The sequence below is a fragment of the Castor canadensis genome, chromosome 2 (genome assembly GCF_047511655.1).
Source record: "Castor canadensis chromosome 2, mCasCan1.hap1v2, whole genome shotgun sequence".
NCBI classification, from domain to species: Eukaryota; Metazoa; Chordata; class Mammalia; order Rodentia; family Castoridae; genus Castor; species Castor canadensis.
Genome location: NC_133387.1, coordinates 107,305,250 through 107,593,607, shown reverse-complemented (window position 1 = coordinate 107,593,607; position 288,358 = coordinate 107,305,250). Strand labels below are relative to the sequence as shown.

The 288,358-nt window shown below is 36.3% G+C and overlaps 1 protein-coding gene and 1 non-coding gene across 2 annotated transcripts; one reads left to right on the top strand and one right to left on the bottom strand.

The window, feature by feature from the left end:
• Nucleotides 1-114,356: 114,356 nt before the first annotated feature.
• Nucleotides 114,357-114,458, bottom strand: LOC141421193 (small nucleolar RNA U13). The gene has a single exon (XR_012445850.1). It is a non-coding gene; the product is annotated as a small nucleolar RNA U13 (small nucleolar RNA).
• A 108,941-nt stretch (nucleotides 114,459-223,399) lies between these two features.
• Nucleotides 223,400-226,251, top strand: LOC109677777 (endoplasmic reticulum membrane sensor NFE2L1-like). Its single transcript, XM_074065486.1, is given in 4 exon segments — nucleotides 223,400-223,890; nucleotides 223,892-224,420; nucleotides 224,423-224,502; nucleotides 224,593-226,251. Coding segments are annotated over 4 exon segments (2,286 nt in total). The 5' UTR covers nucleotides 223,400-223,713; the 3' UTR covers nucleotides 226,093-226,251.
• Nucleotides 226,252-288,358: the final 62,107 nt, after the last annotated feature.

The window sequence follows — 288,358 nt, the reverse complement described above, 5'->3', positions numbered from 1 at the left end:
AAGTAAACATGGATTAGTAGCAGTCTGGGGAGAAAAAAAGAAGGGTGATGAGAACTTCACTTTGAAAATTAAAAGATTAAATTAAATTCCCAGTATTTCCAGTAGTGGCATCCATACCATCAACTGTGAGGAGTCTTCAAACTCAGGATCAATCTATTTCCTTTCCCCAGATCAACAAACTACTAGTCTTCTTTTATCATAGGGGATGAGTTTCTTGGCTGGGGTGATGAAGAGACGTGTGTTAGAATTTTCCTTATTCAAATTTTTATTTTAACAATCTGCCTATTTTTGGTTCTACCCGTCTTACGGTCAGATGCTTGTACCTCTAATTCATGAGACTTATGGGGGTTCTACAAAGAAACTCAATTTTCCTCTTTTTGATTTTCTGCTCTCTGGCTTAACTTCAACTTTTACTTTTCTACTATGTCTGCTGTCTGTTGTCCATTTGATTTCCTTCTTCTAGGTGGTGTTGTCTCTCATGTGCTAGTCATTTCTTTTCTATTCATTTTTATCTATGGGTTTAGGTACTTTTCTGTTTTCTATTGTCATTTTAGTGGTGTTTCAGGAATTAGTGGGTAGAAAGGCATGTGTTTGATTTTCCAAGTGGACGTCCTCAGGGAATACATCTGACAGTTAAAGAATCTAGAATTGGCAGGGCTGCTTCCCCAGGTGTTATCATTGGGATAGTCAAGAGGAGACTGGATGTCTGTTGACCTAGGTTGTTTTAAAGGAAGTCATCCTTTAAAGCACCAGGATCAATTTTAAGTGGAGATCCCATGGCTTGATGGCTAAGACAGTCCCCATTACTGGGGAAAATGGATACTTGTAGAGATGGGTGCCAACGAAGAGCTCTGGTGCATGGAGCAGGCAACAATCTGAGTGGGTTGAATCAAGACTTGAAGAATGAGTAGAACTACAAGTGGAAAATGAGAGATAACCATTCAAATATTTGCTCAGGATAGTTCTTCAGTTACATCAGATTCACAAATCTTTCTGTATTGAACTTCTAAATATTAGGACTTTGAGTAATGAGCACATTGTTAAGCAGTTTTGACTGTCACATAGACAGTTGGTAGTTAACACTAGGCCAGATGAATAATAACTGAGGTATTCAGTAGACTAAACACCAGGGCTATCTTTGCTGGTGTTATGTGTGCTGCATAAGGATGATTTGCTTATTTCTTTGCTACTCCTAGATCAGCAGCATCTAAGACCTTGTGAGACACTCAGCCGAATCAATCATGGCCCACCTCAGACCTATGTAATTAGAATCAGAATATGCATTTTAAGAAGCTGCCCAAATGATTTGTAAGCAAATGAACATTTGAGAAAAACGGTGTAACAATAGTGGAGCATCCTATTACGCATTCACTGCTAGCGGAAAAAGAGTGCAGTGGGTAAAACAGGCCAAATCATGTTCAAAATCATTAAAGAACAAATGCCCTATTTTCATTTCAAAACATTGAGATTCTGCTGTGAATCTCTGAACTAAATTTGAAAATAGAATAGTGAAAATAGAACAATGAAAATGTAAATATAACATGAACTTTATGTGCAAAGAAATTTACAGGTCAATCAATTAATGAGTGGTTCAATAATTTAAAATATTAAAATCTTACTCATTGATCTTTTTTATATAAAAGGGGTGGGAGTGAATCTGTAAAGATTCTAAAGATATAACATAGAGGAAATAAAACATTATGTCTGTTGAATATTATTAGGCAAGTTAATTAGGCACAATATGTAAATTTAAATATTAGGAAACTAAGCTCTGTATTTTGATAGGAGGAGTTACGAAATATTGTCAATCACAAAACTTTCATATTCATTAAAATATTCTTATCAACAGGTCAGATTCTTCAAATGTATTATCCAATTTCAGAAGTAGACTTAAAGTTCATACTTTCTTTGTGTGCATTAGGTCTGGGTGTGAGTTAAGCTGTTGATATGTAGTTTTTACTTAATCAAAAGAGATTTGTGACTTGAAAAGAAAAATTATCATGTTCCTGCACAACCGACAAACACTCAGAAGACTATGTGGGACAGCAGTAGGTAATGCCAATCAAACAATAGAAAAACAAAATATATCTAGGAATAACTAGATCATAGTAATTTGTAAATCCATCAGACACAAATTCACACCCTCCTTGCTCATTCTGGGGACTCCAGTCCAGTTCTGTAATCTGAGTGTTATTTTCTTATTCTTCCTTCTCTGTTTTTGAGATACATTCTGGTTTTTCAGATCAAGCTCTGAGGTTTTTATCTTTTAAAAACTTAATGTGTTTTTTTCAGCAATGTAGTACTTTCACATTGTTGTCCTTCTTCTACAAAATGTCTCAGTCCAGAAGCCTGTTTTGTGTTGTGATGATTTTGGCCCATTTTAGCCCAGGTATGTGTTACCTTTGTTAGTACTACTCCCTTAAAATTTGCATGAGTTTCCTCTGCATGTTCTTTGAGTCTTCCAGCATTCCTTAAAAATCAAATTGACATTTCTTTTCCAAAGAGATCCATGTTTCTGTCTACACTGGAAGATTCTTAGAAGTTACAGTTAATTATAATATGCCATATTCAGGGTTTTTGCTAAATGAATAGATTATAGCTACTCTTATGGCTGGGAAGAAAGGTTAGTAATAATATGAGATATGTTAATTTGTTCCATCATAGTAACCATTATATAATATATATCGTGCATAACCATTTTGTATATAATATGATGGATGAGATACACACAGTGCTTTTTAAATTGCAGAATTTGATATATAATCCCTTATGCTATATCTTTCTTATAAAATAATTACTTGGGAATACAATTCATTATTTCCAACTATGAGCATAGTTTTGTGGTATTAACATCCATGTGAAGAAAGATATACTGTATGATCTCAGTATTGATTTTAGTTGAGAATTGTTTTATGTTCAAACTTATTGCCTACATTTGTAAATTTCAATTTGGGTTTAAAGACAATAAGTGTTTCACCATTTTTGGATGTAGAATGCTATATATGTCAATTACATGATGTTAATTAATCATGTGATCAAGATTGTCTGTAATCTTTGTATATGCAATTCTGGTTATATATTCTGCTGTGATTTGTGGGCAGACCAGCTTGTTTTCTTCACTAGTAATGTAAGTTAATTTTATGGATTTACAGTTGGTTTTCTATTTGTTGAAGTCACTTTAACTTAATTATTTTTAACACATATGAAAATTCTCTACTAATATTTTTAATGTTTATTTACTGTGCTAAAAGCACGTTGATTCCAGAATGACAAATTCTCTTAAATATTTTAGTATTCAAATAAATCTTGGGTCTGTGTCTCCTATAAACAAGAAATGAGATGCATGCATTGTATCTTCTAAGGAAAAAAATCATGTTAATTAATAAACCTTGTTCCTACACCAAAGGTAAATAGGATTCTTGGAATGAAGTTTTGCAAACTACTTTTCAAAATATTTTATTTTGTGGGCCATACAGTCTCAAATGGAACTACTTTATTCTCATATGAAAGCAGCAATAAGCAGTCAATTAAAAAGCCAATTTTTCTGGCTGCTCCATTTGACTAAATGTAAATATTTAGTCAATGGCCAGTTTTGACCCTAAATCTGTGGATTGGTGACTTCTGCCTTAGAATTTGAGCCAAGGGTCATGGGAAATATTTCTAAAGTGGGTTTTTCTCAAACAACAGGACTTAGTTATCACTTAGCTCAAGAATATTCCAGAATAAATTTGTTTCTGTAACCATGCATGTCTTTCATAATTCTCTTTTTTGAATGGCACAATTTATTTCACCTTTATTCCATTTTATTTTACACATGAGTGAGAGTACAGGAGTGCAAATAACATGCTTTATGGATTCCTTTCTTTTTGTATTAATTTTTACAAATCATGGCAGCACAACCGACTCTATATTGAGTAACATATTAAACAGACATTTACATCCTTTCACACTTTTGATAATCATTTAATGTAATTTTACTTCAATGATTGTTACTGACCATGTTTTTGTAAGTATATGTCTTGACCTTAAAATGTAATTACTTCTTTCATGCTACTATTGAAATATGTAACACATTTGGTATTAATCATGATGTGCTTGTGTGATGACATTCATTTTATGATTGATATTTGTTACTTTAATTGAATTTTTGATTGCTTTCTATTGTCACTCAGCAGAATACTGACAATTTTCTTTTCCTGTGGAAAATTCGCTCTCCTCTTTGACAACAATCATAAAGAAACTGAGGATGTTATGCTATTGAAAGTGTCTCTTACCCTACCTTTCATATCTTCTAAGATATCCCTGTCTAAGCTCTTCTCTGGAAAATTGCTTCTAATAGTTTTTATGTGTTAATTCTACCTGTTGAATTGTAATTTTAATTTTTATGAATTCATTACTATATTGGAACATCAATTATTATTTCTGACTATTTAAAAGTATTCGAAGTCATTGTTTTTTACAATTTTATTTTATTGTTGTGGTGAGTAGGGGTACATTGTGGCATTCACAAAGGTTCTTATATCTAATATATCATACTTGAGTTCATACCCTCCACCATTATCTCTCCCTTCCCCCTTTTAAGACATCTGAAGTGAAGTTAGACAGGTTTGGAAAGCTAAAAGTCTCATTCCTCTCATATGTGGAATATAGAGGTCATTCAAACGCTGCAATAGTATGAAAGATAGGACACACCAAGCAAAGGTCACATACAAGAGGGAGAAGGTAAAAGAAGGAGTTAAGTTGAATATGGTTGATGTACTCCCTATATAAGAATGAATATAGAATTTAGGCCTACTGGAATGGCAAGAACCTACAACAATGATAACACCATATCCTGAGGAGGATGCTGTTGGGATTGAAAAGTGGTACAGCCAATTTGAAAGACGTTTTAGCAGTTTCTTGTAACACTAAACATGTTATCTAGCGATAGATCCTTGGTATATATTCAAAGGAGAAAAAGCTCATGGTCACAAAAACCTTCACATAGTAGTTTGTTGCAGTTTTACTGCACATTTTTTCTAAAATGTGGACAGAAACAAGATACACTTCAATAGGTAAATGGGCAAATAGGTTGGTAAATCCCTACAGGAGATTATTATTCAGCACCAAAATTTTGAATTATTAACCCACAAAAAGACATAGAGGTACCTTAATTGAGTATTGGTAAGTGAAAGAAGCCAGTCTGAAAATGCACCATCCAATATGAGTTCAAGTGTACGACATTCTATAAAAGGCAAAACTTTGACACTAGTAAGTAGATCAGTGGTTGGCTGGCAACAAGGCTGATGGAAGTATGAATAATTGGAATGGAAAGTTTTTGAAGGTCATATCCTAGTTTTTCTCATGCTATATGGATCTAAGAAGAGTTGTGGATTTTTTAATTTATGAAGCTTTCTATTTTCTACTAAAACAGAGTGGTGACTTCCAAGATTCTTAAATGCCAGATTTGATGGTGGTCTCTTAGTCTTTTTATGTTTTTATGTTGACTGTAAATAAATTCAAGATTTCATTTTTTTTTTACATTTTTCTCTAAAAATTATATTTGGTAGTTCTAATATTTATAACAATTTTTGGCCTATCTACTCTTTTTGTCTATTGTTTCTCATTTACCAGTGACCTAATTACTTGTTTGGTTTTTGCCTGTTAGTTGCCTAGTATTAATGGAAATCAATCTTTGCTCATTATTTAGTGTTGCTTAATTTGAGTTTCTACGGCCTGGATTTATTTGCTTCACTCTCTTGCTTTGAGCCCCTAGTATTTGCTATAAATGGTTAAGATTTTTAATGAGTTTGCTATTATTTAACATATTTTAAATATAATTCTTACATTGATGTTTTTATGTGTTTCAGAGTAAACATTTAGTATATCAGGTAAAAACATTCAGTGTTGAAGCCACTTAAGAATTTTAATTTTCAAAAGAGGTTTTTATTTATTTTGCCAAAATTAAGGTAGTCAAACTTACTTTCTACATCCACCACAATGCAGATTATTTCTTGTTGAATCTTATTTTGAGGGTGTAAGAGTCTAAGTTTGAAATAACAATTGGCCTAAGAGGATTCTTTAGGCTTTACACCTCATCTCACTCTCCAGGTGAAAGCCTCATTCAACAATCACTATTTTTAAACAGGATTCTTGTACTGAAATCATTTGTGCCTTTCTTTCAGTGAACTTCATCATGTATTTACAAAGGTGTCTTTTAATGATATCTATTAGTGTTAGTCATACTTTCCTGTCAATGTAAAAAAATCCAAGTAAAACAAATTCAGTGAATAAAAACTTAGCGTGGCTAATAGTTTCAAACATTTGAGTTCACCATGGAGTGGAGGACATGGAGGAGCAGAGAAGCTGACATCCTCATGGATAAAAATGCAGAGAGAAAGTTTGTTTTACTAACAGTCTTCATTCTTCTTTCTTTTTTATTCCATCATGGACTATAGGCTATTTGGTCATGATTTCTATATTCGGGGTGGATCTACCTTCCATAGTTATTACCCTCTAGATTGTCTCTTGATTCTGGTAATTGTTTCTTTTGATGTTCAGAAAACTTTTTAATGTGATACAGTCCTGTTTGACAATTCTCTCATTTATTTCATGGGAAATGGAGGTCATATTCTGAAAATAGTTACCTATACCTATATCTTCCAGGGGTTTTAAAATATTTTCTTATAGAAAGTTTCAGTATTTCAGTTATTACCTTAAGATCTTTGATCCATTTAAAGTTGACTTTTTTACAAGATGAGAGATAGGGGTCTATTTTCAATCTACTGTATTTAGACAGCCTGCTTTTTTTCCAGCACTAAGTGTTGAAGAGGCTGCATTTTCTCCAGTGTATGTTTTTGGCTCCTTTTTCAAAGATTAGATGGGTATAGTTGTATGGTTTTATTCTGAGTCTTCATCTGCTAAATTGATCTCTGTGATTTTTTTCTGCTTGAGTGTGTGTGTGTGTGTGTGTGTGTGTGTGTGTGTGTGTGTGTGTTTATGGACCAGTGCTATGCTGTCTTTGTTACTATGGCTGTGTAGTTTTATTTCAAGGTTGTTGTTGTGATGCCTCAAACATTGTTCTTTTTGCTCAGAATTGCTTTGGATACTCAGTCTGACTGTTCCATACAAATTTTAGGATTGACTTTTCATCATTTGCAAAGAATGACATAGGGATTTTGATGGATATTATATTGAATCTGCAGATTGCATTTGGTAGTATAGCCATTGTCATATTAATTCTGCCAATCCATGAATATCTTCTGGTGTGTTCTTTGATTTCTTTCTTCAAAGTTTTTTGTTTTCATTGATGGTCTTTTATTCCCTTGGTTAGATTTCACAAGGTATTTTATATTTTCAGGCTATTTTGAATGGAATAGTTTTCTGATTTCTTTTTCAGTCTATTCAGTGACAAGCTACTAATTTTTACAAATCACTTTCATATCCTCTACTGTTGTCAGAAATTTTTTTTATCATATCCAAAATTTTTTGCTGGACTCTTTGGGGTCATTTAAGTATGTAATCATATAATTTGCAAATAAGGATGGTTTGACTTCTTCCTTCACTATTTGCATCCCTTTTATTTCTTTTTCTGTCTTATTACCCGGGCAGGGAATTCCAGTATTACACTTAATAAGAATGGGGAATGTGGACAACCTTGTCACATTCCTGAGTTTAGAAGAAGTAGTTTTAGCTTTTCCAATTTAGTATTGTTGACTATAGGTTTGTTATATATAGCTTTTATTATGTTGAGGTACATTCCTTCTATTCCTAGTTTCTTCAGAGCTTTACTCATGAGATGATAATATTTTATCAAAGGCATTTTATGCATATATTGAAAAGATAATGGAGCTTGTGTATTTGTTTCTGTTTATTTGTTGTATTACATTTATTAATTTACATATACTGAACCATCCTTGCAACCCTGAAATGAAAACATAATTCTATTTGGCCTATAATTCTATTTTTTTGTTGTTGTTGTATCCTTGTCTGTTTTGGGAATGAGTGCAATACTGACTTCATACAATGAGTTTTATTGGTGTCCTTTCCCTTTCTATTTTCTGGGAGTTTTAGGTGTATTGGTATTAGTCTATTAAAAGTCTGTTAGAATATTTCATTTAGCTCATTTGGTACTGGGATTTTCTTTGTTGGGAGACTCTTTACTACTGCTTCAATTTTGGTGATGGTTGAAATTTTATTTAAGAATTTTATATTACTTTTTTTCAGTTTGGATAGGTTATATGCATCTAGAATTTACCAATTGTTTCTATGTGTTCCAGTTTGTCTTAATATAAGTTTCCATGTATTCCCTCAGGATCATCTGGATTTCATTGATGTTTGTTGCAATATCCACTTTTTCATCTTTAATTTTATTCATTTGTATCATTTCCTTCCTCCTGCTAGTCAGATTTGCTAAGGGTTTATCAACCCTATTTATCTTTTCAGAAAACAATTTTAATTACTTTTTAGTATAGGTTTTTAAATCTCTGTTTCTGTAATTTCTGCTATAATCATTATTTCTTTCTGCTAATTTTGGGTTGACTTGTTCTTGTTTTTCTAGGAGCTTTCACTGCATCAGTAGGTTATTTATTTGAGCTCTCACTGTCTTTTTAATGTATACACTTATGGCTAAAACATTTCACCTTAGCACTGCCTGATGTAAACCAAATTTTCTGGTAGGTTGTGTTTTAATTTTTTTCAGATTTTAGGAATTCAGATTATTTCTTTTATTTATCCAATGATCTTTCTGTCATCCAACAATGTGCTGTTCAGTCTCCATGTACTTGCATATTTTCTGTAGTTTCTTTTTTTGGTTATATTCTATTTTTATGCCATTGAGTACTCATTCTCTCGAGCACTTCAGGCAACTGTTTGACTACTAAGCCAACCCCACCCTAGACTAATGATGAGAAAAATCTTCACAACCCAGCTGTTGTTCAATTTTGTCTAAACATTATGAATACTTCAACTGAAGGAACACAGGAGATTAAAGCCCTGAAACAAAAACTGCCTCAGATGTCTAAATACTAACATAGAAACACAAATATGAAAAAATAATTCAAAATTTCTTTTCCTAAAGGTAACAGTTCCACAACAAAGGTCATGAAACCTAGTGAATTGGATGAAACTACGAAACATATGAACTCAAAACAACAATGATAAGAATGATCAATGAAACTAAAGAGGACATATCATCTAATTGAAATCAAAGAATATACAAAGATAAATAGATGAATAATTGGAAAGAGAATTTAAAAATCTTAAAAATATGGAAGATAATCCATGACATGAAGAAGGAACACAATAAAGATGTAGAAGAACCCCGTGGGGGAAAAACTAAACAAAATTGTAGAAATTAAAAGCCCAATAACCTATATAAGAAACCCAGTTTAATTTGAAAATACAATGTCAGGAAAGAAGGTAAAGTACAGGAAAAAAATCCATCATAGAAAGAAAACAAAATAAGAGTGGAACATACAAGACCTTTGGCACACCATTAAAAGAATGTACCTATGAATTGTGTGTAGAGAATGGAGAAGAGGTACAAGATAAAGACACAGGTAAAATATTCAGTGAAATAATGCCAGAAAACTTCCCAATTTTTCCAAAAGTGTGGGTTATCCATGTATGGGGCCTTTCAGAAATACCCTAGGCATATTACAATTAAAACACTCAATTTCCAGGAAAAAGACAGAATATTGCAAATTGCAAAAGAGAACTGACAAGTCTGAGAGGCAAACCTGTCAGAATAAAAGCCAATTTTTTAACATAAACTCAAAAACCAAGGGAGGCATGGAATATATTTCAAGCCCTGAAAGAAAATCACCATCTTCTTTAATTACTGAATCCATAAAAATCTATCCTCATGATTAAAGTAGAAATGAAAAACTCCCATGATAAAAACTAACAGAATACATGATCACCAATTAACATTGCATAAACTACTTTAAGGACCATTACACACTGAGGAGGATAAAAGCAATCTTGAAATTATAGGAAAGAATCAATTAAAAAAGACAAGAAAATGAAGATTAGGAAAGATGCAAATATCACAAAACAGAAGGACAGAAAATCATACATAAATTTCAGTAATAACACTGAATATTAATGGTCTCAATTCTTCAATGAAAATACATAGAATGATATGTTGGATTACAAAAGAAGACCTAATCCCTTGTGGTCTTCACAAATTGCATCTCTCTAACAAAGACAAACACAGGCTTAAAGTGAAATCATAGAAAAACTTTTCAAACAAATGACCCCTGAAAGCAGTCATGTGTAGCTATACTCATATCTGATAAAACACACATCAAATGAAAATTAGTCAGAAGATAAAGAAGGTCACTACATATTAATCAAGAGATCAATTCATCAAGAGGAAATAATAATTTTAATGTCTATATACCAAATGTTTGCATAGCCAACTTTATATAGCAAACACTAATGGAATTTCAAGCACAGGTAGATCCCCAACACAGGGAGACTTTAATATAAATAGATAGGTCATGTGGACAAAAAGTCAAGAGAAACTTTATATTATGGTATAGATGAATGGACTTAACCAATATCTACAACATATTTCATCCAGCTGATAGAGAACACACAGTGTTCTTAGGAGCTCATGGAACTTCCCCCCAAAAGATCGTATTTTGGGACATAAAGAAAGTTGTAACAAATGCAAGAACATTGAAATTATCTCCTGTATTCTATCAGATCACAAAGTAATAAACCTATAAATCAACAGCAAAAATGCCACAGAAATTATTCACACTTACAGAGACTAAACAGCACACTGTTGACTAACCAGTGGATCGCTGAAGAAATAAGAGGGGAAATAAAAACATCAAAGTATCTAATGAAAAGTATAACATAATTTACCAGCCATTTAGAGTTCCACAAAGGCAGCTGTAGGAGGAAAGTTTATAGCTATGAGTGCCTATGTATTTTTTTTAAAAGAAAGAGAGCTAAATAAATAATCTAATCTTGAAATAATTCCCCTAGAAAAACAAAAGCATAACAAACCCAAAATTAGTTAATGGAAAGAAACACTAAAGATTAGTAAAGAAATTGATAAAATGAAGAAGATAAATTACAAAGTCAATGAAACAAAAAGTTGATACTTTGAAAAACTGAGTAAGATGTATAAACCCTTAAAGAAGAACTAATATGAATACTCCTTGAACCTGTCCATGAAATAGAAGAGAACGAACATTGCCTAACTCATTTCACGAATCCAGGATTACATAGATCCCAAAGCAAGACAAGGATACAACAAAAAATGATAACTTCAGGCAACTATCATTAATGAATATAGATGCAAAAATTCTCAATAAAATAATGACAAACTGAATCTAACAACATATCGGAAAGATCATACACCATGACCAAGTTGGCTACATCCCACGGATGCAGGGATAGTTCAACATACACAAATCATTAAATGTAATACAGCATATTACCAGAAGCAAAGATAAAAATGATTTGATCATCTCAATAGATGCAGGAAAAGCCTTCGATAAAATTTAACACCATTTCATGATAACATTTCTGATGAAACTAGGTATAGAAGGAATGTACCTCAATATTTTAAAGGCTATACCTCATACTGAATGGGGAAAAATTGAAACCATTTCCTATAAGTCAGGAAGGAGACAAGGGTGCCTAATTTCTCCACTCCTATTCAACATACTCTTGGAATTCCTAGCCAGAGCAGAAAGGTAGAAAAAAGAAATAAAAGTAATATAGATAGGTAAAGAAGAAGTCAAACTATCCATATTTGCAGATGACATGAACTTACACATAAAAGATCTGAAAAGCTCCACCAAAAAATTCCTAAAGCATAGGTAAGACACCTAAAAAATTAGCTAGCATTTGTTGCCCTTAACGCAGAGAAACTAAAGCAGATACCTTAAAAGCAACTGAGGCCAATAGGAAAAGGGGACCAGGAACTAGAGAAAAGATTAGATCAAAAAGAATTAACCTAGAAGGTAACACCCATGCACAGGAAATCAATTTGAGTCAATGCCCTGTATAGCTATCCTTATCTCAACCAGCAAAAACCCTTGTTCCTTCCTATTATTGCTTATACTCTCTCTACAACAAAATTAGAAATAAGGGCAAAATAGTTTCTGCTGGGTATTGAGGGGGTGGGGGGAGAGGGAGGGGGCGGAGTGGGTGGTAAGGGAGGGGGTGGAGGCAGGGGGGAGAAATGAACCAAGCCTTGTATGCACATATGAATAATAAAAGAAAAAAAATTCCTAAAGCATAAACAGCTTCATCAACATAGCAGGATACCAAATCAACTTACAATAGTCAGTAACCTTTCTTTATGCCAACAGTGAACCAATTGAGAAAGGATATAGGAAAATAATTCCATTTACAATAGTCTCAAAAAATCAAATACCTAGGAATAAACTTAACATAAGATGTGAATGACCTCTACAAGGAAAACTACAAATCACTGAAGAAAGAAATTGAAAATTCCAGAAGATGGAAAGATCTCCCATGTTCATGGATTGACAGAATCAAAATAGTAAAAAATGGCTATACTACAAAAGCAATCTACATATTCAATGCAATTCCCATCAGAATCCTAATGACATTTATCACAGAGATTGAAAAATCAACCTTAAAACTCATGTGGAAACATAAAAGACTGTGAATAGCCAAGGCAGTGCTGAACAAAAAGAAAATGCTGGAAATATCACAATACCCAACTTTAAACTGTATTACAGAGTCATACCAATAAAAATGGCATATTATGGTCACAAAAACAAATGTGAAGACCAGTGCAACAGAATAAAGGACCGAGATAGGAATCCATGCAGCTATGCCCACCTAATTTTTGACAAAGATGCCAAAAACACACAATGGAGAAAAGACAGTTTTCCCAATAAATGTTGCTGAGAAAACTGGACATCTGCCTGCAGAAAACTGAAACTAGATCCATAGTAGTCATCCTGTACAAGTATCAACTCAAAGTGGATTAAGGACCTTAGAACTTGAAATCATGAAGCTAGTACAGGAAAGAGGAGAGAACACAGTGGGACCAACATGCACAGGCAAGAGCTTCCACAGTAGAACTCAAGCAGCTCAGCAACTAAGAAAAACTATCAACAAATGGGACTACATGAAATTAGAAAAGATTCTGCAAAAGAAATGGTCTGTAAATTGAAGAGGCTACCCACAGAATGGAAGAAAATCTTTACTATCTACACATAAGACAAGATACTGATAACGAGAATAAACGGGGAACTCAAGAAACTAAACTCTCCCAAAATCAATGATCCAGTAAAGTACAGGGAACTGAACTGAACAGAACTTTTCCAAAGAAAAGACACATAAAAAATGCTCACCATCACTGGCCATAAGGAAATTGCAAATCAAAACCATACTAAAATTCCACCTCACTTCTGTTAGAATAGCTAGCATCAAGAACACCACCAACTGTTGGCAAGAATGTGGGGAAAAGGGAACGCTCTTACACTGCTGGTGGGATTATAAGCCATTATGGAAAACAGTATGTAGGTTCCTTAGAAAACTAAAAATAGATCTGCCATATGATCCAGCAATACCACTCCTAGGGATATACCTGAAGGAATGTAATTCAGGTTACTACAAAAGCACCTGCACAACCATATTTATTGTGGCACTATTTACAATAAATAAGCTGTGGAAACAAACAAGATGCCCCACTACTGACAAATGGATTTAGAAAATGTGGTATTTGTCCATGATGGAATTTTAATAAATCACAAAGAAGAATGAAATTTTTCATTTGCAGGTAAATGGATGGAATTGGAGAACATTGTCTTAAGTGAAGGTAGCTAGGCTCAGAAGGCCAAAAAGCTACACGTTCTCCCTCATTTTCAGATTGTAGACCTGAAACAAATGCAGCAATATTATGGGACATGGGTCACACTGAGGGGAGGCCACAGAAGGGAAGGATAGGGTAAGGGAATGAAACCAAAACCTAGAATGTGGTCGATGTGCTCACTGTACAGGAATGAATATAGAAACCTTAAACAGGCCAAGGCCACCATGGGAAGTGGTCTAGGGAGGAGTGAAGAGGAATGGAAGAGATGAACCAATTAGGGTTTTTACATGTACATGCTTGCTAACAACACAAGGAAACTCTCTGTATCTCAAACTAGCAAAATCATCATGCTTTCCTTTTTACCTTTTAAAGGAACAAGTTCTAATGCAGGAGGTATCACAATACCTGACTTCAAACTATATTACAAAGCAATAACAATAAAAACAGCATGGTACTGGCACAAAAACAGACATGAAGACCAGTGGAACAGAATAGAGGATCCAGATATGAAGCCACACAACTATGAGCAACTTATCTTTGACAAAGGAGCTAAAAATATACGATGGAGAAATAGCAGCCTCTTCAACAAAAACTGCTGGGAAAACTGGTTAGCAGTCTGCAAAAAACTGAAACTAGATCCATGTATATCACCCTATACCAAGATTAACTCAAAATGGATCAAGGATCTTAATATCAGACCCCAAACTCTTAAGTTGATACAAGAAAGAGTAGGAAATACTCTGGAGTTAGTAGGTATAGGTAAGAACTTTCTCAATGAAACCCCAGCAGCACAGCAACTAAGAGATAGCATAGATAAATGGGACCTCATAAAACTAAAAAGCTTCTGTTCATCAAAAGAAATGGTCTCTAAACTGAAGAGAACACCCACAGAGTGGGAGAAAATATTTGCCAACTATACATCAGACAAAGTACTGATAACCAGAATATACAGGGAACTTAAAAAACTAAATTCTCCCAAAACTAATGAACCAATAAAGAAATGGGCATGTGAACTAAATAGAACTTTCTCAAAAGAAGAAATTCAAATGGCCAGAAAACACATGAAAAAATGCTCACCATCTCTAGCAATAAAGGAAATGCAAATTAAAACCACGCTAAGATTCCACCTCACCCCTGTTAGAGTAGCCATCATCAGCAACACCACCAACAACAGGTGTTGGCGAGGATGCAGGGAAAAAGGAACCCTCTTACACTGTTGGTGGGAATGTAGACTAGTACAACCACTCTGGAAAAAAATTTGGAGGCTACTTAAAAAGCTGGACATCGATCTACTATTTGATCCAGCAATACCACTCTTGGGGATATACCCAAAAGACTGTTACTCCAGAGGCACCTGCACATCCATGTTTATTGCGGCACTATTCACAATAGCCAAGTTATGGAAACAGCCAAGATGCCCCAGCACTGACGAATGGATTAAGAAAATGTGGTATCTATACACAATGGAATTTTATGCAGCCATGAAGAAGAACGAAATGTTATCATTCGCTGGTAAATGGATGGAATTGGAGAACATCATTCTGAGTGAGGTTAGCCTGGCTCAAAAAACCAAAAATCGTATGTTCTCCCTCATATGTAGACATTAGATCAAGGGCAAACACAACAAGGGGATTGGACTATGAGCACATGATAAAAGCGAGAGCACACAAGGGAGGGGGTGAGGATAGGTAAGACACCTAAAAAACTAGCTAGCATTTGTTGCCCTTAATGCAGAGAAACTAAAGCAGATACCTTAAAGCAACTGAGGCCGATAGGAAAAGGGGAAAAGGTACTAGAGAAAAGGTTAGATCAAAAAGAATTAACCTAGAAGGTAACACCCACGCACAGGAAATCAATGTGAGTCAATGCCCTGTATAGCTATCCTTATCTCAACCAGCAAAAACCCTTGTTCCTTCCTATTATTGCTTATACTCTGTCTACAACAAAATTAGAAATAAGGGCAAAATAGTTTCTGCTGGGTATTGAGGGGGGGAGCGGGAGGGGGTGGAGTGGGTGGTAAGGGAGGGGGTGGGGCAGGGGGGAGAAATGAACCAAGCCTTGTATGCACATATGAATAATAAAAGAAAAATAAAAAATAAAATAAAAGAACAAGTTCTGCTGGCAGGGGATGGGGAATGTGGGACGGGAAGGTGGCAGGGAAAGGGGTAGGAAGATGAAAACGGTGCAAATAATGTATACACATTTATGTAAATGAAAAAATGATACCTGTTGAACCTGTTCCAGGATTTGGGAAGGGGGATGAAGGGGCGCAGTAGAGTGGGTGACCTCAAACATTGTAAGAAGCTCTGTAAATGCTACAATGTATCCCCAACAAGCACAACAATAAAAAAAAAATTAAAGTTCACAGGTTAGCCTCATTTTACTGGGAAAAGAAGGAGGGAGAAGACTTAAATTCATAAAAGTAGAGGTGAGAGAGGGACTAGCTCAACAAATAGCAATAAAATTCAGAGGCTTATAAATGAATACTTCAGAAACTTATATTTGAATAAAGAAAAAATGTGTAAGAAATGAAGAAATTTCTAGATGCACTTGACCTACCAAAACTGAACAAAGACTAGAAATACAACAAATAATGAGATTGAAGCAATAATAAAGAGCCTGCAAGGGAAGAAATGAACAGCACCAGTTGGATACATTCCCACATTCTACAAGACGTTGAAAGAAGTCTAACACCAATGCTCCTTAACTTTTGTTGTCTTAAAAACAAAAGGAATTCTACCAAACTCATTCTGTGAAGCCAGTTTCATCTTAATATCAAAACATGATAAGGACACAACAAAAAATTTAGACCAATTAACTTGATGAACACAAACACAAACATTCTCAAATATGTTCTTACAAATATTATTCAGCAACACATTAAAAATATTATATACCATGATCAAGTTGGTTTCATTTCAAGCATGCAACAGTATTTCAATGAACACAAATCAATAAATGTGATACAACACATAAATAGAATCAAGGACAACAAACCAACAATCATCTCAGTAAATACAGAAAAAGCTTTTGACAAAATTCAGCACCCTTTCATGAGTAAAGCACTGAAAAAACTACAAAGAGAAAGAAGGTACCTCAACATAATGATAAAGGCAAAACTATAGGCAAATATGACAAAACTATTGGCAACATCATCCTAAATAGGAAAACTTGAATTAATTCTTTTAGAATCAGGAATGAGAGAAAGGTGTGCACTTACCCCAATTTATTCAGTGTAGTAGTGTAATTCTTTACCAGAAAATGAGGTAAGAGAAAGAAATAAAAGTGATTTAATAGGAAGTAGGAAATCAAGTTATCCTTATTTACAGATGACATGATCCTATACTTAGAAAACCTTAAAGATGCCACCAAGAAACTCTTGGGTCTGATAAACACTTTCAGCAATGTGACAGAATTCAAAATCAACAGTTTTCTACATACCAACAATGAACAGGTTGAGAAATAAATCAGGGTAACAATTCCATTCACAATAGCCTGTAAGAAAAATTAAATACCCAGGAATAAAGTTAACCAAGGAGGTGAAAGACTTCTACAACAAATGCTATAAAACCTTGAAGAAAGTTATTGAAGAAGAAACTAGAAGAGGGAAGATTTCCTCTGTTTTTGGTTAAGCATGTTAATATTGTAAGAATGAATAAACTACTGAAAGTAATCTATGGACTCAATGCAGTTCCCATTAGAATCACAAATGTTAGTCTTCATAGATATGAATAAATCAATCCTAAAATTCATATGGAAACATAAAGCACACCAAAGAACCAAGGCAATCTTTAGCAGAAATAACAATGCTGGAGATTTCACAATACATGACATCAAATTATACTACAGAACTACTATAACAAAAACAGCATGGTGCTGGCACAAAAGAATACATGAAGACAAACAGAATACATATAAGATCCAGAAATAAACCCATGCAGATAAAGCTATTTGTTTTTTTGACAAAATAATCAAAAACCTATACTGGAGGCAAGACAGCCTCTTCAACAAATAATGTTGTTAGAACTGGATAACCACACATAGATGACTGAAACTAGACCCCTATTTCATACCCAGTACAAAAATCAACTCTAAATTTACAAATAACTTAACATGACACCTAAAACCTGGAAACTACCAGAGAAAAGTAACTTTAAAGATAAATGCATAGGCAGTTATTTTTAATGGACTCCAATGCCTCAGGAAATAAGAGCAGGAATTGGCAAATGGAATTTCATCAAATTAAAAGCTTTTATACATCAAGTGAAACAAATTTCAGTGTTGCAAGACAATTCACAGAACAAGAGAAAATTTTTGGCATCTGTTTATTTGTAAAGTATTCATATCTAGAATAAACATAAAAGTCAAAAACTTGAACAGAAAAAAGAACAAATAATCCAAATAACCAATGGGTAAAAAAATTGAACAAACAGTTCTCAGAAAAAGAAATGAAAATGGCTAATAAATACATGAAGAAATCAATATATTTAACCAGTATATTTTAAGAAAATAATCAACCACAAAATGAGATGAGGGAGAAAGAAACCCTTATACACTGTTGGTATGAATGCAACCTAGTGCAAACACTATGGAAATAAGAATAAAGGTTCATCAAAAAAACTAAAAATAAGTCTATGTTACAATCCTGTTTTACCACACTTGGGAATATATTTGAAGGACTATATACCAACATAGAAGAGATTGCTACACATCTTTACTTAGTACAGCACTTTTCACAATAGACAAGTTTTAGGGGTAGTCTCATTGTCAAAAAACTGATGAATGGATATATAAAATGTTTATCATAATAAAGAAGAATTAAATTATGCCATTGGAAGGAAAATGGATGGAACTAAAGATCACCATGTTGAGTGAGGTAAGCCCATCTCAAGAGGCCAAATATCACAAGTTTTTGTTCATATGTGAAATCACTTAAAATGATAATAATAATGACAGTAATAATAACAATTATTACTATTATAATGGAACATGAGTGGAAAGGAAGCATTGTCTGTGAAGGATTTCATTGGGGGGTGTGGAATGGGGAAAGGGGAGTTTTTTGGGGTGCAAGCAGGATCAAAGTATATTTATATGCATATATATATTTTATATACTTATATAAACATAGGAAGATGGCATAATGAAATCTACTAAATACTGAGGAGAAGGAGGTTAAGGGAGTTTATCGGAGGGGGCAAGCTTGTTAAAATGTCATTGTATGTATCCATAATAATATCAAATGAAATTCCCTTGTAAAATTATTATAAATTATAAAGGAGCATGTAGATCACTGCTGTTATGATTGTTAATTTTAGAATATCTGCAGAGAATATGAACAAAAATAAATTCTCAAGAACTGTTGGTTGAAATGTAAATTATTATAGATATTATACAATACAATGTGGAACTCTATCAAAACTGAAAAGAAATCTCCAAATGACGCAGCTATTTCCATGTATCCATGTTAAAAAATTGAAATCACCACACAAGGTTTACCTGCATACCTGTGTTTATTACACCATTAATAACAATAGCTAAGATAAGGATTCAGGGTAGATGCTGATCAACAGATGAATGGATAAAGAAAATATGGCACAGAAAAAGGGAGTATTATTTGCACATAAAGAATAATGAGACCTATTATTTACAGCAAAATGCATGGAACTGAAGGACCTTATGTTAGATATACTAAGCCAGACAGAGAAAGTTGCACATTTTCTTTCTTATATGAGAAATCTAAAAAAATTCACCAGAAATTGCAGTGTGGAGAGTGGAGCAGGGTTAGCTTTGATTAGTGTGCACTCCATTTATGTATGGAAATTTTATTTTTTAATATGGACAACTAATTCTCATTAAGAAAATGAAATCTTTTCATTGGAATCATGAATCTTCAACAAATGTTGATGGGAAAAGTGGTTATCTGCCTTCAGAAAACTGAAACTAGATCTATGCCTATCACCCTGTACTACTACCAACTCAAAGTGAATTAAGGACCTTAATATCAGACCCAAAACCTTGAAGTTTGTACAGAAAAGAACAGGGAATACTCTTGAAACAATAGGTATAGGCAAGGAGTTCTTCAGTAGAACTCCAGCAGCTCAGCAACTAAGAGAAAGGATAGACAAATGGGACTACATGAAATTTAAAAGCTTCTACATAACAAAAGAAATGGTCTCAAATTGAAAAGACAACCCACAAAGTGAGAGAAAAGATTTTCTGTCTACACATGAGACAAAGAACTGATGACTAGAATATAAAGGGAGCTCCAAAAACTAAACTCCCCCCAAATCAATGAACCAATAAAGTAGTGGGCAACAGAACTAAACAGAATGTTTTCAAAGGAAGATGTCAAAATGGCCAAAAAACACATGAAAAATGCTCACCATCCTTAGCCATAAAGGAAATGCAAATCAAAACCACAGTAAGAGTCCTCCGCACTCCTGTTAGAATAGCTATCATCAAAAACACCAACAACAAATATTGGTAAGGATTTGGGGAAAAGGGTCCCTCAGACACTGCTGGTGAGAATGTAAGCTAGTAAAACCACTTTGGAAAACAATCTGGAGGCTTCTTAAAGAACTAAATATATGTCTGTCATACGATCCAGCAACACCACTCCTAGGGATATACCCAAAGGATTGTGACCCAACTTATTACAAAAGCACCTGCACATCCATGTTTATCTCAGCACTATTCACAATAGCCAAGCTATGGAAACAGCCAAGATGCCCCACTACCAAGGAATGAATTAAGGAAATGTGGTATTTATACACAATGGAATTTTATTCAGCCAGAAGGATGAATGAAATTTTGTCTTTCACAAGTAAATAGATGAGACTGTAGAACGACACCTTCAGTGAAGTTATCCAGGCTCAGAAGGACAAAAATTGTATGTCCTCCCTCATATGTGGATTATAGACCTAAAACAAATGCAGTAATATTTTGGACATGGATCACACACTAAGGGTAGAATGAGCACGGGAGGAATAGGAATAGGGGAGAAAACCTAAAACTTGAATGTGGTTTATATGCTCACTGTAAGTGAGCAAATATAGTTATCTAAAAATGGCAGAGGCCACTATGGGAAAGTGACCAGGAAGTAGTGAATAGGTCAGGTAGAGGTAAACCAATGTAGGTTGTAATACACATATTCTTGGAAGCAATGCTAGGACTCTTTCTGTATAGTTATCTTTATCTCAAACTATCAAAAATGCTGTGTCTTTCTTATTATGTCTTATGTTTTCTCTTCAACAAAACTGGAGAACAAGAGGGCAGAACAGGTTCTGCCTGGGAGTAAGGGGAAATGGAGGGTAGAGGGAGGTGGGAGGGGACAGGGGTAGATTTGGCCCAAGCAATGTATACACATATGAATAAATTTAAAAACAATAAAATAAAAATTAGGAGCATGATTCCATTCTGCGTGTCTTTAGTTATGAACTCAGTCTTCCATTCAATTTTAGGAGAGTGATTTGTATAAAAAACTGAAAATAATGACACCGCCATTTATCCCTCTTTTATAAGATTCTCTATTAAGCCCAGCAAATCTCTTCAAGAATGGCTGCTTTTCCTTTTGAAGTTACAGAAAGAATGGGATACACCTCTTAATAACTTCGGAAAAAAAGAATTATTAGATAAATACATGTACCCAGATTATAGAAGGTACTATCTACATACAGAGATATGTAAAATTATCAGTAGGAAAATGTTTAATTAGTAATTTATTTTCTTGACATTGTTTCTCCTAGAAAAGATATTCCAAACACTTTGCTCTGTGAATCTTGAAGAAAATTATTTGCCTGTAAGTAAAATCTCCCAGAGTAGAAAGATAGTGTTGCTGTACAGAGCAGAGCCTAACATTCTGAGTCAGTTTTATGGGTAGTATCTCTGTGGTGTAAAAGGTTACCAATGGTTTGTTTGCATGAGAAATCATTTTCCTGTACTTAGAGATTAGTGATTAATATCTTTCTGGGAACTGGCAAAGCAGGAAATTGGAAAACAGATGTAGATTAAGTATACTTAGATTATATCATAGGAACCTGTATTTTAGCTCCATTCTCTTGTATTTTTATGTTCACCAGAGGCTGAAAACCATTGATAAAGAAAAGTAGATTGTATAAACTATTACTACAGTAAAGAGAAGAAATATTTAATAACATTCAATACTTTCTGAGTTTATACAATGTCAGATATTTACAAATATTAAATATCCTTTAAGGATTAGTTCATTTAACACACAAAATAATTTTAATATCTGAACTGATATTATTTTATATTTACCCATTTACATATGTAAATACCATACATGAAATGTTTAAAGTGACTTGCTTAAAGTCACAATGATGTTGTGACAGAGCAAATATTAAACCTCAGATAAGTAATTCTAAACTTGTATATTCTGGTTATCAGTCCTTTGTCTGATGTATAATTGGCAAATATTTTCTCCCACTCTGTGGGTGTTCTCTTCAGTTTAGAGACCATTTCTTTTGATGAACAGAAGCTTTTTAGTTTTATGAGGTCCCATTTATCTATGCTATCTCTTAGTTGCTGTGCAATATACAGGGAACTTAAAAAACTAAATTCTCCCAAAACTAATGAACCAATAAAGAAATGGGCATGTGAACTAAACAGAACTTTCTCAAAAGAAGAAATTCAAATGGCCAGAAAACACATGAAAAAATGCTCACCATCTCTAGCAATAAAGGAAATGCAAATTAAAACCACGCTAAGATTCCACCTCACCCCTGTTAGAGTAGCCATCATCAGCAACACCACCAACAACAGGTGTTGGCGAGGATGCAGGGAAAAAGGAACCCTCTTACACTGTTGGTGGGAATGTAGACTAGTACAACCACTCTGGAAAAAAATTTGGAGGCTACTTAAAAAGCTGGACATCGATCTACCATTTGATCCAGCAATACCACTCTTGGGGATATACCCAAAAGACTGTTACTCCAGAGGCACCTAAACATCCATGTTTATTGCGGCACTATTCACAATAGCCAAGTTATGGAAACAGCCAAGATGTCCCACCACTGACGAATGGATTAAGAAAATGTGGTATCTATACACAATGGAATTTTATGCAGCCATGAAGAAGAACGAAATGTTATCATTCGCTGGTAAATGGATGGAATTGGAGAACATCATTCTGAGTGAGGTTAGCCTGGCTCAAAAAACCAAAAATCGTATGTTCTCCCTCATATGTGGACATTAGATCAAGGGCAAACACAACAAGGGGATTGGACTATGAGCACAGGATAAAAGCGAGAGCACACAAGGGAGGGGTGAGGATAGGTAAGACACCTAAAAAACTAGCTAGCATTTGTTGCCCTTAATGCAGAGAAACTAAAGCAGATACCTTAAAGCAACTGAGGCCAATAGGAAAAGGGGACCAGGAACTAGAGAAAAGGTTAGATCAAAAAGAATTAACCTAGAAGGTAACACCCACGCACAGGAAATCAATGTGAGTCAATGCCCTGTATAGCTATCCTTATCTCAACCAGCAAAACCCCTTGTTCCTTCCTATTATTGCTTATACTCTGTCTACAACAAAATTAGAGATAAGGGCAAAATAGTTTCTGCTGGGTATTGAGGGGGGGAGCGGGAGGGGGTGGAGTGGGTGGTAAGGGAGGGGGTGGGGGCAGGGGGGAGAAATGAACCAAGCCTTGTATGCACATATGAATAATAAAAGAAAAATGAAAAAAAAAAGTAATTCTAAACTTGATGTACCATTGTTTTGAGAAGCTAAATACAAAAGCATTGAGACAGAAATGTTCAAAGAGCAGCTAGAAATACACCAAAACAGTAGAATAGGAATGTGCTCACAAGTCCTAGCTTAAAATGACAAGAAATCTTCACATTTGACTCATTTCTAGTCAGAGTCTACTTGATATGTGTTGAAAATGGACAAGGAACAATTTAAGACAGATGATTGACATAAATTAATTTGGAAATAGCATTTTAAGAAAAGCAAGAAACTAGAAAACCAAATTTAAATGGACACTTGGAATTATAGTATTACATAATATACAAATAAGTCATAAATTTTCATGTTTTTGATGTAATATGATGCTTCTAGCATAAAGGGAAAATATTGCTAATGTTTTAAATTAGTGAGTTTATTTCTCTGTTTAGAAACTGTTGTGATTAGGATCCTAGCACAGTGGGTTAGTGCAGCATTAAATACATTGATCTCTCAAAGGGCTTAAACTGTTGAGGAGGTTTTCTATTGTGTAGAAGTGTGAGCTTGTGCAGAGTGTAGGTAGAAGACTGTCATGGGGTCACTGGGGACACAGACCCCTTCAACCGGGGGCTCCACCATTCCAGAGAATGGTCCCCAGCCAGCAACTAGTGGGAAAAGGGCCTGGAGAGACACTAACCAGGGACTTTGCATTCTGTTGTTCTCCTATTGTCTGGCCTTGGAATATCTAGCCATCTCAGTCTACCACTGAGCTGGAGAGTTCTCACTAGTACAGTGTCAGTGTCTTTGAATGCTGGGTCATAGAAGATGATGGGTACTTCACTATTTTCTCCTTCTCCTTCTCATCTTGAGTTTTTGTGGGAGATATGGACTGGCCTTGACAGTTGGCTTGTGAGCATTCTGAGCCTTCAGTAAGGTTTGGCAAAGAAGACCCTGCAGCATTTCCTATTCCCTACAAAACAATTGCAAGCCAGGGCCATTCTCAAGTGAAAGATGTTTGGAATAGCTGCCCTGTTCTTAAGAGACAACCTACTTTCCTGCTTTGCCAAGAAGATAGAGACCACACAGGGGGATATAAACCTTCTCATATTCTTCCTTTTGTATTTGCAAAGATACATTTACCACATAGATAAATAGACAGAAAGAGCCTTTTATTTTAATATGTCATACATATTTTTATGACACTTGCTTTTTCTACTTTTTAAATTGTTGTATTTAATCTTCCATTGTAACATCACAGGTGGACATTTGATTGTTTCAGGCTTTTTTTTTTCCTATTCAAAACAGATGCTGCACAAAACATCCTAGGACATATATTATTATGCCCAGAAGTTAACATTTTAGAGGGTAGATAATTAGATCTGAAATTGAAATGGCAGGCATGCTCATTTGAATATTACCAAATAATCATCAAAATCCTGGCACCAAACAATATGAGCTATCCTCCTTGTCATCAACATTGCATAGGTTTTCATTCTTTTTTATGCCAATCTGATAGATATAAAATTGTATCTCATTGTAATTTGAACCTTTCTGATTACTTAGTATAGATATTTTGGCTCCTTGAATTTTTCTCTTGAATCCATCTTTTATCTCTTTCTCCTACCACTACCCTTGGCCAAACACCATCATCTGTTACCTGGTCCCCTGGACATTCAAGCACTTGGTTCCCTCCCTCCACCCCTGCTCTTCTCCAGCCAAGTCTCCACACAGCAGCCCCCAGGGTGAGTACATCTTCCAAAAATTCAAGTATGATAATAACATCCGCCTGCAACATACACCCAACTGCCTGCCAGATGAAAGTCTTTGCAAAGGCTTTGCTTGCTCCCAGGCAGAAGAGGTACCAAAACCCTTAGCGTGCTCTATATAGTGCCACAGGCACAGGACCTACTTCCCTTCACAGCCTCCTCTGTGTTTGTTCCAGCCACACTGCCCTCCTTTTAGTCCATTGGAGTCTCCAAACAAAGAAACAAAAACAAGAGAAATAAAATAATAGATAGAAAAAGAAAAAGCATGATCTATCAAGAGGTTCAAAATCTGATTAGCGTGTTAGAGCAAAGATGTGGAACTGGAATGAAAGGGTGTATTTTTGTTAAATAATAGAGAAAAAGTGCCTAGTGTTGGGGGTAAATTTCCTTTCATTTCTCCTCTCTTTCCTCCAGGGTTGACAGTTTTACTTTTTTTGTTTTGGTGCTACTGGGGCTTGAACTCAGGGCCTCATGCTCTATCACTGGAGCTGCTCCACCACCCCTGTCTGCTGTATTTTTAAAGTCTGCTGTTTTTCTTTCAAGTTGTAATTTTCCTTGAATGTCTGGTGACTGATGGGTAAAGGACTAAGCTGGTTAGGACAGAGAGTGAAGTCCGATGGCCTCCTTTTCCCCACAGGCCTCTGCCAACTCAGTGGGTGCACTGACTATAGGTTTGATGACCTTATGTGTGGGGTTAAACATCCCTTATAAGTGTACAGAGGGAGCAATGGACAGGCAGGAGAGACACCCTGTGGCCACAGAAGGTATTAGCAGGTGTGAGCAGGTGTTTTATATGGAGTCATTTACGGGTTTTGGTAAAGGACCATTGGTAGCTGCTGGTGTCTTCTGATGGCCTTGGGAAAGGGTGGGAGGTGTGAACTGCACTGAGAAGAGTGGTGGAGGGACTGGGAATTGTCAGGACAGAGCTAGTCAGGACTTGTGACAACATGGGGACCTAAGGAAATGCTAGAAACAGAGAAGGTTTGTTCTTTCTCTGTCATGCTTCCCAACCTCAGCCAAGAGACAGGTTATGTGAAAGTTCTGCCAAGCAGAGGTTCTGTGTCTCACCTCAGAGACTATGAATCAGAACCTTCAAGGTTGTCAGGCAGTCATCATCTTTTTAAATTTGCCTCTTAATGACAGACAGCCAGGCTCAGGAACTGCCACCCTCATGACAACCAGGTGGAATAGGTTATTGGAAGCTGGTGTGAACAGAAGTGGGATCCAGGGTTACTTTGTGATTCCTGCTGCCATTTTGACATTCACATTTTATGTAGAAAATAAACCTCGGTTGTGTTCATAGTGCTGGTTCCCTGGCTGTGGCCACCTGGCCCAGTGTACTCTGTCCCCAGTTTTTTGGCTCCCTGGTCAGGAGGAAGTGATACTGTCTGCTGAACTAACCTTGATTTTTTTACTGTGTCCCAATGATCAGTGTCTAAGCATCCGTGGCTTTGGGGTTGGCCTATCATTTCCTGTGGCCCATCCTTTATGTTTAGGATGTCTTGCTGTCTGTGAAAGCAGAGGAAATGGCTGGAAACAACATAAGTCAGCCTACAATGACTGATGCAAAGAAGTGTGGGATTTAATAAGACAAGCCCACCTCACACTTGCAGATAACAATATGTATCCTCTTAACCATGTTTAACCTTAGCTTTGAAGTAGAAGATGAAAAAAGTGCTCAGTCTCTACTTTGTCATTCAAAGTGACTCAACTTTGGGTCCCTAAGGTTCATAACCACTAGAGAAAACAAGAGCAGTGCACAGGATAGCCCTCCCCTCTCTTTCTCCCCTAAATCTTATCAACAGCTTGGTGGAACGGTATCATTTCTTAAGTAAACCCTTTGATGGAGTAGCCTCCTACTGGCTGGCCAAAGTATTGTTCATCACTGCATGTAGTACTCTATCCTAAAGAAGTCTGGTATTCTCCATTGTATTACATTTCCAGTGGAGTTTGAACACTCCTTGTAGATTCATGTGCCCTGATAAGGAGCCTTTAATAGAGGCACAAAAATACCTCAAAGACTCCAACAGGAGAATGCAATCAGACCAATGAAGGATTATGACCAAGAATAGGGAAGTCATTTTGTGTTTTGTGTTTTTCTCCTTCTGTCTCTGCTACTCTGTGGGTTTCTGCTTAATTTTTTGCGCTTTCTGCAAACTTTTTTCCTACCTCTCTGGCCCATGTGGCAGAATATAGCTACCACTACTCCAAGTGTCAAGTTCACATGTCTTATTCCAGGGACCTCCAAATTCCTAAGAGAAAGAGAGTTACTGAACCAGTTCCAGTTAGGATATCTTCTAGACATCTTTGTGGGTGGAGAGACATTCTCATGCAGTATAAATGTATCTTCCAGGAGCCCTGGCCTGGGAAGCAAGGACAGGCACCCTGAAGTGGGTCCAGTAAGTTGGCACTACCTTCCAGGGTAGATATCTTCTTAAAACCCATACAGTATTGAGTTTTTCTTCTTCTTTAAAGGCCAGAAGAATCAGAGATAGATAAAGAAATGCTCAGAGATAGTTGCTGTTTCCAAGACTGGGACTGATGTAATGTGAACATAAACATGCCTGTCTTAGTAGACTAGCTGGCTTACATAGACATTCCTATTCAAACCAGAATGTGTTTCAAGGGTTTATATAAAGGCAACTTCAGGCTTGTCAGCCAACTTGAACTGGCTTATTGTGGTGGCTATAGTACATTTTTCCCTTGCCTAATTTGATTTGCTCCTGCTTATCAGGGCATTTTTTTGGTAGTGGTGGTACAGGGGTTTGAACTCAGTGCCTCACACTTGCTAGGTAGGCAATCTACCACTTGAGAACCAGCCTAAGGACAGTTTTTGATGTGTGTGCCTTGACTTTGCATTGGAAGTGAGAGGGAAGTAATGATTGACTTACATAGAACAGCTAAGAGGGGTTCTCAACCCCAGGGTATGGGCAACATTGTCATATAATCCCAGATCTCATAGGGATGTCTCAGTTTTAGATGGTGGAGTCTAAGACCCAGCAACCTCACACTTGCCTTCAGTGGGGGAGGAAGACCTTGCCCAGTGGTGAGGATGCTATGCCAGAATTCCCCATTCTTCTGTGTAAACAAATGGATCATGGGCTGCCGGGGACATTGGTTACTGCTCTCTGACAAGTACATGCAGCCCTTCCAAACTCCCTTTTGCCTGGCAGTTTCCTTCACCAAGACATGGCTGCGTGGATGGACAAATGTCCCAAAATTGCATGGCAAATTCCATCACATGTTATTTATCTAGGAATTAGAACTGTCACTCTTGAATTTTCCAAGGGGTCCATGACCTTAAAAAGTTGGACTCTGCCCTGAGCTCTGAGAGGAATGGCAGAGGGTAGAGGGGCAGTGAGGTCCCCAGCCTGTGGCAGGAGTCTCACAAAGTTCATTTACCAGTATCCTAACCTCAATGATCATGGTATTAGGAAGTGGGACTTTTGCTTCACTTGCACAGGTCCTAAGGGTTTTAAGAGACTCCAGAATCCCCCCACTTTCTGCCATCTGAGGTTGCACCAAAAAGACAGCTATCCAGGTTGCTTGTTCTTATTTGTTCCTTCACTACTGGCATCTCAGCTTGATCTTTGACTTCCTAACCTCCACAGCTGTCCAAAATAAGTTTATATCATTTACAATCCCACTCAGTCTATATTGGTTTGTTATGGCAGCCCAGCAAGCTAACACAAATGTAAAAATCTTTAAATATATAGCATAAAAATTTAAAAAATCCTGCTTTATCTCTACACATATTTTCACTTTAAACAGATTTTGGGTGATGTTAAAATAATTGCAAGGCAGGGTGTGGTGGTATATGCATAGAATCTCAGCTCTTTAGGAGGAAGAAATCCAGAGGATCATGGTTCAAGGTTAGCCCAGCTAAGAAGTTATCAGATCCCATCTTAACAAACAAGGTAGGCATGGTGGAACATTCCTATAATCACAGCTAGAGGCATAGTTACAGTAGCTTGGTCTATGGCTGGCCCTCAGCAAACTGTATGAGACCTTATCTGAAAAGTAACTAAAAGCAAAAAAGGAGTGGGGAATGGCACCAGTGATAGAGCACATGCCTACCTCAGTACAAAAAAACAAACCAACCAATACTGCAGTATCTTTATTTAATTAGAATTCACATGCTCCCCTTTCTATCCTATCTCTTTTCTACCCTTTTGATATCTTTATATTTTGGTGTGTTTTATAAAAATGTTTGTTGTGTTTTGTTACAATTTTATCTTATCTGGAAAGATGTGTTACTGAATATTAAACTCATTTTATTTACTGTTATGTATTATGTGTTTGGATTTATTCCATTATCCTAATATTGCTTTCAATTAGTCCTTCCTTTGAAGATTCTGTAAATCTCTGTTCTTTTCATAAATGTTCTTGCCTTTGGGTTTTTTATTGATTTGATATACTTTGCACATTATTTGCAATGTCTTTATTTGTTGGTAGGCTTATACTTCTTTATAATATTTTTCATAGTTTGCCTAAAGTATACAACATGCATCTCTGACTTACTGTTGTATATACCTGTAAATTCACAGATAGACATACATACACTGTAGCATTAATGGAAATACCGTACACTGTATTAATTGTATTTAACATCTCTCAGATAATGTGCTGCTTTGGAAATCATTTAAAAAATCTGTTGTAAAGGAAAAAACCCATGAAATGTGTTTTTTTCTTTTTAAATATATATGTATTATCTCATTTTATTTTTTATTATTTTTTCTTCTATTTTGGATATACTCAGGTTTGAGCTCAGGGTTGCTCACTTGCTATCCAGGTGTCCTACCACTGAGACACACTCAAGGCCTTTTTACTTAGGTTAGTTTTCAGACAGTGTCTCACATTTTAATTTCAGGAATAGCCTATGACTCCAACCTGTGCCTCCCACATAGGCAGTATTATAGGCTAAACCATTACCATGAGTTTGTTGGGATGGGGTCTCACTAACACGTTTTAGGCTGTCTTTGAACCTTGAACCACACTATATCTGCTTGTCAAGTACATGGGGTTATAGGTATGAACCACCTAGCCTGACACTTTTTAATGTTTTCCATTCTCAGATGGTTGAGTCCATGCATGCAGTACCATGGATAAGGAGAGCTGACCACACACACCTATAGGAGAGGTTGTTGAAAGTCAAAGGAGCAGTTAGCAGGAGTTTGGGAATCAAAGTTTGACTAAATATGCACACATGCAGTTTCTGAGTTACAGTCAGGTACATTCCTAGACCCTCCTAACTGGCCTAATTGTGCTACAACAATTCAGTTGCCCATTATTCAGATTCTTAAGAGGGTTTGATCCACATACCTGTGGATAAGGCTCCACCCTGGATTGAAGACAAGTGGTTCTGTCACTGTGCCCATGGCTTGTGAGCATCCCATGGCTCCTGGCCTCCTGCTGACTTCCCAAGTCCCTGAGCTCTTTAGCAGCCCTCCAGGTTCAGTCACTGTGGGAAGGGTTACACAGGCTGTCCTTTGAATTAGATGAGTGACAGCAGGTCCAATGTCCAGCCCATTATTGTTCTTCAGACACCAAGGATTTTGAGTGTTTCATACTCCTAGTGCCATCTCAAAACTAAAACTCCCATGTCAGCACAGCCAATTTCAGTGTGAAATACTGTTTCAAGAGGTTGAATGGGTTTATGTCTGTGGGCACTGAGGCATGAGCCTGTGCACAGACTCTGTGCTAGGCAGAAGTCATGTGAAATGTGTGGGAGCCTTGGAGTGGATGTGCGTGTGGTCTGTGTTCATTCTCTGTACTCCTAAGATTTATTCCAATTGAGAGGAATCTTGTGTTCTGAGGCCACAAGACTTTCTAGGTACTAAGAGCAAGTCTTCCACCTGATTTAAAGAACAGAAAAAAACAAAACAATACATACAAAAAACTTAGGATAAGAAAATTCTATTCTAATCCTGATTTGTGGTGTATTTACATTGGGTGAAACATTTTTTTACATCTATTGTGATGAACATATTGTTTATTCTGAAGTCATTTGATATGGAAACACAGACATGGTCATTAACTTTTGAATTTTGAAGCAGTCTTCCATTTGCAGATGAACCCTGTATTTGATCAGCAATATATTTTGCTTAGGATCCTGTCTCCTACACTGTGAGACTACGGGTCTCTACTTTAATATTCTTCTAATGATTTGTCTGTTTTGGGCATCTTTTATTTTTGTCCAAATTTACTCTGGTAAACATTGGTAAAATGAGTTAGAAAATATTCTTGTCATTTCTGTGGTCTGGAATATTTTATGCAGAACTGATATTCTCTTCTTTGATAACTGCAATATTTCATTAATGAAGGTATCTCTGCTTTCAGGGATTTTGTCAATAGGCTCTTTTTCCACATTTTCAGTATATATTACTTTTACCTGATACTTTAATTGTGAAATTCCCACATATGTTTGTAATGTATTTTCATTAGATTCACCACTCCATCATTCTCCCTCATTCCCTACCCCAGTCCACTTTCTTAAGACAATTTCAACAGGGTTCATTGTCACATTATCACACAAAATATGGAACACTTCATCAATTTGCATATTATCCTTGCACAGGGCCTGTGCTAATCTTCACACACCATTTGCCAAAATGAGAAATAGAAGACTCTTAACAATAAATTTACTGAGTATAGATTCCTCACATAAGCCAGTTATTCATTAGTGAGCTAGGCCAAGTTGTGTCTTGCAAGAATTTTTTTATTTCTTGCTGTTGACTTTCTGAACATACAAATTGTAATATTCCCCTTTAGCATGTTAAATTTTGTACTTTTTACAATGATGCTCTTTTTAAATATATGATATTGGTAACTCACATGTTTTTTCTCTTTTATCCCTTGGTCAATCTGGCTAGGAATTTTTGAATTTACTTTGTTTTCAAGAAATGCAGTTTTGGATTTACTAAATTTATTGAGTGTTGAACTTCAGCATTGTGTCCTTTAATCAAGCCCCACTCTAGTTATTGTATCTGATCACTTTCCAGAGACCTTGAATTTTTTATTCTGATAGCCAAAGTCACCAGCACCACCCTGCTTAGTGGTTGTTTCTCTGTGTAGCTTGAACATGAAGCTGCCCACTCTCCAACGATCTGTTGAAATGTTATTGATAAAACATACAGTTTCTGTTGTTAGTCAGGGTCTTGATACTGCCTCAGACCTCTAATCTAGGAGTTCTGAGGGGCTATCTCAGTACCAAGCCCATCTGAATGATACTAAAAAGGACATTTGCTCTGTGCAAGGTGCAACAAAGTCTCCTTCAGCACACCTGACAAAGAACTAGCCATTTCGTCCTACTTCTGCATAAACTAAACTGAGATTTCTGCCAAGATTTCTTATTTCAAAATGAGATGTAAGTGTTCTTGTCATTATTTACCCAGGAGATGAAAGAACAAACTCATAACTACACAACAGAATAATAAACATTTTAATATATATAAATATTCCAGAGTAAAAATTAAAATTGGTAACAAATACTATCCCATCCTAACCTATTAAATTTTTTTTGTTTTTTCAATCTTCATCCCCCACCCCCCATGTTATTTCCAATCTAAAACCCCATCTCATCCTCGCTGAGGTGTTCCAAGGCTTGAAACCAGGTCTGAAAATTCATATGAGGTTGGATACTGTATTTGTTGCAGGCCGACTGCAGAAGGCTTATCTGTGATATTGTTTTTAATTCCTGGTGCAGAAACAGGAGCGGAAAATCATAGACCTAGACTCTTGCACAGTGGGTTAGGGAGCACCTTTTGGTATTTTCTCTGAGCTCACCTCTTTATAACCCTCCTAACCCAGTTCCTCCCTATTCTCACAGCTGGCTTTGACACCCCTAGCTTCTGGTGGACAGTCTTATACAACAATAGGCAAGGACAGGCTAAATGTACCTGAGCTTCCCCACCCTCCATCCCAATCAGTGTGGGCATTATCTACTCACCTTCTTCCTCTTGTGTAAGACAATAACTTCACCCTAGAAGGCACACAGCCAATGTGTTTAAAAATGAGGCTTCAGGTGAGAAGGCCTGCCACATTCCACATGCTCAACCTAAGCTTGTAGAACCTGTCTTCAGTCTCCCACCCATTATCACCACTTGAGGGACTGAAGTCAAGCTTTAGAGCTTTAGCTGTTCTAAAGTCAAACATCTCTGGTGCCTCACCAGGTGGCATGATTTTGCTGGTTTGCACAATGGGCATCTGTGAGACTGTAATGGGTGCTAGACTCAGGGATCAGCAAGGGGCCTTCTCCCACCAGCCTCTCTTCCCCAGCCCTGGTTGCATGCTCACTCACATGCAAATGGCCTTTCTTCGCAGTATGCACTCTCATGAGATCAGAGAAGAATGTCCCCAGGTAGGGGATGGTGGCCTCAGTGTCATCCTGTGGCATTGGATGGGAGACAATAGGAAAGGGCTAGCACTTCTATGCTGAGTATTTGTCAGCATGACCATAGACCCATGAGGGCCTCCCACTGAGAACAGTCTATAGTCCACAGGCCACCTCTCCCTGGTGCTCCCCCTCCTGGCACCTGGGACTTCAAACTGATTCTGGCAATCTCCCAGGCTGGCATTTGGCAGATATGCAATGTGTGTGTCCATGCCAGCCACATTTCCCATAGGCCCTGCCTGGCCCTTAGTCAAGTGGCTACAGCTTATCATTCTAACATTCCAGCTATTCAGAACATTGAAATGCCAGGGTAATCAATCAGTGGGTAAAGAAGAGTGAAGAGTTAGGGGAGCCCTCTCCAGTCCTGTTTGTGGGGAATGTAGCATAAGGCATGGTTACTCACCATTTTCTTCTGACATTTGTGGCCCCTTTTGAGGCTGCTCCACAGGGAGGCAAATTTGGAAATCCCACCCTGTTGGGATTGGGAATAGATTTAGAAGTCCTCTACATTTCATCACTTACCCCACCAATACCCCAAATTTAACCCTGAGGGTGTTCTGCTTCATTATGCCAATTCTCCTGTAACCAGCAGTGTTCCAGCACTTACTCCTGGGAGACACCAAGCTGATGCCTGGGAGTCCCTCTAACTCTCTCTCATCTGCAATGTGCAGATGGCCATACGCCCCTCATAGAGGATGTGAAAACTCAATGTCTCCTTCTTTCCATTAGTGCAGCCCTGATTGGCCTCATTTGACCAAATCTACCTCAACATCCCACTTATTCCTTTTCTTCTCATCATCTCACTGGAGGTCAGCACTTCAAATTCATCATCTCTCTATGTATGGATGAGAAAGCTGAGGATTAGAGAGAGGCGTTGCACCCCTCAAAAGGTCTCCAGGAGGCCCTAAGGAGCAGGTTTTCAGCTCCCTTTGGCCAATAACCAGGGTCTTGCCCTCTGGCCCCATGGTTTATGTCAGACATCCTAGAAGAGATTATCAACAATAAGAGAAAGCCAAGGTGTCTCAGACACCAATCTGCCCAATTTTCCTGGTGTCTCTGCCCTGAGGTGGAAACTGAGATTGTGTCAAATATTTCCATGAAGCCCATTGTGATGTTTTGCTGCAGAAAAATCTGCTTGTGTCCACATGGGACTAAGATTTTTACAGGGGCCATCTCTGGCTGACCATTATACTAGGGCAATGAGACAGTGACAGTCCCATTCCTCTTTTACCTGGAAGCTTCCGGAGTGTATCAGAGGACAACCAGGATGACTTGATAGATATCTGATATTCTAGGCAACTCAGGCACTCTAGGACTCCAAGGGTATGGTGGTTTCCAGGTGGTCCTCTGTGACTCCCAGAAGCTTTTGTTCCATGGCAGGGCATGAAGATGCACAGTAAACTCATATTTCCATCCTGGGTCTGGATGTTTTGTCCTAAGTGAAGTTTCCACTATTCTGGCTTATCCTGTGTACCCCTGTGACACCATGTCCCAGTGCATTCATCTGAAAGAAGAGGCCTAACTTTGTGGCTAGAGGATGTCCTCGTTCACAGAAAGGAGTCATGTCCCCTTATGTTCAGACAAAAGCCTGGGGATGCTAAATATCGGAAGGAGGCTAGAGAGCTCCAAATTCCACTGGCTCAAGCACTCTCATTAAATACTCCAAATGCCTCTACTACAGTCAATTACCTGGGCATTCCTTTCCCCTAAACTGCCCTCCATATGTCCCCACAATGAATTAATACTTGTTTCCTTCATGTTGGTGAGACACAAATACAGTTTTCAAAATTACTTTCAGTGAGGAACTAATATTGCCCCCACTTCCCACCCCCCTTTATCTGCACACAGACTCATACCCACCTTCATGAATAGCACTCTGTGAATGCACTTCTTGTTCTCTTTAGGAAAATTCTTTCTCATCTTCTGTAGTATATCTAAACTTTCCCTGCAGGAAGTCATAGAAGTAACAGGTCAGAGGACTGGGGAGAGGAATGAGTGTGAATGAATTTTCACTTAGAGACAAAACTCCAAAATGATGGGATGTCAGGTTTGCAAATGATTTTTCTGATCTCTGAGGGAGCATGGTCTGTAGCAGGGCTTTCTTGCTAGTACAGCAATGGCCCCAAACCCATTTTCAATGATCAATCAGTTGATTTCGCATGAACAGAATCTTGTGACTACAATGAAAGAAAACGTAGGCAGCATCTACTAGACAAGGAGGTGGAGTCTCATCAGAGAGTTACTGACCAGATCTCATGCACACAAGGTGGGCCCACCCTGACCCCTTTTCCTCTGAGATATGCAAGTGGCTTCATTTAGGGGTGACAATTACCACTGTGTAGTCACACCTACTGATTGAAGATGTGCACCCACCTGGAGACCTCTTTTAGTGTGTTCTTCAGTTGGAGGATGCTCTTGCTCTGAAGAGCATACAGGATGGCATAGAGTGAAGAGAAGTTCTTGAGCATGTGACACTCCTGTGGATGAAGACATTGTGAGTTCTGAATAGAGCTCCCACCTGCTAATGCCATGGATGCTTGGGTCTGAGACTAGCCCAATGATATGGATATTGGGAAACTCCAGGGACATGCTGAAGTCCCATGGGTAAGCAGAGCAAGATTCATCTGACTCCAAGAGCAGAGCATCAGGAGGAAGACAATACTGTGCCTGGGGACTGGAAGTGTACATAAAACATGGCTGTCGGAACCAGCGGCTTATGTTACATACCAGGGCTCTGACCATAGTGCCCATCTTGACAGGAAAGTAAGGAGAAGGGAGTGACCCCAGGTCCATCCAGCAGCATACCGTGGCCACCTGGATCCAGTGCTCCACCACCTTGGCCCTGTCTGTTTCCTTCGTGCTCTTATCCCCAAGGCAGGTGGTAATGACACATGTGATAACGTTGTTTATCTGAGTGAAAATGTCATCAATGGTGGATGCCAGATGCTTCTTTCCCTTCTTGTCCTGCTGAGAGCAGGTGTAGCCCAGGCAGTGGTAGGGCAATACTTTCTTCAGTAGCTCATGGGGAGGAGGTCAATATTATGAGGCCCCCTCACATACCAGAGCTCCCAGGCCCAGGTTGGAGCACTGTGGTTGGGGGAAGATCTCCAGAAGGTAAGGATGCAGATCAAGCCCTCTGGGATTCTATGTTTTGTTCCCTGAGCATTGAGGACACACACTTGTCCAAAATAAAAAACAGCAGGATAGGGATAGGGGCATTTTCCTTTCATATCTCAGTCCACTCAACAGAAACTAGCTCACAAGGCATGAACTGGTTTGCACATTCTGCCATTCACACAAAGTACCTCCTGTCTGTCACTAGTCTCCATGCATAAAAGTCACAACCAGTGTGTCCTATGACAGTCATTGGTTTTAGTGCACAACAAGCCACTAATGAGTGTTGTTGCATGCTGCAACTCTGTTGCAAACCCTAAATATTCATAGTCACTCTGAGGATGAGTTCCATTTTGACTCTATCAAGGGGATTGAAACTTTGGTTTCAAAAAATTAGCCCAGGTAATGGGCTGTGCAAGGCTGAAGCTGAGATTTGGACTGGAAATTGGCTCTGGACCAGGGAATAGCAGGACTGGCCACTGGAGTAAAAAAGGAAATCCACCCATGACCTGCCCTTCCCTGCCAAAACACTCACGGCATCCATCAGGGTCAACTGCTCTGCCATGAGTTCAGGACGGAATGCCAAGATGTAAGGCTTCTCCTCACTTGATCTGACCTCTATGGACCAAAGTGAAGGCCAAGAAGACACCTCTGCCACAGCTGGCCCAAGAAGTGGAAACTGAGATTTAGTGGATTCCAATTCTGTAGCAGGGACTGGAGCATTTTCTGGCTGTAGATCTGGCACCTGATCTGACTCTTCCTCTAGAAAAGATTTAATAGTAAACTGAGGCTCCTTATTTTGTGTTGTCACTTGCTCTATGACTGATGCTGGTGATGCTGTTTGTCTATATGCCAAAACCAGTGCCTGACATGACTCTAGCTCTGTGTAGGTTTCAGTCAAAGTCCCGCATGTGGTGAGGGCTACAGGAGATGACATCCCCAAGAAGGTTGCCTCCTGAAGGCTACATTACAAATGCAGATGAGACCTCTGCCAGCCTTGCAAACCCCAGGCCATTACCCTAAAGAGGTTTCCTCTCCAGACTTCATTCTACCATTGCAAGAGTTCCAGGTTCTTCCATACTCCTCCTGAACTGATGCAATCATTTGATCTTTTTTGTAGTAGGTCCCACCCCAAACCTGCCTCATGTGCTATATGTATACTTCAGCCCCAGGTTCCTCACCCACAGGCTCTATTTTGTTGGGTTGCAGGTGCTTCTGCTGACTAAGAAGAAGTTGGGCTCCACACTCCTCATCTGAGCCAGGCATGTTAAGATGTAAGTAAGAAAGTAGCTGCTTGAGGCATAGGAAGTCTGGAGGTTGAATAAAATCCTCTGCATACTGCTTCAGCAAGGTGCCCAGAATGAAAGACAGGGCTCTGGAGGCAGACAAGAAGGCACCAGAATTAGAGTCCTGGCATTCCCTCCTCCTAACTTTCCAACAGCTGTGTGGGATCTGGGGACCTGTGCCTGCCCTAGTCCATTCAGAGACTAGTGAATCCCAGCCCAAGCCCCTTGGTCTGCACAAGCAGTGGCAGGCCAGATAACCCAGAAGAGATTCAGAGAACCTTCATGTAGGGAGCCCAATCCTAATGTGTTTGCAGCTCTCCACTCTTCATGGATGCTCCATGCTTTCCCCTGTGTTACTCTGGTAACATTGCCAGTGGACTGTCAACTCTCAGAGGTCTTAGTCTCCTGCCTGGCTTCCATAGGAACTTGTTGGCACCTACTCATGGACTCATGGCAAAAGCTGCCTCACTGTCCCTGGCCCAGGTGTGGGTTATCTTCTCGTGACGATATTCTCCTGAGGGGCACAGCTTACCCTGTGAATACTCACTGATTCCCTCAGTAGGCAGCAGAGAACCTGCTACCAAGGAGTGAGAGTCTGAGTTCCTCACACCTTCTGTGTGGCCCTGATGTGCACAAGGTGAGCAGACCTGGCTAGGATGGGCTGTGGTGGGGATTATAGGTTCTCACAAGGGCCAATTGTGTGGCTTCCTCCTCCCTCTGCTTCCCAGGTATTGATGATACCACCCACAGCTGTTTCTCAGATATCTTTGATTTCTACCTACAGATAAAACCACAATCCTCATTCCAATAGAATGAATCACAGGAGCTGCAGGATGCACATTTTTTCCAGGCCTCACAAAGTTGAGATGCACAAATATCCCCACAATGAGCATAATCACCTTCCCTTTTATAACAAAACCCCACTCACTTTTTGAGTTGTTCCTGTGGTCCATCATTCTCACTGGAATAGACCAGAATGCAGGGATATCTAGAGGAGGGCAAGAAAGCATCATGTCTCATGTACTAACATATGATATCCAGTGTTTCTGACTTATTTTCCTTTGGGGATGGAGCCCAGCATGCCAGGAATTTCCTATTCTTTTTACAGAGTTATGCAAGTTGTCTAGAAATGTGCCCATATACAATAAGTGTTTCCTACAATTTGTTCAATGAATGAGCCCAACCAGTTCCTACCTATGTCTGGGAGACCTAGCAATATCTAAGTCAAGAACAATCCAAAAGAAATATGGAACCTTCTTTACAAGTAGAGAAAATGTATTTCCCAAAGCCTCAGAGTGGTGGGTGCTCAGGTAGAGAACTTATTCATGGAATAAGGTGAATCACTCCATAAATTTTATAATTCTGGCCAGCCCACTCTCCAGGGCTAAGCTATGGCAATCACCTCTGAGGCTCAATCTTATGTGCTGGCAATATTTGATGAGGGAGGTCCACTGAGAAGCCACATTTCCATTATCAGTCAGGGGGATAAAGCCACTGGGTATGTCTGAGACCTAGCCAGGAGGTGAGGAGTCCACTAGGCTTGGATGGGAGGCTTACCTATTGAACAGCAAGTCAAGGACCTGCTGGGTGGTGGCAAAACTTCGATAGATACACAGGAAAAAGTTGACATATGATGAATCCCCAAACAGGAAGGCAGGCACCAGGTGGTCCACCAGAACATCCTGCCTTTATGGTTCCTGCCTTGCATGGGTTAGCCAGGGTTGGGGCCAACTCCATTGCACTCTGGTGTGGAAAAAATGAGATCGAGTTCAACATGGAAACAGTAGCAAATGTAGACATACAGTGAACTGAAAACCACAAAGAAAGAATGAAAACACACACACACACACACACACACACAGAGGAAGGGTCTGATGTTTACTGGGGTATCAGAGTCATGGGCTATTCCACCTTCAACTAACCTGTGTTGCCTTTGTGATTCTATGGGGAAATCTCCATAAGCAACAGAGGTGAGGATTGACTCTTTGTGTCAAGGCAGGGTCAAAGGTCCCATCCTCAGCTGATTTGTGGCCAGAGCCTTCACAAGTCTGGACACAGCAAGAGAACATACTGACCTCTCCAATGTCTTAACTGAAGTGACTCGGCTGGGGCTGTTGTGGAGATTAGGTGCCTGGTTACCAGGGTTCCAAATTCCATTTGTCCATTCTCAAGGAAGTGAGGTCATCTCTGGATGTCCCCTCCCTGAGCTCTTCCTCAGATAAGACCCCTGGGCTATTGACTGTCTTCTACCTAGGACTTGAGGAAAAATGGTCACAGTTACACCCACATGCTCTACCCCAATAGCCTAGGGCAAACCTGGATGGAGTCACCACCCTAGCTTTCAGCAGACTATCTGGGTTCAGAGGTATCCCTTCCTTCCATTTGGATGTACGGCCCATTACAAGTCATTGTCCCTCTCAGGGCCTCGCCATTCTTCTCACTTGCACCATGCACATTAAATTTCCATCTTTTTCCTAGCATGTCACCGATTTATATGACCATTAGAACCTGTGTTCCTTGAGAAACCTTACGGTTGGTTTCACACATTTCTCATACAGTAACATAGAAATGGGGCAATTATTGGAGGTCTGGAGTCAGAGAAAGAAACATGGACCAAATGTGGTGGTCATTTCTATAGTCCCAGATCTCAAGAGACTGAGGCAGAAAGATAACAATTCATGGCCAGCTGGACTATATAAAGATATCTCTTTCTCCAAAAGGAAAAAAAATATGTGAACACATATTCACATATACAGAAACACATTGGAAACAAGAACCCCATATCCTCCAATCTTCTCTCAGAGAAATAACAAGCTATTGGAAATCCTTTCAGCCCCTTGGTCCTAGAGAACCAGTGCCACTCTCTGAAATTTCCACATAAACCCCTGGTCTGCTCTTACCTGTTCACTCACAAAGGGACTGGGGTCAAGCAACTCAGGCCTCATCCATAGTCCTGAGGTTGTGGGCAAAATGTGCCAAATGAAGGTAAGGGCCTCTGGAGCCAAGGACTATGTTCATTTCTGTGCAGAATTCATTCATGTTCCTTCAGATTTCAGTCACAAAGGAGCCCAGACTGAAAAAAGGCAGGTCCTGGACTCTGACATTTGGATATGTGTTTGGAGCAACATTGGGAGTTCCAGGGCTGAAACTTAGAGCCTGTTGCTGGCTCACACTTTTAGATGAGAGGCATATCAGGAACGTTAGAAGCTCCAGGCCAGCATGACCAAAAACAAGATATAGATGGTGGTGTTTGTCTATAATTCCAGGTACCTGGGAGACAAAGGAAGATGGATTGCTGTCTGCTGGTGGCTTTGGGAAAGTTAGACCCTCTTCACGAAATGAAACACAGAAAAGGACTTATATCAACTGGTATAGAACCTGAGTAACAAGTGTGAGGTCCTAAGGTCAAAACTTAAAACCATGAACAACAGCATCAAAAAAACCTGTAAAACAATATATTATAATACTGATCACTGCACCATACTTCTTTTTCTAACTTCTCTTGCTTGCATCAAGAGAACACATTGAATGAGTGACCTAAAACCAAGGTTTGTTTAAACACACTATATGGTGTTCACAAAAGGATAAAATTGTCTCACAATTTTGACATATCTAAAATGTTCGAAGAAGGCTAAGGTCTCAAACACTTTCTCTTGATTGTGCTAAATCATTTCAAACAGTTAAAAAGCCAGAGTACTAAATGATTGTTTCATTGCCAGTATGCCTATTTGCTTAATTGATATTTTAAAATATTAGTTGTGCTATTTTTCAGTTCAACATTTCTAGGCAAATAAATTTCTTTAAAAAATGAATGGCTAAAATCCACATTTTATCACTAATATCTGATTATTGTTATCATAAGTAGTATTGGAAAACAATTTGCACAAGTAATTACATAAGCTCCCTGCACTTTTCTACTTTATTTCAATTACACTTCTTAAAAGTTGTAAAATAAGTTACTTTTTATTTCTACCACCTGTTTTTATGTGATAGTGACTTGTGAGTTGTAGATTGGTATATGTATATAATGTATTATCTCCACTTATCAACCTACTGGATCTTATAAAATCACTCTTGAAAAAACTTTTCTGGATTATATGAAATGTAACAAGGCATATAATTGCATTAAATGATAATAATATGCTTAACTTGTGACATTTGTCTTTCAAATTTTTCTCTAAATGCATCAATAAATGTATGGTTTCTTTACTTTCAAATTGTGCTCAAATGTAGACGAAATATTATGCATAGATGTTGGAGAAGATTGTATTAGTTTCCAGAGACAGACAAGACCAATGACTGCATCAGTGGAAAATTACTGAGTAATAGTAAGATGAGCAGTGTATCAATTGTTTACTGAATTCACCATCAAGGCCAATTTCAAATAGCTTAACACCGAAAATCTCCTAATTGCAAAAAGCATGTTCTCTGCCCAATAAGCATATCTATACCTTTTAACATGAACACTGTGGAACTCTTTGCATTCCTAACAATTTAATTGGATTGTGAATCCACTGAGAACAAATCAGTTTGTTCTTACAGAAGGACCTAAGCAAATTTCAAGAAAAACTTAAATAAACACAAAAGGAAATTCTTTGGTGAAGATGACTCAGGATTATATGAAGGGAGGATGTTATAGAAATGAATTGTTAACTTTGTCAAATTTTGCAAAGACTCTGAATGTAATGAAAAAACAGATACATTTGGCAATATGGAGATCACAGATCAGAAAACAAGAAAATAATTCCAACAGGGATAGTTGTCACAATAAATAATTAGTTGAGCAGAATTCATAAAGAATGGGGGCAGTAATCCCTGATTTCTTTTTGAAGAATTATAGGTGAGGAGAGAAAAAAATTAGAAAGATAGAGGAGGAAATATAGCAGGGGTAAGAAGAGCTGGGGAGCACAGAGACAGCACATGGAGGACTCCAAAGGGAACTTGGGAACATGCTCTGTTCCTATATTGACCCTGCATATGGTGCTGCTACTGCCCAATTGGTGATATTTTGTTGTTCTGGTCACTTCTTGCACTTACATTTTTTCATGTGGTCTCACATTTCCACAAATCCCCTCAGACCCAGTTGTAGCTTCCTTTTCACCTCTAAGTGCCCACAGGTCATGCATTGTTACACATTTCCTATCTCAACTGATTCCCTCCTAGCATGGGAGACATGTTTTATAATGTGAAATGTTTTTCAGCATATATGAGTGCAGTGAAGGTAAGGGCCATATAAATGAATTAGATTTTGTCAGTAAACATGCACACGTATTTGCAGATATGCACTCTGACCATTGCTAATTGGTCTATGTACTCTTTTATGTACTCACTGAAGCAGCTTAAACAAAGTTAGCAGAATACAAACCAACCAAGCACACAAAGGTAAACTTGGCCATTTCAGAGATAGCATTTTTGGTTACGTTAAGGTCATATAATTACGATGCTACCTTACAAAGTAAAACTCCATTTTTAGTCTTAAAATTTCACATTATGCAATGTATACATGTATTGAAACAGTGCGTGGTACAAAATTTTATGTTTTTTGTTTATCAGTTACAAAATAAATTTTAAAATGGAATTGAAATATGCTGTATGAGTTAATGTTAGAGCAGATTTCTCTTAGGATGTAAAGATAATGTAAGACATTTCAAAAGTAAATTTACAAGTTTATTACTCATTGAAGTGACAATGTTCAGAATACATCATGTTAAATTAAAAACATCATTAATTTTTGAAAAGACTATTATGGTAGAAAGCTATCTGCAAAGCATATCCTTTTATTCACAAGGAGACAACAGTCATTCATTCATTATATTGTAACAAGTGTATTATATTCAATTGCAACATTCTGAGTATAACAAGTACTCTTTGCTTTTATTCATACGTGACCTAGTTATTTGTATACATAATAATACAGAATTCATACATGTTATATTTTTATCAGGAAAATTTGACAGTAACCACTATTTATTGATAAACACACACAATCAGCAAGAACAGAGACATATACACAGGCACACACAATACTGTACATATGCACAATTAAGCAGCTAAGCATAAATAATCCATTATTTTAGAAGGACTAACATTTTCAACAATTCTTTCTCTACTAAGTGGCTAAATTGTAATACATTTATTATACCTTGAGAGTAAGACTGAACAAGGTAGACAGTAACTTTTCAATTGCTTTTTTCTGCCAATGAGAAAAAAAGCCTTAGAAAGATTGTACATTCAAAATTTTGCAGAAGTTTTGACACTCTTTTTTTCACTTCAAAGATACCCCCACAATAACCATCCACACTTGAAAACTGTTCATGATTCACTAGGTTGTAGTGCATGAAAGCTAGGTAAACGTACAATTTGAGTCCTTGATTCAAATAAGGGCTGTGTGTGTATGTGTGTATGTGTGTGTGTGTGAATTTATAAACACATACACGTAAAATGAAATCAATGAAATAAAATAATGTATGATGATTTCGGTTATAAGATTTGTTCCACAAACATAATGTGTGCTAAATTGATTTACAACAAATGTCTACCTTCTTTTTGTTTGCATTTGTTTAAATTCATTGGTTTGTTTCGACATAAGGTTAAATATGTGGGTGTGTTACTATTATTAGCAGGGAAAAATTTAGCTTTTTTCCTCACAAACCTTCTCTAAAACCTTAAACAGTTCTTTTAATTCACTATCACTCTTCTTCTAATAATTATACTCTTAGAATTTTTTGTGGAACCTAAGGCAAAGCAGTAAAAGTTGTACTGTTTTTCAGATTTGTCAGGAAGATCAGTACCTTTGCCATCAATTTATTTAGTAGAATATAGGCTAATGTTACACTAACTTTTGCTAGCACCAAATACAGTTTGAGAAAAAATCTATTTTCCAAAAACATAAGAAGGAAAAAGAGACAAAGCAAGAACAAAAAATCAAGTTTTGTACATTTCATATTTGGATAGTTTTTATTCTGACTAAAAAGCTGCCCTATATTTTAGTCCTAATGTTTTAGAAAAGTAATTCTCTGATATTTTTGTCTCTGATTTCCCCTTTTTTATGATACATCATACTTGCATTTCAAAAGGAAAGAAAATTATGTGAGCCAAAAGAAGAGCCAAGTTCCTTAGTTATCATTAGCTCAGAAAATATCAAACATTAATGAGGATTGATGACTGTGAGTAAAAAACAGCATTCAGGTACATTATCCTCTTTTTCAATGTTAAATTGGACAGATAGATTAAATCAGGAAATTAAAAGTATACTTGTTTTTGTATTCCTCCATGAAATGAGTTAATAATTATTGGAAAAGGTGAAAATAATTTTCAGTTAAAAGACAGTGAATTTCCATAAATATTAAGCTAAATTTATTAACTCTGTCTACTACCTTAGGTCAAATACTGTTCTGTGTACTGGAACCACAACAGAGTAAATGTCATGGGCACTCAGTGAGTTTCTAATCAATAACTTCTTATGAAAGCTGAGGGAGGTGAGGAACAGTAGAATAAGACAAACTTCAGCAAGGTGTTTTGGTGAGATATAACTCACCGGCTAATTCTCTAAAACAAAAGTAAAAAATATTACCTTAGGTGAAACACAATAAATACACTTCAGTTGAAATGGAGAGAGGATATGCACTTTGTTACTGTATTATCTTTGCTTCATCCATTTCATCAAATGTTTAAATGCCTATTTACTATTTTCTTTTTACTGGTGTGTCCAAATTTGTTAAAGGATTTTTAAGTGGGGACAAAGGAGAGGATAGAAGAGAAATAATTTTGGAGAAAAAAATTTCCCATTCTTAATTTGTTTATTTGAAATGACTACAATTCTTCATCTTGTCTAGTATATAATATCACTTAAATATACAAAATACGTATTTAACACAAATGCTTTTCCAAAACCTAAGCAGCTAATACAAATGTACTCCTAAAACTAATTTTTCTCAGTTTCCTCATTTATTGATTTATGCTAACAGGCTTACTATTCTTGGAATATTTGTCACAGTAACCTTCTTAATTCAATAGTTTGATCCTCTATTAAGCCGTTGTCCACTATTTTTTTCTTTGGCCCAGATATTTGAACTTCATATATTCCACCTACAAACTCCCTGAACACACTAACATAAGATTTTATCAGAAAGATACTTTAACTGACATTCCTTACCAATAGAATGGAGGGAGATATATAATGTCAGACAGAAATCTTACACAGGTCATTAAAGAAAAAATCAACCTTTACATCTGGGAGTTTGGTCTCAGCTAGACTTTGGTGTTTTGATAAACATCAGCAAATTAATAGAATATCAACATAAATAAGGTTGCTCTCTGACTATAAGTGTTCAAGAACAAAGCAAGAGTGTTCTCTGTTCATGTCACAAAATACACAATGAACATCGTTCATTCCATAAAAAGCATCAAATATCCCATTACCCTGGCTAAAGTGAGGGACCACTTCTTTTTACAAATGATGCTTTTAATGTCACTATGTTTGGCATCCTGTCCATAAGAAGATATGCAATCACTACCCTTGTGTCTTGACTATAAAAATCTGCATTGAAGAGCAAAGACCTACCTTCTAAATTCTTTCCCAAATCACAGAACACGAGTCTAAATCTTTCAATAATTCCTAATACCACTCTTAGTTAGATGTCTGACAGAATCCTGATTGGCATGCTTCCCTAACACAACTGGCACTGTGTTCCTGACAGTCTTTAGTTAGGGATCCTCAGCAGTAGTGGATGAAGTAGCTAGGAAAACATACATATATTTGATTACAAAAGAAGATTTAATTCTTGATGAATATTGTGTTTGAAATTTCACAGAACAAAATAAATATTGTATAAAACATGTAGATATTATAGGACAGTCTCTACATAATATTTTAGTCTCTCTTTACTTCTCTTTATTGTTCTAGAAGACTGTATCTTCAATTACTTTTAAAATCATCATATTTCAGAAATGACAGCTTACTGAAAGAAATACGATTGTAGTAATGCTAATCACCATTAATAAATAAATTTTTAATTTTTAAGTAGTTTTTAATTATCTTGTTCATCAGCTTTTTAGTACATCTTCTGAAAAAATGAATTTGCTTTTTAATATATCCAGTCTTGTGTGTTTTAAGAACTCTTATATTGCAATAGCAGTAGTAAATACATAGCATAAAAACATTTTTGTTTACTTTTAACACCAGTGATTTTTATGCCTTGAATACTGAATCTTCATATCAAATTATGATTTAGATTATGACTGCTATAAAATGTAAAAATTAAAACTTTTCACATGCATTAGGTGCAAATGTAATTTCATCCTTGGTAGATAATGGTAGTATAATTTTTAGGCCAGCCTACATAAGCAATCATCTGTTATTTCTTGAAATATAATGACAGATAAAAGTATAATGTCTTTAGTTGAAAAGGAAGACATGAAAAATTTTAAAATTCTTCTTCATGAAGATATACTATAGCAAAGAATGTGCAAATATGAATTTAATTAATGATAACATATTTGTAAAATTAATATTAGTTGTGGGAAAAGGTCATAATATATTAACTTCTATGCATTGCTTTCCATGTAGTTGTAAACTTAATGCATGCAGCTCATGTCCCATGGCAGAAGTGACAAAACTAAAGCCCTTCCTCTCGAAACCCTTCTTCTTTTCCTTTATTCCTTCCTGTCCTAACTACCACCCTTCCTTTCATTTATTCTGTCCTCTTTTTTCTTCCTTCCTTCTTATCTGCTTTCAAAAGTATTTTGTATTCATTTTCATGTAGGGAGAAAATATATAGAAAAGTATCTTTGAAAATAATGTCCACAATTTCAAATGGGAATTCTTTTTCTTCACTACATCTATACACATGTGGGAAAAATTCTTACTATTCACTTTGCCCAAGACTTTTACCTGTGCATTTTCAATTGTTTTATAGTACAGTATGTTTTGAGAAATACATTTTATTTTTTCTTGAATGCACATAATCTTAAAAGTGAAAAAATTGTTTAAATATTAAAGCAACTTTTTATGCAATGGTCATTTACTAGTAATAGTTCTGATTACTAAGACACATAAAATTGAGAGGACGGCATACATATAGAGAAAGTTCCTGTTTTGCAGGTTCTCTCTCAGGCAGCATCTCCCCTATTATTCTTGACACTGGTAAATCCAACAGAAAATAGCACAGCATAAGATTGAAATAAGAGGCAATGATATTTTCATAACTCATTACATTCAATAAGAAGTGTGCTTACGTGGAGCAAACAGCAAAAAATTTAGCCAATTAAGTCTCTTAGTCATTTTTAAGGTTTTTTAAACTACATAGATATTATTTTACATTTCAGCAACTTTGATATTTGATAGATTGAGGCAAAGATGAAAAGTTTTGCATATTTGTTAATATCAAAAAGACGCATGCATATATAAAGAACAAAAATCAAGGACTGAGTTTTAAAAGCTTTTGCTCATTTTCTTAGAAGCTTTGGTGCTATGAACATATCTTCCCAGAGAAATCTCAAGTCTTCAAATATTCCAGAGGATTCCATGAATATGCATGATTTCTGATAGTTTTAAAATCTAGATTTGCTTTGTGTGTGTGTGTGTGTGTGTGTGTGTGTTATATTCACACATTTAAGGGAGTACATATGTGTGTATGTGGTTTTTTATATTTATTTTAAAAAGTGATAGAAAGAGTAGAAATTTATATTCAGGAGTTCCAAAGTTTTGATTAACAAGTAGTGAAGATTAATGTACTTTTGTTTTTTACCTCCACAAATTTGCAATGTTTAGATAGAACTAGAATACTGAGTCACCTTGAGACCAGTAAAAAAACTTGAAGATTAGTTTAATCCCCTAAAGATAGTTTGCTATGTATGGGCTCTGCATTTGAGCCACTCCAACATCCCTCAGATATTTTGAAACTGTGTTTTGATACATATTTATTTTTTTCTTCAATTTTAGATAGAACTGATATTTAGACAAAGTCCCTTAGTTTGCTGTCTAGCCTACCTAGGCATATTTTTAATTTGGTGAGGGTTTTTACATGTTTCATATGTCACCTTTATTTTTCAGCTTGAATGGTTCTAGCTATATTTTTAAAGAGAAGTCAATTTTCACTAATATTTTCACTAAAATATTGTCACTAATTCATCTAAAGTTTTCTGGAGAATTTCTAATTTTTCTTGAGCCAGCAAATTGGAAACGTTTATATAATTTTCACAAAATATTGAAGGTTCAGCAGTAACAGATCATTTTAAGTGTATAATATAACATTATTTTGACACTGAACAATGATTCCTATTTCTATAATAATTTATTATTATAGACCTTGATAATTATCTAAAAGTCTAGGATTTGAATGACAAAATCTTTTCAATAGTGAATAATGCTATTTCCTCTTTGGTTTCCTTCATTTTTTCCTTCCTTCTTTCTCTCCTTTCTTCCTTCGGTGGAGAATAAAATTGCATTAACTTGTCACTTTAAATAAACATGTAAAGGTGGTCACCATTTTACATTATTTATTCAGATATAAAGTTCATCTGATAAATGATTTAAAATATGTTACAGGTACAAGACAAGACAATGTATAGTAAATGGTTTGTGATTAATCCTTAATGAGTTTCCAAAAATCTCATGAATACAAAATATCTACAATGAAGGAATCAAATGAATCATTTGATCCATTGGCTGAGATGCATAATTTTACTTTAATAAAACACAAAATTGTGATAAACATCTCAAAAAAATTGAATACAAGGGATTTAAAATATAAAAAATGTTTAAGGTAGTCTAAGAAATAAGGTGAAAGCAATGAAGAAATGCATGTTATTCTTATTTGAACCTTTTTTCTATTAGGAGATATACATTACACATTTTTGCATTGAGCTCAATTTCTTTTGAAGATATGTTGACCCATGAGAATACTATAAAGGATGTGACATTCATGTCATCAGTGTATCAGGAAAGGAGAAAGAACACAGGCTAAAAAAATACTCAAATAGCAAAAATAGTGGCTGACAATAACTCAAAATTTACCAGACACATAAAACTCCAGACCACAGATGCTGAGTGAACATCAAGAAAGGTAAACTCAAAGAAATCTACATGTCAATACATATCATAATTAAAATTCTGAAGACCCAGAGAACTTAAGAATGTGAAAATATGACTTATTTTTGATAACATTTCAATATTTATATTAAGTATCATAATATTTCAATATTTGCATTAAGAGTATATTCCACATATGAGAGAAAATATGCAGCTTTTGGCCTTCTGGATCTGGCCATCTTCACTTAAGATGATACTCTCCAGTTCCATCCTTTTACCTGCAAGCGAAAGAATTTCAATCTTCTCTGTAGCTGAATAAAATTCCTTTATATATAAATACCACATTTTGTTAATCCACTCATCAGTAGCAGGACACCTTGGCTGTCTCCATAGCTTAGTTGTTGTGAATAATGCTACAGTAAACGTGGGTGTGCAGGTTCCTTTATTATAACTTGACTTACATTCTTTTGAGTATATCCCTAGTAGTGGAATTGCTAAATCATAAACAGGTCATGCGAAGGGGATGTCACAAATGACAAAGGGAGGGTAAAAGAAGGAAGTTAAGAAAGTGAATATGGTTGATGTACTCTCTATTAAGTAATGAATATAGAATTTTCATACTGGTTGAAACCACCATAAGAAAGGGAGTAAGGTAGAAGAGAAATAGAGAAGGTGAAACTATTCAGGTTAAAATGCACATATACATGGAAATATCACAAGGAAACTCCTTGTGTACTATCTTAAACCAACAAAAATGTCATTTTTATTTCTTTTACAAAATCAAAGAACAGAAGGGCAGAACAGGTCTAATTAGGGGTGTTGGTACAAGTGGGAAGGGGGAGGAGGTGGGGAAAGGGTGTTGGAGGGTGAATATAATGCAAATACTGTATACACATGTATGTAAATTGAAAAATGATACATATTGGAACCAATTCAGGCATGGGGCAAATGAGGGATAAAAGAGAATGGTGGAGGGGTTGAATTTAAGTATCACACATTGGATATATTGTAAGAATATTTGAACCATTGGATCCAGGGTGATAACTGTGTTTATAAGAAGAGATGTGAGAGAACTTACTCTGGTATTCCTCACAAGGTTACAATCCAGGAATTGAGTCTTGACAAGAAATTAAACTATGATCCATCTTAGTGCTGGACTTTTCTAGCATTCAGAAGTGTATGAAAATTTTGGATGTGTATGCTATGTAGTCCGTGGCATTTTGGTATGGCAGCTCCAACATATTACCCCTACTCTTGGTCTTGATTCCAAAATCTCCTGAAGTAATTAGATTTCATTATTGACTGCTGCCTTTCCTGACTAACTTTTGTTGCTATGAAGGCAAACTGTCTGTATCATATGGTATATTGTGCTGTTTGTACTTTCTTAACTGTCTAGATTTCTTTTCGTCCCTCTACTTACTCTCAACCTTTAACTGTTATAACCAGGAAGAGAAACGAAAAGTTTAGACCTAATCTTAGTGATATAGAAAGGAATTCTTGTCCTATAGGATGGCTTAGGGGAGCAATGAAATAGGATCAGAAAGAGTACAGTTCTTTTGCACTATGGGGACCATATACACAATGAAAGACTAATATTTACATTATATGTCTATATGAATTTAAGTATATTCATTTGTTTTTTTTCATTTTGTGACTATTTCTAAACTTTTGTGAATCTGAGAGCATTTAAAACCAGGATTCAATTATATCTTTTGTTCTTTGTGGGAATGAGATCCTAAAGAAAGCAAACGTGTATTAACTTTGAATATATGGTGCAATTTAAACATCAGTGCACTTTAATAGTTTTTATTTTAAGGTGTTTTGAATTTTGACCTAAGTCTATCTCTAGTGTGTTGTTTGTTTCATATGCTAGCTGTATATTTGCAACTTTATGTATTTTGACATGTTTCGAAGAAGTTTACTTTGGTTCTTTTAACTTTCTTGTTATATTTCAAATATAAACTTTTGTCATTTAGATTAGTGTTTTCACAATGCCTTTTAACTGATGGTGGAAAAACATAAAAAAAATAATGATCTTGATCATTTCAGACTTGTTTGTTTCTTTTGACATTTAATGAATGGGTGAATGACAGCAACAGAGAAAATATAATGCTTAGAATTTGTGAACTGGAAAAAATATAATAGAAAAAGATTTTTAATTTTTTCTGCTTATTAATATATTTTGAATTTTTTATTAATTATTTATACATTTACCCATATGTGTTTACATTGTTTTGGCCATCTCTCCCTCCTTCCCCTTGTCCCCCCAACTCTTCCTCTCTAGCTCCTCACTTCCAGGCAGAATATAATAGAAAATTTAACTTCAGTTTTATTTTGATTCTGACTTTTGCAGAAAAACTCCTCTACTTGTCTATATATTGTTGTGCATGTGACATTTTCCTGAACATTATAATCCTTAAAAGTATTTTTAAAAATTACATTTCAAATCAATTTGTATGGCTGCTTTTAAAATTAAAACCACTTTTCAGTTTTACAAAATAAAAAGTGCAGCAAGTTATACAACTGACAAATCTAAAACTGTCTCAGGAGGAAGGTAAATCTGGCAGGTTGAGGAAACTACAAACCCTTCCTTATGACTAAAAGAGTGTGACAAAATTAGGAGTTAGGAAGTAGTACTGTTGTAACTTTATAAGAAGAAATCTGCAAGTGAGGCAGCCTTCTGTATCCTCTCTGAATCCTGCTTGACATCTTCATGTTCTTCTGAAATTCTGTGTGAAATGAGATGCCAAAGTTGTTTCACATTTAATTTACTTTATTGCTAATTTTATTTTGATATCAGAAATTAGGGACATTTTATGGATGAATTGATAAATCAGTGCATTTTGGTTGAAGTTTGCTGTCTATAATTCCTTCAATTTACTATTCAAATTCTTTTTATTAAAGAAAATAATGGAAAGGATAAAACAAAACGTTAGGAATCCATATCGTACATTCTTAAGAAATTTACTCTTCACCAAAGGTATTAATTTGAAGAGATTGGGAAATTTCTCTACTTATATTAAATCATGCTGTTTACTATCGTGCTAAAAGTGAGGAAGGTAGTTGTTGAATAAGATTTATTAACCCCATTCCCTGTGACCTTTTACAGTATTCAATCCTGGTCAATATTGCATTTTAGAAGACAGTACATATAGGTTCATCTTATTTAATGTCTACAATACCTGCAATTACAAAGAAACTAAAATGATCGTCTATCTGGCATCCGTAAAAGTGAATGGCATGTACCCTCAAATGCATTCACTGAAGATCATGTGTGGGGCTGTTTGCTCTTTTCTAGTGCTGAAGCATCTGCACACATCTTTGTAGCATCATACACCCTTACTGGGAGTTGCAAGCTTCCCCAACTCACATGATCTGTATAGGGCAAGACAACTAAACATTTTTTGACCTCCTTAAATTCATATGGATGCATACATTATTATTATTTTCTGCTGTTTATGCTCCTTCTTTATCCTTTCAAGACATTTTTCATCACATTTTCTGCAAGCAGGCAAAGTAAAAGAAAAGTATCCCATGCAATTATTACATGGATTTAGGGAGTCTACTCTAGGTTGTCCAATCTGCATAATTTTAGTTCCCAATAACATTTCAAATTTCTTGCTTTAAGGATTCCCACTACACCCTTAATTGGAGGAAGCCATGAATATATGTCACTTTTGACAATGAAGTGAAATTGGTCTTGTCAACATCACAAATAACATACTCTGTACTTCTAATACAGCACAGATATGTCACAGAAATTAAAGAAGATTTCAGCTTTAATATGTGATAATTTTCAATTCAAAACAAAAGTAAAACACTTTGAAGTTTACAGGCCTATGTGTTTGTAGGGCCATCTGATAAATACTTTATTTAAAAAAACAGCAGTTCTATTTATTTTAAAATACTAAGTCTTGAGTTTCATAACATTTTAGCATAAGAGTAATACCATGAAATTATTAACTTAAATGCTCTTCTTGGTAATATACATACTTTTAAAGCATTGTTGATTAGAATAGATTTCCTTCAATGGATGGTTAAGAATGAATGGAGAATATTTTTAGGGGTGGGTGGAGTATCTGAAATTTTAAATACTTCTCTGGTACTTGGTCTTGGACATTTTTCTGAAATAAAACTTAGCCGAAAATTCTTGAAGAGTTTTTAGAGAGATGCAAGAATTGGGTTCTTCTCTTCCAGACCTTTTCACTACTTCCCGGTCCCCTTCCCTAGTGACTTCTGTCAGTTTAAGATTATTTTATTCGCTCCTCTACAGCAGGCACATCAACACTTTCAAGTTTTAGGTTTCATCCCCTTTCCCTATTCCTCCTGAACATGACACATGCGCATGGAAGAAATGCTAGGAATCTCTGTATAGCTGTCCTTATCTCAAGCAAACAAATGTGCTATGTCTTTCTTATTATCACTTATGTTTTCTCTTCAACAAAATTGTAGAAGACGGCAGAACAAGTTCTTCCTGGAAGCTAGGGGGTTGCGGGGAGGGCAGGGGACAGTGGGGAGAGACGGCCCAAACAATGTATACACATATGAATAAATGTATAAACAACAAAAAAGGGAAAAAAACTGGACTGCAACTTAAAATTGATGAAATACAAGAAAACTTAAATATAATCAAATCTGATGCAGTTCATCTTATATGACTAAAATATCAGCTAGAAATAGAGTCATCAGATTAATGCTGCTTACCCGATTATTTTCCAGATCTCAAGCTACAAAAACTACTGAGGGAAAAAAATTAACTGTTTTAAGATGAAGCATACAGATGGTTTGAACATTTTCTCTCTCTTGCTTTTTATGATTTTGAAAGATAACTGTTAGACATCTTATTTAAAAAACAAAGGCATTTAGCATGACCAATTGACATTTACTATCTAATTATAAGTGAATAAAACCTATCAGAAATACAGAATTTCCAATGGCTTTGACTCAACTACAACTAGGTCCTGATTATGACTAATGCTTAGTAGACAGTATTTTATGCTGTCTTTAAAGTAGAATAATAATGAACCAACTTTTAGGTTCCAATCTCCCTTTAGTCACTAGTTAAACACAAGCTTGTGGGTGTCATCCCAACATTTAAAACATGCATACAAACATACATGCGTCTACACATACAAAAAAGAATGAAGGTGGCACTGAATAAAGCTAATACAATCACAACTTTGATTTTCTATTTAAAGCTTCATGGAATCTAACCTTTTAAACTTGCATTTTGTGAGCACACAAATGACCTTTATTTTATTTTTATTTAAAAGTTTTTTTTCTTTTGCCCAAACAGTCTACTCCTTTTTTTCACATATTTTTATTCATTTATTCATATGTACATACATTGTTTGGGCCACTTCTCCTCCCTGTCCCATACCTCATCCCTCTCCCCGTCACCTGCTCACTTTTGTTCTGCCCTTTTCTCCAATTTTGTTGAAGAGTAGATATAAGCAATAATAAGAAATACATAGCGTTTTGCTAGTTGAGAAAAGGAGAACTATACAGAGATATTCCTAGCATTGCTTCCATGCACAAGTGTATTACAATCTGAATTGATTCATCTCCACCTGACATATTCACTACTTCCTGGTCACTTCCCTATATTGACCTCTGTCATTTTAAGGTTACTCTCTTAAGCTCCTCTGCAGTGGGGACATCAAACACTTTCAAGTTTTGGGTTTCCTACCTGTCCTCATTCCTCCCATATGTGCTCTCCCCTTAGCACGTGACCCAAGTCCAACAACATTGCTGCCTTTGCCCTCGATCTAAGGTCTGCATATGAGGGAGAACATATGATTTTTGGTCTTCTAAACTTGGCTAACCTCGCTCAGGATGATGTTCTCCACTTCCATCCATTTACCGGCAAATGATAAGATATCACTCTTCTTCATGGCTGAGTAAAATTCCATTGTGTACAAATACCACATTTTCTTAATCCATTCGTCAGCAGTAAGGCATCTTGGCTGTTTCCATAACTTGGCTATTGTAAATAGCACTGCAATAAACATGGGTGTGCAGGTGTCTCTGTAGTAACCTGAGTCGCATTCCTTCAGGTATATCCCTAGGAGTGGGATTGCTGAATCATATGGCAGATCTACTTTTAGTTTTTAAAGAAGCCTCCATATATTTAAAAGCAGTGGTTCCACTGTTGCCATTGAGGCTGTAGCATGGATAATTTTAATGAGTCAACTTGTCTGGGATAAGGAGTGTCCAAATTAAACATTATATCAGGATATGTCTGAAAGGTATTTTCAGAAGAGATAGCATTTGAATTGGTGCATTCAGTAAAGTGGATGATCCTTCTCAATGTATGTGTGCATCATCCAATGTGTTGAGGACTGACTACAAGAAAAGGAGGAAGAAAAGAAGTATCTTCTATTCCCTCTCTACTTGAGCTGGGACATCAGTCCTTTCCTGCCCTTAGAAAGGTATTTACACAACCAGCATCCATAGCCCTCAAGTTTTCAGACTCAGTAGAATAACATCACCACCTTTCCCAGATCTCCAGCTTGCAGAACAGATAATGGAAATTTACAGTCTCCATAAACACCTAAGCCAATTCCTCATAATAAATTTGTCATCCCAAAAATACTGTTCTTGTTCTGAAAGGCAGAAGAGGTCATTGATTCTGATCAAATTATGAGTGACCATGGCCCAGGGTCATGGATTCATGTTTCACTGTGGAAAAGGTTACATAGTTTTCATAATCACATGACAAAGAAACTCATAAAATCAATATATCTACCAAATGCACTGGTGACTATATCAGTAGGAGGGCCATGGGATAGTGGGAAAATCTCTATTAAATTTTTCAGACGTTTCTTGTAACAGTCTTAACTTTGGGGTTTTTAGAAACTAATAGTGTGCTCAGTATAACAATACATCCCAAAGTTTTACTTAATAGTCTGAAGGATGTGAATAAAGATTCAGGTGTTAGTGGTAAAGAGCTATTAACTACTAAAGATAGTCCAAGAAAATTTTGACCTCAATCTGCAACATCCCGTCTCTCCACAATCATGTTGTTCTGCTTAGTCAAGCAGTCTGCAGGGTCTTCAACACAGATGTGGCCTCCTTAGAGAATTTGAGTTCAAAATTCTCTTTATACAGAAATAAATTTCCTTATATGTGATCTATCTGTCTATCATCTGTGCATCTAGATATGTGCTATTTGTTCTATTTCTGTGAAAAAGATCCGACTAATACATGATATTCATTATAGAAATTAAGTAGACATGTGGTTTGAGAAAAAGTAGCCTTTTATATTCCCTTTTGTAATCTTATAGATGAGTCTAGGACTAGCACTTTCCATAAGAGATTTTGTTGAGGATTGAATAAGCATTTATAAATCAATTGTTTTGGTGCAGGATCAGAAGTCAATATAGTTGAGAAATTATTACAGACATCCAGGAAAACATTTATATCCATTTGTACTTTTGTATTTTATAATTTCTGATATTTTCATAATTGTTGATTTATTGTTATATTCATATATGTTACTTTTAATCATATTAGGAGGATTATAACTCCATAAGTACAGTTTTTGTATTAAATTTGAAACTATAGTTAGGTCATAATATAGAAGTGTTTACTAAAAACCTAGGTTTATGATCTCCACTGGGAGTGGGAAATTTTGAAAACAAAGATAGTAATTGTGACTGAAGAGAAACAAACATGTTAAGGTTGTTCTCATTTAGGATAAAGATAGATCTTTTTTATGTGCTGCAGGTGTTTCTCCTGGGTAGAAATTGACAGGGAGACACTTAACTTTTCTAGTGTATTTACACTTTTCCTGCATGATCATGACAAAAAGTAAGCCCAAGATAAGGCTGTTTAAAAGGCTGTGATAAGCAAATTATAACTTCATGAAAAACATATAGCAATACAGAAATTTTTTGTAAAGATACTCTATTTTCCACATACACAGCTATTGAAAAGGCAAAACAGCTTAAGGCTATTTCATCACCAAAGCTATTTGTTTCCTGAACTTTAAAAAATGTGTAACTCCTAAGTTCCTTACAGTGTTTGTACTAAAAGGAAAGGAGAAAAGTTTCACTGTTTTTAGACAATAACCATGGTGACTAAAGTTTTCAGAATTATTATTTTATTGTGAAATAGTTTAAGAAAAATACTTTTCACATATAAAGAACTAAAACTTTCTTTTTTTGACCAACCACAATGTGTGGACTTCATTTGAATTGTGATTTACAGCCTGTAAAGGAAAAAAGTAGTATTTTCTCCTGTTTTTAATCTTTATCCCAGTGTAATAACTCTAGATTAGTTTTTGTAAAGTATTCATCTAGTCAGTTTACCTCTTTACTTACATTCATTCAATAACTTCCCATATCTACAGATAAACCCAAGAGCAATTTCTCTATGCCCTACTTTAAGGAGGAAATTAGAAATGTGAGCTCCGGGGAAGGCTTCTTGGAAGAGGTAGAAACTGATAACTAAAGAAGCACAAGAAAGAAACAGAAGAAGAAGAAGACTTTCTGGGAGGGGCATCAGCATTTTGTGTGGGACTGAGTGGGAATCTGGGGCCTTTCAAGGTAGAGAGTTTTTGTGCAGCTGGACGCATGAACAGTTGTGAAAATCAAGTCTGGGAGGTGGAATTTTGTGCAGTAGGATTCATCATTGCATTAAAGAACTAAAATTTTCTTAAATGTTGATTTGATGATTATAATAAAATATTAATAAAATGATTGATTGACAGAAGGACAGCATCTTGAACAAATGAAGGTTTTTTAAGACTCACAAGCCCAACAGATCCTCTCAGCAGTGCTAGGAAACTGGAAAGAAATGTGATCTCTCTCAGCCTTGGTGAATGAGAAACTGTGAAGCTTGTTCCCAGTAATCTGCTTTGTAACCAGACCTCTGGTAACTTAAACTACACCTTTGTAATCATTAACCAACTATTATATTCACATTGGAGATACCAAAGACAAAAAATACATAGCAATAAGGTACATCACTTTAATTTGAGTTTCAGGGCAACAGCAAATGTTTACAAAAGCATGCCCTAAATAGTGCATGGCACATGCTCATAGTAAAGCTCATTAATTTATCTAAAATTGAAATTTAATTAAATGTTTTATATGTTATGGGGCAGCTTTAACTTGACAGAAAGAATGAGCAATAGTTAGGTAAGTTCACTTGCTCATTTGAATTGTAAGAATACTCAAGTTTAAGATATTACCTCAAATGTCTGTGAGCTAGATTTGGTTTATTTACAATAGTTAAGTGTCAATATGTTGTTTTACTTCACTCGGTGCTCTTTTAACTAATTATTCTTGGCTTATCCTAAAATCAATGACTGCTTGTGCATTACTGAAGTTTCATAAACAGTACTATAGACTGGGTGACTTAAACAAAAGGAATTTATTTTTCTAGAAGTTTAATCATAGGGAGACAGCCTGATGAATTCTCATGAGGGCCCTCCTCTGCCTATCTTGCAGATGTCTGCCACCCTGCTAAATCCTAACACTGTAAAGGGTGAACAAGATGCCTGCTTTCTTTTCTCGTAAGGACAATAATGCCATCAAGATTGTCCTACCCATATGAGTTAATCTAAACCTAATTATTTTCTAAGTAATATCACCTTGGGGGCTTAAGGTTTCATCCTTAAATGGGGGATGAACCTTATTCTGTTCATAGCAAGTGCTATATTTTTAAATGATAAATGAAAATGAACCACAATTTTACCTTGAAATATTTTTTATATATTTAATGTAAAGAAAATAAATGCCTAAGAAAATATAATATTTAGGAAAATTCGAGTGCTTTTCTTCTGAATTATTCACATTCCTATAGTTCTATGTTGTGCAATGGTCACTGAAGCCACACAACTTAGCAAATACACTGAATTTGATTATGTTATGTACACCAAAATGTATCATGTCTAACTACCAAAATTCACTTTATAAAATTAATATTTCATTTTTTGAGCAGTTTCAGATTTGAAGAAAGTGCAGAGCTCACATATATCTCCTTACCCTCTCCTTTCAGTGCCTCTAGTTTATCATCTTTTATTAGCGTGGTAAATTTGCTATAACTGATGAATCCTTATCAATATATTAAGATTAATTTTAGTTCATAGTTTACATTAATCTGGTCTTACTATTTGACTGCACGCTTTATGTTTTGATAAATATATTCCACCATGTATCTAACATTATACTATCACACATCATAATTTCAATGTCCTAAATTCTATGCTGAAAGATTCATTTTTCAATTGAATGTTTTCATGGAAAAGATTTCAGATATCAAAAATGAATTATGTGAAAAATGAAAGAGCAATACTTTAATTCTTATTCCTGTGCAAGCATTTTTACAGGTGAAAATATGCCATGTTCTTATTTTTTTCTAGAAAGTTCAAGGGTCTAGGTTATATGGACTTTTTGACACTAAACTTTTCATTTTTCAAAATTCACCAAAATGCCACCAACTTAAATTAAATGAAACACGGGAAATGAAAATAATTAGAAAAGAATCACAGAAAATCAGACTCTTCTGTGAGTCTTTTGGAAACACTAAGTGACATAAAGGAGAAATTTATGTTTTGTTTCTGACAGCAATCTTTTAAAAAAAATTCTCTGTATTTAAGCATAAGTGTCTGGTTGGGAACATTTCAGCAAAATTTCATGTTGTTAATAGTCTGTATATTCTGTTTCAAAATGTATCTTTCTGTAGCCATGTCCAATATTGATATTTGTTCTTAGCCCTTTCTCGGGTACATTAATATGTTCATTTTACACTAATCAAAACTGTTTGCCAAATAGTTACTCTGCAATTTGGAATGGAGCATCTAATTTTGTCTTGCATGAAATTTTGCCTGCATACAAAAAATGAGGTATGCATTTCCTTCTTAACAATCCTCAATGTTAAAAACTTTAAAAATTAGGATTGATTTAAAAGTTAAGAATGTTTGATATTAAAAGAATATTTTAACGTCAATTTTAGGAAAAACTCCTAAATTGCATAAGATGTACTTTATTCTAAATATTATATCAATTTTTATTGGTTGTGCTTGTCATGTATCACTGTGACAAAATATTTGACATAACTTAAAAGGGGGAAAGATTTATTTTGTCTTACAGTCCTAGATTTCAGTCCATGGTAGATTGACTCCCTTCATATTAGGCATATGGCAAAGCAGAAACTTATGGTAGGGAAGGTATGGCAGAACAGAAATGCTCATTTCATGGTGGTTAAGAAGCATAGAAAGACAGGAAGAGGCCAAGCATAAGACGTACCCTCCCAAGGGCACACCCCTTATAACCTGGTTCATCCTTCTAACTGTTATCCTCCTCCTAGTTTCATCCAGTTCCCAATAATGTTATCAAGTTATGAATCCATGAGCATATCGATGCACTGATTAGGTAAGAGTAATTGAAGCCTTCAACATCTGAGCTTTTTGGGGAGACACTTTGTAGCCAAACCACATACTTGTAAATGCAGATAAAATTTTTTGAAATATTAATAAAGAAGGAAATTTGTCTGAATCAATCACTTGTGATCTTTCTTTAGCTTTTATATCTAAACTTATATTAAATATCACTGTAGCCACTGATGGTCTCCTTCCTTGTCATTTTTATCAAGGTAGATTGTATGTAACGCATAGGTATTTACTCAAATAACCTCTCGATTTAGTTTGCTGTGGTTGAGACAGCCTTCTTCCAGAAGCAAAGGACACTTCTGTACCATTGCATGTTAGAGTCTGACCCAGAAAGTAGACCAATGTGGCAAAACTCTTCAATTTTCACTCTCACATTTTTTCAATATGTATTGTTTAAAATATAATTTTGAATTTTAAAATCAATTTGGTTTCTTTTTCTTTTGAAGATGTGCTATAACTCCTTGATTTTAGGAAAAAAATGGGACAACTCAAGAATGTTCTTTATTCTAAACCAGTATTCTTTAAGTGCCATTTTTTGACATTTAAATGTGTATTTAAAACTCAAAGCATTATGTTTTGAATTGTCTAGGAAAGTTTCATCCTTGCTTATGGAATTATTTCAGCCATGATCTATTGTATTTTATTTTGATTTGAAAGTAAGAACACTTATTTTCTATTCCATAAACTATTATTATGTAAAGTTATATATTTAATAAAACATGTTGGAAAAGTACTGCACTTTTACAGTAATTTAATAATGAATCATACCTAAAACTCTATGTAGAACATGCCAATTTTACAGCTGCTCCTGGTGTTTTTGCTTTTTGTCTTATTTTGTTTCATTGTTAGGTATTCTCAGTGAATTTTAGGCACAGGTCTCAGAAACAATGGCATGTTCTTCTCTATCACCAGTGTTTTCATTTCTATCTAATTCTGGATATTGTATCCTCAAGATTTCTCTTCCTTATAATTTGAGATAATGGTGATGCTTTCAGGAGAATAGTCAAACGTGAATTTAACCTTTCGAAATATTCTTCCAAAGAATGTGTTTCTTTAGGTGTTACCATTTTTCATTATTCTATATAAGCTTCCACATAATAGTAAGCTTTGAAATTTCATTACATTAAAATCTATAAAAATAAACACCTATAAAAACATAGATGAAGAGGCCTGCAATAAAAATAGCCAAAACTATCCTATCAGCAATAGAAAAGCACAGTGGGCTTTTTATGGTGATACTTGGGTTTGAACTCAAGGGCCTTGCATGTATAGGCAGGTGCACTGCCACTTGAGCCAGGCCTCAGGCCTCCAAAGCACCTTTAAAATGAACTGAAAAAATTTTTTTAATTGGAAAGGAAATAAAATGGAATATTATTGAAATGTATAATATGTGTTAATAATCCAAAACCCATTAGACATTTTTACATTTTGCTTTAAAGGATTATTATAAATATTTAAGAAATAATAACAATTGCTTCTACATGAACAGAAGTTTGAGTATTCCAGCTAAAACTATGGTAGTGCAAATATACATTTAATGAGGTAGTATTTCTAATTTCTACATATGGTTCACAAAAAATAGTGTTGAAATTCTACATAAGGGGCTATACACATAATAGTAACTAAAAATTAGTATTTTGTCCTGAGGCAGATAGTTTGTTCTGTGATGAACAGGAATATACATTAAAATTCAACTCCTAGTGCAATGAAATATCCAAGATGTAAGACAAGTGTAATATTTCATTAACTGAATTTTGATTTGAAAAAGCAAACTTCAATAAAATATTGTAACTAATGAGAAGTTAGTTCACATACTTCTGGGTGTATTTCCAAAGGAATAATATCTTTTTTCAAAGAGATATGTACACCACTATATTTATTACAGAATCACTGAAAATATTCAAGATGTGGAAACAACTTGTGTGTCCATGAGGAAATGAATGAAGAAATAAATTAAGGTGTTCATATGTGTATGCATGCATATTTTATGTATATAACTATCTAGGCAAATTACATGTATATATAGTTTTACATACATATACATGTATGTGCAATGCATGTGAGATGGGATATTACTAAACTGTAATAAATGAGGAAATCACAACATACGTGACAAGATAAATGAACCTGCACGATGTCAGGTTAAGAAAAAATTGTCAGACACAGAAATCAAAATATTGTAAGATCTCAATTATATGTGTATCTAAGAAAGAAAGAGAGAGAGAGGGAGAGAAGGAGGAAGGGAAGGAGATAGAGAGAAGGGGAGAGGGAGAGAAAGGAAAGAAGGGAGAGAGAAAGAGAGATCATACTTATGGAAATAGAATGGTAAACATCATGTACTAGACAAGGTGAGAGATACTGATCAAGCATTCAGTTACAAAAACCTTTGAGTTTTTGAGATCTAATGTACAGCATGGATTTTATAATCAGTAATGTGTATTTGAAATTTGAAAATGTATCTAAATTGTGCTTGAAAATATATCTAAATTGTGCTTACCACACATACAAAATCATAACTGGGACTAAATACATTTTGTGATCCCACGAACATACCATTATCTTTTTTGTGCAAATCATTTCACAATGCATACCTAAAACAAAAACAGCATGCTGTATACAATAAATATATGTAATTGTAGTTTGCCAGTTATGTTGTAACAAAGTTGGAAAATATCTGTTTAAGGACTATTAATATACTACCAGAACAAAATAATCTGGAGAAAAAAAGAAATATAATTTCAAAGAAATACTATGAAAAATATGAACATAGCAATGCATAAGATTGAATTTGGGGAGTATTAGAGCAAAAAAAAAGTCAGAAAGAAGAGAGGCAGGTATTGCTTGCTGGCCTCTAAAACCTACATGTAATTTGTGTAGTTTTATCCTTAATTATCAATACCTCCAGCTTAACTGCTTCTTTTTAATCATTTTACTAGTATATCATTTGAGAGAATTATTTTAAACCCAGCTCAAGTTAGAGGCATGAAGGCAGAAAAGTTCCTGTGATAACATCCTCATTCCTGGGACCACAAAGGAGAAGCTTGGAGGAGTTAAGAGGGAGCACAGGAGAGGAGGAAGACTTTGCATGATCTTCCCAGGTTGCTTCACATTTAAGAGTGATAATATCATGAGAGAACAGGTTCTTCTGTGTTGGAATGAGGTAAGGGAAGATTCTGAATACTCTATATACCTGAAGCTCCTTTGGTATATTTTTACTCAAGATTAAGAGGTTTGTTCAAGTCAGTAGCAATGTAATGTGGTATTGGAGAGTTGGTCATATAAGGAAAAGGGGGAAATCACCATAACTCAAACTAATACTGTGGATGATCAAATTAGTGGTATAGAAATTATGTAAAGCATGTATACTTTCTTACAGGTAATTAATTTTTCTATATTTGAAGATCAAACCAAAGGCAAAGCTTTAAAATTTGTCTTTGAGAAGGGCTCATTTTACAAATTTCATGTTAAAATGACTATTACAGAGGCAAAACTGGTAAGTTTCAAAAGTCATAAGTCACATTTGTATTTTCCATATGTGTATCTTCAACAAAGCTATGTGAAACACACTCTGTGAGACCCTTAGGTGAATTAACTCAGTAAGAATTAAAAACCTATTGAACAAAGAAAGAAGTCCACAAATTGAAGTACTTTTTATAGCTAGTGTAAAATGTGATAAATACAAACACTGCCAAACCAAATTAGCTCTCTCAGTTTTACTCAAAATGTGAGATGGCCAGTTTCTAAAGAAGTGCGTTTTGGTCTCATCCCACTAAGATTAGGTTAAGGTGAAATAAAAATGAATGACACTACCTTTAGTTACATATAATTTTAATGTACTCTTTCTTTTATCTCATTCTCTTTCCTTCTTTTTCTCTTTGCCTGCTTTCTTGTCTTACAGGAAGTCTTTGGTCAAAGAAAGAATTTTTACCATTAACACTTTCACTTAAGTGTGAAGTATTTGTTTTGTTCCCTCTGCTCTCTGAGTGCTCACCTTGCATTAGGAATCTGTCCTATTCACTTGGAGTCACTAGTGCAACTCCATGTATTATGAGCAGGAGAATATTACCTACATACGCTAATTAATTGAATGTGGTAATGAGGGTATAACTACAAAGTCAAAGTAAGAGAAAATGAGCATTGAAGAATGTATTTACCAATGAAGAAACAGCGAAAGCGTACCTAACTCTCCTTAATACAATTTTTAAAAGTTGTATACTGTACTTAAGTTATAAACTAAAATTTGAATAGATGTACCAAGTTCATTTTTTCTTAGTTGTCTTTTTATTGAAAATAGTGATTTTTTTAAGCTTAATACATCAAGCTAAGCTATGAGGGCATTGTATTAACTCTGCTTCCAAATTACTTTCAAAATGCTTTTCTTTTTATATAATCATTAAAATTGCTTTCCTGAGCAATAGTACAGCATACTTCATCTAAATTTTTGTATAATGAACTATATATAGAAATATATAGAAGAGAAAGATTCTTGGTCATCTGCATCATGACATAAGAACAAAATTAAAGCTCTCTTTGGCAACTAATAAGGTTTTGTAATAATTACAAAATAATTTCAGCAAATTCAATTTTTAAAAGAAAACTAGTAAGATTCAATATTTAATCACAAAGGAATGTTTTTTAATTCATGAAATGTTAACTTTCTGCTTAATTTTAAAAGTCTGTATTCATCCAACCCAACCCACAAAAATAAAATCAGTGACAATTTAACTAGAAATAAGAAAATAAGATGCAGCTTTTTCTTAGCTTGTAGCTCCACAATTTCCCTCATATATCAGGATGCTTTCCATGCAAGTGTGAAGTTAGCCTACAATATACATAAACTGGATCAAGGACATGTGCTTATTTTATAGTTCCACACACTGTTTGGAGCAAGCAAAGGAGATTAAAGTTGAATGGAGTTGGACATCATAGACAAGTAAACTATGATGGTTTTCCAGAAAATGACACTTTTGTTACTGCTGGAGAGAGACTTTACATCAGTTTCACACTTGCTCATGAAGTTGAGCTTAGTTTCTTGTCTTAGTAAATTTAATAAAAACAGAGTATTGTTAATTGATTGACATCTGCACGACAATCCACAGAATTTTGTGTATTTTAAAAATCATGTGAGAAAATATTTTTCCACCAGGGTTGACTGCTCCCGACCTAAGAAAGAGAGAGGAGTGAAGAAATTTATATGTAAATGTAGATTTAATAACCTCATAGTACTTGATTAGAGCAGAATCAGTGATCTTGAAATCTAGAAATATTCCCATGAAAAGTAGAAGTGATCACATTTGATATTCTCTCCAGAAATATCAGAAGTAACTGTTATATATTGATGTCTTTCTCTCATTTTCTTTCTCTGGTGTGTTTGTGTTTGTACAGATGTATGCATGTAAGAATAAATGTAAGCATGTGTTTATATATGTATATTTGTATATATTTGCATGTTTGTGTATGTATAAAAATCACTATACCTCCCTGTTAAAATTTTATTTCATTCTTTATTGCCCAAATTACATATATAATTGAAAATAATTCTTTTTTAATGTATCTTTATGTACCTCAACTGAAGGATCATTTTCTCAATTTCCTTGTTCATGTTTTTCCATAATGACAACCCACCTTCATAGTTATTTTCCCTTTCTAGATCAATCCCTTCCTTTTTTCAGCCTCTCCTTTATGAGTTAAAATACATGTGAAAATCACTGTTTTTAAAGTTAATACATGGATAAAAACCAAAGTAAATCTTCTCACTCAAACATGATTCCTGATTTTTAAAAGAAAGACTTTAGAATGCTTTCTTTCTGTATCTTTCCACTTAGTCAAATATAGCTAAAGTGACTTTTCAGAAAATATTCCTAGAACATCACCATGTCAGAGCAAGCATAGACCGATGCAGAAATTTGAGGTGGCTACATCTAAAGCAGTGCTTCATTAAACATAATGGATGTCTGAATCATCTGGGGTTGCTTGCTAAGCAGGCAGATAATTGGATCCGCCTCCACAGTCATTCAGGCACAATTTCTGTGGAGAATATTTTACACAGATAAATATGCATTATGATTTGGCAAAAACTTAGCTAGCTGAGTGAAACTAGCTAGGCTCATATAACTGCAGATTTAAATTCCTTCTGTGTTAATGAAACTCAACTTAAAATTCACAGAATGCAATAAAATTGTCAATTTTCTTTCTTATAAAAGGGAAGCTAACATTTCTGAAAAAGTTAGAAGGTGGAAAACCATGGTTCACGATGAGATCTGTCTGGCTTGCAAATCTGTGTGCTTGCTGCAACAATATGAACATCAGCTATAGTTAGAGTTTCTTGTATGAATTTATGATTTCTTTGGTGTCTTCTGTTATACAATCATATGGACAAAAAAGAAGAAAATCTCGGGTTAGATTTTGTCTGCCTTTAAGTTGCAGCTCTAACATTACCATTAGTTTATAATAAGGAAAGTAATGGGCATGAATGCTTTACTTCCACTAACCCCTACAACTGATTTCATATTACAATGTTCTTTTTTTCCTATCCTACAATTAATTCCTCCTTAATTTTTAATCATTTAGAATTTAATAACTTTTTTTGTATTTTGAGTCCTGTATTAATTTTATATGACTTGGTTCTTGACCATTATCTAAATTACTGCCTCAAAAAGAATGGAAATTCATAAATATAAGTAGATAACACTCTAATGCACTTTGATTTTTTAAATTTTGAATAAATTCCATATATGAAGAAGAATTGCAGAAAGAATATGAAAATTTTCCTTATATACTTTTTCTATAAATCAAAAATGTTAACATTTTATTACTTCATTTCAACCCTCTCTTCATATATGGAATATGACTTACATACTCACAATGTAGTTATCAAAACAATAAAATTAGTGTTAGTACAATATTATTCTTTAATCAACTGATGTTATGGTTTCTTCAGTTTCCTTGCTAATGTGCTATTATACACAATTTCACCAAGACTCAATTATAGATCAATGATGAATTAGCAATATCTTTTTAGTTTCTCCATTTTGGAAATTTTCCTCACCATATTTATCAAGACAGTGAATTTTTTCAGAGGATTGGATAATTACTGTGTATACACTCACATAATATGACTTGGTAATCAATCTTGATTATATATTCAAATTCTGCATTTATGTCAGAAATACACAGAATAGCTTTTCAATTTTTAATGGGTATAGTAGCAAAAAGTATATGATGAAGACATATTCTAAAACTGTTGGTGTTAACTGTCACAAGTTTTTAAGGGTGGGTGCTACACAGTTCTCCAGATGTCTTTCAAAAGGCAGTATGCTTTCCCATTTTTCATTAACAGTTCTTAAGAAATACTCTAAAACGTGCTTGGACTGCAACACCTTGAGATAGGAAGGTGTGGTCTGGGACTATGGGACAGGTCTCCCCACCATCATGTTGTCCTTTAACACTTTAACCTAGTGAGCCATTTTAACTTGGTATAAACCACAAAATGGGCCACATTCTTGGTTCTCAGCTGCGGTTCAAGCTCCATCACCTTCACCAGACTTCCTAAGCCTTTCAGGAACACTTCTAGGTGAACCCCTGTTTTCTGTTGTCCCTTACTCTCTATCTGTAAGTAATAAACCCACCTCCTGCGACTTGTGTGAATGGATGCTCTGTCTCATCCAGCTCAGATAAACTGGGCATCAGTGAACACTGGAGTCTTCTTCACAGTGGGTCTCTGTCAGTTTTCTCATGAAAAGTTGTGATTTTTTTTCTTTAACTCCCTTGTGAGGAGATACTTGTGACAATATGGTCTCATGTTTATCATTATTTGCCCAAACTACGTGGATGATTAATACCTTGAATTATCATTGCAATTTACTAATGATTTTGCCCCGTAAATTTTGATTAGTAACTGTCATTCTCTTACATTCATAACTTGTAAATAAATGTGCCTATAATTTAAAGCTTGCTTTTTTCTTTTGTCTATCTACCTATCTATCTATATGTATCTATCCACCTATGTATCTAGCATAATTTATTATTAATCATCTACCTTTCTATTGTCCTATAAATCTATCACAGTTATCCATAATCTATAAATATATTATTTAATATTAATATGTATAAGACTTCATGAATTCTTTCTTTTTTCAGTGAGTTTTAAAGTATTGTGAGTTATAGTTTGAAGACAGAAATTAAACCACAGAATATTTTCTTTATTGATTGCATTCAGAATTTCATTTATTTATATTTAGGTACCTGATAAAATTGAGAATGTAGTCTTCTGCATGGTGTTACATATGTTTTTAATAATTTTTTCTGTATGTCCAAAATGTTCTGTTGAGTTTTCCACCAATATTAATTTTAAATGTTCATTCTCTTACCTATCAGATATTCATAATTCAGATACCTTGTGTTATATGATATTTCAAAATTTGTAAGTATCTATGATAGGACTTTTTATTTATGTTGTTTATGTCTTTTCTGTCTCATTTTTATTTTGTCTACTCAGTCTTTTAATAAGTTTTTGAATTTCCTTTTGATTTATAGAGGTGGCTTCTATTTTTTAAAATATTCATGTAAATTGTGAGTTGTCACTATTTACCTTTTAAAAATATAAAATTTAAGCTTGCATTTTAATTTCAGGAGAAATAATTTAAAGTGGTCCATTGTGTAATGTAATGATTATAGTTAGTAAAAACTATTTTATATTTGAAAATCACTAAAAGAATAGATTTCAATCTTCTCACCGTAAAATGATAAATATAAAATCATATATGTTGATCAGCTCAAGTTGGCCATACCCTAAAAATACATACTTCAATTATCATGCTGTCGATCATAAATAAAGTCTTGCACCACATTACTGTAACTTTACTAATGATAGACCACATATAAGAAGGTGTTATTTCAAGGTTCTGTCTCCTAGTGTCTTAAACTATCTTAGTTTGAATAAAAGGACTCTTTGAAGTTCACACTACACTTTGCCTAATGATAAATTTCTCAGCATGTATCTCCATCCTTAAATAACAAATGACTATATACACAATATTTTGACAGTTTAAAAAACTCCCGATGAAACGGGAAAATTGTCATTGTTTCCATTAAATGTGTTTTCATATGAATTTCATTTGTCTAATGCAAATCCAGCAGCTCAATTGTTCAAATTTCCCTGATGCATCTTCAAAGAGCCCTCATTTTGAGCCTTCTTCTGATCACTTTTTGAGTCTCCTGAATAAATAGTTGAATCTTTTTAATGTATATAAACAAAGTTAGGAATAACTGTGTTTCCCACTTATTGATATGTCTGATGCATTTTGGCTCATTGATCTTTAACTTTGTTTTGCTTGAGGAATATTTGCATTTTATTCCACTGCTTACTTTTGTACTCATACCATGGAATTGAGAACATCAATTCAGGTTCAGGAGGCCAAAAGCCACAGGTTTTCTCTCATATGTAGAATGTAGACCCAATACAAATACAGCAATACTATAAAAAATAGGTCACGCTAAGGAGAGGTCACATATAAGAGGGAAAGGGCAGAAGAAGAAAGTGAAGAATGTGAAAATAGCTGATGGACTTTCTATACAAATATGAATATAGAATTTTAAACCTGTTGAAACCAGCATTTTCTAAGGTAAAATGAAGAAAAATAGAGGAGATAACCAAATCAGGTTATAATACAATTGTACATGAAAATGTCACAAGAAAACTTCCTGTGTAGCTATCTTAAATGAACAAAAATGTCATGTTTTTTCTTTTACAAAATCAGAGAGAACAGGAGGTCAGAAAAGGTCCTGCCTGGGGGGGGGAGATATAAGTGGGAGGGAGATGGAGGTAAGGAAAGGACATGGAAGGATGAATATGGTGCAAATACTGTGTTCTCATGTATATAAATAAAAAAATGATACCTGTTGAAACTATTCCAGGAGTGGGAGGAGGGGGAGATAAAGGTGAATGATGGAGGCAGTGAATTCAAGTATGATGTATTTAATATATGGTAAGAACACTTGTAAATGCCACAATATACCCCCATCCAGCACAAGAATTTTAACAAATGAAAAAAGGAAAAATGAAAAAAATACATTTATGTATATTTTTGGTTTGTATTCATAGTTCAGTGGTGTTTACTTAGCATGTGTAAGGTGCTGAGCTCAATCGTCAGTGCCAAATAATAACAAGTATGTTAATAATTATTATAAATTATCAAGCATTTCATGTCTTTTTAAAAGGCTTACTCACTTCCCTACTTTCTTACTTAGGCTCTTATTACCTGGTTTGCTAGTGTCCTGTGGTATTATATGATTGCCATAGTGAAAATACTAAATATACTAAGACTATTTTCCCATTTCTTTTATTTCCTTCTCTTTCAAGTTTGTTATTTGTACCTTGTCAAAATATACAAAATTTGCAGACTATTGTATTTTTTCCTTGTCTTCTTTTAGGTCAAAATTTTTCAAGATTGAATACTGTCCATCCTGCATTGGGTTGTGTTGTCCCTGCCATTTCTTGCTGACTCAGAATTTCCCTCTGGTATATTTCTCATGTTGAAGAGCTCAAGAAAACTGAACTCTCAAAGACAATCTACATTTAACTTAATCTTCTATGGCCTTGATAGCAAATGGACAGTTTGAGTGGAAAGAAATTCTTTGCTTCATATTTACTTTTATTTGAAATTTTTGAAAATTCTATTCATTTTTTCTTTGCTTTTCATGTTCTTTCTGATAATTCTACTATAATTCTTTATTTCTTATGACATACTGTTTTTGGACTGGAAATTTTAAAGCATTTAATTTTTATTCTTGAAGAAAAATAATTTTATTCTAATTTGTCTAAAATTTGACCATCCTTTTTCAATGTCAGTACATTGTTAGTATTCTTGATGTGAAGACTTTGCCCTTTTTTATTTATTGAAAACTTTTATTTTATATTTTAATAGGAGTAAGGAATCTCAGGTATATTATTGCATATAAAAATTATGAAGCATAACGAATCAAAATCTTACAGGAAGAAAAAGTTCACCATAAAAAACCCCAAGTGTTTGAGGAGATAGAATCATTTAACCTTCTTAAAGCATCTCAAAATGTATATATCTATCAAAACACCACATGGTACCCCAAGAATATGCACAAATTGAAGTATGATGTAGAAAATAAATTTAATTGAAGTAAATTAAATATAGAAAAATATCATTTTTGAAAATGAATTGCATAAGATTTAGTTAAATGAAAAAAATTTATTTTAAAACAATGATTTTGTTTCATACTTTTAAAAATGATTTTGGAAAACTCAAATTTACTCACTTTGTATCCTATTTACCTCTCATTGCTCAACAACTTCTTCTGGCATGTTTTCAATGTTATTGATCTTATTATCATTGTCTTCATTATTACTTTTCTTTAGTTTAATATACCTTACTAAATCTTTTTTTAACAGGAATATAGGATTTAATATAGGAATTAACATAGCTGTGGAAGTAGTTACGGGAATGATACAAGGTAAGACTGTACATGGAAGTTCAGAGAAGCAGTTACTAGCTACTTTAGCAAAGCCACTGAGTCAGATCTCCCATGATTTCCTTTGAAAAGTGTCATCTACTTCACTTACCTCACTAAACCTTTTTGTGGTTTATGAATCCATAGCACTTTGTCAGTTAATTTTCATTTCTGGGAAAAATCCTGATCATCTTCCATATTTATTCTCACTTTAGTCAAATCTCTTTACAGTTCATATTTTTACCAATTTTTGTCCTCAATTTTAGGACTTTTGCTACATTGTTTATATACAAATATGTGAATGATTATGTATTTTATTTTGGAATATTGAATTACAGTTTCAATTTGCTTTCCAGTTTTATTCAGGGGAAAGAAATGTCATCAGCTAATCAAAACACAATAGCTACTGTGCTTTGCTGTAGTAACATTGTGAACAGACATACGTACATGCTTGGGTATATGCTTGTGTGCGTGTCTTTATACCATCTTACCACATGCTTACTTGAAATGGAACTGTTCACCAAGGAGTAGAATACAGTCTTTTCAATGTGTGAATGTTATCTGTGTATTTTTCTCATTTTCAAGGAGCATGGATGTGGTGTCCTCAGAGTTTCTAACAACTCTGCTTCTCTCAAGGGAATTGCCTTATTTTTTTTGTCATCTAATTTGTAAAGGAATCACCATCCTTCGTTGTTGAAGTCTATTCTTTTACAAATGAAAACTTTGGAAGATGCCACATTACCTTATGTTCACCCTCAAGGCATTTTATGGTAGTGAGTGACATTTTGTTTTTAATTTCTGGTTTCTCAATGTTTGGAACATTCTAATAATGATTGTAACTTCCTTATTCTATCTTCTGATCATTCTCCCCTGGTCCCTTCAAATACATTTATTTGGCATTTAATGCAAAGGTTTTTCTGGAAATATAAGAGAGTACTCACTAATACTCAGTTGCTTTCATTTATTTAACTTAAATTTAAATTTTATGACAGCCACTACATTTTAAAATGTCTTCTGTTTGGGGCATGATTTCTTTTAATATTTTTTAATGGAGAAGAATAGATTTCTCTGGCATATACTACAGCCTAAAATTGTGTACCTTTTAATTTCTAGTTTTGTTTAATTTTTTTTCTTTTTGATTTATTTGAGACATGGTCTCACTATGTAGCTCAGCCTGGCCTTAAACTCACAGTCCTCCTCCTTCTGCCTCCCTAGTGCAGAGATTATACACATGCCCCACCTGGCTTCAGTCATGGTTTCTTTACAGTGGAGATAGTTGTTCATAGTTTTTGACACTTATAAATCAAGTTTAATGGATTATATATTTTAATTATAATATTTATCCAAGCATACTCCCAGTTTTTCATGTACACTGAATATGATAGAAATTATCCATCCTCTGAACTTTATAGGTCATTTGTAGGAACTCAATTATGTTTGTATAAGGTCACTACTCTTTTTTTCTAATGTTCATATTAACGAGTCACATAAGATAAATGTATGGTAAGTAATTACTGTAACACTATACATAATCACAACCATTTGTGGAATGGATCTAGCTGACTCTTGGTATGTAACAGCTGTTAGGTATGAGTAGAAGTGTGGGTTATATGAGAAAATGCTATAATATTCATGAATGTTCAACTTTGTACTCTAGTTAGTATTTTAAAGAACTATTAATCATTAAGAGGGAAATGTTTATGTGTAAAGCAATTAAGAAATGTGTATTTTGTTTGATATAATCATAAATTCCTGAAATATGATGTTAAAATAAATAAAGACATAAAGTTAAGAAAGAAGGGAAAATTCACTAATGTAAATGATAATTACATGCTGAGAAGGATCTTACATTGATGTCAATTGAAATTTCTAAATGAAAATTTAAATTTTTTTCATACCTTTTAAATTAGTATTTAAATTAAAATGAAGGCAGATATTTTAATATAGCTAAATAGCAATTAAGATAATAGTATTTTGTAAATTTCTCAGAGCATCACATATTTTCAAATTTATGAAAACATGAAATTTATGAAAAGGTTTTTGAATTATTATATACATTATAAATTACATATAATATTATATGCATTCTAAATTTGGCCTTACTTGTGAGCTAAACAATATTGGTGCTATTGTATTAGCACTTTACTAATGAGCTTTAAAAGTTAAATAGGATGTTAAAGAAATGTGCAGTTAACCAATGATAGAAAATACATTTTACTCCTGAAAGGGAAATAGTAAAAAACATGTTAAAATTATAATATAATTGAAAAGAGCCAAATAACCTTCAAATTGAAAAGAAAAAAAACCAAGGAAAATGAAATTAAAACTCATTCCAAAGAAAATAATCTAAAACATAGAAATGTTTTATCATGTGGAAAAGTTAGGTTGAGCTAGAGATTTAAACTCAAAGCTAGTCAGTGTTTACAATTACTCTGCTTGATAGATTCTCACTACTGTAGTGTCTGTCTGTCTCTCTCTCTCTCTCTCTCACACACACACACACACACACACACACACACACACACACAATTTACTGTAAAATATTTCCTTTTAAGACACTGGCATTCCAGAACTGTTCAGTGAACCTCATTAGCTGGTTTACAACATTTTCTTAAATTTAGGGAAACTGACTTTCTAATCTCTTTTCACTAATCCTGGTATCCTTCATCCTTAAATACATGACTAGAAGATTCTTTATAAACAAAATTTTCATTTTAATTACAGCTACAATTTAAAGATTATATAAAATGTGAGATTTAATACTATTATTAAAAGAGAACATAAAACTCAGTAATACATCTAAACAGACTAGAAATAGAGCAGTTAATTGACATGATATAGAAAGACATCTCAGAGATATAAAGTGAAATTGAAAGAATAAAATTAAAGGCAAAATTCCAGACAGCATTAAACTCATCATTCATCTCCTGCATTATTGAAGAGCTTACTTTCAGAAGACATAGAACTTTTATTAATGGCTAGTTATATAACATTTGACAGGTTGAGGGAAATGTGAAGGGAACATCTTGTCTTTGGTCCAGTAACCGGAAGAGGGAACTTTATAAACTAAAGCATATTTTGCATTTCTAATGATACCAATGACTTTATTAGGATTTTCATATAAAATGTAACCTAATGTATGAATTCAGGGATGCTGTGACAGAGTGTCTTAAAATATCTGAACAACAGTGCATAAAGAAGTGAGATGAGTGACTTTGTGATAGAAGAATTCCACATTATTCTTCTCTTAAAGAAAATTAAGAATAAAAAATGTTTACTGCTTCTTGGTTAGTCAACTTCTATACTTATATACTACTATAAATTTATATTATTTTATGTACTTTAAAATAATGATAGGCTCAAAGATGACAACAGTGCAAAGTTCCTGTAATAAAAATTCAGAGTGAATAAAAAGCTAACTTGAAAGGAATGATAAGAATTTTTTTCATAGAAAATCATAGTGAATATATTAAAGATCCTATTGAGTTTAGGTGAAATATGAATTGTAACTCCATAAGAAGTAAAGTGGAACAATACCTTAATTGAAATTGGAATAGAAAAACAAATTCTAACAGTTATGCTCTATATAAAAATAAATATTGAGCAAGATTACCCTTTGAAGATGTCATCTAGAGTTATATATTTGCCATTTCCAAATGCCTTACAAAAGACCTTAACAAATGAAGTGGAAGAAAAAATTTCTTCAAGACCACTAAAAGTTACTCCATTAATTTACCTTTGCTAAATATTTATAATGAGTTTTTATCAATAAAATCAAACTGAAGTGAGTTGACCGATACAGTTGATATAGCCAAGCCCTGATCAAGGTGATGCTGTCTAACCACTGCCTCCTTTTTCTTGTCTAATACCAAGATTCTGAATCTGATCATTTTTTTTCCACAGGAGATAATAAATTTATTTGAGCAAATGAATGAATGTGATTACAAAGTGAGAAGGGGCAATGGAGCAGAGTACTGGAGGCCCTCGGTGACAGGCAGGCGGCCTCATCTAAAAATACTAAGCCTCAGAAATGGCTTCCTTGAGGAGCTAGGACAGCCATTCAGAGCTGGCTCAAACTGAGGCAAGACACCAGGCCTCTGAACCTCCCCCCCTGACTGGTCACGCTCTCCCCAAGGCAGGGCATGACCTTGTCCCTGACAAAGGTACACTAAGCTTACTCTGAAGGATGGGAAAGAGCTGACAGCTGTGGAAAAAGCCCTGCAGGTGGAGGGACCAGAACGTAAGAAAGCAGAGGAGGGGACAGAATGATGGCAGGAGCCAGTGAGTTGGACCACTGGAGTGGGGAGGCCCAGTTTATGCTAAAAACAACAGAATGGTCCTATGGAGATATGGAGGAGGGGTTGGCAGAGGCAAGAGAGGGAAGGGGACCACTCAGGAAGCTTTGGCAATTCAGGCACAAGGTGGCATGAAGCCTCAAAATGGCAGCTATGGAAATGGAGAGGAGGAAGCCAGTGAGACACTGAGGATCTGTGGGCACCAAACTAAGGCCTCTTCACAGCCAGGGGGCTGGCTCAGCGCCTGGGCCCTGCTCCCCGGCAGATGACTGGAGATTCTCCTTCAGGAGCCACACAGGCTATGCCCAGGTGCCCAAGGGGAGTGAGAAGCTGAAGTAGTTCCTGCAGAGGCCTCAGCCTCCTTCAGAGGTTACCCAAACTGAGGCAGGAGGCCAGACCTGTGAATCTTCTGGATAATTTAGACTTACTGCAAAGCTCTCTGCCATCCCCCATATCTGTGGGAACATCGGGGTGTTTATATACATGCAGGAACCCACCCTGATCAGCCTCAACTGCCAGCTGTCTTTGTGGTTTGGGTTCCTCGCTAAGATAGAGGGCAAGTTAGGGGGAAAAGCTATGCTGAGCTTGGGACGTGCCATGACGGTGGGGCCACCAAGACACCCAGGCTGAGGGTCTAGTGCCAACACCCTGGAGGAGGAAGGAAAAGGGATAAAGACCCAGGGGTCACGGGAGGGGGTAGGGAGCCCAAAGAGTGGCATTTTAGAATGTGAGAAGCTGGGAATGAGGGCAAGACCCAGGAGAGCACAGGAGACCTGAGGATAAGGAGAGAGGTACAGATAGCATGGTGGTGGGAAGTTAGGGAAGGCTTGGCAAAGGCCTGACAGCCCAGGGAGGGTTTGAGACATCCCTGGTGCAGGGGAGGAGGATAAAGAAATGGCCCCAGCAGAGCAGCAAAACGGGTGCCTGTCCCAGAGCTCTGCCAGTGTCCAGAACCCCCCATTCCACTCTGAGGGGCCAGGCTCAAGCCCCCCATCTTCCAGGGCCCCTCAGCTGAGAAGCTTCCCTCTGGAAACTGCTGCCTCAGTCCACATTCAAGTCAGACAATAGGAAGGACTTTCTGACTGGGAGGGATGGAAGGCCTGACAAGGAGAATGGGCACTTCTGTCCCAAGACAAGGAACTGGGTGCAATGACTCTTGGACAGAGGACAGAGAGGGAGGTTTTCCACTTGGACGGGGGTTCAGAGGGGAGGAGGAGCATGGGGGAAGTACTTGCTGACAAAGAGCACTGAGATTAAGCACTCAGACTCAAGAGCTACCCTCCCTGGATTAAAATCACAGCTCCATCACTAGCAGCTATGTAACCTTGGGTAAATGGCTTACCTTCTCTATGCCTCCATTTCTTCATCTGCAAAATGGGGACAATAATAGTACCTGTCTCTTATAAGGATTAAATGAATGAGTTGAAGTTTGTGAAGTGCTCAGATCAGTGCCTGGCACAAAGTGAGCAGGGTATAAGTGTTTGACAAGAGAAAGAAGAGATACCAGTAGCTTCCATTTGAGAACCTCCTGGACAGTGGACAGGATGCCAAATTATTTACATTCCCTCAAATTCCTCTCTAAGGCAGTTCTTGGAGTTCCTGTCTTACAGATGAGGTAACTGAGGCCGGGAGAGGTGAGGTCATTTGCTGACTCTACCAGCCCTCTCAACCATCACGTAATATGCTTTTCTCCCTGTCAAAAGCAAAGCTGGTAAGGCAGGGGGATGGCCGAAATGGCATCGAGGGGGCCCTCTGGCACACACTCCCAGCCACAGAGCCCTCTAGTGAACCCTCCTGGCCTACAGGAAAGATTTCCTACCAGTGCTGGGTAACTAGCAACCCAGGCCCATGACCAGCTCATTAAGCAATTCCCCTACAGAGACCAGGAAGTGACTTTGCTGTCACTGGACACCACCCACTGTTGGGATGGGCCATAATGGAGGTAATCATGACAGCAGTGACACTGATGGTGACGCTGTCAAGTGATGGAAAAGGTGACACCTCTGTTACATCTTGATGTTGGCAGAGGAGGTGACAGAACTGGTAATGACCTGATGGTGGTTCCCGCCATGGTTAATGGTGGTAGCACATCATACACTTGATGAACAGGCGACAGTGGTAGTGAGGTTGTAGGGCAGGTGCTGTGGCTTGGTTCTTTTAAGCTCCACGGTGCCCTCCTAGCTGGGGAGGTGGACAGTGGGCACCTCCATCTCCCTTTCTTACAGCATTTGAATCCAAGCAAGGTGGGGACAACAGAGTGAGGGGCCATCTGCTGTTCAATTATAATTCTCTAATTCTTTCTTGCTCTCTTTGGGCTGTTTCTGCCAGCCGGGGAGGGGTTTTTCTGCAGCAGCCATCAGGTCAGTGCTCCAGCATATAGGTCTCTGGCTTCCTGACTGGCCAGCAGCAGTGGCAGTGGGGACAGCAATGGGGCAGCTTGGCAAACCCAGTTTATGGTCCCTACAGTGAAGTGTTTGGGGTGTACTTGAATTCATAGCTCCAGTGTTAGGTATGTCTCTCTTGGTTTCTTGGGTGAGTTCTATGTGGTTCTAAGGGTCATTCTCTCTTGGTTTCTTGGGTGAGTTCTGTGTGGTTCTAAGGGTCATTCCTGGAGGCCTCGCTCATTCAGCTTCTCCAGCCAGTATGTAGTTCCTACTGCCCTGCATTAAATGCCAAAACATCAGTAGAGTTTGCCGTTTCTGATCCTGGCCTGACAGAGCTTGAGAGCTCGAACATGGCGAAAACTGTTGATGTTTGAGGTGACAAAGATGGTGACATGGATGCTGATGGTATCTGGCAAAGACTGTGGGGTTAGTTTGATCTTGAGTTTGATGGAGATGGTGACAATGACGATGGCTGGTGCCGGAGGTAGGTGGCGATCAGAGTTCTCAGGCATAAACACCAGAATCTGAGCCTGGCTGGCCTGTGCAATGGTGGCTCACACCTGTAATCCTAACTTCTGGGAAGGCTGAGATCAGGAGGATTGAGGTTCAAAGTCAGCCCAGGCAAATAGTTCGCAAGACTGTATCTCGAAAATACCCATCACAAAAAGGGCTGGTGAAGTGGCTCAAGGTTAAGCCCCTGTAATCCCAGCACTTGGAAAGTGGAGGCAGGAGGATCATAAATTCAAGGCCAGCCCAGGCCACATGGCAAGACACTGAAGTGTTCCCAGCATTGTTCATAACAGCCAGGGAGTGGAAACAATCCAAATGTCCATTAACTGATGAATGGAGAAATAAAATAGGGAATATGCTAAGTAAAAGGAATCAGTCAAAAACAAATAAAAGACACTGGCAGAGTGGCTCAAGCAGTAGAGCACCTGCCTAGCAAGTGTGAGGTCCTGAGTTCAAACCCCGGTACTAAAAAAAAAAGAAAAAGAAAACACACACACACACACACACACACACATATAAAGGAACCAGTCCTGAATCTTATCATTTTGTGACTCAATCAATCCAACCTTCTGTATATACCACATTTTTCTTCAACATTCAGTTTGTTTTGTTTTGGTTTACTTTTATTTTTCTTATCTGGCTTAACTTATACTAGCCACCATTATAATCACTCACTCACCGGCTTCTTAGTCCCAAATTCCAAATTTTCTTCTTAAATAGCAAAATGGCAACAATAAAACCCAAACATGATTCTATTACCTAAATCATGAAAAAAATATAAAGCCATATTGGATTATTTCATTATAAGTCCATACCCAATGGACCAGACAAAGCTAGCAGGAGATTGTATCTGAGAAGTCCAAGCATAGATAATTTCAAAATGGTGAAGAGCTAAAGCTTATATATATTTCCCTGTAACTAGGTTGTTTTGGGCTTCTATACGATTAACTCATTCTTTATTCTTCTCATATCTCTTCCTCCATGCTTGCTGTCAAGAATATATCTTTATTCATCTTTCTATACATAGTATAAATAATTATAACATTTTAGAATGTACTTTCATTATTAGTTACAATATACCTCTACTCATTATCCTGTATTTCTTTTCCTTCTGTTAATGTAACAAATCTCTCCTAGTATAACTAAAGCTGACTGATAATTGTTTCTTTCTCTTCTGCCTCATCTCTATCAGTTAATTTAAAATGGTATCAGTCATTGTTATGACTTGGATTTGAAGTGTCCCCCAAAAAGGTTCATGTACCAGCTGGTGGTACTACTGAGAGATAATTGAATCATGAGGACACTAACTTCATCAACGGATTGTCAGGAGTTAGGTCCTAGTTAGAAGAAGTAGGTAACTGGGTGCCTGACATTGAGGGTTATATGCTACCCTGGACATCTCTCATCTCTCTCTCTCTCTCTCTCTCTCTCTCTCTGCTTTCCTCAGGAGATGAGTAACTCAGTGCCACTGCATCATCTCTGCCCTAATTCTCAGTGCAGGACCTCAGTGATGGGGCCAAGTAACTATGAACTGAAACCTCAAAACCATGAACCCTAACAACATATTCCTTCTTTAAGTTGGTTTTCTCAGGTGTTTGGTCATAGCTGGAAGACATCAGTATTGTCACATGTGAACAAAATACATACCTTAACAATATTTATTTATTCAAGATCTTTCCTGTTCCTTTCTTCACCTTATGACTAAATTTCTTCCAAAGGAAGGTATTGGTAAATATGTCCCTTTTGCATTTCTTCAGTTTAATTATTTTATAAATTGATGCCCATCTGGCTATCAGAGTTTTTGCTAATGTCATAATGACCCTTACAAGCTATGTTTGTCATTAATTTTTATTCAATTTCTCAACAGAACTTGATCCTATTAACCTGTACTCCTTTTTGAAATCTCTTCTTTGGACGAAGAGATGGCACTCAGTCTTATACATCCTTTAACCTTCACGTCTCCTTTCCTAAGGTCATTTTACTTATTACTATTCAAGTCTACAATTTTTAATTTTTTATGTGTCCCATGATTCAATCATTACTGCTCTTCCATATCTATACACATTATCCACATACACTGTCTAAATGATACTATTCAGCTGTATGGAATTAAATCAACCATATATTCTGACACCTCTTACATTTTTACATCCAACTCAGGGTCCCCTTTTGAACTCTAGAAGTTATTCGATCTTTACTCATTGTTTTGTCAAGATATTCGATTACCTTCAGTAAAAACCAATCTGTTTTAATAAGTACATCAAAAGGAAATTTTATAAGTGTATTGAATATTAGTACTTACACTGGAAACTAGGGATAGCAATCAAATTATGCTACATGAACTGAAATAAGGTCATGGTTTTCTTTTACATTGTTTCTTCACAGTCATCTGAGATGCTCTCCTCATCTGCATGGACAAAGCTACGATATTACACAGTGTCACATTCAGCATCCAGTAGATGAGAAACCAAGATGAGAACATTTACATTTCAATACAGTGTTTGGAAGTTACTTGTATCACTTTTTCATACCTCTTAGATATGTGGTTTCTCCCAGATTGAGAATGGATGAGGAAATTAGCTAAAATAGAGTGCTTTAGGAAGTCTGCTATTTGGAAACAGTATATTAGTTAATTTGAGGCAAAAATCCTATTGACAACAACTGAAAAAGTTTACCCAGAAAAATTGCCAAAAAACTCAAAAGACCAAGAAAACAAAGCAAATACAAAATTGGATTACTAAAACTTTTAAAACTATTTTAGGGAATATTTTGATAGGGCTTCAATTATATGCCATATTCTGGGGTATTGCTTATTTATTCAACTTGGTTTTTTCTCCCATTTGTGAACTATGTTGGTTATTTCCATTTTACTGAATTACAAATGGCTGTAATAAATTCAGGTGAAGTTGGCTTGAGGCCTTTGTCCTTTGAGTTCCTATCTAGCAACCTTCAACTTATTTTGTATGTCAACAATGGCAACCTAACTAACACTATATTGTTGTATCAAGTAGGTAAGACTCGGCCAGACTAGAGACCAGTTTTAGCTAATCACAGAAAATCTTCAGACCCTGTGCATATAAGGCAAATTTCTCCTCACACCCTACCCAAGTAATGCACTTCTGCCGTGACTTTCTTGTCTGTATATTAAGAATATGTGCCAGTTTTGTTGGCAGGAGCTATATGAACGTCTCCTGGTTCTGATTATCACCCAAATCTGCATCATTCCTTTCTCCAATAAACTGTTACATTGCTCTCATCACCTTCTTTGTTCTTTTCCTTTTATCGTTCTCTTAGCTAATAGTATTTAAATCTATATTCTTTAACTATCATTATTTGTTTAAAATATGGCATGCATTTAGAGAAATTTACATAGGAAAATAAAACCAAAATGTGGTCCCTATAATTGGTAAATTTTCAGACTATACAACATTGAAGTGCACAGGATTTCATTCACCTAGAGAAGAAATACTTAGTTCACTAGGTATAAAAAAGAGTGAAATGTCAAAAAATAAACAGACGGTTGATATTTATTGTGTTTTGACAAATTGATTTAATTAGAGACCCTTGAAAGTATAATTAGCAGCACAAATAAGTACTGTTGCATTTCTTGTTCCCTTTATGCTTCCAATGACATCACATGGTTTCCTTTTCTTTCACCTCAGCCACACAGCACGTGCATTTTGTGATTATCATTTTATCTTTCTTTTATATTCCTAGTTATGGAAAGAAACCAAATGCTTCACTCTTTACCTTTTAATTGTTGGAAATCTGTACCCATTTGAAAACCTTTTTTTTTTTTTACTAATTTCTTTGCTCAGAACTTATCCCTACACTGAGACATGTAAAAGAATGTGGAGTGTACCAATAATTTTATTTGCCAACATCTCAATCCAAACAAATTCATAATCAAAGGTTAAGTGAATAAATGGATTTTAGTATATTCATTGGAATTTAATACAGTATAACAAAATAAATAGTGTACAACTCCATATACATATATAGAGAACATATATATGCATGTGTGATGAAGATGACTGATAAAAAGCCAGAAATAAGATAACAAATAATACATTCTACTTACATAAGGCTTAAGAAGATTATTTCAACTAACATTTTTGTCATGTTCTGTAGGGAAATTGATGATTGAGGGCTTTCCCAGAGAATTTCTGAATGTTTCTCTGAGTGGATTAAAGAGTATTGACCTTGGTATGATTCATAGAAATTTACACTTATTAACCATGCAGTATATATGTAATTTTTTTCTTCACCTTTCAATAAAAATACGTTTAAAATAAACTAGTACTGATTCAGTCATTGAAAGGAAAGTCCATGTAGTTCATTATTTTTAAGAAAAATATTCTAATAGTTTATCAAGTCTACTTTCATGTGCAATTTATTTCCTGAAGAATTTGTTTGAAGAACTGTAACTCCAGAAAAATGTTTTATAGCATATGGAGGTATTCTAAGTCAGAGTAGAGTTGTTTATACTGCATAAAAATTTAGAAAGCAAGTAATATTCAGTTTGACCTAAATCCATAATGTGTTTATTCATGGATTTTTTTTTCTAGAGAATGTCTGGAAGTATATACCATGACGATAGTCTAAAGTATCTTCTATCAGCTTGTTTTAAGAACTTATATAAGTATTGACATTATATTTCACTTGGAGTTTATTATATGACATTATTATTCAAATACAATCATGTATTTGTTCTTTGTTAATATTAGCACTGATAAGACAGGATCTACTCTATCTTATTATGCATCTTATTTAAGAAAGTACTTATAAAATGGGGAAGGTTTAATTTCAAAATCTTTAGAGTATGAAAAGTGTGTTTACTTTGTGTGGAAAGGCTGCTCATATACATCTATTTCAGCATACACTAATGCCAATAACTCTGAACAGTTTTTTTTAGCATAATTCAAGATGAATGCAAGCAAGGCATAGCAAATACAAGTCATCAAAAGAAATTTTAGCAAGAATGATGAATATTAAACTAACTAAATTACTCATAAGTTTACGTGGCAAGATATTCCACATAAACATAGACATTAGCACAACAACCACTAATATTGTTCTCTTTTCTGAAATGAAGGATGCTGGATATTTCTATTTAAATGGTGTAAAAATTAATCATGAAACAATGACATTTTTAGAGTGATTCTCCAGATTTCAGCCTCCCAAGTAGTTAGTATTGCAAGCATAAATCATTGGTGCCTGGCATAAAAAATTGCCTTTCAAGAGAATTAAATGTCCTCATATAGACAAACAACATTGAACTTTTAAAACGAATAGTAGAAAATACTTTTATTTTTAAAATAGCATAAAAAATAACACATGAATAAATTCAATAAATGAAATGCACAGCATGAATAACAGAAACTGTAAAAATCATGAAGTTAAAGGAAATCAAACTAAGTGGAAAATTATCTTTTTTTCACAAAGTGGGAAACTTAGGAGGTGGTATTTCTTTTTCTTAGTTAAAATAAAATGTATGCTTATTTTCAAATCTGAAATACGAACGTCCAAAATGTGCAAGATGTACAAGGTAGGCTGGCAGTCTAGAGATCCAGTGAAGAGATTTTGTTACAACACACATCCAAATGCTGTCTTTAACAGAATACCTTTTTGTTTGTATTAATCTTTGTTCTTATTACCTATTTGAACTGAAGAAATGAAACTCACCCACATTATAGAGGTCAATCTGTTCTGTTCTACATCATGGATTTAAATTTGTTTTTATTGTTGTGCTGGGAGGGGGTACACTGTGACAATTAAAAAATTCTTACAATATATCAAACATATCATACCTGAATTCACCCCTCCACCATTCTTCCTGCTTTCTCCCTCCTCCATTCCTGGAGTAGTTTCAGCAGGTCTCATTTTCCAATTTACATGAAGAGTAAATGTATTATATTCATCCTCCCACACCTTTTTCCCTCTTCTCCCCCACACTGGTGCCAACCCCCCCAGGCATGACCTGTTTCTCCCTGCTGTTCTCTGATTTTGGAAAAGAAAAAAAATTAACAATTTTGTTTGTTTAAGATAGCTACACAGGGAGTTTTCTTGAGACAACTCCATGTATATATGTATTATAACCCAAATTGGTTCAACTCCTCTGTTTTTTTCCCTTCTACCTTAGTCCTCTTGTTATGGTGGTTTAAACAGGTTTTACAATTCTGTATTCATTCTGGTATACAGCTTTTAAATCTCATCCAAAACTATTCCTACAGAGGATCATGAATAATGTTTCACAAAATAAATATTCAGATACTATGTTCAACAAGTGAACAGATAAAACTAGTCATGACATTCAGAAAGTAAAGATAATATTGGAGTCAACAAACAAAAAATTTAAAAAGAGAATAATCAGAGGATATTTACTTGGACCTCCCTAGAGCAAGACAGTCAGTCACAGACATTTAACAACAGGAAGGAGAAGGGGAAAACATTTTAGTGGAATAATTGGGAAGTCTCATATATTCTCTGATCAGAGACCATTGGTATGGGGAAATACAGGCCTGCAAAAAAAGAACTTGGCGTCCAACTTGATTGGTCAGGGGAGCACATTTGGTTTTCTTTGGTTGGTCCTGAGTTGGAAGTATGAACAAAAACTAGGGAGGCTGCCAGTTTTTAATCAAGTCATGACTATTGTGGTTCAATTATTTTTCCTATACATGCTTGGCGAGCACTCCACAGCATGATCAATCACTCCAGGCCTTTTATTTGTATTTTGTTTTTGAGATAGCGTCTATCTAACTTGTCTGAACTGCTATCAAATTCAAACTCCTTCCTTCTTCACTTCTAGAGTAGCTGGGATTACAGACTAGTAGTGCCACACTTGGCTTATTTTTGGTCTATTCTTATGAAAGAATTTATTGATGGATTTCATGAATTTTTAATAGCAGTAACAGGCTGACTTCCTATGATTTGATTCACAGCAGGTCCACACTCTTGTCTCCTTATTATAAATAAGTGGGGGCTTCCTGGATGGATGACTGCAGATTGTTGATAATTGTTCTATTTTTAAATTTTACCTAAATTTTCTCAGTGTATTCCATCTCTTAACACATTTCTTAAATGAGTATAATGTTGAAATAAACTGTATGGTGTAATGTGGTGTTAAATATCTCAGGAAAAAGCTAGAAGCAAATATGAAAGTCTGGGAGTACAAAATGTGGACACCCAGAATATTGACTCTTGAGTACTGAACTTATATTGCAAAAACGCAGTGGTAAATTGAGCATTAACAAGATTCATTTATGTGGTAAGATTTGAACAAAACGATGAAGGTGTGATTTCCTAGCAAATATCTGAGGGAAGATATTCCTAAGCAAGTTGAATAGATAATTCTAAACCTCTAACAGTCGATCCCCAATGTTTGCAATGCACTTAAAATAATCAGAATATATTTCTTTCAATTTCTTGAACTCCTCCACATTGATGGATCATTTCTTTCAAACACTCATACTTTGAAACATTCATTATCTTAGGAAAGCAATGTTAACAAAAGCAAACAAATAAAAATGCAGCAAAAAAGATTGACGGTAGAAACTACAAGAGAAATAAAGTCAGCAAAATGAGATCACTCTATTGTGTTAAAATAAAACTCATCTTTGAAAACCTGAACACTCTTGCAAAAACTGAAAGAAGAGATTATTTGGATGTTGGGTATTTTCTATATCAAGAGGATAAGACAGCTGATGTCTACCATCCAGATCAATGTTAGGATCAAGTCTTTTCTACAAATGTTTATATTTAAGCTCCAAAATTAAATGATGATTAAGCTTAAATGTACAGCTTAATAACTCTTGTTCCATGTGCACTACAAAAGACTAAGAAGGGAGAAGATATTTTGAGGAGACTTTGGAGAGTAACTTCAGATTGCTATGAATCTAAATAAATTACTTTTTCCAAGGTATTGGGGAAGTTTTCCATTTCATATTTCAAGTCCAGTAAAGCATACTTCAAGAAATCTACACAGAGAACTTCTAAGTGGTTTATGTCCCATTCAGGATGTCTGAGGGACAGAATAAGAGAGGTGAATTGCTTTTCCATTAGGAAAAGAATGGTATTCTATTACACAATGATGGGCTAAAGAATTGTAAGCTTGTCCCATGGATCAGATGTAGAACACATGAGATAGGGAGCTGGACTAAGCAACATTAAATTCTAAACAATTGGTTTATAATGGAGAGTTGATGTTCTTTGAAGAGATCGTGCACATTGCAATAACAGAGAGATTCTGCCTTTCAACATCATGCAGCAATGTTGATTTAGGAAAACACACCCTTGTCTTTGTGCCATTCATCTTTACTGTATTTCAAGTGCAGATGTACATGTGGATGAGTAACTGAAGCCAATAATCAGAGAAAGTTAAGAGAGAAAGAAAGGCCTCTATCTACATGCACCTGACTGTGCTGCCCATTTCACATGCCGCAAGCAGTTACACTGTACTACCAAGGAGTTGAGAATAGAAAAGACCATAATTGCAATTAAGGATAAAGAATGTCTTTATTAATTGTAATTTATCAAAAACAGCATAGCTACAGGAAGATTAATGGACCTCCTATAGCATCAAATAGCTGCCTCCAGATTAGGTTTTACACCTTCTAGGACAGTGAATGTGTTGAGATTCTGTTCTACCAGACCCAAAGATAGACTCTACTGTCTATTTCCTTTTTGTATTCACCTCATACACTCGGGTAATTCTCTTCCCATGCTGAGTGAGGCAGAGTTAGTATAACATCCAAAATGCTATTGTAGGGATGACTACATGTGACTTCAAATGATTAGTCACTAAACCTGTGACTTTAACATTGGCATGTATTGGATCACTAGTACTGGAGGAAGATAGCCACTAGGTCAAAAAGCCTGTGGAGATCACTACATAGTGAGGGATGGAGGCTTCCATTACCAATAACCAGTAACAAGCATGTATTACCAAGCATGCATGTCAGCTACATTAAAAGTATGTTTTTCTAACACCTATTAAGACTTCAGATGACTCTTCTCTGACTTGTAACTTTTTAAGAAACTAAGACCAGCACCAAGCTTAAATCACGTGTGGGTTCCTGATCCACAGATACTGTGAGATGCTAATTATTGCTTGAAATCATTAACTTTTGAGATAATTCACTACACTACTATAGGAAATAAATTCAGGTTCTAATATTTTTTAAATTTTATTGTTGTGGTGGATGAGGGTACATTTTGGCATTCACAAAAGTCTTAGGTTCAGATCTAAATGATATTTCTTAAGGTGGTCCAAGGGTGTGCTACCATTTATAGATGATGGAGCAGTGAGTATCTCTGCCTTATTTACATTAGTAAATAATCTTCTCTAGCTCACTGTTTCACATTAAACTTATGTTCTGAAGATCTTCCTCTGAAAGAGTAAAACAAATACAGTTCCTATGTTCATTATTCCTAGTAGTTTATTTGTTTCATCAGTAGTCCTTTCATTTTTGTATTTGGAATATAAAAAATTTCCTTTTTTGTGGAAGACACAAAAAATAGTAGGAATAGATCTATGTTTTATCATAACACAATAGAAAATGTAAAAAAAAATTAATTCTTCACCAAGCCAAAGTTATGTGGAAGATTAAAACTATCTATGCATTTAGCCTCTGTTAAGGCAAGTTTTCCTATAACTTTGAATGTCCACATTCCATTTTTCAATATTGGAAATTATTCTCAGGGCCTCATGTTTGCTACACAATTGTTCTCCCACTTGAGCCAACCCACTAATCATTTTGCTTTAAATAGGGTCTTGTGCTAACTTTGCCTGAGAAAAGTTCAGATCTTGAACAAAGATCCTCCTATCTCTGCCTCGTCACCAGCTGGAATTGCTTGCATGTGTCACCAGGCCTTGTTTGCTTTTCACAAATGGTCTTTCTAAATTTTACCAAGGCTGACTTGTACTGTAATCCTCCTATTTCTTCCTGCTGAATAGCTGGGAGTACAGGCATGTACCACCATGCCTTGCCCTGAATGTCCATCATTTAATGACAAGGTAACTGTAGGCAAATGTCACATATAATATTCCATACTTACCAGCCTATGAAAGGCATTTTGCTAAATTAAGTTTTAATTTTGAAATTTTGGGGGAATTATCTTAATAAAGAGTTTTAAAACCTTTCAGCTTGGGAGAGCATAAGGATAGAATCTTGCAGTTTATACTTCCAAACCTTAAATGCCTCCTTCCTCCATTAGAAATGCAAACAAAACACTGAGAATCAGTGCACACCCAGGATAATGGTTGCAACATGGCCTTGGATTCATAAACAAAGAGCTACTGGGGCAGGAAGTACGAGTTTGGAGCTGACATCCACTACACTATGGATAGGAACCATAGGAAAAAATTTCCCATTTTTGTTAAAAGGGGAAACCAAGTGCAAAGATATGAGGGCAGCTGCAGACAGAAATCCAAAGAGTAGAGATAGAAAGGAAATACTCACTCTTTTAAGCAGACTTAGCCTGAAAACAACCTTTTCTGATCTAACAGATAAGAGACAAAAATACAGCTGCTCTGTAAACAAAATAAAGCAGTGTTTTGTTTTTTTGTAGTATGCTGCCTTTTGTCAGCAGGACCTGGGTGATCAGAGCCAAAAAAGATGGGGTACTATCCAGTTGTGCTCAATAGCCACTTTATTGAAGATCACTTCTACTTTTTATAAACACTTTTTTCACAGAAAGCATTTGGTCAGAAAAAGCATGGCAAGTATTACGTTTCAAGGTTACATTAGTACAAGGAAGCACAGTTAAAATTAACTCTGTCTTTGTTATGTCTCTTTTAAAATGGGAACAGAGAAGCACACGGTCAGCATAATGTTCTTATTTACATCTAAAGGATACGAAGTCATCTGGGGAAACTTGAGTACTGTTGTTTTTCTGGATATCTGGTTCTGAGACCTTTGCCTCTATTCCTTGGAGCTTTCTCACAAGGCCAGATGCCAAATCACACAGTCATGGTCCCACTACTGGCTCCAACAGTTCCCTCTTTTTTATTTTTTAAATGTAGCAATGCCAGGGTGGTGACAGGGGGGAGAAATGACCCAAGCCTTGTATGCACATATGAATAAAAAAAAAAGTAGCAATGCCAGTGTGACCATGGCTTCAGGAGTTTTGTAAGATTTTAATTGTCATTGGAGACAGGAGTATCCTGTACAAAAAAATGATAAGACAAACAGTAAAACTAGGGATTCCAAGATGGCAGCTAGAGGGAGGAAGCAGAAAGTGAGCCTCCTATAGTGAAATCTTGGAGAGACGCTGGAGACACACTTTGCAGGCATAATCACTGAGAAGAGGCATAACTTTGACCCCTCCACACCTCCAGCCGGCACAGAAAATCTCCACTTCATGTTAAACGGAGAAACCAGGAGGGCCTCCGGGCTGCCAGTCACCAGCACCCAGATGGCTTGGGAAGACACGGACCAGGTGAGCTTCACAGTACCATGGTACTCCCACAGACAAGCCTGGGCCAGAGCAGCATAGCCCCCTGGACAGACTGACCTCCACCTGGGGGAAAAAAGAGAAACTGAGTAATAAGCAATAAGAACAATAAAGACACGTGGGAAAGAGGGTGGGGCACACTGAGCACAGAAGATTGGGGGAAGGGAATACTTCCCGGGACTGAAAATAAACAAGTCAGCCTGGTGGGAGAGCCTCTGGCAGGAGCGGGGGCGTGCCCAGCAACCAGGAGCTGGAAAGCTTGTGAGAGTGGCAGAGGGAGGAAAACTCCACAGGAGAGGAGGGAAGACCCACTTCCCACATGAACTGTAAACAAACATGATGGCTGGCAGGAGCAGCACTGCCCAGTAATCAGGAGCAGGAAAGCTTGCGAAAGTGGCGGTGGGAGGAAAACTGCACAGGAGAGGGGGGAAGACCCACCTCCCACATGAACTGTAAATAAACATGCAGGCCTGACAACGCGGGTGCAGTGTCACTTTTCCCAGTGTGCTTGGAAAGGGGAAAGCTTGTAGCAGAGGATCAAGCACAGGAGAAATCTGAGTAAACAAAGCCTGCAGGGCCAGGTGAGTGCTAAGCTCACCCCTGAGATCCGCATAAATAATGCCTCCAGCAACAGCAGGCTGACAGCAGCGGGCAGGCAAGCCACAGCTGCAGATACCATTCTCAGAACTGTCTCCAGACTCTTTTTTTTTCTTTGTCTCCCTACCTTTCATGAGAGAACAACTGAATTACACCTGCAAGCTGAAAAACTTACTGAAACTGTATTGCATTTGAATTTGGGACACTTGGTGGGTTTTTTTTTTGTGCGTGGGTGTGTAATTTTGTTCTACTTTATGCATCCCCTTTGATGAGACAACTACAGAACAACATCTGAGGCACCATCTCCAGGATTGGAGACTGAGGCGGACACTCAAATTATTAAGACTGAAACTTCATTGTATTTGAACTTGGAGGTTTTTTGGTTTTTTGGGTTTTTTTAATTTTCTATTTTTTCATTTTATTTTAATACATTTTTATATATAGATTTTTCTTTCATTTACTTATTTTTTATTTTTATTCTTATCTTTATTTTTTTAATTTTTGATTTTCAATCTTCTCTCTGTCTCTCTAATGTCTGTTCAGCTTACTGTCGATTAGTACACTAAAGCTCCCTATTTATACCTTTGAAACCTTCTTGTCTGACCTTGTTCTGTTTTCTCCTTCCAGTCTGTGTATTTGTTTTTCCCATTTCTTTAACTTCTTGCTTTCCATCTCAGCTCACCCTTCCATTCTAAATATTACCATTGTTATTATTACAAGCTAGAAAATACTTAATTGCACACAGTACAGGGACAGTAACAACATCAAAGACAATGACGGGAAGACAGAAAAAACAGGGAAACCAGTTTCCCCACAGCAAAAAATTAGTACAGGAACCAGAGGGGAATGAAGAAAACAGGTACTCAGATTCAGACTCCAACAAAATGAAGATAAACTATGCCAAAGGACCCAATGAAGCCCACAAGAATAATTTAAAAGAAGACATACTACAGGTACTCAATGAGAATTTTATGGAGATGATACTGGATAGGGTCAACCAAAATGTACAAGAGACACTCAAGAAATTCCAAAACAACAAAAATAGATAATTTGAAAAAGCAAAAGAAGAAATAAAGGAAACCATAGAAGCACTGTATAAACACCAAAGTGAAAGAGAGAACACAATGAATAAACAGATAAATGAACTCAGGACAAAAATAGACAACATTAAAGAGGAAACCAGACAGGATATGGAAAACCTCAGAAAAAAGAATGAAACAGAGCTGCAAAACAAAACGGAAGGCCAATCCAGCAGAACAGAACAAACAGAAGACAGGATCTCAGAACTTGAAGATGAAATGGTAATTAAAGGAAAACCAAAGAACTATTAATTAAACAACTCAAGACCTGTGAAAAGAAAATGCAAGAACTCACCGACTCCATCAAAAGACCAAACTTGAGAATCATGGGCATCAAAGAAGGAGAAGAGGTGCAAGCGAAGGGAATGTGTAATATATTTAACAAAATAATAATGGAAAATTTCCCAAATCTAGAGAAAGATATTCCCATACAGATGCAAGAGGCCTCCAGGACACCAAACAGACCAGATCAAAATAGAACTACCCCACGACATATCATCATTAAAACAACAAGTTCAGAAACTAAGGAAAGAATATTGAAGGCTGTAAGAGAGAAAACACAAGTAACATACAAAGGTAAACCCATCAAAATCACAGCAGACTTCTCAACAGAAACATTAAAGGAAGAAGAGCATGGGGTGAGATCTTCTGGGCACTGAATGAAAATAACTTCAACCCCAGCATACTCTACCCAGCAAAACTATCATTCAAAATAGATGGAGCAATAAAAGTCTTCCATGATAAGCAGAAACTAAAACAATATGTGATCACAAAGCCACCACTATAAAGGATTCTTCAAGGGATTCTGCACACAGAAAGTGAAACCCAACTTAACCATGAAAAGACATGCAGCACCAAACCACAGGAAAAGAAAAAGCAAGACAGTAGAGAGTAACTTCAACTTAGGTACACACAATCAAACCTTCAAACAACTAAGACAACTAAATGACAGGAATCACCACATACCTATCAGTACTAACACTTAATGTTAATGGACTTAATTCACCCATCAAAAGGCATGGGTTGATGAAATGGATTAAAAGGGAAGATCCAACAATTTGTTGCTTACAGGAGACCCATCTCACCAACAGAAATAAGCATAGGCTAAGGATAAAAGTCTGGAAGAAGATTTACCAAGCCAATGGCCCCCAAAAACAGGCAGGAGTAGCAATACTTATCTCTGACAAAGTAGACTTCAAACCTACATTGGTCAAATGAGATAAAGAAGGACATTCCATACTAATAAAAGGGGAAATAGACCAAAAGGAAATAATAATTATCAACCTGTATGCATCCAATGTCAACGCACCCAATTTCATCAAACATACCCTGAAAGACCTAAAAGCATATATAAATGCCAACACAGTGGTTGTGGGAGACTTTAACACCCCATTATCATCAATAGATAGGTCATCCAAACAAAAACTCAATAAAGAAATCCAAGATCTAAAATATGCAATAAATCAAATGGACCTAGTTGATGTCTACAGAACATTTCATCCAACTTCTACACAATATACATTCTTCTCAGCAGCCCATGGAACCTTCTCCAAAATAGCTCATATCCTAGGGCACAAAGAAGCCTCAGCAAATATAAGAAAATAGAAATTATACCATGCATACTATCTGATCACAATGCAGTAAAAGTAGAACTCAACAACAAAAGTAAAGACAAAAAAACATGCAAACAGCTGGAAACTAAATAACTCATTACTTAATGAAGAATGGATCATAGATGAAATAAAAGAGGAAATTAAAAAGTTCCTGGAAGTCAATGAAAATGAAAACACAACCTATCGGAACCTATGGGACACAGCTAAGGCAGTCCTGAGAGGAAAGTTTATAGCCTTGAGTGCATATATTAAAAAGACTGAAAGATCCCAAATCAATGACCTAATGATACATCTAAAAATCCTAGAAAAAAAAAGAACAAACAAATCCCAAAATAAATAGAAGGAAAGAAATAATAAAAATAAGAGCTGAAATCAATGAAATAGAAACAAAAAAAAAATTCAAAGAATTAATGAAACAAAAAGTTGGTTCTTTGAAAAAATAAACAAGATCAATAGACCCCTGGCAAACCTGACTAAAATGAGAGAAAAAACCCAAATTAGTAGAGTCTGGAATGCAAAAGGGGAGATAACAACAAACACCATGGAAGTCCAGGAAATCATCAGAGACTACTTTGAGAGTCTATATTCAAATAAATTTGAAAATCTTAAAGAAATGGACAGATTTTTACATACATATGACCATCCAAAACTGAACCAAGAGGAAATTAATCACCTGAATAGATCTATAACACAAAATGAAATTGAAGCAGCAATCAAGAGTCTCCCCAAAAAGAAAAGTCCAGGACCTGATGGATTCTCTGCTGAATTCTATCAGACCTTTAAAGAAGAACTGATACCAACCCTCCTCAAACTGTTCCATGAAATAGAAAGGGAAGGAAAACTGCCAAACACATTTTATGAAGCCAGTATTACACTTATCCCCAAACCAGGCAAAGACACCTCCAAAAAGGAGAACTATAGGCCAATCTCCTTAATGAACATTGACGCAAAAATCCTCAACAAAATAATGGCAAACCGAATTCAACAACACATCAAAAAGATTATTCACCACGACCAAGTAGGCTTCATCCCAGGGATGCAGGGGTGGTTCAACATATGAAAATCAATAAACGTAATAAACCACATTAACAGAAGCAAAGACAAAAATCACTTGGTTATCTCAATAGATGAAGAAAAAGCCTTTGATAAGATCCAACACCATTTCATGATAAAAGCTCTAAGAAAACTAGGAATAGAAGGAAAGTACCTCAATATTATAAAAGCTGTATATGACAAGCCTACAGCCAGCATTATACTTAATGGAGAAAAACTGAAACCACTCCCTCTAAAATCAGGAACCAGACAAAGATGCCCACTATCTCCACTCCTATTCAACATAGTACTGGAATTCCTAGCCAGAGCAATTAGGCAAGAAGAAGGAATAAAAGGAATACAAATAGGTAAAGAAACTGTCAAAATATCCCTATTTGCAGACAACATGATCCTATACGTTAAAGACCCAAAAAACTCTACTCAGAAGCTTCTAGACATCATCAATAGCTATAGCAAGGTAGCAGGATATAAAATCAACATAGAAAAATCATTAGCATTTCTATACACTAATAATGAGCAAACTGAAAAAGAATGTATGAAAACAATTCCATTTACAGTAGCCTCAAAAAAAATCAAATACCTAAGTGTAAACCTAACAAAAGATGTGAAAGACCTCTACAAGGAAAACTATACACTTCTGAAGAAAGAGACTGAGGAAGATTATAGAAAGTGGAGAGATCTCCCATGCTCATGGATTGGTAGAATCAACATAGTAAAAATGTTGATACTCCCAAAAGTAATCTACATGTTTAATGCAATTCCCATCAAAATTCCAATGACATTCATTAAAGAGATCAAAAAATCTACCGTGAAATTTATATGGAAACACAAGAGGCCACGAATAGCCAAGGCAATACTCAGTCAAAAGAACAATGCAGGAGGTATCACAATACCTGACTTCAAACTATATTACAAAGCAATAACAATAAAAACAGCATGGTACTGGCACAAAAACAGACATGAAGACCAGTGGAACAGAATAGAGGACCCAGATATGAAGCCACAAAACTATAACCAACTTGTCTTTGACAAAGGAGCTAAAAATATACAATGGAAAAATAGCAGCCTCTTCAACAAAAACTGCTGGGAAAACTGGTTAGCAGTCTGCAAAAAACTGAAACTAGATCCATGTATATCACCCTATAACAAGATTAACTCAAAATAGATAAAGGATCTTAATATCAGACCACAAATTCTAAAGTTGATACAGGAAAGAGTAGGAAACACTCTGGAGTTAGTAGGTATAGGTAAGAACTTTCTCAATGAAACCCCAGCAGCACAGCATCTAAGAGATAGCATAGGTAAATGGGACCTCATAAAATTAAAAAGCTTCTGTTCATCAAAAGAAATGGTCTTTAAACTGAAGAGAACACCCACAGAGTGGGAGAAAATATTTGCCAGCTATACATCAGACAAAGGACTGATAACCAGAATATATAGGGAACTTAAAAAACTAAATTCTCCCAAAACTAATGAACCAATAAAGAAATGGGCAAGTCCTGTATAGCTATCCTTATCTTGACCAGCAAAAACCCCTGTTCCTTCCTATTATTGCTTATACTCTCTCTTCAACAAAATTAGAGATAAGGGCAAAATAGTTTCTGCTGGGTATTGAGGGGGGAGAGGGAGGGGGCGGAGTGGGTGGTAAGGGAGGGGGTGGGGGCAGGGGGGAGAAATGACCCAAGCCTTGTATGCACATAAGAATAATAAAAGAAAAAAAATGAATAAAGTTACTATGAATACTCAAAAAAAAAAAAAAAGAAATGGGCACGTGAACTAAACAGAACTTTCTCAAAAGAAGAAATTCAAATGGCCATGAGCCTGAGAAATCTTTCCACCTTCTGTTCTCTTCTGCAGTCTCTTTCTTCAGAGTTTTGTAGTTCTCAATGTAGAGCTCATTCATGTCCTTTGTTAAGATTACTCCTAGGCATTTGATTTTTTTAGGCTATTGTAAATGGAATTGTTTTCATATATTCTTTCTCAATTTGTTGATTTTTAGTGTATGGAAAAGCTAATGATTTTTGTAAGTTGAGTTTGTATCCTACCACCTTGCTATAGCTGTTTATGGCGTCTAGAAGTTTTTGCATAGAGTTTTTTGGATCTTTGAGGTATAGGATCATGTCATCTGCAAATAGGGATAGTTTGACAGTTTCTTTACCTATTTGTATTCCTTTTATTTCTTCTTCTTGTGTTATTGCTGTGGCTAAGAATTCCAGAGCTATGTTGAATAGGAGTGGAGATAGTGGGCACCCTTGTCTCATTCCTGATTTTAGAGGGAATGGTTTCAGTTTTTCTCCATTAAGTATAATGTTGGCTATAGCTTTGTCATATATAGCTTTTATAATGTTGAGGTACATTCCTTCTATTCCTAGTTTTTTTAGAGCTTTTATCATGAAGTGGTATTGAATCTTATCAAAGGCTTTTTCAGCATCTGTTGAGATGATCAAGTGGTTTTTGTCTTTGCTTCTATTAATGTGCTGCATTACATTTATAGATTTATATATGTTGAACCACCCCTGCATTCCTGTGATGAAGTAGACTTGGTCAGGGTGAGTGATCTTTCTGATATATTGTTGGATTCGGTTTGCCATTATTTTATTAAGGATATTTGCATTGATGTTCATTAAGGAGATTGGCCTATAGTTCTTCTTTTTGGAGGTGTCTTTGTCTGTTTTTGGGATGAGTGTAATACTGTCTTCATAGAATGAGTTCCCTTTCTATTTCATGGAAAAGCTTAAGGAGCATTGGCATTAGTTCTTCTTTAAAGGTCTGTAGAATTCAGAAGAGAATCTGTCATGTCCTGGACTTTTCTTTTTGGGGAGACTCTTTATTGCCACTTCTATTTCATTTCATGTTATAGATCTGTTTAGGTGTCAGTTTCCTCTTCTCTAGTTTTGGATGGTCATAAGTATCTGGAAATTTTTCCATTTCTACAAATTTTCAAATTTATTTGAATATAGGTTCTCAAAGTAGTCTCTGATGATTTCCTGGATTTCTTTGGTGTTTGTTGTTTTCTCTCCTTTTGCATATCTCATTTTACTTATTTGGGTTTTTTTCCTTCTTTAGTTAGGCTTGCCAAGGGGTAGGTCAATCTAGTTTGTTTTTTCAAAGAAACTGCTTTTTTGTTTCATTAATTCTTTGTATTTTTGGGGGGGGTCTCTATTTCAGTAATTTTGGCCCTTATTTTTATTATTTCTCTTCTTCTGCTTGTTTTGGAATTTTCTTGTTCTTATTTTTCTAGAAGTTTGAGATGTCACATTAGGTTGTTTATTTGAGATCTTTCTGTCCTTTTAATATATGCACTCATGGCTATAAACTTTCCTCTTAGGATTGCCTTTGCTGTGTTTCATAGGTTCTGGTAGGTCATGTTTTCATTTTCATTAACTTCCAGGAACCTTTTAATTTCCTCTTTTATTTCATCAATGACCCACTGATCATTGAGAAATGTGTTGTTCAGCTTCCAATCATTTGCATATATTCTGCTATTGTTTTTGTTGTTTAGTTCTAGTTTTAATGCATTATGATCAGATAGAATGCGGGGGATAATTTTTATTTTCTTATATTTGCTGAGGCTTACTTTTTGCCCTTACATATGATCAATTTTGGAGAAGTTTCCATGGGCTTCTCAGAAGAATGTATATTGTGTGGATGCTGGATGAAATATTCTGTAGACATCAGCTAGGTCCATTTGATCTATGGTGTGATTTAGTTCTAAGATTTCTTTATTGATTTTTTGTTTGGATAATCTATCTATTGGTGATAGGAGGGTATTAAAATGTCCCACCACCACTGTGTTGGAGGTTAGATGTGCTTTTAAGTGCTTTAAAATATGTTTAATAAAAGTGGGTGCACTGATATGAAGTGCATATAGGTTGGTAATTGTTATTTCCTTTTGGTATATTTCCCCTTTTATTAGTATGAAGTGCCATCCTTTATCTTGTACCTTTACATGTTCATGGTTTTTGATACTTACTAAATTTAATGGATAATACTTTTTAATTATAATATTTACCTAACCACACTCTCAGTCTTCTCAAGTACACTGAATATGTCAGAAATTATCCATCCTCTGAACTTTATAGGACATTTCTAAGAATTCAATTCAGTTTGTATGAAATCAGTATTCTTCTCTTTCTAACGTTCATATTAATGGATTTAAATAATATAAATTAGTGGTAAATAATTACTATTACTATAACACTATGCCAGATCAAAGTCAATTTTGGAAGAGATCCAGCTGACTCTTGTTATGTAACAGCTATTAGACATGAGTAGAAGTGTGGTTACATTAGAAAATAGTCTAATATTCATAAATGTTCAACTTTGTATTCAAGTTACTATTTTATAGAGGGACTATTAATCATTAATTAAGACTGAAATATTTATGTAGAAATCAACTAAGAGATGTATATTTCATTAAATATAGAATACTAAATTGCAGAAATGTAATGTGAAAATTCATAAAGACATAAAGTTAAGAAAAAACTGGGGAAAATTCACTTACTCTAAAGCATAATTATATGCTGACAAGATTGCAAAATTTAGGTAATAAGAAATTCAGAGTGAACAAAAAGGTAAACTGAAAGGACTAATATGAATTTTTTCATGGAAAATCGTAGTGAATACACTAAAGATCTTACCATCTTTAGGTGAAATAGGAATTCTAAACCTCATGAAGAGAAAAGCAGGAACAAAATCTTAATTGAAATTGGAGTAAAAAACAAAGTCAAGCAGCTATACTTTATAAACAAATAAATATTGAACAAGATTACCCTTTGAAAATGTCATCTAGAAGTTATATAGTTGTCATTTTTAAATGCCTTACAAAATACCTTAATAAGGCAGGTGCTGGTGGCTCATGCCTCTAATCCTACCAACTCAGAAGTCAGAGATCAGAAGGATCTCAGTTCGAAGCCAACCTGGGAAAATAGTTCACAAGACCTTATCTCAAAAGTACCTAACACACACAAAAAAGGACTGGTGGAGTGGCTCAAGGTATAGGCCCTGTGTTCAAACCCCAGTACCAGAAAACAAAACACCTTAACAAGTGAAGTGGAAGAAAAGATTTCTTCAAGACCACCAAAAGTTACCCTATTAATTAACTTTTGAGAAATATTTAAAATAAGTTTTGATCAATTAAAAATCTGAAAGTTGAATTGAATGATGTACTTGACACAGCCAAGCCCTGATGAAAGCTAACCTCTGCCTCCTTTTCCTTGTTTTTTACCAAGACCCTGAATATCATCATTTTGTGACTCAGTCAATCCAATGTGGCTTAGGTTTTACTGGCCACCATTATGATCACTCACTCAACAGCTTCTTAGTTCCAAATTCCAAACTTTCTTCTTAAATAGCAAAATGACAACAAAACCCAAGCATGATTCTATTACTTAAACCATGAAAAAAATATAAATCAATGTTGGATTGTTTCATTATAAGCAGGCCAGACAAAACTAGCAGAGATCATATCTGAGAAGTTCATGCCCAGATAATTTCAAAAGTCTGAAGAGCTAAAGTCTATGTGTATTTCCCTGTAACTGGGTTATTTTGGCCTTCTATCTGAATAACTCAGTCCTTATTCTTCTGCAGTCACCCATATTTACTCCTCCATGTTTGCTGTCAGGAATATGTCTTTATTTCTATTTCCATGGGCAATAAATATTACTGTGATATTTTAGAATGTACTTTCATTATTAGGTACCATATACCTCCACCCATCATCCTTGTATTTCTTTTCCTTCTGTTAAGGTAACATATCTCTCTTACTGTAATTAAAGCTGACTGCTCATCATTTTCTTCTCTTCTGCCTCATCTTTATCAGTTCATATAACATGGTATCAGTCATTGTTATGGCTTGGATTTGAAGTGTGCTCCCAAAAGGTTCATGGGTTGATGGCTTGACCACAAGCTGGTGGTACTAGTGAAAAATAGTTGAATCATGAAAGCACTAACTTCATCAATGGTTTGTAAGGAATTACATCCTAGTTAGAGGCAGTAGGTCACTGGGGACATATCTTTGAAGGGTATATGCTGCTCAGGTCCCTTTCTGTCTATCTGTCACTCTCTGCTTTCCTCAGGAGATGAGTAGCTCTGTGCCACTACATCATTTCTACCACAACACTGTGCTCAGCACAAGTCCTCAGTGCTGGGGCCAAGGAACCATGAAATAAAACCTCCAAAACCATGAACCCTAAAAAATTGTTCCTTCTTTAAGTTGTTCACACCTGAAAAAAGCCAATACAGTCAGATATGAACAAAAAACATCCCTTAACAATATTTCCTTATTCAAGATCTTTCCTGGGGGGAATCCAAGATGGCAACTAGAGGGAGGAAACAGACAGTGTGAGCTCCATAAATCAAAAATTGCTGAGACACTGGAGCTACACTTGGCAGAAGAAAACACCAAGAAGAAGCAAAACTCTGACACCCTGAAACCCCAGCCTGTACAAAGCTTCTTCACACCATGTTGCACTGAGAAAACAGGAAGGCTCTTGTACTGCCAGATGCAGCTCCATACCTGCATGAGAGACACAGACCAACAGTATTTGTTTGTCTTGTTCACTGTTTGTTTATCTACCATCTCTCCTTTGATTTCTTTGGTTCTATATTTTTTTTCTTTTTCTTTTTTCTCATTCTCTATTGGTTTCATTAGTTTTACTACTGTAAGTTAGCTAATACTAAATTACACGAAGACCAAGGACAGAAAATTGACAATATTAAAGAGGAAGTGACCCATGATATGGGAAACCTCAGAAAAAGAATGAAACAGAGAAACAAAACACAATGGAAGACCACTCCAGCAGAGTAGATCAAGCAGAAGACAGAAATAGAATATGAAATGGAAATTAAAGGATAAACTGAAACACTATTACTCAAACAACTCAAGACCTGTGAAAAGAATATGCAAGATCTCACTGACTCCATCAAAAGACTAAACCTGAGAATCATTGGCATTGTAAAAGGAGAAGAGGTGCAAACAAAAGGAATTTGTAATATATTCAAAAAATAATAAGAGAAAATTTCCCAAATCTAGAGAAAACTCTGCCCATTCAGGTATGGGAAGCCCCCAGGACACCAAACACACATGTCCAAAACAGAGCTACCACACAACATATTATCATTAAAATAACAAGCACAGAGAAGTGAGAAAGAATACTGAAGGCTGTAACAGAGAAAAAAGAAATAACATACAAAGGTAGACCTATCAAAATCACAGCAAGTTTTTCAATGGACACCTTAAAAGCACGCAAAGCATGGGATGAGGACTTCCAGGCACTGAATGAAAATAACTTCAATCCTAGGATACTCTATCCATCAAAATGATCATTCAAAGTAGATGGAGAAATAAAAGTCCTCCATGATAAGCAGAAACTAAAACAATATATGAGAATCAAGCCACTACTACAAAAGATTCTTCAAGAAATTCTGTACACAGAAAGTGAAAGCAAAAAAATAAAGCATGAAAGGTCATGCAGTACCAAACCACAGGAGAAGAAAAGGCAAGAAAGTAGAGAGTAACATTGATCCAGCTGCACACAATCAAACCCTGAAACAACAAAACATCTAAATGACAGGAATCACCACATACCTATCAATACTAACACTGAAAGTTAATGGACTTAACTCCCCCATCAAAGGACACCTTTTGGCAAACTGGATTAAAAAAGAAGATCCAACAATCTGTTGCTTACAGGAGACCCATCTCATTGACAGAAACAAGCACTGCCTTAGGGTGAAAGGCTGGAAGAAAATTTACCAAGCCAATGGCCCCTGAAAACAGGCAGAAGTAGCAATACTTATCTTAGACAACCTACATTGATCAAATGAGATGAAGAAGGACATTCCATACAAATAAAAGGGGTAATACACCAAAAGGAGATAAGAATTATCAATCTATATGCACCCAGTGGCAATATACCCAATTTCATCAAACATACTCTGAAGGACCTAAAAACATATAAACTCCAACACAGTGGTAGTGGGAGACTTTAATAACCCCCTCTCACCAATAGATAGGTCATCCAAACAAAAAAATCAATAAAGAAATCCTAGAACTAAATCACACCATAGATCAAATGGACCTACCTGATGTCTACAGAATATTTCACCCAACTTCTGCACAATATATATTCTTCTCAGCAGCCCATGGAACCTTCTCCAAAACTGACCATATTTTAGGGCAGAAAGCAAGCCTCAGCAAATATAAGAAAACAGAAATTATACCATGCATTCTACCTGATCATGATGCATTAAAACTAGAACTAAACAACAAAAACAACAGTAAAAATTACGCATACAATTGGAAGCTGGACAACACATTGCTCAATGATCAATGGGTCATTGATGGAATAAAAGAGTAAATTAAAAGGTTCCTGCAAGCTAGTGAAAATGAAAACATGACCTACTGGAAACTATGGGACACAGCAAACGCAGTCCTAAGAGGAAAGTTTATAGCCATGAGTGCATATATTAAAAGGACAGAAAGATCTCAAATAAACAACCTAATGCAACATCTCAAATTCCTAGAAAAACAAGAACAAGCAAATATAAAAACAAGCAGAAGGAGAAAAATAATAAAAATAAGACCTGAAATCAATGAAATAGAAACAAAAAAAACATACAAAGAATCAATGAAACAAAAAGTTGGTTCTTTGAAAAAATAAATAAGATTGACAGACCCCTGGCAAACCTGACTAAAATGAAGAGAGAAAAAAAACGCTCACCATCTCTAGCTCACCATCTCTAGCAATAAAGGAAATGCAAATTAAAATCACACCAAGATTCCACCTCACCCCTGTTAGAATAGCCATCATTAGCAACACCACCAACAACAGGTGTTGGCGAGGATGCAGGGAAAAAGGAACCCTCTTACACTGTTGGTGGGAATGTAAACTAGTACAACCACTCTGGAAAAAAATTTGGAGGCTACTTAAAAAGCTAAACATTGATCTACCATTTGATCCAGCAATACCAATCTTGGGGATATACCCAAAAGACTGTGACACAGGTTACTCCAGAGGCACCTGCACACCCATGTTTATTGTGGCACTATTCACCATAGCCAAGTTATGGAAACAGCCAAGATGCCCCACCACTGATGAATGGATTAAGAAAATGTGGTATCTATACACAATGGAATTTTATGCAGCCATGAAGAAGAACGAAATGTTATCATTTGCTGGTAAATGGATGGAATTGGAGAACATCATTCTGAGTGAGGTTAGCCTGGCCCAAAAGACCAAAAATCGTATGTTCTCCCTCATATGTGGACATTAGATCAAGGGCAAACACAACAATGGGATTGGACTTTGAGCACATGATAAAAGCGAGAGCACACAAGGGAGGGGTGAGGATAGGTAAGACACCTAAAAATTTGGCTAGCATTTGTTGCCCTTAACGCAGAGAAACTAAAGCAGATACCTTAAAAGCAACTGAGGCCAATAGGAAAAGGGGACCAGGAACTAGAGAAAAGGTGAGATCAAAAAGAATTAACCTAGAAGTTAACACACACACACAGGAAATTAATGTGAGTCAACTCCCTGTATAGCTATCCTTATCTCAACCAGCAAAAACCCTTGTTCCTTCCTATTATGGCTTATACTCTCTCTACAACAAAATTAGAAATAAGGGCAAAATAGTTTCTGCTGGGTATTGAGGGGGTAAGGGGGAGAGGGAGGGGGTGGAGTAGGTGGTAAGGGAGGGGGTAGGGGCAGGGGGGAGAAATGACCCAAGCCTTGTATGCACATATGAATAATAAAATTTAAAAAAGAAATTTAAAAAATTAAGCAAGGGAAATCAATGGTATGAAAACAAAGAAACAGTAGATTATATGCATGAAATATGAATTTTGATGTGACTGCTACATAAAGGTTAATGCACCATTGATTGAAAATGTGGAGATGGAAAAATAAATGCTTGAAGAATAAGCATGGTACTTACCTACTGTGATGATTTATCTTACATGTTACTGTGACTAGGTCAAAGAACTCATGTGTACCTGGGTCATATTTGTGTATGACTAGGAAAATAAATTTTTCAGATGACATTAACATTTGAATCAGTGATTTTGTATAAAGCCCCTCCAAAATATGCCTGGCCTTCACCCAACACCTGAAACTTTTAAGGAAAAGCATGAATGCTCTGAAGAATAGGGAATTTTGCCAGCAGAAGGCTTTCAGACCCAAGGTTAAATTATCTAATCAATCTCTCTCTCTTTATCTCATTCACAAACACACATGCAAACAGACAGACAACCAGACATATTTGCACATACATTCTCACGTGTCTCTATTTTATTCTGCTCTAGGAGAAAGACTACGTGTGAGAATTGGGAATCTGCAAAGCTGATAATGATCTTGGTGATGAAATGCAATGAGGAGGTTGCTTCAACAAATTTACATACATGTGGTGTAAATTTGCTGTCAGTTGTGACAGCAACTGTGTAACTGTCACCTATGTTAAAATAATCAAAGCTTGTAGACATGCTTCAAAGCAGTATATTTAATGTGTATCCATTATCTTTATAGTTCTTCACATGTTCACTCCTTTTATCCATTTTAACCATATGTAACACGGAAAATGTAGAAATCTTAAGGTAAAGCCATTACTCTGTCCTCACACAAGACCATTTAACCTAAATATAAGGAGCTTCCTTAAGTGAAAACAGGAACAATGTCTGTTCTCCAGTTTCCATAAATTCTTCCATTAGTGCCCAAAGACAATCCCACCACTTATGCCTAAAAACTGAGCCATGTGTCCTTGAAAATTTTTTGTGAATAGTGGCATTATAAATTAATGCCTTCTCCTTGAAATATGACTTCCTATAAATTCTTCTGGCCGATTTTCCCACTCCTTGTTCTTAGACACTTTATTTCCATGATGTAACCATAGTTACAATAAGAGTTAATACTCCCTCTTCCATACTTCCTACCCTTTTTTCTTTGAGTGCAAGCTTTGTAAAGGCAGAGGTCCTCTTCTCTCTTCTTTGTTCGTGTGCTCCATGCAAATGTGAAAGCATTTGGTACTCACTATGCACACAGTGAGTATCTGTTACAGCTCTGGCTGAGCACCGCAGCACAGATTCTTTGTGGATTTTTAGTTCTTGTAACCCTTTTCAAGTGGACAGTGCTTAGTGTATCACATAATAAAGTGTAACCAGATTCTGATCAGGAAACACTCAGGTAGCCAAGTTTCCAGCACAACATGATCTTAGCTTCATTCTCACATTCAAACTTATGTATCTTCTACTCAATTGCTGAACATCTTAACATTTAAATATATATGTTGCTGTCTTGTCACATCAATTTCTAATTGATGATAAATGCCTGATTATTAACAACTTTCTGCACTTTATAAAATTTTCAGTATTATTCATGTTTCATGTCAGTTCCCTGTGTAGACATTGTCATTGGAATTACAGATTGAATGGTCATCACATCACTGGGAAAGACAGGAGTTTCTGGAGTCACAAACATTCATCTAAGTTGCCCAATGTCCCCTTACATATTTGCCAACTGTGACAGCCACTCTCATGGAAGAAAATGAGATTAGGTAATGCCACTCTTCTCCATATAGTCTGATTTCTACAAGAATGTTTCTAATTAACAACTAATAAGTCACATCTCCATAAGATAATAGTGCTTGCTGTGACAAATGAAAAAGGAAACAGCATAGGCAGCTTGTGGGATATCATGAAGGCTAGGCTGTGAGGAAAATATATACTTAAAATGGCTATGATAAAAAGGAAAGATCTCAAATTAATCATCTATCATCTCATCTTAAAAAAATTAAGAAGAAAAAGAAGATCAAGCTGAACAGAAAGGTAACACAAAGAAGGAAACAATAAATGTGAATGCAACATGGGAGAAAAATCAACAGAATGCAACCAATGAGACCAAAAGTTGATTGTGTGAAAAGATCAAGAGAATTGACAAGACTTTAGTAGACTGAAAAAAGTGGAGACCCAAGTCACTAAAACCAGAAATAGGATTGGGGAGATTATTGCTGACATACACAAATAGGAAAAGATTTAAACAATCATATGCAATCAAATTAGATAACTCAGATGAAATATTCAAGTTTCTAGAACAATGTGAATATCTATAATATGAACAGCAATTGTGCCTCTAGTCAAAAGCCTCCCAACAAAGATAACCAACGATCAGATGCTTGCACTAGTGAATTCAATCAAATAGTTAGAGAAAGACAGATACAAATTCATCTCAAAATTATCTGAAAATCTCAAAAACTGAAGATGAGGTATCACCTTCTAAATATTTTATGCAACGAGTATTAACTGAATACTCTAATGGATGGACCCAGCTTGATAAGATTATGACTATCCTTTTTAAAATATTTTTATTCATATATAAAAGTTGTACAGGAGAATTTGTTGTGATATTTCCATATTATGTACAATGTAACAAGATTTGGTTCATCCCCTTCATTACTCTCCCTCTTCTCCCATCCCCTTCTTAAAATGACTTTGGAAGGTTTCAATGTGTCATATCCATTGACAAGAACATCTATGTTACCAAACGGATGATGCTAGCAAATATCTAAATCCTGTAGCAAAACAAGGATTTAAGATCAACAGGTAAGCATGTTGTGCCAACCACTGACAACCAGAAGGTTACCTGATGTCGGGCAGTATAATAATTTTGGGGAGAGGCCAGGTACATTTCCAACTGGCCATAGCCCAAGTTTGTCTAACTTAGCCTAGAAATCCCTCCCTCCAGCCTTGTAGCACAGGAATTGTTCTGCCTTGCTGCTCCCTATGACTGATTTCTGTCCTTAAGTCCTTGTTAAATTTCATATTCTACAATTCCAGATACGTCTACTTCTTTCCTCTGGAAAAGTATGAAAACTACATGGACTGTTTTTCCTTTGGCAGCTGGTTATCTTATGCTGATTCAGGATTTTTTTATTCCAATACATAAAGTCTTACCATGACATTACGAGTGAGGAAATTATATGCCAATTTCTTTATGAATGGAGGTACAAAAATCCTCATTCAAATACTGTCAAACCAAATACTTACTAAAAACAGTGTGCACCACAACCAAGCAAGAATAATTCCAGACTTTTTTGGGCAGGGCAGTGTAAAAATTAAACATCATATACTCCATCATGGAATTCCAAGTGAAGTGCACCCCATATGATTCTCCCTCACACATTTGGTTGGCCTGTGAGAATTACGTTAAACTCCCTGCTGAATTAGATCCCATTTGCTATGGCTTTGTCACCTGTGTCTGCTGTATTTCCAATAAAGCGCTATCCAGGTAAGGAATGAATTAGAAATAGACCTCAAGACTATACCTTGAAACTATTGCTCATTCCTTTTTTCTGGCTAATCATAAAGTTCAAAAATCACTTTTGAAATGAAAGGTACACATCAAATTCTTGGTTATTACTGTTGGACAAATTAAGGCAATGAAACGAAAAATTCACAGAACAGAACATAAATGTGCACAAGTATGTTCACAAGTTGTATGAAGTTTGATCTACTGTTTTACAAGTTTGTCTGCATTCACTGGGAATGATTAGAAGCGCAAATTTGTGCAAGCCTACTCTCACTTACTTCAGAAATTTTGGATGTGCGGCCCTCAAGCAGGTTGAGACAGACCTTCCATGGAACTATGATGCATGCTAGATTTTGAAATCCCCAGGGACATATAAACCAAGAAAAATATGAGCATTCTGATTTAAGTACATTATATTATATTAAACAATAATTTTCTTGCACTGATTAAATGTTCATTCCTGGGAGAAAATATTATGGAACATGTTTATAAATAATCAACAAACAAAACACTTCAATAGGATACATGTTAAATCATAAAAAGGAGATCAGTGCATTAAAATCTTATAGAAGAGAAATATTCAGTAAAAGGTTATAATATCAAGTCCTTGATGAGAACAAGTGGGTTATTATGTTAATAATAGACTAATTATAATTTGTACAATAAAATTTATTTGTATTGAAACAGACAATGGTTAAGAAAAATACATTACAAATATATGGGTGATGAGCTATATTTGAGTAATGAAAATTATTTGTCTTTTAGGATCTATTTGCACCATTTAAATAAAATTATAATAATAAATATAATAATAAAATTAGCACTTATGAAAAATTTCATTAAATACATAATGTAGTTTAATTGCCCAATGACTAAATAATTTTAAGTAGATTTTCTAGCATTGTGCACCTTGTTAGACATCATACAGGACTTGCCATGTACTTAAGACAAAGGTATAATTCAAAACTGGTCCCACATTATATTTTAGAGCAAGGCATTACATATGATTACTGCTTGACCTGCCTCATATGTCTCTTTCTCTACCTCAAACATGGTGGATTTCGTCAGATGCCTGAAAGTAGTGTGGGTTCATGTGTAAAGATCTTCAGTAATTAATAAAGATTACTTTACTTGTCAATGTTTGATCCTTGTATGTTTAAAAATTCATATGTTTTTCAGATAACCAACTAAACACAAGTAAACATTGACAGCTATTTATCACCAAATTTGATTTTCTATTTTTTTATTCATATGTGCATACAATGTTTGGGTCATTTCTCTCCCCTTTTCCCACCCCTTCCCTAACCCCCCCCCCCCACCATCCCCTTGCTACCGGTAGAAACTATTTTGCCCTTATCTCCAATTTTGTTGAAGAGAGAGGATAAGCAATAATAGGAAGAACCAAGGGTTTTTGCTAGTTGAGATAAGGATAGCTATACAGGGAGTTGACTCACATTCATTTCCTATGCATGTACGTTACCTTCTAGGTTAATTCTTCTTGATCTAACCTTTTCTCTAATTCCTGGTCCCCTTCTCATATTGGCCTCAGTTGCTTTAAAGTATCTGCTTTAGTTTCTCTGCATTGAGGGCAACAAATGCTATCTCGTTTTTTAGGTGTCTTACCTATCTTCAGACCTTCCCTTGTGTGCTCTCGCTTTATCACCTGATCAAAGTCCAATCTACTTGTTGTGTTTGCCCTTGATCTAATGTCCACATATGAGGGAGAACATATGATTTTTGGTCCTTTGGGCAAGGCTAACCTCACTCAGAATGATGTTCTCCAATTCCATCCATTTACCAGCAAATGATAACATTTCGTTCTTCTTCATGGCTGCATAAAATTCCATTGTGTATAGATACCACATTTTCTTAATCCATTCGTCAGTAGTGGGGCATCTTGGCTGTTTTCATAACTTGGCTATTGTGAATAGTGCTTCAATAAACATGGGTGTGCAGGTGCCTCTGGAGTAACCTGTGTCACAGTCTTTTGGGTATATCCCCAAGAGTGGTATTGCTGGATCATATGGTAGATCAATTTTCTATTCATTACAGTTACTCAATACGTGACTAATAATACTCATTAGACAATGAACCATAGTTTATGTAAATCCTATATAATTGTGTGAAAATATTCATTTTCTTGTTTCTCTCTTAGCTCTAAAGAGACAGGAATTATATTTGTTCTTATTCATCATTCTTTTGGATAACAAACTTAAAGGATATTTCATTGAGCCTCACTAGACACATTAAAATTACATGCAACATCATATATTTCATTGAAGTTTTGGGAATAAAACCCGGGGCTTCCAATAAGCAAAGTGAAAATGCAGACACCGAACAACTCCCTTTACCTTATTATTCACTACCCTGACCCAAATTCATAACAGAATGCCTAGCTTCAAATGATCACTTAGCTATGTTTGCAAAATAAAAATTTATATCAATGGTTGATTTAACATAGAAATTAGAAGAGATGCAGCTATTTAATCATATTAGAAAAAACATTTACGTCTAGCACAGAAATCAAAGATCTAAATGACATGGATGTCACTGCTCATGAGCACAAAGGGTCTGAGTATTGCAAAACATGCAGCTAGGAACACACAAGTGATGTGGCATTCTGCATTTTAGTTATGTGGACTATATCTTACGTATTTGAAAATCCCAATAAAATAGAACTCTTTCTATTCAGAGTCATCACAAATTAGTACAGGCAAAAAACCTGGAAATTTTCCTGGGGAAAACTTAAATGGAGAGGCACCCAACTCACTCTGGCCTGAGGTGAGCCTGAGTTCCATTTGTGCTGCGCGCCCTTTGCTGGTCCTCAGCACCACTGCAGGGAGTTTTATGTTGGTGCTCAAACTGAACTCCCTTCACCGTGTCTCCTGCACAGTAATAAAGGGCTGTGTACACATCTCTCAGGCTATTCATTTGCAGATGGAGCTGGTTTTTGGGATTGTCTCTGGAGATGGTGAATCTGTCCTTCACAGACTCTGCATAGTATGTGTTACCACCAACAGTGCCTATTAGTCCAACCCACTTGAGCCCATTCCCAGGAGCCTGGAGGACCCAGTAAATTCTGTAATTACTGAAGGTGAATCCAGAGGCTGCATAGGAGAGTTTCAGGATGCCCTCAGACTGCACCAAGCATTCCCAGACTTCACCATCTATGCCTGACACTGGACATCTGCAAACACAGAATCCTGGTCATAAACTGCCACACATACCTGCTGTTGCTCTCATTCATGTCCACTCATACACTCAGTATCTCTTGTTCGCCATAAATCACCTTTTAAAATAGCAACAAAGAAAATGCAGCTGAGATGCATACACTTCATGGGGAGAGGTGTATGTTCAGTGCTGAGCACTAAATAGGGTCACCTGGGAATCCTGGGCTGCACCCTCAACCAGAGCTTCAGGGTGAGGGCTGAGGTGGTTTTCATGAGCAGAGGGATGAGCTATTTATGTCTTCATGCTATATAAAAGGTTCTGTGTGGAAGTCTCATAGACAGAAGGCCCCAGGTCTGTTGTGAGAGTCCAGAAGGACATTGGTGACACTGACAAGATTGAAGAAAATGTTTTCTCATACCATAACTGTGTCATGCTAATGATTTTGAAAATCCTATCTTGTTTTATTTTGCATCAAAAGAGAGAATTAGAGAAAAGATCCCTCTTGTATGTGAGTTGGGCTTCTGCAGCTCTTGCAGGATAGTCTTCAGTGCTATGAGCTCTATAGCTCCTCCATTGTCAGCACTGCAGTGCCTCATTTCTCAGAGGGTCTGTCCATGATGCTCTCTGGTCATCCTTTGAAAATAGATTGGTCTTTCCTTGTCCACACAGCTCTGGCTCTCCTACCCTGCAGAGATAGCACCACTGGATTCCATGCAGGCTTGTGCCCTTCACACTGCATCTGGACAGCAGAGGCCAGCACCAGAATTCATGGGGCAAAAACCTGAGGTAGGCCCTGTGAAAGAGCTCTGAGGGGATGTTCAGATGGTCCCAAGTGAATTTCATGTAAGAAGTGCTATTACTGGTTGTAAATAAATTCTAAGCTTTTATACAAATTTACAACAATCTGTATCACTTAGTAATATATATTTAATAAAAAACAAAATAGAAAAACTTAACAAAGTTGCAAAATACAGCATAATACTTGACAAATTGTTAGAGCTTAAATAATTTTTATGCATCTCTGTTGCACTCTGCAATCAGTTTAATAAAATTTAAACCACTTATGTTGAATGAACTCATCAAATGCAAGGAATTCATTGCAGATTATCTTTTTACAATTTTAAAGAATTCAAAGATATTTATACACAAAGCAACATTTAGTAGCATATATTTTCTAATAAAAAAAGTTTGGAAAGCAAAGAATATGAGAAAGGAATAATGAAAAATAAAACCAAAAAGGGCTATTTTATTATACAATTGTTAATGTGTTTTAAATGTTATTTTCACACATGCATATAATTTACTTTGATCCTACTCACAAATCCCCATGGCCCTCTCTTGACTCCCCTGTCCCTGCCCACTTGTCCCCTTCCACTTAAGAAGGGTAATTCATGAACTGAAATAATGAGAATGCAAGAAGAGACTTCTTGCACTGCTGGTTCTTTTTTTTTATTAGCTCTGGGGCATCTGCCCATACAAAGCAGGTGCAAGTGTTTCTGGATATTGGATCTAAAATATCCCTGGAACACTGGATCGGCAGATAATTCTCCTGATCAGTACAATTTTTCTCATCTCCCCACTGCACTTTTATGGGTGAATCATGATTACTTTGGAAGGCAGTGTACATTCTATTTTCCTCATGTTGAATTCTGCATTTAGCAAGGTTTGCTGTTGGAGGAATTTCCACTGATCTAAGTTTATTTCTTTAGTTGCTGAATCTTCCAAATGCTCCCATAACTAAAACCTTCATGTTGGGCTGTCTATTGACCTTTATTTGTTGTGGTCCCATGTCGTTGTCTGCTGTGTCCAAGTGTCTTTGTTCCCCACCTTCTGACAAACCTCTTCTGTGTCCTTTGAGATCATGCTTCTGTACACAAAAGAGATCATAAACTTGCTTACTCGGTATAGAAGTAATGTCACAAGGAGTTAACTTGTCATCATCCATTTTTTTTCACGTCAGAAGGGTAATGTGCCCACGCCGTAACAAGATTTGAGGACAGCACATGTCACGCAGAGGTGGGAACATCCAATCATCATGCTCATGAACCAAACTTTTGCATTCCTGGTTTTATTGATTTGAGTTTTTTCTCTCCTCATTTTAGTCAGGTTTGCCAGGGGTGTATCAATCTTGTTTATTTTTTCATTGAACCAACCTTTCACATGTTGAAATAAAAAAAACTTGCAGATTTCTCTGTTTATTTTATGCAGAAGTAGGAAAATCCAGTCATCTGGGTCAGGTTGCTGAAGAAACATATGTCCTTCTTGCACAGAGCAACTCTTCATTTCACTATTAAACAGTGTGATATGCTGAAATGACCCTCAGAACACCTGGGACTAGATTTGGGATGTTCTGTAACAGAACATAGAACAGCCTCTGAAATTTGAATCTCTTTTCCATAGCACTATGCCATTTTAAGTTCACATCAACAGAACAGAAGGACTCCGATGTTTTTCATATCCTCACCAACACTGCTTTCCTTTTCTTTTCCATTTCTTTTTTTTAAATATAGCCACTCTAGTGGAGAGGAGGAGATATCTGCCGATTTAATGTACATGTCCCTAATGAGTAATGATGTGGAACCTCTAGTGTGCTTATTGTCCCTCTGAATATCTTTACTGGAGAAATGTAAGTGTACATTTGTGACATTTACAGAAGTTCTTATAATGTATCATAGTTTAATTTACCCCCTGTATCATTCTCCTTTATTCCCTCTTCTCCATTCCTGCAATAGTTTCAGCAGGTCTCATTTTCCCATTTACATGCATGTGTACATGTTTCCACCATATGTACCTGAAGAACAACTTTTCCTTGTATCCTCCTCCCTCCCATTGGTACCAGACCCCCAGGTAAGATTTGCTTTGCCTTCTTGTTTTCTGTTTTTGAAAAATAAATGACATTTTTGTTTAGGATAGCTATGCAGGGAGTTTCATCTTAGTATTTCCATGTATATATGTATTATAACCCAATTTGTTTCATTCTCTCTCTCTTTCTCCTATCTTCCTCAGTCACCTTGTAGTGATTTCAACAGGATTAAAAATTCTATATTATTTTTGTGTAGGAATTACATCAATCATATTTACCTAAACTCCTTCTTCCGCTCTTGTATGTGACCTCCCCTTAGCATGACCTGTTTTTCATAATACTTCTTGTATTTGTATTGTATCAATTTTCCACATATGAGACAAAACATGCAGCCTTTGACTTTCTGAACCTCACTAACTTCACTTAAGATGATGTTCTTTGGTTCCATCCATTTACTTGCCAATGACAAAATTTCATTTTTCATTATGGCTAAATAACTTTCCATTGTATATAAATACCACAGTTTTCTTAATCTATTCATCAGTAGTGGAGCATCTTAGCTATTTGCATAGCTTAGCTACTGTGAATAATGCTGCAATAAACATGGGTATGCAGGTGTCTTTATTTTAACTTGACTTAATTCATTTGGATATATCCCTAGGAGTGATATTTCTGGATCATATGGCAGTTCTAGTTTTAGGGTTTTGAGGAGCCTCCATACTGTTTTCCATGGTGGTTATACTAATTTACATTCCCACCAACCGTGTATGAGGGTTCATTTTTTCCCACATCTTCAACAACATTTGTTGTATCTTTTCTTGATGATAGTGAGGTAGAATCTAAATGTGGTTTTGATTTGCATTTCCTTTATGGCCCAGGATGTTGAGCATTTTTCTCATGTGTTTCTTTAAACCATTTTGACTTCTTCCTTTGAAAAGGCTCTGTTTAGTTCATTTGTCCATTTCTTCACTGGGTCCTTGGTTTTTTGGAGAGTTAAGTTTTTGAGCTCCCTGTATATTCTGGTTAGTAATCCAGATATAAAGCTGTCAAGATTTTTTCTATTCTGTGTGCAGCCTCTTAATTCTGGTGACCATTTTTTTTGTTGTTGTATAGAAGATTTTTAATTTCATGTAGTCCCATTTGTCAGTCCTTTCTCTTAGATACAGAGCCATTTGAGTCCTATTGAGAAATTCATTGCCTTTGCCTGTTAATTCGTGCTCTTTCCTAAACTAGCTTCAAAGTTTCAGGTCTCATACTAAGGTTCTTTATCCACATTAAGTTGATACTTGTACAGGGTGATAAAACATGGTCTAGTTTCAGTTTTCTGAATGTAGATATCCAGTTTTCCCAGCAACATTTGTTGAAGAGGCTCCATTTTCTCCATCATATGTTTTGGGCACCTTTGTCAAAAATCATACGGGCATAGCAGTGATTGGTCTTCATGTATTTTTTTGCCAGTACCATGCTGTTTTTATTGTTATAGTGCCTTCCCTTTTGTGTATACCTTCAGAATTCATGAATAGTGTAATTTTCACAGGTTGCCCATCACCTCTTACCACACACTTGTCTGTAGGGAGGAGAGAAGCAGATAAAGGCAGAGAAGTCAACCTGGAATCCAGACCCAAAGCCTCAGCCAACCTCAGAAGAAGTTCTGGAATAACATGACTAGTCATACCCTTTCCAAATCAGACAACAGTGCCTCAACCAGTTATTGCATAAGGATCATTCCCAAAAGGGCACAACTTTGGGTGACTTGGCTTTCTGTATGTGATGCAACCAACAGGCTTTCCTTGTAGGGTATTTTGTTCTGTTTTTAAAAGGATTATTTGTTTATTTATTTATCTACTTGGAAAATGGAAATTGAATTCAAGGCTTAGTGCTCTACCATTTGAGCCATCATCCAAGCCAGCAGGTACTAATGAACCAGTAGACTGATGTTTAAAACCTTGTTGACACCAACAGGGATATTCTGCTTGGCTGGAGACAGATTATTAATAGAGATGCAGATATAAAAATCATTGATGCTATTTTAACTTTCATTAGTTTAATACTAGTTTGAGATGTGCTTATCTCATGAAGAGCTCAGGTTTAGCGTCTCAGTTCTTACTATTTTCTCTGTGATATTCGTTTCTGAAAAATAGGGAAAATAATGCATTTCTCACTGAGTTATTGGGAAGATTAAAAGACAGGGGATGATAATGATGGTATTAATAAAAGCTCACATGAATTAAGTGACAGACAATGCACTCTGATCTCTCCATACTTTTCCATTGCACCATATAATGTTGTTAAGGCACACTGCTATTATCCCTTGCTTGCAAATGAGAAAACAGATTTACAGAGGTGAAGTGAGGCTGCTCTCCAGGATACACTTCAGTGCAGGTAGCCATGGGCTGTAGGAATTTCTGCACCTGTGCTGTCTTCCAGGGTGTGAATTGTTCCCATTCTTACTCCATTGCTCCTGTATTTTGAACACTATATCTTAAAGTATGCAATTCATTATAATTGAGGTATTAAACTACTCTTTCTTGTTTTGATATGAATGCGTTGATATGAAGTGATTTTACATTTTATGTTTGTTCTGCAATTTGGAGATATACAAAAGACCTATTTTTACCTTTATGGGACATTTTGATATATATTTTTAATTTCTTATATTCTACTTTAAGATATGACCATTCTTTCACATTCTTACAAGAGTTCACCTTGCCAAATCAAAATGCAGCACATTTTTTCAAGTACAATACAGTGAACATGTCCTATTACTTTAATTATAATGTCTACTTTTTAAAGTAATAAGCACTGGGAGAAAGGAAATACTGTCATATCTGCTATTGGTGTCTGTCTCATTGATCTACACATTCCATAGTTCTTGTTCCCTTATGTATTGATTAAATTATTATTCTCTTATAAAGTTGTAAAATCTGGTTGGGCTAATACTGTTTCCTGATTCATAAGATTTTATGTACAAATATATGAATATATGAGATATAGTAATAGTCATATTCATACACATTATATTTAGATGTGTATAATTAGATATGTATATACACACATGTACTTAATAACCTTATTCTTTCTTTTTCTCCTAATGGATGTATGGTTGATTCCAACCTAGAGCGTCATTGGGTTCCTACACTTATATGTGTGTGTGTGTGTGTGCATATACACATCTATATGTTTATGTATTTAATTTGTAATTTTCATTTAAGACTTGAAGTATTTAAACTTGAAGTCCTTTTTAAAATAACCAGTGGACCCTTGCTTATTTTCTTCTGCAAGTATTGTGCATCTCTCACATTTTTATTTCTAAATTACACTTGTTTGTATTTATTTTATTAGTGTTGTCTTTTTTTCCATGTGTCTTCTAATTAACTATAATCAGAAGCATTCTAGCATTTCATAATGTATTTGTATTTCAGCCATCATAATATTATTTTTAATGTCCAGACATTCCTTCCATCTCTTGGGCTGTTTTTTTTTCCTCTTTATACTCAGTTATTTTTTTATGGAGCAAATAAAGTAGGACATATTTACTGGGGTCTGGTTCTTAGAGGAAAAAATCATTTCTCACAAATAATATCACATTGGACATTGAGGTTTCAAAATATGAGTTTTGAAAGAACACAGTTCAGTCTGGTGTGATGTAGAAATATAAAATATAAATTAATCCTATTTCTCAATATATTTCTGATTCTTCTATAATTCATGACATTTTTCACTGTCATTATATAAGAGCCTGACAACTAGTATTTAATCTGTATGTTTTATAATAAAACAGATTATGTGAATAAATTTCATGCTTGTTTATAACATTTCATCAAGGACATTAAACTATCTGTGACAGTATTATTTTGGAGACTATTTTGTTCATCATACATCTATCTAGTGTTACTTGTGCATTACCTCAGCATATATTTAATGAGTGGGCACTTGCTGTGTGACAGGCATTGACTCAATTTATAGAGCATTGTCTAGCATCGTTTTCTCTGATGTTCTTAAAACATCAAAAGATTAAAATAGTTTGTATGTGATGTTTAGAATGACTTAGGAAAAAGGAATAAAAACGGTGTAGTATGAGAAAAGTTTTTACACTGTATTTTACAGAACAGTTGTCTTGAGGAATACTAATTCATATTACACAGATGTGTGACCAAATGCATTAGACAGGAATCAGGAGATGTATGCTGTATTCTCAGCAGGTGTTGTGCATCCTTGGGAAAGTCTGTTTTGTGGCTTCTGTTTTCTCTTTCAAAATATAAAGGTTTAATTATTTAGCTTCTATATTTTCACCTCTGCTAAAAGAGTGTGACTTACCCAATACATTGATTATTATTTTGACCAGCAATTTATTTTGATCCCATAGTGAAGGGCTTCAAAAGGCACTATGGTGTCTTAGATTCCCTGTTTATTGAGGGTTGTTTTGTCTTTTAGAAAAAAATGTATTTTAAGTGAGGAATCTCTTTAAATATTATACATACAAACCAAAAGTACTGTGAACAACTTACATTTTAGGACAATATAACATAAAAATCATAGCATAAAATGAGACTGACCTTGGAGTTGATGGAGTATAATAGCCAATCATCTAAAACATGTTATTACATGTTAAATTAAAAATAATTTACCATAACAGAACATTATGAGTGTGAGAAGTGTTAAAGCTGCAGCAATCCCTCTATCCTTATTCTCACATTTCTCAGTAGAATGCAGGCTCCATGAGACAGGCGATCTTTGTTACAACTGCTTTCTCAAAGCTCTAGAATGGTTTGGTACATAGGAGGCATTAAATACGTATTTTGAGTGAAGTGAATTGTCCTTTACATTTTATGTCAAACATTTTTAAGGTAGTATCTGTAGTATCTTCACTCACATAGTATGCTTTTCAATGTTGTCTTAGGGATAAACTTACAGGAAAAACAATTTCTTTTGTTATATGTGTTTCCTGAGTTTCTTTTTATTATATTATATTTAGGTTATGATTAATTCAAGGTTTGTTTTTTCATTAAGGTCATAAAACTTTACTGTTATCTTGCTATTTCTTCTGCCTTCTATAAACTTAATACCATTTTTTTCATATTTATTGTAGTTAAGTGCAAAGGTGAGCATATTATGTTTAAATTCATTGTAACCTATTTTTGCTATAATCAATACTGCCTAAAAGCAAAGGCTCTCAGGTCCTTACTTTAAAATACTTTGGATATCACATTAAGAACCAAGGTTTGTTTCTCAGTTTTCTGAATAAAAAGAGACTAAAAGATTTTGAACTTTCAATTGTTTATTGATGGTACTGTGAAAGTCATCTTCCATTTTCCTCATTCAGAGTTGCTTTGCCAGCACTCAGCCTCTTGCATATCTTGTGATCATTTAGAATTGTTCTCTAAACTCAACATACACACAAAATCTGCTTGCCTTTTTATTGGAATTTTAATGACTTCATTTATGTTTTAAAAATGCAAACCTAATTCCTGTCTTCCATGGTGATTTGTTATAATTTTATCAACTATAGCTTTTCAGTTAACTCTTGTTTTAAAAATTACTGTATTTCTTGTTTATACTTTATTGTAGTAGAGTTAAGGAAGGAGAGTTTATTTTAATAGCACATTGATCAAGAAAGAATAAAATTCACCTTTTTAAAAAAATCAAACCCCTTACAATAACCACTTTTGGCTAAGAGTAATGTATCATATCACAAATGCCCTTAATTTAGTTTTTTTGCTTATATTTCTTTTTAATTTTGGAAGAGTCATCCATCTTTATCTTCCATGAAGTTCCATTTGTGGAATTTGCCTGATTGATACTTGACGCATCACTGAGAGCTTGAATCCTAAGTGAAGGAACCCTATAATTACTTATGTCTGCACTTCTTATTATGCAAGAGGATTGGTCCTCATAATTATCTTAACTACCCCTCAGTTAAAAGTGATACAAGGTAACAGATCCTAAAATGTTGATGGAGCTACTGGAAGGGAGAGGGCAATGAGAATTCCTCCATTCAAAGCTGGATGAATGAACATAACCATAAAGAGCAATTATTGGAAACCTTGAAAACTTTAATCTGTATTGTCTTCCTTCTGAGAATTGCAGCAAAATCATAGGAGGAGGTAAGGATGGATACAAGTGAAAGTCTGCTAGGGATTGATTTTAAAACAGAAAAAACAATGTTTGGTCATGATAAATAAGCGGTCTCTGATTATGGCTTTCAACAAAAAAAAAGATATGCGTTCTGGCTACTTGGATAAATGCACGCTCATGTCAATTAAAGAACAGTGAAGGGAAGTTAGGAAGATATTAGGAGATGTGGGTAGGACGCTGATGGCATCAACTGTCACCTTTATCATCATCAGTGTGTGTTGTGCATGTGTGTACCCATGCACAGTCCTTAAATACCTCCTTGCACTGATACACAGATGGCTTAAGAAGGATGCCAGGTCATTTCAACACAGATTGGTTGTATAAATCAAATACTGAAAAGATGCACACACTGTTGGCCTTCACAGGTGCTCAGTAATTAAATGTTAGGAAAACTAATGAATCAATAAGAATAGATAAGTACTTCTTTTATAAACCCTTCAGTGTTAAATACACTGCAGTACGATCTCACACCTTCAGTGTAGACCTGTGGCAATGCATCCTCTTTTTTATTATAATGCTTTTCATGTCTTAGGATTTCAGAAATAAACCTCCTTCACTGGAACTCTAGTCATGAACTTATAAATCCTACTAGGTATTTCTTTCTTGATTGTGGGTCAGAAAACCTGTAAAAAGATAAGACACTGAAGAGAAAGGGAGAGAGGATCATTTATTACTAGGAACAAGACTGTGCAGGTGACTGGTGTCTTCTTTTCATAGTCAAATGAAGGATGTGCTGCTGCAGCAGGTAGGAAGGAGGTGATTGAAACTTTGATTGCTGTGTTTTGCTGCAGTGAACCTCATATATGCATCAATCCATTCTATAGGCAGTGAATCACAGGAAAGGTAAAGGTGAGCAGGTACCTTTCCACACAGGTTTGATTTATACAGAAAATGCATCTTTGTTGCTTTAGAGGCAGCAGCTAGCTCTAAATGATCAATGGATATGATGAAATAATGCTATTTTCTAAAATTATAATGATTTGAAGAATTAAAAATCAGTCCAATAAGGAAATGAAAATGATAAAAGCACAAGTAATCAGAATGAGAAAAACACCATATTTCTCAGTGGACATTCACATAAACATATCCAGTAAAATATGAATCTCAACTAGTAAGTGACATGGAATGATAAAATAACTTTATATAATAAAGCAAGAAATAATTTTAGTACTATTGTGATCTATTAAATATAATAGGACTACAAATTTCTATTTTAAGTAAAAATGTATGATAATCATTTATTAGAATGATCTAAAGACCATGAATCAAAGCCTGAATTTACTTGAAAATCAAAATGGAAAACATGATTGTCATTGATTTGACTAGACAGAATATTGGAATAAGATATCTGGTCACAATAAAATATAGTTACAATATTATGGCCAGAATGAATGATGTCTTTAGGAGCACGTTGCATTTACACTTTGCTGTACTGACTATGGCTTCATCTTCTGAATCTGGCTACAGACTTGTGTTGATGATTGACTCATATGTACTTTCTGGTTTTGCCTTGTTCAAGTTTTGACCATGATCAGCTTTTTTAGCTTCTCTATCCATTGCTGGCTGTCTCTAACATGCACCCTAACCACTATAGCCTGTTTTGGAACTTCACTGTGAAGTGGCAGGACTTAAAATATAATGCAGCTATTCCTGAGTGTTTCTTCATAGTCTGGAAAGACACTTGGAGCCCAAACTCATTATTGATTATTTCTCTGTACCATCTTTTAGGGGATAACCTCTGCTCTTACCCTACTAGTAAGCAGAACAAATATTTTGCTGTGAAGAGCTCTCAAGAAATACAGATAAAAAATGGTTAACCATCTCTGCAGAAGCCAAGAAAAGTTGGTTTTTAGAAATGACTTTATAACTAAGCCTCACATCAAATTTCTTCAGTTGGAGTTGTTCTAAGGAGGTTTAAAATGTTAAATTGATGATGCTTTCTTTATGTAATTCTAAATTATACCAATACTAAACTAGAAAATAATTATTAAAGAACTCAATAAAATTCTGATTACTTCTGAGAACTTTATTAATAAATATTAGTAATACATATTTTTCATAAGTGCATGCATATGTATTACTACTCATGTTTTCCTTGTTTTTGAGCATCATTTTTGCTGGTGCTGTATGCATGTGCTTTTTCTTCCTCTTGTGCAATGGAGTATGATTTCCACATTTTTCTAAAGCAGGGGTTAGGTTCTGTAATACCTCTGAGGTGAAGGATAGGCTCTTAGAGTCTATACAGTTAATATTTTTGGTTTCTACTGTAAAGCTATCTAACCTCAAATATACAGGAGATTAAGTGCATCCTCAGTTGTCATAGTAAAAGTACAACCTTCATAATCTTGAGTCAAATATGTAATTCATATTCTATGGTGACTGAAGAAATGATATTGACTTATAATCTACAAAATACTTATACAATTTATAATAAAACAGGTCTATCACATTGTTTTGTAATCCCAAGGAATTGTACTTTAATTGTAGCATGTTACACAATGCTATGTACATCTAAGAAAATTTGATTCTCATTTCCTCCTATCCCAGCTTGCTCAGTTTCTTAATGTGCTAGTCACATATAATGCTCTTCTGCTTCCCAAGTATACTTTGGATATTCACGGCACTATGCCATTATTTTTCCACTTCTATAATAGTTCTCTAACTCTTGCATTCTCCCAAAACTGCTGATAATCTTGAAAAAAGAAAGGTGTTGCCTTTTCTCAAAATGAACCTAATTTCCAGCAAATGTGCTTCTTCCCCTACATTACTTTGTAGTTACTTAGATGTTAGTACACATTACACTACCTTTAGCTAGGTATTTATTTCTTTTGATAGATATTGAGGTCTAAAAAGGCAGAAATTTTGTTTGATTACTCAGCATGGCTTTAAAATGAGACACATGGTTCAATGCATTAAGCAATACACTTTTTAAAGTGGGTGTGCAAATTTGTGAAGAAATATTCTTGAGATTATCATTCAGGAGCTGAGATTATTATATTTTTTTACAGATTCTCACATCACTTATGCACAGAGGTTAACATTAAAAGGCTCTAAAGCCAGACTGATTCTATTTGAAACCCACCACTAAGTTTACTGGTTATGGTGTTTCCAAAATGTTCTTGCTATGTCTCTGCATCATTTCTTACCTTTTAAATGGAAATAATACTATTAAGTAGATAGAATATTAGTGCACACTTGATAATCTAATCAACATAAATATTTCATAGTATTTGACAAAAGGTAGGCTTGAATTAATATTGATTACTATTATTTTTTTCATAGTAGTATTTTGATGTTTAACCTGAAAAATTCTATATATGATAAAAAAATTGCCCACTAAATACAACATTCTTTTCCAGCCACAAAAATTACAGCAGAAACTATGCTCATCAGGTAGAGTCATAGCCACAAGACTTAAAATACAGTGCTAAACCCACTTAAATTTCATGTCAATGTAAACTCTGGTTTCAGCAGAAAAACCAATATGCAATTAAAGTGTGAAATGCAATTTTAATAATGACTACAACTTATTTTTTGATAGAAAATATCATTCTATCCTATTTCATTCATCCCACATTTTCCATTGCTTTGTAATGGAAAATATATCTTACTGAAATGGTTGAATATGCTAGGTGATCTTTGATAGCTTCCTGTGCAGTGCAATGAATTTCCAAATTTATTTAACTAAGGATCATAGCCTGTAGGTCCCATCTTAACTCATTTCCCTTGGCATTCCGTACTTGGTATAATTTTGTGATGACTATTAATACATACAATTTTATAGTGTTAATTGAAATGAAAATGTCCCTCAAGAGAAAAAACCAGTGATTGAAAGTTTAAAAGTGATTTTTGCTGCAATGGGGGAACCTAGAATAAAAATTAGTTTCATGATCATTTTAATGAATAACAAGTGAATTCATATGGATAATACATCTCTAAATAGTATAATATTATAAAAAGTTCAGATTTGCATGAAATTTTGTATGTACACATTAATCACAAAGCAGATATTTTTAGAAAAGCATAAATTAAAATATATATCTCAAAACATACCAGAAGTTTATGACAAAGGATAATTTGTTTGATACAGAAGTAAATAGTACCAGATGAGATCACATTAAAATAGGAATGAATTTCAAATAAGAGCAACAAAGCCAAGTAAATTAAGAAAAGATTTTGCACTTTCCTTTTTATGTTGATCTATTTTTGCTAGATAAAACATATGTAAATATATATGACAATGCTACCTGGAGAACAAATGTTTCATATGAGGTTTAAATTTCAGTAAGGTCATTATCTTAACTTTGAAATAAGAAAGTACTAATTCATTGTAGACTTTCAGGTGTCAAGTATGCTTGTTATATATAATATCTATTATAGGACTGACAAAACATACAATTGATGAAATAAAAATGTGAAAATTATAATAATTTAAAAGTAAAATAATTTGAATGAAGCAAGAAAAATTGGAAAAAGTGTACAGCCTAGAAACAAATTTAAATTAGAAAAATAAAATACTACTTTCTAGATAAAGCAATTATTTTATTAAATAGACCAAATAATCTGATTACCACTTGTGATAAAGTAGATTTTAAAAGAAAATGATCATTATAGAAAAACACAACTTTTTGGTCTTCTGCCCTTTATGACTTTGTGTAATTCTGCATTTTCTCTGTTGTATTTCTGAGTGTAGTCAGGAGCTATGCATTACTATTAGGTTATTCCAGAGTTGATGGATGGATGTTACTCCCTCATAACATTGCAATTCATTAAGCAAATCCTCATTATTCATCAGACCATCTAGAGACCTTCTTTGGATTTTTGATTGTTTGGTAGTATTGGAGTTTGAACTCAGGGCCTCAGTGCTTGCTAGGCAGGTGTTCTAGCACTTGAGACACTCCACCACTGCTAGAGACCCTACTGATGGCTTGAAGTCTTAAGCAAACCTGTTGGAAAAGCCAAAATAGTGATCAACTTGGTGAGCCTTGAGGAATTTTGTAAGTGACCTCAAGGACATGAGCCTGCAGATGATAACCATGAATAATTTTGGACCCTCAAACACAAAGAACTCAAAATCTTGACAGCAGGTCGTGGAAACACACAGAGAAAACCAACTAGCTAACTCCAGCCTTGTGAACCACACAATGCATGAGATAATATGTGTACATTGTTTAAACTGCTAAATTTGTTGTTACTGTTAGGCAGCAAAATAAAATTAACACACAGTACATATAAAAGAAAATCATTAAATATAAAGATCTTTTTTTAAGGTTGCAGACAAAATATAGACAAATACACTTCAAATAAATGTCAGCTCAAAAATTCTCTGTGCAAGGTGGACTTCAACCCAAGGAATACAAAGTTAGAAACAGATATTCATAATGACAGAGGGTTATTCCAGAAAATGAGTTAGTCTTTTTTGTACTTAAAACAAAGACTCAAAATATTTAACACAGAAACAATGCAATCTTCTCATTTAAAAAATGAGAAAACAGAAGAGAAGTAGCTTTGCTAGTCAGAAAGTTGGGATTCATACCCAGACTCTTCTGACACCAAAGATTGCTGTTAGTGTCCGTATGCCATGCCACAGCCTGCCACCACACTTACCAAAGTTAGCTACAGCCATAAGGCATAAGGACAGGAGGAGATGGTGATGACCTTACTTTAGGCATGTTGGACCCATTGTTACTTCTCTTTTAAACTGAATAGATTAAGTTGTTGGGTGTAGGGCTGAGGTGGGAGCAAGCTACGTTTTTGCATTGATAAACTTCTTGTATGGGTATTGGGAGTTGAAAGTGGAAGACTGGCAATGGGGAAATCCCAACTGCTATAAATTATCACAGGAATTACATTGGCATTCTTCAGAGTTTATGAAAACCAAACACACAGAGAGTTCTCACTATCTTAGAATCTTGGGCTGTTATGAGTGGCTTTTCAGTTGAAGACATTTGTACATGTGTACGCTCATATAATGTTTCCTTCTTTATGTTCATGAACACATACACCTAGGGGCATCCCATGAACACATACACCTAGGGGCATAAGTATGAAAACCACTTATAATTTCTGTAATCTTATATTAGAGAAAAATAATTACATAAGCAAAATGGAAAAGATTGTTTATAATACTGAACTTTTTAGGAAATCTGTTAGTTTATAGCTAGTGAGTCTGATACAATGGAGAGAACAAATATCTATTACAAATCTTTGCAGTCAGTACTGAAAGTATTAGCCAGAGCATCACTTTGCCCCATGAACAGTGTACTGAAAATTGAGTTTAAACACCTAAAACTCATAGCATTGGACAAGTTATTTTACCCTTCTGTGCTTATTTCCTAATTATTATTTTAAAAACTCTCTGTCTTCACCCTTCTATTTCTAAAACTTTTACCAATGCCAAAGGGTTGGGTTGTTGTGAAGATTCATTAAGCTAACCATAGTAAAATGTGCTTAGGAATGTGCCTGCCTGTAGGAAGGACAAAAGGTGAGGCTCTTTATGTTCACAGATCAAGCATGGCATCTGTCAGAGAGAAGACCTGCAATACACATTTCCTAAATAAGTGATTACAGGATCTATGAATAATAATAGGGTCTATTGCTGCCTTTTTTTTTGATAGTTCCCTTTTTGGATCAGAATTGAGAACAGAGGGAAAAAGTTTATCACTAGAATCCTTTTCCTAGTATTAGTTAAAAAAAAGTACTCAAAATATGTAAATATAAGTTGGTGAAGAAAAGTGTGAGGGCTTTAGAAATACAAACATTTTTGCAGTTTTCAAAAAGAAGTGTTCAATTAGGAAGCTCTCAGTTTTGGATAGTTCAGAAAATTTCTTTTCTGTCGATAACCTGTGTCTGTGAATATGTGTTCAGTCACAACCAGTGTCCTGGTCTCAAACTGATTCTCAGTGTGGTCTCTCATTTAGCAAGTGGAGAGGGGGAGGGTGTTGGCATTTGGAGATATAAAAATGCAGCAGCTACTGCTCTTCCCAGCTGAAAGATTTCACTATAAGACTTCTCTTAAATTGATCCCCATCATAGCACCAGAGAACACTCTAGTAAGTGATGTAGCCCAATTCTCAAGCATCTGCTGGATGCAGGGCTCTCAGATCTTTGGTTGTAAACTATATTCTTTTGCAGAGTGCTACTCCTTTGCTTAAATCCCCATTCAAGGGGATTCCCCCATTCCCTACTGTTTTGCATAGTGCTCAGTGTCCAGTGGTCCTTTTAAAAACCTGAAATTCAGTATTCCTGGATTTCAACTTGTGTCTGTCTATTATTTACTGTTGCAATCCTGTGCATTTACATGCCATCCACCCTCTCTGAAGCCTTGCACCTAGTATTTCATTTTTGACACGTGGAAATGCATACATGTGCTGGTTGCTGTAATCCACCATTCCATCTCCCTCTTCTTGGGAGTCTCTAAATATCTTTTGGTCTTAATAGAATTTTTATTCAGAAAAAAGTGTCAGATATCAAGAAATTGGAAGCAGGTCTTGTGGTGCATCCCTCTAAAACAGGATTCAAAGGAGTTTTCTTGTAGAAGAAGCCTTCAGCATTCTGAATTTTCACTTTAGGTTTAGCACAGTTCTGAGGCTCTTTAGAAAAAAAAACTATACTGACCTATAGATTTTCAACTTTCAACATGCTTCATTTATTTGTATAGATTCATATTTCTGCATTGCACCATATTCTTTCTACCTAAAATTTTTCCATAATATTTGCTATAGTACCTTTCATTTTCTCTGTTAATTGTTGTCACATATAGAATCCACCCACATAATTCAGGATAATTTTATCTCAGGCTCTTTAAATCACTTACGCAAATCTTTACCACTTATGATAACATCCAGTGGTCCTAAGAATTAGGAAGTGAGCATTTTTGAGTAGAAGTGGGGGTTAGTGAGCCTAACACACAGTACATTGCTATTTGCAGGTCATTGTCAAACACAACCTCTGCCTTCTATATATTTTGAAGATACTTTCCTGTGACTAAAATTGAATCCAATTTTACTACATTTTTCTTTTCTTTCTATTATTGCTTTATTATCTCTGGCCTATATAATTTCTCAGAAGTCTGAAAATATTCTTGTGTGTATGTGTGTGTGTGTGTGCATATGTGTGTCTATGTGTATATGGTGGTAGTAGAGTTTGAACTCAGAGCATCGTGATTGCCTAGCAGTCACTCTACCTCTTGAGCCACCCCTCCATCCCCTTTATGATTTAGTTATTTCCAGGTAGAGTCTTATATTTTAACCCAGGGTCAACTTCAGACAGTGATCTTTCTGTCTATGACCTTTTGAGTAGATAGGATACTGGCATGTGACACTATACCCAGTTTATTGATTGAGATTGGGTGTCACTAACTTTTTGTCTGATCTGGTCTTGAACTGTGACCTTCCCAATCTCTATCTCCTCCTAGTAACTTGAATTACAGATGTGAGGCACTGTACCAAGCCAAAGTGTGTTTTTCATTCTCTGAATCTGCAGATCTGTAGTTTGTGTCTGTCATTAACTTTTAATGTTCACAGTCATTGTTTCTTCAAATAGTTTCTCTATCACATTCTCTCTCTTTCAACCTTTGTTTTTTTAATTGCATTTATCTTAGGTCATTTGATAACTCAAAATTCAATTATTTTTTTCTGTTTTTGGTACTAATTTTCCCGTTTTAGTTTTATTCGGGTGATTTATTTTGATTTCTTTGCAAGAGTTTACTGACTCTTGGCTGTTTTAAATACATACATAAGCCCCTCAAAGCTATTGCTTATTGCTTTTTCTTACTTACTTGTTTCATTTCTCTACCAAATTAACTGCCACTATCTTGACCACTAAAAATTTAATGTATTAATCAATTTATCCAGGAAGTGAACTAGGTTTCAGATATGTTGTTTATGTGTTTATTCTCAGTGCACCTGAGGTTTCATATTCCTGTATGACTATGTGTTGGCTGTGGGCTACTTTGCCAGAGGTTTTGTCTCAATACAAGTTTCACCTTCAGTTTTCCATTTTGTGTTACATTTTAGAGTTCTTTCTATACTCTTTCTCATATTCCAATCATATACTGTTATTAATTTCATTTTATGTTTGTTAGCCTAGTAGAGGAGAACAAAAGAATATTCTTTGGTTTCTTGTTCAGACTCAGCATTAGATAGTTTCAATATGTACAAATGCCGAATCTTTTCTAAAAACACGTATTAATTGTACACATTTAGTGGGATTCAGTATGAAATTTCCATTCATTCACACAGCAGGCATGCAGTGATCTTGAGATTAGTGCAAGTGTCCATTATCTTTTTTCTCAAACCTGTTCTGTTTGGTGCCTGGCACGTATGCCTGAGTGATGGGGAATGCATTGTGTGCACTTTTGACAATCTCCTTCAGAAGCATGTAGTGACACCAGGGAGAAGCAAATAATGGTGGGTACCAATTATTATACTCTTTCACTGGCCCAGTAGCAACTGGCCATTAGAAATTCATTAAAAATATTAGTGAATTCCGACTGATGTCCAGCAGTGTATGCCCCCAATTTTTTTCTTAGAGATGATGGTTTTTTTTTTATCACTTCAGTACAGCTGACTATCAAATGATCACATGATTCACTTGGATTTTAGAGAAGTTTTGAACCTGCAGATTTTTTTATTAATGGTATGACAGGAGGATTCTTCCCAATCATCTAACTTCTAAAGTGATATTTTCTCATTAAAATAAATACTTTGGCCTCAATATTTAGGTAAACGATGCATTTTGAATCATTTTTATAAAATACGAGTTAAACATTATTTTAATTATATATATTTTTATTATATATATAATTTTGTATATTTTATGTACTTATGTATTTTAAATATATAAATATTTAAATATATATTTGTGTTTCTGGGGCATGAACTCAGAGCATACAACTTAAGCCACTCCACCAGCTCTTTTTGTGAATGGTTTTCTCAAGATGAGGTCTCACAAAATATTTGCTTGGTCTGGCTTTGAATTATGAACCTCCTGATCTCTGCCTCCTGAGTAGCTAGGATTACAGGCATGAACCACTGATGCCCAGCTTAATTATAAGTTTGATCATAACATACACCTAAATTTTCAGTGGTTTTAGCATCTATTATTAAAATGGCTCCTCCACCACTATTGTACTAATTAACATTTTGTCAGTACTTTTGAACATATAGGTGAAAGTCTTTATTTATCTTTTATTTAATAATATTTCTTTTGATTTACCATGGAAACACTATAAGGATAAAAATTACTTGTGACTAATAATTATGTCAGTGATACAGTCTGTTTAATTATTCTGTCTTAAAAAGGCTATTTTTGCCATATAAATTTTCAGGTAATGCTAACATTAGCTTGGAAATGCATGCAAAAATTTCCTCTGAGATGTTTGTTTGGGTTTACATTCAGTCTATAGATCATTTAGGGGAGAGCAAATATCTTAAAAAGACAGCAAGTCAGCTGGATACAGTGGCTCACACTTGTAATTGTAGCTACTTGTTAGGCTGAACTCAGGAAGATTATGGTTCTAGGACAGCAGGGCAAAAAAGTTAATGCCACCTCATATCAACCAATAGCTGGCTTACGGTGGTGCACAGCAAAAAGCACTGGAGGCATGGCTCAAGTAGAGCACCTGCCTAGCAAGCACGAAGCCCTGTGTTCAAACCCCAGTATATCCTCCCACAGTACAGAGAACCAGTAAATCTTCAGTCAACTACCTTAATATATCTCCCCTAATTAAGTTTTGTCAGTGAGCCAATAAATAAAATGTTCATCACTTAAAACATTTCCATTTCCAAGTCAGGAATATCCTGTGCTCTAAATTTACGTTCTGGAATCTTGCACTCTTAATAATATCTTTTGTTGATTTTCTGGTAAAGGACAATTTTCTATGCATCAAATTCTTGGATCACAGAAAAATTTCCACCATTGTATTTATTTTTGACCTTTTTATACATTCTGAATATTAATGCCTTTAAAGATTAGTAATTGGCAAATATATTCTCCACTCTGTAGGCTTTCTATTTGTGATTAAAATACACCATTTTTATTTATGCTATTTTTAGTTTCTCTCATTTAACGAGTACAAGCTCTTTCCTCTGTTTTCTTGTCATTTCCTCCCAGGTTTGATTTGATCTCTGTCCAGACCACAACTTATTTAATTCAGTAGAAGGAGTCAAACCTTTAAATTTACTGCTCCTCCTTATCCGCTTGTCTCAGCAGTAACTGAGTTGGAGTTAACTTTCATTTCTCTGCTCTTCAGCACATTCACCACTCATGTTTTCATAGCAAACATTTGAGAGTGAGGGTTGAAGAATACTGGAAACCTTTTCTGGCAGTATTTGAGTTGAACTCAGAACCTTGCACTTTGGGCGCAAAGCTCCCAGCCCTTTTTGCTTTTGTTACTTTTTAAGTACAGTCTCCGTTTCCTGCCTAGGGCCAGCCTGGACTAGGTAGTTGGGAAGACAAGTGTGCACCACTATTCTCAGCTTCTTATATTGGGTCTCACAGACTTTTTGCCTAGGCTAGCTTGAGCCATGGTCCTCCCAATTTCTGTCTCACAAAATGCTATGATTACAGGCATGAGTCACTGTGCTTGATGAGACAACTATTTTAATATTTTTTGTATGGTGATTTTTTAGAATTGTTTGAGTTACTTTTCCTCAAGCTTTGTAAGTAATTCTCTGTGAGCCCCTCCTCCATCCTCTCCTATCTCCATCCCATGAAATAAACACTATCATGTTTTTCAGCCAAATGTGAAGTGCTTCTTTTTCCTTGTAGTTTGTGCAGGTTTTTTAAGATATTTCAGATTTTCATTGACACAGAGAAGACTATGTTATTTTAAATTTTCATGTAAATGTTTTTATTTTGGATAACATGAATATCATAAGTAATGAGAGCATCTTTATCTTCTTCACCTCACAATAGACTACCTATAAATAGTACAGGTTTACAACTAGCATTAGTAAATGGGGAGTACATTTATCTATAATATGCAACAGGTCGATTTTCCCCTGAGATTAGTACACTGCACACTGTGCTTAACCATAGCAATTAGCCACTGAGAAGAATATGAGATTTCAATATTTATATAATAGCTTTAAAATAGCCTACAGTTGCACTTTATTTTATAAAATGTGTCCTTAGCAGTCAGACACTCTAAAAAAGAATGGAAAAGGATACTTTAAAAAATGAAAATGTTACGGGCTATTTATAAAATGAAGAGGATATTTATAAGATATTTTATACATATGACAGAGCTTTAAAATAATAGTAAATGGAGCAATGGCAAAGTATATATTCAGCAAATTAGCTTGAGAAGAAATAGAGACAAAAGTATATATGAATGTCACAGCTATGAGGCAGGGATACATCTCATTGTGAAGCATATATAGACCTTTTGAAATTTTGAAGTATGGATGACATGTAATTTGTGCAGGACATGAATTTTATGTTCAGATCATTATACTTTTTTAGAGTTAATGCACTGCTATTAACAATATATTGGAAATTAGGAGTATGTTCTGGATTGTCTGGAAAAAGTGTAAAATATTTTGAGCTATTGAAACTTTGTATGTGATGAATGAGACTCTTATAGGGACACTCTACCCTGTGTTTCCTATGACTATGTCATGAGTTGGGCAGCTCCCAGATCTTTCTAGAGGGCTTTCATAGCCTAGAATGGCTTCCAGTTGTTCCACCACTTTTGATTCAATATGATGCCATTGCATACTTGCTAATTCTTAGCAAGCATTGAGAAATGCTGGACTTCATTTTCTTTGTATGAAAATGTGCAATTAACCAGAGAATTAAGATTGAAACTTTAAGTTGTATTATATGTGAGGCATGACTGTTATTAGAATTACTAAATCTTTATGGCTTTGACATTATGAACTTATTTTTAGGTTTGTGTAGCCTCTACTTTCAAAAATAAGGAGAAATAAAAATTCAAGCTCTTATTAAATGAATACTTTCAGTAATCAGTATTAAAATATTTAGCCATTATTATCTTTCCTGTTGATATTACTTTTTATGAATATAGGCATTTTTTAACCATTACCACATGGAGTTAATAAAATATGACGTATCTTCACTTGTGATCTTCAAAATTTATAGCCATAATGCCCATTGTGTTTATTGTGATATGGAATGAATATTTATATGGTTCATTAAATATTAATTTGTTTATGGAAGATATAGCAATTTAAGAAAAATGTTAGAATATGTCTTTTAGTGAATTCTCATTTATTATAGATGCTTATATTTAAAGTTGATGTGATTATTAAACATTAAATATACAAATATTCAGGGTTATATCAATTAAAATACTGGGAACTTTTAGATAAATAAATAGACATGCTTTCAGTATATTAGCTCACTAAAATATTTACTTTCTATAATAATATTCTCATTGCAATGCTACGAGGTCAGTATCATAATGTTGCTTTTATACATGAGGAAAGTGAGATGAAATAAATTATCAAATCCGTATTACAAGAAATTTCACCACTGTAACAAATTACATAATAAACAGTATGATTTCTTATCTACTTTCTACAGCTCCTCCAGGATTCACAAGAATATAAGAAAGTTAACATTATTCACTTCGTCATTTTAGAGGTAAGAAATATGCCAGTGATAGCCTAGAGAGGCTAGAAGATTCAGAGAAGATCAAATTGTTAATAATTACAATATTTAGAAAAGAAAGATGATTGCTAATTTTAATGCAGTATTTCATCTGCATAATGCATCTTTAATTGTATTTATACAAAGTAATTATATCACTGATCTGATTGACAAAGGAAAGTAATAACTACACCTCAAGCCAAAGTCCCACAGATGCATGTGAAATCATAACTTCTGTATGGCTATTGAAACACTTCTTATTCACTTTATCTCTGAAAATGCGAAGGAAAAAATCATGTTAAAGGAATTAGTGTAGCCAGATTATGTCATGCAGTTATTACTAGGTGATTTCAGGAATTTAATCTTGTAGAAAGAGGAAGTTCAAAACATGAAGTTACCAAGCACAGACATTATTATTTGGTTAGTCTGTGCCAAAAATTGTAGCATAACTAGTGAGGTTTCAATAATTTAGCTTTCAGTTTAGGATAAATCCACAATGAACTGTAGTCACTGTTCTCTTCCTACACCTTTTCTTGTCTTTCCTTATTTTAACATTTTCTCAGGCACTTGTTATAGAGATGGAAAGTTAACTAACTCACCAGGAATATGGGAGAAACATACAACATATTCCTTGGATGGGTTTGTAGACTATTTTCAAAGTCTAATCAGTAAATGAGCAATTTCTCCATCTGCAAGTAGGTTTTCCATTAATTAAGCAATTGTAGAATCCGGGATTTTACCCAACCCAATATAGACTTGATGTACTAGAAGGGAGGCAGTTCAAATTTCCTAGAGAAAACCTATATGGAGAAAAATTAAATAATAGAAAATTTGAAACTAAGATTAAGAAAAACTGAAACGTGAAGCAAGCCAGAGCTGCATAAGTGATGGACAAAGGTGCTGATATGGGAAATAAAATAAGGGAAAATTTTGGAAAGAGCGAGTGTGGTTCATTCATAATACATAGCAGCTTGCATGTGTGCAGACATGAAATTAAAAATGTAGGCAAAAATTATGAATTAAATGTACTTATTGTTTTTGTATTCACTCTGGAGGTTTAAGTAGAAAGGCTTTTAAAATCAAATTTATGTAGAGTAATAACTTGATCATATTTGTAGAAGTGAGTTTAAAGTGCCTATGATAGTCATGAGTTTAAAATGCCTATAATATGAAAGGAAACAGGCCCATGGATAATCATATGTACCACTCTGGTCCTGAGGTCTGTGCTAATATATATGCTTAGTATTCATTATTATATTTGCCATATTGAAGCCATAGGTATCCCTAATTTGAACTGGTAGTTACTTAGATTAAAAACTAGGAAAAAACTTTCAGGAAAGTCAGCATCATGGTCTATTGTGAACATAAAAGGAAAAATTATGTCCAAGAATTTACTCAACCTTTTATGTAATTGCTAAGTTTCTTGTATGAGTCCACAAAGAGATGATATACGTTCACTGGAAATAATTTCTTTAAATTCCTTCTCTAAAGGCAACTTTTTGGAAAGAAAATATAAAGTGATATTTTTATCATGAAATCTTACTTTCTCTCCTGGTAAAAATTTCCTTCCTTATTTGAAATTTTTGGCTCCAGATTATTATGCTGTTTGTAAATTCATCACACCTACAGTTCTGTTATCAGAAAGGTTTATATTCCACTCCCATTGTTGTTTGAGCTCTGCTTATTGTTTAATCTAGCAGCAAACAGTGGTTAAGTAGCCAAAATGATGAAAGAGGAACTGGGGTGACACACAAGACAGGACTGATTCAACTAAAAGATCTGGTCAATAAAGCTCGTGCATTAGAAAGTGAACTGAGGGGGAAAGGAGATAGAAAAGTGTCCATGGTTCAGGCTACGAAGAGTTCACTAAAGCATTCTTTTTTTTTTTTTTTTTGAAATGTCCCTATTGAGCCTTCATTTTTTTTTTCATTTTTCTTTTATTATTCATATGTGCATACAAGGCTTGGTTCATTTCTCCCCCCTGCCCCCACCCCCTCCCTTACCACCCACTCCACCCCCTCCCACTCCCCCCCCTCAATACCCAGCAGAAACTATTTTGCCCTTATCTCTAATTTTGTTGTAGAGAGAGTATAAGCAATAATAGGAAGGAACAAGGGGTTTTGCTGGTTGAGATAAGGATAGCTATACAGGGCATTGACTCACATTGATTTCCTGTGCATGGGTGTTACCTTCTAGGTTAATTCTTTTTGATCTAACCTTTTCTCTAGTTCCTGGTCCCCTTTTCCTATTGGCCTCAGTTGCTTTAAGGTATCTGCTTTTCACTAAAGCAATCTTAATGAACAGCGGAATCTTAATGGACAGAGGCAATTTTGGTAGACTGTGGAATACATTAGACAAGGCAAAAATAGTACTTAGCATAGACCAATTTTCTGATAAGCTTACTGGTGTGTGAAAAGTTGAAGAAAAATGGACATGCTGGAAGATATTAAGGAATAATGTCACCGTTTTGCTTGCTTTTGTTTGAATTTTGTGGATTTTTTTTATTTCTATAACATGTTTTAAAATGGGAAGATAGTTGAATATTTTAGAAATATCCACTTGCTGTAAATTAACATTGGATTTTTTATTTTTGTTTTCTGTCAATTATATAACTTTTTCAGGCTGAAATATTTCTCTTACTCTGTCCATGATCTGGGAGTTTTCAAATGTACCTCAATAATGTTAACTGCAGTTCCTCTGAAGTAGTTATACTTCTATGAAATAGAATTGCTGAAATTCCACTGAGAAGGGGTTTCTTAGGTATGCTTTAAAATTGCATACACCATGTGAAATGCATTCAATACATGCAAATATGAGCAAAGTCTGAATGTTAATATGCATCTGCATGTAGTACTTGTGAATCAGTATACAAAGTACACAATTTAGTAGCTTTGCAAAATATTTACAACCTGAGGAAAAATGATGAGTAGTAAATTTGCATTTTTTAACATTATTAGATTATGGTGGTTTTAGAAATATGACTCTGACAAAGAATCGTAGCAATTGAACAGAATGCATAATAATTTAGTTCATTATTAGACATTGTCCAGTTTTTATAGAACATGTTGAAATGTAGCAAATTAAAATGATCTTGATTCTTTAAAAAAGATCTACTGATTGCTACTCATTTTCAAATTCCAAGTGCTTATCACTATTGCATTACTTGATGAACACAGATTTGAGACAACCACCTGTGTTCATATTTACTAATACGGCTTTGCGTGTGATGCAGTAAGCTGCATAACACACTTTGCTATTTTGGATTTTGTCGGGAGCATTTGAAGGTTTTTTATGTGGCTACTTGTAATATTCTAGGAAAATGGTACAATTAATCATGAGAATTTTCATAAATCTGCCTATCTTTATAATGAGATCAGTTACAATTAAGTTTGAAAATTGCCATGCCCTTTCTACTTACAGGTGGCAAACAATTTAATATTTATGCATAGTCAATAAACATTGAGAGAGATCTGGGAATAATCAGAAGAAATAGCATATGTTCTCTGCTTAAGAAATATTTGGACAATTAGAAGAGACTGTTCTTTGAGCAAGTAATTTTTTATCTACACTGTTATAAACAGTGATAACCCAAACAAGAGGAAAATTCTACTTGCATTAGAATGTAGGAGGAACTTGTGAGAAAAAAAGTTACAAGAAAATAATATTTGAATTGGAATCACACAGGTAAATCATGAGAAATTTCCAAGAATTGGAGAAAGAATAGTATATGTGTAGAGGTAAATACTGACACTGACCAAAAATCAAAATCAAAATAAAATAAGCTGATGAGCATTATTTTAACCTTTCCTCAAAAGTTATATAAAAATATCAACATTGTACTTTCCAAAGGAAGATAGGAAGTAAGGAAATTGTACTCTTGGTTCTTTCAATGAAATGAGACACTTACAGGGGCTTTATAAATATTTTCTTCCTTTTATCTTCACAGGGCAGTTGATGCAAGGGAATAAAACCAAGTTCTCTCTGAATTTGAAGCTACTGTCCTCAACCACTCTGTGTGTGGATGTGTGTGTGTTTGTGTGTCAGTGTATACACTAAAATTTCAATACATAGTTATTATTAAAACATGTGTATTTTACTACCTATCCTATTAATTAGTCACTAAATGGTAATTAATATAGATGGCCTTCCCCACGGTGCATTGATGGGATATGAAATTACCTAGGTGGTGTGAGTGCCAGGTTGGGTTTATCCAAGATGCTACTCCATTAGGCAAGAGATTATAAAGGATGAAGATGATTACTTTGCTCCACAGGAATTCATTGACTAGTAAGATTTAACTTGTTAAATCTTGTTGGAAGGATCTAACAGTGTAACAAAAAACAAGTATTACTAAATGCAGAGCATAATATAATGTTTTCAACAACTATTGGTATGAAAAATAAGCATAAAGATCAAAGGAACATAAGTTCAAGTTATTTTTTGTAATTGAAGTAATACAACAAAGAGTAATAAAAATATGACTTCACATTAGCAAAATCAGTCTATATTTTTAAAGTGAATCAGTGGTCTGCAAATCAGTATCACATGTATTTAGAATCTATAATTATTTTGTATTCATTTACCAACTGTCTTGTTTTCAAACAACCTTAAAAGGATCAAGTTGGGTTCTTTTTACAAATTAAAACCTCCATAAACATCTGGAAACATTTTATTATGCAACATGTACTGAAAAATATAAGAAATACCATGGACAATTGGAATAATTATTCAACTCATATGGTATTCTCAATTCAAGTTATGTGATGTCCATAGCCTGTCCTTTTGATGTTAATCTCAACTATTTATAATATTTTATCCAGTATATTATTTCTTAAAAACATGCTATGGCCTTATCTCTCATTATTGTACATAAATACATATATCTGCTGTTACAGAATTACATATAGAAATAAGTAAAATGAATATAAGTGAAAAATATGTAGTTTATGCAACATTGCCTAAAATTACATATCAATGGTAATAACACACTTGATAATGAAGAGTTTCTCCTTTCAGAAATTAATTTTTTTTATTATTCATTTATTCACATGTGCATACATTGTTTGGGTCATTTCTCCCCCATGCCCACCTCCCCCACCATCTCTCCCTCTTTCCCCTCAGTTCCAGGCAGGTCCAGTTCTGCGTTTATCACTAATTTTGTTGAAGAAAAGAGACAAGCATAATAAGGAAGAAAAAGTGTTTTTACTAGTTGAGTTAAGGACAGCTATACAGAAATATTCCTAGCATTGCTTTCATGTACATGTGTTATGACCCATATTGATTCAGCTCTAACTTATCTTTACCTTGGTTACTGATCCCCTTCTCATGATAACCTCTGTCTCTTTAAGGTTTCTGTATTAGCTGTTCTGGAGTGGGAAATCAAATGCTTTCATGTTTTGGGTTTTCTACCTATTTTTATATCACCCATATCACGTGATCGAGTCCAACAACATTGCTGGATTTGCCCTAGATCTAAAGTCCACGTATGAGGGAGAACATACAATTTTTGGTCTTCTGAGCTTTGCTGACCTTGCTCAGAATGATGTTCTCTAGTTCCATCAATTTACCTGCAAATGATAAGATTTCATTCTTCTTAATGGCTCAGTAAAATTCCATTGTGTACAAGTACCACATTTTCTTGATCCATTCATCAGTAGTGGGGCATCTTGGTTGTTTCCATAACTTCACTATTGTGAATAGTAGTGCAATAAACATGGGTGTGCAGGTGCCTCTGGAGTAACCTGTGTTGCATTCATTTGGGTATATCTGCAGGAGTAGGATTGCTGGATCATATGGTGGGTCTATGTCTAGATTTTTAAGAGGTCTCCAAATTTTTTTCCAGAGTGGTTGTACTAGCTTGCATTCCCACAAGCAGTGGATTAGGGTTCCTTTTTCCCCACATTCTCGCCCACACTTGTTGTTGGTGGTGTTTTTGATGATGGCTATTCTAACCGGGGTGAGGAGGAATCTTAGTGTGGTTTTGATTTGGATTTCCTTTATGGCTAGAGATGGTAAGCATTTTTTCATGTGCATTTTTGCCATTTGAATTTCTTCTTTTGAGAAAGTTCTGTTTAGTTCAGTTGCCCATTTTTTAATTGGTTCATTGATTCTAGGGGAGTTTAGTTTCTTAAGTTCCCTGTATATTCTGGTTAACAGTCCCTTGTCTGATGGATAGCTGGCAAGTATTTTCTCCCACTCTGTGGGTGGTCTCTTCAGTTTAGAGACTATTTCTTTTGTTGTGCAGAAGCTTTTTAATTTTATGAAGTCCCATTGTCCATTCTTTTTCTTAGTTGCTGCACTTCTGGGATTCTATTGAGGAAGTCTTTGCCTATACCTATTTGTTCCAGAGTGTTTCCTGCTCCTTTCTGTAGTAACTTCAGAGTTTCCGATTGATATTAAGGTCCTTGATCCATTTTGAGTTGCTACTAGTACAGGGTGATAGATATGGATCTCGTTTCAGTTTCTTGTATATGGGTAACCACTTTTCCCAGCAACATTTGTTGAAGAGACTGTCTTTTCTCCGTCGTATGTTTTTGGCACCTTTGTCAAAAATGAGGTGGGTATAGTTTTGTGGATTCATATCCAGGTCCTGTATTCTGTTCCACTGGTCTTCATGTCTGTGTTTGTGCCAGTACTATGCTGTTTTTATTGCTATTGCTTTTGAATATAGTTTGAAGTTGGGTATTGTAATACCTCCAGCATTGGTCTTTTTGCTGAGTATTGCCTTGGCTATTCGCGATCTCATGTTTCCAAATGAACTTTATGGTAGATTTTCAACCTCTGTGATGAAGGTCATTGAGATTTTGGTGGGAATTGCATTAAACATGTAGCTTGCTTTTGGTAGTATAGCCATTTTAACTATGTTGATTCTACTGATCCATGAGCACAGGAGCTCTTTCCATCTTCTGTAGTGTTTCTCAATCTCTTTCTTCAGGAGTTTGTAATTCTCCTTGTAGAGGTCATTCACACCCTTGTTAAATTTGCTATTAGGTATTTGATTTTTTTTTCAGGCTATTGTGAATTGAATTGTTTCCGTATATTCCTTCTCAGTTTGTTTGTTGTTGGTGTATAGAAAAGCTAATGATTTTTGTAAGTTGATTTTGTTTCTTTTAATGTTTCTGTTGAGAAGTCTGCTGTGATTTTGATGGGTTTACCTTTGCATGTTATTTGTTTTTTCTCTATTACAGCCTTCGATATTCTTTCTCTAGTCTCTGTACTTGTTGTTTTAATGATAATATGTCATAAGGTAGTTCTGTTTTGGCCAGGTCTCTTTGTTGGTCTGGAGGCTTCCTGTATCTGAATGGGCATAGTTTTCTCTAGATTTGGGGAATTTTCTGTTATTATTTTGTTGAATATATTACAAATTCCTTTTGCTTGCACCTCTTCTCCTTCTTCAATGCCCATGATTCTCAGATTTGGCCTTTTGATGGAGTCCATGAGTTCTTGCATTCTCTTTTCACAGGTTTTGAGTTGTTTGACTAATAGTTCTTCAGTTTTTCATTTAATTGCCATTCCATCTTCAAGTTCTGATATTTGGTCTTCTGGTGGTTCTATTCCACTGGAATGGCCTCCCATTTTGTTTTGTATTTCTGTTTCATTCTTTTTTCTGAGGTTTTCCATATCCTGGGTTACTTGCTCTTTAATATTTTTAGTTTTTGCCATTAATTCATTTATCTCTCTGTTTATGGTGATCTCTGTTTCAGTTTCATATTTATTTAAAGTTCCTATGATTTCATTTATTTGTTTCTTTGTTTTCTCATATTCTTTGATTCTGTTGTCTTGGAATTTCTTGACTGCCTCCTGTAAATTTTGATTGACCATGTCTTATAACATTTCTATGAAACGCTCATTAATTACTTGTATGATTTCTTCTTTCAGAGTGTTTTTGTGTGCTTCATTGGGTTCCTTGGTATAGTTTATCTTTGTTTTGTTGGAGTCTGGTTCTGGGTATCACTTTTCTTCATTTTGCTCTAAATTCTGTGCTACTTTATTTTTGTGGGGAGAATGGTTTCCATCCCTTTTTCTTCTTTCCATATTTCCACTAGATACCATTTCTATCCCTGGACTATGTATAATTTAATATTAGCTGTGTTAAAATATTAATACTAACAAAACCAAGACAGAGTGATAAAAAAGAGAAAGAGATGGAAAGATAAAAGGAGGAGAGAAGAGAGGAAAAAAATGAGAGAGACAGTGAGTGATCAAATTGCAGACCAGGCAGCAAAACCTTTAAAGAAGGGGGAAAAAAAGAAAAAAAAATCACCAGTTCTGCAACAGTGGAATTGCAGTCTTAGTTTATCTTATATTACTTCTTTAGCATCCAGACCTGTCTGTGTGTGTCTCTTAGGCAGTTTTGGAGCCCTCCTGTGGTGGGTGGCATTTGGGTGGAGTCTCACGGGCCTACAGGCAGAGGCCTTTCATTGAGGTGAACTAGCAGGCCTTTGGAACATGAGCCTTGCGTGCCTGAAGGGTGTGGGCCTGGCAGAGTGGACATCGTGTGTATTTGTGGACTGCTGGCTTGGTAGGCTTTAAGGGCATGGTCCTGGTGGAGATCACACAGGCCTGTGCAGGCTTGAGCTGCACAACCTGGCAGAGATTGTCTAGGCATGTGCAGGCCTGAGGGTCATAGCCTGGTGGAGTGGAGATCATGTGTGACTGTTAATTACTGGTTTGGTAGGCTTTAAGGGCACGGTCCTGGTGGAGATCCTGCAGGCCTGTGCAGGCATGAGGGGTGCCACCTGGTAGAGATCATGAATGCTTGTGGATCGCTGGCTTGGCAGGCCCGAGGGGCGCGGCCTGGTGCAGATCATTAATGCCTGTGGATTGCTGGCTTGTCATGCCTGAGGGGCATGGCCCAGTGGAGATCACGAATGTCCGTGGATTTCCGTGGATTGCCGGTTTGGCAGGCCTTAGGGGTGTGGCCTGGCAGAGCAAAGATTATGAATGCCTGTGGATCGCTGGCTTGGCATGCCTTAGGGGTGTAACCCAGTGAAGCGGAAATCATTCAGGCCTGTGCAGGCCTGAGGGGCGCAGCTCAGCGGAGGTCATGAATGTCTGTGGATTGCCAGCTTGGCAGGCATTAAGGGTTAGGTCTGGCAGAGATCATGTGGGTCTGAGGGGTGGGAGTTTGGGAGAGTGCGGCACTGGTGGGGCTGTGGAGAGGGCCCAAGGATCAGAGATCCCATGGCCTGCAGAGCAGAGGCTCCGCAGGCCTATGTGGCAGAGCTTGGTGTGCAGTGCCAGCGTTTTTTTTAGTGTATCATGGCATGGAGAAGCCTTCCACGAGCTAGGGATTCAGAGTGCTGATGTTTCAGCTCTCCTTTGTGCTTTACCTCAGCCAAGGGTGTCTCCAGCCTCTCAGCAAAGTCCCTGGTTCACATAGCTCAGGAGGTCTGAGGCTGTGTCCCAGTTGCCATCTTGGATCTGTGGCTTTCTTAAGTTAACATTAAATCCAAATTAGAGTCAAAAGTAAAATGTCACACATTTAGAAAATGATGTTTCTTCATGTGTCTTGACACAAATACCAGTGAGGTACAGAGTCCTGAAACCAAAAGATTATATTTCATTTAATAAGTACTAGATTACCCATAATCTTAGAAATTTTCATTTTTAGAAAAATAAACATAGGTCTTTATGAAAAGACATTATTGCATTTGTATTTAGCAAATTATGTATAGAAAAATATCAAGCAGATCTCAACACTAAGCAACAAGTAATGAGTAAGTAAGATAGCAGGAGAAAATGTTTCATTTCAACATTTAACTTCAATTTTTCAATATTAATTTATTTGCATTATTATTTTCTACAAATATAACTACTAAGGATAATTACACTGATGAGGTAGTTTTATTTTTTTCCTGAAGATTGGTACAATTCTGTTTTGTTGCAAGGTATATTTTAATGAAATTTTAAATGTCACATTGTATATGCATTTAATAAAAATGCAAAAACACACTTACTTTCAAAGTACACAGTCTAGAATACATCATTCCATTTCATTAATTGTAAGAATTTTATAAAAATGCTTTTATCTACATTACCTTTACTTAAATTTATGTTTTTTGAATTATAACTTAATTCAAATTCTAATTGTACTCAGAATGGAATCCAATCTGTCTCTGTGTTTTCACATTTACAAATCCTCCCCACTATAACTGAAATCAATATTTGAGCTCATTTATCCTCCAACTCATATTTGTGGTGCTGTTCCTCTTCCCTGAGACCGTCAAAAAGAGTGATTATCAACAGAAGCCTCCCTATGGCCCATAATAGAATTGTCATTGTCACTACATCTGTCATTATCCACATATGGAACAGACCACATGCGGATCCTGTTTTCTAAAAGATTCCCAGTTTTTTCTATATTACTTTCAAATAATTTGACAATGCTATCATAAGTCCTTGTGGAACGGCTGCAAGTTTTTGTGTGTCACATCATTTTCTATACCATAGACAAGTCCTACGCTTCCTCTTCCTTGAAGATATCAATGTCATTTTTACCAAAACACCACAGCACCCTTACTACCATACTTCTGATATCTAAATTTACCATATATCATATTACAAGAAATTGTAATCACATATTTTACTTTCTTGTGCTTAAATGTTTAAGAATATCATCTCATTAAGTAGACTGCCTTCTTAAGATAGATAAATCAAAAGTTTACTGGATACTTTCCTATGCTTGAAAAGTTGAAACCATCCTGGGGACAGAAATGACATAGTTCTTTCATTCAATAGCTATGCACTTTAGACCAAGTTAACTAAACCCTTTGTACCTCAGTTTTCTCCTCTGGAAAAAAGAGTTAATATAATTTATCATTCAAGGTTGTGGGATGACATAAGTCAGTAAAATAAAGCACATAGAATAGTGCTGAAAGCATATTAAATGCTATACAAATATCTTTTATTTTACACACAGTATATAAAATCAAGGAGTGTTTCTTACCTTCATTGTCAAGAACAGTATTTCTCCCCTTCTGCCTGTGGCTTTCTAGGCTACACAGGAAGCAGAGATCAGGAGGATCGAGGTTTTAAGCCAGCCCCGGAAAATAGTTTGTGAAACTCTATCTGGAAAACACACTAAACAAAAAAAGGGCTGGTGGAGTAGCTCAAGTTTAAGGCCCTGAGGTCAAGCCCCAGTACCACAAATGAAAGAACAGCACTTTTCATAGAATTTATGCTCAACTAATATATATTAACAGATACATTCTTAAATAATAAGTTGATCAACGTGTTAACAAAATCAAACAAAATTATTAAATGTAACAATAGAAGTTCTTCCTCCCTTCCCCTAAACTTGGAAGATATAAAATTCTATAATGCACACTTATTATAAAAACTTACAATCCCAATATTAGTAATGAGTACAAGACATTTTGCACTAAATAATTTTTAGCTCAATTTCATAATCTTGTTTAGAAAATAAACATAAGCAGTTTAAATTTGATTGTTTTTATAATTGATTGAATTAATACTCAACATTACCAAACTACCATCCTACATTTAAAATGAAAGACATCGTGTCTTGAGACATGAAGACTTCAGTCAATTGTCATAAAAATGATGAAAATCAGAGTGGAATTATTTAGCAATATTCATTTTATCAGACATAATCCTACATTACTATGTGATCAGAATGGTCTTCCACATAACTAATCTACATAAATTATTAGTGCAATTTTAGTGGCATATTCAAAGACTTTTCGTATAAGTAAAGCCTGATTATAAAATTATAATGCAAATGCAGCACAAAGTGTGAGAAATATGATTATATGTTATAGGGTTTCAAATACTTTTATGAAATTATTTTACCAGGCTATTCTCAAAACAATATCCAAAAGCAGTTTCTCTGAAGAATGACTATTTTTATCACAGAAAGATAAAAAATGAATAGATATTTTGGAATGTGAGGCACTTTCTTGAAAAGCAAGGGTCTCAAGGATGTGATGCCAGAAAGCCAGACAGCAGCAGGAGATGTCTACACACAGTTATGTTTAAGACTTTCTGGGTTAGAAATTTGTTTTCCTTTTAACGAGGGTAATTATAAATAAACTGTATAAAGCAATCTTTCACAAGGCTTCATCTTGCAACTCCAATTCTTTATCGGGTAATTTCATTTAAAAGTGTCACCTTGAGGAACAAGGTCTAATTCTAGACCTCCCTTTCTGGAGCCAATGAACTCCTTTTCCCACTAATTAATTTGGGAGCATGATGATACATTCTCTCCCAAGATTGTGGTAATGTGTTTGATAGAGACCTTACCAGAAGCTGTGGTTAAGAATAATGGCAATTTTGCAACCGATAATTATAATATGCTCCATCATCATGATAAATACTAGTGAACTAGTCTCAGAAACTAACCAACATTGATGATACTGTTTCTAAGAGGAATCATTTTTAAAAATTTTCATTCTTAATGTTAACTTTGCACGTTTTAGAACATAATAAAAATACAAGGAGGGAAATATTCCCAAAATGATAACAGATTCTTAGAAGTGCTTATCATATTGGACACAATGTCATCGAGTATTTATTTGCCTTCACTAAACTGAATTCAGTGGCAGAGAAAAATAATTGAGTGTAAATGTTAAAGCTGCTTTTAATTTCTGTTTAGTTTCTACTTTTTAAAAAATAAAGGAAGAGTGAATAGGGTGAAATAAATGAAATTTATGGGTCTGAATAATAGTTAAAATCTTAGAGTGGAAATTTTTGAAATATTGAGACATTTTTATTATGAAGAAATCTAATTTACCAAGAATATCATTAACAATAAATAACATGGATCATTAAAATATACCTACTGGTAGTCATGAGAGGAAATACTCAATACATAAACCACTAACAAACATGGGAATATACTATTTTACTTATCAAGAAATGTATTCTACAAGCTAAAGACACTATTTAAAGAAATTTATAAAAATTGAAATTATTAAAGAATATTCACTAAATTTCTACCTGTCAACCAACAACCATACTATAATTACTTTGCTATAACATCTCAAGTTTTGGCTAATTTTCTACCTAGCTAAAATTTTCTAACTACCTTATAGTTTTCTATAGGACATTTTAAATTTTGCCCTGATAATTATATTGAAAATAAAACTATCATATATATGTACATATGTATGTGTGTATGTGTTAGTATATACTTAACATGTAGTACCTTATTTGTGGAGGTTCCATTACTTAATACACTGGGTGCATACAGGAAGTAGGAGAAGGTGCTTTGTGGTGATATTTAGTGCAGGATCACAATGTTCTGTGTTTGTTCAGCACCTGCTTTGCTGCCCCCTGCCAATCCACACTCTTCTCATCACAGTAGAACATTAAATAGAGAGGAATGGAGGAAGATGATTTTATTTGGAATGAATGTATTTCCTTATTTCTGAACAACACTTCAAATAATTTATAAACCTTGACAATTTTCAATGTCCACACCATCTTCCACTTTATGGTTGGAGAATTTGCAAATATTGATCATGCCCTCTGAATGTTTCTTTTTCAGAAATGTTATGCTTTTAAGATCCAATAAGTCTCCACAAGTGCCATTCCTTCATTGACCTTAAGGATCTTTTTTGTTGTTGAATTCTGAAACATTGACTATTTAGTGAAGTTCTATCTCCTTCCCTTTCTTTCTACCTCATATGTTGAAGTGATCTGAAGTATGTCTTTTGGTACTTACATATATATATTGACCAAGTAGAACACTCCCAGATATGGGATCCTTATCATAAAAATCTATATCTGTCTAGGCAATAGTGGCTGATGGCTGTAATTCTTGCAACCTGGATGCTGAGATTAGGAGATCAAGTTGTGAGGCCAGTGCTGGCAAAAAATTCCCAGGACTGCATCTCACACAGTAGCTGGGCAGAGTAGTGCACCCCTGTCATTAATGAGTCAATTAGATGATATTTTGTAAGTCTGCCTTAGAACCTTATGCAGAGCCCTCCTGAGTAAATGGGATGTAAGAATCAAGGAAGGAATGATGGTAAGTCCTGCCATCAACAAGGTACTTGGTCCACAGTAGTTTATTAACCCAGGTGATATGTAAAACCATATTTTCTGGATTCCTACAATTTACCTCTAACTTCCACAGTGAGTGCAATATTCAGTGATCACAATGGCCCATGTTAAGGTAAAATTCTAAAAGTTGTTGAACTGAAAATCAATCCTACCTGAAGGAAAAAAAAGTGGAGTGAAAAGTTAAAGACGTCCTTGCACAAACTACTGCACTTAAGTTACAGACTTCTGAAACTTACCACGGTGAAGATCTGGGGATTGAACCCACGCCTTGAATATGCTATGCAAGTACTCTACCTCTTGAGCCATACTGACAGCCCTTTTGATTTTGCATTTTGTTACTGAGATATAAAAAATTGAAAAAAAAGAATTAGTCCATTTTGGTGCACTAATATGAGGCAGCATAGACAATGGCAGGGTCCTCCTTAATAGTGCATATCTGGAGTGAGATTCCATCTCTTCACTTCTAGCTAAACTGATTTCTAGCTCTGTGTCCCTGAGCAAGTTACCTGAGTTGAATTTTTTCACTTTCTTCTTGCATAAAGTGAGGTATCATAATAATGCCTTTTGCATTATATGGCAATTCAAATTCACTGTGTACAAATGACTGAGAACAATGCTTGATAAACATTCTGATGTATTATTTGACATTATTACTACAGTCATAGTATCATCATCTCAAATGTATACTCATGAACACAAAATCACAAGCTATATTGTCACCTATGGTAAAACGTAGTCACAGAAAAGATAATGTAAAATAAACCGTTTTTCAGGATGCTCTTGACAACATAAAGAAAATAGTTTAGTAATTACTCAGTTAAAGATTTAACTAAGAAATAGGTAAGAGTAGTGGGAATGGAAAATAACAGGGAATATTTTCCTAACATATCCGTGCAGGAAAAACAACCTAGCATATTGACATGCAAGAGAGATGATCATTCACATTCTTTTCTTCTAGAAAAAATAGGAATTTCAATGTTTATGGGGACCTAGAATCATAGACTAAAAAGAAGATGAAACCAACACACATTCTGTTTAAAATGCCAGTGCACAAACACTTTCATAGTTCATAAATTCTTGTTTTCAAGACATACTATTTTAAAACACAGTTCTCCCAATTCTTTGCCTATCTGTATGCCCAAGGGACACCCTCACGTTTTTATCCTTAAAGCAAACTTTTCTGCATGCCATTCATACCTTTTTCTTAGTGAATATGGATTTTATTTTATTTTTATTGCATTATTGCTGTACTATGGGCACCTTGTGACATTTTAAAAAGTTGTTACAATATATCATATTTGAATTTACTCCCTCCATCATTCTCCTTTATCCCCCTTCCTCCCATTCCTGTAATAGTTTCAACAGGTCTCATTTTCCCCTTTTTCATACATGAGTACATAACATTTCCACTACATTTGGCTTCCTTCACAGTTTCCTTATATTCTTTCTTCTCCCACAGGTACCAACCCCCAGACAGGACCTGTTTTACCTTCCTGTTTCTATTTTTGAAAAAAGGCATTTTTGTTTATTTAAAATAGCTGTACAGGAAGTTTCCTTGTGATATTTTCATATATATATGCATTGTAAATTAAATTGGTTCTTGCACTGTATTTTTCACCTTTCTACCTTAGTACCCTTCTGTGAATATGGATTTTAAAAAAGGTCTTCAATCTTCCTTAACCTTGGTCACTGGGCTTATAATGCGACTATGTTCAAGAAATTTTTGCTTTAAGTATATTTAGTATATGGTTGAGCTCAGTAGGACTCTAATGAAATAGGAATTTCCTCCGTATTAGCTCTTCATGTTGAAAAGTACGTATATAACCGTAGTCTTCTTATTATTAGCAATACCCATTTACAAAGTAAAAATACACTGGTCTGCTCTGATGGACCTTGTTTTTATAATGTCACAGTTAACAGGCATCTTATAACAGTTATTTCTTAAGGTAGGCAAACTAAAATTAAGATACTAAAACATGAATACCTTCTGATTTCTGGTAGACAATCATTTCTGAAAATGAAATTGGTAGTTAAGTAATCCTACTTCCTGTATGCACCCAGTGTATTAAGTAATGGAACCTCCACAAATAAGGTACTACATGTTAAGTATATACTAACACATACACACATACATATGTACATATATATGATAGTTTTATTTTCAATATAATTATCAGTGCGAAATTTACAATGTCCTATAGAAAACTATAAGGTAGTTAGAAAATTTTAGCTAGTTAGAAAATTAGCCAAACTTGAGATGTTATAGCAAAGTAATTATAGTATGGTTGTTGGTTGACAGGTAGAAATTTAGTGAAAATAGGAGAAGGAAAGCAAAGAAGGTAAAGAAAAAGGGAAAAAACAAAACAAAACAAAGCAAAAGCAGAGCCAAAGAAATAAATAGGGAGAGATAGTGTACTAATCAGCAGTGAGCTAAAGAGTCATTCGAGAGACAGAGAGAGGATAAAAAAATTCCCAATTTCAAATGCAATAGTTTAAGTCTTAATTGTTTTGGTATTAATCCTTCAGCATCCAGTCCTGGTGTTGGTGTCTGAGTAGTAGTTGTACTACTTAATAGTTTTGGTGTTAGTCCCTCAGTATCCAGTCGTGGTGATGGTGTTTGAGTAGTAGCTCTGGTGGTTGCATCTCCCATGTAGGTTAGGAGCTGGTGTCTGGCAGCATGGGAGCCCTCCTGGTTTCTCCATTTAACTTGGCCTAGGGATGTTATGTGCAGGTGGAGGTGTGGAGATGTTGGAGTTTTGCCTCTTCTTGATGGTTTTTCCTGCCAAGTGTATCTCCAGTGTCTCTCCAATAGTTTACTTTAGGAAGCACACTTTCTGCTTCCTCCCTCTAGTTGTGATCTTGGAATCCCTCGACATTGTCTTAAAGAATATGATCTTTCATTGTGTCTTTGTGCCTTATTTGATATTATCAATTACTTAAGAGTTTATCATCGTTCACTGTATTGAACATGGTGAATGGGCACAAGCATGCAATGTAGTACTATGCCACATCCTTTGTACTCATGTGAAGTACAAGATAATTAAAAATAGCTTTGTGTATTTAAAAGAGTTCCATGCTTTACAATCTATCACCAGCACTTGGCCTGCACTCCTTAAGAAAGGATCCAGCAGATCTCTGATGTGGGTTCTGGAGGAACTGGGAACAGGCTGATGATGTTTTCAGAACCCCATCCTGTGATGGGAAATTCTATATCTTTGCTGTATTTTAGTTCTTTTTGAAAGAAAATAAAATCAGTTTTCGGGCCAATACATGATAATAATGAGTATCATACATTTTCATCCCATTGTCAACTAGATTTTCCCATGGATATTTATCTTTTACTACTGAATTTGACAATGAATACAATATAAAACATAATCTATTCATATGTAAATTTCACACCTTATAGATATTCACTGATGTGGACACTTGTTCAATTATCTCTTCTTTCTGAGTAGTGAATGCATATGCATACTCATTCTTATAGTTTCCTGCTGTCCCTCTGTATTCACTCCCACCCTGGCTCCTTCCCATTATATCAGCACACAGCTCATGCTCTTCCTGATGTAGCATTAAATTATTTTTCATTTTGGAGCATTTTGATAAATCTCATATTCAGTATGAGGTTTAATCCTTGGTCATACTAACTCAAATTATTTATTCTAAACATTTCCATGTTACTGTGTATATCAGGCACTCAAAGGTTTTGTGATGAGTAATTACTTAAAAGATGAAAAAATATTTTTTTCAATTCACAACTTAAAGGGTATTTAAATTATTTTATGTGTTTATAATCCAAATGAGTTCATAGATTTCAGATATAGGGATCTAGGGGAAAATGCTGTTATTCTCATAAGAAGGACAAAACCAGTAAAAACGACATTGTAGTAAGCACAAATAAACCAATTCCATTCAGCATAGGAGAAAATTGAAGTGATATATGGAATTTAGAGTTTCATTGCCCATAGCTAAAAGCAATACCAAGTGTTAGCTTCTCAGGGGAAGAAGTCAACAGATGGCCCATGATTGAGAAGATGGCTAAACTAGATATAATGGATGGATTACTGAATGCCAAGGGCACTGAGTCATCAGAGTGTGACTAGTACAAGGAACAACCAGAAGGGTGTCTTAGCCCATTTCTCACTCTAACCTTACTGATATAACCTAATCCCAGGCTGGGCAACTTAGAAATAATACACATTTGCTTCTCTTATTTCTGGGCTGAGGAGTGCAAGAACAAGGCAATGACCAATGTGTTGTCTGGTTACAGCTGGTATCTATTTTTAAATTTTCTGGTTTCCACATCCTTCCAGGGCAGGTGATATGCTCACTGGGTTATTCTATTCCAGAATGGTGACTATAGATTAGCTCTATTATTGAAGCCCAGACCTGTGGGCACTAATCCAATCTATGGGGAACATCCCTCCTGGACTACCATCTTGCAGGAGGCCCCATCTCTTAATATTACCACCTTAAGAGTAAAGTTCCAACAGATGGATAGTAGGGGTTCTTGCATTTGAATCATACATTTATGCATGCAAATCATGTCCACCTCACATGCTAAAAGTGTATTGCATCCTAAGAGCCTACAAGATTTTAGCTCTCCCAACATCAATTTTAAAGTCTAAGTCCAAAGTTTAATGCATATATAATCTGAATCAGATACATGGGTGATACTCCAGGTATGAGGAACTTTTGAATACAAACAAATCAAATACTTCTGAAGTATAGTAGTGAGACTGACAATGAGAAGGCATTCACACTCAAGAATGGAATATATAAAAGAAGAAAGGGATTTAAAAATGATAACAAAATCTCAAATCCACAATGTTCAGTCATTAAATCTTAGGGCTGATGAATATTTCACTGTGACTTGAGGTCCTGACTCCATACAGATGGCAGTTATGCTTGGACCCACAATGCCCTGGCAGCCCCATCTCACTGCTTTGCTGGATTCTGTCCTCACAAGAAGCTTCATGCATCTGAGTTTGGTATCTGCAGCAATTCCAAGGGGCTTCACCTGCTGATAGCTCTAAACACCTGAAGTCGAAGGAGAAGAACCCCACACACATAGACACACCTTACTTGTTGAATGTACATTGCTCCAGTGAGGACCTGTTCTGTGTCTCCCATTCTGTGGTTCTCTAGACATCCTTTGAAAGCTGGGAGGAGGCTACCATGGCCAGAGAGGTCTTGGAATTACAGTGAGTCCTGAGAGGAGAAACAGCACCTACCTGCTGCCTGAGGCTGAGCCAGGCTGAGTCCAACAAAGAAGAGCAACAGAGCAGGAAGACATAAAATCAGAATTCAGTGAAATGAATGTTGTAAGGTATGGAGCCACAAAACATCATTCCTAAGGTATCAATGTTGCAGTTAGTACTCACATAGACACAGGCACCAGTAAAATGGGAAACACAACTAATTCTTCTTTAAAATTTATTTATTCACATGTGCATACATTGTTTGGGTCATTACTCTCTCCTGCACCCCTGCCCCCACCCTCTCCCACCACCCTCCTCAGCTTCCAGGCAGAACCTGTTCTTCACTTGTCTCTAATTTTGTTGAAGAGAAGACATAAGCATAATAAGAAAGACAAAGCGTTTTTGTTTGTTGAGTTAAGGATAGCTATACAGAGAGATTCCTAGCATTGCTTCCATGTACAAGTGTGTTACAACTCAAGTTGATTCATCTCTAACTGAACTTTACACTGGTTCCTGATCCCCTTCTCATGTTGGCCTCTGTTGCTTTAGTGATTCTGTATTAGTTCCTCTGGAGTGGGGACATCAATTAATTCTTGCTCATTTTTCAGAGACAGGATTTCAGAATGTCGCACCATCTAGCTTCAATGTTTAATCCTCCTGCCCTGGCCTCTCCAGTATCTGGGACTATAGATACATGATCTGATAATGGATAAAAAGGATACTATCTGATTGTAACATGAGAGGAAAGAAATACTTCTGCCTCTTTTCAGAAATTGAAATATATTAAATATGTAACCAGTTATCACATATTTAGTTCTTACATACACTAATATGAAGTTTAATACACTGGGAAATAATGGTTCATCTAACTGGGTAAAAAGTAGAGCTCTCTAAACATGTATTTTATTAGTGTGTTTAATTATACAAAAGATTTCAACAGAGGTTTTCAAAAAGGTATATATGTTATAATGATGAGAGTAATTCCTTCTGTTGCTCTCTGTATATCTACATAAATTTTTCTTTTTTATTTAAATATTAGTAGATAAGTTTGTGAAAAAGTAGGATAAAAATATTCAATGACAAGAGAGACCAAAAACAATTTACAGTAGACATATTCATTTCAGATAAATATAAATATAATTATAAATATAGACTGTGAACAATAGATGATTATTACACATAATAAAAATAGCTGTTGCACAAAGACAGACAAATTCGTAGCAAATGTAGATCAAACAGGAAAATAATCTGATCTACCTACATGATGGAGACATCAAGTCTCCAATGTTTACAGATGATGAACAGTAAAAAAGCATATGTAAGAAAAATTGACCAGAAGTTAACCATCAGGCTGAGTGCTTGGGATTTGCAAACTACTCACCTGGAAGACAGCAAGACAAATAGATGTCACCCCCCATAGAGGTGTCACAGTGCCAAGACCTAACATAAAATGGTGTCTGGAGACCTTCTTGGAGGCAGAATGGGCATTAGTGGATTAATAACTGGTGAGTTAGTGATAATGCTTGGAGTTTAGTGAACAGAAATGCACTGATCCAAATGTGGAAGTACCTTGTCAAAAGTTTATGTAATAAGTTTACATGAATGGAAATGTGGAGATGGGTGTATGGAAACAGATGGAAAACAGATGGAAATGTAAACAAATGGATAATGATTAATGGGATTAAAGCAGCAGAAAATCACTCCAGTCACACAAATGTCTAAGATTTATGTCTGCAAAGGTGAATTCTACAAAACATATAAAAAACTAACACTAATTCTAAAACTGTTTCACACCATTGTAAAGAAAGGAAGTGTCAAACACACTCTATTAGCAACACTGCTCTCATACCAAAAACAGGAAAGAAGAAACAAAGGAAAATGAAAACTACAGGTAAATCAACCAAAGCAAAATATTCTCAACAAAATGCTTATACAATAAATCCATAAGCACATCAAAATATTACCAGCATAAGGTCAACTCACCATCACTGTCATAAAGTACCTGACAGAAGAGCACTTATTGTTCCTTATCATTAAATACTACATCAACTAAAAAGTGAATGTGGAGACTGGGACATTTCTCAGTGGCAGAGCACCTGCCTAATATGCAGGAAGGTCCAGGTTCAATTCCTAGAAACAAGAATAAATTAAATTAAATTACAGATCTGTGTCTTATAGAGAAATTTCCATGTGCTTAGTAAAAGTGCTATAAAAATCCAACTCTATTCAATAAATAACTTGATAAAACAGAATACTTCTCATTCAGAAAGTATAACATAAGTTCATCACTCATTTTTGATAAATGAAATTTAAAATCACGAATATACAGAATAAGGGGAGGCAATAAAGCTATCTGGGAACATCACATTTACTGTTGAATGAGGCCTTGTCCTCCTTTGTGTAAAGGACAGCTGGACTCTCAGTGCAGACTCACCATCACTTGCAAGATGAGGCCAGTGAAAGCCTGTGTTCCCTGCAAATTTGGCTCACTCTCTGTCTGTTGCTAACATGAAAGAACACCTGAGTCTCAGGTAAGAATCTGTGCTGAGCACCTAAGTCCTGAATGATCCTCCCAGCCCATGAGAAATCTTAGTTGTGATATGGGACAGAGCCATGAATTAGAGACATGGGAAACCCAGATGAGAACCCATGCTCATGGAGACTCAATTACCACACTGATCTTTTCATAGGAAACAGAAATTAAGAAACAATGATATTTCAGACAAGTTGCTAAAATGAGAAATAAGAGGAAGTAAACCATTTATTCACACAGCAGCACTTGTGTTGTGTGTGAGAATTCATACTGGACAAATCACTCAGTGCCATGAATGAAAGAACATCCTTAATGATTGTCATTCCATCCTCAACATTAATGTTCTATCATTGTCAGACAGTGAGCCTAAAATCAGAGTGGAGAAACTTCAGATCAAGGTAACATTGGAAAACAGTCTGGAAAAGGCTAATCAATCAACAAAAACTCTAAAAGAAACTTTCAATGCAAATTTAGCTAATCATTCAGAATTTTGACAAAATAACCATTCTCAAAAAATATTTTATATAAATACAAGATGGTGAAATTGTTGAGAAATATAAAATGTACATGAATATGAGAAATCATATTAAATGTGAAAGTCATTTAAATGATATCCAATTTACAAATAGAATCTAGATTATTAAAAACACTTAAATAATAAAACATCTGAAAAAGTGGGATATGGTTGTTTCCTTCTATGTTTCACTAGACAGTTTAAAGTAGAGAATTTCTTCTTGCTATTGGATACGTAATGATCCTTAATTTCTAAGTCTCTCTTCTTAACAATTTATTGCCTAACCTACCCTCATTCCCACCTCCCAAGAAAGTCTTCAGTCTCCATTTATACCTTGGGGAAACACAAGCACGAACTTCATCTTTCCAAGATTACCTGGGTGACACAACTCTAAGTCCCAGGGGTAGTGTCACAAACATCTGGTCTAAATCTCCTAATGATAACCCAGTCCTTGTTTCTGGCCCTGGGAACTGCCTGGGAACACAGCGACAGGCATCTCTGCACTTCCACCCCATAGAAAACTATGGTTTCTTTTTCCTCAACCTCAGAGTTGAACTAAGTAGGAAGAGGAACTCATCCCAGACTTACACCCCATGTCTTAATCAGGTCAGTCCTGAGAAAACTTACAGCATCTGACAGCATATACTTTGATAAAACAAAAACACCTTAATTCAAGTAGCTCATTTTCAAGCAACTAATCATTAAGTAATATATTAAATGTTTTAAACAACATGGAAAACTTATTAAGTTCTTCAGTGAACTACCTTAATATTATGGGCTTATTAGTTGCCTGTCATCTCATTTAATACATACAAAAGCAGATACTTAGAAAGCATGTATACAATGATTAGCTCATATACATATATTTTGCAAATTTTGTAAGAAACCAGACAGGACATTTAAAGGCACTAAAAATGTATCTTTCCCTATTTCTTCCATGTGTGTACTCCTCTTAGAGTGTGACCCATGTCCAATAATATTACTGCATTTGTTTTGGATCTATAATCCACATATGACGGAGAACATGTGATTTTTGTCCTTCTGAGCCTGGCTAACTTTCCTTAAGGTGACATTCTCTAGTCCCATCCATTTTCTTGCGAATGCCAAAATGTCATACTTCTTTGTGGCCTAGTAAAATTCCACTGCATAAATTCGATGTTTTCTTGGTCCATAGGTAAGTTTGGGGCATCTTGGCTCTTTGGGATAGCTTGCCTATTATAAATAATTCTGCAATATACATGGGCGTGCAATTGCTTTTGTAAAAACTTGAGTTGCATTGCTACAGGTATATCCCTGGAGTGGTGGAAATGCTCCCTGTTGAGGAGTGAATAAAGTAATTTCAAATAGGCAGAGGCAACTATGAATAGGGGACCAAGAAATAGCAAAGAGGTCTTATAGAAATGTCCCAATGTGGGCTTCAATACACAAGTGCATGGAAACAATGCTAGGAATCTCTCCATGTAGCTATCCTTGTCTCAAGCTAACAGAAATGATATGTCTTATTATTTCTTATGCTTTCTCTTCAATAAAATTGGAGAAGAAGAGGGTGGAATGGGTTCTGCCTGGAAGCAGGGGTGTGGGGATAGGGGTGTGGGGGTGTAGTGGGGAGTTGGCACAATGTATACACATATAAGTAGATATAGAAATGATAAAATAGAAAGAGAAAAGTCAAAATATAAACCAAAAAAAGAAAAACAAAGAAAGAAAATGTACCATCAGTACAGCCTTGCCTTCATCAGGGCAATTGACTGCAACAGAACCCCATATTTTTACTACCTATATCCTCTATATGACTGCACCTGTCATGCAATCTCAAGCTCACTACTCCTGAGAAGAACATGTGTAGCATCCATCCACTCTGCATTGTTCTCTACATGTCCAAGCCCATTCCTCCCTATATATCTTCCCTTTCTTCTTTCAATGAGTACACATTAGTCATTACACATTACTACAGAGTATAGGAGAATTAATTAACACAGTGTTTTCAAGTTAGCAGCACAGGAATTTGCACTCAATGCACACTAAGTATCAAGTGAGCAAACTGAAAATGAAAAATCCATGTTACCATGATGAAGGAATGCGTATTGTGTCCAAAGTTCTGACTTAATCAGATATGTCTTCTACTCTTCTCACAATTTCCAAAATATCACTCAAACCAAGTGAATTACAGGCAGGTAACTGGTGAGTGTCACTGGAACACAGAGTATTTGCATTGAGCAATAATGTGTGGTAGGAGGGGTTGTGGATGCTGTGCTCAGTGCAATGCTGAGTCCAGTTGGGAGGACTAACATCAATATGGCCATCGATTTTTAAAAATGAAAAACCATGGATAGACCCTTAATTTTGAGTTCTCTACTTTCCTTCATTTGAGTCCTGGATCTACACAAGACCTCGGAAAAACATTAGAGTTCCACAAGCTTTGTTACCTAAATGCCTCTCAGCTTAATTTTCTCATTGGCTTCATGCAGGTTGTTTACAAAACATTTCCCCTCCAAATCTAAATCTACAGGAGGATGCTAATACTAGCGTTGTAAGGGGTTAGGACCAGTCACTTGCTCATTGAGGTACTACAGATCCATACACATTGTCTTGATACCTAGCCAGAGATCTTCTAGATTTAGAGAATGGAGATTAAGTGTGAGTGACTTGTCATCCTTGCTTATCACTTCTAGCAATTCTCAACCTGGCTGCCTTTTAGAATAAACTAGGGTGTTTAAAATTCCAACATGCCAGTCATAAGGGGAAACACTGTTTTATAAACTCCGGGCTAGGATAAAGATGTTAGTATTTTCCAACTGTCTTGAGATATACTCGCCTAATAGATGAGTAATACATTACACATATCTCACAAGCAGTACAAATATTACATGCCAGATTATTCACAAATTATTCAGACAAAAACAAAAGCATAGATTAAAGTGTATGAAATTTCTCAAGATTGAAATTATTTTCAGATACCCCTGAGGCTAAAGATACATGGGTGAGGGGTTGGAGGCATAGATCAAGAAAGAGTCGAATGGAGCCCTGAGATGAAACTCTAGTTCTGCAAAAGAAAACCCAAGGTAAATGATCACTTACTATACATTTTGAAGTCATTGACACACAAGAGAATGATATATATGCAAGCACTATTTTTGCTTCTGATTTAATTTTAATTGACAAATAATAATTATACATATCCATGGGGTACATGATTCCATATATGTATCTAATATCCACTGGGCAAAAGATATCTGGATTATCAGCCTTTCCACCTCAAAGATTTACACTTTCATTGTCATAATGATATTGAAGATCCTTTCTTCTTCTTGTTCTGAAATATACAATACATGATGGTTTAGTGCCAGGAACCTAGATGGAATTGGAGAACACTAAACTCAATGAAATAAATCAAGCACCGAGACTATTCTCATTCTTGTAAATGAGTTCCTCAGCCCTTTGTTTCAGTGCCCAGGTGCTTCCCTGTGAAGGCCAGGAGCAGAATCAATGATGTCTATGCCCTGTAGTGAAGGAGGGATAGAAATGAAACGTCTAGGAACTGTTGTCACCTGTGTGTAATTGCATGTAGCACCTTGCTTCTGTGATGTTTCAGATTATTGGCTCAATGGTGAAAATGAATCAAAAAGAAAGGATAAATTATCATGGTCTGAGCCACAGAGATTACTGATGCAGCCCCCCACCCACAGGAGCATTTGTGGGTGTCCCCAAGATTGGAAGATTCAGTGTCTGCTAAACTAGCAGGTTGCTCTTCATGATTCCTGGAAGAAAAGGCCTTGATCTTCAACCATTGTTATGTTGTTTAGAGGAACCCTTAAGCCAGTTCTGCACAACTGTCTGCACCCCTAAGCATTCTCCTGAAAGATTGACAATCTTTCACTTGCAGTGGCCAGGAGCAATTCTGCCCACTGGAGACTTTGGATACTAACTCAAATATGAAAGCTGGAGACTCAGGATCCCATAGGTGAAAGGAACAAGGAACCCTGCCTTACCCCTTCATTTTTCCACCTCAGTCCCTAGCCTGCTCCATACAGAAGTTTCCTGCTGAAAGTGAATTATATCTTCCTACTCATGTGTGTGTTTCAGTATCTCCAGTTCTTCACACTGGCTCTGACCCTATGGACTCTACATGCCCGGTTTCAAGGTTGCTGGGGTGGTCATAATCTTTCTACTCAGTTACCTCATAAGGGAGCCCAATGTCAATGAGAGATGCTCCATGGACAGGGGACAATATGAACAGAATTTCCCATCTTTTCTCCTGTGCAAAATAAAGGTTAGAGTTTAGTTCTCACTGACATCACCAGGCTGGCATTAAGGAACTCTGGTCAAGACAGTGCCTGACTTATGAGTATGACACTCCGAAGTCCAAAGGATGGCTCCCTCAATACGAGGCTGCCCCCAAAAGGCATGGCCTTGGGCAGACACTCAAACTTCTGGCACCTGAACAGTCAACTGATATAAATAAACAGTCCTGTTTGCAATATGGAGTTCACAGATATGTCCAGAACCCCCAAATCAGTTTCAGAGCATCAAACAAGAGACCTGCCCATGTTCCTGTGCACAATGACCAAAATCCCCCATAGAAAGTGAAGCTCAAACCCTCTGATTTCACCCAGGAGAACACTGGAAAACCTGGCCTGAAACATCTCCAGGATATTCCTTCTACACCAAATAAAAATAGACATGGTTTGAAAGTATCATCTCAACAGACTGGGAAAATATCAGCACAGGGACACAGTGATGACCTACAGCCTCCAAATAACCAAGGTCGCATGGATACTGCCATGTCCTGCACAGAGTCCAATAACCCACTGTCAAGCCATGTTCCAGGCCAACCCCTCATATTGATCTTCAAGAGGTTGTACAATGACAACTGGAGCTACTGGTTGGTGACAGCTCCTTCATCCCAAACTCCTGAAAACACAAGCCCTCCTGACACCAGCCCTCCCAGTGGTGAGATGCCTGAGTGTCATGGCTCCCATGTGTCACTGAGTGTCTTCTATGAGGATCTTCAGGTCTCCTCTTCCTCTGAGGAGAGTGATTTGTAGTGAGCCACCTATGGAAGGGAAGACTCACTCCAGGCATCAGTGACTTTGAGGGGATAGCTGGACTGAACAGAGGTGGTCAAAGGCACAGGCACTTTCTGCTTAATATCATCACCTTGTGTGGAACCTGTGCAATGATTGCTCTCAAGAGACTTCTGGGAGCAGACACTGAGTGTGTAGGTGATGCATCCTCAAGTTGTAGTTACAATGGAATTTAATAGACTACCACAGGAAGAGTTTTGCACCAAGACATTTTCATAGGAATTAGAGTTAACAAACCTGTGTATACATTAAACTATGTGTTTTTCCCCTTTCTAACATCCTGTAAACATTGTTTAATTTTCTTTTAATGGCAGTAAGAATTATAGTTCATAAATTATATGTATATTAAATAAAATTTATAATTATTAAAATGTATTTCTAATGAAATGTACTTCCAACTACGTGAAGACTTTAACTTCCAGGGTGTGCAGTATTGCCATGTTAAATATGACACACAACTTGCTTCTAAGGAAGTGTTTGTGGAGAGTCACGTCCACTGGGCAGAAGGGCAGAAAAGATCCCGAATACCTTGGGTAGAGACCAAAAAAGGCTTAGTTCCAACCCACAGTAGCCCCAAACATCTCTTGTCTCTGTCTCTCACCACAAAGCAGTTTCCTGCTGATGCTAAAGCTGACTATCCCTGGTGGGCTGATTTCCCTTATTCCTTGTTCACATTTGATTTGCACACCCCCCACTGGCCTGTACTCTGAAAATTGAGAGTTTGATTGAGGGATCTCCATGTAGTGCTGTGGACAGACATGTAGACACTGAGTGTTTAGAGTATTGTAATCTGAAGTTGTACTTAAAATGGAATTTCATATGGTGTGATATGAAGTTTTTCCTCCTAGTTAATTTTACAGGAAACATATTAAACTATAAGGTAATTAAAAATGGATCTGTGCTTGGTGTCCAAAGACAATATTTCAGGAAAACTCTGCTTAGTCCTTGTCCTCTGCAACTTTCCCTGTGACCTACATGAGATTTAATGTTATGACTCTAAAGTCATCAACAGCAATGGTTGTGACAAATGATCTACTTGCCTTGTCTTTGTTTTTTCTAACATGATTAAGTGTGCTGTAAATTTTCTTAAAATACCAATAAAATATATCTAAACATGACAAGTTGTATGCACAGTTTCATTTCTAACTGGCAATGCAAATCATCTTTCTCAAACACCACTTAGCCTCTGTTTTCATAAACAAAATGGGCAGGGTTCCTTGCCCTGACTTTGCCTTTCATCTTTATGTTCTTACCTCTTCAACTTGTGTAGTATGAAGTGCTCACTCAGTAGGGAATTCTAACCTATTTTGCTCATCCTGGGATTTAGCAATGAGACACCCACTCCTGATGCTTGTATTCTGCTGGTCCTCCACCTCTCTTAAGATCCACACAAACTTTTGGTGACTAGACTTGTAGTCCTCAAACACTCCATCTATTTTTTTTGGTGGTATTGGGGTTTGAAATCAAGGCCTACACCTTGATCCACTTCACCTGCCCTTTTATGTGATGGTGTTATTATTTTTTTTTTGAGATGGCATTCCTTTAACTCTTTGCCTGGGTGAGTTTTGAACTACAATCCTCCTGATAGCATCCTCCTTACAGGCATGAGCCACCAGCACCCAGCTCCTGAATTAGTCACTCTCTTAGGTTTGTGGGTCCTGGGTGGACCAGTTCTCCAGCCCTGTGCTGTGATACTTCCAGTTCCTTGTCTTAAATTCCATCTCACACACTGTGCCTTTCACTATGTTTTACCATCCCAGCTGTCAAGAATATTTAGATCAAAGCATTTGCTCCTCATAAAATGCTGATAATGAAAAGAGCACTTAAGGCAGTGATCAGAACTCCAAGATGGTTTTCTGTAAGCATTGAAGAAGTAAAGTTTCAGAGATTTGAAGTGACTTGCAAGAGGAAATAGACATTATAGTGTGTAAACAGAGGATCAGAGACATACCATCCTAAGGAACTGAATCCCCCTATAGCCTGCTCTGAGATTCACAGCCCAGGTGAACACCTGCAATGCTACCTGTAAGAGGCTGTGCAGCAGACACTGGCAGCCTTTCCCCCAATTCCGGATCCACAAGATGTTTGAGTTAAGGCCTTTTGTTGTTTTCAGTATTGAGTTGGTGGTAAAGTGTTACACAGAATTATAGAAAAAATGAAGATGTTTGTCCCTTTCCTGTCTCTCTATACCTAAGTTTCTCATCCAAAGAATTGTTGAATATTTTACAAGTAGCCCAGAATAGGGCAACATATAGAATCATGTGGAATAAGTGTCATACATGTTTGCTCACCTGTTTGATGTGAAGCTGGTGAGATGCTAAATAAAATGAAGATAGAAACCAACAGACTCCCTTTACTTCATGGTGGCACCATTGATTCCTGTTACATGTTTTGTGTCCTTTGTATAAAACGAAAATATCAGATAGGTGTTCAAAGAACAAGAGGTTAGGCTTGGAAAGTTAGAGTGAAGTAATGCAGTATCCTGGATGTACAGATAGGCAGAGGGATCCCTCCCAAAGATGTGAGGACACTCAATGGGGCAAGTGAAGAAGTACCAGCTAGTGGCTTCCCATAGAACCACTTTCTTACTCTAGCCTCCTGCTGGTCTTGCTACTCCTTCTGTACAGCCCCATGAAGGTGAACACACCTGGCAAGCATAGTGAGTGGCACGAAAATCAGAACAGGGCAATTGCTGGTGATCTCCCAGATCTTTGGTGTCAGAGCCTCTCCAAGCATGACTGTGAAGGAGAAGCCTGAGGTTCCACAGGATCATGAACAGGAGGATTAGGATAAATAGAAGATCCCAGCAGTGGAGTGAGGCATGGAGAGTTCCAGGGACAAGGGAAACCCAATCAGTGGCCTAAAGAGAGCAGAACCAACCTCGCAAAGGGAGCTCTGCATGGGGATCAGAAGGGGGTCTGTGCAAACTACCAATGGCAGAAAGACCTGAAAGTGGTGACTTCCAGTGATTCTGACCAGAAAATAAACTGGATACCTTCAGAGGGTCCCCTGTCCATGGAGCATCTGTGATTGACACTGGACTCCCTTCAAAATAAATGAGTACAAAGATTATGACCTCCCCAGCAACCTTTGTACTGGGCATGTAGAGTCCATATTTTCAGAGCCATTGTTGAGAACTGGAGATACTGAAACACACCCCTGAATAGGAAGATCTAATTCACTTTGAGCAAAAAACATTCTATAGAGTGGGGTAGGGACTGAGGTGAGTAAATGAAGTGGTAGGTCTCCAAGAATGGGAGCTGGCCCCCATGGAAGGGTGGGCCTCCTCCACCAAGGCCCCAGAGCATTTCAGGTTCCTATTTCCTTCCATCTGGGGGATCCTTTCATATTTGAGTTAGTGTGGAGTTTCTCCAGTGGGTAGAATTGCTCCTATCCACTGATAATTAAGGATCTGACAAACATTTGGGTGAATCTTTAGGGGTGCAGACAATTGTACAGAACTTGGATAATGGTTCATCTAAACAATATAAGAATGGTTGAAGATCAAGGCCTTTTCTACAAGGATTCAGGAAGAGCAACCTGCTAGTTTAGCAGGCACTGATTCCTCCATCTTGGGGACACCCACAAAAGTTCCTGTGGGTGGGAGGCTGCATAAGGAATCTCTGTGCTCAGGCCATGATAATAATTTAAGGTTACTTTTTGATTCATTTTCACCATTGAGACTATAATCTGAAACATTACACATCCAGTGTGCTACTTGCAATTACACATTGCTGTGTACAGGTCATAGAGGTTTCATTTCTATTCCTCCTTCCCGACCTGGCACAGACATCATTGATTCTGCTCCTGGACTTCACAAGCAAGCACCTGGGCACTGAGTCAAAAGGCTGAGGAACTCGTTTACAAAAATGAATATAGTCTCGGTGCTTGATTTATATCACTGAGCATAGTGTTCTCCAATTCCATCTGGGTTATTTGCACTAAACCATCATGTATTGTATGTTTCAGAACAAGAAGAAGAAAGGATCTTCAATATCATTACCACAATGAAAGTGGTATTACAAGGATAATTAAAACTTGGACACCCTGAACCCCTGGCCCATGGAAGGCTTCTCTATTCCTCCTTACACTGTGAAATCCAGAAGCCTCCTGCTGCTGCCAGCCAGAGCCACAAATCTACTTGGGAGACATTTGGCAAACCAAAAAGTGAGAGTCAAGTGTCATGTGGTATTTCCCCAGCCATCCTTGGGATAAACCAGCACTGCCCCCTTGTTAGACTGACCCCTTCCCCCTGCCCAGAATAAAAAAGACATGAAGAATAAACAAGGAACTGAAAACTAACACACAGTAGAGTGGTTGGGAATTCTGAAAGCCCACCAGAGAAGGGGGGAGGAGCAAGGAGATGATAGGAAGGCCAACAGCAGGTGGTTGACAAGCCTCTGCTTGAGGTAGGCCAGGTAGCATACCACAGTGATCATCTCTTGAACCAGTGAGCAACAGCCAAACTAAAATGGTCCTGAAAAATTGAAAAACAAACAGTGAACCATCACAACCTGCTGACAGCAGGGGGTTGGCTGACGGATCCCTTTCCTTGCCCCAGAGAAAGGGGCAAGGCAAAGAAAGAAGCCCCTAGTAATCAAGCACAGAAAAAACTTAACTCCAAAGGAGGAAAGCTGCTGGATAACACATCTGATCTCTGCAACCTGAAGACAACATGCAAACTTAAACTGCCACACCTCACTGAGAGAGGAGCTGACCAAGCAGATGCTGATGAAAGACAGAAAAAAAAACTCACTACCCAACCACCTGGTGATTATAGCAGAGATTCTGCTTAAATACCAACACCAGGATTGGATGCTGAAGGAAAGACACAAGAAATTAAACTAAGATTGAAACTCTATTGTTCCTGAACCTGGAGGCTTTTTGTTTTGGTTTGATTTTGTTTATTGGTTCATTTGTTTTCTTTCTTGTTTGCTTGTGTTTGTTTGTTCATTTCTCCCCATTGATTTCTTTGGGATATTTTTGTTAGTTTTATCATTGTAAACTATTAATAATAAATTACACCAGACCAGGTACAGAAATAGCACACACACACTTACCTATAAACCCAATACAGCCACAAAACAAAATTAAACCAAGGAAAAGACAACAAATGACTGAAACCACTAACTAGCCTATCAAGAATATAGTTGCACAGTACCAAGTAGAGCGATGGGAAGAAGAAAAAGAGATGGAAACCATTCTCCCCCCAAAAATAATTTAATACGGGATTCAGAGGGAAATGAAGAAAATGGATACCCAGTTCCAGACTCCAACAAAGCAAAGATAAACAACACCCAGGAAGCCAATTATGCACACAAGAACACCATCAAAGAAGAAATCCTGCAAATAATCACTGAGAATTTCGTGGAGATGTTACCAGACCTGGTGAACCAAAACATTCAAGAGGCAATCAAGAAAGTTCAAGACACCAAAAATAAAGAATACTAGAAGACACAGAAACAAATACATGAACTCATAGGAGCCCTAAATAAACACCAAAGTGAAACAGAGAACATTGTAAATAGAGAGATAAATGAATTAAAAATGAAAATAGGCAATATTAAAGAAGAAGTGACCCATGATACGGAAAACCTCAGAAAAAAGAATGAAACAGAAACACCAAACACAATGGAAGTCTACTCCTGCAGACGAGAACAAGAAGAAGACAGAATCTCAGGACATGAAGATTAAAAGGACATTAAAGGAAAAAATGAAGAGTTATTAGTCAAATGACTCAAGACCTGCAAAAGGAATGTACAGGAACTCACCACCACTATCAAAAGACCAAACCTGAAAATCATGGGCATTAAAGAAGGAGAAGAGGTTCAAGCAAAAAGAATTCGTAATATATTCAACAAAACAATAACAGAAAATTTCCCAAATCTACAGAAAGTTATTCCTGTTTAGGTACAGGAAGCCTCCAGGACAGACTTGACCAAAAAATAATGAGACAAAACTCTGGTTCTTTGAAAAAATAAACAAGATTGACAGAATCCCTGGAAAATATGACTAAAATGAGGAGAGAAAAAACCCCAAATCAGTAAAATCAGAAATGCTAAAGGGGATATAACAAACACTACAGAAATCCAGGGAATCATCAGAGACTACTTTGAGAACATATATTCTAATATATTTGAAAATCTTGAAGAAAGGGACAAATTATGACCATCCAAATTCAAACAAAGAGGATATTAATCACCTAAATAGATCTATAACAGAAAAATGAAACTGAAGCAGCAATAAAGCACTCCAAAAAGCAGAAAAATCCAGCACCTGATGGATAATCTGCTGCATTCTATCAGACCTTTCAAGAAGAACTAATACCAACTCTCCTTAAACTTTTCTGTGAAATAGAAAGGAAGGAACACTGCTTAACTCATTTTATGAAACCAGAATTACAGTCATCCCCAAACCAGATAAACACACCTCCAAAAAGAAAATTATAGACCAATCTCTTTAATGAACATCCTCAGTAAAATAATGGCAAACAGAATCCAACAACATATCAGGAAGATCATTCACCATGACCAAGTTGCTTAATCCCAGGGATGCAGGGGTGGTTCAACATACTCAAATCTATAAATGTAATACAGTACATTAACAGAAGCAAAGACAAAAACCACTTGATCATTTCAACAGGTGCAGAAAAAGCCTATGATAAGATTCAACACCATTTCATGATAAAAGCTCTAAGAAATCTAGGAATAGAGGGAATGTAACTCAGTGTTTTAAAGGCTATATATGAAAACCTTACAGCCAACATTATACCTAATGGTAAAAACTGAAACAATTTCCCATAAAACTAGGAACAAGACAAGGATGCGCAGAATTCCCACTCCTATTCAACGTAGTCCTGAAATTCCTAGCCAGAGCAATTAGGCAAGAAGAAGAAATAAAAATAATACAAATAGGTAAAGAAACTGTCAAAATATACCTATTTGCAGACAACAATAGATGCTATACCTCAAAGACCCAAAAAACTCTACCCCCAAACTCCTAGACACCATAAACAGCTACAGCAAGGTGGCAGGATACAAAATCAACTTACAAAAATCATTAGCCTTTCTATACACCAACAATGAACAAATTGATAAAGAAAACATGGAAACAATTTCATTTAAAATAGCCTAAGAAATTTAAAAACTAGGAGTAAACTTGACAAACGATGTGAATTATCTCTACAAGGAGAACTACAACCCTCTGAAGAAAGAGATCAAGAAAGACTACAGAAGGTGGAAAGATCTCCCATGCACATGAGTTGGTAGAAGAAACACAGTAAAAATGGCTATACTACCAAAAGCAGTCTACATGTTTGATGCAATTCCCATCAAAATCCCAGTGACATTCATCACAGGGATTGAAACATCTAGCCTAAAGTTCATTTGGAAACACAAGAGACCACGAATAGCCAAGGCAATACTCAGCAAAAAGAGCAATGCTGGAGGTATCACAATACCTGACTTCAAACTATATTACAAAACAATATCAATTCAAATAGCATGGTACTAGCACAAAAACAGATATGAAGACCAGTGGAACAGAATAGAGGAACCGGATATGAATCCACAAAACTATGCCCACCTTATTTTTGACAAAGATGCCAAAAACATATGATGTAGAAAAGAGAGCCACTTCAACAAATTTTTCTAGGAAAGTGGTTATCTGCTTGCAAAAAACTAACACTAGATCCATGTTTATCACCCTGTACTATTATCAACTGAAAATGGATCAAGGACCTTAATATCAGACCCAAAACCCTGAAGTTAGTACAGAAAAGAGCAGGGAATACTCTGGAAGTGATAAGTATAGGCAAGGACTTCCTCAATAAAACCCCAGCAGATCAGCAACTAAGACAAAGGAAGGACAAATGGCACTACATAAAATTAAAAAGATTCTGCAAAACAAAAGAAATGATCTCTAAACTGAAGAGACTACTCACAGAGTGGGAGAAAATGTTTGCCATCTATACATCAGACAAAGGAATGATAACCAGAATATACAGGGAGCGCAAAAAACTAAACTTCCACAAAGTCAATGAACCAATAAAGAAATGGACAACTGAACCAAACAGAACTTTCTCAAAAGAAGAAATTTGAATGGCCCAAAGACACATGAAAAAATGCTCACCATTTCTGGCCATGAAGGAAATGCAAATCAAACCACACTAAGATTCCACTTCAACCCTGTTAGAATAGCTATTGTCAAAAACACCACTAACAAGAGGTGTTGGTGAGGATGTGGGGAAAAAGGAACCCTCATACACTGTTGGTGGGAAAGTAAGCTAATACAACCACTTTGGAAAACAATATGGAGGCTTCTTAAAAATCTAAACATAGATCTGCCATATGATCCATCAATCCCACTCCTAAGGATATACCCAAAGGAATGAGACTCAGCTTACACCATAGGCACTTGCACACCAATGTTTATTGCAGCTCTATTCACAATAGCCAAGTTATGGAAATAGCCAAGATGCCCCACTACTGATGACTGGATTAAGAAAATGTGGTATTTATACACAATGGAATTTTACTCAGTCATGAAGAAGAATGAAATCTTATCATTCGCTAGTAAATAGATGGAAATGCAGAACATCAACTTGAGCTATGTTAGCCTGCCTCAGAAGACAAAAATTTGTATGATTTTCCTCATATGCAGACTTTAGATCTAGGGCAAATGCAGTAATGTTGTTGGACTTTGGTCACAGGCTAAGCAGAGAGCACATACGGGAGGAATGTGGATAGATAGGAAACACAAAACTTGAAAGTGTTTGATGTCCCCACTGCAGAGGAGCTAATACAATACCATAAAACAACCCAGGTCTATATGGGAAGGTGACCAGGAGATAGTAAAGAGGTCTGGTAGAGATGAATCAATTCAGGTTGTAATACACTTGTGCATTGAAGCAATGCTGGGAATCTCTCTTTATAGCTATCCTTATTTCTACTTCCAAAAATGCTTTGTCTTTCTTATTATTGCTCATGTCTACTCTTCAACAAAACTGTAGAAAAGGGCAGAACAGGTTCTGCCTGGAAGCAAGGGGATGGTAGGGAAAGGGAGGGGTGAGGGGTAGTGGGGAGAAATGGCCCAAACAATGTATGCACATGTGAATAAATGAATAAAGAAAAAAATGCCAAATATCACAGGTCCTGACTCATTTGAGAACCTAGACCTAAAATAATGATGATGACAATGACACTGATGATAAAAGAATGTGAAAGAGAGAGTCTATGGGGAATCAACAGGAGGGAGGAAGGAAAAAAAGGATAATGAGAGGTAAAAAACATCAAAATATGCTAAAGATATGTATATGAAGAAGAGAATATGATGCAGGGGATGAACTTGTTCAGGGTACACTGTACACATGTACAGAATCAGCACAATGAACCCTCCTTGTATTATTAATGAATGTTCATTAAAAATATAAAGTAAAATAAAAATATAATGAAATATTTTTTAAAATGAGAAAAATGGAATTATGTAGTTTGTAGAAAATGGAACAAGAGATCATCCAGTTAGACAAAGTAAGTCAGATTGAGAAAAACATATATATACATACATATATGTGTGTGTTTATTACAAGCAGAATGTATGTCTGTATTCTGCATGTGATGGCTGTGTATAAAGACAGATGTCTACATATATCTCTCTATATATCCTATATATATATACATATACATATATACATGTGTATATATACATATATGCACACATACATATATATGTTTGCAGGTAAAACCAGCTGGGATGGTGAAAAGAGAGGGTGATGGGGAAGAGTATTATCAACTATATTTATTATTTTTATGTATGAAAATAGTATAATTAAACACATTACAATTGTAAAATAAATCAGGAGTGGGGAAAAAGGGATAAGAAAGTGTAGTGGGGAGTGAATATGATCTGGTACATTATATGCAACCTCTTTGCATAATTAATAGTCATTAATAAATTTTTTGAAGATGTCACTAGAGAGATATACATTGAACACAAATTTTAAAGGACACACAGAAACATGGGAAAAGCACGCATCATCAGTTGAATGTAAAGATGAGAAAGTCACTATGAAACCATCAAAAGGGGTGAGGAACCAGCTGATGTTTGTGAAACCTTAAAGATGGAGCTCTCCATAGGTCTAGTGTCTGTATTCTATGAACCTTCCAAATCCACTATAGAAGAAAACACCAGCTGACTTCATGGTCAGACAGACCAGGCTGTAATCCTGGGGGCCTGGGCAAACTCTAGCATCCACATCAGCAAACCTTGGGTGAATCATAATTCTAACCCCTAGGTTCCTGAATGTCAGGACATGAAATGAGCATCCAGCCTCAGTGATGCAGAGAGGCTTCCTAAACAGAAGTAACTTATCATGTTGTATACTTCCAGATCATATTAAAAAGACTGAAGAACATCTAACAACAATAGCAAAACAGTACTCTTCTCTACAAAGTGGCCTTAATTCCAGCCACTACAGTTCTTCACACAGGAAGTGTTTAAGCCACAGTTCATTTGTAGGCATGTTGTATGTGGCCTTGCAGTTTCAGTGGCATGTGGACTCACTCATTCGTGCATCTAAAGGCTGTACACTGAGATTTACCACATACATGATGGTGTGCACACCAGGAAGAATGGCTCACAGTCCTGGCTACAGAGCCAGGCTTTGAGTTCTACAGTGCAATGAAACACGTTCATCCTAAATAACTGCTCTAGGGGTCTAGAGTGGAGGTGCAGCCAGTCATTTCTTGCATTCCTTTTCCATGAAGGAATTGAGAGTCCTAAAAATAATTTCAAGATAGATTTATTAAAGTTATCTCAAGAAACTATTTTACACTATGCAAAACATACAGACTTTCTTAAGTCACTATTGCTTCTTTTATTGGTTTTGAAAAATTCCAGAAAATTTTTCTTCTCTCTATCTCACCATTGTCTCTAGAAAATATTACTAAATTATTTTCAATATTTAAAATGAGATATATTTTCCTTTTAAATTCTTCAGTGGAGAAATTGTTTTCTTATTATTTTAATTAGTTAAATTTGTTTTTTGTTTGTTGAGTTCTAAATCCAAAATCTCCCTTTCTTGGTGTTTTCTTCATCAGGATTTTAGAGCTAGGACAGGACCCTTTATTTCAAATGAGGACCGTGAGACACAACTGACAGACAGCCAATGACTATGGTTCCTATATTGAGGCGGGACAAGTGGCATGGGGGTAGATTTCAAACAGGCCTCCTGAATCACACCACCTGGTGAGTGCTGACACTGTTAAGTGAATCTGAAGTGAGGACTGGGGAAGCCCCCTGCATAGCTGGTGTTGAGGTACAGGGCCCCTGAGTGTGAGGCACAGCTGCACCAACCATGGCATCTCATCTGGCCCCACTTCTTCCTCTGCAGCTAGGCAGTGGTTGAGTTCACTATGAGGGACAGTGCTCAGTGCTTGGCACACACAGCATAGCTCACTACTGATTGCTATTATTCATTTCTTTCACCACACAGGCCATTCCAGACCTTTGCCATTCATTTACCCAAGGCACATAGATAGGACAGAGGAGGGAAAGCTGAGGTGTTCCCGGAGGACAAAAATATAAATTTTCCCATACCACTGCCAATTGCTAGACAGCCAGACCTCTTGTCCACTGGCAGAAAAAATCAGACTGGAATTTTATAAGCTTTGCCATTGGTTTAATAACCCAAGTTTAATAAACATCCATTAATATCTACTAATATACAATTTTTTATTTGAGTTAGAAAGCAACATAGAAGTCAGCACATTAGTAAGCCATGCATGGAATTAATACTCGCCCCAATAAACAAAAACCAAACCCATGTGTTCCTCATGGCATTGTGTGGGGATCACAGGACCCTGTAGTGTTCATCAGGCTAGGGCTTACAGTGACATGCAAGGGACTCCTGTCAAGGAGACTGGTGGGCTCCACATCATGAATTATCCAAACCAGAGGGCCCATATTACACAATGTAGCTACACAGATATACATGTGCACACACATTTTAAAGTTAGTCTCATCAAAACCCTCAGGTGCAGGCTATAAACAGTAAAAATATATTATAACACATAGTAGTGCCATATTGAAACAGTAGCATGCATTAATATGTCTGTTTATAGTCTATGGTGTTTCAAGAATTGAATGGTATGAGACATAGATACATTAATATGGACAATATTGTAGTTCCCTATAAATAAACCAGACAGGGAACACATTATTGGCACACAGACCATATTACAGCAACCAATAAATGATAGAGTGGACCCAAAAACTGAAATGAAATTAAACCTCAGGTCTGTTCCAGACTAGGGAAAATGGCTGGATGACCTATAGTACACAGTTGCCTAGAAGCAACAGGTGGTCAAAACTCACAGGCCCCAGCTAGGCCAAACCCATGGACTATTTATAGAGAAGAGGCTTTTCTGATGGACTGACAGAGGAGGTCCCTGATGTTTTGCAGACACTGCAGAAAGTTGAGAGTGAGACCAAACTGGGAGTACTCAGTGCTGCCATCTGGCGACATCTCCAGAGGAAACTGGCTACAGAGCAGCATGACAGCAATGAGTAGTCTGCCCCAGGAAACATATGTACTGAGATCTAGAATCCATAGGTGCAAATGCATGGTTATCACATGCAAAAGGGAAAAGAAACCATGATCATTAGGAATGTTGGCACTCTTCCTGTTGCCTCACTGAATAAGGGCACAACAAATAAACTAGTGGATGCATGAGAAAATTAGACACACTGGGGAAAGACAATGGCAGCTCATTCATTTCTTACACATGAATGTATAGCAACATGTTCACACTTCCAATGCTAATAAACGTTAATGAAAGAAAAATCATAATGGCTTGGAACATAGCTACAGTTCTAGTTAAATCCATGGTATGTTGAGTTGAATAATCTAAAGCTTGTGAGCATGAAAGACACTACTTATGGGTACAAGACACTAAATTTTCAGTTACTGTAAGTATCAATGCATCATAAAAACTAGGTTTTAACTCAATGAAGTTGATAGGGACTGTTATAAACACTAATGCACCAACAAATTGGATAACCTAGAAGAGATGGATAGACTCCCAAACACAGAAAACCTACTCAAACTGAATCAAGAAGAAAAAAAAGTGAACAGACTCATGACAAATAGAGTGAATCAGTAACTAAACATCCCCACAAAGAGAGCCCCAGAAGTGTAGGGACTCAATGGAAAAGACTGAGAAATATACAAAGAATAATGCCAATGCTTTTTCAACTTTCAAAAATGAAGGAGGGAAGATCTCCAATATTTGTAAGGACAGAATCACACTGATGCCAAAGACAGAAAGACTTCACCAAAAAAGAAAGCTACAGGCCAATGTCTTTGATGAATATGGATGCAAAACTCTTTAATATAATGCTAGGGAAAACATTCAATGACACATTAAAGATATTATATACTATGACGATGACCATGACCAGGTGTCCAACTGGGATCTATCCCTGAATGCAAGGATGGCTCAACATGTAGAGATCAATGAGACACATCGCATTAACAGAATGAACCGGAAAAAACACAATCAGCTCAATTGATACAGAAAAGACACATCTGATGAAATTCAACATCTATTCCTGATCAAAACCTTCAACATAATGGGTATGGGAGAAACTTACTTTAACAATAGAAATCAAATATGAAAAGCTCACAGGTAGCACCAGATGCAATGGGGGAAAACTCAGAGCTTTTCTTCTGAGATACGTGTGATGCAAGGATGCCAACTCTAGCCACTTGTATTCAACATAGCACTAGGAGTGCTCATGAAAGGCAATACACAAGAAATAAATGTAAGCATGTAAAGCAGGAAGGAATAATGTCATTTTTTCCTTTCTTTTGCAAAATCAGAGAACAAGGGGGGGCAGGCAGAACAGACCCTTCCTGGACAGGCTGATAAAACAGGGAATGGGGAATAGTTTGGGAAATGGTCTAAAAGGGTGAATATAATGCAAAACTGTGCACATATGAATGTAAACAGAAAAAAAAACAGTTGTTGAAGTTCTTGAATGGGGAAAGGGAGATAAAGAATGTTGGAGGGGTTAAATTCAAATATGATATATTTGATATGTTGTTAGAACCTTTGTAAATGCCACAATGTATTCCTACTCAACACAACAAAATAAAAAAGTGATGATATGACTTTCACTCAACTTAAGTCTTTCAATAATTTTTCCAGAATTCTCCAAGTGCTATTTTCTTAACATGTTCAGTAATGTTCAATATAATGTCCCCCTCTTTTCATCCAAGACATTTTAAGACAAACATTTAACTTACAGTGTAGTTATAGATTTGCCAAAATTTTACAAAGATAATACGAGTCTCCTATATACCACAAGCAATTTCTCCTATTCTTTTTAAAAATTAATTTACTTTGAGACACACAAAACCATAAAAATTGAATAAACTAATAGAGTTTATTAATATGATAGTTGTATATTATTTTGATACAAGTGTAAATTGTATAATGTGTAAATCAAGTTAAACATATGCATTGCTTCGAACATATAGTTTCCTTATGGTAAAAATTTTAAAAATCATTTTCTAGCTTTTTAAATGCACAGTGCCTAATTATTATTTATAGTCATCCTACTGTGCAATGGTACATAAGAACTTCTTACACCTTTCTATATATGTCTTCATTCCATTTGGTAAATCTTCCCTTATAACCATCTCTCTCCTGTTTTTTCATCTGTTTACCATCTCACTACTTTCAACGTCTGATGTTCTCCACTTCCATTCACAGCATCAACAATGACAGGGATTGCATTCTTTTCAATGGCTGTATAGCATTGCATTATGTATACACAGATATTATATATATAATATATACACACATATATATATGTATGTGTGTATGTGTATATAGCTCCCATTTATCAGTTGATGTACACTGTAATTGTTTCCATTTCTTTGGTATTGTAAATAGTGTTGCAGTAAACACAGGAGTGCAGCTTTCTGACATACTGATCCATCTGTTTTGGATCTATCCCTAGTAGTGGAATTTCTGGATCAAATGGTAGTTCTGTTTCTAATCTTTTTTTCCCTTCTTTATTATTCATTTATTCACATGTACATACATTGTTTGGGTCATTTCTCCCCTCCTACACCCTGCCTCCACCCTCTCCACCCCCCTCGCTTCCAGGCAGAAACTGTTACGTGATTTTCTCCAGTTCCATTGAAGAGTAGAAATAAGCAATAATAAGAAAAATATAGCATTTTTGCTAGTTGAGATAAGGACAGCTATAGAGAGAGATTCCTAGCAATGTTTTCATGTACAAATGTGTTACAAACCAGGTTGATTCATCTCTAACTGATCTTTACACTGGTTCCTGATCCCCTTCTCATGTTGACCTCTGTTGCTTTAAGGTTTCTGTATTAATTCCTCTGGAGTAGGGACATCAAATGCTTTCATGTTTTAGGTTTTCTATCTAACCCTGTACCTCCTGAAGGAACCACTACAGTGTTTTCTGTATTGGCTGTCGTAATTTACATCCCCACCAACATTTGGCAATGATTTCCTTTTCTCACATCCTGAAGAGTACTTTTTACCTTTAGTCTTTTAAAAAAATTTAAATAATTAATGCATATAAATTGTACATATTAATGGGTTTCACTGTGACATTTCCATTCATGCTACAAGAAAATCCACCCTCCATACTAGCCTCTCTCCCCTTCTCCCCTCTTACTCCCAGCTTTCTTATGTCTTCCTAGCAACCTCTCTTTTACATTGGGAGTATTTTAAAAAAATTTGCATTCCACATATTGGAGAAAGCATGTGGTATTTGTCTTTTCATATATTGGTTATTTTACTTACCTTAGTGTTAAGTTTGTCACAAGTAATACAATCACAATAATATTATTATTATTAACTGAAAGCCATACTTTTTTGATTTTACATAGTTTTTAACTGATGTTCTCTTTCAGTCAAGATCCCATCTAGGACACTACATTTCCCTATTTTGAAATATGATCCCATTGAAGGCATAGGGCTTTATGACTCAACATATGAATATTTAGGGCAATTAACATTCTCCCAAAGTTCAAGACAACTTATATTCTACTTTCTACCTCTACACTCTTGCTCTTCTTGACACTTCATACAGATGGAATCATACCATATGTCATATTTGCAATTTGTTTTTCCACTTTGTTTAGTGTTTTCAAGCCCCACCTATATTGTAGCATGTGTCAGCACTCTCGAGCCTGAATAGTGAATGTTTCATTTGTTATTAAGCTTTGCAAATTCACAATTCCAAATCTGTCTTTTTATAGTATCTATCACTTATTGATATTTTATTTGATGAGAAATTGTAAGTGTGCTTTCCTTTAATTATTTAAACTTAATTCCATTTAATTCTTTGAACTTACTCATCATAGCAGCTTTGAAGTATCTTTTGGCTCACTCCATCATTTGCACACCATCAAATGCAGCTCCTGTTGTAGATGGTTCAGGATATCTTTTTTTTGTGTGTCATGTTTTTGATAATCTGCAACTGCATATCCCACTCCTCCACATGATGGTTGTTTGCTTTACTATTGGCTTACTCACTTTCCTGAATTAACCATGTAAAGGATATTTTCGTTTCAGCAATGTCCCTGATCAAAAATATACATTGCCCCTCTATTTTGCCCCTTAAACTAGCGATTTGGAGGTTGTCCCCATGTGGATATAAGCCAATTATTTGTAAGGATTATCCTTGAGTGATCCCAATGAGGTTTTCACACTTTTATCCCAGGTTGCATGTGTGTGTATGAATCTGCAGGTGTCATCAGGAAGTTGATGCTTGGTTTCTCACATTCACCACAGAACTGTGAACTAGGAGTTTCCTTCTCTGGTCATGGCTTAGACATAACCAGACTGTTGAAGGTGTGTATTATTTTAATCTTTGCCTCTATTTCAGAATAGCTAATTGTTCAGTCAGAGTTCAGGCAGAAGTTTTGTTTCAGTCCCAAGACCACTGCTACCTGTGCCATGATGATGGCACCTCAATTCCACCTCATGTCCTCTGCACATTGCTCCTCTGGCAACCCAGTACATGCACAAAACCTTTAATGCACAGCCTACCATTATTCAAGAAGAGATCTTCCGGGTTGGCTCTTGTCCAGATTCTATTAAATTTCTAAGCATCTGTTGTTTTCCATTAATGAAGTTATGTGAACCCCTTCGTAACTCTGTCCAACAAGAACTTATTGGACAGAGATTCTATATTCTATATTCTCTTCCAAATAAAGTCAGTTCTGTCCTGTAAAGCTTCAGAACTCTCCATCTTGTGGCTTGTCTCACCTACAAGAATCTCCACCATCATACCACAGCACAGGAAGGAAGCTGAATCTCTCAGAGATACTTCTACCCCAGGAGTGAGCACTGGGTGCAAGTGGTAGAGGTGGCCACTCATCCTTTTGTCTTGCTCCTTTCTGTGTGGAATTTCCACTCTACCACAAAGCTGAGGAATGTGCAATGAAGACCCTAACTTTTTCTTTGGTTAATGTCTTCGGGGAAAAACTTTCTACTATGGGAATCTTTGAAGATGTTTCTAAATATAAAAACTGATGTAGCCTTTGAAACTCTATGTTAGAAATTGCCATTATTTCCTGAGGAATAAACAGTTTTTTCCTCCAATTTCAGTCTAATAGACTTGTGAAATTTTTAGTTAACATGTTTTTTCTACCAATCACTACACTAGTCACTGGAAATTCCAAGATGAACAGGATACAGTATCCAAGTTCAAAGGGTAGAAAGTCTAAAGCAGAAGACTGATAGAAAAGTACAAACTACATAGTTTATCTGACCACTTAGTAGAATAGATATATACAAATTGTTGATAAAATATGGAGCTATCAATAGTGTGAGATATTTTGAAGTGAAGGGGAAACAGCCCATAATGCATATATAACAGGAGCTAAAGAATATCTTAATCAGCCTGAGATATAAAGAATTTACAGTTACGCAGAGGTTTACTAGGCAATTAAAAATGTGCTGGGTAAGAATTTCTACAGGCAACTGTGAAATAAATAAAGGCAAAGAGGAACGTAGGCCAGGGCATATTGAAATAACTAAAAGTATTTCATTATGGCAGGGGTCATATTAGGGTAGGTGTAGGATATTTTAATATATGTTACATTCCTTTCTTGTCACACTCAATTCAATTTGTCATAGACACAAAGATGCAAAAAATTATTCAGAATATGACTTAGATTCAGACCCACTGCCTTAAACATTGGTGGAAAATATTGCTGAGTTATTATTAAGATTTCAAAATTTCATACTGTAGCATAGAAAATTGTATAACAGATGTTCACTGTGCACATTTCTCTTAAAAATGCAGAGAGGCTGTCATCCAAAATCATACTGTGGTTGAGCCACATTTAATCAGCTGGAAGTAAATTGAAATACATGGAATATATATGATACTCCAAAGTGTATAATTCATAAATGTGCAATGAAAATACGTGGTTAAACTGCATAATAAGTTCCCACAAAAGAAGAGTCCATAACAAAAGTAGTCGGTAAAAAAGGTTTACCAATTTTCTACTATAATTATTTCATATATCATATTTATTTTTCATAAAATATATGAAATATATTTAAATATGATATATGAATATATATCATATGAAATATATTTCATATGATATATGAATACTTCATATATCATATTTATTTTTTATACAGTCCATAGTGCCATAGGTACAAGCTGATAACTATAATAGGGACCTGAGCTATGAATTAGGAGAAATGGGTTCTAAGTCCAGCTCTTTCATAACAAGTCCCTAGTCTTCAGAATTTGAGCATCAACATTTTAAAATGTCTAAATTGTGTGATTTGATGTAACTTGCATTCTAGATTATTTACTAAAATTTTATTTGTTTCTACTTAAATTATGTGTGCACTTCTCAATTGATAAATTATGTATCATAGTTTTTTATGATTAATATCGTCATCATCAACAGTAATTTGTTACTTTGAACTATATCAGCATTCTTAGAGATGGTTAAACACTCTTTAAAGAGCAAACTTCTTGGGGACTCTAATGTTACCACAATGATGTTACTTGAATTGTGCAAGAAAAGAAGACATTGCTCATGCTTGCATACTTAATGTGATCGCTACCTCAGATGACAAATTAATGTGAAACAAAGTGAAAATCATAGTAAAAGAAAAATTCTAGCAAATGGTTGTTTGTAACTAACAAACATATGTTTCTAACACTTTTTAGCACCAACTTCAGCAGTGTAATCTCTTTTAAATTTAACAAGTCAAAACGTTTATGATTCATGAATAGTGAATATATCCGAGAACTTCATTACTTTTCTAATGGAAACAACTTTTGATCTTGGCCTGAAATATGCTAAATATTTGTGGATTAAATGCCCTTTCTCTTTTCTGACAAATAATGTAATTATTATAGCTATTTCTCTGCTAAATTTAGTATTCATTAACACAAATTCAAATAATTACATTGTAATTGAGTGACTTTCATATGATGGATGTCCTAAAGAGATTCACTCATGTTCTCCCTCCCTCTCCCTTCCCCTCTCTCTCTCCTCTTTCTCAAACACATACATATGTAAAAACATTTTTAGATTTATAATTAATGCAAAAGAAAAACCCCAAAAGTGAAAAACATGATCAGCCTACATATGTATAGATTCCAAAGAAAACAAACAAAATCCCCAAAACTATATTCTCAGAATAAATAGCTTATCAGGTTGTACACTGTGACACTACTTGTAGCTGCTCAGATACTATTAAAATATGTAAAACTCTTTGATTACTAGTGTACAATTATATGTGGATTTATAGTGAAAGTTCTGATTAAGCTTATACTATACATTGGTTAGATCACCCCCATACTCTCTTCCCTTCTATGCCCTCCCCATCCCACTTTAAGCAATTGGAAAAGCCTTCTTTATTTTATTACATATAAGTATATGAAGTTCATTTACCATATACCCTCACCTTCATCTCCTTCAGTGTTTTACTCTTTTGCTAATGTCTTAATCTTTCTTCTCTAGCTATTTCTCTTATTGCAACCTTTCTATTTCAGTGCACTTGCTGAACTGGGTTAATAGCTAGAGCTGTGTTGCCTGTGTGAGAAAAGTGTGCAGTAGGTTTTCTCAGAATGATGGATGCTGAGCATCTATTCACTTTTCCATCCCAACTCTGTCCCAGTCTTACCAAATTCCACCATGCTCAGATGGTTAAAAATGTGCATGCTGCTGTTAAAAAATACATTTTGCATTTTCTAAGAATTTCACAGCTCTAACTCTAGCATTTAAGTTGATTTTACATGATTCTTTTGAAATAATTTTGTCTACTGTTTGAGGGAGGGACCCAACATTAGTTTTGGCCTTTTGCTATGTGTCTCAGTATGAATTTTCAAATATATATTATTTTCTCACAGAATCATCTCCTCAATTTCATAGAAATCAATTGATAATAAAAGTTAGGATGCATTTTCAAACCTTTACTTGTACTGCATTGATTTATATAGTTATGTGAATATTGCATTGTATTTACTATTATAGTTTTATACTATGATAATGAATAAAAAATGAGTCAATTTTCTTCATTTCTTCATTTGTTTTCGTTTTTGTTTTACTGAAGTTTGAACTCAGGGGCTTGTGCTTGCTAGGTAAGCATTCACCACTTGAAATATACCTCCAGGTTTCATCAAGGTATTTCCACACATGCATACAACATTTCTGGATCAAATTTAACCCCTTTACCTTTCCTCTTCATCTGCTCTCCCACTGTTCCTAAAATAATTTCAGAAGGCATCATAGTTATATTTTCATTCATGTGCAGAAAGTACTTTGAGCATATTCACATCCTTCATACTCTCCTTTGACTTTTCCCCCTCCTGCTGGCACCCACCCCAAACATGAGCTGTCACATTTCTGTTGTCCATTTTTTGTAGTGGGACTGGTGTGTCATCTCAGGGCTTCACACTCAAAAAGCAGGCTCTTTACTTCTTGAGCCATACCTTCAGGGCACTTTGCTTTGCTTCTTTTTGAGATGGGGGTCTCATGAGCCACTTGCTGGGCTGGACTTTAATCACACTCCTCCTGATCTCAACCCTGAAGTATCAAAGATGATAAGCATAAGCCACCAGCACCTGGCTCTGCCATTCATTTTTAAGAAATAGATACCACATATGAGAGAGAACATGTGATATTTGACTTTCTCAGCTGTACAACTAACACATGCTAATAAAATTTTTAAAACACCAATTAAAAAAAAGCAGAAATCACAACGAAAGTCCTTTAACATTCTGCATTATTCAGATTTTTTGTCAGTATCTAATAAATGCATCTCCTTTTGCTATAGGCCCTCGTAATAATTTTCAAATATTTTTCCTTCTTTCTTTCCTTCCATTTACTTTTTTCCTTTTAGTTCCTTTAGGTAGCATATATTTAATATAAATATATGAAACCAATATGTCATATATGATAAATTATACTAACATCCATACTAGTATTAAATGTTTAACATATAAAATATCAATATTCATGTCTGGGAAAACTGGCTTTTTACATGCAGTAGACTGAAACTAGACCCATCCCACCCTGTGAAAAATCAAATTCAAGGAGATAAAACTTTGAAACCACTACAGGAAAAAAATATGTAAAACTCTAGAAGTTGTAAGACTAGATCATCATTTTCTGAATAGCACTTCAGTTGCTCAGGGAATAAAAACAAGAGCTGAAAAATGGAACTGCATCAAACTAAAAAGCTCTGCACATCAGTTACAAGAATCAGGAAACAACCCAAAGATTGAGATTGTTCATTCCACGATATACAAATATATCAAAAAAGTAAACATCATTAGAACAAACAGTACAATTAATGAATGGGCAAATGAATTGGACAGTTCTCAGAAGAATAAAATACACATGGCTAATCAGCATACGATAAAATATTTAGATCTCTTAGCCATAAAGTAAATGCAAATGCAAAGTACATTAAAAGAAAACAACCTAAAACAAATGTTGGTGAGATTGTGGGAAAAATGGAAACCTCAGACACTGCCAATGGCAATGTAAACTAATGCAATCACTGTGGAAATCACTATGCATGTTCCTCAAAATCTAAGAAGAGACTTACCCTATAACTCCAATATTTTATTCTTTGGAATGTACCCAAAGGAGTGGAAGCATACGCAAGAGAGATATTTGAATATCAATGATTTTGCAGCTGTCTTCACAATAGCCAAAATATGGAAAGATCCAGATGCCCAAAAACTAGTGAGTTAATAAAGACAATATGGGGGCACCCACCCTTGGGAACCTCCCAATTCTAAGGCTCTACTCTCCCACTTTACACTTTTCTTAGTCAATAAAATCTCCTGCTTTACCCTATAAAAATAAAGAAAATATTTTATATATGTAATGTGTGCACATAATATTCATATCTATACTATGTATAATAAATACCATGGAATATTACTGTCACAATGAAAAATGAAATTATGTCATTTGCAGAAAGGGCATTGGAGATCCTTGTATTAACTTAGTTCAGCCAGCAGAAAATTTCAAATGTTTCATGATCTCACATATTTGTGGGGCCTAGAATTAAAATGATCATGGTGCTAATGTAATCAGGCATGAATGTAAATAGGGTCTGTGTAAGGAAAGATATCAGTGGGAAGGGAAGGCCAAAGGAGAGGATACATTAGGGGTGAAGAGGATGAAAGTATACATCATCTTTATATATGAAGACTGCATAATGAATCTAACAAACATTGTTTGAAAAATAGGGCAGAAGAGATGGGAAGAATTGAAATGTAGCGGAAGGAGTGAACTTGTGTATAGTTCAACTGCATTATACACATGTATGAAATTATCACAATCTAATCCCCCAATAATGTTAATGTATGTTAAGTCATTAGCATACATAATACATTCAAATAAAATAAAATACAAACAATAAAATCTATAATTATGGATTTTTATATATAAGTTTTACTTTCTCAACACTTTACTGCATGAATATATACACTCTATTACTAGGCACATATATGTTAGTTGAGTTTTTAAAATTTTGCCATTTTTACATATACTCACAAGTATACTTTGTTTGGGTTATCTCCCACACCCTCTTCCAGACAGAACCTGTTCCACCCTCTTGTTCTCTGTTATGTTTTGTTGAAGAGAAAACATAAGCTATAATAAGAAAGACATAGCACTTTTGCTAGGTTGAGGTAAAGATAGCTATGCAGAGAGATATCTAGCATTGTTTCCATGCATATGTGCATGGCAACCCACTTTGCTTCATCTCTACCAAACCTCTTCACTACTTAGTAGTCCCCTTCCCATAGTAGCCTCTGCCACTTTATTTACTTCTCTAGAGTTAGCACATAAACCACATCAAGTTTTAGGTTTCCTTCCCTTTCCCTATTCCTTCTGTGCATGTTCTCACCTTAGTGTGTGAACTATGTCCAATAATATTACTGCATTTGTTTTGGATCTGTAATCTGCAGATGAGTGAGAACATGCACTTTTTGGCCTACTGAGCCTGGCTGACTTCGCTTAAGAAGATGTTCTCCAGTTCCATCCATTGACTTGCAAATGATAAAATTTCATTCTTCTTTTTGGCTGAATAAAATTCCACTATATATAAACACTACATTTTCTTAATTCATTCATTGATAGTGGGGCTGTTTCCATAGCTGGGCTGTTTCCATAGCTAGTCTGTTTCCATAGCTTGGCTATTGTGAATAACCTGCAATAAATATAGTTGTGCAGGTGCCTTTGTAATAATCTGACTTGCACTCCTTCAGGAGTATCGCTAAGAGGGGGATTGCTGGATCATATGGCAGATCTATGTCTAATTTATTAAGAAGCCTCCATATTGTTTTCCAGAGTGGTTGTACTAGCTTACATTCCCACCAGCAGTTTATGAGGGTCCTTTTCCTAAAATCCTCACCAACATTTGTTGGTGGTGTTTTTGATGATATCTATTCTACCAGGAATAAGGTGGAATCTTAGTGTGGTTCTGATTTGCATTTCCTATATGGCCAGAGATGGTGAGCATTTTTTTTCATGTGTTTTTTTGGCCTTTTGTACTTCTTCCTTTGAAAAAGTTCTCTTTAGTTCTTTCCTCACTTCTTTATTAGTTCATTGATTTGGGGGGTATAATTATTTTTAATTTTTTTTAATTTTATTATTCATATGTGCATACAAGGCTTGGGTCATTTCTCCCCCCTGCCCCCACCCCCTCCCTTACCACCCACTCAGCCCCCTCCCTCTCCCCCCCACCCCCTCAATACCCAGCAGAAACTATTTTGCCATTATTTCTAATTTTGTTGTAGAGAGAGTATAAGCAGTAATAAGAAGGAACAAGGGTTTTTGCTGGTTGAGATAAGGATAGCTATACAGGGCATTGACTCACATTGATTTCCTGTGCGTGTGTGTTACCTTCTAGGTTAATTCTTTTTGATCTAACCTTTTCTCTAGTTCCTGGACCCCTTTTCCTATTGGCCTCAGTTGCTTTTAAGGTATCTGCTTTAGTTTCTCTGCGTTAAGGGCAACAGATGCTAGCTAGTTTTTTAGGTGAGCATTTTTTTCATGTGTTTTTTTGGCCTTTTGTACTTCTTCCTTTGAAAAAGTTCTCTTTAGTTCTTTGCTCACTTCTTTATTAGTTCATTGATTTGGGGGGTATAATGTTATGAGCACCCTGTACATTCTATTTATCAATCCTTTGTCTGATGTATAGCTAGCCAACATTTTCTCCCACTCTGTGGGTGCTCTCTTCAATGTAGAGACAATTTCTTTTGTTGTGCAGAAACTTTCTAATTTCATGTTGTCCCATTTGTCCATCCTTTCTCTTAGTTTATGGGCTGCTGGAGTTCTACTGAAGAAGTCCTTGTTTATACCTATTGCTCCCAATGTATTTCCTATCTTTTTCTGTACTAACTGGGTCTGATATTAAGATCCTAATTCCACTTTGAGTTGATTCTAGTACAGGGTAATAGGCAGGGATCTAGTTTCAGTTTTCTGCATGCAGACAACCACTTCCCCAACACAATTTGTTGGAGAGGCTGTCCTGTCTACATTATATGTTTTTGGCACCTTTGTCAAAAATAAGGAGAGTGTAGCTGTGTAGATTCATATCTGGATCCTCTATCCTGTTCCACTGCTCTTCGTATCTTATTTTGTGCCATTTCCACATTGTTTGCATTGCTATGCCTCTGTAGTATAATTTGAAATCGCATATTGTGACACCTCCAGCATTGCTGTTTTTGCTCAGTATCGCCTTGGCTAGTCACAGTCTTTTGTGTTTCCAAGTGAACTTTAGTGTAGATTTCTCAATCTCTGTGGTGAATGTCATTGGGATTTTGATGGGAATTGCATTGAACATGTAGATTGCTTTTGGTAGTATAGCCATTTCTACTATGTTGATTCTGCTAATCCATGAGCATGGGAGAAATTTCCACCTTCTGTAATCTTCAATCTCTTTCATCTGTGGCTTGTAGTTCTCCTTGTAGAGGTCATTTGCATCCATTTTTAAGTATATTCCTAGGTATGTGATTTTTTTGAGGCAATTATAAATGGAGTTGTTTTCCTGTGTTGTTTTCCAATTTGTTCATTCTTGGTGTATGGAAAGGATACTGATTTTTGTAAGTTGAATTTGTATCTTGTTACATTGCTGAAGCTGTTTAAGTTGTCTAGGTGTGTTTGGGTAAGTTTGTTGGGTCTTTCAGGTATAGGATCATATCGTGTGCAAATAGGGATACTTGGAGTATTTCTTTACCTATGTGTATTATTTTTATTTCTTCTTCTTGCCTTGTTGCTTTGCCTAGGAATCCTTGGACTATGTTGAATAAGAATGGGGAGAGTGGACATTCTTGTTTTGTTCCTGACTTTACAAAAATGATTTCAGTTTTCCCCATAAAGTATGATGTTGGTTATAGGTTTGTTGCATGCAACCATTACAATGTTAAGGTACATTCCTTCCATTCCTAATTTATATAGAGCTTTTGTCAAGAAATTGTGTTGAATCTGATCAAAGGCTTTTCCTAGATCTATTGAGATGATGAAATGTTTTTTTGTCATTGCTTCTATTAATGTGCTGTATTACACTTTTTGCTTCATGCATGTGAACCATCCCTGCATCCCTAGAATGAAGCTGTCTTGGTCATGGTATGTGATTTTTCTGATATGTTGTTGTACTCAGTTTGCCATTATTTCATTGAGGATAGTGGCATGTAGTTCTCCTTTCTCAGTGTGTCTTTTAGGATGAGTGTAATACTGGATTCATAGAAAGAATTATGCAGTGTTTCTATTTTGTGGAAAAGTTTAAAGAGTGCTGGTATTGGCTATTCTTTTTCTGGTAGAATTCATCAAACAATCCTTCAGGTCCTGGAGTTTTAATTTTTGGGAGATTCTTTATTGCTCCTTCCTTTCTATTGCTTGTTATAGATCTGCTTAGGTGGTTAATATCCTCTTGGTTCAGTTTTGTATGGTCAAAAGTATATAAATTTGTCCATTTCTTCAAGATTTCCCAATTTATATAGATTCTCAGGGTAGTCTCTGATGATTCCCTGGATTTCTCTTCTATAGACCTAACTGATGTCTAAAGAATATTGCATTTGACCACACGAAAATATACATTCTTCTCAGCAGTTCATGGAACTTTCTCCAAAACTGTTATCTCCCCTTTTTCATTCTTATTTTATTAATTTGGGTCTTTCCCCTCCTCCTTTTAGTTAAATTTGCTGGGTTCTTGTGAATCTGGTTTATTTTTTCAAAGTACTAGCTTTTTGTTTCATTGATTCTTTGTATTTTTTTTTGGTCCCTATGTCATTAATTTTGGCCCTTATTTTTATTATTTCTCTCCTTCTGCTTGTTTTGAGGTTTGCTTGTTCTTGTTTTTCTAGGAGTTTGAGATATAGCATTAGTTTGTTTGGGATCTTTCAGCCCTATTAATATATGCACTCATGACTATAAACTTTCTTCTTAGGACTGCATTTGCTGTGTCCCATAGGTTCTGGTAGATGGTGTTTTCACTTTCATTAACTTCCCATAACCTTTTGATTTCCTCTGTTTTTCTTCTATGATCTTCTATGATCAACTGATCATTGAGCAATATGTTATCCAGGCTCTAATTAGTTGTATACTTTCTGCTGTTGTTTTTATTGATGAGTTCTAGTTTTATTGCAATGTGGTCAAATAGAATGCCTGGGGTTATTTCTATTTTCTTATATTTGCTGAGGCTTGCTTTTCCACTAAAATATGATCAGTTTTGGAGAAAGTTCCATGAGCTGCTGAGAAGAATGTATATTTTCTTGTTGTCAAATGAAGTATTCTGTAGACATCACACAGACCCCAGGACTCCTTTCAGAGCTCCACCCTGAACATGATCCATCAGGGTTGGTAGAGGTTTTCATCTCAATGCTTGTCTTCCTGCCTCTTTTGTGGGAAGATGAGAACTATGTTCCTTTTCCATCCAGGGGCCTCAGTGATGGATAGGGAATAGCAAACCTTGATCACAAATGGCTGCATTGTGCATGTGGAGCAAGTGTTTGAACAGCCTAGGGAGAACAGGAACCTGAGGAAAGAGTGGGGCAGGATAAAAATGTACACCTGATAAAGGTGTTCTTTTTTCCGAGGGAAGAGGCATTGTGTTCCTGGACTGCACTGATGACTAGTATATCTAATCCATAAAAGAGACAGAGACAGTTACTTCCTCCTTACTGTCATAGTGAGTATGTAAGAAAACAGATTCTACAAAATAGAAAGAGAGAGAGAGAGAGAGAGAGAGAGAGAGAGATGAGATGAGATGTTGGAAAAGGAAGAAAATCAGTTAGTCAAAGGAAGTCCTTGGGCAGTACCACCTACACCTGATTTTTAAGTTAGTGCTGTACACAGCACAGGCATGTGTCACTAGGTGTGAGAGCAGATGAGTGAGAACTCATGTCTCTTATCAGGTGAAAATCCTCAGTTCTCCTGTGGGTAAGATGGAGCTGCCCTAAGTGAAATCTGCAGAGGCGATTCCTAACTAACACCTTCACAGAGCCTGGCTTTCTGCCCCACATTCTTAATCATTTCTCCTGATGGAAAGTCCTAATACATCTCTTGTACATTAATTCACATCTAATTCTTCAGATTGGAGCATATCCCAGACATGAGGCTGTGAACATTGGGTGAAAAAAATAAAAGCTGTGAACAAAAGGGTCATGCTGGTTCTGGTGATAAAGCATGAGGTCACCCAAGTCATTGGCCGGGATGAGCAAGTTCCATCAACCTAATCCAATCTGCAGGGGAGGTTTATCTCACAGACCCTTCCTCCCTCAGTCTTGGGCCTAAGGAAAGGTTTCTTTCCAATCTTAAATCCCAATGCCCTGCCCTGTGCTGTGATTTCCAGTGAAGTCATGAGTTCTGAAGAAGAATCATTAAAGTTGATACTCTTCAATCCAACAGAGATGACCACAGTCATACCCTGCCTAACAATTTACCTGCTCATGTGTTCTTTGCAGCATCCCTGTACCATTTTATGACTGGGAATTTGTGAAATGTGAATTTAAGGAGCATGTCAATGCCATGGAGAATAAGTGGTTTAACAGGAAGTTGTTAATCCAGACCCTGTGGCCCAGAATGTTTTCTTGACAGGAGCACACATTGGCACTTCACACCTGCATTTGACAGGTCTGTGAACTAAAATGTATTAACCCTTAAATCTGTTCTGTGTTTATCAGATCTAATAAATATCAATGTCATGGAACCCTTAATAAAATTATTTAAGGTGATATCTGTGCAAAGTTTCTGATAGATATATGAAGGGAGAAAGTTCTACATAATTATCACAGTTGTTAGTTATGAAGTTATAATAACTCATCATTATTTTATTACAACACTGTTATTACAGTAGTTATTTAATAGTCTTACATAACAGTAGGAAAAAATAAAATAAATACTTATAACCAGAAAATTTTCATATTATTGAACAAGAAAATGTCACACTTGTAATCCTGTACAATTGGGAGGCTGAGTTCATAAGGATCTTGGTTCTAGTTCAGCCTTGGCAAAATGTTCATGAAACCCCATCTCACTCAATAGATGTTCACAGTGAGGTACACCTGGTGTTCTGCCTACAGCATGAACCTTAAATTAACAGGACATTATTTTGAATGGCCTGGGCAATGACCTGATCCTATCTCCTAAACAAACAGAGTAAAAGAGGCTGGAGGGGTGGTACATGCCATTGAGAGCCTTCCAAGGAAGCACAGAACTGTGACTTAAAATCCAAGCATCATGAAAAGTGAAATAATACTAGAGAGATGCTATTACTTTTGTGAATATTTTCTGAAACTAATTATTGCTCTCTTTATTTCCACTGATGATTTCTGGTTATGCTAAGATTACTCATCCTTTTATTTCACATTTAGTGAATTTATAAAGCTGTATTTCTCTTTTATAACATAAAATATATCAAATTATTAGATGAACACAGCATTTAATTTTGACTCTTTTAAAAACATAGAAGGGGATAAGGGAGGGGGTAGGGGAAAGGGGGGGAGAAATGACCCAAACATTGTATGCAAATATGAATTAAAAAAATACATAGACAGGGGAAACATGCACAATTTGAAACTACTTTGAGCCACTGCTGCCTTCAAATGACAGAACTTGGTGCTGGAGTATGTGCCGCCTAGCAAGTGTGAGGCCCCGAATGCAAGCCAGCACAACCAAAACAAACAAAAAGCAAAATCATACAAGAAAAGAAAAAAAATGAAATTGCACCACTTGTGTGATGGCTAAGTCTAGCTATGATCACTGCAAAAACTGAAAATCTGATTATCTCAGTACTTTCAAGAATGCATCACATCATCTTAAATAACAGTTATCATGTGGTAATGTACGTCATTCAATGTTTTTCTTAATGTTAAAGAGGAATTTGTGTAGTTTTCTTTTTGGTTGTTCTTGAGTTTGAATTCTGGGCCTCATGATTGCTGGACATGGGCTCAAATCTTAATGCCATGCACCCATCCCTATTTCACTTTAGTTATTTTTCAGGGAGGTTCTTGACTATTTGCCTGGGGCTGACCTCAGGGTTATCCTCATATCTGTAGCCTCACTTGTAGCTGGGAAAAAAAGCATGTACCACCAACACTGTCTTGTTGCTTGAGATTGGGTTTCACTTATATCTTGCACAGGCTGGACTGGAACCCTGATCCTCCTGATTTCAGCTTGCTGAGTAGCTAGGATTCCAGGTCTGAACCAGTGTGACATGACTATTTCAGGTAATTTGACCAATGTGTCCTCATCCCACACTGGCCCAGTCCATGGCACCCTCCATTCAACATCTAAATTCTCTAAGGCCAACTACTTTACATTCCACTTGTAAGTGGGAAAGTGGCTTTTCATCCTCTGTGCTTGCCTTATTTCACTTAACACATCACAGTCCATGTTCATCCATGTTGTCACAAGTCACACAATGTTCTTATGTTAAATGGCTGAGTATTTTTCCATTGCATATATACTACAATTACTATATTATATCCACTTACCTACTGATGGGTGTGGGTTGAATCCATAACTCACTTATGGTGAGCAATGCTGCAGTAAACACAGAGTGCAGGTTAAATCCATCACCCTAATGACTGGACAGGGAGGACTCAGCTGAGTATACTATTTCTCATATCAAGGACAAAGCCCTGCTTTATTTCTCTAGGATCACTGAGGCCCATCATGTTGTCTGAAATTTGTAGGCTGCATCCCACTGCAGGATGACCCAATAGAGAGGAGACATCGTCTCAGGATGTGCAGGACTTCCTCACATATAGACTCTGCCCTCCCTCCAATCTCTGACTTGGGCTGTGTGTCATAACTGTTTGGCCATGTGTTCTGCACATGGGCAGAGGTGACTGTGAATCTTCCTGATCTGACTCCATTCTTGTGTACTACACCCTATTCCTGGTCATAAGAACAGAGACCAGGGAGAAGTTGGACCCAGAATGAGGATCCTAGGAGCAATGAAAATGCTGACCTGCAGCCTGAGTCTTAGCTGACTGAGCCCAGCTAGGATCAGCAGAGCCAGAAAGAAATACATGGCATGATTTTCAGGGTGACCTGAGGGGCAGATGCTCAGAGACACTTGATGCCCAATGATTGGATTCAGAACTGGATAACACAGGCACCATGGAGGAGTTATTAAGGGAGAATCATTGAAAACATTTCTTCAGCATGCAATATACCATCATGAGGCATCAGAAGGGCATTCATTATGGCTTATTATTGGTTAATTATGGGGTAGGAAGATATTGTTCAGCAAATAGAGATAAGCTAATAGTGCAGCTAAATAGGCATTCAATTATCATCATGTGTTGTACTTATAAGGTCACTGAAAACCTTCAGATGTTGAATATTTATGTGATACTTCTAGAGGAACCTCAACAACATAAGATGCTTGTTAAGATGTGATAACAGCTTAATCAATTGAAATAACCCCTCAACAACAGACCTCTGCTTGAAACACCATACTAAAATCCTCAGTCTATGTGCACTTAAAACATGTTGGTATAGATCTTCATTTTCCTCAATAGAGATGGAAAATATTAAAATTTTTAAGTCACAATTTCCTGATTCTTTTACTCATAATCTTATACCAGCAAAGTTATGGCATCCCAATTGCACTGTGGCCCTGCCTTCCAAATTGGAAACAAACACAACAAAATGAAGAAAACTCCTTGGAGTTTGGAGTGAGATGGGAGAAAAAATGGATACTCCCTGGTGAAGAGTATCAATGTAGGATATAAATTCATCTGAGAACCATGTAATCCATCCCAACAGACATTGTTTTAAAAGGGAGAGAGGACAAAGGGGGAATATGGAAATATAATGATGGGGGTTAATTTAGTCAAATGTACTGCATGCATAAATAGAAATGACACAATGAAATCCTCGAGAATTATTAATGTATGTCAATTCAAAAATGAAAAACATAAATTAGAAGAAAAAAGTAGTATGTTCAGAAAATCAGATTAAATTAACATTGATAGAATCTGTCACAAGAAGAGACTGAGAGATGATTTCTTTGCAGGCAGACAAAACAAGTTCTGAAAATAAATTACTCAGTATGGCTCAGCAACACCTGATGATCAGTGTGAGCCAGTGAACTTTGTATCTTGGAAGTACTTTGCTGGTCCTCAGTGCTCTCTTCTATCCTGAGCCATACTGCTGGTCTTGAGCACCCATGCTGGTTGTGAGAGTCCAGTGTTGATTATGAGTTCCCCCACTGATCCTGACGACCTCTACTGGACACAAGTGCTCTCTGTACTTTCTGAACACTCCCTGCAGGTTCTGAGCCATATTGCTTGTCCTGAGATCCCCCTGATGGTATTGAGTGTCCCTTGCTGGTCCAGAGTGTCCACTGTTGGTCCTGAGTGCCGTAGGTGTTTGACAGTGCCTCATGCTGATCATAAAGACTCTGAAGGGATATTTGTTTCTGAACTCACACTGAAGTCCCCTCACTGTGTGTGTTGCACACTGATAAACGGTCATGTCTTCAGTTATTAGGCTGCACCCTGTTAATGTTTTCTCATTTGAATGCACTTCAGACGTCAGTAATTAAGAGCTGGTTATCATGTGTGCTTCCACCACTGCATTTGAGATCTATTCATTCCAGGCCCATTCCTGTATGCTGGTGATTCCAGCTTATATCATAGCTGGCTAAAGAGAGCCCAGAGCCAGCTCAAGTGAGGGACAGGATCTGAGAGGCCTTCAGCAGGACAGGTCCTGACTCCTACAGCTGCACTTTTTATGTATTGAATATACGTGTGAATGGAAGGAGATATTAGGAAATGATCAAATATCCAAAACATATAATCCCTGGCACATTCCATCTGGTCCATCTCCACCTGCCTCACACAGTTCTTTAATATATTCACCTGAAGTACCATTGCACATCACCACATTTGCTCTGAGCCTTCAGGTGCACAGCTCTGTAAATATCCTGGCTCAGCAGTCAATGAAAAGTGAGACCATATGCTTTTCCCCAACGCATTCTTTCCAGACATGAGTTCTAAAAATAAAATGAATTATTTGACGAGTAAAGAATTAGTTTCTATTTGTCTGATGAGGCATTTTTTTCTAGCATGCAAAATTAATGATGAGTGAATAAATACAAAGTGCTCTTTAAATGGGGAATAATGTGGAGATTAGATATGGTAATGTAAAGAAATTTACAAATAATCATTTGGGTAAAATCATTACACAAAATACTGTGAACATGCTACTACCAGAAGAAAAACTTTAAAGCAATGCAGTAGGAAGTTGAAATTTTAAAAAAGCAGGCAAGCAAACAATTTTTTAAAAAATGGAATATATAAAATTCCATGTACAAATGTATTCATAACGAATATGGTGGAGACATGCAGAAAAAAATAGAACTTTGGGCATTTCTGCACATGTAAGAAGTAAAGAAGGGATGTTTTTGTTGCCATGTTTTTAGGACACACATTCCACATGAACGATGTCTCCCTGAATCTCACTTCACCAAACACTTTCAGAAAATCTGACTTCCCAGACACCTGCACAAAGCTTTTTATATGTTGTCACTTATTATGCATGAATCCTGTATTCTCAACATTGGATCACAGACTAAGCAGTCAGATAAGTCCCCAACTCTTGTTCCCTAGTCAGCTTTCCCCAACAGTCCATTTCCCACAAGGGTCCTTGCACAGAGGAAAGCAAGAGGGTCTTGAACTATGGAGAATGAGAAGTCCCACCAGCTGTGGTTTTCAAGAGCCACAGCACAGGACACACCTAAGCTCCAGGGACTTGGCTAAGCCCTACAATTTAACCTAGATGTGACACAAGTAGCATTTTCTGACTGAACAAGGAGAAATGGGAGAATCAAGAATGTATCCATGAGTTAGAAAATGAATTAGTTAAACCAATGGAATGGACTTGTTCTGAGCCTGATGTGCACAGTTCAACAGGGAGAGGTAGGGAAGATTCAAGACCTGTTATGGTTTAAAGGTAAAAGTTCTTCCTCTCCTCCCTCTGGTTCAAGGTGGGAATCCCAAACTGTGTCCTAATCAGGGATCCCACTGAGATTCTGCCCAAAGTCTCAAGGGAAATGTCACGAGGGTTTCTTTAGTTTCCTCAGAGTCTGATCCTGATGTCCATGGCAGAGTCCTTTCTGGCCCCCAAAGTGATGCCCCAGTTCTGTGTCTTATTCGTGTGTGGGTTTTTGTCTTGCCTAATTTTGGAGTAGGTTTTTTTGAACATAGCTGGTTAAATTTCAGACCCCCATATAAACATTTATTATTTTCCAGTGATGACATCTACACAAGATAATCTTTATCAGAAGTACATGAATGTATATTCTGCAGCATATAAAGAAGTTCTGCAGCATTCTTGCCAACATGGAGCAAACCCCTTCAATACCACTGTTGTCTCTGCTATTGGTTCTGTATGGGGTACTTATAGACCAGCAGTGTACCCTGAAGGAATATTGCCATATTTATGCAGGGAGGTAGATTTATGCTGTAAGAGTGTAAGTAATTATGAGAAAAATTCAGCGTGGTGTGGGGAAAACAATGTGATGGAGAGAGGTTCTCAGTCAGAAAGACGCTGCTGGCCTTCACTGCTCCAGTCTTAATTCTCTGTTGCTTCTTGTAGTAAACATGTACCTTTGTAACATTTGGTCTACTTGATCAGCTTCATAAGCAAAGCCAAAGCATAAATGATCACATTTTCCATTATGCCTGACCTAAGTACACCACAAAAAATTATCTTCAGAATTTTACCCAAGGACACTGGGCTTTGTTTTCCCACAGTTAATTACAAGCCTTCAGTATCCTTTCATTTATAAATATAACCATATATTCAGCTTTCTAGGTAAGTCTAATTTAATGGTGACCATGAACAAGCTTGAACTCAGTTTATTTTAGCAATTAATCCTTTGCAATTTCACAATCTCCTCTATTTTCATAATAAAACAATTCAAATAAGGATAGTAAAACATTTTTTTCTTTCCAAATGAAAAAAGGCAAAATTAGTTTCTGTTTTCTCATCAAAATGTAACAGGAGTCAAAAAATTTACCTATGAGTTCCATTATGTATTAACAATAATAATGATAGCAATGGAAATGACTGGTGAAAATTAATGAATAAATTACATTTAAACCATGTAATGATCTTCCCTCCACCTGACCCTTATAATATATGCACAGACTTGCACTTTTCATTTGAGTTGTTGAGCTTTTCATCTCAAGAATTTCAATTTGATATTCTTCAGGATTTCTATGTCATTATAGAATTGGTCTTGCATATATTGCATTGTCTTCCTTATTTCATCAGCTTTTCATTTGCTTTCTATTTGAAATCATTCAGGTGTTTATTCATGTTTTCTTTAGTTTCTTTGATTATCTTATTTCATTCTACACCTTCATTTGAGTCAATTCTGAGAATTTACTGTATTTTGCAGGGGTCATTATGCTTGTTTTTTTCATACTTCTTGTGTTTCTTTAGTGGAATTTGCACATCTTAAGCCCAGTATTTGGCTGGAAATTTTAATCTTCAGTAGTCTTTTAGTTCAAGTATTCTAAATCATCTGTCATGAGTTTGTATTGTCAGTGTTGATTTGAGATTTGTCACATGAGATCTGAGGGCAATCCAGGGCTGTGGTCAGTTCTCAGAGCTTCAGGGTCAGTGCTGGATTTGATCTTATGGATAGAGGGAGGTCTAATTTGCATATCATCCTGCTGTACAGCCAGCTCTTCCTTTGATTTCAAAGAGAATGCAGTGCTCACAGCTGATGTGGGTGTGTTAGGAAAACTTGAAGTCATGGTAACATTCAGGAAATGCATGTTTGTGTGATAATCACTGAACCTTCATTATTTTATCTACATGTTCATATAGACAGGAATGCATAAATAATATATGTCATTTATGTCTTACATTTGCGGACATAAACCTAGAGTCAGAAGCAGAGTAGGACTATGTGATAAGATAAGAGCTCTTAGCTGTTAAAAATAAACTCAGGTTTTGGGACATGTAGTCCTTCCCTCAGTTCTCAACTGTCCCTGCACCAAATCCAAGGCACAGCTGGACAAATCTCTTCCTCTGCAGAGAACATGACATGATTTTCATGCATCCTGTGCTTCCCTAAATATAGATCAGCAATGAAGATTCAAGCATGTACACAGGAGTCTCTAACATTTCTTGTGTTATTATCTCTCACTTCTTATTTGCCAAAGTATGCTGTTTATTTGTAATAGCTTTAATGAAATATGAATCACATACATTCTAACACATGTAAATATGTACAATATGATAAATATTGATAAAACCATCACCATTATCACAACAGGGAGCAAATCAATTACCCCCAATATTTCCTCTTGTTTTTATGTTCTTGGTCCTATCTACAATTTCTTTTACAAGGTTATTGTAGGTATTGATAATTATATTACAATACTGACTTACAGTGTCTTCGGTAGTTATTAGATCATGCTATATTCCGTTTGGATAAAATACAACTATAATGACAGAATGTAGATGTGACTTATCAAGAATGTGCTAGTACTGTGCTGAACTTCGGTGAGTCATTGTTTCTGTGTGTTTGTTTCATTTGTGCCTGTCATTTATGCTAATATTTTTCATACTTTGTTTCATTTTTAGTTGAGGGGTAATATTTTCTGTGTTTATAATATAGAGCTTCCATGGGTCTAAGTTTCAGTGAAACATTAAATTCATCTAAATGCAATCCTAATAAAGCAGATGGAAGGTTGAGCTTGGCTCTTGAAGCCCCTATAAATCTGGTGCTGTTTTCATACATCATGCCATGACTAATTTTGCTATGATCAGTTTTTCAGTGCTCATAGCATAATCTACTCCCACAGCACTTTGTGAGGAATGCAAATAGAGTTTTTATTGCAGTTACCATTGGTTACAAAAAGCTCCGTCATTATTCATCTTGTGAGTTAGAAACTGTGCAACCTTTTACTAAGACTTCCTCACCAACCTGCCAACACCCTTTTAACCTCCATTCTACTTGAGTATTCCCTGAGATCCATTGTTTTAGATTCCACTTGTATTATCTTATGCATTTGTCTTTCAATGCCTGGCTTACTTCACTTAACACAATGTTAATCTAAATATGTCATGAGCCATAACACCATGTGATATTAACATGCAAGTGCTCTGACACCCAGAGCTAGTGAACTATAACAACATGGACATTCCCTGCTGCTAAAAGCTATGGTTTGCTGGTCTGGTCACTTAATGTATGGCCTTGGACAGTTAAGTCTCAAAGCAATATCCTTTGACCTGGGTACCTAGAGCTATGAATTCCACCCTCAGGAGCTTAGAGCAACATCCTGTAGTTCTCAGGACCCTAGTCTGAAATACTCTGAGTTTGCCAGTCCAGCACATAGTCCCTTGAACTCAAAAACACAGCACACCAACACTGAGGAAGCTACCCTTTGCCTATTCTCAATTTCTGTCAGTTGGAACACCAGTCTTGATTAGATTCAACCCCTGCATCATTCTCCCTTCTCCTTGTTCTGCTGTCTTCACTTTCAGTGGGTTCAATGTTCTATTTCATATAAGTATACAAACTATATTGACCATATTCTCCCTGCTTCACCCTCCCCTTTCCCACAGGTACCCACTACTCAACAAGACTCCTTTTAACTTCATGTCCTTCATTTTTTAAAGTGTGTATTAACTTTTCAAGGGACATTCTTTATGGTATTTCTCATATGCATACCTTGTATTTTAATCAGACTAACTACCTGTACTATTCTTTTGTCTTTCTCAATCCCTGAACCCATATTATTTGACAGCTTTCATTGCATTTTATTATGATATCTTCATACACAGGGTCAATATAATTTGGTATTTTCTACTCTCTATCATTCTCTTGTCTTCTCCCCTTCCTCCTAGTCCCAGAAAATAGTTCCACTAGTACAATTATTCTATATATAGGTATACTATACATATCTATCCATCTATATATGTACGGACATATGATCATGTTTGTATTGATGTATACATTTGTGTTCTGGGTCTAGCTTCCACACATGAGAGGAAAACATGGGTACATTTTTACTCTGAATATAGTTCACTTCACTTAACATGATGATTTCTAGTTCCACCTGTGCTGAGATACACCACCACACACACAACCAATGCAGAAAAACAAACACTGACTTAACCTCTAGTACTTAGAGCCAAAATAAACCTGAAATTTTTGAAAGTTCATTATCTCAGGTATTGGAGCTAGAAATGGTAGTTGAGCAGCGAGTAAACTCTCATTTTATTAATTAATTATCATTTTTGTGCTTATTTACCCAAGTTTATTAAGCTATAGTTGACATTAAATTTTTTTTTTCATTTTTCTTTTATTATTCATATGTGCATACAAGGCTTGGTTTATTTCTCCCCCCTGCCCCCACCCCCTCCCTTACCACCCACTCCACCCCCTCCCGCTCCCCCCCTCAATACCCAGCAGAAACTATTTTGCCCTTATCTCTAATTTTGTTGTAGAGAGAGTATAAGCAATAATAGGAAGGAACAAGGGGTTTTGCTGGTTGAGATAAGGATAGCTATACAGGGCATTGACTCACATTGATTTCCTGTGCGTGGGTGTTACCTTCTAGGTTAATTCTTTTTAATCTAACCTTTTCTCTAGTTCCTGGTCCCCTTTTCCTATTGGCCTCAATTGCTTTAAGGTACCTGCTTTAGTTTCTCTGCATTAAGGGCAACAAATGCTAGCTAGTTTTTTAGGTGTCTTACCTATCCTCACCCCTCCCTTGTGTGCTCTCGCTTTTATCATGTGCTCATAGTCCAATCCCCTTGTTGTGTTTGCCCTTGATCTGATGTCCACATATGAGGGAGAACATACGATTTTTGGTCTTTTGAGCCAGGCTAACCTCACTCAGAATGATGTTCTCCAATTCCATCCATTTACCAGCAAATGATAACATTTCATTCTTCTTCATGGCTGCATAAAATTCCATTGTGTATAGATACCACATTTTCTTAATCCATTCGTCAGTGCTGGGGCATCTTGGCTGTTTCCATAACTTGGCTATTGTGAATAGTGCCGCAATAAACATGGATGTGCAGGTGCCTCTGGAGTAACAGTCTTTTGGGTATATCCCCAAGAGTGGTATTTCTGGATCAAATGGTAGATCGATGTCCAGCTTTTTAAGTAGCCTCCAAATTTTTTTCCAGAGTGGTTGTACTAGTCTACATTCCCACCAACAGTGTAAGAGGGTTCCTTTTTCCCCGCATCCTCGCCAACACCTGTTGTTGGTGGTGTTGCTGATGATGGCTATTCTAACAGGGGTGAGGTGGAATCTTAGTGTGGTTTTAATTTGCATTTCCTTTATTGCTAGAGATGGTGAGCATTTTTTCATGTGTTTTCTGGCCATTTGAATTTCTTCTTTTGAGAAAGTTCTGTTTAGTTCACTTGCCCATTTCTTTATTGGTTCATTAGTTTTGGGAGAATTTAGTTTTTTAAGTTCCCTGTATATTCTGGTTATCAGTCCTTTGTCTGATGTATAGTTGGCAAATATTTTCTCCCACTCTGTGGGTGTTCTCTTCAGTTTAGAGACCATTTCTTTTGATGAACAGAAGCTTTTTAGTTTTATGAGGTCCCATTTATCTATGCTATCTCTTAGTTGCTGTGCTGCTGGGGTTTCATTGAGAAAGTTCTTACCTATACCTACTAACTCCAGAGTATTTCCTACTCTTTCTTGTATCAACTTTAGAGTTTGGGGTCTGATATTAAGATCCTTGATCCATTTTGAGTTAACCTTGGTATAGGGTGATATACATGGATCTAGTTTCAGTTTTTTGCAGACTGCTAACCAGTTTTCCCAGCGGTTTTTGTTGAAGAGGCTGCTATTTCTCCATCGTATATTTTTAGCTCCTTTGTCAAAGATAAGTTGCTTATAGTTGTGTGGCTTTATATCTGGATCCTCTATTCTGTTCCACTGGTCTTCATGTCTGTTTTTGTGCCAGTACCATGCTGTTTTTATTATTATTGCTTTGTAATATAGTTTGAAGTCAGGTATTGTGATACCTCCTGCATTGTTCTTTTGACTGAGTATTGCCTTGGCTATTCGTGGCCTCTTGTGTTTCCATATAAATTTAACAGTAGATTTTTCAATCTCTTTGATGAATGTCATTGGAATTTTGATGGGAATTGCATTAAACATGTAGATTACTTTTGGGAGTATAGACATTTTTACTATGTTGATTCTACCAATCCATGAGCATGGGAGATCTCTCCACTTTCTATAGTCTTCCTCAATCTCTTTCTTCAGAAGTGTATAGTTTTCCTTGTAGAGGTCTTTCACATCTTTTGTTAGGTTTACACCTAGGTATTTGATTTTTTTTGAGGCTATTGTAAATGGAATTGTTTTCATACATTCTTTTTCCGTTTGCTCATTGTTAGTGTATAGAAATGCTAATGATTTTTCTATGTTGATTTTATATCCTGCTACCTTGCTATAGCTATTGATGATGTCTAGAAGCTTCTGAGTAGAGTTTTTTGGGTCTTTAAGGTATAGGATCATGTCGTCTGCAAATAGGGATATTTTGACAGTTTCTTTACCTATTTGTATTCCTTTTATTCCTTCTTCTTGCCTAATTGCTCTGGCTAGGAATTCCAGTACTATGTTGAATAGGAGTGGAGATAGTGGGCATCCTTGTCTGGTTCCTGATTTTAGAGGGAATGGTTTTAATTTTTCTCCGTTAAGTATAATGCTGGCTGTAGGTTTGTCATATATAGCTTTTATAATGTTGAGGAACTTTCCTTCTATTCCTAGTTTTCTTAGAGCTTTTATCATGAAATGATGTTGGATCTTATCAAAGGCTTTTTTTACGTTTATTGATTTTCGTATGTTGAACCACCCCTGCATCCCTGGGATGAAGCCTACCTGGTCGTGGTGAATAATCTTTTTGATGTGTTGCTGAATTCGATTTGCCATTATTTTGTTGAGGATTTTTGCATCAATGTTCATTAAGGAGATTGGCCTATAGTTCTCCTTTTTGGAGGTGTCTTTGCCTGGTTTTGGGATAAGTATAATAGTGGCTTCATAAAATGTGTTTGGCAGTTTTCCTTCCCTTTCTATTTCATGGAACAGTTTAAGGAGGGTTGGTATCAGTTCTTCTTTAAAGGTCTGATAGAATTCAGCAGAGAATCCATCAGGTCCTGGACTTTTCTTTTTGGGGAGACTCTTGATTGCTGCTTCAATTTCATTTTGTGTTATAGGTCTATTCAGGTGATTAATTTCCTCTTGGTTCAGTTTTGGATGATCATATGTATCTAGAAATCTGTCCATTTCTTTTAGATTTTCAAATTTATTTGAATATAGGTTCTCAAAGTAGTCTCTGATGATTTCCTGGATTTCCATGGTGTTTGTTGTTATCTCCCCTTTTGCATTCCTGATTCTACTAATTTGGGTTTTTTCTCTCCTCATTTTAGTCAGGTTTGCCAGGGGTCTATCGATCTTGTTTATTTTTTCAAAGAACCAACTTTTTGTTTCATTAATTCTTTGTATGGTTTTTTTGGTTTCTATTTCGTTGATTTCAGCTCTTATTTTTATTATTTCTCTCCTTCTATTTGTTTTGGGATTTGCTTGTTCTTGTTTTTCTAGGAGTTTGAGATGTATCATTAGGTCATTGATTTGGGATCTTTCAATCTTTTTAATATATGCACTCATGGCTATAAACTTTCCTCTCAAGACTGCCTTAGCTGTGTCCCATAGGTTCTGGTAGGTTGTGTTTTCATTTTCATTGACTTCTAGGAACTTTTTAATTTCCTCTTTTATTGTATCGATGATCCATTCTTCATTAAGTAATGAGTTATTTAATTTCCAGCTGTTTGCATGTTTTTTGTCTTTACTTTTGTTGTTGAGTTCTACTTTTACTGCATTGTGGTCAGATAGTATGCATGGTATTATTTCTATTTTCTTATATTTGCTGAGGCTTGCTTTGTGCCCTAGGATATGATCTATTTTGGAGAAGGTTCCATGGGCTGCTGAGAAGAATGTATATTGTGTAGAGGTTGGATGAAATGTTCTGTAGACATCTACTAGGTCCACTTGATCTATTGCATATTTTAGATCTTGGATTTCTTTATTGAGTTTTTGTTTGGATGACCTATCTATTGATGATAATGGAGTGTTAAAGTCTCCCACAACCACTGTGTTGGCGTTTATATATGCTTTTAGGTCTTTCAGGGTATGTTTGATGAAATTGGGTGCGTTGACATTGGGTGCGTACAGATTGATGATTATTATTTCCTTTTGGTCTATTTCCCCTTTTATTAGTATGGAATGTCCTTCTTTATCTCGTTTGATCAATGTAGGTTTGAAGTCTACTTTGTCAGAGATAAGTATTGCTACTCCTGCTTGTTTTCGGGGGCCATTGGCTTGGTAAATCTTCTTCCAGCCTTTCATCCTAAGCATATGCTTATTTCTGTCGGTGAGATGAGTCTCCTGTAAGCAACAAATTGTTGGATCTTCTTTTTTAATCCATTTTGTCAAACGGTGTCTTTTGATGGGTGAATTAAGTCCATTAACATTAAGTGTTAGTACTGATAGGTATGTGGTGATTCCTGCCATTTAGTTTTCTTAGTTGTTTGAAGGTTTGATTGTGTGTACCTAACTTGATGTTACTCTCTACTGTCTTGCTTTTTCTTATCCTGTGGTTTGGTGCTGCCTGCCTTTTCATGGTTAAGTTGGGTGTCACTTTCTGTGTGCAGGATCCCTTGCAGAATCTTTTGTAATGGTGGCTTTGTGGTCACATATTGTTTTAGTTTCTGCTTATCATGGAAGACTTTTATTGCTCCATCTATTTTGAATGATAGCTTTGCTGGGTAGAGTATCCTGGGGTTGAAGTTATTTTCATTCAGTGCCCGGAAGATCTCACCCCACGCTCTTCTTGCTTTTAATGTTTCTGTTGAGAAGTCTGCTGTGATTTTGATGGGTTTACCTTTGTATGTTACTTGTTTTTTCTCTCTTGCAGCCTTCAATATTCTTTCCTTAGTTTCTGAACTTGTTGTTTTAATGATGATATGTCGTGGAGTAGTTCTATTTTGATCTGGTCTGTTTGGTGTCCTGGAGGCCTCTTGCATTTGTATGGGAATATCTTTCTCTAGATTTGGGAAATTTTCCGTTATTATTTTGTTGAATATATTACGCATTCCCTTCGCTTGCACCTCTTCTCCTTCTTCGATGCCCATGATTCTCAAGTTTGGTCTTTTGATGGAGTCGGTGAGTTCTTGCATTTTCTTTTCACAGGTCTTGAGTTGTTTAATTAGTAGTTCTTCAGTTTTTCCTTTAATTACCATTTCATCTTCAAGTTCTGAGATTCTGTCTTCTGTTTGTTCTATTCTGCTGGATTGGCCTTCCGTTTTGTTTTGCAGTTCTGTTTCGTTCTTTTTTCTGAGGTTTTCCATATCCTGGCTGTTTTCTTCTTTATTGTTGTCTATTTTTGTCCTGAGTTCATTTATCCATTTATTCATTGTGTTCTCTCTTTCACTTTGGTGTTTATACAGTGCTTCTATGGTTTCCTTTATTTCTTCTTTTGCTTTTTCAAATTCTCTATTTTTATTGTCTTGGAATTTCTTGAGTGTCTCCTGTACATTTTGGTTGACCCTATCCAGTATCATCTCTATAAAATTCTCATTGAGTACTTGTAGTATGTCTTCTTTTAAATTATTCTTGTAGGCTTCATTGGGTCCTTTGGCATAGTTTATCTTCATTTTGTTGGAGTCTGGCTCTGAGTTTCTGTTCTCTTCATTCCCCTCTGGTTCCTGTACTAATTTTTTGCTGTGGGGAAACTGGTTTCCTTGTTTTTTCTGTCTTCCTGTCATTGTCCTTGGTGTTGTTACTGTCCCTGTACTGTGTGTAATTAAGTATTTTCTAGCTTGTAATAATAACAATGGTAATATTGAGAATGGAAGAGTGAGCTGAGATGGAAAGCAAGAAGTTAAAGAAAAGGGGAAAACAAATATACAGACAAGAGGGAGAAAGCAGAACGAGGTATCAGACAAGAGAGTTTCAAAGGTATAAACAGGGAGTGTTAGTGTACTAATCGACAGTAAGCTGAACAGACAATAGAGTGACAGAGAGAGGATTGAAAATCAAAGATAAAAAAAATAAAAAATAAGTATATGAAAGTAATATCTATTTATAAAAATGAATTAAAATAAAATGGAAAATAGAAAATTAAAAAAAACCAAAAAAACCAAAAAACCAAAAAACTTCCAAGTTTATATGCAATGCAATTTCAGTCTTAATAATTTGGATGTCCGTCTCAATCTCCAGTCCTGGAGTTGGTGCCTCAGATGTTGTTCTGTAGTTGTCTCATCAAAGGGGATGCATAAAGTAGAACAAAACTACACTCACACACACACAGAAGAAAAAAAAAAGCCCCACCAAGTGTCCCCAGTTCAAATGCAATACAGTTTCAGTAAGTTTTTCGGCTTGCAGGTGTAATTCGGTTGTTCTCTCATCAAAGGTAGGGAGAAAAAGAAAAAAAAAGCGTCTGGAGGCAGTTCTGAGAGTGGTATCTGCAACTGTGGCTTGCCTGCCTGCTGCTCTCAGCCTGTAGCTGGCGGCGTTATTTATGCAGATCTCTGGGGTGAGCTAGCACTCACCTGGTCCCACAGGCTTTGTTTGCTCAGAGTTCTCCTGTGCGGGGGAGGGGGGGCCTCTGCTACAGGCTTTTCCCTTTCCAAGCACTGGGAAAGGCGACACTGCCCCGCGTTGTCAGGCCTGCGTGTTTATTTACAGTTCACGTGGGAAGTGGGTCTTCCCTCCTCTCACAAGCGTCCCCGCTCCCGGTTGCTGGGTGCGCCCCGCTCCCGCCAGAGCCTCTCCTGCCTGCCCGGCTCGTTTATTTACAGTCCCGGGAAGGGTTCCCTTCCCCCAATCTTCAGCGCTCAGGGCGCCCCACCCTCTTTCCAGCGTGTCTTAACTGTTCTTATTGCTTAGTACTCAGTTTCTCTTTTTTTCCCGGGTGGAGGTCAGTCTGTCCAGGGGGCTATGCTGCTCTGGCCCAGGCTTGTCTGTGGGGGAACCGTGGTACCGCAAAGCTCACCTGGTCCGCGTCTTCCCAAGCCGTATGGGCGCCGGCCACTGGCGGCCCGGAGGCCTCCTCGGTTCTCTGTTTAACGTGAAGTGGAGATTCTCTGTGCCGGCTGGAGGTGTGGAGGAGTCAAAGTTATGCCTTTTCTCGGTGATTATGCCTGCAAAGTGTGTCTCCAGCGTCTCTCCAAGATTTCACTATAGGAGGGTCGCTTTCTGCTTCCTACCTCTAGCCGCCATCTTGGAATTCGATCGACATTAAATTTTATTATGAAGAACATAATGTATAAAATTAATTTCATAACACATTAATTGTACCATGTAGAAATAATGTTTTGAAATCTGTATGTATTGTGAAATGATCAAGACAATCTAGTCAATGTTTCTATCATCTCACACCCTTATTTTTTATGATGGGAACATTTACCATAGTCAACATTCTCTGCCATATGCTTCCAGAATTTATTCATAATGTCAAGCTGAAGCATTATCCACTTTGTCCTGTGTTTCCTCACTTCCCCATTCCAATCCACAACAATCACAATTCCATTGCTTCTGTGAATTCAATCTTTTATATTCCACATATAATTGAGACCACAGTGCTTACCCCACTGTTTCTGTCTTATGTCACTTATCATGTCACCCATGTTTTTCTTACTATTTTCTTTATTATTATTGTTGGGGGCTGGTAAATTGTGACATTTAGAAAAGTTCTTGTGGTATATGATAGTTGAATTCACCCCCTCCATGATTCTCCTCTATCTCCCCTCCACTATTTACAGGAATAGTTTCAATTGTTTCACTTGTCTATTTTAATACATGTGTACACCCATATTCACCCTCCTACATCCTCTCCTCACATTCTTCCCTTTCCACTGGTACCAATATCTTAGATGGGATCTGGATTAAGAATCATTTTTAATGAGATGTGGGTCTAAGATCACATTCTAACTTTTAGGCTTCCAGCTTATCTGAGCATCCAATTCACTCATGGACTCAAGATTTCTGGGTGACAGATTACACAGGAAATCCCTCAAGATTCATATGTGCACCATCTCTCTCAGATTCTCCTTGAATGGGAGGCATCTATTCTGTATTATCAATTCATTAAAATATTAGTGCATCTTGGATTATAGAAATTCTTCTCCACTACAAGAAAACATGATGTCTGCATTTCTGTAATTTCTTATGGATTCTGATTAGCTAATACTTATCTTAACCCATATCCAGACGTTCAATCAAGGCAAAAATAACAGTGATTTATGTTTTTCTACTGTGTGGATGTAAGACTATGCACCTTTATTTTAAAAAATCAGTTGTTCATTTCATACAACTCACAAGGGACCTGTGATGAAGAGTTAGACAAATAACAGGAAGACAGTGCTGGGAGTCCCTGGGGTCAAGAGGACACCCCAGAGGCTGGCAGGAAAGGGAATATCTTCCATACTTTCCTGATGCACAGAGGAGGAAGGACAGCTGAGGCCCAGTTTGGGATCTTGTGCAAGAGGATGAGGTTTTTCATTATGGTCACTGAGCATGGTAATAGGTAGCTGTGTCAGCAGGATCTATGCTGGCCATTGAGAGGAACATGTGCTTGCTATATTGTGTGTTGTAGTTGAGCTATAGCCATCATTACCATCCCAATCAATGTGTGCCCACCTCACCTGGGCCTTCTCATGGGGCTGAGGGACCCAGTTAACAATCATACCAAAAGTGCTCAAAGAGATGCCAAAGAAGGAGCAGTTCAGCCTGAGGGTCTGGGAGGGTGACACCACTCCAGGCCAGACTGTTTCAAGATGACCTAGAACAGGTCTCCTGTAGAGAAACACAAGAAGAAGGTGAAGCACATTCAGATGAGGACTGAAGACTTTCAACATGGGGGAGACCTGCAGAGCACTAACAGGCAGGCAGAGTCAGTAGCAGGAGTGTGGTATACAGGCTGTTCATGGTGACACAGCAGTCATGACTCAGGCTCTGACTGGCCTTTTCAATCCAAGAGTGGGTGGACCTGGGATGGGTAGAATAGCATTCATCACTCCTATGTCCTGACCCCCATGGGTTGACAAAGGTCTCAGGATTCAGGAGAAATTCAGCTCAGTAATGAACAGCACAGATGCCCTCATTTGAGGCTTCCATGTCTCCTCCCCATGCACATTGTCTGCCCACTCAGGACCAGGGTTTTCTACTCAAAAATTCATCTGAAGAGTTCTGTGGTTTGTGGATGGTGAATCTGAGCGGCACCCCTAACTGCTCAAATGATCCCCTCCTTGGGTGCTAATCCAGAGTCCATTGCCAAAGGGGTTTCTTCCTAGAGGAAGCAAGGAGACACTAACTAAATGAGTTGTTTCCTACTGCCTTCATGATCCTGAGGACTGTGGGTCTGGAGGCCAGCAGGAAGCTGGGTATGAGTGTCCTGTCTTCTTTGATAGACAGAGAAAGGAATTCATAATTTTCAAGGTACAAAGACAGAAGAAGAAGCATTTTTATTTGTCAAAAAAAGAGGTGCATGTGCATCAGGGTCTGGTAACATCTGCATTCTACAGGAGCAGGTCACAGTAACCACATTTGTCACTATGCCATCATCCTGAGGGGACTGAGGACACACCTATGACTTTCTGCTGCTCAGCTCATTGCAGGAGAGAGACTTGGGCAGTTGGGTTGACATAGAACAGCTGGCTGACAGGAAAGTCCTGCAGACTTCCTCAATACAGGTTTCCTCATTGTTATGTAAAATAATTTTTAAAATTGACAGTTCTAGGTCAATACAGAACCTCCATGCTGGCTATTCTCAACTCTCTAATTTGTGGAAGTTATTCAGTCTGAAATAAAACAGTGACATATGCTGCCACCTTCCTTGCCTAACCTATGTTTTGACATTCAAAAGAATAAATGTTCTGTGTGAAGTAGTGCCAATCATAAAATAACCTATGTCAACTTGTACCTCATTCTGCAGATTAATATAAGTTCTACTAAGCAAAGCTTATAAAGCATGAAATTTCTTTTTTTAGTGTGTACTTTCTCCTGTGACAAAACTCCCACATCTCTTATTTTGTCTTCTCTCTGAATTGTCTTTCTGCCAGTTACAAGAACCTGGAGAACTTGAGTAGAGTTCTTCCCTTTCTGTGTCTGAGACAACCCAGCCTTCCTCATTGGCAACAATTTCATTTTCAGAACTCCAAAATCACAAGAGCATTAGTCAAAATGGACAAGTGAGTTGACACCACATTGAATAGCTTCTTCTGTTGTTAGTGGTGTTTTCTGTTTGTTTTGCTTTCCTTCAGGACCACACTGGCTGGGGAGAGAGAAGAAAACATCATAGTGATGAATTGTTGAAGAAAGAACTGCAGAAACCTCCTGCCCTTTCCTTAATTGTTCCTAAGTTAATGTAGTGACCTTAAAGAGTAATAATAATAATAATTTGATAATGACATTAAACTTCAAAAGGATTTTCATCATTTGAAAGTTGTCTGTTATGCACAGTCCAGTGGTTTTCCATTAGGAACTGAGACAGTTAATTTAATTTTAAAATTTTGTGTTAAAAACTGAATTGAAAAAGTATGAAAATGTTAAAGAGCATTTTCCTAAAGGCATAAACTTTCTTTTTCTTGAAACATTTAAAGGATGATGTTTGCCTTACAAACAATCCCCAGGAGGACATGATGAAATCAAAGTGGTACTGCTGGGAGAGGTGGGAGAGCAGAGGTGTGGGGGTGCAGAGGACAGTTTGAAAAAAACTGAATATAAAGTAAAAGTGGAAAGATTTTAATCATCATTTTCTAATAGTTTTCTCTCTCTCCTAGAAGTGAAAAACGCACAATAATTGAAGATCAAAATCTTTTAAATTAAAATGAGAATAAAGCAGTTATTTTAAAATGGTGGTTTATGGAGACACTTTGCTTTGCAAATTGATAGGCTGATCCACAATTTAAAATGAAGGAAAAAGGGATAAGAATTAATAAGATAATTTTGATAACTTTGGTTACTGGTCATATTAATCAAGGCTGTGTAATGTTCATCTAGCTATAGTAAAACAGACCAATGAAGCATGATAGAGAACTTAGAGGCATACATAAACACAGCAGTCCTCATGTTTTGGGAATTCTGGGGCAAGCATGAAATGGGGACCCACATGTGGTGGTTAAAGAAAAGCAAACCTCTGACCTCCACTCATGAGGCTTAATCCAACCATGCAATCATCTCATTCCAAAAGGTCTTCTGCACACTTAGATGTGCACAACAGGGCTTTGGCCTAGGTATCCAAGTTCTCTCTACATACTCCTTAAAATAATGTTCACTAGACCAGACTTATGCTCAGAAATAAACCTAATGCAATTTTAAATCATGAAATACTAATTAGGCATAATCACCAAGATTATGAGAAAATTTATAAAGATCAACATTTTCAAAGAATAAGGATAAATGGAAATTACCATTAATTTTGGTGGGAGTGGATACTGGTGTAATTACTTTCATGAACTGCTTGGCAACAGATAAGAAATTGAAAGATATGCACAAAGCACTAGAATCTACTGTACAGAAACTCTCACAGGTTGTGGACTAAGACTTTCATGGATAAGACTTTCATTGCATTATTGTTTGCAATAAGGAAACATTGGAAATGATCTCAATGGATAGCAATGAGTGCCATTGTTTTGAATGTACATATTAAAAAGCATGGAAGCATAATCCCCAATGCATTAGTGTTGGGAAAGAAGCCTAATGACAGCCATAAGGACTCTGTCATCATGAATCTCTGCTGTTATCACTTTAAGCAGTTCACCAGTGCATGAGTGGTTCCTAATAAAAACCCAACTTTTATCTGTTTACCTGAAAATGACATTTTATTCTTTATGACTGAATTATACTCAATTTTGTATGTATACCACATTATTCTTTATCTGTTGCCAGTTGATGAACACATTGGCTAATTCCCCATTTTGGCTATTGTGAGTAGTACTTATACAAACATGGGTATGCTGGTATCTCTATTGTATGCTGACTTAGATTCCTTTATTCACATTGGTGCAGGATCATATGCTAATACTAGTTTTAGATTCTTCAGCAACCACCATACTGATTTTTATAGTGGCTTTACTAATTTACATTTATGCCAAGAGTATAACAGGTTACCTTTCTCCCCAACATCCTTACCAAGATATGTTAACATGAACTAATATGAAAGTGCTAATATCATATTTCATAGGAATAGGATATAGTTCTATTCCTACTTTTTCATGGAACCAGAAATGATTATGAACAACCAAAGCAATTGACCAAAAACAACAAACCTGGAGGCAGCATATTTGCCAGATTTGAAAACATATTTCAAAGTTATAGTAATCAAACCAACATAGTACTGGCAAAAAAAAAGACACACCAACCAATGAAACAGAATAGAAAGCCAGGATCAAATGTCTGATATGCAAAAGAGAAAAAGAATAGAGGGCCAAGAATAAACCCTCAAATCTAAGGGTAACAGTTCACTGCAAAATGGGTGAAAGACTTAAACATAAGATCAGAAACTATACAAAGAAAACAGAGCAGAGATTTCTTGACTAGGATTCCAAAAGATAAGCAATGAAAGCATATATATGCAAATGTGATTGCATTGAGTAAACAAACAAAACCAAAAAGCTTAGCACAGTAAAGGAAACAATAGAGTTAAGAGATAACCCAGACTGGAAGGAAACATTTGCAAATCAGGAAAAGGATAAGTTGCTAATATCCAAAATATTCAAAGAATTACAACTCTTCATTACCAAGGACTCAATATCCCTGTTTAAAAATGAGCAAATTATTTGAACAGACATCTCTCAAGACAAATGGCCAATAGATAGATAAAAAACACTCAATATCTGTAAGCAGAGACATACACTCAAGAAAATTCCTGCAAACCCTCAAGTTTTCTACAATTTCCTTAAGTTTTCCTATTGATATAGACAAACAAAAAGGGCATGTTGAATGTTATGCCACAATGAGATACCCCCTAACACCAATTAGATTGACTGTAATCAATCAAAAGATGAGCAACCACTAAAGTTTTTAAAGCCCTGAATGCATTATTCAATGAACACTGAATCATGTGGCATATATATATATATATATATACATATATATATATGTATATATATATATATGAAATTTGTTACATTAGCCCTCTTTGCCTGTATAATTAATTTGTATATTAGATTGATATTATCAATAATTATAATTAAATTTACTACATTTTTGTATAAAATGTATATCAGCCATTTTTCAACTTCAGGATAGTTTGTTCTGCAATATGACTTTTGGAAACATCGATAGATTATTTTTCGTCAACATTTGAGGGAGTCGTTACTGGAATTTAGAGGATAGATACCAGGGATGCTGTTAAATACCATACAATGCACAAAACAGACTCCTCAGAAAAAATTCATCTGGATTAATATGTCAATGATGCCACTTTTAGGAAACCCTGATCTATACTGAAGGAAGAGGGAAAATGAAGCATTCAAAAAGTGCCTAGCAAGCTAGTTCTTGAAAGTGAGCTGGTGCATGACAGAAATCACAATCTCACAGAATAAGAAGTTTCAGTGAATGTTAAAGATTTTACATTGTATTTAATTGATTTTCTTCTTTCCTTTGGCAAAAGTTATTGCTGGTGCTACTGTCTAATTCACTGTCCTTTAAGAGACTGAAAATAAGGGAGATCCTGGCTGAGGGTACTTCTCTATGTGCTGATTAGAAAGGAAATCATACCTAGAATACAGAAGAGGGAAGACATGCTTAAATAATTTAGATAAAAATGGATTAAAAATCATCAAGATGATTTAAAAAGGTCCTTTTCTTTCCTATAGTCATCCATGTATGCAAAAACACAACTTGTGAACAATAACAAAATATTATGAATTATTTCAAAGTACTTCTTAAACTGTGAATACACACATTTGGATTATATTAGTAGTGTTAATTGGTTATGCAAAATTATTTTGACATTTTATGTACAAGATAGCTGGGGTTTTGAGAGTTAATAACTACCAAATACATGTAACTACAACATTCAAACCCAGGTGTTTCTTACTCCAGAGCTGAGCACTTAACAGTCTTTGGTTTTCCTAATTTTAAAATACAAAAGAGTACTCTGACAAATAACCTAAATGTAATATGTTAGGCAATATTGTACAAGAATATTCCTACTATATTCACCTCCCCTCCCATCCATAGCTTTCATGACTCCAATGAAATATTCCAAACAAAACCTTGTTCATTTATAATGAACAAATGTTCCATGACTTTTTGAAATAAGAGGTGCGTAAGCACTTATATTTATACATGAAATGTAGAAGTGGAATAACTGACCTTCTGCAAAAGACCACTGTCAATTTTTATTTAATTTTTCCTTAGAGTGATAGGATTATTTATTACAGTGGTGAATTTTCATGAAGAACTGAAGCTTATCAGAGTGTTGTTTTAAGTAATGCCCTGCATGGTAGGTTGAATCAGCCCACGAGTAATTGTAACCTCTGAATGAGAGAGAATAGCTAATCTGCCAAGTCTTTTGAGAAATCTTGTGCATACTCCTATAGGAATTCAGGAAAATAATTGAGAGAAAATATTATTAAATCCTCATTTTTTCCTAATAGAATATAAAGCAGGATTAGAAAACATCCAAAAATAATATTTGGAAAATATCTTAATTCACAAACTGACATTTCTTCATGGAGGAGACTTTAAAATGATGCTGGCAGTATCTACTGTGATAATTCAGATACTGTCACTTTGCTTTTTAGGAGGCACTTAATTAGACTCTTATAAAATGAGCAATATGAAAATGCTTTGAGAACATGTGATTATGGTATGATACATCTTTCAACAGACACACTGACATTCTGAGTGTTTTAAAAGGTATTACATCAGTCATGAGATAATAGGAATGAAAAACAAATAAGATTGTGAAGAATAAAGTAAGGATAGAAAAAGGAGGCTCAGTATCACTCCTGAATGTGCCCACTGTCATCTGCTTTTTTTAGTTTGCCAAACTTTCAAGTGTAGCAGGAGCAATTGCTGTACTGTACCTCTAAGAGCTAATTTGTCAACAACATTATACTTTTGACACTTTCCAAGTGTAGTTCTTCATGCTTTTCTCTTTAATTAAAAATGTGGATACTTTTGCCACATCAACACGGACACTTTAGAGATGTTGAGGACATGTCTGGCCAGTGTGTGAGGCCAGAAACACTTGGAGAATTCGACTGGACCTGAAATCATATGAGAACTCTGCTCAGTGAAAGCAATTGTGGGAGTTATAATTTGTGACGAGTCATTAAGTAAAGTAAAGCTGATCACTCAAGAAAATTCCTGCAAACCCTCAAGTTTTCTACAATTTCCTTAAGTTTTCCTATCAATATAGACAAACAAAAAGGGCATGTTGAATGTTATGCCCTTAGGATGTAAGAGATTTTAAAATGATGAGGCACAATTTTGCTCCAGGGATAATCTCAAGTGTCTTTTTAATTATGCTCAGTCAGGTTACAATTTCTTTTCATCTCCTTTGTCTTAAGCATATTATTTCAATATAACTGTATATTTGCATGCACTTTGTAAGAAATAATATAAAAGAAACCTATGCATTTTACCCAGTTTCCTTCAATTGGAATCTCTTGCAAAACTGTAACAGAATACTGCAGCCAGTACACATCAGTAGTCACCCTATGAAATTGGCTTTATTCTCCCACTCATCATGATTTAAAGATTCTTCCAAGTTTTGTGTACTAATGCTATATCTTATTCCATGTTATATGTGTATCACAATTTGTGTAACGACTGACAAGTTTATTTTTTTTTTATTTCCTTCACTTTTGTGATGTATGGGGGTACACTGTGGCATTTACACAGGTTCTTACAATGTATCAAATATATCAAACATGAATTCACCTCCTCCACTATTCTCCTTCATCTCCCCCTCCTGATTCCTGAAGGAGTTTCATAGGTATCATTTTTTCATTTACTTACAAGTGTATAACTTCTTGCATCATATTCACCCTACTAGCCCCTCCCACTAATGACAGCCATACTCTCTGGGCAGTATTTGTTCCACCCTCCTGTTCTCCAGTTTTGTAGGAGAAAAAGAGAAAAGATTACAGGAAGAACATGACATTTTTCCTTGAAAAAAGGTAACTACACAGGGAGTTTGCCTGTGACAGTTCCATGTATGTATGTGTTATAACCCAAATAGTTTCATCTCCTCTAATTTTCCTCATTCTACCTTACTTTCTTTCTTACGCTTGTGACAAATTTAGGCAATCCAGATTGCTTCAGGTGTTTGACTTTTACTAATAAACTACTATAAACATTAGAGTCTCACACTTTTCCTGGCAAGCTTCAGACAGCTCTTTTCCTACCTCCACTTCCTAAGTAACTAGATTTATAGGCAAGAGCCAACATACCCGAATCCTCTGAGATAGGTTTTGTGTGAACATACATTTTCTTTCATCAGGATTATAACTTCTAGGTCATATGGTAGTTTCACTTTAGACACCACCACTGTGTTTTCCAGATAGGCTTTTGACTTTTATATCACCACCAGTACTGCCTGAGTGTTGAATTACTCCTCATCCTCACTGGCACTTAGTGCTCTTATTGTTCTTTCTTTTATTATTCTGAGAAGTGTGGCATCATATCTCATTATTGTTCTACTTTGTATTTTCTTAGTGATTGATGATGTTGAACATGCATTCACTGGTTTATTTGCCATCTGTATTTCCTCCTCTGTGATATCTTTTCATATTTTTTGCCCAGTTTTTAATTGGATTATTGTTCACTGAGTTTTAGGAGTTATTTATATATTATAGATATTAATCTTTGTCAAATATTTTGGTTGAGAATAGATTCTATCATCGTGTAGCATGTCTTTTTGCTCTCTTAATGGGGTTTTTTCATGAGGAAATGTTTTAATTTTGATGAAATCCAAGTTAATAATTTTTCTTTTGTGTCCCATGCTTTTTGATGTCAAATGTGAGTACTCTTTGCAAAGCTCCTAATCCCATGAATATAGGGGAATTGCTTAAGTACATTGGGATAGGTAGGCATTTTTGGATAAGACCCAAAAGTACAGGGAATGAATGCAAAAATAGACAAATGGGATTGCATAAAAGTCAAAAGCTTCTACATTGCAAATTAAATCTCCCACAGAGTGCAGAGACAACCAACAGAATGGCAGAAAATGCTTGCCAACTATTTAAATGACAAGGAGTTTATATCTAGAATATATTAGGAGCTCCAAAATCTCAGTAGCAACAACAGAAACAAACAAAACTCAGTTTAAAATAGGCAAGCATTCTAAGCAGCCATTGTTTCAAAGAAGAAATACAGATGACCAACAGGAACATGAAAAATTTCCCAGGCTCCCGAATCACCAGTGAAATACCCATAAGAACCAGAATGGCATATCCTCTCTCATGTATAAAGATGATTAATATAAAAAGACAGTACAGAAAACAAGGGTCAGTTTTGATAAGGAGAAAAGGAAACCCTTGCACACTGCTGTTGAGATGTAAATATGTACATCCACTATGGAGAACATATGATCTGTCAATCCTGTCAATATATATATATATAATATATATATAATTCCATATATGTATATGAAATTATTATGTTGCGGAGACATTTGCACTCTAGTGTTCATTGCAGCACTATTTATATTAGTCAAGAAATGAAAACAAACCAATTGTCTATAAATACAGAAAGAAAACATGGCACATATATACAATAGAATTGTGCCCAAAAGAATCATTATCTTTTGAAGAACTAACAAAAATGTTTCAGTTTTAGAGAAGATGATTGTTTTTAATAATAAAGTTGCAGTATATATCAAAGTTCATTTTCATTTTCAAGAGGTACAGTGTAAAGTTTATGAGATATCATTCATTATTGAACAAGCTACGAAAAAGAATAATAGATGTCCTAATGAGTTAGATCTTTGCATATTTTCTTGACAACGATGTATAGATTGTCAAAAAGTTTGTTTTAATAGTTATGGAGATCTAAAAGACAAATTGAGAAACAACATACCTCGGACATAATGCTACATTTTCATTTCCACATCCCAACAGAATGTGGAGGAGTATGAGTTAAATGTGTAGAGACAGAAGCAGATAATGTATCATCTGAAGACTTCAGAATATCCGTTGCCTACCAGAAGGGTTTTCATGACTAAACTATTGGCAACATCATCCTAAATACAAAAATTTGAATTAATTCTTTTAGAATCAGGAATGAGAGAAAGGTGTGCACTTACCCCAATTTATTCTGTATAGTAGTGTAATTCTTTACCAGAAAATGAGGTAAGAGAAAGAAATAAAACTTATTTAATAGGAAGTAGGAAATCAAGTTATCCTTATTTGCAGATGATATGAGCCTACACTTAGAAGACCCAAAAGATGCCACCAGGAAACTCTTGGGCCTGATAAACACTTTCAGCAATGTGACAGGATGCAAAATCAACAGTTTTATACATACCAACAATGAACAGGTTGAGAAATAAATCAAGGTAACAATTCCATTCACAATAGCCTGTAAGAAAAATTAATACCCAGGAATAAAGTTAACCAAGGAGGTGAAAGACTTCTACAACAAATGCTATAAAACCTTGAAGAAAGTTATTGAAGAAGAAACTAGAAGAGGGAAGATTTCCTCTGTTTGTGGTTAAGCAAATTAATATTGTAAAAATGAATAAACTACTGAAAGTAATCTATGGACTCAATGTAGTTCCCATTAGAATCACAAATGTTAGTCTTCCTAGATATAAATAAATCAATACTAAAATTCATATGGAAACATAAAGCACACCAAAGAGCCAAGGCAATCTTTAGCAGAAATAACAATGCTGGAGTTTTCACAATACATGACATCAAATTATACTACAGAACTATTATAACAAAAACAGCATGGTTCTGTCACAAAAGAAGACATGAAGACAAGCAGAACACATATAAGATCCAGAAATAAACCCATGAAGATAAAACTATTTGTTTTTTGACAAAATAACCAAAAACCTACACTGGAGGCAAGACAACCTCTTCAACAAATAATGTTGTTAGAACTGGATAACCACACATAAATGACTGAAACTAGACCCCTATTTCATACCCAGTACAAAAATCAACTCTAAATTTACAAAGAACTTAACGTGAGACCTGAAACTTTGAAACTACCATAGGGAAAACCAATGAAAACTTTAAAGATAAATGCACAGGCAGCTATTTTTAATGGGACTCTAATGTCCCAGGAAATAAGAGCAGGAATTGGCAAGTAGAATTTCATCAAATCAAAATCTTCCATACATCAAGTGAAACAAATTTCAGTGTTACAAGGCAATTCACGAACAAGAGAAAAGTTTTGGCATCTATTTATTGGATAAAGGATTAATATCTGGAATAAACATAAAAGTCAAAAACTTGAACAGAAAAAGAACAAATAAATTGAACAGACAGTTCTCAGAAAAAGGAATGAAAATGGCTAAATAAATGCATGAAGAAATCATTATCTTTAGCCATAAAGGAAATGCAAGTTTTCAAGAAAATAATCAACTACAAATGAGACCATGAGGGGAAAAGAAACCCTTACACACTGTTGGTGTGAATGCAATCTAGTGCAATCACTATGGAAATAATTGAAGTTCATAAAAAAAAAAACTAAAAATAAGTCTATTTTATGATCCTGTTTTACCACTCTTGGGCATATATTTGAAGGAGTATACATCAACATAGCAATGAGATTGCAACATACCCTTATTTATCACAGCACTGTTCACAATAGACAAGTTTTGGAGGTAGCCTAATTGTCCAAAAACTGATGGATGTATAAAGAAAATGTTTATTTCAATAAAGAATAATTAAATTATGCCATTTGAAGGTAAATGGATGGAACTGAAGATCATCATGTTGAGTGAGATAAGCAAATCTCAAAAGGCCAAATATCACAAGTTTTTGCTATTATGTGAAATCACTTAAAATGATAATAATGATAATAATAATTATTATTATTATTATTACTATGGGACATGAGTGAAAAGAAAGCACTATCTGTGGGGGGATTTCAATGGAGGGTGTGGAATGGGGAAAGGGAACTCTTGGGAGGTGTGGGAAGGATCAAAATATATTATATATATGTATATATTTATGGTATACCTTATGTAAACATAGGAGGATGGCATAATGAAATCCACTAAACACTGAGGAGAAAGAGGTTAAGGGAGTATATTGGAGGGGGCGAACTTGTTAAAATTTCATTGCATGTATCCATAATAATATCAAATGAAATTCCCTTGTAAAATTATTATACATTATAAAAAAGCATCTAGATCACTGCTGTTATGATTATTAATTTTTAAATATCTGCAGAGGATATGGACAAAAAGAAAGTCTCAAAAACTGTTGGTTGAAACGTAAGTTCATATTGATATTATTAATATAGTGTGGAACTCTATCAAAACTAAAATCTCCAAATGACTCAGCCATTTCCAGGTATATATCCCAAAAAATGAAGTTAGGAAACCAAAGGTTTACCTGTGTATCTGTGTTTATTACAGCAGTAATCACAATAGCTAAGATAGGGATTCAGTCTAGGTGCTGATCAACAGATGAATGGATAAAGAAAACATGGCACAGACAAAAGGGAGTATTATTTGCATGGAAAGAATAATGAGACCCTGTTATTTATAGAAAAATACATGGAACTGAAGGACATCATGTTAGATGAAATAAGCTAGACATAGAATGTAGCACATGTTCTTTCTTATATGAGAAATCTAAAAATGTTAACCAGAAATTGCAGTGTGGAGGGTGGAACAGGGTTAGCTTTCATTAGTGCGCACTCCATTCATGTATGGAAATTTAATTTTTTAATATGGACAATTAATTCTCATTTGAATTAACATGAGTAAAACTAAAAATCATTGCTTAGCTGAAATAGACCAGATACAGAAAGACAAGTACTGCCTAATTTCATTTATATTTAGAATCTACAATCAGGATCTCATAGACGTTTAGAGTAGCATGATGGGTAGTTACTAGAGGCCAGGGAGAGCAAAGGGGGAAAAGGTGGGGAGAAGTTCATCAATGGGTATTATTTTATAGTTTGAGAGTAGCAAGAAGTTCAGTTATGATAGTGTTCAGTAAAATAGGTACAGATAATCACAGTGTACTCTATATATTTAACAAAGCTTGATCAAAGATTTTGAAAGATTTTTCCATTAAGAAATTTTAAGTATTTGAGGTGATATATATGGTTTCCCTGATTTAAACAATATATATTTTATTCATTCATGAAATCAAATATACGCATACTATGTAATAATTACTATAGCTCAATAGATATAGATATAAATACATAGAGAGATTATAAATATAAATTATAAATATAAATATAAATTATAGATATAAATTTTATATATATGTAATTTTTCTCTATTCATGTATTGGTTAAAATAAATATCATGAAAAGTGAAACAACTTTAAAAATGAAAATATCTTCTATTGAGAAAAAATGCTTACCAATAATTTTTGAAGGTTATGTAATATACACATTTTACTTGAAAGTGTACTTCTGGATTAAGTAAATACACAAGGTTAGAAGGCTTAGATCATCCTATTTTGATTAAGACAGGACTGCCATGATTAACTAGGTCATAGTTGTACTGAAATATTGAAGTGTCATCCCTTGAGCTATTCAGGGACTGATGTACTGAATCCCTTAGATTGTTTCTTCTGTCAGAAAGCCGTGTCCTTTTCTAATACGACAGTATACAATACAGGGTTCTCATTCTCTCCATGCAATTCAATTTGAAGCTGTCTGAAAAATATTGATTCAAATTTTTTTTCTGTGATATTATCTGTTGTATCTATATTGAGATAAATTATAAAATATATGCTACTGTAATTAAGTAAAGTGCATAAAAATGTTATGTACTACTATATGAGTAAGAATTTAATCAGAGAAACAAAATGTAAGCTCTCCCTCTCTATGTATCTGTATAGATATATTTATATATATGGATACATATATATATATTTGTACCCATCTATATCTATATATCCCTCTATATATGTATCCATCTCTCTGTATTTGTGTGTATTGACTTATTACAAGCAATCAGATTAAAGACTATAAGTAAGATAGCAAACCTGAAACCCACATATAAGATAAGGAATTAGGAAGAGCAGGGTAAATCTTTGAACATGAGCTACAACAGTAAAGCTTAGGGACATTTCATTGTCCTCTGAGAAACTTTGGGTCTGTTTTTGAAGTCTCTGAAACAATGTAATCAGAACTACTTAGATTGTCTAGGAAAATCTATCTTACACTAAATGAACTGATTGCTCACACACTATGTACTAATTATCCTTGTGAATATCTGATACAAGATTCTGGCTTTACTGTCAGAAAAACACTATTTAAAAATAAAAGGCAATCCTACCATGTTGGAGATGGAACAAGACATCTTTACAGAGTACATCTGAAATGACTTGGCAATTAGGCATAGTACAAGAAAACAGAACAAAAGAGAGAGAAATTAGAGTATACTTGAAATAAATAGAACACACGGTCACAGGGTATAGCTTCAGTAGTAGAGGGTTCAACCAGAAAAAAAATGGAGAAATGAAAGTAAAAAAGAAATACACTTTAAATGAAATGGAAACTTTAAGATATAAATTAGATTATAATGTAAAATAAGTTAGAACTCAAAGGATGTATTTATCACAACTCTATGTCTAATCTGTTTTTAAAGATAAGATTCTGGCAGCCCCAGAAGGCTGGACACCTAGGCATGAAGTGGGCGTGGAGACTTGGACCCAGCTGGACTCGGGTATTTGGGGTTTCTCTGGAAACCCCCCTGGTAAGTGTGGAGGAGATGGGACACCCTGACCCAAGATGAAAGGCCTGGAGCTTCAGCCAAAGAAAATAAACCTTAGGAGAAAGAAGGAAAAAAAAATCTGTCAAGCTGTTCCTGAGAACAGCCTGCAGTGGAATCTACAGAGAGGACAACTAATGTGAGTGAGGAAGTGACCATATGTGGACCGTGGAGACAATAAGTCACGTGGGCCCTGAGTGCCTGGACTGGGTTAGGAACAGTTGTACTTTCAGAGGTGAGGTGTCACGAAGGGAAAAGTGAATGTGATCTGGAGTGTGGCCTTGGCTCCACGGGGCGGTCTTTCCTCTGGGGCCATCAGGGAGGTCAAACCCTGTGTTCTGCCAGGGTTGGTAAAGGGTCTGGCACCGAGGAGGGTAACCTGCTACCTGGAGCGTCAGTGCAGTGGCCATGATTTGTCTTTTGGAAGATTTAAAAACCAAAAAGCATAAACATTCTGGTCCTTCAGTAATGCTTTCTCTGAAGAAATACTTAACGGAAGGACTTCTCCAGTTTACCATTCTGCTGAGTCTGATTGGGGTGCGGGTGGACGTGGATACTTACCTGACCTCACAGCTCCCCGCCCCTGCTCCAGGAGATCATCCTGGGGCCCAGATCTGCCTATACTCAGACACAGTTCCACAACCTGAGGAATACCTTGGATGGCTATGGTATCCACCCCAAGAGCATAGACCTGGACAATTACTTTACTGTCCGTCGCCTCCTAAGTCAGGTGAGGGCTCTGGACAGGTTCCAGGTGCCAACCACTGAGGTAAATGCCTGGCTGGTTCATCAGTACCCAAAGGGGTCTGTCTCTGGCAGCCAGCCCAACTCAGGCCTCGCCCTTGAGAGTTCCAGTGGCCTCCAAGATATGACAGGCCCAGACAAAGGGGTGCGAGAAAGCGAAACGGAGCAGGGATTCGGAGAAGATTTGGAGGATTTGGGGGCTGTAGCCCCTCCAGTCAGTGGAGACTTAACCAAAGAGGACATAGATCTGATTGACATCCTTTGGTGGCAGGATATTGATCTGGGGGCTGGACGTGAGGTTTTTGACTATAGTCATCGCCAGAAAGAGCAGGATGTGGATAAGGATCTGCGAGATGGAGGAGAGCAGGAGGACACTGGGCAGGAGAGGGTGCGGAAGCTCTGGCCTGAAACCTACTAGTGGACAGAGAGACTGGGGAGAGCTTCCCTGCACAGGTCCCTGGTGGGGAGGACCAGACAGCCCTGTCCTTGGAAGAGTGCCTTAGGCTGCAGGAAGCCACCTGCCCCTTTGGAGAGAATCCTGAGTTCCCAGCAGAAGTTGCCAGCATCACAGAGGCAGTGCCTAGTGAAAGTGAATCTCCGGCTCTTCAAAACAGTCTCTGGTCTCCTCTCTTGACGGGGACAGAGCTGCCATTTGATTTGGAACAGCGGTGGCAAGATCTCATGTCCATCATGGAAATGCAGGCCATGGAAGTGAACACATCAACAAGTGAAGATCTGTACAATGCCCCTCCTGGAGACCCTCTGAGCACCAACTACATCCTTGCTCCCAACACTCCCATCAATCAAAATGTCAGCCTGCATCAAGCATCCCTGGGGGACTGCAGCCATGACTTTTCACTATTTAGCCCTGAGGTAGAGAGCCTGCCTGTGGCTGGCAGCTCCGTGCTGCTTCCGCTGGTCCCCAGCAATTCCACCAGCTTCAACTACACCTTTGGCTCCACCAACCTGGCAAGGCTTTTTTTTCCACCCCAAATCAATGGCACAGCCAATGACACAGCAGGCCCAGAGCTGCCTCACCCTCTGGGGGGCCTATTAGATGAAGCCATGCTGGATGAGATCAGACTGATGGACCTGGCTATGGTGGAGGGCTTCAACCCTGTGCAGGCCTCCCAGCTTGAGGAAGAGTTTGACTCTGACTATGGCCTCTCCCTGGACTCCAGCCATAGCCCTTCTTCCCTGAGCAGCTCTGAAGGCAGCTCTTCTTCCTCTTCCTCCTATTCCTCTTCTTCCACTTCTTCCTCTGCCTCTTCCTCTTCCTCCTTTTCTGAGGAAGGTGCTGTTGGCTATAGTTCTGACTCCGAGACCCTGGATTTGGAAGAGGCTGAAGGTACAGTGGGTTACCAGCCTGAGTACTCCAAGTTCTGTCGCATGAGCTACCAGGATCCGTCTCAGCTCTCCTGCCTGCCCTACTTGGAGCATGTGGGCCACAACCACACATACAACATGGCACCCAGTGCCCTTGACTCTGCTGACCTGCCACCACCCACAACCCTCAAGAAAGGTAGCAAGGAGAAGCAAGCTGACTTCCTGGACAAGCAGATGAGTCGGGATGAGCATCGAGCCCATGCCATGAAGATTCCGTTCACCAATGACAAAATCATCAACCTGCCTGTAGAGGAATTTAATGAGCTGCTTTCCAAATACCAGCTGAGTGAGGCCCAGCTGAGCCTTATCCGTGACATTCGGTGCCGGGGCAAGAACAAGATGGCAGCACAGAACTGCCACAAGCACAAGCTGGACACCATCCTGAACCTGGAGCGTGATGTAGAGGATCTGCAACGCAGTAAGTCCCGACTGCTGCGAGAAAAGGTCCTGCGGTCACTGAGGCAGATGAAACAGAAGGTCCAGAGCCTGTACCAAGAGGTGTTTGGGCGGCTACGGGATGAGACTGGGAGGCCCTACTCGCCCAGTCAGTATGCACTCCAGTATGCTGGGGATGGTAGTGTCCTCCTCATTCCTCGCACCACGGCTGACCAGCAGGCCCGGCGGCAGGAGAGGAAGCCAAAGGACCGGAGGAAGTGAGCCTGGGGAGGCAGGGGGTGGACGCTCACTAAGACCGAAACTGGAGAAGGGCTGGGCCTGGACCTGGACCTGGACCTACAGTGGGGACTTCAGTGCCTTCTTATCCAATATATCGTCTCAGATGGGATGACTGCGGGTCAGTGAATGGGAAGAGGCAGGCGCAGGTGAAGTGTGGCTCAGCTTCCCCCACTGGCGTGGGTGGAAGTGGCCAGACCATTTGGGTGGCCAGGGTCCCCACTCTACCCCTTTGTTGTGAGGGGGAGGGGTAGTACTGGCATTGCTGGAGGTGAAAGCTGCCAGGAGTGAAGGCCAAACAAAAGGTATGGAAGGGAGAGAAAGTGGTAGAAAGTCTCATTTCTGAAAGGAAGGAAACCCCCCCCCAAAACAAAAAGTCAAAGTACTGAGAAAAGCAAAGGGAAGGTTAAGATGGGCTTTGTCCAGGTTTCCAGGTAGCAGATCTGAGTGACTCAAGTAGGCCTAGGTTTCTGGTGTGATTGATTAAACCCCATTATATTCCAGTGGGGTACACAGGTAGGTTGGGGACTGGGGTGGGGCTTTATTGATTCTTTTTGTTCCATGCACTTTGGCATCCCTAAAGGGGAGCTCTTGGATGTCATCTGTAATGTTTTAGTTGGATGGGAGTTGTGGGCATCCAACACTAGCTTGTTGGTTTTGGGTCAAAGGGCACAGGAGCAGAAAAGGGTGATGAGTCCATGTTGCAGCAGCCCCAATACCAAGCATGTCACTCACTGCTCTGCCACTGACACCTCCATCTGGGCTCCAGCCACCCCTGAGATTCCCACTCTATCAGAGCCTGCATGGAAATGCTGTACTCCTCTCAGTCCTATCCTGTGCTAGTGGTCCTCACCTTCACTAGCTGCCTGTAGCTTTCAGTGTGGTGTGCTGTGCTGGCAGTGCTCAGGACTGGGCTTGAGCTTCCTCTTCTGGGGCTAAACAAAGGGAGAGAGACATAATGGAGGGAGAATCCAGTGCAGCCACCTCCAGGCAGTATTTAGCACAATACTGAGGAGCCTTCCCTCAAGACTCTACCTACCAACTGGGCTTGTTACTGGGGAAAACAAACAAGAAAACCCTACCAAACCCAGCACCAACAAAAAACTAGTCCTCTTAGAATTTCTTGCACTTTGATTTTTTTTTTAAATAGGGCTTGCCCTGTTTCACTTATCGGGTCTAGAATGCTTGTGTTGAGTAAAAAGCAGATGCCCCAATATTCAAAGCTGCTAAATGTTCTCTGCCAGAAAGACTCCGTGTAACTGTGTGAACACTTGGGATTTTTCTCCTCTGTCCCGAGGTCTTGTCTGTTTTCTTTTTTGGGTTTCTTTCTAGAATGAGAAGTGCACATGATGGCCTGAGAGCACCCTCCCCAGGCTCTCAGTCACAGGCAGCATCTCCACAGCCCCAGCTCAACCTGGGGCAGGCAACCAGGGGAAGCGCCAAGGTGGCCAGATGGTTCCAAGACCACATTGTCTTTATTTGTAACTTTGCCACTGCCACCGCATTACTGCCCAACTCTGGAGTACTGTCTGCTCCAGACTAGCAGGAGTAAGTTGGGGGAAAGCACTGATTCTCCTCCCTATGGAGGGAGGGGGCTCCAAACTGAGCAGTAGGGATGGAAGGCATGAGCCTGGGAGTGCTTTTTATAAATTATTTTCCTTGTAGATTTTATTTTTAATTTATCTTTGTGACCTGCCAGGGAGAGGAGAGAAAGATGCTGTGAGCACATGACAAATAAAATGGATGATTCAAAAAATAAATAAATAAAGATAAGAGTGCAAAAGGGAAGTGGGGAGTAGACTGGTTATGTGGAAAAATGACATGACTGGGAATTAAAGTCATCTACTAAAAAAAAAAAAAACAAGTAACAAATCAATAAAGGGAGACGAGTACAATGACAAACCCCAGGAACAGGCAGAATTTAGGAGATTGTGTCACAGTCCTAACCCCATAGTTCTGATATATGAAGTACCCTGAAAGACATTATCATCTTTGATGACTTTATCTAAAAGCAAAGCATGACCTGACCTGAATAATGCTGTGAGAAAAGTTGACTTGAGGTTATTTTTGGTGTTAATAAATTTCAGTTTATGTGGATATTCATACATTTTCTGCAGAAATTCTAATATGCTTTATTATGGAGTACTCTTCAGGTTTCTGTGTGACTTATACAACACACACAGGACAAATAACATCACTAGTATCTCAAAAAGTTGAATTCTGAAAAACATTAGACTCCAAGTGTCTGAAATAAAGATTGTTCAACTATTTCAATAAGCAGTCTTTCACATCTGAAGATAGACCTGATGAAAAGAAAATAAATTAAACAACTACTCTTTAATATTTAGGAAAGGACACAGAAACTGAGATCAGATTATGAGTGGCAGCATGTGTATTATTTGTTCCATAGATAAAAGTTGAGGTAATTTATAAAAAAGGATTCCAGGAGAAAGGAAAAATTATAATAACCTTTTTAGGAGAAGAAGCAGACTGAACAAATAAAAGGTGAGTTTTGTACTAACCAAATGTTAGTTTCCTAGGGAAGGGTCAATTAAGAAGGATTACTTTAACAACTAGATTAAGGTATCCTCCAAAGAAACCATGACACTATTAGAAATCTCAAAGCAAAATCTGAAAACTCTGGATGAATAATTTGTAAACTTATTTTTCTACTGCTTAATCTCAATTTTCTGTCCTATGTCTCCATCCACATGTTGCATTTTGTTACTTAGTCTTGGGTATATGTTATCAAGTCCTCCACAATCTTCTAAAACAATATGTAAATAAATACTCAAATTTATCTACTTGAAGGTAGTCAGATTAATGTTAAAGAAGAGTAAATAACATCACTAATGCACTTAAAACACATTTATTTCATATGCACTGCTAACTTTAAAGGAGTTTTATATTTCAACTGTTACATTTTTCTACTGTTATGTTCACTCCAGAATTGAATAGAACTTAAGTATTACTTTTCTAAAATACATTTTACCTTTCTGGTAACTTTAGTAGTGAGTATTGATTCATTTTTTTCTATAGTCTGTTGATTTGCAATAAACTACCCTAAAGTTCAGTGCTATAAGCCAGGAAATTACTATGTGTGAATGAGTAATTGGAATATGGCTTTAAATGTGTTGCTTTTATCTTTGAAGTGCTGGAGTTTGAACTCAGCTTTGAGTGCTTGCTAGGCAGGTACTCAAGTGCTTGATCCTTGCCTCCCACCATTTTTGTTCTGGTTATTTTGAAGATAAGGTCTTGCTTATTGCTCATGCTGCCTGGACCGTGATTCTCCTGTTTTACACTCCGTGCTATCACTGAGATTATAGGTGTGCATCACATCCAGCTATTTTTTCTGTTCAGATGGGGTCTCAGAAACTTTTTTGCAAAGGCTAACTAGAAACCTTGATCCTCCAGATTTCAGCTTCCTCTGTAGCTTGGAATGACAGGCATATGCCACTGGCATCAGCTTCATGTGTTGCTTCAACTCCTGTGGCAACAGCTAGGAAATTCACTGTGAGGTCCAAACAGGCTTCAATCATCTGTTTGACATTCCAGTGTCCTCTGCATGTCCACCTTATTCTTTGTGGTGGTTTATTCTGAGGGCGTCTTCTTGTCCTTCTCTGTCCCCTGCAGGACTACCTGCATTTTTTCACAGTTTTGAAATTTCAGTTTACAAAACAGCAGAAATTAAAACTCCCATCTTCTGAAGACCTGGATTTGAAAGCTATAAAATATCATTTGTGTGCATTCAGTTGCTTAATATAAACCTGAACATAGGTGCAAGAAAGGGTGAATATATTGTTATATTGAGAGGCATTTTTTCAAAAATATATAACTTCATCTTCAAATGTTAATCAAAGAACTAAGCACTGGAGATACAGTTCCTGGAAAGTCAATTGTATACACACAAAATTATTTATTTGCATTTATTTAAATGCACACATAGCCTTTATCTCATGGAGTTAATTGTCTAATAACAAACTCAAATATTTAATAAATTATTTAAAACATAATCACAAATTTTTCTTAAACAATAATGAAAATCTCAATGAACATATGAGTATATAAGAGAGGGTATCTTTCAATTTGAGGGAATTGAGAAATTCCGACTTGTATTTAAAGTATAAAAATCAGAAACAAGATGAAGTAGAAAGAAGATGGTAAACTTTCAGGGTAGACATAATGTGTACAGATAAAAGTATGATGGGAGATCAACATTCAAGTAGACATAATGTGTACAAATGAAAGGATGACTGTATATCAACATTTAGGTAGACTAGTGCTACTAGCTGAGGGAGTAAGAGGAAGAATGGTATTGATGAATTGGGGAGTTAGGCTGGAACAGAAAGTTTTGGATCTGACAGTTCATGGTCAGAAGTTGAATCTTAACTTTACAGCAGGGAGCTCTGACTGTGAGGACTCATATTAGTGTTTTGGTTTAAAGTTCACATTGGCTGATGGGTAACAGTGAAGTTAATGAAAGAAGTGTATATGATGAAGAATAATTATTTAAATGGCTACTGAAATAATTCAGGTGCTAAATGATTATAGCTCTCTTTGATAGGTAAGATGGGCATAAAAGAAGCTCAAAGGTGAGAGTTTGTTTAAAAAAGGGAAGTCTACAGAATTTGGTGATTTATTGGCCAGAGTTACTAGCAATAAATATATTTCAAAGACATAAGTTTCTCACAGTATGGAATTATATTTAATAATTGTCTGCTTTGCAAGTTTAGTAAATTTAAGACAGATAGTGCTTGGATGCTTCTGAGGTTTTCAAATTGAAAAGTGAAATAGCCCTTGTATATATAAGATAGACATTTTTTCTGTTTTGAACTTTATTTATTTAATAATTTGTTTTATAAATGTAGTTCAGAACAAATTTTGTATCTATATACATATTTATAATATCAATTACTAAAACATTATCAAAATATATAGTTTTCCAAAGTACATTTAAAATTAGTTAATACTACTCCTAAGAATTATATATAGTTTCACCTGTTTATTGTGGAAACTGGTCATGAATACTAAATTGACCTATTTCAAGACAGTACTGCCTCAGATCATCTCATGCAACTTTCTTCCCACATGAAATCAAACACACCAAAAAGTCCTAATAATACCATAATGAATAGATTTAATATGTTCTCAGTCTAAGAATATAAATATTTTAAACAAGTAGAAAATATAGAATACCTTCTTCTTCTTCAAAGAATGTCACTTTAAGGGCAGAATTTTTAAAATCTGTGTTATGTAAAAGGAAGGATATATGATGTCATAGCAACATTTCAATTTAAAACATCACACTTTTCTGATAATAATCTATAATGTCTACATTTGAAGTCAGGATTTATTTTAACAGTAGCAGCAGGAACATGAGTCTATGCTGTGGGAGGACAGAGGTATATTGTGCTTCACATTAACTTAAAAAACCAAAGACAATATTTCCTAAGTATTAATGTAACCACACTTCTAAATTTGCTAGGGACTCCTTGGTTTACATGCATACTTACATACAGTACTATTTCTAATCATTCTTTTATTTTCAACAACATCAATGTTTGGAATATAAATTACTTGGTCACCTTACTTAAACATGATGAATTTCTTCTATAGTCAATTACTCATGTATTTTCTAAAACTCTTCCTAAACTGCACATTTTTAGTTTATGTAATAATCAGTTTCAAATTCATGTTAAGTACTGTGTTTTACAATCATATTTATTAATTTACACCCTTTAATCTTTGATATTTTCACCTTAAATTATTACAATTTTAAATCGCACTGCATTTTTGATGTGATGTTACCCAGTACTTATTTTTAAAATGTGATGACTAGTCGTATTTGTGGTATTCCAGTTACAGATGTATAGATTCTATTCTATATGTATAGATGTTTTCTAAAAGAATGCAATAATATGGGCTCTTCAGGGTTCAAGTTTTGTGTTACATTTGCTGACTTCCAACTATTGTCTGGAGGGTGTTAAATGTGTGTTGTCTCCTTTGTCTGCTGCAGTTCACTGGCCTAATCCCCACAGGGAAGAAGATGCAGCTTTCATATTAATACACATCATGCTGTCTTAAGGGTGCCACCAGGGTCCTCAGCTGCCATCAAACATTGGAATGCACATGGGTCTTTGCCCCTGCCTGTATGGAGTCCCCTATAAAATGAGTTGTCTGAATGGATCAGCACAGCATGAATGTTCTGAAAGTCACCTTTTTTGTTCTAGCTAACACCAACAGTTACAAACTACAGATATATTAATTTTCAGTAAGTGAAAGAATTACATTTGTGAAAACATTTAGTAAATCTTATTTGAATTTCATGTATATATATCTGAAAATCCTTAATTATTTTCTCAAAAAAATTTTTTTCTTTATTCATAGTTAATACGTATTTTTCAGTGCATTGTGAAATTAATAAGCACATTTATAGAACTGACATGTTGACTTACTTCATGTGGGAATTTTTGTACAGTTTGTAGGAGCATTACCTCTATGAGTCTTTTTCTTAAGTTACTTTCTTTCAATCTTAATAATGGGATATTTTAAGGTTCTGTTTTGGGTATTTTATGTCAGTACATTACAGGCTGAAATTGCTTAAATATCTTGAAGAGATCCAAAATGGCAGCTAGGGTAAGGAAGCAGAAAGCCTAAGCTCCATGACTCCAGAAACCTCCTTGGGACATTGGAGGTGCACTTTGGTTATTCTGATTGCTTCAAAACAAAAATTAGGTGCAAAAAAAAATTCAAGGACTGACCCTTAAATCAGCCTTTAATTGCACCTAACAGCTGTGACCCATAGCACAGCCAACAAGGTGGGTCCAGCTCTGGGAAACCCCAACCCTGGCGGTTTCACTCTATATTTCTTTTCCCTTTCTTCTCTTCTCCTTCCATCAAGCAGAAGGCAGAATATCAATCAGAATCAAACTCTATGTCATCCTGAACCCCTATCCCATAGAAAGCCTCCCCTCTTCATGCTGCACAGAGAAAAGTTAGCACCATTTCTCCCTGCTGCTGCTGGCTCCAAACCTGCTTGTATCTGAATTGGCAGAATGGCTAGGTGAGCATCACACAACATGCATGACTCCCTTACCCACCCCCTGGAAACATAAACAGTACAGCCCCTGGGCAGACTGAACTCCCCCAAAAAACCTGAAAAACATAAATAGCTAACTATAATTTAACACCAACAGTAGAAGTGTGGGTGGAATGCTTTACCTGCTCTGGAGAATGGGGGAAAGGTAAACAAATAAACTCTCAGAACTGAAGTCTCAGTGAACAAACACAGGAAAGGCAGCAAAGGCTGAGAGCAAAGGTGGGGTGACAATCCACCTACCAAAGCAAGGCAGTGGTGGATTCTAGAGCTGATCTCCTGGGCCAGAGGACAGCATGCAAACACAAACTGCCCCAACATGCTTGGGGAAGAGCTGACCAAACAGAACTGCAGCTCCAAGAAAACATGTCAGCTGGCTGGTGAAAACAAAAGCACTCACCACCCTGCACAAACTGGCAGACTTACTTCACCTCACAATTTCAATTAAACTGATAGACAAAAGAACCAAACACTTCTCACAAGCCAGTCACCTGGTGAGACCATGTCAGGGTTGCTGCTTATATGCCAATACCAGGACTGGATGCCAGAGCAATAACACCAGAAGTTAAACTAAGTTAAACCAAGGTCTGAAATTATATTGGTCCTTAACTTGGTGTGTTTTATTGTGTTTTGTTATTATGGGTTTTTTATTTTATTTTATTTTTATTTCTATTTTCTTTTTATATTATTAACTTCATAATCACTATCTTCCTATACCTATTCATTCTCCCTCCTTCACTTCCATTCACTCTCCCTCCTTCTCCTGTGCTAAAATCCATTGTTCTCCCTCCCATCTACTCTTTCAGCCCCTTTTTATAAATCCCTCCCCCTGTCTTCACCTCCCTGTCTTATCCTCCCCAACATCTCACCATGCTACCCCTCCCTCCTACACACTCACCATCCACTGATGAGCCTACTGTACCAACATTATACAACCCCAACCCCTGCAATCCTTGACCCAAACACCCTACAGTACAACACCAGAAATTTACCCAAACACACACAATGGCCACAAAACCCAGAAACTCCCATATCTCTTCCCCCATATCCCCCCACCACTTCCTGCTCCCCCTTTTAGTGCCAACTTCACAAATTTCTACATCTTGCTTAACAAGAATTATCCCCAAAATGCCACTGTTTATAGATAATATTACCAAGGGGTCTTCTATGAAATATACAAACAACTGTCTGGCATTGAACCTGCAAATTTGTTATTGCTAAATTACACCTCCAGGCCAGGGACAGAAATAGCACACCAACCTAGTGAACAACCAGAACAGTCATAACATAAAAATTAAATCAAGAGAAATAAAACAGGCAATTGAAACCACCAATTAGCCTATCAAGAACATAGTTGCATGGCACCAAGTGAAGGGATGGGAAGAAGAAGAAGGGATGAAAACCACTCTCACCAAAAATAAATTAATTCAATACAATATTCAGTGGGAAGTGAAGAAAATGGATACCCAGTTCCCAACACCAATAAAACAATAGTAAATGTTACTAAGGAGATCAGCAACTCCCACAAAAATACCCTCAAAGAAAAATCTTGCAAGAAATCACTGAGAAATTCAAGGGGAAGATACTAGACATGGATAACCAAAATGTAAAAGATGCCCTCAAGAAATTTCAAGACACCAAAAGCAAAGAACATGAGAAGACACAGAAACAAATAAATGAACTCAGAGATGACTTAAACAAACATCAAGGTGAAACAATGAATGCTATAAAAAGAGAGATAAATGAATTAAAGATGGCAACAAAAAATATAAAAGAGGTGTTGACCAAAGATACAGAAAACCTCAGAAAAAAAATAAAAACCAAAATCCTAGATATAAAAAGTCCCTTTAATCAAACAAAAAACACAGTGGAAGGCCACTACAGCATACTAGAACAAGTGGAAGACAGAATGTCAGAACTTGAAGATAAAATAGAAATTAAAGAAAAAACAGAAGAAATCTTAGTCAAACAACACAAGATCTGTAAAAGGAATATGCAAGAACTCAGCGACTCCATAAAATATCAAAGCTGAGAATCATGGGCATTGAAGAAGGAGCAGAGATGTAAGCCAAAGAGATTCATAATATATTCAGTAAAATAATAACTGAAAATTTCTCAAATCTTGAGAAAGTTTTGCCCATTGAGGTACAGAAAGTCTCTGAGACACCAAACAGACTTGACCAGGATATAAACTCTCCATGGCATATTATCATTAAAACAACAAGCACAGAGAACAGAGAAAGAATATTGAAGGCTGTAATTGGGACAAATAACATAAAAAAGTAAACCCATCAAATTCACAGCAGATTTCTCAACAGAAACATTAAAACAAGAAGGGCAGAGAGTGTATTTTGGGCACTGAATGAAAATAACTTCAAACCTAGGGTACACTACCCAGCAAAACTATCATTCAAAATAGATGGAACAATAAAAGTCTTATACAATAAGCAGAAACTAAAACAATATATGACTACCAAACCACCACTACAGAAGATTCTACAAGGAATTCTGCACACAGAAAATGAAAGCAAACAAAACCAGGAGAGGATGGGTATTATCAAACCACAGAAGAAAAGTCAAGGAATCAGAGTAGCATTGATTCAGCTGCACACAAAAAATCCTTAAACAACAAAAACAACTAAATGTAAGGAATTACCACACACCTAACAATATTAACACTGAATGTCAATGGTCTCAACTACCCCATCAAAAGACACCATTTGGTAAACTGGATTAAAAAGGAAGATCCAATAATCTATTGTTTACAAGAGACCCATCTTATTGTCAGAAACAAACACTGGCTTAGGGAGAAAGGCTGGAAGAAGATTTATCAACCAATTCCCAGAAACAGGCAGAAGTAGTAATACTTATATCAGACAAAGTAAATTTAAAACTTACATTTATCAAATCAGAAAAAGAAGGACACCTCACACTAATAAAAGGGGAAATAACAAAAGGAAATAAGAAGGACCAACCTATATGCACACAATGTCAGTGCACCCAATTGTAACAAACATATTCTAAAGGACTTAAAAGCACATATAGGCTCCAACACAGTGGTAGTGGGAAACTTTAATACCCTCCCTATAAGCAACAGATAGGTTATCCAAACAAAAAAGCAATAAAGAAATTTTAGAACTAGATCACACCATAGATCAAATGGACCTAACTGATGTCTACAGAGTATTTCATCCAACTTCTATACAATATACATTCTTCTCAGCAGCCCAAGGAACTTTCTCCAAAATTGATCATATCTTAGGGCACTAAGCAAGCCTCAGCAAATATAAGAAAATAGAAATAATCCCATGCATTCTAACTGATCACTATGAATTAAAACTAGAACTCAAAACAAAAACAACAGCAGAAATTACACAAACAATTGGAAGTTGAACAACACATTGCTCAACGATCAGTGGGTCATCAATGAAATAAAAGAGGAACTTAAAAGTTTCCTAAAGTTGATGAAAATGAAAACACGACCTACCAAAATCTATGGGACACAGCAAAGGCACTCCTAAGAGGAAAGTTTATAGCCATGAGTGCATATATTAAAAGCACAGAAAGACTTCAAATAAACAACCTAATGCTACATCTCAATCTCCTAGAAAAACAAGAACAAGCAAAACCCAAATAAGGCAGAAGGAGAGAAAAAATAAAAATAAGGGACAGAATTAATGAAATAGAAACCAAAAAAAAAATAATACAAATAATCAATGAAAAAAAGCGGTTCTTTGAAAAAATAAACGCCATTGACAAAGTCCTGGCAAATCTGACTAAAATGAGGAGGGAAAAAGCCCAAATCAGTAAAATCAGAAATGCAAAAGGACAACAAACACCAAGGAAATCAGGGAATCATCAGAGACTACTTTGAGAACCTATATCCAAATAAATTTGAAATCTTGAAGAATGATGGACAAACTTCTAGATACTTATGATTATCCAAAACTGAACCAAGAGAATATTAACCACCTAAACAGATCTATAGCACAAAATGAAATTTAAGCAGCAATAGAGTCTCCCAAAAAAGAAAAGTCCAGGACCTGATAGATTCTTTGCTGAATTCTATTAGCCCTTTAAAGAAGAATTAATACCAAATCTCCTTAAACTTTTCCACAAAATAGAAAGGGAAGGAACACTGCCTAACTCATTTGATGAAGCCAGGATCACACTCATCCCAAAACTTAACACAGACAACTCCAAAAAGGAGAACTACAGGTCAGTCTCCTTAATGAACATCCATGCAAAAATCCTCAATAAAATAATGGCAAACTGAATCCAAAAACATATCAGAAAGATCATTCAACATGACCAAGTAAGCTTCATCCCAGGGATGCAGGGGTGGTTCAACATAGGCAAATCATTAAATACAATACAACACATTAATAGAAGCAAAGACAAAAACCACTTGTTCATTTCAATAGTCGCAGAAAAAGCATTTGATAAGATTCAATACATTTGCATGATGAAATCTCTAAGAAAACTATGAACAGAAGTAATGTACCTCAACATTAGAAAGGCTTTATGACAAACCTATAGCCAACATCATACTTAATGGGAGAAAAGTAAAACCATTTTCTCCAGCATCAGGAAAGAGACAAAGATGCCTACACTCCCCACTCCTATTAACAGTCCTGGATTTCCTAGCCAGCAGTAAGGCAAAAAGAAGAAATAAAAGGAATAAAAGGAATACAAATTAGGTAAAGAAATAGTCAAAGTATCCCTATTTGCAGATAACATGATCTTATACCTCAAAGACCCTAATAACTGCTAGACACCATAGACAGCTTCAGCAATGTATCAGGACACAAAATTAACTTACAACAATCAGTAGCCTTTCTTTACACTAACAATGTACAAATTGAGAAAGAATATAGGAAAACAATTCCATTTACAATAGCCTCAAAAAATCAAATACTTTACAAAGTATGTGAATGACCTCTTAAGGAGAACTACAAACCACTGAAGAATGAGATCAAGAACGACTACAGAAGGTGAAAAGATCTTCTGTGCTCATGGATTGGAAGAAACAACATAATAAAATGGCCATACTACCAAAAGCAATCTAAATGTGCAATGCAATTCCCATCAAAACCCCAATGACATTCATAACAGAGATTGAAAAATCTACCCTAAAGTTCATTTGGAAACACAAGAGACTGCAAAAAGCCAAGGAAATACTCAGCAAAAAGAACAATGCTGGAGGTATCACAATACCCGACTTCAAACTATACTACAAAGCAATAGCAATAAAAACAGAATGGTACTGGCAAAGAAGAGATATGAAGACTAGTGAAACAGAATAGAGAACCTGGATATGAATCCACACAGCTATCCGTGTCTTATTTTTGACAAAGGTGCCAAAAACATATGATGGAGAAAAAGTCTCTTCAACAAATGTTGCTGGGAAAAGTGGTTATCAGCCTTCAGAAACCTGAAACTAGATCCATGCCTATAACCCTGTACTACTATCAACTCAAAGTGGATTAAAGACCTTATTATCAGACCAAAAACCTTGAAGTTTGTACAGAAAAGAACAAGGAATGCTCTTGAAACAATAGGTACAGGCAAAGAATTCTTCAGTAGAACTCCAGCAGCCCAGCAACTAAGAAAAAAGATGGACAAATGGGACTTCATGAAATTAAAAAGCTTCTGCACAACAAAAGAAATGGTCTCAAATTGAAAAGACCACTCACAGAGTGGGAGAAAATATTTTCTGTCTACACATCAGACAAAGGACTGATAACCAGAACATACAGGGAGCTCAAAAAATTAAATTCCCCCAAAATCAATGAACCAATAAAGAAGTGGGCAACAGAACTAAACAGAACTTTTTCAAAGGAAGATGTCCAAATGGCCAAAATACACATGAAAAAGTGCTCACCATCCCTGGCCATAAAGGCAATGCAAATCAAAACCACACTAAGATTCCACCTTACTCCTGTTAGAATAACCATCATCAAATACACCACCAACAACAAATGTTGGTGAAGATGCAGGGAAAAAGGAACCCTCAAATGCTGCTGGTGGGAATATAAGCTAATACAACCACGTTGGAAAACAATCTGGAGGCTCCTTAAAAAACTAAATATATGTCTGTCATACAATCCAGCAATACAAATCCAGTTGCACTCCTTTAGGGATGTACCTAAAGGAATGCAACTCAGCTTACTACAAAGGCACCTGCACACCCATGTTTATCACAGCACTATTCACAATAGCCAAGCTATGGAAACAGCCAAGATGCTCCACTATCAAGGAATGGATTAAGAAAATGTGGTATTTGTACACAATGGAAATTTATTCAGCCACAAAGACAAATGAAATTTTGTCATTCACAAGTAAATAGATGGGACTGGAGAACGACATCTTAAGTGAAGATAGTCAGACTCAGAAGGCCAAAAATTGTATGTTCTCCCTCATATGTGGATTGTAAACCTGAAACAAATGCAGTAATATTATTGGACATGGATCACACACTAAGGGTAGAATGAGCCCTGGAGGAATAGGAAATGGTGAGGAAACCTAAACCTTTAATGTGGCTGATGTGCTCACTGTAAGTGAGCAAATATAGTTATCTAAAAATGGCAGAGGCACTATGGGAAGTGACCAGGAAGTAGTGAATATGTCTGGTAGAGATGAACCAATGTGGGTTGTAATACACACATGCTTGGAAGCAATGCTAGGACTCCTTCTGTATAGTTATCTTTATCTCAAATTAGCAAAAATGCTATGTCTTTTTTATTATGTCTTGTGTTTTCTCTTCAACAAAACTGGAGAACAAGAAGTCAGAACAGGCTCTGCCTGGGAGCAAGGGGAAATGGAGGGTGGAGGGAGGTAGGAGGGTGCAGGGGTAGATTTGGCCCAAACAATGTATACACATATGAATAAATGTAAAAACAATAAAATAAAAATTAGGGGCATAATTCCATTCTGTGTGTCTTTAGTTACTAACTCAGTCTTCCATTCATTTTTAGAGAGTGATTTGTATAAGTACTGAAAATAAAGACACCACCATTTATCCCTCTTTTATAAGATTCTCCATTAAGCTCAGCAAATCTCTTCAAGAATGGCTGCTTTTCCTATGAGGTTACAGAAAGAATGGGATACACCTCTTAATAACTTCAGAGAAAAAAAGAATTATTAGGTAAACACATGTACCCAGATTATAGAAGTTACTATCTACATACAGAGATATGTAAAATTATCAGTAGGAAAATGTTTAATTAGTAATTTATTTTCTTGCCATTGTTTCTCCCAGAAAAGATATTCCAAACCCTTGGCCCTGTGAATCTTGAAGAAGATTATTTGCCTGTAAGTAAAATCTCCCAGAGTAGAAAGATAGTGTTGCTGTACAGAGCACAGCCTAACATTCTGAGTCAGTTTTATGGGTAGTATCTCTGTGGTGTAAATGGTTACCAATGGCTTGCTTGCATGAGAAATCATTTTCCTGTACGTAGAGATTAGTGATTAATATCTTTCTGGGAACTGGCAAAGCAGGCAATTGGAAAACAGATGTAGATTAAGTATACTTAGATTATATCACAGGAACCTGTATTTTAACTCCATTCTCTTGGTATTTTTATGTTCAGCAGAGGCTGAAAACCACTGATAAAGAAAAGTAGATTGTGTAAACTATTACTACAGTAAAGAGAAGAAATATTTAATAACATCCAATACTTTCTGAGTTTATACAATGTCAGATATTTGCAAATATTAAATACCCCTTAAGGATTAGCCCATTTAACACATAAAATAATTTTAATATCTGAACTGATATTATTTTATTTTTACCCTTTTACATATGTAAATACTGTACATGAAATGTTTAAAGTGACTAGCTTTGTGTCGTGACAGAGTGAATATTAAACCCCCGATAAGTAACTCCAAATCTGATGTATCATTGCTTTGAGAAGCTACATACAAAAGCCTTGAGACAGAAATGCCCAAAGAGAAGCTAGAAATACACTGAAACAGTAGAATAGGAACGTGCTCACAAGTCATAGCTTAAAATGACAAGAAATCTTCACATTTGACCCATTTCTAGTCAGAGCTACTTGATATATGTTGTAAAATGGACAAGGAACAATTTAAGACATATAATTGACATAAATTAATTGGGAAATAGCATTTTAAGAAGAGCTAGAAAATCGAAAACCATATTTAAATGGACACATTGAATTACAGTTTTAAAGATATACAAAAAAAGTCATATTTTTTGTGGTTTTTGATGTCATATGATGCTTCTAGCATAAAGGGAAAATATTGCTAATGTTTTCAATTAATAAGTTTATTTCTCTGTTTAGAAACTGTTTTGATTAGGATCCTAGCACAGTGGGTTAGTGCAGCATTAAATACTTTGATCTCTCAAAGGGCTTAAACAGTTGAGGAGTTTTTCTACTGTGTAGAAGTGTGAGCTTGTGCAAAGTGTAGATAGAAGACTGTTCATGGGGTCACTGGGGACAAAGACCCCTTCCACCGGGGGCTCCACCACCCCAGAGAATGGTCCCCAACCAGCAACTAGTGGGGAAAGGGCCTGGAGACTTTGCATTCTGTTGTTCTCCTATTGTCTGGCCTTGGGATATCTAGCCATCTCAGTCTACCACTGAGCTGGAGAGTTCTCACTACTACAGTGTCAGTGTCTATGCAGCCTGGGTCACAGAAGATGATGGGTGCCTCACTATTTCCTCCTCCTCCTCCTCATCCTGAGTCTTTGTGGACTGGCCTTGACAGTTGGCTTGTGAGCATTCTGAGACTTCAGTAAGGTTTGGCGAAGAAGACCCAGGTGCATTTCCTATTCCCTACTAAACAATTGCAAGCCAGGGCCATTTTCAAGTGAAAGATGTTTGGAATAGCTGCCCTGTTCTTAACAGACAACCTACTTTCCTGCTTTGCCAAGAAGATAGAGACCACACAGGGGGATATAAACCTTCTCATAGTCTTCCTTTTGTATTTGCAAAGATACATTTACCCCACTGATAAATAGACAGAGACTTTTATTTTAATATGTCATATATATTTTTATGACACAAGCTTTTTCTACTTTTTAAATTGTTGTATTTAATCTTCCATTGTGACATCACCAGTGGACATTTGATTGTTTCAGGGGTGTTTTTTTCTTATTCAAAATAGATGCTACACAAAACATCCTAGGACATATATTATTATTCCCAGAAGCTAATGTTTTTAGAGGGTAGATAATTAGATCTGAAATTGAAATGGCAGGAACGCTTATTTGAATATTACCAAATTGTCATCAAAATCCTGGCACCAAACAATATGAGATATCATCTTGTCATCAACATTACATAGGTTTTCATTCTTTTTTATGCCAATCTGGTAGATAAAAAATTGTATCTCATTGTAATTTGAACTTTTCTGATTACTTTGTATAGACATTTTGGCTCCTTGAATTTTTCTCTTGAATCCATCTTTTTTTCTGTTTCTCCCACCATTACCCGAGTAGTGTCACCTGGTCCCCTGGACATTCAAGCAGGGGTTCCCTCCCTGCACCCCTGCTCCTCTCCAGCCAAGTCTCCTCCACACTTCAGCCCCCAGAGTATATTTTCCAAAAATTCAAATATGATAGTAACATCCCCCCACAACATACACCCAACTGCCTGCAAGATGAAAGTCTTTGCAATGGCTTTGCTTGCTCCCAGGCAGAAGAGGTACCAAACCCTTAGCGTGCTCTATACAGTGCCACAGGCACAGGACCTACTTCCCTTCACAGCCTCCTCTGTGTTTGTTCCAGCCATACTTACCTCCTTTTAGTCCCTTGAAGACTCCAAGCAAATAAACCAAAACAAGAGAAATAAAATACTAAATAGTAAAAGAAAAATCACGATCTATCAAGAGGCTCAAAATCTGTTTAGAGTGTTAGATCAAAGAGTGGCATATGCACCGAAAAAATAACATAGCTCTTTATGATATGACCTTTAGAAAGACAATATGCAGAGGAAGATGTATCTACACCACATATTCTTTATCTGTTCATTGGCTGGTGGACACATTGCCTAATTCTGTAATGTTTGCCATTGTGAACAGTGCTGCTAAAAACCTGTGTATACATGTATTTTAACTATATGTTGACTTACGGTCCTCCAGATGTATACTAAAGCGTGATACTGGAGGATCATATGGCAGTTACATATTCAGTTATGAAGAAAACTTCTTATGATTTCCACAGGGTGTGCACTAGTTTGTGAACATAATTTGATGTACTTAGCTCAACTCTGGAGTGCTTGTATTTAATACCATCAAAATGCTATTTAAATAGATAATGTGCTGCTTTGGAAATCATTTTAAAAGTATGTTTGCAAAGAAAAAAACCATGAAATTGGTATATATATTTTTTTTCTCTCATTTTATTTTTAATTATTTTTTCTTCTATTTTGGCCATACCCAGGTTTGAGCTCAGGGTTGCTCACTTGCTATCCAGGTGTCCTACCACTGAGATACATTCAAGGACTTTTTTACTTAGGTTATTTTTCAGACCATGTCTCACATTTTAATTTCAGGGTCAGCCTGTGACTCCAACCTGTGCCTCCCACATAGGCAGTATTATAGGCTAAACCATTACCATGAGTTTGTTGGGATGGGGTCTCACTAACACGTTTTAGGCTGTCTTTGAACCTTGAACCACACTATATCTGCTTGTCAAGTACATGGGGTTATAGGTATGAACCACCTAGCCTGACACTTTTTAATGTTTTCCATTCTCAGATGGTTGAGTCCATGCATGCAGTACCATGGATAAGGAGAGCTGACCACACACACACCTATAGGAGAGGTTGTTGAAAGTCAAAGGAGCAGTTAGCAGGAGTTTGGGAATCAAAGTTTGACTAAATATGCACACATGCAGTTTCTGAGTTACAGTCAGGTACATTCCTAGACCCTCCTAACTGGCCTAATTGTGCTACAACAATTCAGTTGCCCATTATTCAGATTCTTAAGAGGGTTTGATCCACATACCTGTGGATAAGGCTCCACCCTGGATTGAAGACAAGTGGTTCTGTCACTGTGCCCATGGCTTGTGAGCATCCAATGGCTCCTGGCCTCCTGCTGACTTCCCAAGTCCCTGAGCTCTTTAGCAGCCCTCCAGGTTCAGTCACTGTGGGAAGGGTTACACAGGCTGTCCTTTGAATTAGCTGAGTGACAGCAGGTCCAATGTCCAGCCCATTATTGTTCTTCAGACACCAAGGATTTTGAGTGTTTCATACTCCTAGTGCCATCTCAAAACTAAAACTCCCATGTCAGCACAGCCAATTTCAGTGTGAAATACTGTTTCAAGAGGTTGAATGGGTTTATGTCTGTGGACACTGAGGCATGAGCCTGTGCACAGACTCTGTGCTAGGCAGAAGTCATGTGAAATGTGTGGGAGCCTTGGAGTGGATGTGTGTGTGGTCTGTTCTCATTCTCAGTACTCCTAAAATTTATTCCAATTTAGGAATCTTCTGTCCTAAGGCCACAAGACTTTCTAGGTACTAAGAGCAAGTCTTCCACCTAATTTAAAAAACAGAACAAAAACAAAACAATACACACAAAAATGCTTTGGAGGAGAAAATTCTTTTCTAATCCGATTTGTGGTGCATTTACATTAGGTGAACATTGTTCTACATCTGTTGTGATGACCATATGGTTTATTCTAAAACATTTGATATGGAAACACAGACACAATCATTAATTTTTAAATGTTGAAGCAGTCTTCCATTTGCAGATGAACTCTGTATTTTATCAGCAATATATTTTGCTTATGATTATATCCTCTCCACTGTGAAACTACTGGTCTCTACTTTGATATTCTTCTAATGATTTGTCTGTTTTTGGCATTTTTTTATTTTTGTCCAAATTCACTCTAGTAAACATTGGTAAAATGAGTTGGGGAATACTCTTGTCATTTCTATGGTCTGGAGTATTTTATGCAGAACTGATATTCTCTTTTTGATAACTACAATAATTCATTAAGGAAGGTATCTGTGCTTTCAGAGATTTTTTTCAATAGGCTCTTTTTTCACATTTTTAGTATATATTAGTTTTACATGATGTTTTAATTGTGAAATCCACACGTGTTTACAATGTATTTTCATTAGATTCATACTCCATCATTCCCCCTCATTCCCTACCCCAGAACCCTTTCTTAAGACAATTTCAACAGGGTTCATTGTCATATTATCGCACAAAATATGGAACAATTCATCAATTTGCATGTTATCCTTGCACAGGGCCTATGCTAATCTTCACACACCATTTGTCAAAATGAGAAATAGAAGACTCTTAAACATATATTTACTGAATATAGATTCCTCACATAGGCCAGTTATTCATTTGTGAGCTAGGCTAAGTTGTGTCTTGGAAGAAATTTTTTTATTTCATCTGCTGTTGACTTTCTGAACATAAAAAATTGCAATATTCCCCATTAGCATTTTAATATTTGTATCTTTTACAATGATGCTTTTTATAAATACCAGCTATTGATAATTCACATGTTTTTCTCTTTTTTCCCTTGGTTAATCTGGCTAGAAATTTTTGAATTTACTTTGTTTTCTAGTAATGCAATTTTGGATTTACCAAATTTATTGAGTGACAAAATTCAGCATTGTCTCCTTTAATCAAGCACCACTCTGGTTATTGTATCTGATCACTTTCCAGAGACCTTGAATGTTTGATTCTGATAGCAAAAGTCACCAGCACCACCCTGCTTAGTGGTTGTTTCTCTGTGTAGCTTGAACATGAACTATGAAATTTTCTATTGAAATGTTATTTCTAAAAATATACAGTTTCTGTTGTTATTCAGGCTCTAGATACTGCCTCTGACCTTTAATCCAGGAGTACTGAGGGGCCATCACAGTACGAAACCCATCTGAATGATAGGACATTTGCACCAATGTCTCCTTCAGCACACTTGACAAAGAACTACCCATCTCTTCCTGCTTCTGCATAAACTAAAGTGAGAATTCTGCCAAGATTTCTTATTTCAAAATGAGATGTAAGAGTTTCTGTCATTATTAACCCAGGAGATGAAAGAACAAACTCAGAACCATGCAATAGAATAATAAACATTTTAATATATGTAAATATTTCAGAGTAAAATTTAAAATTGGTAACAATTAAGTACCACCCCATCCTAACCTATTAAATTTTTGTTGTTTTTTCAGTCTTTGTCCCCCTTCCCCCATGTTATTTCCAATCTAAAGCCCCATCTCATCCTCGCTGAGGCATTCCAAGGCTTGAAACCAGGCCTGAAAATTTATATGAGGTTGGATACTGTACTTGTTGCAGGCCGATTGCAGAAGGCTTATCTGTGATATTGTTTTTAATTCCTGGTGCAGAAAGAGGAGAGGAAGATCATAGGCCTAGGCTCTTGCACAGTGGGTTAGGGAGCACTTCTTGGTATTTGCTCTGAGGTCACCTCTTTATGACCCTCCTAACCCAGTTCCTCCCTATTCTCACAACTGGGTTCAAATAGACACCCCTAGCTTCTGGTGGACAGTCTTATACAACAATAGGCAAGGACAGGCTAAATGTACCCAAGCTTCCCCACCCTCCATCCCAATCAGTGTGGGCATTATCTACTCACCTTCTTCCTCTTGTGTAAGACAATAACTTCACCCTAGAAGGCACACAGCCAATGTGTTTAAAAATGAGGCTTCAGGTGAGAAGACCTGCCACATTCCACATGCTCAACCTAAGCTTGTAGAACCTGTCTTCAGTCTCCCACCCATTATCACCACTTGAGGGACTGAAGTCAAGCTTTAGAGCTTTAGCTGTTCTAAAGTCAAACATCTCTGGTGCCTCACCAGGTGGCATGATTTTGCTGGTTTGCACAATGGGCATCTGTGAGACTGTAATGGGTGCTAGACTCAGGGGTCAGCAAGGGGCCTTCTCCCACCAGCCTCTCTTCCCCAGCCCTGGTTGCATGCTCACTCACATGCAAATGGCCTTTCTTCGCAGTATGCACTCTCATGAGATCAGTGAAGAATGTCCCCAGGTAGGGGATGGTGGCCTCAGTGTCATCCTGTGGCATTGGATGGGAGACAATAGGAAAGGGCTAGCACTTCTATGCTGAGTATTTGTCAGCATGACCATAGACCCATGAGGGCCTCCCACTGAGAACAGTCTATAGTCCACAGGCCACCTCTCCCTGGTGCTCCCCCTCCTGGCACTTGGGACTTCAAACTGATTCTGCGTATCTCCCAGGCTGGCATTTGGCAGATATTCAATGTGTGTGTCCATGCCAGCCACATTTCCCATAGGCCCTGCCAGGCCCTAAGTCAGGTGGCTATAGCTTATCATTCTAACATGCCAGCTATTCAGAACATTGAAATGCCAGGGTAACCAAGCAGTGGGGAAAGAAAAAGGAATGGTTAGGGGAGTCCCATCCAGTCCTGTTTGTGGGGAATGTAGCATAAAGCATGGTTACTCACCATTTTCTTCTGACACCTGTAGCCCCTTTTGAGGTTGCACCACAGGGAGGCAAATTTGGAAATTTCACCCTGTTGGGATTGGGAATAGACTTAGAAGGTCCTCTACATTTCATCACTTACCCCACCAGTACCCCAACTTTGACCCTGAGGGTGTTCTGCTTGATTATGCCAATTCTCCTGTAACCAGCAGTGTTCCAGCACTTACTCCTGGGGGACACCAAGCTGATGCCTGGGACTCCCTCTACCTCTCTCCTCATCTGCAATGTGCAGATGGCCATACGCCCCTCATAGAGGATGTGAAAACTCAATGTCTCCTTCTTTCCATTAGTGCAGCCCTGATTGGCCTCATTTGACCAAATCTACCTCAACATCCCACTTATTCCTTTCCTTCTCACCATCTCACTGGAGGTCAGTACCTCAAACTCATCATCTCTCCATGTATGGATTAGAGAGAGGTGTTGCCCCCCAAAAGGTCTCCAGGAGGCACTAAGGAGCAGGTTTTCAGCTCCATTTGACCAATAATCAGGATCCTGCCCTCTGGTGCCACAGTTTATGTCAGACATCCTAGAAGAGGTTATCTACAATAAGAGAAAGCCAAGGTGTCTCAGACACCAATCTGCCCAATTTTCCTGGTGTCTCTGCCCTGAGGTGGAAACTGAGACTGTGTCAAATATTTTTCATCTCCATGGAACCCATTGTGATGTTCTGTGGCAGAAAAATCTGCTTGTGTCCACATGGGACTGAGATTTCTACAGGGGCCATCTCTGGCTGACCATTATACTAGGGCAATGAGACAGTGACAGTCTCATTCCTCTTTTTCATGGAAGCTTCTGCACTGCATCAGAAGACAACCAGGGTGACTTGATAGATATCTGATATTCTAGGCAACTCAGGCACTCTAGGACTCCAAGGGTATGATGGTTTTCAGGTGGTCCTCTGTGACTCCCAGAAGCTTTTGTTCCATGGCAGGGCATGAAGATGCACAGTAAATTCATATTTCCATCCTGGGTATGGATGTTTTGTCCCAAGTGAAGTTTCCCCCATTCTGTCTTTTCCTTGTATACCCTTGTGACTCCATAGCCCAAGGCATTAATCTATGGACTGTGCAGCTGTCTCAGAATGAAAGAAGGGGCCTAACTTCGTGGGTAGAGGGTGTCCTAGTTCACAGAAAGGAGCCATATCCCCTTATGCTCAGTCAAAAGACCGGGGATGCTAAATGTCAGAAGGAAGCCAGAGAGCTCCAAATTCTGCTGGCTCTAGCACTCTCATTAAATACCCTGAATGTCTCTACTACAGTCAATTATACCTGGGCATTCCTTTCCCCAAAACTGCCCTCCATATGTCCCCGCAATGAATTAATACTTGTTTCCTTCATGTTGGTGAGACACAAATTCAGTTTTCAAAATTACTTTCAGTGAGGAACTAATATTGCCCCCACTTTCCCCCCTCTATCTGTACACAGACTCATACCCACCTTCATGAATAGCACTCTGTGAATGCACTTCTTGTTCTCTTTAGGAAAATTCTTTCTCATCTTCTGTAGTATATCTAAACTTTCCCTGCAGGAAGTCATAGAAGTAACCGGTCAGGGGACTGGGGAGAGGAATGAGTGTGAACGAATTTTCACTTAGAGACAAAATTCCAAAATGATGGGATGAGGTTTGCAAATGATTTTTCTGATCTCTAAGGGTGAATGGTCTGTAGCAGGGCTTTCTTGCTAGTACAGCAAGGGCCCCAAACCCATTTTCAATGGTCAATCAGCTGATTTCGCCTGAACAGAATCTTGTGACTACAATGTAAAAAAATGTAGGCAGCATCTACTAGACAAGGAGGTGGAGTTCCATCAGAGACTTATTGACCAGATCTCATGCACACAAGGTGGGCCCACCCTGACCCCTTTCCCTCTGAGATATGCAAGTGGCTTCACTTAGGGGTGACAGTTATCACTGTGTAGTCACACCTACTGAAGGAAGATGTGCACCCACCTGGAGACCTCTTTTAATGTGTTCTTCAGTTGGAGGATGCCCTTGCTCTGAAGAGCATACAGGATGGCATAGGGTGAAGAGAAGTTCTTGAGCATGTGACACCCCTGTGGATGAAGACATTGTGAGTTCTGAATAGAGCTCCCACCTGCTAATGCCATGGATGCTTGGGTCTAAGACTATCCTCATGGTATGGATGGTGGGAAACTCCAGGGACATGCTGAAGTCCCAGGGGTAAGCAGAGAAAGACTCATCTCACTCCAAGGGCAGAGCATCAGGAGGAAGTCGGTACTATGCCTGAGGACTGGGAGTGTACAGAAAACATGGCTGTAGGAACCAGCAGCTTATGTTACATATCGGGACTCTGACCATAGTGCCCATCCTGACAGGAAATAAAGGAGAAGGGAGTGACCCCAGGTCCATTCAACAGCATACCATGGCCACCTTGGCCCTATCTGTTTCCTTCATGCTCTTGTCCCCAAGGCAGGTGGTAATGACACATGTGATAACGTTGTTTATCTGAGTGAAAATGTCATCAATGGTGGATGCCAGATGCTTCTTTCCCTTCTTGTCCTGCTGAGAGCAGATGTAGCCCAGGCAGTGGTAGGGCAATACTTTCTTCAGTAGCTCCTGGGGAGAAAGTTTACTATTATGAGGCCCCCTCACATACCAGAGCTCACAAGCCCAGGTTGCAGCACTGTGGTTGAGGGCAGAGCTCCAGAACCTAAGGATGAGATTCTGTGTTTTGTTCCCTGAGCATTGAGAACACATAGCACTCTCTTGTCCCAATTGAAAAATAGCTGGATAGGGAGAGGGGCATTTTCCTAGCATATCCTAGTCCACTCAACAGAAACTGGCTCACAAGGCACAAACTGGTTTGCACATTCTGCACTCCACACAGCATACCTCCTGTGTCACTCGTCCCCATGCACAAAAGTCACAACCCAGTGTGTCCTATGACACCCATTGGTTCTTGTGCACCACAAGCCACTAATGAGTGTTATTGCATGCTGCAACTCTGTTTCAAATCCTAAATCTTCATAGTCACTCTGAGAATGATTCCATTTCGACTCTTCAAAGGGAATTGATACTTTGGTTTCAAGAAATCAGCCCCAGTAATAGGCTGTGCAATGCTGAAGCTGGGATTTGAAGTGGAAATTGGCTCTGGACCAGGGAATGGTAGGAATGGCTACTGGAGTCCAAAAGGAAACCCACCCATGCCCTGCCCTGCCAAAACACTCACGGCATCCATCAGGGTCAACTGCTCTGCCACAAGTTCAGGATGGAATGCCAAGATGTAAGGCTTCTCCTCACTTGATCTGACCTCTATGGACCAAAGTGAAGGCCAAGAAGACACCTCTGCCACAGCTGGCCCAAGAACTGGAAACTGAGAGTTAGTGGATTCCAATTCTGTAACAGGGACTGGAGCAGTTTCTTGCTGTAGATCTGGCACCTGATTTGACTCTTCCTCTAGAAAAGATGTGACAGTAAACTGTAGCTCCTTATCATGTGTTGTCACTTGCTCTAGGCCTGATGCTGGTGATGCCACTGGTCTATATGTCAAAACCAGTGCCTGACATGACTCTAGCTCTACAGTAGGTTTCGGTCAAAGCCCCGCATGTGGTGAGGGCTACAGGAGACGACATCCCCAAGAAGGTTGTCTTCTGAAGGCTGCATTACAAATGCAGATGAGACCTCTGCCAGCCTTGGAAACCCCAGGCTATTAAAGAGGTTTCCTCCCCAGACATCATTCAACCACTGCAAGAATTCCAGGCTCTTCCGTACTCTTCTTGACCTGATGCAAGCAATGGATCTTCTTTGTAGTGTGTCCCACCCCAAACCTTCCTCATGTGCTGTATGTATGTTTCAGCCCCAGGTTCCTCACCCACAGGCTCTATTTTGCTGGGTTGCAGGTGCTCCTGCTGACTAAGGAGAAGTTGGGCCCCACACTCCTCATCTGAGCCAGGCATGTTAAGATGCAGGTATGAAAACAGCTGCTTGAGACATAAGAAGTCTGGAGGTTGAATAAAATCCTCTGCATACTGCTTCAGCAAGGTGCCCAGAATGAAAGACAGGGCTCTGGAGGCAGACAAGAAGGCACCAGAATCAGAGTCCTGGCATTCCCTCCTTCAAATGTTCCAATAGCACATGTGTGGGATCTGGGGACCTGTGCCTGCCCTAGTCCATTCAGAGTCTAGTGAATCCCAGCCCAAGCCCCTTGGTCTGTCCAAACAGTGGCAGGCCAGATAACTCAGAAGAGATTCAGAGAACCTCCATGTGAGAGAGCTCAATCCTAAGGTGTTCATTGCCATCATTGCCAGTGGACTGTCAACTCTCAGAAGTCTTATCCTCCTGCCTGGCTGCCACAGGGATTTGTTGGCACCTACTCATGGCAAAAGCTGCCTCATTGTCCCTGATCCAGCTGTGGGTTATCTTCTCATGACAATATTCTCCTGAGGGGCACAGCTTACCCTGTGAATACTCACTGATTCCCTCAGTGAGGCAGCAGAGAACCTGCTACCAAGGAGTGAGAGTCTGAGTTCCTCACACCTTCTGTGTGGCCCTGATGTGCACAAGGTGAGCAGACCTGGCTAGGATGGGCTGTGGTGGGGATTATAGGTTCTCACAAGGGCCAATTGTGTGGCTTCCTCCTCCCTCTGCTTCCCAGGTATTGATGATACCACCCACAGCTGTTTCTCAGATATCTTTGATTTCTACCTACAGATGAAACCATAGCCCTCATTCCAATGGAGTGAATCACAGGGAGCTGCAGGACCCCCATTTTGCCAGGCCTCATCAAGTCGAGATGCACAAATATCCCCACAGTGAGTAAAGTCACCCTCCCTTTTATCACAAAAATCCACTCACTTTTTGAGTTGTTGCTGTGGTCCATCATTTCCGCTGGAGTAGACCAGAATGCAGGGATATCTAGAGGAGGCCAAGAAAGTATCATGTCTCATGTACTAGAATGTGATATACAGTATTGATGTCTTATTTTCCTTTGGGGTGGAGCCCAGAATGCCAGGAATTTTACTGATCTTTTCACAGAGTTATGCCAATTTTCTAGAAATGTGCCCATACACAATAAGTGCTTCCTAACACTTTTTTCAATGAATGAGCCAAACCAGCTCCTATGTATGCCTGGGAGACCTAGCAATATCTAGTCAAGGACAATCCAGAAGAAATATGGAAACTTCTTTACAAATGGAGAAAATGTATTTCCCAAAGCCTCAAATAGGTGGCTGCTCAGGGAGAGAACTTATTCACAGAGTAGGGTGAATCACTCAATACATTTTACACTGCTTGGCAGCCCACTCCCCAGGGTTAAGCTATGGCAATCACCTCTGAGGCTCAATCCCCCTATGTGCTGGCAATATTTGATGAGGGAGGTCCACTGAGAAGCCACATTTCCATTATCAGTCAGGGGGATAAAGCCACTGGGTATGTCTGAGACCTAGCCAGGAGGTGAGGTGTCCACTAGGCTTGGATGGGAGGCTTACCTATTGAACAGCAGGTCAAGGACCTGCTGGGTGGTGGCAAAACTTCAATAGGTACACAGGAAAAAGGTGACATATGATGGATCCCCAAACAGTAAGGAAGGCACCAGGTGGTCCACCAGAACATCCAATGTGCCTGCCTTGATGGTTCCTGCCTTCCATGGGTTAGCCAGGGTTGGGGCCAACTCCATTGCATGCTGGTGTGGAAAAAATGAGATAGAGTTCAACACATAAACAGTAGCAAATGAGCAAACTCTCCTAGACATACAGTGAACTGAAAACCACCAAAAAAGAATGAAAACACACACATACACACACACACACACACACACACTCACACACACACACACACACACACACAGGAAGGGTCTGATGTTCACTGGGGTATCAGAGTCATGGGCTATTTCACCTTCAACTAACCTGTGTTGCCTTTGTGATTCTATGGGGAAATCTCCATAAGAAACAGGGGCGAGGATTGACTCTGTGTGTCAAGGCAGGGTCAAAGGTCCCATCCTCAGCTGATTTGTGGCCAGAGCCTTCCCAAGTCTGGACACAGCAAGAGAACATACTGGTCTCTCCAATGTCTTAACTGAAGTGACTTGGCTGGGGCTGTTGTGGAGATTAGGTGCCTAGTTACCAGGGTTCCAAATTCCATTTGTCCATTCTCAAGGAAGTGAAGTCATCTCTGCATGTCCCCTCCCTGAGCTCTTCCTCAGACAAGACCCCTGGCCTATTGACTGTCTTCTCCCTAGGACTTGCAGAAAATTGGTCACAATTACACCCACATGCTCTACCCCACTAGCCTAGGGCAGACCTGGATGGAGTCACCACCCTAGCTTTCAGCAGACTAGCTGTGTTCAGAGGCATCCCTTCCTTCCATTTGGATGTACAGCCCATTACAAGTCATTGTCCTTCTCAGGGCCTCTCCATTCTTCTCACTTGCACCATGCACATTAAATTTCCATCTTTTTCCTAGCATGTCACCAGATTTATATGACCATTACAACCTGTGTTCCCTGAGAAACCTTACTGTTAGTTTCTCTCATTTCTAATACAGTAACATAGAAATGGGGCAATTATTGGAAGTCTGGACTCAGAGAAAGGAACACAGACCAAATGTGGTGGTCATTTCTATAGTCCCAGATCTCACGAGACTGAGGCAGAAAGATAACAATTCATGGCCAGCTGGACTATATAAAGATATCTCTTTCTCCAAAAGGAAAAAAAATATGTGAACACATATTCACATATACAGAAACACATTGGAAATAAGAACCCCATATCCTCCAATCTTCTCTCAGAGAAATAACAGCTGTTGGAAATCCTTTCAGCCTCTTGGTCCTAGAGAACCAGCACCACTCTCTGAAATTTCCACATGAACCCCTGGTCTGCTCTTACCTGTTCACTCACAAAGGGACTGGGGTCAAGCAACTCAGCCCTCATCCATAGCCCTGAGGTTGTGGGTAAAATGTGTCAAATGAAGGTAAGGGCCTGTGGAGCCAAGGACTATGTTCATTTCTGTGCAGAATTCATTCATGTTCCTTCAGTCACAAAGGAGCCCAGATTGAAAAAAGGGAGGTCCTGGACTCTGACATTTGGATATGTGTTTGGAGCAATGTTGGGAGTTCCAGGGCTGAAACTTAGAGACTGTTGGTGGCTCACACTTTTACATGAGAGGCATATCAGGAATGTTAGAAGCTCCAGGCCAACATGGTCAAAAACATTGAGACCCCCATCTCAACAACAAGGTGCAGATAGTGGTGTTTGCCTGTATTTCCAGTTACCTGGGAGACAAAGGAAGATGGATTTCTGTCTTATGGTAGCTCTGGGAGAAAGTTAGACCCTCTCCACCAAATAAATAGCAGAAAAGGACTTTTATCAAATGGTACAGAACCTGAGTAACAAGTGTGAGGTCCTAAGGTCAATACTTAACACCATGAACAACAGCAACAAAAAAAACCCCTATAAAACAATATAATACTGATCACTGCACCATACTTTTTTCTAGCTTCTCTTGCTTGCATCAAGAGAATACATTGAATGAGTGACCTATAAACCAAAGGTTTGTTTAAACACACTAAATGGTGTTCACAAGAGAACAAAATTGTTTCACAACTGCAGTTCCTGTCAACATATCTATAATGTTCAAAGAGAGCTATGGTCTCAAACACTTTCTCCTCATTGTGCTAAATCATTTCAAACAATTAAAAAGCCAGAGTACTGAAAGATTGTTTCATTGCCAGTAAGCTTATTTTCTTAATTGATATTTTAAAATATTAATTTTGCTAGTTATTTTTCAGTTAAACATTTCTAGGCAAATAAATTTCTTTTAAAAATGAATGGTTAAAATCCACATTTTATCATTGACTAATATCTGATTATTGTTATCATAAGTAGTATTGCAAAACAATTTCCAGATGTAATTACATAAGTTCTTTTCTACTTCATTTCAATTACACTTCTTGAAAGTTGTAAAATAAGATATTTTCATTTCTACCACATTGTAAAGTGATAGTAACTTGTGAGTCATAGATTGGTATTATACATATACCAATTACATACCATTATATACATTAATGCATTATTGTCTTCACTTATCAACCTACTGGATCTTATAAAATAACTCTTGAAAAACCTTTTCTGGATTATATGAAATATAACTATAAAGGCATATAATTGCATTCAATGATAAGAACATACTTAATTTTTGAAATTTGTCTTTTAAATTTTTCTGTAAATGCGTCAGTAAATGTATGGTTTGTTTACTTTCTAATTGTACTGAAAAGTAGACAAAATACTATGCATAGATTAGAAATTTTTAATGATCTTCGGTCACTCTTACATGCTCTATGATAATCAAGTACTTTGCACTTTTGAAAATGCCACCTGAAATGGTGCCCAAAGTAGACAAAACTGAACTAAAATATTATAATGAACTATATTTAGTCCTCCCTTGGAGCAGATTCTGTTAGTTTCCAGAGACAGACCAGACCAATGATTGCATCAGTGGAAAATTATTGAGTAATAGTAAGATGAGCAATGTATCAAGTGTTTACTGAATTCACCATCAAGGCCAATTTCAAATAGCTTAACACCGAAAATCTCTAATTGCAAAAAGCATGTTCTGTGCCCAGTAAGCGTATTTATACCTTTTAACATGAACACTGTGGAACTCTTTGCATTCCTAACAATCTAATTGGATTGTGAATCCACTGAGAACAAATCATTTTGTTCCTTACAGAAGGACCTAAGCAAATATCAAGAAAAACTTAAGCACAAGAGGAAAATCTTTGTTGAAATTGACTCAGGATTGCATGTAGAAAAAAAGATAATAAATTTTCATATATGAAGGGGGGATTTTATAGAAATGGATTGTCAACTTTGTAAAATTTTGCAAAGAATCTGAGTGTGATGATAAAGCAGATATCAAATTTGGCAATTTGGAGATTGCTGGTCAGAAAACAAGAAAGTAATTTCAACAGGGATAGTTGTCACAATAAATAATTAGTTGAGCAGAATTCATAAAGAATGGGGGCAGTAATCCCTGATTTCTTTTTGAAGAATTATAGGTGAGGAGAGAAAAAAATTAGAAAGATAGAGGAGGAAATATAGCAGGGGTAAGAAGAGCTGGGGAGCACAGAGACAGCACATGGAGGACTCCAAAGGGAACTTGGGAACATGCTCTGTTCCTATATTGACCCTGCATATGGTGCTGCTACTGCCCAATTGGTGATATTTTGTTGTTCTGGTCACTTCTTGCACTTACATTTTTTCGTATGGTCTCACATTTCCACAAATCCCCGCAAACCCAATTGTAACTTCCTTTTCACCTCTAAGTCTTGCCCATAGCTCACCCGTTATTACACATTTCCTATCTCAACTGATTCCCTCCTAGAATAGGAGACATGTTTTATAATTTGAAATGTTTTTCAGTATATTCGAGTTCAGTGAAGGTAAGGGCCATATAAATAAGTTAGATTGGGTCAGCAAACATGCACACATATTTGCAAATATGCACCCTGACATCTGGAGTACATGGCAGGCATTGCTAATTGGTTTACGTATTTTTTTGCGTTAATCACTGAAGCAGCTTAAGCAAAGAAAGTTAGCTAATCCCAACCAACCAAGCACACAAAGGTAAACTTGGCCATTTCCGAAATAGCTTTTTTGGTTATGTTAAGGTCATAAATTATGTTGCTACCTTACAAAGAAAAACGCCATTTTTAGTCTTAAAAATTTCACATTATGCAATGTATACATGTATTGAAACAGTATACAGTACAAAATTAATATATGTGATTTTATGTTTTTTATTTATCAGTTACAAAACACATTTTTAAATGAAATTGAAATGTGCTGTATGAGTAAAAGATGGAGCAGATTTCTCTTAGGATGTAAACATAATGTAAGACATCACAAAAATAAATTTACAAGTTTATTACTCGTTGAAGTGACAATGTTCAGAATACATCATGTTAAATTAAAAACATTTTTTTAAAAGACGATTATGGTAGAATGACATCTGCAAAGCATATCCTTTTATTCACAAGGAGATAACAGTCATTCATTCATTTTATTTTAACAAGTTTATTATATTCAATGTGCTAGACATACTGACAGATGTAATGGTGAGTATAACAAGTACTCTTTGCTTCTAATAGTACGTGACTTAGTTATTTGTGTAGGTAATAATGAAAAATGAATACAGAATTCATACATGTTATATTTTATCAGGAAAATTTTAAACTCACCAGTATTTATTGATAAACACACACAATCAACAAGAATAAAGACATATACACTGGCACACACAATACTGTACATATGCACAATTAAGCAGCTAGGCAGAAATACTCTATTATTTTAGAAGCACTAACATTTTCAACAACTGTTTTTTCTACTAAGAGGCTAAATTTTAATGCATTTATTATACCTTGAGAGTGAGAATGAGCAAGATAGGCAGTGACTTTGCAATTGCTTTTTTCTGTCAATGGTATTCCTACTCCTTCGCTCTTCTCCATTCCATTTCCTTTGTCCTTAGTCAGAGACTCATCTGGGTTGTTTTCTTAATTGGAAGTTAGATGAAATTTAATTCTCTCTCCTTACAGCTAGGCTTTGGTTGACACAGCATAGAAACATGGAGTTTATGACACAGAAAGAGAAAGAGAAAGGAGGAAGGGAGAGGGAAAGAAAGGAAAGAGAAGGGAAGAAAAGACAAGAGAAGAGAACAAAAGAAGAGAAGAGGAACTTTAGATGACATACATTACAAATATTATTCAAATAATATGTTCAGTCTTCAGTTAATATCTAAGTGCATGTTTTTAGAAATTAATATGTTTTGAGAGTTTAAGAATCAGAAAATAATTATAAATCACTCATAATACATTTTACATAATTCTTGTGTGTTAACAAAAATAACATTGTTTGAAATTATTTACTTGAGAAGCAGTTCAATATACTAATCCAATAACTTTTACAGATGAAAGAACTGACAGAGGAAATAAACATGAGCAATGTTTATAAACACTCAAGCATAATGCAGTTATATATAAATTATGTATAAAATTGTCTCTGCTATATTATCTAGTTCTACAACACATCAAAGTCAGATTTAGTCTGAATTTGTTGCATTCTTATTTATATGTATATATGTGTGTCTGTGTATATATGTATACATATAATATAAAACTATATAAAATAGGAATGAAATGTGAACCTTAATCAAGGTATACAATATCATAGGAATATTTTAGCATGAAAATATACCAGTATGAGCTCTGATTTAGGATTTAGTAATCTCACAAATTAGTGACATCAAACCTGCCAGTATTTTTATAAAAGCTCTTCAAAAATGTTTATAGAATAGATATTTATGGAGAAATAAGGAAGCAGCATTCATTTTGAATGATGAATACCGCAGTCCCTTGGAACTTGCATTATTTCAATGGGACACACAGTTGTTTTCTTCAGAATTTGTTTTTCAATGAGAGTTCCTCAGCGATGTTTTCATACCAAACGAAATCTTTTTACAGGTGATTTATTTCAAGCTTTTGTGTACATATATTACATATGCCTGTGTTGACAAAGGGAAAAAGTATCTTTAAATATTGAAGGCCATTAAAAATTTAGTAATGATACTTAGTATATTTGAACTATCATTTTAGTAAAATAAAATTGCACAATTCTATTTACTAATAGAATTACATGAATATATATTGAGTTATTGTATTATGGGATATTATCTGTAGAAACTAATTAGATACTGTCTAGAAACACATATTTAAGAGTCTGATAAACCAATTGGCAGATAAGCTGAATATGATTAAGCATAAATAAAGTACAATTTAAATTTCTGCCACTCATTCTTCAGTTATGCTATTTATTACTAGGTGTGACCACAAACTGGTTATAAAACATCATCTGTACAATAAAAAGAATCACTGCAAAAAATAGCCACATTAAAGAAATTATGAAATCAATGAAATATCAAGGAAAAATCAAAATAGGAAATTCTTTTCATCCAGACTAAAATTGAAAGATTTATTTTTCTGGTAATGAATGTCAACCACATTTATTTCTACAAATGCAATTGGAATAATGTGATAATAGTATGAGACTAATAAAGTTTGACCTATTTTTGCAATGTATGCTCCTTTATCAGTATCTTTACATTGAGGCTCACATGAGTAGATTAAGGTTCAATAGCATTTCCATGAAGAGATTTTATTTTGTGGGGTCTTTTTAAAGAGTTGGGGTAACATTCTGCCATATATATAAATTTCTCAGCCTTGGAGATACACTATGTCATTTACCATCCTTAGTGCTCCTTTTTATTGATAAATGAAAAGCATGGCGAGTTTCCTGGTGCATTGGTTATTCAGATTTAGAAAAAGCATCTCCTGGAGTGTGAACATGCTTCATCATGTGGACAAATAAAGAAACATATAAATATCTTAGATACTAAATTACAAATGCAATTGCTTTCTTTTGGAAAGCTCTGTCAGTTTACTAAGCTCTGAATACTAACACTATAGCAATTTCATTCCAATGAATATGTAGACAAAACATAATTTAGATAAGTATGCAATTTGATAAAGTGTTGGAATTAATAAATATGATGAAATTCTGGTTCAACAGGGCAAAGATTTTATTGAAACAAGAAAGATTATGTTTCATGTTGGATGTGTTAGAAAAGCTCTGATTTATATTAGAGCAATCCTATAAAGTAAGATAAGTTTATCTGATCTGAGTAGGCAATGTTTGTTGTAGTTCAACTGAATTTGACAAAGAAAACTAAATTTAAAGATCAAAACCCTAACACAACACATCAAGAAATCAGTTGAAGATGTTTGCTTGTTGTTTCTGATGAAGTTGCTTTAAATTATTTTATGAAATAATAATTTTAAACTTTAATATTCATTACAATATGGAACTACTGTTTAGTTTCTTAGAGATAGTCAGCATTATAATTTTGGTTCATTTATTTCTTTTAAAAAGTTACTAGAAAAATGAAAAAATACTTACCACAGTATTTTATAAACCATGACATTTATTTTAAGGTGTCCATTCCAATGAAATATAATTGAATTGCCTGTACTTTAAAATCTAATAATGTCTATCCTAAGGCACTGTATCAAAGGATCAATGTTCAGGTTTCCAAAGGAAAAAGTCCCCAGAATATTGATTTTGTTCCCTTCCTTTCAACTTTTCAAAATGAAATGTGAATCTCTGGCCAAGAAAAAAATTCATCCAATCTATGCCACAATTTATTTCAGGATGTGTAAAATTTTATCAGTTTACTATTATTCTTGGAAATGACAATCATATCAAGCACAAGAAAAGTGTCAAAAAGCAGTAACTTCACATAAAACAAAATGAAAATGCCCCACCACCCAGTAGAACTGTAATATGACAAATCAATGCTACTTTCTTCTGAACAAGAAATGTCTCTAGTCAATACGAGTTTTAATAGTACAATGAAATGACACATTGTCTCGAAAACTTACAAAGGTATTTGAAAAGTCAAAAGATTTTTTCTGAATATCTAATTGCCTGTTTTTAAAAACCTGATTAATGCAGGTTATTTGATGCATGTTTTATAGAGTACAATTAAAAAGAAGATAGTTTCAACTATTCATTAACTGTTCAATTGGCCTTCAAAATCAGTCATCTGTAAATCTCCGTGTCATGCACATAAATAGGCCAAATTCCAAACAAAGGCACATTTTCCTTTGGTGTTGTTGCAGAAGCATAACATGCTTTTTATTTCAATTTTTTAATGAAAATAACAGTACAGTAGTTTTTTTTTCACATACTACGTGCCATGTTAAAATCCTAATGCTGCGAGACCCTATATTCACGCTGCAAGTGTGGACTGTCTGTCATTATTCAAACTCTTTAGCTCTCAGTGGCTTGTCTTCTTTGAATCACACCAGAAGAAAAGGTTTTAACTTGGTAGCCTTTTACAGCCTCAAGGGAATCTGTATTTCCCACATATAAAATTAGAAAGCAAGGCGTGAAAACTTTCATCACAATCCAGTACGACTGTACTTGTGGAAAATGAGGTCCAAGAACAGGTCAGTGTCAACATTACCTTGTTCATTTTAAAAAGGAGATCCATGTGATTCCTTTTGTACTGTGGTAACATGTGCTGATGGCTTTGAAATTGTGCATGGTTTCCCAATAGCCTATTTGAATGCAATGTTAAGTTTGAGAATTTTATTACCTCTCAAGTCTGTCTAGGAACAGAGATAATCATTTTTCTAGGTCATGGGAAATATTAAGTTTTAAGTGAGAATAAACAGCAATCTTTTAAAATACTAGAATAGAAAGTGAATTATATTCATATGGATGAGTACAGAATTGATTGGAAGCAATTAAAAAAAACCTGGTTACATTATTTTCTGACAAAGTTGGTGTCTATTGGAAAGTAAGAGAAGTGAAATATAAAACACAATTTCCTAAGACTACATTTTGGAATCTTATTACGTAGTATGATCATCGACCTTTGTACCAGGTACAGCTATCTCAAATAGCAGCCTTTAATAAGATTTTGAATTGTTTCAAAAGATAAACCTGTATATAATTCTAGTTCCATGTTTTCCTATAGAAGTAAGATACAGTTACAAGTATTTATATTTTCCATTATAAGTCAGATGTTGCTTTCAAAACATCTACATATATCAAAAAGGCAAGAAAATTTATCAGTTCATATTGTTAAAAATCAGTAGAAATGAGTCAGGTAGTATAGAAAATCAAAGTCAATAATGTTTGATTACATATTAAAATTCATATACTTCATACACACTGTTAAACTCATGAATAATTATAACAAACTACCAATAATCATGATGCATTTTTCTTTTATAAAGTCAATTTATTAAATAGGGTAAGCAGAAATTTGACATAAGGGAAACAACCAATGATTACTGGAACCAAATATTACATATGCTTATCCTTAAGTAATGTGAATTGAGTATATCCATCCAATACCAACTGAGATAAACCATATCTTCATTTACTTTTTAAAATCAGAAACTGATTTGCCTGTTGTTAATTCTAAAATAACCAATTCTAGTTATTCTGTCTTTAAGAAATTTTACAATCATAAGAAAATAAGAAAGCAAAAAAACACTACTTTTTTTCTGCACTTGATTTTTTTCACCTTAACTCTGAATAAATACAGCTAGAGAGAATAGGAACTTGGAGACAGAATTTGAGTCAGTAGGAAAGGAGAGGTTTTTAATAAATATTAAAAGCTATGGCCTGTGCCTGCATAGCAAGTGCAAGACCCTGAATTAAACCCCAGCACTGCAAAAAAATGCTATGGCCATACTAAATAGAAAAAAAGCAGTTGAGTATAATAGTTACTGGTACATTTTAAGACACTTCAGCACAATGTTATATAGAGAAACTGGGGGTCATTTTCTTTCATTTTACAGTCAAGGAATAGGGAAAAAACTGGGAAAATTCATAAGTTATGCTGGGTTTGCAGATGAATATATATTTATACAAGTATAAATTTGCATCTGGGTGTCTGATATGTAACTAGTCTAGGTGTTGGGATGCAGAAGTGAACAAAATGGACATTCTTTTACTGAATAGATTCACATCATGGCCAGGGATCTTTCATTGCAGATTTTTGTTCTGCAGTCTCAAACAGGAAGGCTGCAGGTCCACTCAATTTCTCAGAAAAGGGTATTTTTAATTGAGGCCAACATTGAGAATGAATTAGAAATACCCATATAGTTTAGATGTTTTTAAGCAATGAAAGTGGAAAGGAGGAAAATGAACAAGTCAATTAGTTCATATTTAATTAAATGTGTACTCACTGAAGATTTTTATGTGCCAGAAAATGAAAATCTGTTCAAAAATGTAGATAACTTTGTATAAAGATTAAAAATAAATAATTACAAAAAATAGAATGAATTCTCTTTCAGGATGAAAACTGATAAATAGATTTCTCTGTAACCAAACTTAACACCTTTCCTAACTGCTACAACTTGAAATGGGTGATTCTGCAAAAATCTTGTACATTTCATAAGTAGTCCATATTATCTCCTAACTTTTTGTTTCCCACACATCCATGATAGAAGTGCAGAGCTTTACACTGTAGCACATTTATTCATGCATTTAAGATTATTCATCAGTGAGTGCAATTGTCCCACAGGTATCTATGGCCTAACTGAAAGGTGCTGATGAGAGTTCATCAACAGGAAACCATTCATGTGCAAGACTTAGGGAAAAGATGCTATCTGGAAACACATAAATTGGTGCATAAGCCCCAGATCCACAAGCTGGTACTCAACTTTTAGAGTAAATTATGTAACATTTCTGTGTTCTCAGATCTGTTCTCTAACAAATTCACAGGATTATTAAAAGCCTTACATAATAAGGGGTCTGAACTGTGCATGACAGTGTTCTCATAATATGAGAACAAGCATTTGAAATAAGCCACTTGGATAAGATTTATTTACAAGAAGACAAGTTGACTTCAGGAAATAGCACTAAGAAAAAATTGATCTCTTTTCTCTTACTTTAGTAGCTAAAGGGAAATATTTCAAGGTTAAATATGCTTTTTTGCCTTGTTAATTTCACCTTTATTTTTATCTCATTACCTTTGTCATAATTAGTATTCTCACTCTTTAATTATTGTGTCTTGTATTGTTTTTTAACCTTTATCATCTTAAACTAAAAAATACCTTCTAGAAACCTCCCTTTAAGAAGTAAAAGGCACTTCTATAATCCCAGCTACTTAGGAGGTAGAGATTAGGAGAATAGTGGCTAAAGAGCATGCAGGCAAAAAGATAACAGGACCCCATCTCATAAAACAAGCCAGGTATGGTGGTACACATCTTTAATCCCAACTACACAGGGGACAGGCTATGTAAATGCTTATAATCTCATAATCTGTGATAATGTTTAGTAATATTAAACAAGCTTTAAGGAAAGATTAAATATCATGTAAAACTTTATTTTATCAATAAAAATTGTAAAACTTTGTTTTGATTTTCAGACACAGCAGATCAGACATTTGCTTTAAAAAGTTTCATTCAGAAGTTCGATGCACTGCAAAGCGCACAACACTCAATTTATCTCCCAAGAGAAGATGGAGGGCTTAACTGGCCCTGTGTGACTGGAAACTGACTTTTGGAAGTCTCCCAGAAATGCAGCCTGGTTAGCCATCCATCCAGCTCTCATATTATTGTTATATAAATGGTATACTTTTTATGAAAGAATGAAATTGGTTATTTTTACCTTGAGGCAAAGCATTTTAGATGGAAAAAATATTACTTTTTCTGTCAGAAACATTTTATCTAAACACATTGAGTATTCTTTACTAAGTTGGCACAAAAAGTACAAGAGCAAAAATCAAATATCTCTAAATGGAGATTTTACTAAAAACATGGCATGCTCCTGGAGGCGGAAATATTACACAGGTATAGGTGAGGGAAAATTTCAATGAAAAAATTAAAATCACTTATTTTTTTTCCAACATAAGAGGCATGGAACTTCGTGAGGTAATTGGTTAGTACTGATAATAGAACACTAACTTGTTTTAGTTTCATTACTGTGCATGGATGTGTGTGTGTGTATCTGTGCATATATACATATGCATATACAGACACAAATACACACACAGTAAGAACACTTACATCTAAAAAAACAAGTCAACTCATAAAAACTATAATGCTACTAAATGTGTGAAAAAGCTCCATTTCACTCATAATTACTACATTAAAATATAAAGTACAAAATTTTTATATAAGATTACCAAAATTTAAATCATTCCAATGATTATTTTTGATGAGGGTGTGTAGAAAAGGGTATAGACTACCTGTGAAATTACTGTCCAGGTGGTTTGTCACCAGCTTGTAGTACTGAAAGTACAGAAATTTTGGTCATAGCAATAAAAAAGAACTTTTTTCAGATATATACCCAATGGTATGCAAATGAATATGTATATATTTTCAAGTCAAAATACTGATATTAAAATAGGAATATGTATATATTCATGAATAAAGGACTTCATTAACTATATTATATAACTATGAAGTATATTAATATGCAAACTTTAAAACAACTAGTCTAACATGGGTACATTGGAAAAGTTGCCAAAACATATAGGAAATTCAGTAAGCTAAAGCACTCTACTAAACATTGCTTTTCATGATTAAGGAAAAGAAAAAGTCACATATATACATACATAAGCTATGAATATTTCTAATAAGGGATGAATGTATCTGAAGTGAAATACAGGTAAATTTTCTATGTACATTTTTGCTGATTTTTTGACCATAACTGTATACATTTCAGTACAATTTAATGTACTTTTGTGTGCATTTTTCAAAATTATTAAATTTAAGAGGAGATATATATATACATATATACTAATTAAAAGAGCCCATGCTATTAATCCTAAATCTGAAATAAAACTAATATGGTCCCAATTAGCTTAATTGATAAAGTATTTTTAATTTTTTTCCTTTTCGTTTTTGTTTTTTTTTATTTTTTATTTTATTCATATGTGCATACAATGTTTGGGTAATTTCTCCCCCCTTCCCCTGCCCCCTCCCTTCCCCCGTCCCCTCCCTCTACCCCCCTACCCCCTCGCTACCAGGCAGAGACTATTTTGCCCTTATCTCTAATTTTGTTGAAGAGAGAGTATAAGCAATAATAGGAAAGACCAAGGGATGTTTCTAGTTGAGATAAGGATAGCCATGCAGGGAGTTGACTTGTATTGCTTTCATGTTCTTATGTGTTACCTTCTAAATTAATTTTTCTCAAACTAACCTTTTCTCTAGTTCCTGGTCCCCTTCTCCTATTGGCCTCTGTCACTTTAGTTTAGAACTATCTGCATTACTTTCACTGCATTGAGGATAACAAGTGCTATCTAGTTTTATGGGTGTCTTACCTATCCTCATACCTCCCTTGTGTGCTCTCGCTTTATCATGTGATCAAAGTCCAATCCCCTTGTTGTGTTTGCCCTTGATCTAATGTCTGCATATGAGGGAGAACATACGATTTTTGGTCTTTTGGTCCAGGCTAACCTCACTCAAAATGATGTTCTCTGGTTCCATCCATTTACTTGCAAATGATAAGATTTCATTCTTCTTCATGGCTGCATAAAATTCCATTGTGTATAAATACCACATTTTCTTAATCCATTCGCCAGTAGTGGGGCATCTTGGCTGTTCCCATAACTTGGCTATTGTGAATAGAGCTGCAATAAACATGGGTGTGAGAGTGCCTCTGGAGTAATCTGTGTCACATTCTTTTGGGTATATCCCCAGGAGTGGTATTGCTGGATCATATGGTAGATCTATGATTAGATTATTAAGAAGCCTCCAAATTTTTTTCCAGAGTGGTTGTACTAGTTTGCATTCTGACCAACAGTGTAAAAGGGTTCCTTTTTCCCTGCATCCTCACCAACATCTGATGTTAGTGGTGTTGTTAATGATGGCTATTCTAACAGGGGTGAGGTGGAATCTTAGTGTAGTTTTAATTTGCATTTCCTTTATGGCTAGAGATGGTGATCATTTTTTCATATGTTTTTTGGCCATTTGAATTTCTTCTTTTGAGAAAGTTCTATTTAGTTCACTTTCCCATTTCTTTATTAGTTCATTAGTTGGGGAGAATTTAGTTTTTTGAGTTCCCTATATATTATGATTATCAGTCCTTTGTCTGGTGTGTAGCTGGCAAATATTTTCTCCCACTCTGAGGGTGGTCTCTTCAGTTTAGAGACCATTTCTTTTGTTGAGCAGAAGCTTTTTAGTTTTATGGAGTCCCATTTATCTATGCTATCTCTTAGTTGCTGAGCTGCTGAGGTTCCATTGAGAAAATCCTTGCCTATACTTATTACTTCCAAAGTATTTCCTACTCTTTCCTTTACCACCTTTAGAGTTTGGGGTCTGACATTAAGATCCTTGATCCATTTTGAGATAATATTGGTATAGGGTGATAAACATGGTTCTAGTTTCAGTTTTTTGCAGACTGCTAACCAGTTTTCCCAGCAGTTTTTTTGAAGAGGCTGTCTTTTCTCCATCATATATTTTTAGCGCCTTTGTCAAAGATAAATTGGTTATAGTTGTGTGGCCTCATATCCTCATCCTCATATCTTGGTTTTTTTGAAGAGGCTGTCTTTTCTCCATCATGTATTTTTAGCGCCTTTGTCAAAGATGAGTTGGTTATAGTTGTGTGGCCTCATATCCTGGTCCTCTATTCTGTTCCACTGTTCTTCATGTCTGTTTTTGTGCCGGTACCATGCTGTTTTTATTGCTATCGCCTTGTAATATAGTTTGAAGTCAGGTATTGTGATACCTCCAGCTTTGTTCTTTTTACTGAGTATGGCCTTGGCTATTCGTGGCCTCTTGTGTTTCCATATAAATTTCACGGTAGATTTTTTTGATCTCTTTCATGAATGTCATTGGGATTTTGATGGGAATTGCATTAAACGTGTAGATTGCTTTTGGGAATATAGACATTTTTACTATGTTGATTCTACCAATCCATGAGCATGGGAGATCTCTCCACTTTCTATAGTCTTCCTTGATCTCTTTCTGCAGAAGTTTATAGTTTTCCTTGTAGAGGTCATTCACATCATAGGTTAAGATTACACCTAGGTATTTGATTTTTTTGAGGCTATTGTAAATGGAATTGTTTTCATATATTCTTTCTCAGTTTGTTCATTATTAGTATATAGAAATACTAATGATTTTTCTATGTTGATTTTATATCCTACTATCTTGCTATAGCTGTGGATGGTGTCTAGGAGCTTTTGAGTAGAATTTTTTGGGTCTTTAAGGTATAGAATCGTATCATCTGCAAATAGGGATATTTTCACAGTTTCTTTACCTATTTGTATTCCTTTTATTCCTTCTTCTTGCCTAATTGTTCTGGCTAGGAATTCCAGTACTATGTTGAATAGTAGTGGAGATAATGGGCATCCTTGTCTCATTTCTGATTTTAGAGGGAATGGTTTCAGTTTTACATCATTAAGCATAATACTGGCTGTAGGTTTGTCGTAAATAACTTTTATAATGTTGAGGTACTTTCCTTCTATGCCCAGTTTTCTTAGAGCTTTTATCATGAAATGGTGTTGGATCTTATCAAAGGCTTTTTCTGCATCTATTGAGATTATCAAGTGGTTTTTGTCTTTGCTTTTATTAATGTGGTTTATTACATTTATTGATTTTTGTATGTTGAACCACCCCTGCATTCCTGGGATGAATACTTGGTCGTGGTGAATGATCTTTTTGATTTGTTGTTGAATTCAGTTTGCCATTATTTTATTGAGGATTTTTGCCTCAATGTTCATTAAGGAGATTGACCTATAGTTCTCCTTTTTGGAGGTGTCCTTGCCTAATTTTGGGATAAGTATAATACTGGCTTCATAAAATGTGTTTGGCAGTTTTCCTTCCCTTTCTATTTCATGGAACTGCTTAAGGAGGGTTAGTATTAGTTCTTCTTTAAAGGTCTGATAGAATTCAGCAGAGAATCCATCAAGTCCTAGACTTTTCTTTTTTGGGAGACTCTTGGTTGCTTCTTCAATTTCATTTTGTGTTATATATCTATTCAGGTGATTAATGTCTTCTTGGTTCAATTTTAGATGATCATATGTATCTAGAAATCTGTCCTTTTCTTCAAGATTTGCAAATTTATTTGAATATAGGTTCTCAAAGTAGTCTCTGATGATTTCCTGGACTTCCATGGTGTTTGTTGTTATCTCCCCTTTTGGATTCCTGATTTTACTAATTTGGGTTTTTTCCCTCATTTTAGTCAGGTTTGCCAGGGGTCTGTCAATCTCGTTCATTTTATCAAAGAACCAACTTTTTGTTTCATTAATTCTTTGTATGGTTTTTTTGGTTTCTGTTTCATTGATTTCAGTCTTATTTTTATTATTTCTCTCCTTCTATTTGTTTTGGGATCTGCTTATTCTTGTTTTTCTAGGAGTTTGAGATGTATCATTAGGTCATTGATTTGAGATCTTTCAGTCTTTTTAATACATGCACTCATGGCTATAAGCTTTCCTCTCAGGACTGTCTTTGCTGTGTCCCATAGGTTCCAGTAGGTTCTGTTTTTATTTTGATTGACTTCCAGGAACCTTTTAATTTCCTCCTTTATTTCCTCAATGACCCACTGTTCATTGAGCAATGAGTTGCTCAGTTTCCAGCTGCTTGCATGTTTTTTGTCTTTATTTTTGTTGTTGAGTTCTAGTTTTATTGCACTGTGATCAGATAGAATGCATGGTATAATTTCTGTTTTCTTATATTTGCTGAGGCTTCCTTTGTGCCCTAAGATATGATCTATTTTGGAGAAGAAGGTTCCGTGGGCTGCTCAGAAGAATGTATATTTTGTAGAAATTGCATGAAATGTTCTGTAGACATCAAGTAGGTCCATTTGATCTATGGTAAGTTTTAGATCTAGGGTTTCTTGTATTGATTTTTTGTTTGGATGACCTATCTATTGATGATAGTGGGGTGTTAAAGTCTCCCACAACCACTTTGTTGTAGTTAATATATGCTTTTAGGTCCTTCAGGGTATGTTTAATGAAATTGGGTGCATTGACGTTGGGTGCATATAGGTTGATAACCGTTATTTCCTTTTGGTCTATTTCCCCTTTTATTAGTATGGAATGTCCTTCTTTATCTCATTTGATCAATGTAGGTTTGAAGTCTACTTTGTCAGAGATAAGTATTGCTTCTCCAGCCTTTTTTCGGGGGCCATTGGCTTAGTAAATTTCCTTCCAGTCTTTCATCCTAAGCCTATGCTTATTTCTATTGATGAGATGGGTCCCCTGTAAGCAACAAATTTTTGTATCTTCCTTTTTAATCCAGTTTGTCAAACAGTGCCTTTTGATGGGGGAATTAATTCCACTAAGTGTTAGTATTGATAAATATGTGGTGATTCCTGTCATTTAGTTGTCTTAGTTGTTTGAGTGTTTTATTGTGTGTAGTTAAATCGATGTTACATTCTACTTTCTTGTATTTTCTTTTCCTGTAGTTTGGTATTGCCTGCCCATTCATGGTTATGTTGGGTTTCACTTTCTGTGTGCAGAATCCCTTGAAGAATCTTTTGTAGTGGTGGCTTTGTGGTCATATATTGTTTTAGTTTCTGCTTATCATGGAAGACTTTTATGGCTCCATCTATTTTGAATGATAGTTTTCTCGATAAAGTATCCTATTTTCATTCAGTGCCCAGAAGACCTCACTCCAAGCTCTTGTTGTTTTTAATATTTCTGTTGAGAAGTCTGCTGTATTTTTGATGGGTTTACCTTTGCATGTTATTTGTTTTTCTCTCTTACAGCCTTCAATATTCTTTCTCTAGTCTCTGTACTTGCTGTTTTAATGATAATATGTCGTGGGGTAGGTCTATTTTGGTCAGGTCTTTTTAGTGTTCTGGAGGCTTCCTGTACCTGTATGGGCATAGTTCCCTCTATATTTGGGAAATTCTGTAACTATTTTGTTGAATATATTACACATTCCTTTTTCTTGCACCTCTTCTCCTTCTTCAATGCCCATGATTCTCAGGTTTGGTCTTTTGATGGAGTCAGTGAGTTATTGCATTTTCTTTTCACAGGTCTTGAGTTGTTTAACTAATAGTTCTTCAGTTTTTCCTTTAATTACCATTTCATCTTTGAGTTCTGAGATTCTGTCTTCTGCTTGTTCTAGTCTGCTGGATTGGCCTTCCATTTTGTTTTTGCATTTCTGTTTTGTTCGTTTTTCTGAGGTTTTTCCATATCCTGAGTTCCTTCCTCTTTAATATTGTCTATTTTCATGCTGAGTTAATTTATCTCTTTATTTATCATGTTCTTTGTTTCACTTTGGTGTTTCTACAATGCTTCCATGGTTTCTTTTATTTGTTCTTGTGCTTTCTCAAATTCTCTATTTTTGTTGTCTTGGAATTTCTTGACTGTCTCCTGTACATTTTGGTTGACCATATCCAGTATCTCTATAATTATAAATTCTCATTGATTACTTGCAGGATTTCTTCATTCAGGTTGTTCTTGTGGGCTTCATTGGGTTCTTTGGCATAGTTTATCTTCATTTTGTTGGAGTCTGGATCTGGGTATCTGTTTTCTTCATTTCTCTCTGGTTCCTTTACTAATTTATTATTGGGGGGAAAATGGCTTCCCTCTTTCTTCTGTCTTCCCATCATTGCCCTTTCTATTGTTACTGTCCCTGTACTGTGTGTAATTTAGTATTGTCTAGCTTGTAATAATAACAATGGTGATATCTAGAATGGAAGGGTGAGAGGAGAGGGAAAGCAAATAAGTTAAAGAAAAAGGGAAACAAACAAACAAAAAAACAGAGCCAAAGAAATAAACAGGGAGAGAGTGTACTAATCAATGGTAAGCTAAATAAACAGGCATTAGAGAGACAGAGAGAGGATAATAATAATAAATAAATAAATAATAAATAATTTTTAAAAATAAAAAAATTTTTAAAAATCCCCAATTCCAAATGCAATAAAGTTTCAGTCTTAATATTTTTGGTGTTAGTCCTTCAGCCTCCAGTCCTGAAGACTTCTCAGTGTCTGAGAAGTAGTTCTGTCATTTTCTCATCAAAAGGGAAAAGACAAAAAACAAAAAACAAAGAAATTTTTTAAATCCAAAGTTCAAAAGCAATACAGTTTCAGTTAGTCCTTCAGCATCCAGTCCTAGTTCTGTCGTTGTTTCATCAAAGGAAGAGAAAAAAAAAACCGAGTCTGTAGACAGCTTTCTGAATGTCTATCTGAGGCTGTGGCTCACCTGTCTCCTACTGTCAGCCATCTGCCGCTGCAGGCTTTGTGTATTTAGAGTTCTCCTGGCTGCATGCCACTTTTGTTTCCTCCAGTACGCAGCCCTATCCACTTTTTGCAATTTCTGTCTTTTTTATTTACTGTTCACGTGCAGAATGCTCCTCCCCCACATTCTGGTGGAGTGTGCCACACTTCAGCCGCTTTTACAAGCCTTCTCCGCTCCAAGCACACTGGGGGAGGTGGTGCCACACCCACCTTCTCTGGTCAGCTTGCTTATTTACACTTCTGTGAGGGACTGCCCCTCCCCACTCTCCGGAGCTCAGGGCACCCCATCCTCTTTGCTATATGTCTTTTTTTCAGCTGCTTGTTTATTATTCAGATTTTTTTTCTCTTTTTTTTCCTGGGTGGGGGTCAGTCTGTCCAGAGGGCTATTCTGATCTGACCCAGGGTTGTTTGTGGGAGTACCACATGCTACTTAGCTCACATGGTGGTCTGCTTCTCCCAAGAAGGTTAGGCTCTGGCATCTGGTGGCCCGGGAGCACTCCTGTCTTCTCTGTTTAACGTGGAGTGGGGATGCTATGCGAGGGCTGGGGGTGTGGAGGTGTCAGAGTTTTGCCTCTTCTTGGTGGTTTTTCCTGCAAGGTGTATCTCCAGCATCTCTCCAAGATTTTACTTTAGGAAGCACACTTTCTGCTTAGTCCCTCTAGTCGCCATCTTGGAATCTGTATTTTAAATTTTGTATGTTGGAAAAAATCATTAATTCCATAGGATCCCTCAACATTTTCATTCAAAAAAAATAAATGACACAATCCTACTATTACAATGGAGTCCCTATAAGACATTTTGAATATGAAGCCTGCCAATACAGAAAGCAGAGATGCTTTTTGAACCCTGAACACACAAACTCAGGGTGCACCTTTTTATCACACTCTTTAGAGAATTTGAAGAAGGGATTTAAGGTATGGTCAAAGATGTCATGCTGGGTACTGTGGCTCATGTCTGTAATACTAGGTACTCCAGAGGCAGAAGCAGGAGCATCGTTAGTTGGAAGCCATCAGGGCAAAGGTAGGGAGATGCTATCTCAAAAGCAATATAAAAATGAAAGGTCTGGGGGCACTGCTCAGGTGTAAGATTGCTTGTCTAGTACACGTGAGAACCTGTATTCAATCCCTAATATTGCAAGACAAAAACAAACGAGTAACAGGTCAATTAAAATATCTTGATAAGGGATACGTCAGTCACTGTGGAGTGACATATCAGTCACATGACAAAAAAATGATGTGTCAGCAGGACCCCTTCTCTCCACATAGAAGTTCCTGGTGGGAGATGAGGAGTGAGCCCAGCACAACTGGTTTATCAACATACCTATTAACATCCTCCCAAAATGCTTACATCAGTGTTTATATTGATTAATAGCTGACTGCTATAAAGATGGGAGTAGGGAACTGTACAGCCATACCAAAGATGTATCCTCCATGCAATCCTGGACTGTATTTCATATTCTTTTACCTTGCATGAAACATGAATTTGCATATGGAGAGAAGCACCCTCACTATTTACAAATCTCTAACACATGTATCATAAATCTCCTTTCTTAATGTAATGGGATGCATTTTAAAAGTTATATCTTTAGGTTTTAAGTCTAGTGATTTAGTGTCCTAATTTCTGAAGGGTAAAGTATCATTTGTTCATATAGTAACAACATTTTATGAAAAATATGCTATTAATGTTTGTAATTTTGTCCAGTGCTCAGTAACAGTTAAGTAACAATTAGGTGTTTAGCACTGTGCTAGTTATTGCAGAGACTATGGTATTAATATACAGCTTGGGCTTCTCCCGAAGCATTCTTGACATCTTATTGCATATAAAATGGCCAGCCACTTAGGTCAGGCCTACAAAAGCTAAGCATTCATGCTATTTTTTAAAGTAGAACAATAAGCAAATAAGCCCAGAAATATGAAACAATTTTTTGTGTGATAAGAGCTAATCAGAAACAGAGTTTTATATGACAGTGTAGTGATGAAATCATGCAAACTATACTAAATATTGAGAAGGGCTCAGTCATATGAGGGATGGGAAAAGACTATTTTAGGCATAACAAAAACAAGCTTTGTCTATTTGAGGCCCATAAAGTGGGCAGTGTAGGTAGAGTGTAGAGTGAAGAGGAGAAAATGTTTTAAAAGTTATAGAAGCCGAAAGAAATACAACAATATGATGGATTGTATTTCAAATGCCAATATTTATGCTTCAATATTGAGACATTTTGGTAATTTAAAGAAATAGGTACTTTAAAACAAGACTTACATATAATCTTCTTGTGTATATTTTGGATTATTCTTATTATTTTCTTTACACAGGTAATGGATAGTGATCATAATGTCAGGCAGAGAGGTGCAATCAATGAGAGAGAGAGAGAGAGAGAGAGAGAGAGAGAGTGAGAGAGAGAGACCCCATGGCATATCCAGGGATATACCTGAAGAAATGTAAGTCATTTTACAATAAAGGCACCTGTACACCCTTGTTTATTGCAACATTATTCACAGTAGCCAAGCTATGGAAACACCCAAGATGCCCCACTACAGATGAATGGATTAATGAAATGTGGTTTTATATAAAATGGTATTTTATTCAGCTACAAAGAAGAATGAAATTTTGTTGTTTGCAGGAAAATGGATGGAACTACAGAAAATAATTTTAAATAAACTTATCTCCAGAAAGCCAAAGGTCATATGTTTTCTCTCAGATGTGGAATAAGGAACTAATACAAATATAAGCAATATTATGAAAAATAGGTCATGTTAAGGGGAGGTCACATACAAGAGAGTGAGGTTAACAGCTGGAATTTATGAAGATGAATATGATGTTGATGTTCTTTCTATACAAAAATGAATATAGAATTTTTAAAGCATAAGAATGGATTAAGGAAGAAAGGAGAAAATAGAGGAGTTGACCCAATTCAGGTTATAAAAATATATACGTGGGAATGTTCTGTATAGCTATCTTAAACAAACAAATAATTCAATTGTTTTACAAAAACAGAGAACAGGAGAGTAGAGCCATTCCTGTCTCAGGGGGTGGTATGGTAGGAGTGGGGAGAATGTGGGGAAAGGATCTAAGAAGGGGGATATGGTGCAAATATTTGTACATACGTATGTAAATGTAAAAATGAGATTGTTGAAATTATTCAGGGAATATGGGATAAAAGAGAATGATGGAGGGCACAAATTCAACTATGGTAATGTAAGAACTTTTGTAAATATCTCCCAGTATAATACAATAATAAAAAATATTTCAAGTTTGCTTAAAGAATAATGCAGGCATTGATGATGTAGCACCCATAGATCACAGCAATGCTAAAAATGTCATGGGCCCTTAATATTTTTGACCATTTTACTAAATAAAAGACTTTTTTCAGTTTTATAGGCATCATCTTCCTTGAAGACATTTCTCTTGAGTGTCAAATATTCAAGTCTTCTTTTGGTCGCCTGCTTTATTTTTGCCAATATTTTAGTAGACTCTTGTTAAAAACTTTAGCCTCCTTTTACCCACATATGAAGACTCAGCTAATTGTTCTATGATTTAGGCTTAGCCTTTAATGTTCCACAGCTCTGATATGTGGAATAGCTAATAAGAGGGCGGTAGGACTCACATTTGTTAGAGAAGCAGCTACAGCTTGATAGGATCTTTTCTCCTTTAATCTGATTACATTCAGTAGCTGGTGTGATACTTGTCCCTTCAGAAGCATTTATCCCTCAGTTCTGTTGTTCTTCCATATCTTAACAATAAGCAGATGTTTCTTTCAGATAAGCTGGTTTATTTGATAAAATGACTCTGTGTATATATATATATATATATATATATATATATATATATATATATATAATATGTATGTGTGTGTGCACACATGTAACACCAGCCAATGAAAGGGATGCTTATCAAGTCTACCTAAAAAACTAATGCCCATTTCAGTACTATATCATATTGGCAAATACATTAATATATTAATTAAAGTCTGTTACATTATTTGTATCAATACAGAACATAGCAGCTCTAAAACTGCACTCCTTTTACTAAAAATAAAAGATAATTTTATAGTTAAATATTTAGTTAAATTGGTATTTTAGAAATTTGAAGAAGCAAACTCTGAATCTATCCTAATAAAATATATTCCTCATTGAGATTTTTGAATACATTTTACATTTTGTTTCAACTTAAAGTAAGACATACAGGAGCTGTCATTCATTTTCTAAACAGCAAAAGGACCTGATATTAACTACATGATAGAAAAAAGTATGAACATTCTATTCCATCCACACTATCTATGCCTTTTCCATGACATATACTTTTTCAACTCTGCATTTATCTAAATAAATAATGAGCTCTTTCTTTTTTTTCTTTTTTAAATTTATATTCATTTATTCACATGTGCATACATTGGTTGGGTCATTTCTCTCCCATCCCTCTCCCTCCCACCATCCCCCCACCCGTTTCCAGGCAGAACCTGTTCTGCCATTTTCTCCAGTGTTGTTGAAGACATAAGCAATAATAAGAAAGACAAAGCGTTTTTGCTAGTTGAGATAAGGATAGCTATATAGAAATGCTAGGAATCTCTCTGTATAGCTCTTTCTTGCTTGCTTATTAATTCCCTTTAAATCACCCAGTAAAAAGTGAATTCTTGTTCACTATTTTGGAAAAAGAATATTTGCTGATTTTCAAATGCAAGTAACCAATTACATACCCCTGTCAATACTAAGCTGCACTTGAAAACTGAGTGAATTAAAGGTCAATGCCATTGGCTTAATGAAAACACAGTTATTTATAAAAACAATTTTCTCTGTTTTAAAATTCTATTGGATGTATTAATTCAATTATAACTCTCCATTGATAAGTCAAGTAGTTGCTGTTACATACTACAGTCACCTGACAGTTCTTAGAGGTTCAGCTGAAGCAGGCTTATTGGTGTCCTGGCTTAAGCATTCTGCCTTCTCACAAAATGATACCACATTTTGGATACTGATTCAGAGACTGTACAGCTGTCTGGGGAATGTTGCCATAGCTTCACAAGCCATTACAAGCTAGTTCAGACTGTAACTTAGTCTTCAAAAGGTATTTGATTATTCTTTCAAGCCAACTGCTTCAAGGTGGTGCAGGAAAATGTGAGACCATTGTATTCCATGAACGTGTGCCCATTGCTACAGTTCATTTGCTATGAATTTGTGTTCTAGATCACAAGCAAGGCTCTAAACAATGGTGGTGGTTTAGGCATTCAGTAGATCCAGAGATAGTAGTTTAGGTATCAATATTACATGCAAGGAGTATGATTCTGTGGCCATGCATGGTGTCACAAGCCTACAATCCTAGCTATACAGGAAGTGCAGATGGGAGGATTGTGGTTTGAGTGAAGACTAGAAAAAAGTAAAAGTTAGTGGCCCACTATCTCAAAATAAGTCAAGTGTGTTGGTACATGTCTGTAGTCTGAACTATGCAGGAGGTTAAGATAGGAGGATCACAGTCTGATGCTAGTCCCAGACAAAAGAAGGAGGCTGTATCTGAAAAATAAGCTAAAGTAAAAAGGGTTAGGTTTGTGGCTCATGTGATAGATCACTTGGAAAGCAGGAAGAGACTTTGAGTTCACACCACAGTAATGTCAAAAGAAAAGAGAGAAGAAAGGAAGAATGTAAAGAAGAAAGGAATGAAGAGAGAGAGAGACAGAGAGAGAGAGAGGAAGAGGGCAAGGAAGGAAGGAAGAAGGAAGGAAGAAGGAAGGAAGGAAGGAAGGAAGGGAGGGAGGGAGGGAGGGAGGGAGGAAGGGTGGGGGGAGAGCCGGGTGCTGGTGTCTCATGCCTGTAATCTTAGATACTCAGGAGGCAGAGATCAGGAGGATCACAGTTTGAAGCCAGCAAAGGCAAATAGTTCTGTGAGACCCTATCTTGAAAAAAAACCTTTGCAAACAAGAGGGCAGACAGACTGGTTCAAAGTGCAGGCTCTGAGTTCAAACCCTGGTACCACAAAAGGAAGGGAAGGGAAGGGAAGGAAAAAAATGGAAAGGAGGAAGGGAAGGGAAGGGAAGGGAGGGGAGGGGAGGGGAGGGGAAGGGAGGGAAGGGAAGGAAGGCTGTATTCAGGGCCACTGTTTTCTTATGTTAAGAATAACATATTGTTTCCTCCAAAATAAAATTATGTATTTTGCCAGGTTTGGAGTATTTTTAGTTATTTCCTCAAGTACTTTCAGCTCCACCATCTTTTCTCCCTCTGGAGCTCCACTGGCATAAGATAAAACCTTTGTAACTAATCCACAGGTTCCTGTGTCTATATTTAAACTATTTTTTCTCTCTAACATTTGCATTGATTTTTATTTTACTATCTTGCAATTCAATTCTTTCTTCTTCCCAATTTAGGCCACTGACTTTTTATTTTGGTTATTATAATTTTCAGTTTAAAAATATGACTTTGTTTCTCACCTGTATCATCTGTTTCTTGCTAAGGCTTCCTATTTTTGTATTTGTTTCAAATATGTCATAATTTTTCAAACATTTGTAACATGGCAGTATCTTTTATGTGTATTTTATTTTTTCATGTACATTATTATTTTTATTATCATTATTATTATTTTATTCACATGTGCATACATCCCATTTATTCAGGAGAGCTCTGCATAAGGTTCTAAGGCAGACTTACAAAATATCGACTAATTGACTCATTAATGACAGGGGTGCACTACCCTGCCCAGCTATTGTGTGAGATGCAGTCTCGGGAATTTTCTGCCAGCTCTGGCCTCACAGCATGATCCTCCTAATCTCAGCCTCCAGGTTGCTAGAATTACAGCTGTCAGCCACTATCACCTAGGTAGACATAGATTTTTATGATAAGGATCCCGTATCTGGGAGTGTTCTACTTGGTCAATATATATATGTAAGTACCAAAAGACATACTTCAGATCACTTCAACATATGAGGTAGAAAGAAAGAGAAGAAGATAGAACTTCACTAAATAGTCAAGGTTTCAGAATTCAACAACAAAAAAGATCCTTAAGGTCAATGAAGGAATGGCACTTGTAGAGACTTATAGGATCTTAAAAGCATTACATTTCTGAAAAAGAAACATTCAGAGGGCGTGATCAATATTTGCAAATTCTCCAACCATAAAATGGAAGATGGTGTGGATTCTGAAAATGGTCAAGGTTTATAAATTATTTGAAGTGTTGTTCAGAAATAAGGAAATACATTCATTCCAAATAAAATCATCTTCCTCCATTCCTCTCTATTTAATGTTCTACTGTGATGAGAAGAGTGTGGATTGGCAGGGGGCAGCAAAGCAGGTGCTGAACAAACACAGAACATTGTGATCCTGCACTAAATATCACCACAAAGCACCTTCTCCTACTTCCTGTATGCACCCAGTGTATTAAGTAATGGAACCTCCACAAATAAGGTACTACATGTTAAGTATATACTAACACATACACACATACATATGTACATATGTATGATAGTTTTATTTTCAATAAAATTATCAGTGCGAAATTTACAATGTCCTATAGAAAATTTTAAGGTAGTTAGAAAGTTTTAGCTAGGTAGAAAATTAGCCAAAACTTGAGATGTTATAGCAAAGTAATTATAGTATGGTTGTTGGATGACAGGAAGAAATTTAGTGAATATCCTTTAATAATATCAATTTTTATAAATTTCTTTAAATAGTGTCTTTAGCTTGTAGAATACATTTCTTGATAAGTAAAATAGTATATTCCCATGTTTGTTAGTGGTTTATGTATTGAGCAATTTCCTCTCATGACTACCAGTAGGTATATTTTAATGATCCATGTTATTTATTGTTAATGATATTCTTGGTAAATTAGATTTCTTCATAATAAAAATGTCTCAATATTTCAAAAATTTCCACTCTAAGATTTTAACTATTATTCAGACCCATAAATTTCATTTATTTCACCCTATTCACTCTTCCTTTATTTTTTAAAAAGTAGAAACTAAACAGAAATTAAAAGCAGCTTTAACATTTACACTCAATTATTTTTCTCTGCCATTGAATTCAGTTTAGTGAAGGCAAATAAATACTCGATGACATTGTGTCCAATATGATAAGCACTTCTAAGAATCTGTTATCATTTTGGGAATATTTCCCTCCTTGTATTTTTATTATGTTCTAAAACGTGCAAAGTTAACATTAAGAATGAAGATTTTTAAAAATGATTCCTCTTAGAAACAGTATCATCAATGTTGGTTAGTTTCTGAGACTAGTTCACTAGTATTTATCATGATGATGGAGCATATTATAATTATTGGTTGCAAAATTGCCATTATTCTTAACCACAGCTTCTGGTAAGGTCTCTATCAAACACATTACCACAATCTTGGGAGAGAATGTATCATCATGCTCCCAAATTAATTAGTGGGAAAAGGAGTTCATTGGCTCCAGAAAGGGAGGTCTAGAATTAGACCTTGTTCCTCAAGGTGACACTTTTAAATGAAATTACCCGATAAAGAATTGGAGTTGCAAGATGAAGCCTTGTGAAAGATTGCTTTATACAGTTTATTTATAATTACCCTCATTAAAAGGAAAACAAATTTCTAACCCAGAAAGTCTTAAACATAACTGTGTGTAGACATCTCCTGCTGCTGTCTGGCTTTCTGGCATCACATCCTTGAGACCCTTGCTTTTCAAGAAAGTGCCTCACATTCCAAAATATCTATTCATTTTTTATCTTTCTGTGATAAAAATAGTCATTCTTCAGAGAAATTGCTTTTGGATATTGTTTTGAGAATAGCCTGGTAAAATAATTTCATAAAAGTATTTTAAATCCAATAACATATAATCATATTTCTCATACTTTATGCTGCATTTGCATTATAATTTCACAATCAGGTTTTACTTATAGGAAAAGTCTTTGAATATGCCACTAAAATTGCACTAATAATTTATGTAGATTAGTTATGTGGAAGACCATTCTGATCACATAGTAATGTAGGATTATGTCTGATAAAATGAATATTGCTAAATAATTCCACTCTGATTTTCATCATTTTTATGACAATTGACTGAAGTCTTCATGTCTCAAGACACAATGTCTTTCATTTTAAATGTAGGATGGTAGTTTGGTAATGTTGAGTATTAATTCAGTCAATTATAAAAACAATTGAATTTAAACTGCTTATGTTTATTTTCTAAACAAGATTATGAAATTGAGCTAAAATTCTTTATTTAGTGCAAAATGTCTTGTACTCATTACTAATATTAGGATTGTAAGTTTTTATAATAAGTGTGCATTGTAGAATATCATATCTTCCAAGTTTAAGGGAAGGGAGGAAGAACTTCTATTGTTACATTTAATAATTTTGTTTGATTTTGTTAACACGTTGATCAACTTATTATTTAAGAATGTATCTGTTAATATATATTAGTTGAGCATAAATTCTATGAAAAGTGCTGTTCTTTTATTTGTGGTACTGGGGCTTGACCTCAGGGCCTTAAACTTGAGCTACTCCACCAGCCCTTTTTTTGTTTAGTGTGTTTTCCAGATAGAGTTTCACAAACTATTTTCCGGGACTGGCTTAAAACCTCGATCCTCCTGATCTCTGCTTCCTGTGTAGCCTAGAAAGCCACAGGCACAAGGGGAGAAATACTGTTCTTGACAATGAAGGTAAGAAACACTCCTTGATTTTATATACTGTGTGTAAAATAAAAGATATTTATATAGTATTTAATGTGCTTTCAGCACTATTCTATGTGCTTTATTTTACTGACTTATGTAATCCCACAACCTTGCATGATAAATTATATTAATTCTTTTTTCCAGAGGAGAAAACTGAGGTACAAAGTGTTTAGTTAATTGGTCTAAAGTGCATAGCTATTAAATGAAAGAACTATATCATTTCTGTCCCCAGGATGGTTTCAACTTTTCAAACATAGGAAAGTATCCAGTAAACTTTCAATGTTATCTATCTTAAGAAGGCAGTCTACTTAATGAGATGATATTCTTAAACATTTAAGCACAAGAAAGTAAAATATGTGATTACAATGTTTTGTGATATGATATATGGTAAATTTAGATATCAGAAGTATGGTAGTAAGGGTGCTGTGGTGTTTTGGTAAAAATGACATTGATATCTTCAAGGAAAAGGAAGAAGCGCAGGACTTGTCTATGGTATAGAAAATAATGTGACACAGATAAAAACTTGTAGCCATTCCACAAGGACTTATTTTTCCCTTTTTTGTTGTTTATACATTTATTCATATGTGTATACATTGTTTGGGCCGTCTCTCCCCACTGTCCCCTGCCCTCCCCCCAACCCCCTAGCTTCCAGGAAGAACTTGTTCTGCCGTCTTCTACAATTTTGTTGAAGAGAAAACATAAGTGATAATAAGAAAGACATAGCACATTTGTTTGCTTGAGATAAGGACAGCTATACAGAGATTCCTAGCATTTCTTCCATGCACATGTATTATGTTCAGGAGGAATAGGGAAAGGGGATGAAACCTAGAACTTGAAAGTGTTGATGTGCCTGCTGTAGAGGAGCGAATAAAATAATCTTAAACTGACAGAAGTCACTAGGGAAGGGGACCGGGAAGTAGTGAAAAGGTCTGGAAGAGAAGAACCCAATTCTTGCATCTCTCTAAAAACTCTTCAAGAATTTTCGGCTAAGTTTTATTTCAGAAAAATGTCCAAGACCAAGTACCAGAGAAGTATTTAAAATTTCAGATACTCCACCCACCCCTAAAAATATTCTCCGTTCATTCTTAACCATCCATTGAAGGAAATCTATTCTAATCAACAATGCTTTAAAAGTATGTATATTACCAAGAAGAGCATTTAAGTTAATAATTTCATGGTATTACTCTTATGCTAAAATGTTATGAAACTCAAGACTTAGTATTTTAAAATAAATAGAACTGCTGTTTTTTTAAATAAAATATTTATCAGATGGCCCTACAAACACATAGGCCTGTAAACTTCAAAGTGTTTTACTTTTGTTTTGAATGGAAAATTATCACATATTAAAGCTGAAATCTTCTTTAATTTCTGTGACATATCTGTGCTGTATTAGAAGTACAGAGTATGTTATTTGTGATGTTGACAAGACCAATTTCACTTCATTGTCAAAAGTGACATATATTCATGGCTTCCTCCAATTAAGGGTGTAGTGGGAATCCTTAAAGCAAGAAATTTGAAATGTTATTGGGAACTAAAATTATGCAGATTGGACAACCTAGAGTAGACTCCCTAAATCCATGTAATAATTGTGTGGGATACTTTTCTTTTACTTTGCCTGATTGCAGAAAATGTGATGAAAAATGTCTTGAAAGGATAAAGAAGGAGCATAAACAGCAGAAAATAATAATAATGTATGCATCCATATGAATTTAAGGAGGTCAAAAAATGTTTAGTTGTCTTGCCCTATACAGATCATGTGAGTTGAGGAAGCTTGCAACTCCCAGTAAGGGTGTATGATGCTACAAAGATGTGTGCAGATGCTTCAGCACTAGAAAAGAGCAAACAGCCCCACACATGATCTTCAGTGAATGCATTTGAGGGTACATGCCATTCACTTTTACGGATGCCAGATAGACGATCATTTTAGTTTCTTTGTAATTGCAGGTATTGTAGACATTAAATAAGATGAACCTATATGTACTGTCTTCTAAAATGCAATATTGACCAGGATTGAATACTGTAAAAGGTCACAGGGAATGGGGTTAATAAACCTTATTCAACAACTACCTTCCTCACTTTTAGCACGATAGTAAACAGCATGATTTAATATAAGTAGAGAAATTTCCCAATCTCTTCAAATTAATACCTTTGGTGAAGAGTAAATTTCTTAAGAATGTACGATATGGATTCCTAACGTTTTGTTTTATCCTTTCCATTATTTTCTTTAATAAAAAGAATTTGAATAGTAAATTGAAGGAATTATAGACAGCAAACTTCAACCAAAATGCACTGATTTATCAATTCATCCATAAAATGTCCCTAATTTCTGATATCAAAATAAAATTAGCAATAAAGTAAATTAAATGTGAAACAACTTTGGCATCTCATTTCACACAGAATTTCAGAAGAACATGAAGATGTCAAGCAGGATTCAGAGAGGATACAGAAGGTTGCCTCACTTGCAGATTTCTTCTTATAAAGTTACAACAGTACTACTTCCTAACTCCTAACTTTGTCACACTCTTTTAGTCATAAGGAAGGGTTTGTAGTTTCCTCAACCTGCCAGATTTACCTTCCTCCTGAGACAGTTTTAGATTTGTCAGTTGTATAACTTGCTGCACTTTTTATTTTGTAAAACTGAAAAGTGGTTTTAATTTTAAAAGCAGCCATACAAATTGATTTGAAATGTAATTTTTAAAAATACTTTTAAGGATTATAATGTTCAGGAAAATGTCACATGCACAACAATATATAGACAAGTAGAGGAGTTTTTCTGCAAAAGTCAGAATCAAAATAAAACTGAAGTTAAATTTTCTATTATATTCTGCCTGGAAGTGAGGAGCTAGAGAGGAAGAGTTGGGGGGACAAGGGGAAGGAGGGAGAGATGGCCAAAACAATGTAAACACATATGGGTAAATGTATAAATAATTAATAAAAAATTCAAAATATATTAATAAGCAGAAAAAATTAAAAATCTTTTTCTATTATATTTTTTCCAGTTCACAAATTCTAAGCATTATATTTTCTCTGTTGCTGTCATTCACCCATTCATTAAATGTCAAAAGAAACAAACAAGTCTGAAATGATCAAGATCATTATTTTTTTTATGTTTTTCCACCATCAGTTAAAAAGCATTGTGAAAACACTAATCTAAATGACAAAAGTTTATATTTGAAATATAACAAGAAAGTTAAAAGAACCAAAGTAAACTTCTTCGAAACATGTCAAAATACATAAAGTTGCAAATATACAGCTAGCATATGAAACAAACAACACACTAGTGATAGAATTAGGTCAAAATTCAAAACACCTTAAAATAAAAACTATTAAAGTGCACTGATGTTTAAATTGCACCATATATTCAAAATTAATACACGTTTGCTTTCTTTAGGATCTCATTCCCACAAAGAACAAAAGATATAATTGAACCCTGGTTTTAAATGCTCTCAGATTCACAAAAGGTTAGAAATAGTCACAAAATGAAACAAAACAAATGAATATACTTAAACTCATATAGACATATAATGTAAATATTAGTCTTTCATTGTGTATGTGGTCCCCATAGTACAAAAGAACTGTACTCTTTCTGATCCTATTTCATTGCTCCCCTAAGCCATCCTATAGGACAAGAATTCCTTTCTATATCACTAAGATTAAGTCTAAACTTTTCGTTTCTCTTCCTGGTTATAACAGTTAAAGGTTGAGAGTAAGTAGAGGGACGAAAAGAAATCTAGACAGTTAAGAAAGTACAAACAGCACAATATACCATATGATACAGACAGTTTGCCTTCATAGCAACAAAAGTTAGTCAGGAAAGGCAGCAGTCAATAATGAAATCTAATTACTTCAGGAGATTTTGGAATCAAGACCAAGAGTAGGGGTAATATGTTGGAGCTGCCATACCAAAATGCCACGGACTACATAGCATACACATCCAAAATTTTCATACACTTCTGAATGCTAGAAAAGTCCAGCACTAAGATGGATCATAGTTTAATTTCTTGTCAAGACTCAATTCCTGGATTGTAACCTTGTGAGGAATACCAGAGTAAGTTCTCTCACATCTCTTCTTATAAACACAGTTATCACCCTGGATCCAATGGTTCAAATATTCTTACAATGTATCAAATGTGTGATACTTAAATTCAACCCCTCCACCATTCTCTTTTATCCCTCATTTGCCCCATGCCTGAACTGGTTCCAATATGTATCATTTTTCAATTTACATACATGTGTATACAGTATTTGCATTATATTCACCCTCCAACACCCTTTCCCCTCCTCCTCCCCCTTCCCACTTGTACCAACACCCCTAATTAGACCTGTTCTGCCCTTCTGTTCTTTGATTTTGTAAAAGAAATAAAAATGACATTTTTGTTGGTTTAAGATAGTACACAAGGAGTTTCCTTGTGACATTTCCATGTATATGTGCATTTTAACCTGAATAGTTTCACCTTCTCTATTTCTCTTCTACCTTACTCCCTTTCTTATGGTGGTTTCAACCAGTATGAAAATTCTATATTCATTACTTAATAGAGAGTACATCAACCATATTCACTTTCCTAACTTCCTTCTTTTACCCTTCCCCTGTCATATGTGACATCCCCTTTGCATGACCTGTTTATGATTTAGCAATTCCTCTACTAGGGATATACTCAAAAGAATGTAAGTCAGGTTACAATAAAGGAACCTGCACACCCACGTTTACTGCAGCATTATTCACAACAACTAAGCTATGGAAACAGCCAAGATGTCCTGCTACTGATGAGTGGATTAACAAAATGTGGTATTTATATATAATGGAATTTTATTCAGCTACAGAGAAGATTGAAATTCTTTCATTTGCAGGTAAAAGGATGGAACTGGAGAGTATCATCTTAAGTGAAGATGGCCAGGTCCAGAAGGCCAAAAGCTGCATATTTTCTCTCATATGTGGAATATACTCTTAATGCAAATATTGAAATATTATGATACTTAATATAAATATTGAAATATTATCAAAAACAAGTCATATTTTCACATTCTTAAGTTCTCTGGGTCTTCAGAATTTTAATTATGATATGTATTGACATGTAGATTTCTTTGAGTTTACCTTTCTTGATGTTCACTCAGCATCTGTGGTCTGGAGTTTTATGTGTCTGGTAAATTTTGAGATATTGTCAGCCACTATTTTTGCTATTTGAGTATTTTTTTAGCCTGTGTTCTTTCTCCTTTCCTGATACACTGATGACATGAATGTCACATCCTTTATAGTATTCTCATGGGTCAACATATCTTCAAAAGAAATTGAGCTCAATGCAAAAATGTGTAATGTATATCTCCTAATAGAAAAAAGGTTCAAATAAGAATAACATGCATTTCTTCATTGCTTTCACCTTATTTCTTAGACTACCTTAAACATTTTTTATATTTTAAATCCCTTGTATTCAATTTTTTTGAGCTGTTTATCACAATTTTGTTGTTTTATTAAAGTAAAATTATGCATCTCAGCCAATGGATCAAATGATTCATTTGATTCCTTCATTGTAGATATTTTGTATTCATGAGATTTTTGGAAACTCATTAAGGATTAATCACAAACCATTTACTATACATTGTCTTGTCTTGTACCTGTAACATATTTTAAATCATTTATCAGATGAACTTTATATCTGAATAAATAATGTAAAATGGTGACCACCTTTACATGTTTATTTAAAGTGACAAGTTAATGCAATTTTATTCTCCACCGAAGGAAGAAAGGAGAGAAAGAAGGAAGGAAAAAATGAAGGAAACCAAAGAGGAAATAGCATTATTCACTATTGAAAAGATTTTGTCATTCAAATCCTAGACTTTTAGATAATTATCAAGGTCTATAATAATAAATTATTATAGAAATAGGAATCATTGTTCAGTGTCAAAATAATGTTATATTATACACTTAAAATGATCTGTTACTGCTGAACCTTCAATATTTTGTGAAAATTATATAAACGTTTCCAATTTGCTGGCTCAAGAAAAATTAGAAATTCTCCAGAAAACTTTAGATGAATTAGTGACAATATTTTAGTGAAAATATTAGTGAAAATTGACTTCTCTTTAAAAATATAGTTAGAACCATTCAAGCTGAAAAATAAAGGTGACATATGAAACATGTAAAAACCCTCACCAAATTAAAAATATGCCTAGGTAGGCTAGACAGCAAACTAAGGGACTTTGTCTAAATATCAGTTCTATCTAAAATTGAAGAAAAAAATAAATATGTATCAAAACACAGTTTCAAAATATCTGAGGGATGTTGGAGTGGCTCAAATGCAGAGCCCATACATAGCAAACTATCTTTAGGGGATTAAACTAATCTTCAAG